At 36.5% G+C, this 249,669-nt stretch overlaps 8 protein-coding genes, 1 long non-coding RNA gene and 1 pseudogene across 15 annotated transcripts; 3 read left to right on the top strand and 7 right to left on the bottom strand.

Annotated features, from left to right (window-relative positions):
* Nucleotides 1–9,961: 9,961 nt before the first annotated feature.
* Nucleotides 9,962–13,791, bottom strand: LOC130232875 (uncharacterized). 2 transcript variants are annotated; one of them, XR_008838139.1, is made up of 8 exons: nt 13,643–13,791; nt 11,593–11,791; nt 11,465–11,509; nt 11,148–11,189; nt 10,704–10,891; nt 10,425–10,612; nt 10,188–10,276; nt 9,962–10,095 (listed from the first exon to the last, which is right to left on the bottom strand). It is a non-coding gene; the product is annotated as an uncharacterized LOC130232875 (long non-coding RNA). The 2 variants fall into 2 exon arrangements; XR_008838138.1 differs by lacking the exon at nt 11,148–11,189.
* A 22,098-nt stretch (nt 13,792–35,889) lies between these two features.
* Nucleotides 35,890–116,467, top strand: itga11a (integrin, alpha 11a). Of its 2 annotated transcripts, none has more exons than XM_056461641.1 (30): nt 35,890–36,051; nt 46,870–46,981; nt 72,687–72,799; nt 75,251–75,342; nt 76,857–76,971; nt 77,313–77,440; nt 77,528–77,676; nt 79,097–79,241; nt 79,481–79,646; nt 79,908–79,978; nt 86,415–86,559; nt 88,054–88,202; nt 89,006–89,149; nt 94,916–95,119; nt 95,192–95,322; nt 96,344–96,510; nt 101,784–101,923; nt 102,202–102,312; nt 103,760–103,845; nt 104,446–104,650; nt 104,796–104,894; nt 109,223–109,299; nt 109,977–110,060; nt 110,141–110,231; nt 110,308–110,421; nt 111,760–111,843; nt 112,569–112,679; nt 114,924–115,019; nt 115,712–115,825; nt 116,291–116,467. In XM_056461641.1, the coding sequence occupies exons 1-30, from the start codon at nt 36,000–36,002 to the stop codon at nt 116,366–116,368; spliced, it is 3,573 nt and encodes a 1,190-aa protein (XP_056317616.1). In that variant the 5' UTR covers nt 35,890–35,999; the 3' UTR covers nt 116,369–116,467. The 2 variants fall into 2 exon arrangements, with proteins under 2 accessions (XP_056317616.1, XP_056317618.1); XM_056461643.1 differs by having other exon boundaries at nt 115,712–115,835.
* A 364-nt stretch (nt 116,468–116,831) lies between these two features.
* LOC130232037 (intelectin-like) lies at nt 116,832–121,513 on the bottom strand. Of its 2 annotated transcripts, none has more exons than XM_056461644.1 (9): nt 121,422–121,513; nt 121,241–121,274; nt 120,988–121,056; nt 120,775–120,906; nt 120,441–120,688; nt 120,177–120,335; nt 119,918–120,038; nt 118,528–118,631; nt 116,832–118,391 (listed from the first exon to the last, which is right to left on the bottom strand). In XM_056461644.1, the coding sequence occupies exons 3-9, from the start codon at nt 121,046–121,048 to the stop codon at nt 118,242–118,244; spliced, it is 975 nt and encodes a 324-aa protein (XP_056317619.1). In that variant the 5' UTR covers nt 121,049–121,056; nt 121,241–121,274; nt 121,422–121,513; the 3' UTR covers nt 116,832–118,241. The 2 variants fall into 2 exon arrangements, with proteins under 2 accessions (XP_056317619.1, XP_056317620.1); XM_056461645.1 differs by having other exon boundaries at nt 121,374–121,477.
* Nucleotides 121,514–124,442: 2,929 nt separating this feature from the next.
* LOC130232035 (intelectin-like) lies at nt 124,443–128,208 on the bottom strand. Its single transcript, XM_056461640.1, has 8 exons — nt 128,172–128,208; nt 127,487–127,546; nt 127,262–127,381; nt 126,928–127,175; nt 126,663–126,821; nt 126,405–126,525; nt 126,093–126,196; nt 124,443–125,999 (listed from the first exon to the last, which is right to left on the bottom strand). The coding sequence occupies exons 2-8, from the start codon at nt 127,536–127,538 to the stop codon at nt 125,850–125,852; spliced, it is 954 nt and encodes a 317-aa protein (XP_056317615.1). The 5' UTR covers nt 127,539–127,546; nt 128,172–128,208; the 3' UTR covers nt 124,443–125,849.
* A 3,777-nt stretch (nt 128,209–131,985) lies between these two features.
* Nucleotides 131,986–136,424, bottom strand: LOC130232846 (intelectin-like; annotated as a pseudogene).
* Nucleotides 136,425–138,715: 2,291 nt separating this feature from the next.
* LOC130232034 (intelectin-like) lies at nt 138,716–145,212 on the bottom strand. The gene is made up of 8 exons (XM_056461639.1): nt 145,137–145,212; nt 144,872–144,947; nt 143,725–143,877; nt 143,392–143,639; nt 140,687–140,845; nt 139,422–139,542; nt 139,186–139,289; nt 138,716–139,026 (listed from the first exon to the last, which is right to left on the bottom strand). The coding sequence occupies exons 1-8, from the start codon at nt 145,137–145,139 to the stop codon at nt 138,874–138,876; spliced, it is 1,017 nt and encodes a 338-aa protein (XP_056317614.1). The 5' UTR covers nt 145,140–145,212; the 3' UTR covers nt 138,716–138,873.
* A 3,098-nt stretch (nt 145,213–148,310) lies between these two features.
* On the bottom strand, nt 148,311–150,119 carry zgc:153219 (Intelectin-like). The gene is made up of 7 exons (XM_056461638.1): nt 150,001–150,119; nt 149,762–149,896; nt 149,428–149,675; nt 149,074–149,232; nt 148,841–148,961; nt 148,627–148,730; nt 148,311–148,463 (listed from the first exon to the last, which is right to left on the bottom strand). Exons 1-7 carry the CDS (start codon nt 150,062–150,064, stop codon nt 148,311–148,313), a joined length of 984 nt encoding a protein of 327 aa, XP_056317613.1. The 5' UTR covers nt 150,065–150,119.
* Nucleotides 150,120–151,359: 1,240 nt separating this feature from the next.
* On the top strand, nt 151,360–160,584 carry mns1 (meiosis-specific nuclear structural 1). Its single transcript, XM_056461637.1, has 10 exons — nt 151,360–151,451; nt 151,638–151,862; nt 153,091–153,218; nt 153,498–153,600; nt 155,423–155,652; nt 155,775–155,991; nt 156,074–156,181; nt 156,812–157,069; nt 157,192–157,317; nt 159,109–160,584. The coding sequence occupies exons 1-10, from the start codon at nt 151,449–151,451 to the stop codon at nt 159,220–159,222; spliced, it is 1,512 nt and encodes a 503-aa protein (XP_056317612.1). The 5' UTR covers nt 151,360–151,448; the 3' UTR covers nt 159,223–160,584.
* A 4,277-nt stretch (nt 160,585–164,861) lies between these two features.
* Nucleotides 164,862–173,118, top strand: tph1b (tryptophan hydroxylase 1b). Its single transcript, XM_056462855.1, has 11 exons — nt 164,862–165,004; nt 165,675–165,809; nt 166,594–166,777; nt 166,866–166,966; nt 167,061–167,128; nt 167,568–167,764; nt 167,904–168,039; nt 170,688–170,814; nt 170,932–171,027; nt 172,056–172,189; nt 172,284–173,118. The coding sequence occupies exons 1-11, from the start codon at nt 164,915–164,917 to the stop codon at nt 172,456–172,458; spliced, it is 1,443 nt and encodes a 480-aa protein (XP_056318830.1). The 5' UTR covers nt 164,862–164,914; the 3' UTR covers nt 172,459–173,118.
* A 15,105-nt stretch (nt 173,119–188,223) lies between these two features.
* On the bottom strand, nt 188,224–249,427 carry kcnc1a (potassium voltage-gated channel, Shaw-related subfamily, member 1a). 4 transcript variants are annotated; one of them, XM_056461635.1, is made up of 4 exons: nt 247,991–249,427; nt 208,604–209,537; nt 194,948–195,133; nt 188,224–188,637 (listed from the first exon to the last, which is right to left on the bottom strand). In XM_056461635.1, exons 1-4 carry the CDS (start codon nt 248,558–248,560, stop codon nt 188,528–188,530), a joined length of 1,800 nt encoding a protein of 599 aa, XP_056317610.1. In that variant the 5' UTR covers nt 248,561–249,427; the 3' UTR covers nt 188,224–188,527. The 4 variants fall into 4 exon arrangements, with proteins under 4 accessions (XP_056317610.1, XP_056317607.1, XP_056317611.1 ...); XM_056461632.1 differs by lacking the exon at nt 188,224–188,637 and adding an exon at nt 188,647–191,351; XM_056461636.1 differs by lacking the exon at nt 188,224–188,637 and adding an exon at nt 188,647–190,326.
* Between the last annotated feature and the right edge of the window lie 242 nt (nt 249,428–249,669).

The raw sequence follows: 249,669 nt of genomic DNA, 5'->3' as shown, positions 1-249,669 counted from the left end.
TTTGGATCAGACTGGTTTACTTTGTTGTCACCAATTTCTTTCTTTCTTTCTTTCTTTCTTTCTTTCTTTCTTTCTCAGAATTTCTTAGAAATTCTCATTTATAAGTGATTTACAAAGCATAAATTGTAATGTGAGGTGGGATGCTGACAACGGAGTGCAGATCTAAATACAGGTTTTGTTAACAGGAAAGGCCAGGCAAGCAATGGTCAACACAGGGGCAATCAGGTACATACAGAGAATCCAGAGTCGTAATCAAATAACAGGTGAGTGGTCAGAAGGCAGGCAGCAGACAGGAATAAACACTAAAACAAAGCGAGGATCAACATGGCAAGAGAAGGGCAAAGAAATGCTCGTATAGTTCACAAACAGATAAACAAAGCTCAGCATGAAGTGTGCGTGTGTGCTGTGTATATAGTCAAGTTCTTGTAATCAGTCCATAATGATCCTCCAGCTGTGAGTGTGTGCAATCAGTGGAATCTGGAACAGTGCGTGTGAGCGGTGCAACGACTGTAACGTGTAGTCCATGTAATGGCGATTAGTAGTCCGTTAGCGATATGCGTGGTTACCAGCGATTTGCCTGGATCAAATTTCTGGTGATTGTGACATGAATAGCCCTCACTAGATTAGGTCACAAAACTGAATGAAATTGACTTAATAAAGCATTTATTAACATACAAAGTAACTAATAGCGTGGATCATAAGATATATACATGTTAATGTGAATAGTTAATTAATTATTTACTTATGCATCCTGAATGATCTTAAAACACCAGCTATTCTTATATAAGTAGTTGTAGTTATGAATAATGCAACTTATAATTTGGTAATGAAAAATGATCAACAAAGTATGAAAATCCATCAAGCACATTATAAAAGCTTATAAGACAACAGCATAGCGCATTTATAACTGCTTACTAACATGTAATATATAGAGTTAATGCTTAACGAATAATCAATTTTTAACTATTTGCTAATGCTCAATAAAGGATTCATAGTGTAAGTTATATTAAAGTGATACCATTAAACCATCATTACAGACCACAATGTGCTCATTCAGGTAAATAGTGACAGCACAGAGCAGTTTATACAAATTATACCTTTAATACATAAAAAATTATTGTATACAGCCTGCTTGTAAAAACTAACTTTTACACTGCTTGTATTAGTCAATGATAATCCTGACTTTTGATGATCTCAGTGCAGGACTGCACTTTTGTGCAAATCTGTAAAATACACAAGTTTTGAGAAATCTAAATAAATATAAACATGAAATATTCTGTCTGATTAGTCACTCGTGTGCTAATAAGTAGCTCTACAACAGAGTATTGTTTCATATATATTTGTTCAAATTATTTAAAATGAGTTGAAACAACACAATTCTTATTTTTGGGGGACAAATGAATTGTAATTATGTTAATCCATTTAAATTTGTAAAAAAAAATTGTTAAGTTAAGCTTTATTACACTAATTTGTGGCAGTGTAAAACGGATTGTGTGGAACCCAGAATTTTTTACAGTGCATGTGATTTGTGGACTGATTGTAAAGTGTAATTATATGCGGTGGTGTTATCATTTGCTTTACCTTATTTGTTTCATTGTTTAATCATGTTTTAATTTCTGTTGCTGTGTAAACATCCCAAGCAAGTTTAAAGCATTCAGGTATAAGAAATTTAACTTTTTGTAACTTTAACAAATGTTATTACATTTAATTTAGTCAAGACAGTGTTATTATTATACATTTGTTATTATAAATACAAACACTGTTAGACTCCCCAAAACACAAAACAGTATTTTTTCCCCTTTCATCTTTGTTCTACTGTATTTATCTGTATTTTATTCTATGAAAATAAGCTCCTCTACAAAATCATCTCAATCATTGTAAAATAAGGATTCCTTCCAAATAGAGCTGTTTCGGGTCATTTGGACAACTTGTAGTCATATAAATCACAGAAAAGCTAAATATTGTAATGTTAGTATTTCTGATATTGTGTAGCCCAGATAAAGAATTTTTTTTTTATTAAAAAAGCAAAGCTTGAGAGATTTTCCCAGTACAACGATTTTTCATCCATTTAATAAAATGCATAATCTTCAATGTTTTATTTAATTTATTTGAAATATTAGTAATTGTTTGGGCTATAGTTCCTTACTTATCAGATATTGGCATCGTGCAGTGATTTATTATCTAACGCATTGCGCTTATGTGTGACAGGAAGTGACGTACAGCCAGCTGTTTTATAGCCCTGCAGTGAGAGATGTGTCCTGTCCTGTTCATGACAGTCTGGGTGTGTGACCGTTTCAGTCCCGAGAGTCTGAGAGGAAATCCTGCTGCACAGCTGTGTGGTCCAATGCTAGTCTGTATGTGCTCTCACACTCTCTGTCTCTCACTGTCTGACACTGAGTGCTGTTCTGCTCACTCAGCGCACACACACACACACACACACACACACACACGCACACACACACACACACACACGCGCACACACACACACACACACACACACACACACAACACACACACACACACACACACCACACACCACACTCTTCAAGGTCATTTAGTGTAACACGGTATCCATCACTCCACCCTCCACTCAACATCTCAACCTTCAGAGCAAAACACACATACACAGACACTACTTCTTACACAGTCAGCATCTGCATCATGCGGGTTATTCAGATGGAATAACTGCAACACATATCTCTGCGTGAACACTGGATTACTAAATGTTTATGTCACTGATTTAAGTAAGATAATCATAACCTAAATGACCAGATTAAATTTCTAACAATCTAAATATCTAAATAATAATGACGATAATATAATTGGAACATGATACATTTATAAACAGTGGGTAAAATAGTAATGAACGTGTGATTTTTCTTAGTAAACATATTGAAAGGTGCATTTGATTAGGATTTTTCACTGGATTTCTGTAAAAACCAAACTAATTCATACATATAAAGAATTTAGAAATGAAGTTATGTGTAATAAAATGAGATGACACAGGAAAATAGTACTGAACACATGAAGGAAGGAAGGTGTAAAAAAGCATGGAAAGCCAAGACAGCAGCTGAAATCTCAGTATTTAGGAAGCATCTCTGCCTCTTGTCAGTGTACATGGATACTGTCTGGTTCAATCGCAACATTTGCAGTACCAGAATGCTGAAGATGAAACCAGGGTGACATTTCAGCAAGAGAATGATTCCAAACTAGCCAAGGGAACTCTCACTAGTTTCAGAAAGAAAACAAAGCTGCTAGAATGGCCCAGACAATCACCTGAACTTAGACCAAAAGAAAATACGAACATTTCAGAGTTATTGAAGAGATCCACAGAGCATCAAGATTTTAGACTATGTTATAGTCCTGGGAGCAAATCACACCTAAACAATGCATGAATGTTCTACACAAGTGGCATCTTAAAGCTATCAATAGCCAAAAAAAAAGCCTTTTATTTAATTTTTCACACAACACACAATTTAAGAAATAGGTATTTGCTAGAGTAAATCAGATTTCTGACTAATTTGTCTTTTTAATAACATTTTTGTTGAAATATTATTCCACAAAAGTATTAAGTAGCATATTATGTTCACTTGATCAGCATATTAGAATGATTTATGAACTATCTAGTGAATGTATATAGAGAAATAATGATAAATAAAATAAATAATATTTACTCTGTGCAACATTTGAGTTAGGCCTGGCTATGATTCCAGCTTTTCAGACTTTGACAACAATCTTTTGTTTGTGTACTGCTTAAACAATGCTTTCATAAAGTCAAAAAGGTTTTTTTCCCGCAACTCTTAATGAATTAAATTCATGTAACCAGCAGCTCATGACAAGATTAATCAGAGACAGAGCACAAATCAACCCTAAACAAACATGTTGACAAACATGTAAACACCTCAATAAAGACAAAATTACGTCAGCCTGATCCACATTCATACAGTACTTCCAGCTAATTTGAGCTACTTTTTGACCCTCATTGTGATTTCAATGCCATAAAGTGGCCCACTTGACTTAAATTCACCCCATATCTCTGGCCTCCCTCTTCTCGTCTTCTTCCCTTTCTCTTTCCTCCTTATAATCTGTCAAGCATATAAGTTTGTGACATGCACAGTCTCTCCTCAGCAAAAAAGTACAGCTCAGGCTTTATGCAGGACAGCACTGGATTAAGAGCTCCACTTGGTAATCAGTCTGCTAAGCTAAACACACACAGACACTCACACACTCCACACACACAAACATGTCTCACCCAGCCAAGACCCACTGCCCTACTGCGGGACAGCCACTCGCATATTTAACACACACAGACATCCAATCAACAAAGACACATAGAAGTTTGTATCATGCACTTATATAGTAAGATGCCCCTGCTTGGACACTAAGACACATGCACACACACACACAGACACACACTCCACCTGTCCGGCACTGCAGCACACATTACAGTCACAGATTCAGCAGAACATCCCACTGCAGGTCAGCAGCCCGAACCCAGCAGCCCCTCCCAGCCTCACGCGCTTCAGCACACGCTTACCTTTGTGACAGTCATGCAGAGAACAGTGCAGAAGAGTCAGTCTCTGATCCTGAAATGCTGACAGAAACAGCAGGACAGACACACAGAGAGAAGGAGCCACTGAGCGTGTGCAGCCTGAAGCTTCTACGACAGCAGAGTGAGCTTGTGAAACAGAGAGAGAGAGAGAGAGGGAGGGTCTGGTCGCTGTCTCTCTTTAAGTATCTGAGCCTATCAGTGGCGCAGCAGCCGTGGTCCTGTATAGTCTGGATACTGCAGTGAAGTAAGCTCTGCACGCTGCTGCTACTACTGCTCTCTCTCTCTCTCTCTCTCTCTCTCTCAGTCTGTCAATCTGATTACTGCAAGTGCTATGAGCTTACTGAATGTCCACAGCATCACTCTGTTTATACGTCATACTCTCACTTTCTGTTTCAACATATGACCAAACTCAAACCATTCACTGCTGTTCACCTCCTAAAGTGTACTACTAAAGGGTATTTTCTGCGCTGACAAAAAAGTCATGCAACAAATGTTTGTATGTAATTTTAACTTGACTAGTTTTAGTCAGTTTTACTAATGTAAGTTAGAAAAATTTACAGCAAAACATTTACAGCAGTATGGATATTTTTTTTTACTGTGTGTACACTCTTAAGTGTTCTTTAGTGGAATTGTTGGTTCCACAAAGAGCCTTTAACATCCTGGAACCTTTTCATTCCACAAAATCTTTTTTCCTTCAGCCAAACATGGGCTTCAAAAGCTCTATATGGAAATTGGATTCTGACAAACTATTAATTGCTTATAAAGATTATATCTGAACGTCAGTCTGTTTTACATCATACACTTACTTACTGTTTCATTCATTCATTCATTTCTTTTGGGCTGAGTCCCTCTATTAATCTGGGGTCGCCACCGCGGAATGAACCGCCAACTTATCCAACACATGTTTTATTGCAGGCGGATGCCCTTCCAGCTGCAACCCATCACTGGAAAACATTCACACACACACACAATTTAGCTTACCCAATTTACCTATACATCTTTGGACTTGTGGGGGAAACCAGAGCACCCGGAGGAAACCCACGCCAACGCGGGGAGACCATGCCAAACTCACACAGAAATTCTGACTGACCAAGCTGAGGCTCGAACCAACGACCTTCTTGCTGTAAGGCGACAACATTACCCACTGCGCCACCACGTCACCCCCACTTTCTGTTTATATCATATAATCAAACTCTTGCTCCCATTGTAGTATTTTTTTATTTACCACTATAAACCCTTGGTACCGTCTTGCATTGAACGTTTGTCATCGATGGAATCTTTTCATTCCATGAGTTGTTCTTTGTTGTGGAAAAAGTTATTTCATTTAAAAGTTTTTTCACAATATAAAAAAAATGCTTTTAAATTAACTAAGAAAATTATTCTTTTGGGGATGAAATGGTGGCACAGTGGTTAGCACTGTCGCCTCACAGCAAGAAGGTCGCTGGTTCATGTCCCATCTGGGTCAGTCTCCATTTCTGTGTGGAGTTTGCATGTTCTCCCTAAGATCGCGTTTCCTCCAGGTGCTCCGGTTTCCCTCACAAGTCCAAAGACATGCGCTATAGATGAATTGAATAAACTAAATTGGCCGTAGTGTATGTGTGTGATGGATGTGTATGAAACATCCAGGGTATATGAATGTTTCCCAGTACTGGGTTGCAGCTGGCCTCTGCTATGTAAAACATATGCTGGATAATTTGGCGGTTCATTCCGCTGTGGCGACCCCAGATTAATAAAGGGACTAAGCAGAAGGAAAATGAATGATTGAATTATTCTTTATTTAACTCAAACTCTATGAAAATCCTCTTTTTGTTTTTCTGGTCAGCTTTATTTTTAAGATTGTAACTTGTTTGCTGTAATCAAAATTCAGAAAATGAGCAAAAGACTGAAAGCTCAAAAACTAAAGTCCACTGTTGTGTTTCAGTAATAATAATGCTCAGTAGTATTTGGGGATATTTAGTACTATTAAAGCCAAGAGTGAGAGAGAATATAACACCTTATCAAATGCATCAATTTTATCAAACTTCTTTATTCTAGTGAAATTTGAAAGAAGTAGAAAACAAACATTTTAGTGTGATTTGATTTTTGCTAGAGCTCCAGGACTGAGAAAGCATGGTTGAGGGTAATTTTTATGTTCTACTGCCCTCTTGTGGGCCACAGCAATATTACATTACTCTTTACAGACATTGAACAATAGTTTGAGTAGTTGATGAATAGTTCACCCAGACATTAAAAGTCTCTTGTTATTTCCTGAATTATTCTTATCTATTTCTGTGGAAACAATCAAATTAATTTGGGGTCGCCACAGTAGAATGAACCGCCAACTTATCCAGCATAAGTTTTACGCAGCGGATGCCCTTCCAGCTGCAACACATAACCGACAAACACCCATACACTCTCATTCACACACATACACGATGGACAATTTTAGCTTACCCAATTCACCTGTACCGCATGTCTTTGGACTTGTGGGAGAATTCGAAGCACCTGGCAGGAAACCCACACGAACACTGCGAGAATATGCAAACTCCACACAGAAATACCAACTGACCCAGCTAAGGCTCCAACCAGTGACCTTTTTTCGGGAGGTGACAGCACTACCTACTGCATCACCGCATCGCCAAGTCATATCCAACATGGAGTATAGGAATGATTATTTTTGGTTGAACTTGCCCTTTAAAAAGTGTTTTTCACAGCAGATAATCAGCAGTAGTCATATTGATTGATTGATGTCTCTCCTCACAACAGCTGTATTATATTGTGATAAATACAGCAAACAAGAGAAATATTTCGAAATGTTACAATAACGGTTTTCTATTTGTATGGATGTTAAAATGTAAATTAAATGATAGTAAAGCATTCATTACTCCAGTGATCAGCCTCCCTAGATCCTTCAGAAACTATTTTACATTTACAATTGGCAGACACTTCTATTTAACTTACAAGTGTAATGTGCGGGCCCAGGATGGTGTTGTTTGCAGTCCAGGAGGATGTCTCTTAGCTCCTCTAGGAAAGTGCGGAGACATTGGGTGTTTTAAGACCCAAGAACAGCATGCCGGTGGACAAGCCCCTCTGAGTCCATGGCCGCACAAAGAGTAATATTATCCCCCTGTTGGCCATGAAGCTCAATGATGGCTCTTTGGCCAATGATGTTACCACCTCTTTGCCTTCTTTCTGCAGGTTAAAGCCAACCTCATCCAGGAAGAGGTACTCATGAGGTCTGGCCATCGCGTCCAATTGTAATATCCTCTGTGAAATTGCACAGGTATTCAATCAGGTAGCACAGTATTGTCCAGAAGTAATGTAGGCCACACAGCATGTCCACTAACTACTGTGAACATGGATGTATACTTGCACATACTCGTAACGTAGGTCTTTGTGTCATGCAGAGTTGCACTCAAAGGGAACCATACACCCGTTTCATCCACATCTTTTGGCGCCAGAGAACTTGGTCTATTGTGGCCAAGCTGACATCAATGCTTTTTCAAAGGTGACATTATCAGCAATGATTTTGCCTCTGATAAACCAATAGACAACTTTCACAGGCCACAGGAATCTACTCAGGTTTGCATGGACTCTTAGTCCTGCTTTAGCCATTGTCATGCCATGGACAATGACATGGTCATGCTCGCATCTCGTCCGTAATGATGGTGCTCTCCGTCCTGGACCTTCTCCTCTCCCTCCTGGACCTTCTCCTCTCCCTTGATGGCCTCCTCCTCATCCTTGTTGACCTGCTCCTTTTCCTCCTCTGATTTGAACTCCTCCTGCTCGTTGGCCTTCTCCTCTTCTTCCATGGCCTGCTCTCTCCCTCTGACTCGAATTCCTCTCCCCATGACTCTGCCTTCATCCATTGTGTTTGTTTGTAATCTTCAGAAAACTGTGCACTCTGAACGTGCTTTTATACATGTGGTCACAGCATTAGCAACAACTGTCTTCAATTTTGGGTCGTTGTGTGTAATGAATGAAGCCAGGTGTGTTCATTGTGTTTAAATTTTGGTGACTGTGGCAAACATTTTGCATCACACGAGCTTTCATTTGAGAATATGAGCTGAGTTCTTTTGCAACTTGTGTTTTAGCAAGAAAAAATGTGTTTAGATTTATGAGAACGGAGGATTGCGTTTTGTGAATTGTGTATTCATGTGAAATGTGTTTATTTTATTGGAAAATGATGGCTAGATATAGTAAATGTGTTTAGAGAACTGGTCATTTGGTTTAGAGCAGGGGTGTCCAACCCTATTCCTAGCGATCTACCTTCCTGCAGATTTCAGCTGCAACCCATGTCAAACACACCTGCCTGCAATTAGCAAGTGCTGCTCAGGTCCTAATTAATTGGTTCAGCTGTGTTTGATCAGTCGGAGCTAAACGCTGTTGGAAGGTAGAGCAGCCCTGGTTTAGAGGATTGGCTTTTGTGTTTTAGCGTCCAATAGTATGATCCTGCACAACTGGAGTGGCTGCACTTTCAGGACCGTACGTTTAGGACCGCATCTTTAGGACCCTAGTTTTTTGTGACATCGCCACCTACTGGATTGGATGACATTGTAAAACTGCATTTCTTTTCGGCAGCGCCACCTATTGGATTGGATGACATTGTAAAACTGCATTACTAGGACCGCATTTCTTTTCGCCAGCGCCACCTACTGGATTGGATGGCACGGTGAACTGCATTTCTAGGACCATAGGACTGGATTCCCAGCGCCACCTACCTGATTGGATGATATAGCGGAGACTTTTAGGAGCTTTTTTTTTTTTCAAATTGTGCTTTTTGATGTAAAACGTACCAGAAGTTAAAGTGTGAAACACCTGTTGTGAGTAACAATTTTAAATTAAAACAAATGAATTCACAGATAAAAAAAGAAATTAAAATGTTTCTTAACTTTACACAAATGAAAAAAATGAGTGCCTTAAAAGACTTGCATTTCTTGAAAAATACTGTATATGGATGAATCCCCTTGGATTAAACTAATTAGCTCAGTATCAGGACAAATACATTGAAATCAAATGTAATCAGCATATGCAGTAACTAATTTAAAACCAGTTTGTAAAGGATGTAGAGAGACATGACAGAGGATTTATTCAAGAATGTACATTTATTTAAACATCCACACACAACAGCCACAATAGCACAAAAGCAGCATTCCTTTAGCTCCTGTGAATGAGAGAGGGAGAGAGAATCTATCTATCTATCTATCTATCTATCTATCTATCTATCTATCTATCTATATATATATATATATATATATATATATATATATATATATATATATATATATATATATATATATAAATAAACAAATAAAAAGTTGAACCATTTGTTATGCAATTAAATTTAAATTAATATTTATTATAAGTAATAAAAAATATATTTTACCATGTTAACTGTAATATATATTTCTGGTTTAAACTTATGCACTGTTAGGAGAACCAAAAAGGACACCCAACTGCCAGCTGCAAATTTTTAGGTATATAAGAGCAATACCCACCTCTTGAATGGTCTCCCTTCTTTCCTAGATTTTTTGTCAATTTTTCGACTAAATTATTCTACTTCACTGAAATAGAGAACAAGCACTGATGGGTTAATGTAAATATCAGTAACAAAAAGTTTCTCTGAGCATTGTGTCAAAATAAATCATATTCTGACCTGTAATTATATTTTGTGCCAGAAAGGTAGACCTGCTCAGCATCATCTAAAGACAAACCCCTCAAGACCCCCAGAGCATGTATGATGGCCTATGAAAAAATGATTCATTTAAACAAACTAATATACCACCACTGAACAGCAAATTATACATGAATACATGGGTCAATAAATGAGTAATACCCAGCATGCAATTTATATACAGTAGATTTTGTAAGTGCATTATTTGGTCTGGCATACCTCTGGAAAAAGGACATCACAGATAAGCTGCACTTCATCTGTAAACCTCAGTTTTGTTGGTGTCCTGTGCAGTACGTCTTTAAGATAAGCAAAGGGATATCTTGCTCTTCCTCACTGTCTATGTAGACAGGCACCTGGAAAGATGCTTGCTTACGCAACCACTTAGAGGGCTTCCCGTTAAGTACACCCTATGGGCAAACAATGGTATAAAAACAATTATTTAGAGAAACGTATTACACTAAAGACAAAGATGGATAAATGTGAAGATCGGTGAAGTACCGTCAAATGCTCCTCAGACCCCTTTAACTTTACAATAAAGTCGACAATTCTTTTTTCCTCTGTTGTGGAACAGCCTGAATGTGAAGTGGGATTTCCTCAGAGATGGCACACTTTTTTGGCACCCTGTACACTGGCTGAAGTTTTCCTTGGAGCAAGTTTCTGGCCTCATCGGTCCAGAAGGCAAACCGCTGATTAAAAATAACAAGATTAATCTAAAATACTGCATAGCTTTTCCCTACACTACATTACCTTACAGCTGCATATAGCATGAAACAACTATTGCAAATATTTCCTATTTATCTTAAGATGACGATGACAGTCATTATACTTTATTATACATTATCCAGCAAACACATATGATAACATCCAATATATATATATATATATATATAAAATGGAAAACAGCACATGAAATTTTTCAAAAGTGTTACAGAGGTGCCATACCCTTCTATTTTGAAGTCTTATAATTCATGATGTGTCCATTTTCTTCAAGATAAAGAGTATACAAACAAACATTTAAAGTGAGAATTTTTTTCTAACATTTTCTCTAAATCAGGGGTGTCCAAACTTAGTCCTGGAGGGCCAGTGTCATGCAAATTTTAGTTCCAACCACAATCAAACACGCCTGGGCTAGCTAATCAAGCTCTTGCTAGGCTTTCTAGAAACATCTTTACAGGTGTGTTGAGGCAAGTTGGAGCTAAAATCTGCAGGACACCGGACCTCCAGGACCGTTTGGACATCGCTGCTTTAAACAAACTTACCTCCTGGAATTCAATTGCCACACCGGTCACAGAGCAAAGGGTATACTGCAATAGAAAAGATGGAAAAGCTTTTATTCACAGTGTTGACAAAGGCTTGTTTATACTTAGTTAAAAACCTTAGACCTCACCATAAGCATAAAAACCCCACATTCATTACCACAGCTCTGGCGTGGCAAGCCCTAAAAGTAACAAAAAAAGATACAGATGAAAGCCACTGTCTATCTCTTGTAGTTATATTTGTTTGAAATAGCCATTTGTTTAGTCACAGCAACATCATGCCCAGTCTTCTCAGTCCAGTTTCCAGGATCAATTTGTTGTGCAAGATTTCTACAAAAAAAAGAAAAGAAAAGGATAAGAATGCAGGCTGAGAATATCAGTACAGTCTATAGGAACGTAGGCAAAATATACCAGTACAGCCTATAAGAACACAGGCAAAATACACCAGTACAGCCTATAGGAACGTAGTCAAATATATCAGTATAGCCTATAGGAATACAGTCAAAATATATCAGTACAGCCTGTGTACTGTATCATACAGCATGTGTACTGTATCATACAGCATCTCTTCAATTCAGGCAGGGATCTCCCTTGTTGGATCGTTATATGCATATTGAAAAAGAGAGAGCCTAATAGTTAGTGTATTTGGTAATTAAATAGCTGCATACTATGAATAATTTCTTAAGAATTAACAAATAGTTAGTTCATCACTTGCTAAGCATTAAATCTACAATAACAGACATTAGTAAGTAGCTTAAATACAGCTGCAGATGCTGTATTCTTTATTTATAATGCGATTCTTTTTTCAATAATGAAGTATTGCATTATTTACATACCAGTTATTTAAGAGTAATTGGTGCTTTAGTGATTAATGAACATGTATACATCTTATTTTTCAGGCATAGAGTAATAGTTACTCTGTAAATTAATAAATCTGGTATTAGCTCAACTTCTTAGTTCTGTGACCTAATCTAAAGTGTGGAATATTTATGATTTGTAGATCTCTTATAAATGACAAGGCTCAGTATCAAATGAAAAAAAAATCTTTGCTATTTTTAAGTAAGAATAACATTACATTTTAAAAATTTAATTTGATAAAACATCAAAATATCACTATTTCGCAATATGATAAAACATTTTTAATGTTATGCTGTGGTTTAAACTGTACAGTAATTTTATCTTTAGATTGCAAAGATTTGTTTTTTATTTGATTTTGTAAAGTTTTATTTTTTATTGTTTTGTTTTAATCACTGTCATTCATTTGCTTAAATAATACTTAATTTTGTAATGAAACAAAAATAATGAAATGAAACAATTAACAAATACAAAAAAACAAGCAAGCACATCATAGAGGTGCTATTAATTCAAGAATACAGCTAGCATTTGTAACTGTATTTATAAACTGCTTAACTATGTCTATTAATGTAGATTTAATGCTAATCAAATAATAAAGTAGTAAGTTAACCATTTGTTAATGCTTAATAATTTATAGTATGCAGTTTTTATAAAGTGTTACCCAACAGTTTGAGATAACCTCAGCGAAAATATTCCTATAGTTTGTTTTCAATTATATTGGCCATCACTTCATATTGGCCAGGTAGATAGACATTAACATGCCTACACAATAAACATAGATATTAATGTGTAGACATAATACATGATAATAAGACTATATGGTCAAGGCCTGATTTATACTTGGCTAATGTGATAAAACAATGAGTAGAAGACGTTTTCACACTTTTACAGAAAAATATAGGTAAATCTGAAACATCTCACACATCAACGTACTTTTTAAAATGATTAGCCGTTAAGTCAACACGCCATTAAATCTACAGTTTCATTAAACCATGGCCACGAATTGAGAACGTTGTAATATTTAATACAATTAGACAATGTATTCCCAATTCGTGGGAATAATTGATTAATAGTTAGCAGCTCTCATTTTACCTGTGTAAACTTCTCCACACTCAATATTATTAGATTTTCTTCTGGAAAAAAATCGTCGCATATCGTAACATAACTTTCCACAATTTTTGTCCGAGACCCTTGAAACTGGGGTAAATCGTGCGGGCTAATCGGGCATTTTTGCATAAACTTTGCACAGTATAAAACAATAACAGTACTAAATAAACACCTTCTTTTACAGTTTAAAATAAAACCTAAAAGAAAATCGGTACTCACATTATTCTTGCCATCCATGTCGTCCATCTTATTAGAGCGTCTATGATCTAATCCGGCAGGTGGCGATGTCACAAAAAACTAGGGTCCTAAAGATGCGGTCCTAAACGTACGGTCCTGAAAGTGCAGCCACTCCAGTTGTGCAGGATCACCCTTCTCTTAGCGTTTGAGAAAAACTGTAATATCTGAAAAATAACACCAGGGGGCAGTATTATACATTTTGCCAGAGCAAGAGTAAACTCCTCATATGATGAGATTCGATGCAGACTCAGTTCTTCTGGCTTGACTGTTCAACAGATCTGTCTGCACAAAAGTGTTACTCTAGTGGAACTTTTAATGTGCACTTCTTCGGTTACAGCTTCCCATGTACATGACACAATGTTCCAGCAACACGCCGTCTGCACAGAAACCACTTCCTCTGAAGTCAGGGGGCGACGGGGAAAAAGTAGAGGCCTTCAGGAAAGAGACAGGAGAGGAGCTGATGAACTGATGTCTTTGTGGAATACAAACAGAAGAAGAAGGTGTGTAACAGGGGACATGGGAATGAGGTGAATTTTGATGAATTAAAGGGAAACATCAACCAAAAATATGTTGACATTAACATTTAGAAACCTCTTTTAAAATAACTTTTTTCATTGTGTTCTCACTGGAGACAGAAATGAAGAAGAGTACATAATGACATAATGATCTTTTTCTATTGTAAAAAAAACTAACAATTTTTTCAAATGAAAAGAACTGAACTGAAAAGAATATGCTTAGGTGCGACCATGTTAACTGATTCTGGTGGTTTTCTGATACTTAATTGCATGTGAATTGCAATTAAACTACATTTTATTGAAATTAAAATTTATTAAGTGATCTTGACCTAAAGTAGGACTGAAGTACAGTACATCTTTATATGTTTTTTTTTCATAATTATATAGGCTTAACAAAGAAAAATACTAGCAATACGCTAAAAAATGCTAACCACATTAAAGGCCCAGGAAACATTTTAATTACAGCTAATACATGTTAATAGAAATATCCATGCTACCAATATGCCAATTAGTAACAGGTTAACAAAGTGGTAAGCTATATAATACTCTAAACATGCTATGAACATGTTAACTCGTGTGAACAATGGGTAAAACATATTAGCCATGTCATAAACATGTTAGCAACACAGTAATTTTACATAATTATATTAGCTCATCAAAGAAACATGCTAGCAATACACTAAAAATATGCTAACCACGTTAGAAAGGCACAGGAAACATTTTATTTACTGCTAAAACATGTTAATAGAAATATCCATGCTACCAATATGCTAATTAGCAACAGGTTAACAAAGTGGTAGGCTATATAATATTTTAAACATGCTATGAACATGCTAACTCGTGTTAACAGTGAGGTTAACATATTAGCCATGTCATTAACATGTACATAACATGTCACAACAACATGGTAATTCGTGTTAACAGTAGTATAGTGAGAAACGTGCTAATCCATGCAACATGCTAAATATGCTAATCCATGCAATAATGTTAAGGAAGCTACACGCAACATGCTAATTGACTTTACTTGAGTAACTCAACCCTTTCAGAAGTTATTTAAACTTTCAGAGGTGACTTTGTCATCTAGTTAGATCTGCTGTATTTTAAATATGGTTAACGTGTACTCTTGAATGTACTAGGAAGCATTTATGAAAAACTAACATTTCCTTTATAGTAATTTCTGCAAAAACTATGCATTTTAGTAGAGTATATATCAGTTTTAATGATGCTAATGATATTTATTAGGTTTGAAATGTATTTACTTTGAATATAATATCAAACATGCTGCAATCAAAATTGTAAGCAAGTACTGTGTGTACATGTTAAAATGTTAATCAAGAAATAAAAACGACAATTTAAAATGCACCTTGAAGGAAAACCTTTAGTTTGCCTTTAATTATTATGTTAAAGGAAATAAAATGTTAAATAATAAAGTAAAAAGTTAATTTGTTTTCTGTTATTTATTAATAACTTACTTTTTTAGATTGGAGATTGCACTGCTGACCTTGACCTTTGTAGATAAGCATGTTTTAAGTCTTTTTAAAAGGTATTATTTCCAACTGTATAACTTTCTCTATAGGCTCCTCATGTTTAAAACATCATACAGTAAGTGTTAAGAAACCACGTGAGTCCACCCACCCCCCACATCCACCATAACTCTCTCTGCATTTTTCCTCAAAGTGATACATGAAGGTTTGCATTGCACACGTGGCATTTTTCCCCTCATAAAGACATTAGTCTGTTAACCCCGTCACATCATTACAGGCTTATTCTGCTGAGTTACTGCCACTGCTCCACAGGGTTAACTGGCTCGCTGGAAACAGATCCGTCTCACGAGCTGATAGCTTTAAACAAGCTTTAAACATCGTGCAACGCTCTCATAAAGACTTACACACTTCTGCACATCATATTTGACTGATTCACTGCACATATGCGAAAGTGGTCACAAAAGACAGCTTATAGATGCTGTTTTAGAATTATTGCAACACAAATGTAAGCATGTGTAAGCTATCCCTTTATGCGTCCCTCATGGTGTCATTAATAAAGAATAGAATAAACCATCTACCATTTCTTCTATATAAAATTATTTAAATTTACGGTAAGAATAACGGTACAAAATAACAGTATGACATGTAAGAGCTGAATTATCTCTTTTTGGATGTACTCACTGGGTTAGATCTACTTTGGCAGTATAAAGATGCTTTTTATGCTGTTTATATTTTAGTGTGAATGGTAATACATTGTAATAGTTCAAGGCTGCACTGAACTCAATGGTCACAGATGCTTTGATGTAGTCAGGGATCCATTTATCTGTGCGTTGATGTTTGGTTAAGCTTTTTTGTGTGCTGTGCGGATCCAGTGCCAGGCACTGTGTTGCGTACAGAGGTCAACACTTTCATGTGTGTGTGTCTTTAGGACTGACAAGCCAAAGAACAATATGTACTGTGTGAGATGTGTGTGTGTGTGTGTGTGGTCTGTCTTCAAGCTCACCTTTGAAGCACATTGAAGCTTTAACCATGAGTCCAGTGGTCTTGCTTCAATTAAACCAGAGCTGTGAGTCTGCTTACACCTCTCGCAGAGGTGTACGGCAAAGCTTTATTAACAAACCACAGATTAGAATGAAAGAAGAGGAAATTGTCCTCAAGTCTATAAAAACTTTGCAGCCGTCAAAGCATAGTGGTGTTTCTGTCAACATTCAGGTGTGTGTCTGTAGGAAAATGCGGTACACAGAACTTCACAGCTTCTGGAGATTTTGTGTCAAACATAAATAAAGAACTGAGAGAACTTGGAAAAATGTATATGAGAGTTGCTTATTTTTAAAGAAATGATCAGTGTAACATTTTGTACAGTTGAGTGTGTTAGATAAAACTCTTCATGCCAGATAAATAAGATCTAGCCCCAGATGCCAAATCCTATCAGAAAATGTCTGTTTCTCTGGGTATCCAGACAACAAGCCAGCGGATAGCCGTCCAAACAAGCCGCCCAATACTCAAACCTGTTAACCAGTATTCAATTGAATAACAGTCTCTTATCAATATAGGAGTTGACTGAGAAAGCCAGAAAGGAGCAGAAGCAGGAGATGAAGTCATGATGATAAATAAAGAGTAGAGTCAATAATCTTAGTTGCGTATGATTCAGTGCTCAGACTTCAGCTGACTATAATAAATTCAACAAGTGTTATTATACCACAAGCAACAGCAATGGAAAATTACTGCTTCGCAACATTGTCCAGACACAATACAGACCTTGAAATGAAAACTCTTATCTCTTACTCATGAAAACAAGTGTCCACACAGTTATAAGATTATAACAATATGGCAAAATGGAAATAATAATAAAGCAATAATTATATGGAAATAGTAATAATCAAAGATAAAAACGTAATAAAAAGACAAACAATAATCAATAATAATAATCAAATCATTAACTAATGATCAGTAAAATGATAATTATATAAATTACTAATGATAATATGGTTAAATAAAATAATAAATGAATATAAACAAATGAAAATAAAACACAACACAAATGAATGGTTGTTTTTTTTAAACAACACACACATAAGTTTGCTACAAGGATTCCCTGATCCTTAGTTAGATTCTTCAAGTGCAACTCTTCAAGTCAGATTTTGTAAAACTCCATTCATTTTCTCCATAGGGAAACAGATTTTAAACACTGACTGATACATCTTCAAAGACTTAATTGTGAGCTTTGAGGTTGTTAGGTTAGTATGTCTTTGAACCATTAGCCAAAATTAATTTTAAAATTTAGAATTTAAATTAAAATTTTTGCAGGGCGGTGTGGTGGCGCAGTAGGTAGTGCTGACGCATCACAGCAAGAAGGTCGCTGGTTCGAGCCTCGGCTGGGTCAGTTGGTATTTCTGTGTGGAGTTTTCTTGTTCTCCATTTGTTCACATGGGTTTCCTCCAGGTGCTCCGGTTTCTTCCACAGTCCAAAGACATGTGGTATAGGTGAACTGGGTAAGCTAAATTGTCGCATAATACACATAATAGTGCATGTGTGTGAATGAGAGTGTATGGATGATTCCCAGTGATGGGTTGCAGCTGGAAGGGCATCCGCTACGTAAAACATATGATGGATAGATTGGTGGTTCATTCCGCTGTGGCCACCGCTGATTAATAAAGGGACTAATCCAATAAGAAAATGAATAAATTATTATTTTTGCTGAAAAACTACATTACCCATGATGCTGCATAGAAAATTCCATCAATCATAGATGCTAAATAGAATAAGAATAGTTTTGCTGGCCAGTGAAGCATCTTGTGTGAAAATTACAAAACAAATTGTGCAAAAGTTACATTTCTTTTTTTTTTTTTTTTTTTGTATATATCTGACCATCTAGTAAAAGTGAGCTCATTTAGTTTGACCCGCCAGCCAACAATAAATCAAAAAATCCATTATGGAAAGAGTTGTTGCTCTCCTGTTTAACATCTGTGGAAATATGTCATACCTATGTTGGGAAAATGCCCATATGTGGACCTTATGAGACATGACGGTTTTAGACAAAGTAAATATACATCCGTATGACTGTCCAAACATATCCTGTTCTATTATTGGAATGTTTGACAGGACGTTTCTATAGAATTGTTCGTATTAGGATGATGGTGATTTCCTATAGAGCAGACGGATTGAAAATAATCATCAGTTCTTTTATTTATATTTCTTTTAACTAACAGGGTGGCACGCAGCTTTCAAAGACTGGCCACACAATCAGCAAACAAGGAATAAAACCTGCCAAAACTACACATTCAACTAGTACAGACCAGCATATTTCCTTAAAGGGATAGTTCTCCCAAAACTGAAAATTCTGTCATTAGTTATCCACCCTTCATTTTTTCCAAACCTGTTTGGCTTTTTTTCTTCTGACACATATTTATATATATAAAAGCTGAAAACTGTAGCTGTATTCTTCCACAGCACATATCTGCTTTTGGGTTCAACAGAAATAAAGAATCTCATAAAGAACCACTTGAGGGTGACTAAATAGTGAGTACATTTTAGTTGAACTACCTTTAATAAAGCATATAATAACAGCTGATATTAATGATACCTGCAATGAAGCATCAGATGGAGTGCAACCTATCACAAACATTAGCAAAAACAACATAATGGGGTATATGCACAACTAGTGTTTCTTCCCATACTGATAAACTTCCAGTAAACGGTTGATGTGATTTTACTTCATTTTTTTTTCAATTTCGTACAGTTCCTTTTACAGCATCAATGTTGTAATATAATTAAAATATAATCAGTTAAATAGTCTTAGGCTAGTGAAGAAACTCCATTGAAATTACTAGTGTAAAATAAATGTTCATGTTTTAAATGTATGGCGCAGAAAAAAAATTTAATTTAATGCAGTGATTCTTTTACAATCTGAGACCCACTTTCTATCCTATATTAATCAGGCAGTGGAGATTGTAGATTTAAAAAACGGACCTTAAACGAGGTGATTTTGTAACGCCATACAGTTCACCAGACCAGAAGTGCTTGACCCAGGTTACTGAAAAGTCCTCCACATACTTCTGCATATACTATATAGGTTTATTCAAACTGCAGGTCTTATACTTATTAATTTAAACATCATTCAAAGTTTTGTGTTTAATTTAGTTTAGTTATTGCCAGTATATATTAAATTTATATTAAAATATATATTAAATGAATTTGCTGATGCTGTCCCTGGATCTCCTTTGTTGAATTCAGGCATTGTGGGATTTTCCACTCTTTTCATGGAGTGGAGCTTCTTTGTCTCTGGAACAATCTTTAATTCACCAAGCAGTATGTAAAATCAACGGGCTGAAAATCTGAGCTGGTATTTCCAGATGAACACCCGCTCCAGGTCCCCAGCTGTTTGGCCAGATCCAAACCCAGCCATCCAGCTATATTTCAGTACTCTTTGTAAAGATGCCTGTGCGATTTTTCCAGACCTTTTTGAACGACTTAGGAAGTGAGTCATACCCATTTGTAGAGCAATTATGTGTTTATTTTCACTTCTGTCCATAACATATTTGCAATTTCTGTGGTGTCTGTGCCTTACGTCCAAGAAAGTGATATTGTTGAGTGCTTAATCTTTTTCTTGTTCATTCCTGACACATGACTTGCTGTGAAAACTTTATTTCTGGCTGTGATTATTATGCAAGCTGATGAAGCAGAAAGTAAAAAGCAATTTAAGGTCTTAAATGACATTAGGAAAAAATCTGAGATTGTGATTTTTCCATTTTATGGTTTCCTTAAAGGGCAGTTGGATTCGCAGTTTGAAGCATTTGCATGCCCACGCTATAGATGAGGTCTTGTTACTGTAAGTGGTCAGTCTAAGATGAAAAGGAAGCTAATTTCTCTGAAGTCTGTCCAGCAACCCCTGATCTGGCCAAACATCAGAGGAGCAAACCGTAAACAGGGAAGTGCGTACTGTTTACTTCCCATCTTCTCAAATAGCTCGCTTTTTGAGATTCTCATGAGAAAAAATGCTTTTGTTTGAGTTATGGTTTATTGATATATCTTATTATTTCAGTGACTGTTGTCATGAGGATGCAAGTGCTTAATTATAGTTTATAGTTATTTTTATTCTACTTTTAATTAATTTTTGTTTTAATATTATTTATTCATTCATTTATTCCTTGGGCTTAGTCTCTTATTTATCAGGGGTCGCCACAGCGGAATGAACCACCAACTATTTCGGTATATGTTTTATGCAGTGGATGCCCTTCCAGCCGCAACCCAGTACTAGGAAACACACATACTGTACACTTACATTCACACATGCACTCATACACTTGGGCCAATTTATTCCAACCAATTCACCTATACCGGATGTCTTTGGACTGTAGGGGAAAGCGGAGCACCCAGAGGAAACCCACGCAAACACGGGGAGAACATGCCACAGATAAACACCGACTAGCTAAGCTGGGACTCGAACCAGCGACCTTCTTGCTGTGAGGCGACAGTGCTAACCACTGAGCCACCGTGCTGCCTTGTTTAAATATTAAGTATTGTCAAATTTTCTAAAATACTATATGTCCAAAACTAAATTAAGACAATCAGATTTTTATTGAATTTGAATCATTTAAGAGCAGAGATGCCCAAACTTGGGGCCACGGCCAAAGTTGGCCCTTGCTAACCTTTAATTTGGCCCGCCATCCCATCTGAGAAGAGAGGGAATGATTTAGGGATTGTCAATTCAAATTGAATGTAACCTTTTATTTATGTGTTTTATTGCTAATGTAAAGCTAACTGAAATTAAATGTTTCAATTGAAATGCTGAAATTTAGTTTGAAATGGACATGAAGGACTTGACGGATAGAGGATAATGCAAAGACTTTGATGAGCAAATCAGGAAAAGGCAAATACTGCTTGACCAATGTATTCAGCATTGATCTTCACTGTGTTATAAATGTGATTTTTTTTAAAAAAAAAATGTTTTTATTGCAATAAAATATCATTTAAAAAAATATACTGCATTAGTACGATTCAGAGTAGAGCTGAACAATATATCCTTTGATCATCAATATCGCAATGTGTGTATCTGCAATAGTCACATCGAAGTTTATTATTGTCTATTCTATTCAGTTCAATTCAATTTAACCTTCTGTAAATTTCTGTAGCGCATTTACAATGTAGATTTTTTCAAAGCAGCTTAACACAGAAGATTATAGTAAATCGAAACAGTGTCAGTCCAGTTTTTAGAGTTTAAGTTCAGTTACGTTCAGTCTAGTGTGGGTTAATTTTCGCAGTTGTGAGTTCAAACACTGAAGAGCAAATCCATCAATGCGCAGCTCCACAAGTCCCGAACCAAGCAAGTCAGTGGTGACCGGAACAAAAATTGTTGGCCTAATTAACAAACTTCAGCTAGTTCAAAATGCTGCTGCTAGAGTGCTTTCTAGAATGAAGAAATATGATCATATTACCCAAGTTCTTTCATCATTGCATTGGCTCCCTATTAAATATCGTATAAATTAAAACATTTTATTGACTACCTACAAAGCCCTGAACGGCTTAGCTCCCCAGTATTTGAGGGAGCTCCTGGTGTATTACAGCCCCTCACGTCTTCTATGCTCAATTAATTCTGGACAATTAATTATTCCCAGAATATCAAAATCAACTACAGGTGGAAGATCTTTCTCATATCTGGCACCTAAACTCTGGAACAGCCTTCCTAGCACAGTTCGGGAGGCAGACATACTCTGTCAGTTTAAAACCAGATTAAAGACACACCTCTTTGCATTAGCATACATACACATAAAAAATGCTGTTTAAATTCAAATCCTCTAAGGGATTGGTAGCATGCATTATTTAGGGCAACGGAGCCGGTAACACTTCCCAAAAGACATTAATATCTATTAAAGATTAAAAGAGATTACTTAAGATATTATTATTATTATTATTATTAAATAGATTTTTTTTGTTGTAATTTTTTCAAAAATGACCATGCAGTTTTCCATTTGATTGTTCAGTTTCTGTACTTACTGTCACAATTACTGCTACCATAAATCACAGTTTATTTATTTATTTTTTGCTTGTAATTTAATATTATTCATGCAGATGCACTGCATGGGAAAATACTAGTAGATCATCCCAGTTGATCTAAATGAATGAAATCTTTCCAAATAGAGTTGTTCAAATCATCTGGTGAAATTTTATTCATAACAAAATAAATATCGTGGTAAAACAAAATATTGCAATGTAAGATTTTACCAATATCATGCAGCCCTAATTCAAAGTAATATTTTCTATTGATTTTTAAATATTATGAACTAAATTAGGAAATTAACCATGACCACTTTAATATAAAATAGTTTAGTATATTTACCTTTACCACAGCTCTCAATGATATTTGGTTTGTGGCCCTTTATATGAAAAAGTTTGGGCACCCCTGTTTTAGTAATTAAAATGTTTTGACAGTTTCCAATTTTATTTGACAGAAATATGCTCATTTGTCTTTAATTTTATATTTCTCTGTAATGTTTATAGCCCTGGGCCACTGGAAATGATGGGGGTCTAATGTTTCCACTTGTTACTAAGTGAAATGTCCTTTAAATGACTGCATTGCTAGGAAATAAAGTGACAACAAAAAAACATTTCTATGAGAAAGAAATGACTCTGCGTTGCTGCTGCAAAAATGTTCTCGGCCGCAAGAAGTATTATGCTTTCTCCTGCTAATGTGTCATCATATGGGATACATTTGCAGGGCCTGCTCATAGGGGCTCAGTTCGGCGTTTAAGCGGTCAACCCTGAAATAAATAATTATGTATAAGACTCCTCAAACCTAATAATTACATGCTGGAAATGACGGAGCTTTGGGTTTTCCATGGTGATGCAGGAGAAAAGAAAGATATGATTTTCCCCCTTCTCTTACATTTTTCCATTCTGCTTCATATGCAGTGATGCGGAAGCTCTATGAAACAGGAGCATTTCTTTTTAACGTGCACGCACGAGGCATCGGGTGATTTCAGACCACATTATGAGCTAATTGGTCAATGTTGAAACAACTGCGTGTGTTTGAGCAGCCGCTGAAGAGCTGACTCAAGCGAGAACAAACCAAGGCCAGAGCTTAGATTCAGCGTCAGGATTTCTGAAGCTTAAAGGTTACAAAGGGCGGCTTCAGTTTACAAATTCTTTGATTCACATTAGATGACAGTGGGGGATTATGAATTTATTATGTCAGTTATAGTGTCACTGGTTTAGTGGTTTAATGTGTACCCTTAAATACGTTATGTGTTAAATGCAAAGGACAATTCTGAGTATGGGTTACTAGGCCATCATGACTTTTTCGACCGAAGAGGAGGATATAAACATAAGATAATCCCAGAGCAATGACAGAATGTTTTCTTTCCATTAAATGGTAACATTTGCCTCGCCTAAATAGATTTTCTGGGATTATTTTGTACCTATTTATAAGGCCATGTTTTCTAACCTTTACCAATAAAATGAGATCAGTATAAACATCATGGCATTGCAGTAGTGGCACAGAAGCTGCATTTGAAGTATTATTTTGATGCATTTACAGGTCCTGTATAAAATTATGCCATTATGAATGCATTTACACTGTGACTGCATTAGCATAAGGGCCAGGTTTACAAACAGCTCGTCCCAGCACAATATAATTAATACAAAGGGATTTCCTAAATATTTTCCTGATATTTATTCTGTTATTTAATGGCCCAAAATGTATTTCTTAACTCACATCTTATCATTATCATCATCTCTGCTCATTTGCCTCCTAATTTGCCCTATTGCATAAATCTGCCAAGAAAAAATATGAAACAAACACAGGTGGTGGCAAGCAGTGTTGGGAATAACATGTTTGAAAAGTAATACATTACAGTAACTAATTACGCAGAAGTGTAAGGCATTACTGATCAATTTTCTGATATCATGGACCTCATAAATTGAGATTATGCATTTAATTGGCATAAATAAATTTTCTGAATTTCAAAATGCACACTAATAAATGACAAAAAGTTATGATACAGCTAGGCTCAGTCTGCAATTGTACTCACAAATAAACCATAAAAACGGATCACTGTACATTTATAAAAAGTATAGCTAATTATCATTGCACAAATATTAAAAAACAGATATTCTTCATTGCACATATATTATATAAATTAACTATCATTGCAAGTTGATCATTTATAGTTCCTATAATTATACTTCCAGTTCAGCATTTATACACATGTACTCAGGCAACATAAGAACATTGTTGCCACATATTTCTTAGGCAACATATGAAAATTGTGAGGTGAAGTCACATAAAAGGTGTCGGAAAAATTCACTAGAACATATGCATATAATTATATTTATACTTTTGTATTAGCTAATTTAAATAAATAAAAAAAGTCTCCTTTTTCATGTTTCTTGAAGAATGCCTACATGTTCATTATAAGAGTCCTGCATGTTCACTGTAGGATTCCTGCAGGAGTTCTGCGTGATTCCTGTATATGATTCCTGCAAATTCACTGTAGGATTCCTACAGAAGTCCTGAATGTACCATGTAGGAGACCTACATGTATGATTCTTACATGTTCTTTGTAGTAACTTGCACAACACTGATGACAAGTCAGGTTCCAATGAGTGAGACATCTTTTTTTTATTCAAAATTATGAATGAAGGAATAGGAAGTTGAATCGCTGATTCACTCAATTCATTCAAAAACGCTGAGCCATTAACAAACATCACTGTGTTGATGGTAGATACAGCAGTTCTGCTCTAACTATGTAGAATTATTTCCATTGGTGGAAAAAAGCAAGTAGTGTTGACAATATGTTAATAATAATAAACAAAGAAGGGAATCTCCTCATCCACCACCAGTGTGCAGCATCCACCTGGATGACGCAACGGCAGCTATACTGCACCAGACCACACACTTTGATTGGTTTGATTGATTGATTGATTGATTGATTGAGGAGACGATGTGAGTGATGAAGCCAATTATGGATGGTTAGGAGGCCAGTGGGCAAATTTGGCCAGGATGCCAGGGTTAAACCTCTACTCTTTTTTTCAAAGGACACCCTGGGATTTTTATCATCGGTTTAATGTCTCATCTGCAAGACAGCACTCACTGAGCCGTATAGACCCACACAGACCGCAGGTTGAGCACCCCCCTGCTAGTCTCACTAGCACCACTTCCAGCAGCAACTTAGCTTTCCCATATGGTCTCCCATCCAGGTACTGACCAGGCAGAGCCCTGCTTAGCTTCAGTGGGCGACCATGTCAGAGTTGCAGAGAGCCAGCTGCTGGCTAATTAAATTCATTCATTCATTCATTCATTCATTTTCTTTTCGGCTTAGTACCTTTATTATTCTGGCGTCGCCACAGCAAATTAACCGCCAACTTATACAGCACATTTTCTACGCAGCGGATGCCCTTCCAGCTGCAACCCATCCCTGGGAAACATCCACATACACTCATTCACACTCATACATTACGGACAATTTAGCCTACCCAATTCACCTGTACCGCATGTCTTTGGACTGTGGGGGAAACCGGAGCACTAGGGGAAACCCACACGAATGCAGGGAGAACATGCAAACTCCACACAGAAACGCCAACTGACCCACCTGAGGCTCACTTGCTGTGAGGCGACAGCACTACCTACTGAGCCACTGCGTTGCCCGCTAATTAAACTGTTGTCTGATATTAAATTAACCATAGTCTAAGTTTTAGTTTTAATTTGCATAATTGAATGAAGTAATGATCTCATAAGAAGAAAAAAATGAGTGTACAGTTTAGAACAGCACCAGTAGCTGGACACAATATTTCAATTGTCCAATTGATTGTCCAATCTAAAACTGGACAGTTGGCCACCCTACCTGCAGAAAGGATGTCTTTAGATGGCAAGCTTGTGAATTGTTAAGTTAAAATTGAGCTCTGTTTCCCTGCTCAGTCTCTGGTTGTGAATCTGCATGTCTGTGCATTTGTTTGCATGTTTGAGTACTTTGTGCATGTGCATGTGTGTCTTACGTGGTACAAATCATGCGGCTATTCCTGCTGTGGTCGGTGTGTGGTTTCAGTTTCCACATCTCTCCATGTTGCTACTGGCTCTGAGCGCCAGTCAACTCCACTGCCAGATATCTGGAAAAGTAAGAATGACTCACTGCTCAGGCTAGACCATTTGCTCGCTTGCGTTCAGTATTTATATTAATGCCCTCTGCCATCTTTCACATTATATGAGCATATTGGTACTATTGCCCTGCTTACAATTAAACACTCTCCATTCTCTCAGCAGTATTCTTATGTGAGTAACCACATCATGTGCAAAGCTCTTGGCACATCGTGCTAGAAATATGGAGGCACTCCATCAGAAATATTGAGATTTTTTATGACACTTTTGAGAATTTGGTGCTATAGGAGAAGAATAGACCGCCATGGTGGCAAGAAATGGGTAGCTATTGTTAGTGCATCTATTTGTTTAAAGAACATAGATTTGTTCATGCTTATATCAGTTCATACAAATCTTATAAGTGATAGGACAAATGTAGGTGAAGTGTAAACTGTGGAAATAAGTTAGATAAGCAGATCAATGCCATTTCTAGTATTCTTGGTTAGTGCTTGACCACAGTTTAGATGTCAGCATCCTTTGCAGTCAAAAATGAGGTACAGTAATTATCAAAATTTGAAGATGCTTGTGTTTTTAGCATTTGTATTTTTAGTATCAGTGTAAAAGAAATGTAAAAGTGTAACCCCACATTTCTGTCAAATGTCCGGTTGTCACCATGTCTGGTCCATGAAGGATCTGTCTGTTGTATTCTTTGTTCATTATCCAGGAAGTGAAGGATGCATTTCAAAGCCACATTTGAAGATGTCTTTGAATTGGAACAACCTTTGTTGGTCCCCTGTGAAACATTCAGCCTTCTAAGGATGCAGCCTTTAATGTGGCACTCTGCTAGTGAAACTATTCATTCATGTGAGACTTGGCTTACAAATGATTTTTTATAAAAAAATTCAAATATGAATTCTGGTACTGTATATGTAATGCAGACTTTTCCTGTAAATTAGTTTGCATTCATTCATTTTCTTTTCAACTTAGTCCGTTTATTAGTCAGGGGTTGCCACAGCGGAATGAACCGCTAACTTATTCAGCATATGTTTTACGCAGCGGATGCCCTTCTGCAACCCAACACTGGGAAACACCCACACACTCTTGCATACACTCACATACACTACGCCAATTAAGCATGTCCAACACGGGGAGAACATGCAAACTCCACACAGAAATGCCTCAAACCAACAACCTTCTTGCTGTGAGGCAATTGTGCTACCCAATTAGTTTGCATTTTAAAGTAATTTATTTAAAAACATTTACTATTTATTTTTTATTTCAGAAAAAAATGGCATTTGATTACAAAGTTTTTGTTTGAAGGTTAGATTCTCAAGAAAGAGAGCTTTGTTTTTTTATTTGTATCTTTGTTTTATCGTGTTTAGCTAGGATTGTGATGTGTTATTATATTTTATGCAAATGCATTCCCCAACAAAATCATCCAAATTATTTTGGTTTCAAATCACAATGTCGAATATTGCATAGCACCAAAAAAACTTTGTATCACAATGTCAGTTTTTCCAATATCGCACAATCCTAATAGTGACTCATAAGCTTTTGGAAATGCTTCATACAATAACTGACTTTTATTCAAAAATATTTTTTTAAATGACTGCATTAGGCCACACCAATGAAAGTTATTATAAGGGTGAGATCAGAAAGAAATAAAATTAATCAAAGACAACCACTAAAACAAAAACAATGAGTTCATTTAAAAATCCTCCTTGCCTGTCACTAAAATGAATTTAGATTAAAAAGCTCAAGTCGTTCCCTTTAAATCCTGCAGGTGCATGTCAATCTCCTGCAAATCATAAATCATCAAAGCTAGTGTTTTTGACCCCAGTGTGTGGTTGACGTTCAGTTCAACTGTTGACAGAACAGTAGCACTGAACTGAGATGATTGTCTATAATCGTCATCTTTTGAGCTTTCCAGAACAACAAATCAAAGTATAATGAATCTACTTCTGCTCGGTGAAAACTCATCTAAGAGCAACCATCAAGCATGACTTTGACTGCTGTGTCCTTAAAAGAACTCTTTGACACTAAATCATGAAAATCTGACATTGAAGAATAATATTTACCTGTAGTTATTTATGTAGTTCTTTCATTATTTGTCTTTGAACCGAAAAGCATAACCAGCAGAAATTGCCCTTTCATGGCAGATCTCAAGGCGAGAGAAGAGCAGCTGGAATTTAAATGACTATGAGATCACGATTTACAGTCCAAACCACTGGATTTCAACACAGCGAAAGTGTTGATTCGGGTTTTAGCATACCAAGATTACACAAGTTGAGCTCTTGGTAATATATTGTGTATTGGGAAAGCAAAGCTTTCATCACAGCTTGCGAGTGAGCGCAAGGACACCGGCGTCTTTGCCCAAACCACTGAATTCCTCCAGTTGAACGTTGCCTGTCAGTCAAACGGCCAAGCACATCACACACTGCTGTCTGATTGGTGGACTCCACAACCACAAAATCTTTGATTCCTAGGATGATTTCATATGATTCATGAACACATTTATGTTGGGGTTTGGAGAGTCATGTCATAGAGATTAATGTAATGTGTACTAAATTTGTGAAGGAGTAGCAGTATTTGTGTTAAATAGAAGCTATAGAGCAACCTCTGTCATATGGTATTTTTTATAAGACGTGGCTTTTAAAAATCTTTTATGGCGATGATCACATACTGTATTGGTGACTTTACACTTGGGAATTTCCTTTATCCACATTTTTGCTCATGTGATGGCTGTGTTTCAAAAGAAACAAAACAAATAGTGTGTTTGGTCTTGAGCATAATTGTGTTTTTAATGTAACGTGAGTGACATTAGTATCATATTAGTAGTACAAGCATATCTGTGGCTGAAGCTCTTTGTTTGATTTTTCAGATTATTTTCTGTTTGTATTTCTGACAGTACAGTAATATTCAATACACATCAATAATGCTTTGCTTCACAAAGATCTGTTTGGAGTTTTTGAGGTTATTCGTGGTCTGCTGAAAGTTATTTGTAAATTCTAATGTTTCCCTTTTATATTCAATGGATGAAATATGAGGAAAATAAGTGCAGTTTTAAATAAATTTTTATATATTCTAGTCATTTATTATTATTAGGACATATACTAAAATGCATTACTTGCTCATTGTTATTTCCCCAAAACGTGCATATGTACATTTTGAACATTTGCTTTCTGACAGCTTCTGTTTTAAATTCTGGAGGTGGAATGAAAGGCAATAAAACGAAGCAGGATTTTGGCATTTAGATATGACCACAGTTCTGCATTATTGACTGTGGTTGCCATGTTTTGAGCAACATCACAGAGAAACAGTCAAAGGGTCCAGATCTGGGTTGATATGACTTCTATGGTTTTAAAACTGCAAGGCTGTCACTGGCATTGCTTTTTTGTAATGATCACAGCTGGAGAAAATAGAGTATTCTTTTTATTGATAAATTCAGTAGAAAACACTTTTTGTTAAATGTTATTTTAATTAATATACAGAGTTCAAAAAAAGTACTATGAGAAGTGATGCACCAAATTTTCATTTAATCACTTTGATTTCCCATTGTGATTAAAGCTGTTACTGAAGAGCATTACGCATTTTATTATTGCTATTTCAGATTGCAAGAGTACAAGTCCATTATTTTTCTATCAGTTGCAACCATGATGAAGATGTGGAAGGACTGATGATATCATTGAAAAATGATATTTTCATTGTAAGCAGGAGTTCAGCATTGGTTATTGCTTGTGTTTCTGTAAAGGGTCAGTCATACATCATGCAGCAGGTAAAGTGAAGTTTATTGGGATAATTGTTTGCAGTTGCTACTGCTGTTAGAGGGTTTGCGGTCATGAGGTAAGTGTTGCTTCTGCAAGGGATATGTATTGATTTCAATCCGCTCCTTAACAAGAGGTTTAAGACCCCCACATGTAGGTGGAAGAAAGGAAGGTACGATTTCCAGCAAAAACAACTTCTCACAACTACTTTCTGCAATTCGTTCTTTTCTGACTTTTAATTTTGGTCAGTAGCTCAGCAATGTAAACGAAAGCATTTTCATCCCAAGTGAGTTGAAGCAGTCCAGCTCCCTCTCAGGCCCCTCTCCTCTTTTGAGAGAAAGAATCAGACTTTAGTTTTAATTGCAGGTTCCTTTCCGATTTATCATTTGTTTGGGCTGTTGACATTTTGCAAACTGACAGCGGGGATTCTTGAGCTATGAGTTCCAACCTCACAGTAATGGTAAAAGCTGCCTTGTGTTGTGTAACCGAATAGTCTCTGCTCAATTTACCCACTATTTTATTCCTCATCCGCTTGTTTTCATCCACTTTTATGGAGTACAGAAGTTTGGAGGAAGAGCTAGAAAAATCTTTTGCTTATCTGATAAAGTTGCATCAAACATTTCAGTTGGTTTATATAGTTAATGTGAAGAACAAACCAATTTATTCTTGAGACAAAATGTTGTTTTTTTCATTGCAATTAATTTACGGTTACAATACTGTTAAATATATAATACAATTTGCTGTTATAATAATCAAATGGGGTGGCACGGTGGCTCAGTGGTTAGCACTGTTTGTGAGTGGCCATTGTTTGAGATATTGGCTAATATTCTGTGCTAAAAAATGTTATTATGCAACATGCTACAATGTGAAAAACAAATGTTTCATCACAATTGTAATAGATAGTGCAAACGTAGCATCTTGTATTCAAATTATATTTCTGTTTATTTTGGTGGCAATTTTAACACAAGCCAAGCCCCCATTTATTTCTAATCCTGGTGGGATGTACAGTATAGCTATGACATCTCATAATGCTCCACTGTTCAAATCAAAATCAATTAACATCACTTTTATTGTCACATCACCAGCAGTTCAAGCAGTTCAAGTTATGTATTGCAACGGAGGTTTGGGCTTATCAGCTAGTTTTTCCAGTGCTTCGCCATTAGACTTGCACTGGAATTGATTTGGTAATTTGATGCTTTCATTCCTGTTCTACAGTGTACAGTTGCTGAGAACTGAGGAAGACTATGGAGCTCTTATTCGGTTAAAAAGAATTATGTTAGTGATTTGTTTTACAACACGTGCTGTAGTGTTACATCAATCACAACAGACTGATCATCTGACCAATCAGAGCAGACAATTGGAAAGGAGAAAAATGTTCAAACACTGTCTTTATTGATTTTAGAAGCGTTTTGAAAAGGAGAGATTTAAAAAGAATGAATCAGATAAATCAGAATGAATCAGACAAATAGTTTGAGACACTTTAGGAAATTATTATTATTAAATTTTTCGTTGGATGATGGTAAATCTATAGTAATAAGTAGTCTATAGTAACTATAAGTTTGTAAAACTAGGTAAAGCTATCAATTAATTAGTTTCACTGCTTGATTCATTTTGTTTTTCAAGACCCCAAGACACCAAATTTGTTCAGAAAAACAAATCATACAACTGAGTTGATTATTGATTTATCTTCTGAATATTGAATGAAATCGTAAAGTATTACTATTTTGTGTATTTAATAATAATAATAATACCTTTATTTTATATAGTGCTTTTCTGGAGCACTTTACACATTTTGGGGGAATCTCCTCATCCACCACCAATGTGCAGCATCCAACTGAGTGATGAAGCCAATTATGATATGGGCAGGTTAGGAGACCATGATGGACTACTCTTTTTCAAAGGACATCCTGGGATTTTTTTAATGACCACAGAGAGTCAAGACATCAGTTTAATGTCTCATCCAAAAGACAGCGCTCACTGAGCAGATAGAGTCCCCATCAATATACTGGGGCGTTAGGACCCACTAAGCCCACAGGTTGACTAACGCCACTTTAGACCTAGCTTTCCCATGTTGTCTTCCATCCAGGGACTGACCAGGCACAGCCCTGCTTAACTTAATTGGGCCACCATGTGAGAGTTGCAAAGATGTTAATGAGTGTAAACACATCGCTGTTTTAATCTGAACTACATCGGATGACAGACGAGTTGGTGTATTTATGCAGAGGTCAGGTGTACTTAATATTTCTATTTTATCTCTGCGTGACTGGCTTAAACACTTCTCTCATTCTCTCTCCTCCTCCTGGACGTGACTGTGTCTGTCTATTGGAATAACTTCTAAGCTCATTGATTTGACCATGCTGTTTTCTGGAGAATTTGAAAGAACTCCCAGCTGCCTCATTTCCAAAATGGGTGAATTGCTCTGCTTTGATAGAAAAATTTGATGAAAGGAAAGACAGATGACTTTTTAAGTACTCTTAATGAAAGCAGCGCCCTTAACTTTGGTCACTTTTGTTTAAAGCAAAATCAGCTCAGTGTTTATCAGATGTTTGATCTCTTTGGTTTCAAACTAAAGGCACAAACATGGTAGAAACTGCAACATTCGCACACTGTTAAGATTTATTTATTTATTTTAATTAATCATGTGTCTAATAGTATGTAACATCGATTTTTAAACTCCTCCACAATTTTTGGGATAGTTTTCTGGCAGTCAGAAGGTCATGATTTCTTTATTGTGTTTCTTTAATGTTTTATTGTTTGTCTATAATGTTGTGAATCATGGATTTTGAGTATATAATGGTACAAATAATGAGATGAACATTTTTAATGTTTTGGACTGTCGGAATTTCATTGTATTGACGTAAACATGAATAAGTGAATGATAATAATTGATATGTTATTTTCCTATAAAATGGAGATAATACTTTTTTAATGGTGAAGGAAATACTTTTTAACTATTGAGTGGTCATCTTACTAATGACGTAATGTGATTGGCTGTGGGATAAAAGGGTGGAGTGAAAGGATTGTGTCATGCACTGAGGAAGGCATTGTGCCAAAACATTTGAGTTTTGTCTCCAAAGAATGTAAAATACTGTAAAGCTATATAACTTAATCATTTTACGGTGCAGTAGGTGATTGTCTACAGAAACATTTTTTGTTGTGCTGATTGAAAGTCTCTTCCATTCCAATAGTATTGATTAAAGTAACTGATCTAAGTGTATTTATATGTTTTTTATATTCTGAGTAAGGCATAAGACTAAAAAATGTTCATCCAATTAAATATTGTCTGGCCGATAATTCTCAAGTTACGACCACGGTCACAACATCAAATGAGGGAAAACAAAAATGGATCGGTCTAGGGGTTTTATTAAGAAAACAACCTAAAGTAAACAAAGTGTGGGGAGAAAACACTAAACTAAGGCTAATGTAGATTGTGTTGTTTTACAAATAGGTTATATGTACCGAAGTGTTGTTCAGACGAAATATTAATGTGACTTTTCTGTTTCATAAGGGACCTTTTACAGCATCGATAATGTTTTTTTATTTAGTTTAATAACAAAACATCAGTAAATAGCGCTATTCCACCTAGCCTGCTTTACTGAGGTAAAGTTGGTTTTATATTCAGATTGGTTCATTGTTGAACAATGGCTACCTGGGATGCGCTCTCTATATTGTTTGCCATCCTACTCTGAATATTATCTCTGAAATAGCATGTAAGTATGGCTTAGTAATAAGTGTAATTCCTGCATGCAGCCAGCCAACTACTAACTACATTTCTAGCAAATCATGGCCTTCTGAATGATATTATTAACTAGATTAACGCACCAAAAATGGGAAAACCTCGAGCATGCAGTGCAAACTTCATTACTGAATGTGATAGTTTTCTGGAATAAAATCCCTGTTTACACCAAAGATGGTTACTATAGCGATGACTGTATTAACAATGCACAATAATTAAATGAATGTGCTTTAACTTTAAATTAAAAATCAGTATTGTTATTGACCTTTGTGTGCACAGCCTTTAAAAGGATAGTTCACCCAAAATTGAAATATCTGTCATTATTTATACTCACCCTTCACATATAACAAACCAGTTTGCGTTTCTTTTTTCTGTTGAACACAAAAAAGAAGTGATTTTGATAAATGGAAACCTGCAGCCATTGACTTCCATAGTATTTGTTTTTCATACTATGGGTGGTTACACATGGTTGCAGCTTTCTATCATTTTTCATCTACAACTTATGTCTTGGGGCACGAGGGCTCTGTGGTTAGCACTGTTGCCTTACAGCAAGAAGGTTACTGGGTTGAGTCCCAGCTGGGCCAGTTGGCATTTTGGTGTGGACTTTGCATATTCTCTCCGTGTTCGCATGGGTTTCCTCCAGGTGCTCCGGTTTTCCCCACAATTTAAAGACATGTGGTATAGATGAATTGAATAAACTAAATTGGCCGTATGAGTGTGTGAATGAGAGTGTATGGGTGTTTTGCAGTACTGGCTTGCAGCTGGAAGGGCATCTTCTGCGTAGAATATATACTGTAATAGTTGTCAGTCCATTCCGCTGTTGCAACCTCTGAAATAGAAACTAAGCCGAAGGAAAATGAATGAATGAAAATACTGTATGTTCTTTAAATATCTTCCTCTCTCTTCAACAGAAAAATGAACTCACAAAATTTTGGAAACACTGGAGGGTGAGTAAATGAATATTTTGTGGTGAAATATGCCTTTAAGTCTGACAGTTGTGTTGTGAAGTATATAAACAGGATATTTATACATGTGTTTGGTAGTTTAAGTGTAAGATTACATTTACACTGCATGTTCATTTTGAGCAAAAACTAAGCAACAGTGGTTTTGACATTTTCAAGGTCAAGTTGAAATGGAGGTGGGCCATATTTCACTATTAGAGCAGCCAGAACGTCAGTATTAGTCATTATATAATCTGTAATTATATGCTTGGGTAGCGTGGTTTGGACGGTGTCTGAGGTTCTGCTGTGAGTTTGTCAGTGGGCTTTATATGGTAACTTGCAGCTACAGCATGTTAACCACAAATCTCGGCATCAATCAACTTGGAGGGCATCTTCTCCGAAAGTATGCAGCTTAAACTGCATGTTAAGCGAATTACAAAATTACGGAAGATCACTTTTTGCCATAGAGGTGATGTACAGTGATCCCTAAAACCTGAATTTCCATATTCATCAGAAAGCATTTAGCAATGAGCTCATAAGAAAGTGACCCAAACTCCAGTGTAGATGGACAGACAAACAGACGAAGGGAGGAAGTAAGAGAGAGAGAAAGAAAAAGAGAAAAGATCTGTCTGCTGGCTGAATGAGCACCTCCTTTTGGTTCGGCCACAGTCCCCTCCTCCCTGCTTCAGATATAGAGTGTTTTTAGGAGCACTAGAGTCAATCAGAGCCGGGTCTACAGGAGAGCGCACTGTCAGGATATTTCATCCTTCTGCACACACACACATACACCAACACACACATTTTCTTACGTTCTCCCTCTCCAACACACACATGGAGTACAACTGGATCCACCTCCTCTGGGTTTTCTGGAGCGTGATGCCAGGTGAGTGTGTTTTCTGTTGAAGTCATTTAAGAGAAGCGCTGATGCTACAGAACTAAATGAGATACTCTGCAAGTTGAGAGCTGAAGAAGTGCAATGGATTGTTTCCCAGTGTTCTGCATCTCCCGCGTCTTATTTTCCGATGTCAGGCGCTGTTACACTGACCTCCTGTGATAGATGGGGATGCTGAATTGGCTGAGGAACGCTTGGAGTTTACCCTTGCTCCAATTTCCATCCTAGCGCTTGCATACTTTGAAATGGAAGGAGATGTTATCAGAAATATATTGGGAGTTCATAGTTTCCTGTGTCTGGGAAAGATGTGGTGAGCAGCCAGATTAGAGCTCACTCGTGAAATGACACTCTTGACAGTATATTTAAGCGGCTCATGGCTGTCAAGGGACCCTCAGGAAATTTAAATTGAATTTGCATTCCTGTCCAGCCCTATCAAGTTATAGAACTTACTTTATTTTGTCAGTTTCTCCATGTAGTCTGCAAAACGATAAAGGTGATAAGTGAGAATATCAACAAATATTTTATTTTGATTGACTAAAGGAAGAGGAACTGCATGTGTAGTTGCTGATTGATCTTTAGTAGTGATGAGATTGCATGTGTGTCAGTATGTGCAAACATGTTTCTTTATTTAGTTTATTTGTTACTCATCTTGACCATATGCCAGTAAGCCATCTGTGACCCAGGCCAATTTTAATCAAGTCCAGCAATGTAAACAAAACACAAGTACAATGCCATAATATTACTGTCTGTTGTACTCCTTTCAGGCTGTCTCTGTTTATATTTAACATGATTTCTGCAATCACTTTGCTGCTGTATGTGACTAGAATTAGAAATTACTGATCAAATACATTTCTTCCCTTTTTATGGGTTTTTATTACCTATGGTTCCAATAATAGTTTGAACTTGGTTTATTTCAGACATGGTTTCAGGCATTCATATACATACTCACTCAATGCAAGTAATTTGCAGTCATTAGCCGGTATCTAGCTCTCTGCAACTCTCACATAGTCACCCACTGAAGCTAAGCAGGGCTGTGCCCGGTCAGTACCTGCATGGGAGACCACATGGGAAAGCTAGGTTGCTGCCGAAAGTTGTGTTAGTGAGGCCAGCAGTGGGGGGGGGGCTTAACCTGTGGTCTGTGTTGTTCCTAACTCCCCAGTATATCGATGGGGACTCAATACTGCTCAGTGAGCGCTGTCTTTTTTCCATTGAGACATAAAACCAAGGTCCTGACTCTCTGTGGTTGTTCAAAATCCCAGGATGTCTTTGGAAAAAGAGTAGGGGTTTAACCCAGGCTAAATTTTATTAATAATTTGAATCATCATATGATGTCATAAAGGGCGATGCGGTGGCGCAGTAGGTAGTGCTGTCGCCTCACAGCAAGAAGGTCGCTGGTTCGAGCCTCGGCTGGATAAGTTGGCGGTTCATTCCGCTGGGGCGACTCCAGATTAATAAAGGGACTAAGCCGCATAGAAAATTAATGAATGATGTCATAAGGTGGCACGGTGGCTCAGTGGTTAGCACTGTCGCCTCACAGCAAGAAGGTTGCCGCTTTGAGCCCCGGCTGGGTCAGTTGGCATTTCTGTGTGGAGTTTGCATGTTCTCCCCGCGTTCATGTGGGTTTCCTGCGGGTGCTCTGGTTTCCCCCACAGTCCTAAGACATGCGCTATAGGTGAATTGGGTTAACAAATTTGGCCGTAGTGTATGTGTGTTTCCCAGTACTGGCTTTGGCTGGAAGGGTATCCGCTGTGTAAAACATATGCTGAATAAGTTGGCGGTTCATTCCGCTGTGGTGACCCCAGATGAATAAAGGGACTAAGCCGAAGGAAAATGAATGAATAATGTCATAAACTGCATAAAATCCAAACCTGGAAAAACTCACAGATAATCATCTGTCAATCAATAAACAACGAACCGCTCCATAGCCCTCAGTCTTTCATGTAAGAGTGATTGAAGTTCATAACTGATCCAGATGTTACTCAGCAAAATGTACACTTTTAAACGTAGCATCTCAAAGATGAAATATTGAGCTACTTCTACAATACCTGGAGTTTTACTTTGGAACATATAATTATAGAATATGGTTGTTTTGCGTGGGTGAGGAGCTCCAGAGCTAATGAGTGATGCCTGGCTGTGGTGTAAATCAGTCTGCCGATGCCACGTGCCTCACGGTTAGTTTACTTTGGCCACAAAAGCAGTCGCAGGCCACCGGGCTCATCTCCTGCTACCCATCTCTCAGCAGCCCTTCAATGAGATTTCCAGACCACAGAGCTCACAGTTGGAGACTCAGCACGAAATGAGCAATGTCTGGTCATTTGCTCATGATCTGTGAGTGTAACCGAATGAATATCAATCCCTGGGGTGCAGCACATACAGTAAGAGCTCAAAGCCCAGGAGATCTTAAGCAGAGATGCATTTCAAAGCAAAATGTTTGAAAAGGTGCATGTGGAGTTTATTAAAAGCCAATCTGCTGGCCCATGATCCTCGCCAGTGGGCATCAGTGAGGCTCATTAGCATCGGGGCAGCTCCTCACGTAAATATTTGTGAAGGAGGGAAGGGATGACTGAGGGCTGAGCAGATGTTTAGAAGAGGATGTCTGTCACATGTGGCCTTGTACACAGCTGCATAGCTAACTAAGGCCTTGGTAATAAATCAGTGATGGTAATTTTCTTTGGTGGCATTGATGTGGGCTTTGGTTGTAATTTAGTTATGCCCTATGGTGCCACTGACACCCGCTTAAATGTTTTTTAGATATGTTTTGATTTTGATCGCAACCTGTTCAAGATTGTTGTGTCCAGACATGTGTTATGGGCTGTTTTTAGGGGACTGCAGCTGCAGATCAGGATTTAGCTGATGAAGAGACACATGGTTTGACATGTTCTTTTTTTGTAAGAACATACTATAAATATTTTTTTATATATATTATTTGTTGTGCTTGAGAAACTTCACATAAATCTATATATTTTTTTAATCAAATAAGTAAAAGTTTGTCTCCAAAAATTGTGCTATTGCCAAGTATTGCTTAATTTTTGGCAAAAGGATTTGGATTTTTTTGCTGATACTGATAACACTTTATGTTTGGATATTTATAACTAATATAAAGGCATTAAAATATGATCATTGATATACATTTCTAATTCTAAGCTATTAAAGACAAACTAATTTAGTGGATTTTATTTTTTTAACTGCAGAAAAAGGAAGCACATTTTAACCTGGTAGCAGCATGAATCACATAATTAAAATAAGCATCAGGATGTAGTACCTTTATTTGTGTAACCTTTTTGACCTTGTGTGCATTTGTACAATGCTCATATTTAATGTCAACATTTTTATCAGAGGATATTGATATATTTGTACTTCAGTTTCAGTGTTTTTGGAATGAAAATGAAAATGTGGTCAGCTCAAGGGTTTAATCATTTCTTTACCATAAATCAGACTATTCCAATAGTATTTACATTTTTAAAATATGAATTGAATACCAGTTAGATGATAGTGTGCGTAATATATTGAAATATGTTTAAAAGGTTTCTTATCTTGAAAGAAGTCAGCAATGACTTCTGGCCAGCAATGATGGCGGTTTAATTAATTTTCTGCCTTGATGACAAAACAAATGACAAGGAATGATGAGGAGTATTGCTACTCAAACCTGTACTAAAAAAGCATTGTTGTACACCTGTAATCAGACAATTATATTACATATAGGGCTGCATGATATTGGAATAATTAAACATTGCAATATTTTTTTATTCTGTGATCTATATGGCGATATAAAAACCATTTCACTATATGAGTTGAAAAACAGTTTGGAAAGAAATTATCATTTTAGATTGATTGGGATGATTTTGTTGGGGAGTGCATAAAATAGAACAAATACAAAACTGTATTCAGGTATACAGTAATTGAATAATCTAAATAATACTGCATAGTCTTCAATTCATAAACAAAATAATTACAATTAATCGTTATAAATTTTTCAAAGTTACAAACGGTACAATTTCTTATGCCTGGGTGCTTTTAAAACCCTCACACTATCACAGCCCTCAAAAAACACTTGCAAAATTATAAATTATAATCCAGACTATGCACTATCGATGCTGAAATGATACATTGTTCAGCCCTAATTACTTATATTAAATTATATTAATACTGGCACTTTTGCAATGCACATCATTTTCATATCATTTGACCTAAATTAAAGTCTGTGTGAAATTTAAATTTACAAAGATTATTTTGCAAGCGAATATTGCTATGCTTTAGGTGAACAATTAATATGTGCTTAATTAAGTTAATTCACTGAGAAAAGTTTGTTTTGGTAATCTTCAATTACAGTCTGACTTTGCATTTGATTTTAGTGTCGATCCTTCTCTTTGATCCATCAGTTTGATTCCTTAAGGCACAATATACTTAACCAATCTTACCTTTAGTTTGGTATGAGGGAATGATGCACAAAAAGAAAGCACCACCCCTACACAATAGTCTGTTTTAGTTGGAAGTACATCAACATACTGAAATAAAAGTCTCAGCAACCGGTTCCGGTTTATGCTGACTTTAACAAAGATATTCACCACAGACCTATAGCATTGGCGTGTGTTTAATGATGTATTATTTTAAAATTAACCTTAGGGGCAGGTTTTTTGTCATGGAATCATGGTATATTTCAGTTTTGGAATTCTATATACCAAATCGACTTTAAAATGTTGATATCGTGACAAAGCTGCATCCAGGTGCAACAGTTCAGGATACACCTGTGTACATGCAAATCCTTTTCATTGGGGTTCTGTCAAACTCTGGCAGATTGTTATAGTCTTTCCGATGCATGAACATTCTCATAGACTGGTGCTTCTCTGTCAGTATGACTGTGGTGTGGCTCCTGTAGCTTGATTGTGGTCCAAAAGCAGCGCAGGCCTGGCCTGCACACCGAACACAACCCCTTGCAGCCACTGTACTGAGGTTTATTTATCTGGGCAAAAGAATCCACACAGAGGAAACCCACACTATAGGACCTGCTGATATTACAGAGAATATTAAAGTGTCTGCCACGTTAGGCCTTTTAAATGGAAACTAGAATCTTTATGCTGCCCTCTTTTTCTCATTTCTTTTTTCTCTTCTTTTTTTACGTTTAAAGCTGTTCTCAGATGGTGTCTGGGACAGATTGGTTTCAGTAACAGACTGAATGCCTTCGATGTGTACTTAACCCAGACTGTGGCAGTGTATGTAGGGAAATGCATTTAAGAAAAAATACTTTATATTATCAGGATTCTCACTGGTGTTATTGGGTTTTTCTTCTTTACTGTTGAAATTATTGATATATTTAGATTCATTCATGAGCAAGGATCTCATTTTTATGATTGTTCATAAAAGAAGTAATCCAGGATAATATTTATGGAAGTTTCAGGATTTTTTCAGTGTTGCTATTTTGTACGTTTCCATATAAGTGAACTAAATGGTTCATATAAGCAGTTATATAAATTTCTGTCGGTAATTGTATGATTTTTTTGTTATTATTTTATTTATTATTATTATTATTATTATTATTATAATTATTATCTCCTTCAATTGAAGTCAGAATTATTGGCCCCTCTTTGAATATTTCCCAAATGATGTTTAACAGAGCAAGGAAATTTTCACAGTATGTCTGATAATAGTTTTTCTTCTGGAGAAAGTCTTATTTGTTTTATTTCAGCTAGAATAAAAGCAGTTTTCAAAGTTATTAGCCCCTTTAAGCTATATTTGTTTTCGATAGTCTACAGAACAAACCATCGTTGTACAATAACTTGCCTAATTACCCTAACCTGCCTAGTTAACCTACAGTAATTAACCTAGTTAAGCCTTTAAATTTCACTTTAAGCTCTATAGAAGTGTCTTGAAAAACATCTAGTAAAATATTATTTACTGTCATCATGAAAATTATAAAATAAATCAGTTATTAGAAATGAGTTATTAAAACTATTATGTTTAGAAATGTGCAGAAAAAATCTTCTCTCAATTAAACAGAAATTGGGGAAAATAATGATGAAGTGGGCTAATAATTCTGACTTCAACTGTATATAAACTTACATAATTGGTTATATGAATCATATAAGCAATTCACTTATATGGAAACTTAGAAAATAGCAAGATTGTACACTGTATACAGTATACAGTATATATAGGATCATTGAAAATATACGTATATAGGAATGTTGAAAGGTATAATTGTTTAAAAGACACACATTTTATCAGTATTTTCTGAAGGAAAAAAGCCTGATATTAGACAGCAGATCAGATTAGAGTAAGTCTGTCTGTGTGAATCAGGGGTCACGCTGAGTTTCTCTCTATAAGCCTTCATTGAAGTTCACAGTGGGACATGCAGTACTCCTGCTAAGAATAAAACGTTCGTGATTGGCAACTTCACTCTTGAACACCAATGACTGAAAATAAGGCTAAGAAAAACATGTGGTCCACATTAGTCCTTGTGCATTCTTGTGCCTGAGCAGATTGATGTGCAAAAATTCATTTACATCATCCCTAGCACTACAGTAGCTCGTCATAATTCATGCTTTTGTCTACAGACAGAGAACGTGGGAAACACTAAGAGCACTTCACTTCTCTTCCTCTCCCCTTCCACTAAGAGAAAGATCTCCTCATTTTATCCATCAATCCTCTGCAAGATATAATACGCTAAATGGAAACTACATCCCTGCATGAAGCAGACATTATACTTATCAGCATTGTCATCAGTAAACTATTTCATTTTCAACAGTGACAGCTGGAAAATATATTATTTTATTTTTTATAACTTTTCTTTAAAAGACTTTTAATTGAATCCAGAAGAGATGGATGTTTTTCCTCTGTTTTTTCCATTGGTACAAAGGCCAAAGTGGAGACAAGGAGACCTGCGGGCCACCAGAGACAGTCAGGCCTTTCATCAGATCCCATTGTAGGTTTTCTGCATCCTTGCCATTTTTTTGTCAAACGAATACATTCCTACACTTCAGTTTCAACGTGTGCAGGGTTATGACATCCATATGCTGTCGCTCAGAGTTCAGAGCAGAGATTAAAACTGTAATTCAGTGTAATTCTCAGATAAATTAACCATTGTGTTTATACTTGGATCAAAGCTTTAATATATTTTCCTCAGTTCAGCGCCTGCTTTGGGTTTATTTTAATAGCCATACTGATCTTTATGATGGGCTGCCATCACTTGAGGTTCTAACACAAGAAGGCCACATATGCAACAAGCAGTTGGTTTAAAAATATATCTGTAAATTTAAAAAATTAGATTGTATAATTTACAGATGGTAAATACAGCAGCGATGAATGGCTTCTAGATAGCGCTTCAAAAATGAATTCAAATATGCTTATACATATCTGGAAGAAAAAAAAATATTTATTGCAATATTCAATTAAATTCATCTTTATTTAGAGTTGAAGTCAGAATTATTAGCCCCCCTGAATTATTAGCGCCCCTGTTTATTTTTTTCCCCAATTTCTGTTTAACTGAGAAAATATTTTAAACATAATAGTTTTAATAACTCATTTCTAATAACTGATTTATTTTATCTTTGCCATGATGACAGTAAATAATATTTGACTGGATATTTTTTCAAGACACTTCTATACAGTTTAAAGGGACATTTAAAGGCTTAACTAGGTTAATTAGCTTAGCTAGGCTGTTAGGGTAATTAGGCAAGTTATTGTGTAATGATGGTTTGTTCTGTAGACTATCGAAAAAACAAGCCTAAAGGGGCTAATAATTTTGACTTTAAAATTGTGTTTAAATTAAAAAACTGCTTTTATTCTAGCTGAAATAAAACAAATAAAACTTTCTCCAGAAGAAAAAATATTATCAGACATACTGTGAAAATTTCCTTGCTCTGGTCAACATCATTTGAAAAATAATAATAATAATAATAATAATAATAAAAAAGAAATCAAAGTGGGGCTAATAATTCTGACTTCCAACTGTATATAGCACGTTTACAATGTAGATTGTGTCGAAGCAGCTTAACATACAGTAGAAGTTCTAGTAAATTGAAACTGTGTCATTCCAGTTTTCAGAGTTGAAGTTTAGTTTAGTTTAGTTTGGTTCAGTGTGATTTCAATTTGACTGCTGAAAGTCCAAACACAGAAGAACAAATCCATCAACGCGTAGCTCCACAAGACGCAAACCAAGCAAGCACAGCCTGGTCCAGTATTATGGATACCTTGGCATAATTTTTTCACAGATCTTGGATCGCATCAGCGGCACTGCATAATCTCTAGAGCAGGGCTATTCAATTGCCGGCCCGCGGGCCAAACCTGATCCCCGGAGCAATTTGTTTCGGCCCTCCAAATAGTGTGACCAAGACATCAAAAATAAATTTAGTTCAGTCGAAAAACAGTGATATGCATCTGTTCAATACAGCATGAGCTGCAGTGGAAGGCTGCGCAGAGCGTGAGTCACCTCACATTAATCGAGTGGTGTGGGCAGCTGAAAACATTTGAATATGTTTGTAGAAAAGGCCTTTTGAACAATGCACTGATATCGTTAATAGGGATGCAATGATTAGCCGATTTCACTATTAACCATGCTTTAATTCATTACGATTAATTAAACATAAAGGATTCTCAACGCCACGTTTCTGTTGCACGTAACAAATCTGCTGCAACTAAACAAAGTTATGTTAACTGTGTGCTAGTTTAAAGTTCCGAGCTTATACCGAGACTAATACACACGCACACCGGATTAACTATTGCAGCAGGCTGTTCACAAATTGCGTTTTTTCTGCACGCAAGTTCATTATTTCGCATGTGAGTAGTTCTAACAAAATGTTGGGTGCATTAAGACAGGAGGAGTGTGTTCTACAGGTGGTTTGTCAAGCCCACTCGCTTGCGTGGAGCACACTTATGAGTCATACTGTTACATACTGCAATATTGCAGAGAGATGTTGCCTGACTACTTTACTAAGGATCTGATTGCCCTAAAAGCATGATCGCCTCACAGCAAGAATGTCCATACACACTTTTTCACACACTACAAACAATTTAGCTTACCCAATTCACCTAAACCGCATGTGTTTGGACTTGTGGGGGAAACTGGAGCACCTGGAGGAACCCCATGCAAACACAGGGAGAATATGCAAACTCCACACAGAAACGCCAACTGACTCAGCTGAGGCTCGAACCAGTGACCTTCTTGCTGTGAGGTGAACGTGCTACCCACTGCGCCACCATGCAGCCCATGTTCATATATATGTTATAAAAATGTTCATTGTGACTGTGTGAATCTGAAGCTTCCTGAACGAGCTCTATAAGTCTTACTGTGTCTATCTTTGATTGACTGAGAGTCAGATCAGCTGATGTGATTGACAGCTTTATTGTTTAGTCTCATCCAGAATGAGGTCCAATAGTCTCTTGTTGACAGAGCTGGAGATTGTCAGGTCAAGTGCTGGAAATCGTGCTGTATGGACATGAGCATTAGACTGATTATGAAAGGGTTTCAGCAGAGGACCTCCGTGAAGGTGTTTGTTAATCCAGTGACTGAAGTCTTGCAGTCTCCAGGGGCCATCAGAACATAAGCAGAAGCCATACAGACATGTGATGTGTAAACAGAAACACCTTTGAACATTGATGGGGAAAATTCAAAATCTATTTATAGGTTATTTTCTATTTGAGAAGGATTTCTGGACCACATGTTTATGAACCCTCAAAAATACAGTTGTCGCAAACATAAATAATTTAATAAATGCACTGTTATAAGCATTGTTTACTCCAAAATTCTGTATAAAAGTCGTAAGTTGAATAGCTTGAGTTAAGTTTCAGTTTCAAAATAGCCTGTAAAAAATGATATGTTCAAATATAGATATTAGCCATTGGCCGGTATAAGTTTCTGATGGTATGATAACCTTGAATAAAAATATCACGGTTTCATGGTTTGACGGTATTGTGATTACTACTCCAATATATGCTCTTTTTAAATGTCTGGGTAAAAAACTTCAACTTTTTCCCCCTTTGAACACAAAATATTTTATTTTGAGAAACATTTATAATGTTTTAGAACAGTAAACATTTCAGGCTGAATAATTCAAATGAATTATTAACTACTTCTGTCTTCATTAGTGTAAAAAAACACAGATTTCTTTACAATTTCTGCTAGAGATATTGTTATCCTAAAAAACGAAACGAACCAAAAAAACATAAATAAAAAATCTAACATATACCATAGGAAAGGTATAGCAGAAAATGTTGCCGATTTTAAAATCTTGACTTTTCCAAACCGCGGTATACCTTGAAAACAGTTATCATCCCATGCCTAATATATAGAGATAGACATATAGAGATAGACATATACGCATAGAGATATGCGTTTTAAAAACTAACAAACAATGCATTTATTCTGTGGATTATTCACACTTTTGATGCATTTTCTGTCAGATGTTCAGATGTCTGTGCATAGTTTGCCTGAACCAAATCATAGTCTTGAAGGCCATATTCACTGTAGGTCATAACTCATTTTTGACTAAATAAGTACTGCGTTTTGCCCTGGCAAACAACAAACCACTATTTAAAACTCGACAACAAAAACAGTCTGGCGTTTACTCTCGGTTTGTGTGTAAGCTATATGTAAAAACAGTACAGATTGAATGCATTGTAGTTCATGTTTAGAAGCTCTGCTGTTTGGACTCTTTTTGCTGTCAGAAATTTGGTTTAGCCACAATTAAATTTTGGTGATTAGTTTTGGATCAGTGATGAAGCTCGCACAATCGATTGCCATTGCCAGTAAGTGTAATCTTCTGTGCAGGCATGCAGCGGATGGTTCATATTTTAAGTGTCTGTGTCTATTTACAGGGCTTCATGACTGTTTCAACATTGACACCAGAAATCACAGGATCATAAAGGGCCCCAGGCAGACACAGTTTGGCTACACTGTCCAACAACACATTGCTGGGGGACAGAAATGGTAAGAAGCACTTCTTGGGTCTTTTCCAGTTCCATGCATCTTCAAGTGATTGTTTACCCAAGAATGACAATTCTGCCACAAGAAGTTAAAGTAATTAATGTAAATTATTATGCAAGAATAATGTTGGTTGCCAAACATTTCTGATCAATCATTTTTGTTGAATTGTCCATATAAGACTTGTATTTAAATATCATCTTTTTGTTCTACTACAGAAATACAAAGGTGTAAAATGGAGATAAAGAATTTTAATTTAAGAGTAAACTATGCCTTTAGGACTTTTTTAGAACCACAGAATTCTGATTCTTGTACGTTCATACCTTTATAATTAAACCTTGATTTACAGAGCTCAAATTTCACAACAGAGCACACAAAGTTGGCTCAGTATGTGGTTGTTTTTTCTCAGTTGCTTTGCCACATTTCTTAGATCACAATTGAAATTCTCAAAACAAATCTGAATGTAAAATTGTAGACTTTCTCATTCTTTCACTTCTTTTGTAAATGCTTTGATACATTCATGCAGTTAATTGATTATGAAATACTTGTCAGCTTTATTCTACATTATCAAATGTTACTTATATTGATCAAAATATATCATACATTTTCTTTATATTTACCTCCTTAACATCGTGACAGTAGTTCATTGTATGAAATTGTATCTGTCAAGCCCATTTTCTATACATTTATTTTTGTAAATGTCATAAATTGTAAACACAAATCTTTAATTTCACTAATTTAGAGGGTTGTTTGACATTGATTAAGCCAGTGATCAATCTGATTTCTAAAATAGCTCAGAGGTATATTCCGTGACCATTCAAACTAGGGCTGCACAATATATCATTTCAGCATTGTTGGCGCAATGTGATCATTTGCAATAGTCAAATTGCGAGTATATGAGTATAATTAATCAAGTGTTTTTTGAGACCTGTGACTGTGTGAGGGTTTTAAAATCATTCAGGCATATACAATTGTTACTTTGACAAAATATTCATTCATTCATTCATTGTCTTTTTGTCTTAGTCCTTTTATTAATCAGAGGTCAACACATTGGAATGAACCGCCACTTTGACAAATTAATAATGATTAATTTGATTAAATTGTTTATATAACGAAGACTATGCAGAAATATTTTACATTTGATTGTTTAATTACTGTATACCTAAATAAGGTTTGAGTCCATGGAAAACTATAAAATGCTGTTTTATTAATTTGTATATTTTTCTTCATTGAATTTCTTTATGCTTGTAGATTGTTTATTATATTTTATGCACCCCTATCATCCCAATCAATCTAAAACGATCAATTCTTTCCAAATAGTTATTCAACTCTAGTGAAATTGTATTCATATCACAATATGCATCACAGAATAAAAACAATATTGCAATGTTAGTTTTTTCCAATATTATGCAGGCCTAATTCAAACACTTTATAGAGAGGCACAATATTATAATTGCAATTTCCGACTATAAAAGAACAACAAGGAAACGAACAAGGCCAATAGCAAAGAAGACAAAATGTATAAAGGCCTGTTCAAATGGTCAAGATGCAAAAGATGCAAGATGAGGTAGGAGAAGCCAATTGTCCAACACACTGTAATGTGTCAATTTGACTCATAGCCATAGATTACATCAAGAAATAATGACAGTTTGCAGTTGTACTGACAAGACTTAGCATTTTGACTATCTTTTGTGCAAACAATGACTCAAGGATATGGCATTCTGATGGCACTGACAAAAAATGTTCATTGACGCAAAAAAATGACTTCAGATGAACTAAAGAATTTGATAAAGTTACAGGCTTTTTGTGTTATTCATTATGTGGGTACTGTTTGTGATGCTGCACGCACTTGTTTACAAAAATTAGGAATGAATCCTTTTCCTTCCTTGTTGTCTTTGTGTGTTATTTATAGCCCTTTTGTTTAGCTCTCATCATTGTTAAGCAGGTTGGTAAGTTTGTTCCTGTATTTTTTTCTGTTGCTAAAGTCAGTGTGTTTTATGTTATTGTTTAGAAACAACCAAAAACTCACCGCACCTTCAAAAATGGTCCAATAGGTGCATAGACCAAAAAATCCCCAAAGAATGACATGACTGAATGTGAAAGTCAGCACACTCTTAAACAACAAAAGGACACCAGTGATATTAAGTAACAAGCAGTTTACTGAAAAAAGGCAATAAATATATGCTGACACACATACAGTATACGCTTGCTTCAGCTCTACTTGGCCCATAGATATTGCATATTGACCCTGACCATGCGTCAATAGCACTGCCACATTTGTACAGTGCTCCCAGGACAAATGTCATTCAAACGCACTAGTCAAGACTAAAGCCATTGTGAAGATGCTGGACTTTAGCACTGTGTACGGGTGCATTAATGAGCAAACAAAGAAAACATAGCACAAAGGCAGAACATTTCATAGATAAGATTTCGTTTCTTTTAAGTTTTTGTATATTTCGAACTTTTGTGCTAAAGTCATGTTATTGATGATAACACAGTCTCTTACTGCACTCACCATTAGGCAAAGTAACACCAACTTGCACTAAATACTAGGCTTATGCTAGTTTTGTTAAATAAAATAAGCAAATAATGTAAATGAAATATGACAACAAGATGTTGCGGTGCAAGAAACTTGTATTATTGTTGGCTAAGTGAATGAGTTGTTCATAACAGAGATTTATTCATAAAGGAAGCGCTCCCTCCATTAGAATTAGAAGTGAGTTAAAAAGGGATAAATATCTAATAAATATTTTATTAATAGCTGTCAAAAACAGCATTATCAAAAATGGTTGTCACATGAAAGTCATACCATAAATGCATGGATGGAAATACAATATTATATGGAAATATGGAAATTTATTAATTGGAACAAATTACCATTTGTAAATCAGAAAATGGAACAATTTATTTCTTTCTGTGAAAATGTATTTTAATTATTTAAATGATTATTTTTTTATTATGTATAACATTAGTGTACATGTGCACAAAAGATAAGCATATACTGCTGAAAGAGAAAGTGGATGTACAGAGTTTATGCTTCTATTTGTGAGTGTATAAAGATGTGTGACCTCTGACATGTACCTGATGTAAGTGTAAAAACTTTTGAGAAAATAAAAAAGATAAGTAAAAAAAGAATGAGAAGTGAAAGCAGGAGAGAGGGGGGGGGTGTATTTCAGGACACAGATTAGATCAAATTTAACAGGAAGGGAGGATGATACATTTCTATTCACACAAACACACGTTCTTTGTCTGGATTGCCTGTGCGATCACTTATCCATCGATGTAGAAAAGTGATGTAAAATTCTAATTTTCGTAATTTAAATATATATTTGCATACTGACCACTGGGAAAACTCACGATCACAGATATATGCATATATGTGTATATATCACTGGCTGGATGCACTGTAAAAATAGCTGTGATTTCAATGGTAAAAAACGGTAAAAATGCTACGATAAAAATCGGTAACCTGGTTAACAGTATGTTTCCTTAATATATACGACGAATAACCGTAAATTGACTTTCCCAGAATTCCCTGCATGGCACATCACTTTTTATGCTTTTTGTTGACATTACTATGGATCTTTTTAGTTGTTTCCCCATCAGTTATGTACAATAGAGATTTATGTTACATCTAATGTTGATAAACAATGTTTATTTCATGACTTAGTGTTTAGTAGCTGTGTGAATGACACTGAGCACTGCTTTTCTGCTTGTGGGAAAAGTTGTATGTGATGAGCATTGGCTCATTATGTAACTTTCTCATCACCACCTGCATATATCCGTGCTAACGCGTCTATCTGTGTAACAAAAGATGTGTAGATGTTGTTAATTCAAAAAACAGACATATTACATCTATAAATTAATGAAATGCGGTAGTTTACTGTAAAAATCAGGAATTACTTTTACGGTTTTACCGTATTTTTAACGGTAAAATACTGGCAACCACAGCTGCCGTTTTTTTTATTGCAAATTTTACTGATTTATTTTTTTACAGTGTGGCCAGTACTCTGCTGCACCTTGGTCCTACATTCATTTCAAAGGAGCACTACCCAGTACTAAAATGGCGGCTCTATTTACGCATTTCTTCCAAAAGACAACAATAGCGTAGGTGACATCTAGTGTAAATATCTATGTACTTGGCCCTCCATCAGCTTTGATAATACATTTCCAACATATACAGTACTTTACCCCTCTATAAAACTAAAGATAAATAAAATGAACAGATAGTAAATTACACTTCTAAATTATTAACCAGTTCTGAATAGAATGATTGTGTTGTTAAATCAATCAATCAATCAATCAATCAATCAATCAATCAATCAATCAACCCTCTGTGTCCAATTTCTGTAGCAAAAGAAGTTTAATTCAAAAGAGCGTAGTGAATTTGTTTCATTACATCTCCCAGACTGACAGTAGATCTCATTGCCTCAGTGAATTATAGAGTTTTCATCACAAGTAAATTTAAATCTCTTGTAATAGGAAAATCCTTGTGTGATGCTGTTAGGGGGTTATGAGAATTGGAAGGAGTTTAACATCAGCCGTCCATCACTGTGATATCATCATCTCTCTTTGCTTTGGCAAATCGATTCAAATCTGTCATCCGAGTATGTCTGCTTGGCCTCAGTTCACCTGTAACCCTGCCCAGAGCTCTTCATCTGTCTGCGTCAAATATTAAGCACGCCTGCAAATAAAACCTTTTCTTTGTTTATTAGTCAGTGTAATTCCTTACTTTGTCTTCATGTGACAGAAATAAGTGTAATAAGCATCCAAGACAACTCATTCAGTGCAGCATCCAATCCGGACTCTCTTCATAATGAGGAGTTTTTATATTTGTAGTGAGCTCCACTGTACCTTAGATCATGAAAATGATATATTCCACCTCACATTCCCTAGATAACAGTTAAATGGCTCAGTGTGTAGTTTGGATGTGAGTGTGTTGTCACTTTAGCTGGACTGATGTGAGGCGATATCAGCAATGACTTTCTGAAGTGAGCGGCTGCCAAACAGACCCCCTTTCAGTCTCTGCCCCATTCACACAGCATCTGGAAGCCATTAACAGGCCAGAGGAAATTTTGAGTGTGGCATGTGTGTCTGGCTTGACTTTGTGTGTGTGCACGCATATTCAAGTTTTGTGCAAGATACAGTATGTGTTGTGAATGAATTTGACTATAAGAACACACATCAACAAATACTTGCAGATTAAAGTACAAATTAAACAATACTCACTGAAAATATGGCCATAGTCAACATTTGAAAGTGAGGGATGTCTGGGTGTTGTTAAATAATGCTTTATTAATGAATGAAAGAAATGTATATTTTGTTTAATGCAGCAAAATATTAATATTTTAGCTGGGATCATTTTTACTAAGATTAGTTATAACTTTGACAACGACTTAATTTGACATTATTATAAGCACATGGAATTTTAATTGTCAGCCAGACAACACAAGGGCTTCCATTGTCACGTTTAAGATCTGATTTCTTAAAAAATCAGTAATCTTTATTGTCTGTTAGATATAAGATATAAAGTGGGTCTCAGACCAGACAAAAGGCACTGCATTAAATACCATTTTCCCCTGCCATCTCTTTAAAATATGACAGTTTATTTTACTCCAGTATTTTCAATGGAATTTCTGTGCTAGCCTGTTGCTACTGCGGCGCTAGTGGTTACAATGATCTTTCATCTCGTTTTACGCTTGAACTACTAAATGAATGCTTAAGTCTATTTAACTGAATGAATTGTATATACATTACAACATCGATGCTGTAAAAACAACATTGTGAAATTGAAAATACTCACATTAAGCTTTCACAAGAAGTTTATCGTTGACTTTAAAACTCTAGCTGTGGATAGAGCACATTTGTGCACTACATGATTATGCTCTACATGTATATACATTTTAACCTGACTTCCACTGGCTGGCTTACTATTACTACTATCTACTGTCTAACAGATATCTAATGATAGTCTTGGCTAAAACAGGCTCAATTAGGCAAATTTCCCAAAAAGAAAATTGTATTAAATAAATTCATTCATTCATTCATTTTTTTTCAGCTTAGTCCCTTTATTAATGGAGTCGCCACAGCGGAATGAACCGCCAACTTATCCAGCATATGTTTTATGCAGCGGACGCCCTTCCAGCTGCAACCCAGTACTGGGAACACCCATGCACTCTCATTCACACACATACACTACGGACAATTTAGCTTACCCAATTCACCTATAGCGCATGTCTTTGGACTTGAGGGGGAAACCGGAGCACCCGGAGGAAACCCACGCGAACACGGAGAGAACATGCAAACTCCACACAGAAATGCCAACTGACCCAGCCGGGACTCAAACCAGTGACCTTCTTGCTGTGATGTGAGGTGAGGTGTGCTACCCACTGTGCCACCGTGCTGCCCCCAAACTTCCTTTTCCGACTATTAATGCCCAAATTACTTTATCAACGGTGTCAGTATTAATACTAAAAAGTCCAATGACGCTCCAAATATTAACACCAGATAATAAAACGGATAAAATATTAGTAAAACGCAGAAGCCTAGGCTGCAGCAGCATTCCCTAGAGCTCCTTCACTCAGGCTGCGTCCGACAGCTGCAGTGAGTCATGTATGTGAATTCTTTCTGCCACATGATTTTAAATAGTTTTCCAGACCCAAAGACCTCATAGTTGGCTATGGGCCTGATTGAATCCGCTATTGACTGAGCAAGATTCACATAATCTATATGAAATTGAATGTTATGACAGTTAGAGATTAGACTACAGATATTGAAATCAGAAATGCTGATGTTGTTAAGATTAATGTTTGCTGTCATACAAATTAATTGTCAATCATTAGATTGAATCACCAATGCAGAGGTGGTTCCGGAGGGGGGCGGGTGGCAGGGTGCCCCCATGTCAACAAGCTTGGACCTCCCTCTGGCCCTCCTAAATTTAGACGCATACTTTGGTGTCAAAACGCCACGGAGAAGCGAGATCAGCCATCAGTGGTGCGCGCTCTCGCTCTCTCTGTCAGTGACGGTGCTGCACACTTCAGTTCCCTGCATTCGTCACAAGTTAACCCCCAAATTGACAAGGGACAACTTCAGTCATGTTCATGTTGTGAAACACTATCAAAATGTCTACTGTTGATTATATTAGACTTCTATTTTCAACAGCGATTTCAAAACTTTTAATAGAGGAAGTCCTCGGATATGCAGAGGTTAATATTAATCAGAAATTGTGTGTGTGTCATTGTGTACATAGTTTTATGTTAGGAAATGCAGTCTAGAACTTACAAACAGTCAGCAAGTGCCCAAGAACAGATGTAACACATTGATCCAGTTTAGTTTTCAGTCACGCTCATGTAAAAGTCATATTCAACTCGTTTAGTTTTGCCTTCATTTGTTTGTGTTTTCAGTCGTGACATAAAGCACGAGTCATCAACACATGATGTATTACAACACGTTTTTAAACATAATAGTTTAACTAATTTCTAATAACTACTTTTTTATCTTTGCCATGGTGACAGTCAATGCATAATATTTTACTAGATATTTAGCAGGATAGTTGTATTCAAAGTCACTTTAAGTATTCTATAGTCTTTGATTCAGATTAAAGTGTAATTTAAAGACTTAATTAGGTTATGTTAACGAGGAAAGTTGGAATAAGTAGTCAAGTTACTGTATAACTAGTTTGTTGTGCAGGCAATCAAAAAATACACAGTAAATAAAATAAAGGAGGCTAATACTACTGATCTTAAAATTGTTTTAAAAAACATTAAAAATTGCTTTTGTTCAAAAAATAAACTACAAGAAAAAAGACTTATCATGACTCCAGAAGAATTATTTGTGTTTTATAGGAAATCCTGTGAAAATCTCCTTGGTTTGATTTAGATCACTTGGGAAACATTATTTTAATTTAATGGTAGGGCAAAAAAATGGACTTCAACTGTATCTGTTAAAGTTTACATGTGTAAGAATGTGCCTTGGTGTACTCGAATGTTAAAAGTGTTTTAGCCTACAATACAAAGTTACTTGTCAAATAAATGAACATGGAAGATTAAAAAAAAAATTGTTATTTAATAAGCTTATTTATGAAGACAGGGCAGCACGGTGGTGCAGTGGGTAGCACACTGCCTCACAGCAAGAAGGTCGCTGGTTTGAGCCCCGGCTGGGTCAGTTGGCGTTTCCGTATGGAGTTTGCATGTTCTCCACGTGTTAGCGTGGGTTTCCTCCAGGTGCTCCGGTTTCCAAAAACATGTGGTATAGGGGAATTGGGTAAGCTAAATTGTTCGTGGTGTATGGGTGTTTCCCAGTGGTGGGTTGCAGCTGGAAGGGCGTCCGCTGCATAAAACTAATACAATCTCACAGCAATTCGTAACTTTTTGATTTAGTGGCTAATTCGTATGATCTAATTCATACAATTTAGTACGATTTGCTCAACCCCCAATGACGGTTGGGTTTAGGGGTGGGGTTGGGTGCCACGCCTCCTTTTAAAAATCATACAATTTCGTTTGACTGAATTAGCCACTAAACTGACAAAACATAAAATATTTATGTTTTCTCGTGAGATCAGGCTGGTAAAACATATGCTGGATAAGTTGGTGGTTCATTCTGGTGTGGTGACCCCAGAATAAGAAAGGGACTAAGCCAAAAAGAAAATGAATGAATGAATGTTTATGAAGACTGCAGAGTGATTCATAAGAAAATGACTTCGAATAATTGTTTAAGTATTTTGTGATGTATGTTAAAGTGTGCCCCCTAAAAGTACAAGTGGCCCATGAAAGCACCCCCCCCCCCCCCTCAGTTACTCTGGTCTAGAACCACCACTGCACCAATGGTACATATCACAATTTATTGTAAAACTGTTATTTCCTCAGTTGGTCTGAAAAGTGGCAGACATATTTCTTATATGTGTAGTTGACATACTTCAAATAGTATAAATTAACTATTTGGGTCAAACTGTCAAGATGTAGAATCTCTAACTCTAAAATACAGTATCCACAGTGGCACAGTGATTGACAGCCACACAAACACAGGAAAACATTCGATTCATCCACATTGAAGAGCAACACCATGCTCAATAGATGTAAAGTCAAAGGCAAGTCATTTTACTTGGTGGCCATCTTTAAAATGCCTCTCGGGCAGTATGCTCGGGCATTCTGTTTAAATGGGGAAACATCAAATTCTCCAAATTATCTGCCGAGCTTACAATTAAATTCCATTTTATGAATTACCAATGAAATAAAAGAACAACTGTCTCTTTAGTTTGATTTCTAAACATTCAAACCACACAAAATCTGCAGAAACTCACGTCTGGTCCGAGCCCCTCGCCCGGAGAATCGTCAGTCTACAGCGATCAATCTGTGGCTCATGGACTAGAAGGTAGGGCTTCATTCACCATATTTATACACTTTTCCCCATTCAAAATTTTACAAGCAACATGTCTTGTGTATTCTATAGTCTTTGGTGAAGTATACTAAAGTATAAATATACTTCCTCAAATAACTGCAGTTGTACCTTTTAAACAAAGATGGCGACAAAGAGGCTAAATGTACAGCCTGGTGATATTATTATTAGTCTAATATTTCTTCTGCTAGCAGTACCCTCTCTCATTTCCATCTGTGATAAAGAGTTGTATTTATGCTGGCAGTAGGAGAGGGAAAGCGTTGTGCAGGAGTTGGCTGTAGACAGTAGCGAATCATCATTGTGCGGTATAAGGCTACCTCAGATCGTTTGGACAGCAAGTCACTGCTGGCTATTTACTTGTGTTCTCGCACAGTTTGACTCAGGAAATGTCTTGATTAGCACAGTCAGATCCTCGGAGGAGAATGTTTAGTCCAAGAAAGAAATAGAGTCTAGCTGAGTATCACCTCTCGCACAACCCCTAATTCTTTCTGTGTGGAGAACACACAATGCATTCATTCTGACAGTTCAAGTTATTTTTTCAGTGCAAAATTCAGTGAACTGACTCAAATGTTTTGACATAAGGCTTGACTTGCGGGGGTCCATGGAGATTTGTTTCTGAAGCGGGGTTTTGCTCCCATTCCCTCAAATATTTAGCAATGTCTCTGCAATGCAATATGGGAATGCACTGGTATGGAAATATTGGCCAATACAATAACGCTTTACATTTGGAAACCAAAAACCAACTGTTACAACCCCTTTTTGTCTTGAGGAGTGGGGTTGCACATTTAACTGAGTAATTGTTTTTTGGCAGAACTCAAAAGTAAATTGTGAGACAAAGTAAGGGGGTGACAACAAGATAGTGATCAGATGTTTGAGGGGATGGCGTGCACCCTCTTACCTAGTGTATCTCTAGATAGTTGTTAACCTACGTGTTGACGTACACTGAAAAAATAATGTCTTGTTGCAAACAATTTATACAGTATGTGTTGAATTTAAACAAACAAATTAAATTTAGTATTGTTCAACTCAATTTGTTTGTTTAAATTACACAAATTGTAAATCATCTTGTATTAGGAATCATTAGGAATCATTTCTGAATCAAGTGCATAGCTAAATTAAGTGTAGGTCGCATGACGTACTTACCTACCAGCCTTTCTAAACTCATGTGGAAACTTATGATGATAGAGAATGCAAGGTGACACAAAGATAAGAGCAGACTGTAACAAACTAGAACAACAATAACAAAGTGTAAATCAAATAAAGAGAAACAATACTAATAATCGGGATAATAAATTATCAAACATTGACAATCAGCAACCCAACGTATAGGCTAAGAACCAATCTCAAAACTGTACAATTCAAAGAAACTTCAAGGAAATTTCGAGATTTTAGTTTTAGTATAATCGTATACAAATTGCCGCTCTGAGTTTCATGGTAACTCCCACACATCATGTGGACATCACACATTATGTCTAGTATCACACATCTAAAGTGAATAAACTTTTGGATGATTTATAATACGTTTAGACTTTATAAAATCAGAACTGAAATTAAAATATGAACCATGAAAATAAAGAACCATCACATACTGTACTTATTTGCATTGTTGAAGGGATAGATTTGCCCAAAAATGTAAACTATGTCCTCATTTACTCCACTCCACTCGTCACTGTGAAAAAAGATTAGTTGACTTTTACTTTTAAAAAAAGGGAATAAACCAATTAGCTTTTAATTATTAGGGAAGTTAAATATGTGTAATAATAAAAAATAATATTATTTAAAATAAGTTAAAAGGCACCTTTGATGAAAATCATCTTTTGTAAGCAGTTTGGACAGGACTGTGTGTATGTATAGTGTGTCCACTGTCATATTAGGGTGATATAAAGACAAAAAGTATTTTTTATTTTATTTTCTGACGATAAAATAGGATCCAAATCCTTCCCATTTTGAGGCCGGCCGCAACCTGATGTAGGAGTGCGGTTTCCCTGCCCACCAAATTGATTGACAGCTGCCTATTAACATGTCTCTGTAGTAACGCGTATAATCATATCAACAAGACAGAACGTGCGCAAAACAACTGTGATTAAAAGATCTGTTCAGCTCTCTGTGATCATCAATCATCAGATGTGATCAAGAATGAGTTTTACAAGTTTAAAACATTTTTAAAATGGTGCATGTTTGTAATGAATTACAGCGATTTTACTATCTTTATCACCACAGCAGCATGTCAGTACAATTATAAAAGAAGACGCTTCAATCCCGGTTTGTGGACATTAAATCAGGTATATTTTGTACATTTTACATAATGGATATCCATACAGCAGTGGATATTAACGTGTATCCTGTCACATTTGCTGTGCATAAACAGTGCAAAGTTAAACATGCACGTGCTGTATATGTGTGTGTTCACTGTGTGTGTATGTGTGTGTGCATGAACTTTGTAGCGACATTGTGTGTGACTCATCGCAGAAAGGTTTAAATTAACTCCACGACCAATACATCAAATAACATTTGGGAAAGTTCTTACTTTAGTATTTTTCAAAAATTACTTAAAAATCTGCTTTCTTCATGTCTGTCTGTTATCTGACACAGCCGAGGTGGAGATTGAGGCACACTCTGACGGGCACGTGGGAATGGTGGGCGGGGAGAATTAGCATTAAAGGCACAGGCCACAAAAACAGCTACAATCTGTTCAGAGCAGAAAATCCAATATTCTGAAAGGTATAATAAATAATCTGATGGGTATTTTAAGATGAAACTTTAGACACATTCTGGAGACACAAAAGACTAAACTTAAATCTTGAAAAAGGGGTAAAATAGGTGCCCTTTAAGTCAACTTAATAGTTGACGCTATAGGTGAATTGAGTAAACAAAATTGTCAATAGTTAATGAGTGTGTGTGTGACTGCGAGAAAGTATGGGTGTTTCCCAGTAGTGAGTTGCGGTTGGAAGGGCATCCGCTGTGTAAAACATATGCTGGAATAGTTGGCGGTTCATTCATCTCTGGTGACCCCTGATAAATGAATGAATGAATGAACTTAACAGTTCCAAGTTACAACAGATGTTTTCATCTAATAAGTGAAGTCAACTTGTCGCTTTTAAAGCAATGGGTTTACTCACTTTAAAAAAAAATAAAGTAACCAATTAACTACGTAATTAACTAGTGTTTCGTTTGCTGAACACAAAAGCAGATATCTTCAATACCCAAGGACTTCCAAAGTGGTGGGCCCGCACCCTTACATTGACCTGGTGGGCTCTTTTTCCTGCCATAAATAATGATTCAATTCCTACAGTAGTTTAGGAATTATAGTAATATTCTCCATTCTTTGTCTGCTTTAAATGTCCTATCATAGCAGCACGCAATGGAAAGAAGTGTTATCCCAGTTTCAGAGGCACAGAAGGGGTTTAGTGGTGTAGGAAAATGGGGGAAAGGGGCTGGCAACACGCACATCAGCTGTGGTTTCTGCAACCATGGACTGGAAAGGAGTGTGTAGTCATCGCACTCTCATATTTTTCTCATAACATTATGTTAACATATGCATTTTATTTCACGTCAGTACACCAGAATAGTTTAGAAAGTGTTCACCATACATACAGTATTCCAAGATGTAGACATTGCCCTGCATACTGTATATTGGAACAATGTCAGAAGTTGCTACCATTTTCAATAGCAGATACATAATTACAGACTAGAAACGTTGAATTTATCATGTTAAATCTAGCCTATGGTATGTCCCACAAATTAGTGTTTAGCCTTTCTGCAATTGGATAAACCTTATAGTTTAGTGCCACGCAAACCACCGAACAAGCATGTTGAATTTTATTTTAAAGTTTGAACATATATACACAGCGAGTGACAGTATATGCCTGCTTTGCTACCATGTACAGCTAACTATTTTTATCTCATAGAGAAATGTGACTCAAGTCTCTATATGATGATGATAAAAACAGATCTATCTCGGAGCGCTCATTGCACAACTCATATAGCGAGCGTGTGGGTGTTTTGGGGCATAGGAAAGTTTCATGGGTGATAAATATTTGAACTATTCCAGGAATCTGTTGTTCTGGTGTACAGGATTGCTGTGTTTGGCTTCTTACAGCTCTTTGAAGTATGACTTATGTGTGTTTGTTTTGTATTAATGTGTCTGTGTGTGTTACAGTTTTTTGTGTCTTTCATTCGCTTGTTTATTTTTTAATATTACATTTTATACAAGCTTGGGTTCTGTTTTCTGTTGGAATATGTAAAAAAATATTTAAAAAAATGAAATTATATTTAAAAAAAAAAGTTATTTATTACTGCAATGACAAAGATGAAGGCATTCAGCAGGCATTACCCCATTCTTCATTTTCAAACAATCCTTCAAAATCTGTTATATAGTGTTCAAGTAACATTTCTAATTACTGCCAATTATGAAAATAATTGTGCTGCTTAAAGGTGCAGTAGGTGATTGTCTTCAGAAACATTTTTTGTTGTGCTGGTTGAAAGTCTCTTCACATTCCAATCGTACTGATAAAAGTCAATGATCTAATGTATGTTTTTTATATTCTGGGTAAGGCATAAGACTAAAAATGTTCATCCAGTTCAATATTGTCGGGCTGACAATTCCCATAATTGTGATAAGTATCCCAAACTGTCTGCCAACTAATGTAGATTTGAACTTCTGCAGCCGTTCACGCACATCTGCCATTTGCACATTCACACGAGAGAGAGAGTGACCAGTGAAAACAAATGCTTAATTAACACTTTAAAATCCTGAATCAACATTTGAGTTACTTTTGCACAGTGGAGGAAGGATCACACTATTTTCAATTTCATAAGGCCCCTTTTACAGCATCAACAGTGTAGATTTTTATTTAGTTCAACAAAACGTCAGTAAATAGCATTATTCCGCCTAGCCTGCTTTACTGAGGTTAAGCAAAGTCCCTTTAAGGAAAGTCATTTTACAGTACTTGGCAGCAATCTTTGAAACACCTCTAAGGCAGTATGCTTGGGCATTCTGTCTGAATTGGGAAACATCAAGTTCTTCAAAACTGCTAGCCAAGTTTACGACAATAAGATTAAACAACAACTGTCTCATAAGTTTCATTTCTAAACGTCTGAATCAAACAAAATCTGTATATTTTCAGGTTGCTCAAGCTAATGTGCATGCACACTCAAAAGGAAGGAGATTACGACACCAACCTCATTTACGGCAGTTTTACACATTATCATCCACTGGATTATCATTGTCTGGTCACAAGGGTCTTCTGAAGTAATCCACAACATGGTCTTGATGGTGAATGTCTTCCAGAAATGAAAGTGCCTGTTTGTTTACAAGTTTGTTGGCGTTTGAGTAGTTGCTGTCATGTGATGTGCTTTTGACAGGATAAATTCTATCCTGCATTTGTTTCATACAGATTACGAAACCAAAAACTTTTGTTTTCAAGTGCAATTGGTTAATTTACAAGTACAGATTTCAGGCTTTATGTGGATATATTCTTATGTGTGTGAAGCAAGTATTTGCTGAGAATCCAGTGTGTTTGTTGACCACCAAACTGTAAAAGCACACTTCTGGTCCCAGGAGAAACGTCAGTCTAAAGCGATCGATGATTGGCTTCTGTACTAGTAGGCGGGGCTTAATTCGCCATATTGACCGTTACACTTTTCCCCATTCAAAACTATACTAGTGATGTGTCTTGTGTATTCTATAGTCATAGGATGAAGTTGGTTTTAAATTTACATTGGTTCATTTTTGAACAATGACACCTGTGACGCGCTCCCTATAATGTTTGCCATGCTATTTTGAATATCCGGTCTGTAATAGCATGGGAGTATGGCTTAGTATTAAGTGTAATTCCTGCACCCCATCAGCCAACCGCTAAGCATACAGTAGTCACTTTAGGAACAAAGACCAGTGATTCTTGCTAAACAACTTTTGACAAGTTTTACTTGCTAAACAACTGAAAAAGTGCTAGATATAATTCAGTTTTGTGTTCAGAATTGTAGTATTATAAAGTACCCTAAAGTTTTGTAACTGGCAAATGACATGATCTAGTAGATTGTCTACTGTCATCTTTAAGGTGTACATAATGATATCATGATATCAGGAGCAGTGGTCTTGGATGGCTGGGGTGGGACTGTATTTTCAAAGATATTATGCTAGCATTTTGGCAGATCACCTACTGCCCCTTTAATATTTATGTTGCAACTAAGATGTGTTTCTGAATATATTGGTCTGTTTTTAATTGGCCATGTAATAAATTCCAACATTCTGCAAGGCAGTTTGTATATTTGCAACTATAAGAGGTTAAACTCAGACAGCACTGAAAAGCTGCAAAACATCTGCAACATGATTTTCAGATGTTAGTAATCTCAAATAGAACAAATTTCAAGTGTTTTTTTCTCATCATGTCTCAATTTCTGTTGTAGTAGTCTGGATTTTGTTTGGATAGAAACAGGATCAGAGCTCAAAGATGAAGAGAAAGCATATTTGTATGGCGGTGCATTGGGAAAACATCAGTTTGGTTATTTCTTGCATGACTGTTATGATTTGGTTACCGGTGATGGTGTTTATGCATTTTCAGTAATCATGGATACTGTTGAAAACATATAATTATGACCTTTTGACATATATTGATGTACCAAATGTGGATTTTTAATAGACATTTGTAATATGTTTTTAAGTGTAGTTTTCTTATTTTAGCATATAGGGGGAGATTTCTCAGTGTGACGTGTTCATGACACTTGGATTCTTTTCCTAGTGTCTCTCAGTGTACCAATGGGATTTTTATTCCTGGGTGGTCACTGACAGTTACACATCCACAGAATTAGTCTGATAGTTCCCTCGGGATGGACATACAGACTCGTGGACACACGCATGCACACACGGCCTGTTTATTTTTGAGAGGTTGCAGCTTGAATTCCTTGCTGAGTTTTGACTTTAGTCTGTCCTGTGACCTCTAAATTCCAGAAGCAGCAGGATCGTTGAGCCGTTCGTCATCTCTAGACACAAACTCAGCTGAAATTCGGCAAACAAAAACTTCTTTCACACTGGTGGAGGAAAGTTCATGTGACATGAGTGTATTGGTTCACAAAGCAGTACTGGTTAGATTAAACTAACATGGCAAGGAATATATTTATAGGTATTTTAAGGAAGCAGGGTGTGTTGCTTTGGTATACCTTGCTAGTACCAGGTTAGTCCCCCTTTTGTTATCTTAGCATATAAACTCATTAGCTGTCTCTGAAAATCCTCACTTACTGTATTTACTTATTTTCTAATCCCTATATTGCATATGGCAGAGTGGCCTATAACAGGAAAGAGGGAACAAAACTGAGTGCACAAATTTGGACAGTGATGTAATGAGTGTGAGTCAGAGAACAGTCTGTCATGGACAATTTCTTTATAAGCATTACACTTACCAGCAAGTAAAAGTAATTTCTCAACTGTATGAATTGAATGTCACTTTTCAATATCTCTTTTTTTTGTATTATTTGATAACAGATAGAACACTTTTTACTTGTATTTAAAAAATAAAAACTCTACTTTTACATTTATCTGTTTGTAAAACATGTACAAATACAATATAGTAGATGAATATGACATAAAATAACAATGTATTAAATTTATATAAGAAGTAATCTTTGACTAGAACCTAGACAAGTGTACATGCTGGTTTTTTATAATATTATTTTAGCTTACTCCTTGGTTAATCCTGGTTGAAATTATGATTACAATTTGCCACCTCCACTGTTTATGTCAGCTGTGTTTTTTATTTTGCTCTCTTGCTTCCTTCGCTCAGAGACTGGCCAATTAGAGTTGATTGTGGGTAAAAGTCAGGATTCAGACACTACTGCAATATGGAGAACACCCAGTTTAGTGCACTATATAGTGTATAGGAAGTGGTTTCAAGCACCAGTTTGCGGTGATAAGAAAAAAATCATCCCTCAGTATCCATCCTTAGATAGACACACTGTGGTCATAAAGGAATGGACAGTTTTAAGCAACAGTTTAAAAGGCTTAAAGTTTGTCAAGAAATATGCACTACTTCACCACTCAGGCCCGTAGCCAGCCTGGTGAAAGGGGTGGTTCTCTTTTCTCAAAAAGTGGACCTTCTTGCAGTAATTCTGAGATTCAAATACTGAATTTTAGTGACTACATTTTTTTCAAATACTGAATTTTAGTGACTAAAATTTTTTCAAATACTGAATTTTAGTGACTAAAATTTTTTCAAATACTGAATTTTAGTGACTAAAATTTTTTCAAATACTGAATTTTAGTGACTAAAATTTTTTCAAATACTGAATTTTAGTGACTAAAATTTTTTCAAATACTGAATTTTAGTGACTAGAATTTTTTAGTGATTTTAAGCTGGATTAGCTTGTCGGATGGTCATCATAGCAACACTTTTTGATGTACCAAAAATTTCCGCAAGATTTAACAAAAAAATATTTAAAAAATACTTATTTTTAAAATACAAATTTATCACATCATTTACCATTAGAAAAGAAATGAGAATCTGTTAAAGTCTGTGGCCTATTGTCATTTATTATGCAAAAAACAAACTGGCCCAAAGCACATTCGACTTTCCTCAGAATTTGGCCATTTGAATGATAAAAAATGAAAACATAAAATATAGTAATAATAATAATAATAAAATAATAATATAATAATAATAATAATAATAATAATAATAATAATAATAATGTAGAGCTTCACGATTTTTCCAGCCTCTCTTGTAAAAAAAAAAGTGCGTATGAAAATTCATGGATAACAACAATAGCCAAATTAGTGTTCAAATAAATTTTAATATGGGCCACTTTTGATGCTTTACACCTTCAATTGGTCATTTTTTGTTTTGAGAATAAAGTCCAAGACTTATAAAATAATAATAATAGAATAGAATAAAAGTTACTTGTAAAATGTTTTTTTTTTTCTATTTACAAACAATACAGTAGCAAAAGATGACTTATCTTATGCCAGATTGTATGTTTTCTTGCAACACTGGATATTTGACTCCTTGAATTGATTAGCTGAAGTCACAACAGCCAATAGAGTATTCCGCTTGGTCTTAAAGCCTTTTGATGGGTTATTTTCACTATTTATGATGGCATAAGTCAAAATAGGACAAATGAAACCATGTATGGGACAAATTCTGAACGTTTGTCAGTAAGCGGTGGGTTTCCTAAACCACCTGAACCCCCAGTGGCTATGAGACTGCCACTACTGTACCCAACTGAACTTTCAGGATGGCTCCATTCAGTCATGTTGTTCACGTCAGATTCTGGCCTTACCATCCAAATGTTGCTGCAGAAATTGAGACTCATCAGACCACGCAAGCTTTTCCCAATCTTCTGTTGTCCAATTTAGTGAACCCATGTAAATAGTTTAATTTTCATTTCGTGTAATACTGTAGATCTAGCAGATCATCTGTTTCTGAAATTCTCAAACCAGCCTGTTTGACATCTAAATCCATGCCACAGTCACTCAAATCACCTTTCTTTCTCATTCTGCTGCTCAATTTAACTTTCAGCAGATCTTCATAATGTCTACATATCTTAATACACTGAGCTGTCATTTAATTGGCTTATTAAATATTTGCGTTAACAAGCAGTTAAACAGGTGAAACTAATAAAATGAGTGTTTCGTTTCATTGTAATATCACTCTGTCTGCTGCTTTATGATGTTTGACATATCCTTTTAAATCCGTAACACACAGGCTGTGATTTACTTGCATTTGTGATGCATCTGTTCTTTTTTGTTCCGTCCTACTTTATAGGAAAGTAATGAAATGGCATATCAGTGGACTCACTGGCACATCATAGAGCTCAGCACCATGGTACTGTGAGCAAAGCCTTTTCTCACTCTCCAAATGTGAAAAACATTTGGCCTTTAATGGCAAAGCCTTTCCTCTCAGATTTTTCCAAAGGACTTGGGCTGCTGGTGTAGCGTTTTGTGGGACATTGAATATGTGAAGCTAGTGTACTAGAAAGGCTGTTTCATTCAGTGCTATTAGCCTTTTGTAGCCCTGCCGCAGAGTAAAAAAAAACAAAAAACGTATGATCTTAATGAGTCTGAGCCTGATTGTTTTAACAGCTCACAGTGTCACTACCCTGGAAGTTTGACTAGATCGTTAAATCATTGCAACAATGGTCTTTCTCATACTCATCTCTCTATTTCTCTTTCTCTCTACTTTTTATTTTTTTATTTAGGTAAGTGTGTCCTGAGCTGAACTCAAGTGTAAAGTTTAGCGCCAAAGGCAGCTATAACACCACTAATATTCACAATATTAATAGCAGTGGAAATATGCACACAGTCTGAGCTCCTTCTGTGAAAAATTATTTCCAGAGACATTTGAAAATGTTTAGTTGAACTTCTAGCTGGAGACTTCTGTTGTTTTTTTTTAAATGTAAGATTATTTCCGTATTTCATGCTCATTTCAAAGCAGCGTCAGACTTAGAGGGTTTGTTTACTCAGTTTTATGAATGCTCAAATTTCATCCATCACATAAATGTAATGTTTACAGTGATAAACTGCCAGTGTGGGTTCATATTGTTAATGTGTTTGCATTGACTGTCTTCTTTACCTAAGTGAGGAAGAGCAGTATGACATGTGTCATGATTCTTGTTCTGATTCATTTCCTAATTCCATTGTAAATAGCCTGTGGGTGTTTTATAATTATATTTAACTGTAATGGGTAAAATCCATTTGTTTGGGAAGCTTGATCCAGATTTAGTTGGAATGCTTCACTAGTGAAGCTCGCCGAACATAGAAATATTTTCTCGAGGGGCCCGTGATGTTGACCCCTGGCCTATGGCAGAACACTCATGGAGGTCTGGATCTGCAGTAAACAAGTGTCAGATATCACTGCCTGAATCGCACTGTCCCTGAGTGGGTATTGCTTCTGTGTAGAGCATTAACCTTTACCACCTACCAGAATCAGCATTAGATGTGGTGATCATTGGCTTGTGCTATAGTAATTTTGTCTTTGGGTCTTTCATGTATAATATAGAATAAAAGGAATTTTCTAGCTCCAAGGATCCTCAAATATGACGAGCCCCTTGTGAGGGACCCCAATTGTATCATACAAATCCAGATGTTTATTTTTTGTCACCAACCTTCTGTATATATTTCTGCGTGAAACTATACAGTTTCCATGAGACTGTAAAGACAAGGTTTTTTTAATATTAAGGTTGGTTTTTAACAGCCTCCTCGTCAACCCGAACACAATCGTTGTTAAAATGTCTACCTTAACTGGACAAAGTCATGCTCCAAAGCCCTTTCCAAATGCATAAGTAAAAGTTTTGTAAATAGGAAAATAGTAGGTAAGGAACAGTCTAAAAAGTCTACACATTACATTAAAATGAATCTGCATTTTTAATGTTACGTAATTTCATGACAACAGTTTGTGAGGCTGAGCTGTTTTAGGCATGCACAGCATACCACAGAACTTCTCCTTCACACTTTTTATAAAATAAACCTAATTGGGCTGTGCATGAATGAATGGAGACCACTTGAAAGGGGATGAGATATGTTTTTTTCTCAATTCTTGTTGTTGTTTAACCCTAAAACAAAACTGTAGGTCATGATAAGCTCCTTGCACAAACAACCTATTTGGTCACATTTCTAGAGGAGGGAACTTTAAATATATCAGATTCATGATATAGACCATAGCCTGCTGTTTAGGTTGCATGTGATTTGTAGATTTATTGAAATGGTGAACTGCAGTGTTGGGGAAAGTTACTTTTGAAAGTAGTGCATTACAATATTGAGTTACTTCCCCCAAAAAAAGTTACTTTGTGTGTTACTTAGTTACTTTTTATGGTAAGTAATGCGTTATATTACTTTTGAGTTATTTTTGCGTTACTTTTCTTTACCTGGCTGAGGTTTGATCTCTTTCAGAACTTGCAGGTGTTTTTTCCACTTTTTTTTTATAGCAAAGCTCTGCATTTAATAACCACCTATATTACCTACAGCTTCAATTTCCTTTAAAAAATGTAGAATAAAATTATATTTTGAGAACTTTCTGAACCCAGAGATTTACATGCTGTATATACAGAATAATGACAGCATGTAATGTTGCTACTTTTGTATGTTTTGTGTTATTAGTTAAGTAAATTCTCACTGTCCACTGAGATAAAGATTGCACTAAAGCCTAAGAGTACTAACAAGAAATAATTTGTGTTAAAGCAAGTACAGATTTTAAAATGTTTAATAACAAAATGAACAGGTGAGATGATAAAAAAAAAATCCTCAAATCAACATCAGATCTTTGAGCTTTGTACAGACAATGAACAATAAATGGCTTCACATGGCCTTAACAAATGTGTAAATCATTTCCCAAAAGAGAAAAAATCTTACTATAGTACAAAACATAGTCGCTTCTACAGTAGACAGCTTATTATTATTGATTTATTTATTTTTTGAGTTTAGCCGAATTAATTGTTTTACCTGTAGAACAAAAACTGATGTCAATTATTTGTTGTTTAGCTGGAGGTGGGGTGCGGGTGTAGTGCTTTGTTTTTTTGTTTTTTCGAAGTCGTGTTTTTTTTCAGTTAACAAAAGTTTTACTTACACATAATCTACACTTAACAACAATCTTCTTTTCTTAGATGAGTTAAAAAATAACAAAAATCCATTGCAAAAATATAAGTCTCTGGCCTGCCATTGTTTCTGTTCTGACTGTAGGGATGACAATCGATTCGCAAATAAATCGTTTGTTTTAAACCGGATCTTCTACGTGAGCCGGTTGAACCAGTTCATTAAATTGAACGGAGCTGTTGTGAAACAGTTTGCGTCTTCGGTAAGTAAGTACTAACATACCGGACACCCCCTCTGACTGAAAATAAATCAATATCTTGAGTTATTCAGTTACTAGAACAGTACACTGACTCATCTGCTATGAAAAAAAGAGACCTGATGATGAGTGTGAGTTGACTGTCTGTTTCCTCGCAGCACGTTCTTTCATTGAGTGTGTGATTCAACCTGACTAAGGTAATTTTTATTCCACAATTCCACAATGTTTTTTAAAGCCAATTAAGTGAGGTACAAAGTAACATTTTTTTAAAAAGTAACTCAATATTACTTATTTTTAAAAGTTATGCGTTATATTACTTATTCCTTTGGAAAAGTAATATTATTACATATCGCAAGCTACTTATAACGCGTTATCCTCAACCAGTGCTTAATTTATGAATTGCGAGGTCCCGGAATAGATCGGGGTAACGGATCCGGCATGTTACCCGAGAATGTAGAGGTGTCCGCGCACGAAAGTAGAGAGCGGGGGCCAGGTGAGGAAGAAGGGTGTGGGGGGAATGTGGGGCGTTGGATGGTGGAGGAGTGTTGCGGGCGAAAATGAAAGTGAACAGTGGACAGGCGAGGAGTGCGGTTGAGGAGGGAGATCAGTAAAATGAGGTGCTGGATCAGATTTCAGAGGTGTCGGATCCGGATCCGGCATGTTTCAGCACAAATTAAGCCCTGCCCCCAACACTGGTGAACTGTCATCTGCATTGACAGGAAAGTACTCATATGTGCATGCAAATACTGAATTAGGTGACTTTTTAATTTGGGACTGGTTGGATGAATACACACAATACACTCTGTTTTATTTATTTATTTATTTATTTATTTATTTATTTAATTGGTAATTTGACCTATACATACTGTAAGCCATAAGAACTGATGCCCTATCTTGAAAAAAAAAACTAAAAAAACTAAAAAGCAGACTAAAAAGGCAGACAAATAACCAACAGATTACTTGCGTTTTTAGTTTCCCACGTTGTGTAGTTATTACTTTTACTCTCTGACCCCATGAAAAGACACTTCATTGCATCTGACAGACTTTGTAATGGAACCATCTCACCATGAACTAATTACAAGCTTCTGAATAACATTTAAGAGCCCATCTTGACCTGGCACAAGCATGTAAATGTGAAGGCAAGCAGGCTTTCTTTCTCCCTTGAGACCACTATCAGTGTGAAAGAATTCTTCTCTTGAATAAACACTAGAAAGTACACGTTGCTACGTTTAATGGCTTCGTTCACCCAAAACTGAACATTCGGTCATCCTTTTCTCACCCTTCACTTGTCACAAACTGGCTTTTTACACAAAAAACACAAGAAGATATTTGGTACATTTTTGTAAACTGTTAATCATTGACTTCCCACATTAAATCTGATATATGACAATATATGCAAATTACATACACTGCCGGTCAAAGCAGTTATTAAAAGTTTTATTAAATATTTAACAATTTAACACTTTTTTTTTACATTTAATAAATGCCTTGATAAACAGAATAATTTTCCGTAAAAAAACAAATACATGAAAAAAATTTAAATTGACCCCAAACTTTTGGCCGGTAGTGGTAGTTACATATGTAGGCCCAGGTCAAAATATATTAGCTATAACTTTATACACAGCATGTGTTCACAGATGACAAATATATATATAATTATATCTAATATATTTAACATTTATGTATACTGTATATGTGTAAGTCCATCGGTTGAAAAAAATATATAAAAACATTTTTGCAATATTTTGAAATATATTCTGCACATATGACATGTACACTGTAAAAAACTGGTTACATAAAAAAGTGAGTAAAAGCATTGCCTTAGAAATGACTAGTAGAATTTACTTTAAAAAATGAAAGTATTTCTGTTGTAACTTAGAACTGTTGAGTTCACTTAACTTTTATAATTATGCACATAGTTCATTTACTTATTAATTTAAAGGCAATGAGTATACCCACTTTTTCAACTAATCACATTCTACAGTGTATGTTATATATGTGAAATCCAAATTCACTGGAAAACAAACAAGTTGGTGCGACGCAGTGGGTAGCGATGTCTCCTCACAGTAAGAAGGTGGCTGGTTCGTGCCTCGGCTAGGTCAGTTGGCATTTCTGTGTGGAGTTTGCATGTTCTCCCCTTGTTTGCATGGGTTTTTTCCAGGTGCTCCGGTTTCCCCACAAGTATTGGTATAGGTGAATTGGGTAAGCTAAATTGTCCATAGTGTATGTGTGTGAATGAGAGTGTATGGGTGTTTCCCAGTGATGGGTTGCAGCTGGAAGGGCATCCGCTGTGTAAAACAAATGCTGGATGAGTTGGTGGTTCATTCCGCTGTGGCGAACCCAGATTAATAAAGGGACTACGGCGAAAAAAAATTAACGAATGAACAAACATGTTGACTTAACTGCAACTGCAGAGCTTTTTTTAACTGACACAGCTTAAATTGAGTGAGTAAAAGTGCAGTGCTTGGATTAAAAGTTGAGTCAACTGAAAAAAGCTGTGAAGCAAGTTGAATTACAATTTCAAGTAATTTTTTACACTGTATGAACTTGCAGTGTATGTCACATATGTATCTGCATCCATATCCATATATAACATTTCTACACTGAAAAAAATTATTCAAAGATGATTCCTTGGATTTATTCAATTTTTTTCACGTTGAGTGGTTGTAAACAATTTATTTGGGCTGAATTTAAACAAACAAATTAAGCTGAACATTATTAAATTTAATTTGTTTGTTTAAATTCAACACAAATACATTGTTTGCAACAGTTTTGCATGCAACACTTTTTTCAGTGTATATGGTTCTGTAGTATTTTTTTTTATATAATTATTAAAAATATCTACTTTAACTAAACAAAAAAGAATCTCATAAAGATTTCTTTATCCTATTCACTTTAGAGGAAAAATAAATAGAAATTAAATAATTTTTTTGTGTGAACTATCCCTTTAAGCATGCCTACCTCCCCAGTGATCTGTGACTGGTAAAATGAGTCCTCTACGGCAACTTAGTGAAAGTGACAGTCTTTGCTTTGAAAAGCCACATGCTTTTGAGATCCACGAGAAACACATACTGCTCCATCCAGTGCTACTGTACCCGAATGATGTGTGTGTCCCTGATTGCTCTCTGCAGGAGCAGTTTTAGGTGTGAAGCATGCCAGCGTTAATGGAGCGATGTGTTTAGTCAGTCTGGGTCGTAGGATACATATTTCATCACGCACGCAAACCTAAGTCCCACATACCTAACCGCCCGGCGCGCTTCAGTCGATACATTACCTCAGACATCAACATTCAGCTTAAACCTGTTTAAACATTCCTTTGCCAGCAGATTCCACTCACCTGCCATATTTCCCATTGATTCACTTTCTCTGAGCTCCTTAAAACGGCCCTGTTTTCAGTGGGAGCTTAAATCAACAGTATTATTTACAGGGAAGTGGATCACACACCTGCTTTGTGATTATGTGTGTTTTCTTTCCTGACGTTTCTGCTGGATGAATGTTGTACTGTGTCAAAGGTAATATTTAAATGTTTGGATTGTGGATTTTAGGTTACTGGTAGGAGCCCCACTGGAAACAAATGGACAGCATCAGACAGGAGACGTGTACAAATGTCCCTTAAGCAGAAGATCTGGAGGACCCAGCTGCTCCAAACTCAATCTTGGTACAGTTTTTTTTTAAATGTACAACCCCAAATCAGAAAAAAATGGAACAGTATGGAAAACATTAATAAAAAAATAAAGTAGTAATTTCAAAATTTACTTTGACTTATATTTCATTGAAGACGATACAACAAACATTATTTAATGAGTTCCTCGATATACATATATGCAGTTGAAGTCAGAATTGATAGCCCCCTTTGAATTTTAGTTTCTTTTTAAAATATTTATTGTTTAACAGAGCAAGGACATTTTCACAGTATGTCTGATAATATTTTTTCTTCTGGAGAAAGTCTTATTTGTTTTATTTCAGCTAAAAGCAGTTTTTTAATTTTTTTTTTTAAACCATTTTAAGGTCAAAATTATTAGCCCCTTTTAAGCCCCTTTTTTCAGTCATCTACAGAGCAAACCATCATTATACAATAACTTGCCTAATTACCATAACCTGCCTAGTTAACCTAATTAATCTAGTTAAGCCTTAAAATGTCACTTTAAGCTGTATAGAAGTATCTTGAAAAATATCTAGTCAAATATTATTTACTGTCATCATGGCAAGATAAAGTAAATCAGTTATTAGAGATGAGTTATTAAAACTATAAAAATGAATAGGGGGCTAATAATTCTGACTTCAACTATACTTTTTAAAAAAAATAAACACATATTCCAATTTTGGTTCTTGCAACATATTTGGGGTTGTATTAATTTAGTCATATTTAGTGTCACAATCATTACATTTAATCAGTTTTTCTTTTTTAACTGAAAATTTGATTTTCTCTCAATTAAATGGTTTGTAACAATATGCACCAATTCATTATTATAATAAAAAAATATAATTTTTAATGATTATTGTTTTTTTTACATTTAAAAATAAATATGTATGCTTTCTGTAAGTTTTAGAAAAGCATTTTCATGTTTAAGAGTTCATTTACATCACAATTAACACATAAACTTAACCAAAGTTCATTAGTGGAGGCTTTTTTAAAAAAAAATCTTTTAGAATTTTGATTGATTTACTTCTAAAGCACTTTTCACTACGCAGATATCTTAAAGACTTTATTTATAAAACATGTTCTATTAGATTGTGTCGGCTTTAATTATATGAGGATTTTTTTCTATTCACTTGCATTCTTTTGAGGAGAATTTTAACACTGATAAACCAAATATAGTTTTTTGTTTGTTTTTTTTTTGTCAAAAATACATTGTAAAAACTTTGTCGTCATCAAAATAGCCTTAGAAGCTATATTGACGCTAAACACAAACAAACACCAGATCATTTTGAGATAATTTGCAGATACAGCAATTTTCTTTAGAAAATACAATTCAATTCATTTATTTTTCTTCGACTTAGTTCCTTTATTCATCAGGAGTCGCCACAGCAGAATGAACCACCAACTTATCCAGCATATGTTTTACACAGTGGATGCCCTTCCAACTGCAACTCAGTACTGGGAAACATCCACACACACTCATTCACACACATACACTACAGCCAAAATAGCTTTCCTAATTCACCTACAGTGCATGTCTTTGGAGGGGAAACCGGAGAACCCGGAGGAAACCCACACCAACACGGGGAGAACATGCAAACTCCACACAGAAATGCCAACTGACCCAGCCGGGACTCGAATCAGCAACCTTCTTGCTGTGAGGCAACAGTGCTAACCACTAAGCCACCGTGTCGCCCCATACAAGTTAATTATACAATGTAATTTGGATATAATGAATAAGGATTCTTGCATGAAATCTCTTTTTTTTCATTGTTAGTGCTTCAATATCTTTCTTCATTAGTTTAAGAAAGTTTTAATCTAAATTAAAACAATTAAATCCTAATGAAGCACATTTTCTGTTTCCATTTAATTTTTTCTGTGGTACACTGAAATCTTCCTTGGTTGACTGAAAATTTCCTTAACTATAATTAGAATCATGAGATTAACTCAGGGTGACTGTGGATTATAATTACTAGATAAATAATTAGCATAAATACTTTTTTGTGAATGCACTTCAAAAGGAACTGTTTTGATTCACTAGCACCACATAATTACTTCACAAAGCTTTCATAATAAGGGTTGGAGTTGTGGTTTGGCTAAAGTGTTACCAGGCATCCCTTTTGAAAAGCAACACATTGATTCGTTCAGATGCACTCCTGATGTTTAATTGAGTTTACATGTACACATCTGGGTTCTTCACTACACAACGCAACATTTATGCCGAGCATGTGTGTTCTATATAATGTTAAGTGTGCCGATACAGTCACCCTGCCATGAGTACGCACACGAAACAGATGCACCCTGCAGATAAAGTCAGGAATGTCTAGACAGGATTAACAAATATGTTTACAGTTAGAGGAAGTCCCTGTTTAAAGTACATATGCTACATATGGAGTGTGGTCAGATTTTATAGCACAGCCTTTTATTTTGTTTCCACATTGGCAACATATTTTGAATTTGTTTCTCAAGGAAGGATATCGTTGACAAATGTATCTGAACGAAAGGAAAGGATGAGACTTGGAATGACCCTTTCATCTAACCCTAAAGACAACAGCTTTGTGGTGAGTATGTTTGATTACGCACTGTAGTTAAAGGTGCAATAGGAGGTTTTGGAAAATGCTAATGTTGGCCTGATAACACTGAAAGCCTGATAACACAGTTGGCCTGATAACATGCAATCCTGCAAATTCCCATCCAAAGCCACTCCTCCTGAACACATGAGCAAGCCCTAGACAACATGGACATGAACTTTGACATAATCCTTTCTGCCCAAGCAGGGTGTGTAAAAGTATGCAATTACTGTACATAATTTGACAGGCAGTTAGGACAGCCCATAGTAATATTTGGACCAAATGTTTTGATTGGACAAACTTTTCTTAACCACCTTTTCTTCACCACCTTTAATTTAATTTAATGTTAGCTATCAGGATGTGAAGAGACTTTCAACCAGCATAACAAAAATAGTTTCTGAAGACAATCACTTATTGCACCCTTGAAAATGTTTATTCAATGGTACAGTATATACACTCACCGGCCACTTTATTAGGTACACCTTACTAGTACCAGGTTGGACCGCCTTTTGCCTTCAGAACTGCCTTAATCCTTCGTGGCATTGTGCAGTTGTTGCACATCCATGATGCGAATCTCCCGTTCCACCACATCCCAAAGGTGCTCTAATGGATTGAGATCTGGTGACTGTGGAGGCCATTTGAGTACAGTGAACTCATTGTCATGTTCAAGAAACCAGTCTGAGATAATTTGCGCTTTATGACATGGTGCGTTATCCTGCTGGAAGTAGCCATCAGAAGATGGGTACACTGTGGTCATAAAGGAATGGACAGGGTCAGTAACAATACTCAGGTAGGCTGTGGCTTGACACGATGCTCAATTGGGTTTTTGGACCATTCTCTGTAAACCCTAGGGATGATGAAAATCCCAGTAGATCAGCAGTTTTTGAAGTACTCAGACCAGCCAACTGCCACGTTTAAAGTGACTGAAATCATTTTTCTTCCCCATTCTGATGCTCAGTTTGAACTGCAGCAGATCATCTTGACCATATCTACATGCCTAAATGCATTGAGTTGCTGCCATGCTGTCATGTAAAATTTGTGTCAACAAGCAGCTCAGGTTTACCCAATAAAGTGTCTAGTGAGTATATATTACATTTATGTGGAATTCTAAAATGCTAATATTTACAATTTACTCGCCCTCAACTTATTCCAAACCTTTCTGATATTCTTTTTGTGCTGTTATTGTTGTTATTGGACACAAATTGGGATAATTTAAAAAGTATTGCAAACCGGTATAGCCATTGATGTCTTAAGTAAAAGTGTGTGTGTCTGTAAATCAGTTGGTACCAATTTCCAGCATTCTTATAATATATGCAGGAGAGGAAAAAAGATTAAGTGAGGGTGAGTAAATGATTGTGCAATGTTCATTTTTGAGGGGTCTTTTTTCAGTGGTTATGCATCATCCAATATCTGTGTAAGACTGAAATCATAATGTTTCTCAAAGTTCATGATCTTTATGTAAATCATAACTTAATCCTTTTAATTCTCTTTGTGATAATTTACAGGCTTGTGGTCCCCTCTGGTCATATGAATGTGGCAGCTCGTACTACAGCACTGGAATTTGCTCCAGAGTCAATGCCAGCTTTAAATTTTCCCGCACTATAGCTCCTGCTTTCCAAAGTAAGCAGAGCACACCTGCACCTTCTATTTAATTGGTACAGTTTTTGACATTTTAGTAATATGTTTCCACTTTCTGTCTTTGCCGTGGACTTTATTTTTGTGCTCAATTTGGCCATGACTTTTCCTGGATCTGCCATGGGCAATTTATTGTGGAATTAATCTTATTGTTAAAAAGAAAATGATCGTGACTGCTCATAAAAATAAAAAAACGTTGTTAAATTTTTTTTCTAAAGCAAAGATCACAAGCCATGTTTTAAAAATTAGCTTCTGAACAAATCTATTAACGTTTTATTAGTTCATTATGCCAAAATCATCATAAAATATCGAATTCCCGTCATCAGGGTGTGAGACATACATGGATATAGTGATTGTCTTGGACGGTTCAAATTCGATCTACCCCTGGAATGAGGTGCAAGACTTCCTTATCAACATCCTGAGGAAATTCTACGTTGGACCGGGACAGATTCAGGTATTTTTGACTTTCTGAATAACAGCTGTGTGAAATATCATTTGTGTCTTAGTTTTTGTAATGTGAGGTGGATCATGTTCTTGTCAGGTTGGAGTACTGCAGTATGGAGAAAAGGTGGTGAGCGAGTTTCAGCTGAATGACTTCCGCTCTGTGGAGGATGTGGTCAAAGCAGCCCGAAAGATTGGCCAGAGAGGAGGAGAAGAGACCAACACGGCACTGGGAATCAATGTTGCACGGTACTATGCATACAGATACTTTTGAGAACTTACAATGAAGGCGAACAATTGGTCTAAATATTACAGCATAAACCCCAGCTTCAGCAAACAATCAGTCTGGAGCACAACCATTCTAGTTTACAACAGAGTGTGATGTATTTACAATTAAAATGTTGCATGTGCTTATCCTAGGTGCTGCAGTCTCTGTAGATAATGTGGTAAACAAACAGTGTCAGCAAATGTGAGGATTGCAAACTGTTATAAATGACCAAGGCTGTGATTCTGTTTGTTTGTTTGTTTATAAACTACAGTGATATAAAGAATAATACAATTTATAACAACTGTTTTCTATTTTAAATATATATATTTTAAGATGCTAATTTTCAGTACTGTCAGTTGCCAGGCAGTCTTAAGTATCACATGATCAGTAACATGCTTGGTCATCAGGAAACATTTCTTTTTGTTGTCATTGCTGAAAGCTTTAGTGCTGTTTAATTTGTAACATTCAGAATCTTTCCTGCCATTTTAATTGGCAATTTAATGCACCATACAGAATACTGAATAGTGTCTTAACCATCCTGTTGTCTTAGAATTCTGTTCACCCTTCAGGTCAAAATTTTTGCATTAAGAAACAACATCTTCATTACAAACTCTGTGAATATCTAAGTTCATCAGTGTGGAGTATTTCACCAACGTTTAATCGGGGGACAACACTCATTTTCGACTAAAGGAAAGGTTACATTTTCTAAAGCTAAAAGTACCTGCATTAGTGTAAAAAAGTTTTTAACAAGGCAGTATTCTCAGCAGATTCCTGTTGTGGGTTTGTGTTGTAGTGTGCATGTGTGAGCCAGTAGTTTATGTGGTGTAAAAAAGGATTAATAGCTTGTGAGTTAAAATTGACTGGAAGGACAACCATTGTACCCTAAATGTGAACAACCTTCATGAAAATACAAAAATGTTCTTTTTTTTTCTAATGTTGGGGTAATTAAAAAAAAAAGTCACCAAACTTCAACATAAATGTAAAAAATTGTTTAGTATTTTTTGCTGTTAAACTGATGCCCGGATAATTTTTGACCCGTAATTCAACATGAGGGTTAAAAAATTGTTTGGTCACACTTTATTTTGATGGTCTACTTGTTGAATTTAAGTTACATTGCAACTAATTCTTATTAGATTATAAGTAGACTTTTAGGTTGGGGTTGGGGTTGGGTTTAGGGTTAGTGTAAGTTGGCATGTACTTGCAAAGTTTCAAATACAGTAGTCAGTTAAATGTCTGTTGAAGGAGCAGTATTAGCAGATATTCAGACCGCAGACAGCACACAGTCTACTACTCAAATGGACCATCAAAATAAAGTGTTACCAATTGTTTAACTACATTTACAAAATATAAACTAAATGGATGTCTGTGATCGTAAATCATGTAATCTCTGGATATTCACAGCTCAGAGGCCTTTAAACAGGGAGGCAGAAGAGGAGCAAAGAAAGTCATGATAGTCATCACAGATGGAGAATCACATGACAGCGCAGACCTGCAGCAGGTCATTGAGGAAAGCGAGAAGGACGGCATCACCCGATATGCCATCGCTGTAAGTATTGCCTTCCTTAATTTACTTACAGTCTCTGCTTTTTTATTTGCTGTGCCATTGATCAGAAGCCAGGCCATTATAAACCAAAGATTAGAAAAGTCATTGAGGTCACATTCAGCTGCTGACACAAGTGAAAGAAACCCAGTTCTTTCCTATTTATTGAGTCTCAGATTTGAGACGTGAGCTTGAGCACTCAGCAGCAATGCGTCACGTTTTTTGGGGTTTTTTCTTAACACTAGGTACTGGGTTACTACAACCGCAGAGGCATCAACCCTGAAGCTTTCCTAAATGAGATTAAGTACATTGCCAGCGACCCCGATGATAAGCATTTCTTCAACGTGACAGACGAGGCAGCTTTGAAGGACATCGTGGATGCTCTAGGAGAGAGGATCTTCAGTTTAGAGGGTTGGCGATTTCACCACAACGGCACCACACACAGCATTGCATCATAGTCATAACACAGCCCAAAACCTCAGCCTGTAAATCCTTTACATCTCTGCCCAGCACTACATTGTAAATCTCATTGGACCAAAACTTCAAATTTATACCACATCTCTTTGATAGATTGTGTGTGCCAGCTCACACATTAAGACCACTGAGCTCTGTTGTAGGAAATACTGGACTTTTTCGCTCTCCTTTGTGTTCATTTTGTCTCTGTCTCTGCAGGGACAAGCAAGAACGGGACAGCATTTGGTCTCCAGATGTCTCAAGCCGGCTTTTCCACACACACAGTGGAGGTGAGTCTGGCTGTCCATCAATTCTCAGTTAACTCTACTCCTAAAATTCGCAGCTCTTTTTTATTTTTTCCAAAAGCAAAATCGGATTAAGTCCTCCTTATGTGAACCAGGAGTCAGACGTTCACTGAATGTTTAGGTTTACCTTCTTTGAACTAAAGCCTTATCTTTCCAACTTTCTTTCTGTCTCCTTAAACATTCTTCATTTCTTCTCTTTTCTTCTCTTTCTTTAGGTTGTCTTTATGTGCCGCTGTCAGTAGTACAATACATCAAAAATATTACACCTTTACAATGGTGAGCAGATAAGATTTCTCCCTGATAACTTAAATGGATTTTCATTCCAAAGAAATGAATATAAGCTCCAAGTTTTCCCAGGGCATGGATTATTGTAAAGTGTGGAAGAGCCGCAACTCCGGGAAGAAGGAAGATGTCTACTCTTTTCTTTCCTTTTCTTTTCTTGTGTTTTCTTTTTCTTTTTTCTTTTACTTTTACTTTTACCTTTTCTTTTCTGATACTAAAGCAGGGGTTTAGTTCCAACCCTGCATCAAGACAATTACCTGTAGGTTTCAAACAAGCCTGAAGGACTCAATTAGCTTGATCTGGTGTGTTTAATTAGGGTTAAAGCTAAAGTGTGCAGACCTGTGACCCTCCTTAATGACATCTGTGAATCAAAGGGATTGAAAAAAAACATATATTTTACTCTACCTCATGTGGATTTAAACTCTTAAAGAAGATATTTTGAAGTATGCTGGTTGTTGGCTCCTATAAACTTCTATAGTAGGAAAAAAATATGGTAACACTTTTTTTGATGGTCCATTTGAGTATTAGTAGACTGTCTGCTTTATATATGTTGATACTGACATTTAAAAGTCCTTCAACAGACATTTAACTGACTATAAGAGACTTTGTAAGTGCATGTCAACTTACACTGACCCTAACCCCAACCCCAACCTAACAATCTATGTAATGAGAATTAGTTGCAATGTAACAAATTTAACAAACAGACCATCAAAATAAAGTGTGACCAAAAATATTATACAACTATAGAGCATTTTTCAAAATATCTTCTTGTGTGTTCAACAGAAAAAAAGAAACCTAAATAAGTGAAGGGTGAGTAAACGATGGCAGAATTTTTATTTTTGGGTGAACCATCCCTTTAAAGCTAGCTTGTCCTCCTGCACAGACTTAGCATCTGACACTCCCATACTGTACCTGCTGTTCGGGCAGGCCGTCTGCCACACTCAGTCCAAAAAATCAGTACCTAGTAGGTCTGTATCCATCCAAGATCTTCTCCCAACTGTAATGCTAATCATCTCTGTCCAGGCTGGAGAGTTCGCTGATGCAACCCGTCTGATTTTTCCACTTCATCCCCTGAAGGCAAGCTCAAACTGCCGTGAGAGATATTAATATCTAGTCTTTTTTTTTTACTTTGGTGGAAGAAACAGATAGGAAAACTCCAGATGGCCATTGGGATGACTGGAAATCCAATCTATCAGGCCTCTGGATGATGCCTGGAACAGCATTTGCAACAAAAGCAACTTGAGTGTTGAGAGGAGGGATAAGTTGTTGGAAAGAATGTTTGCACTCGAGGAGAAAATCATACCCCTGAATCCAGATGGTCCTCTCTAAAGTGGGATGCATCCAGGTTTAAATATGGCTCATATATTACACACATTCAGCATTTCTTCATGCTTCACATGGCTGTAACTTCCACTGACATCGAGGAAGACGAGTCCACCATCCCATAATTATTAATGGTCAAAGTGATATTTTTCAAATAAACTTTATTCATGAAACAGAAGCGAATAACAGTGTATACAAAAGCTGTAGAAAAACATAAGTGTATTTTCATATAAATGAAAACATTTAACCCCATCAGCATCATTCCACAACACAAATTAGCATACTTGGAAATAAAAAGTGCACAAATTCAGATGTAGTAGCACACCTTTCGTGCACATCCTAATGTACACCTTTTATAGCGAGTCCAACAACCAGTATTTGAAAGGACGTGAGAAAAAACAAATCTTCTTTTAAAAAGGGTTTACTGAAGAAATGTAAAACGAAAATACAAAGGTACAATAGATTCAATATAACTCATTTAAAAAAAACTGTGTTGCTTCTAACGTCCATAGCTGCAATCTGACCTAAACGTACAAATTTATAAAATCATGACATGAGCCAAAAATACCAAAAAAAGTTTTTAAATTGTATTATTACATTTAGATAATACTATCATTATGAACTCTTAATACATTTCAATATCATTTTTACCAAGTTTTAACCTTTTTAACTTAATTATGGTCACAAATGAATTACACATATCTGACTCCTACACCAGACAATAATGCATAAACAACATGACAGAAGAAATTGCATAAAAAATAAATAAATATAAAAAAAATCCACTACAATGTGTTATTTGTTCATCATTAGAAGCACTAAATAAGAATGATTAGTTACAGTTTTTAATAATTAAACAGTGTGAGGTTATATTATAATAATAAAAACATTTAATTTACATTTGAAATCTAATTTTTAGCTTACTCTGGAAAAAAGACCCAAGAAAGGTAAGAAAAACCCAAGATCTTCCAGACTGAGCAATTAATCCAGGAAGGGACTAAAGTAGAGCAATCTATTTCAATTTAGTTTGACATTTACAGGGTTTATAGTTGAGAATCCAAGTGCTTTTATTGAATGTCAGTTCAAAAGATCCACTATAATGGAAAGGGCAGACAGTGGTGTTGATGGGAGCAAAGTTTACCTGAGCATAAATTAGACATACAAAAGCCAAAAATGAGAAAAACATGTCCAGTAAAAGTGTTATGAAGTCTAGTGGTTGATAATAAAACTAGCCAAGAGGGAAAAGTAAAGCACCACCTTCCTGGTGGCATCGGCTGTAGTGCTTTGTTACTCTGATCTTCAGTATGCATTCGTGGAGCTTGTTGAGTAGAAAAGAAAAGCACGCTGGATTTATGGTAGCGGTGATGTGCAATGGACATCACACACGGCCAGCGCTCTTTCATTTACATGTGACTTCTTTCGTTCTATGAAGCCAGGACTCAGTAAAGGCAGAACAGAAGTTGTTGAAAAGATGAGGTCACACCATAAAGACACACAACACAGGAGTCTTTCTGGAAAACGTTGGTGGTTTCATCCACGGTGCATTTTGTTCTCTGATTAAAAACCAGAAAGGCATGATTATCAGCGCTCTGTGTTTATGCTTGAGCTCTGAAGTATCCTCTGAACTGGAGCAGCTCGTTCCCAGTGGCTTGCGAGTTTGGTAAGAATGTTCCTTCTGGCCTGCGATGGCTCGCAACGTTGCTGTTTGTTTATGTGTAAGCAACCGCCCGGGAATTTGAGCTCTCTCTAAACATGAACTCATTTCACTTGCTCACATTCCGACTACTGTCTACATAATTGATAGTGCGGGATGCCAAGCATTTTGTTCATAATTTACAGCCGAATAAACTCGTCACTAAGGGAATAAATTGTTTATGAGATTTCCATGGCAATTGACTGGAAAGCACTTCCAGAGAAATTATGAAGGAGCTGGACGGACATTGAATGAGAATGATTAGTATGACTTTGCTGAGAGTGTAACACGGTCGAGAATGTACATGCAACTGGAAAATGTGGATTTATTTTTATAAACTGTGCTTTTAATCTACAGTTAATTCCTTAAGATATTTTTTGTTAAAGAGTTTCCCAGCACTGGGGGTTTATGGGTCAGTGTACTCTCAGTGCTAGGTTGCAGGTGAAAGGGCGTTCACAATATATGGTGGTTCATCCTACAGTGGTGACCCCTGATAAAGCAGGGACAAAGCTGAAGGAAAGTGTTTTTTGTTAAAGGGATAGTTCACACAAAACTGATAATGTACTTATCCTCGAGTGGTTTCAAATCTGTATGAGTTAATTTTTCTGTTAAACACAAAAGAAGATATTTTGAAGAAAGATGAAAACCTTCCAACTATGCAAGTCAAGGGTTAAAGGTTTCCAGCTTTCTTCAAAATATCTTCCTTTGTGTTCAACAGAAGAAAGAAAGTCAAATAGATTTAGACGTTCTAATACCTTGTGCCATTAAGGAATTATTGCTGCTTTTAGGTCACGGATTCATTTTGGTTTATAAATCCTTAAAGGATCTGGCACCATCTTACTCATCAGATCTCCTAGATGTATATAATCCTGGTAGGTCACTTAGGTCTTCTGATCAGTTTATTCTTTCTGTACTATGGTCCCGGTGTAAGCGAAGTGGGGATCGGGCTTTTGCTGTTATCACCCCAAAGCTCTGGAACAAGCTTCCACCTCACATTAGACATGCTCCAACTTTAATTTTTTCTGTTAAATACTAAAAGAAGATATTTTGAAGAAAGATGAAAACCTTCCAACTATGCAAGTCAAGGGTTACAGGTTTCCAGCTTTCTTCAAAATATCTTCCTTTGTGTTCAACAGAAGAAAGAAACTCCAAATAGATTTAGACATTCTAATACCTTGTGCCATTAAGGAATTATTGCTGCTTCAGGTAAATAATATAAAAATTTTTAACAATTCAGTGATTGATTATATTATTCTTTAGCAACTGTTTCACGATTCATCCATTATAAAAATGCTTTGACCTTGTTAACACTATCACTTTCTATTCTATTTTCCATGCCATATATAATATACTATAGCTAAAGTATGGAATAAATTAAGAGATTACAGTTCTCTGAATTTATAGTTTATAATTATGAGGGAGTAATTTTCCTCTTCTGAAAAAGCCAAATTTGGATAAATCTGTGCTGTCCAATTTTAGACCTACTGTATATCAAAACTACCCTTTTTATCTAAGCTCCGTAGAGCTTTCTGGAGCTCAACGGTGTTCATGAAGTTTTTCAAGGCATATATTAATGCCCTGAATATATTGCAATTAGTCTAAAATGCGGCTGCGAGACTTCTGACAGGGACTCGCAAGTATGAGCATAGATCCCCAGTTCTTTCCTCTCTGGGCTGGCTGCCTGTTAGGTCACGGATTCATTTTGGTTTATGAATCCTTAAATGATCTGGCACCATCTTACTTATCAGATCTCCTACATGTATATAATCCTGGTAGGTCACTAAGGTCTTCTGATCAGTTTATTCTTTCTGTACTATGGTCCCGGTGTAAGCGAAGTGGCGATCGGGCTTTTGCTGTTATCGCCCCAGAGCTCTGGGACAAGCTTCCACCTCACATTAGACACGCTCCAACTTTATCTGTTTTTAAAAAGCTTCTGAAACTGCATCTTTGTTTTTTAGCATTTGAGCTATTATGTTTTAATTGTGGTGATGCTGTGGCACAGTAGGTGTTGCCTCACAGCAAGAAGGTCACTGTTTCGAGCCTCGGCTGGGTCCGTTGGCGTTTCTGTGTGGAGTTTGCATGTTCTTCCTGTGTTTGTGTGGGTTTCCTCTGGGTGCTCCAGTTTCCCCCATAGTCTAAAGATGTGGTACAGGTGAATTGGGTTGGCTAAATTGTCTGTAGTGTATAAGTGTGAATGAGTGTGTATGGTTGTTTCCCAGAGATGGGTTGCGGCTGGAAGGACATTCGCTGCGTAAAACAAATGCTGAATAAGTTGGTGGTTCATTCCGCTGTGGCAACCCAGGAATAATAAAGGGACTAAGCCGAAAAGAAAATGAATGAATGAATGGTTTAATTGTTATGCATGCGATGTAAGACTTATTTTATTAGTATTGATTGTTTAGCCCTTTGAGCAAAGTTGTGTTGTAAAAAATGTGCTATATAAATTTTTGTTTAATCAATAAAATACTAATGAAGATGTTAGTTTTTCTTGCCATAAAATAATGGGTTGAAATGTTTTACTACATGATTCTATTTATTTTTAGACAATTCATTATCATGTTTTAACTTTAAGACTTGATGTGGACTAACCTTGATTTTCAGTCACTGCAGATGAAAACATTTGTTATTCTGATACATTTGTATTTGTTTTGTTTTTTAAAGAAAATGCTCTGAATGACCATATTTCTGTTTGAAGTTTGGATGAACTTTGCATGCCAGACTAACTTTGATTTGTCATATGTTTTAGTTGTTTTGATTACTTCTGTTTGTAAGTCTTTGTTTTGTAAAATCATCTGCCGAGTATTAACTCTACATGTTTATGTCATTTGATGCCAATGTCACTAACATTTATTTATTTATTATTTATAACTTTATTAATGTAGTGCCGTTGACAGCAAATGCACATCAATGTAAAATTAGCTACAGCAATGCTCTCAGGTCTCATAAAAGAAAATTCGAAAGATGGAAGATTTGGCAAGTTAAAACGCAATAAATGTCTTCATCCATCCATTTAATGGCCCAGAGTCTGTAGTTTGATGCCATAAGGGTTGACAGAAATAAAGAATATGGTTAGTTTCCTGAATTTTATGTGATTGTGTATATATTGGTATGCTCTGTCTGCAGGATGGTATTTTAGTGGGAGCTGTGGGAGCTTATGACTGGAACGGCGCTGTGCTAAAGGAGACTCGGCAGGGGAAAGTGGTTCCACCGAAATCCTCCTATGAACAAGAGTTCCCAGAAGAACTAAAGAACCATGGAGCCTACCTGGGTAAAAAAATGCATACCTACTGTACACATTGATCCAGGGCTATCAGTGCTTATAGCAGAAAAATGCCTCAATATATTATCTGTCTATCTGTGTTAAGGATTGCTCTTCATTCAATACTCTTGTTTTCTTGTGTTGGCAAGAGATACACACACTCGGTGTTGGGTGTTTTTAGTTACAAAGTAACTAGTTGCTGTAATTGAATGACTTTTCCACTGAAGAAAAAGGTGAAATAAGGGATTATTTTTTTATTTAAGGTTATTTAATTACAGTTACTTAGAAAATACTTGTCTTGAATAATGTACCTAAAATCAACAGTTCTATATAAATCAATTCGGAGAAGCAGAATAATAGGCATAATGTTTTTAATATTTTTTATAGTTTAAGACTAATTCTATTTTTCAACTAAAGAACATTTGTCATTTATCAAGACAACTGCATATGCTTAAGAAAGAAATTAGTTGATGAATATATGTGAAATATATATGCCCTGAAACTCTATGTGCGCAGGCTGATAGGTCACCTAATCTGATTGGTAGCTCTCACCTCAGCAGCCAATAAGCTTGCTCCTCATCAGTTTAAATGCTCCACATTATTTTATGCTGTCAAGCTGCACCATGTATTCAGAGATTCTCCTCCACCCCAGCTCCACCTGTGCTTAGATCTGCTATGGGGGATACATATAAATTATATTTGCAGCAGCAGCGTGTTATATTCTCAGACAGCATGTCTGTGCCACTTGCCACTGGCTTGCATGGTTCAGGGCTTGTGGAGCTGCGTATTGATGGATTTGCTCTTTGGTGTTTAGACTTTCAGCAGTGAAGATTAAACCACACTGAACTAAACTGAACTTAAACTGAAAACTGGGCTGACACAGTTTCAATTTAATATAATCTTCAATGTTAAGCTACTTTGACACAATTTTCATTGTAAAAGCGCTATAGAAATAAAGATGAATTTAATTGAATTCTGTATATACGGGCAGTAGCAGGTCTCTGTACTTGCTCTGCCATAATAATCAAAACAGCAGCAGTGTAGCAGATAGTGCCAAGACCAAATACATCAACATTGCCATATTCATTACCATACTAAATCCAGAGTGTGTTCATGACAGAAAAGGTATACATTCAGAGAAGCAGAGTAACTGTAAATATATACTTTCTGTTATTTGCATATACATGTATTACATTTTGCATTTCGATAGATATGTTGTTAAACTTTTAAGTCCTAATTTTAAACAAAACTAAAAAAAAATCAATTAAAAAAATTACTTATTTTAATTTCTATAGTATATGCATTTTGATTTATTTGAATCAGTATTTAGTCAAGTAATGAGATTAATTATTGAGTATGTTACTTTTTAGACAAAGTCATTAGAAAAGTAATTTAAATGCAGTTGTAATGCTGTAGTATTTATTAACTTTTTGAAGTAACTTACCCAACAATGCATGCAATATACCTGTTTTAAGACTGACAAGCATTTATAATCATCTGCAGGTTACACAGTGACGTCTGTGGTGTCTGCTCGCAGTGGCCAGTTATATGTAGCAGGGGCTCCTCGCTTTAACCACACAGGCAAAGTCATCATCTTCACCCTGAAAAATACAGGGGAGCTCACTATATTGCACTCACTCAAGGGACAGCAGGCAAGTGCATCGCAGATTCTGCTCCAACCCAATCTTAACTTTTGTCTGTTTACAACATTCTTGTTTTACTTGTATCTTATGTTGTCCGATGTATAAACACCAGTAATCAATTGGTGTTTTCAATATGGCACATCTCTCTTCTGGCTTTCATTTTGTGAAAAGCAGACTGTCTAGACTTTAAGCCCACACAAGCCATGTGCTTCTCATCACAGTTCTGAAGCATGCGGACAAATTCACTCGCATAAACAAAGCAAAGATATTGAATATTTATCATTTAACAGGTGATTAGCACCATAGTAAACAAACAGCCTTAAATAACACACATATAAACGATAAATACTATTTCAACTTACAGTACTTAAACAGGTACTTGTGAGTGACACATTTCATTTATGTTGTTTATGCTATATATATATATATATATATATATATATATATATATATATAGTTTATCAGTTTAAATCTTTATTAATATTTCCAAAGAGATGTTTAACAGAGCAAGGAAATGTTTACAGTGCTTTCTACTTGTAATGACAAATTTATGACTGTTGTCTTGCTCATGTCAAGTTAAAAACAGATTGTGGTGTACAGTATTTGTTTATGTCAAGTTGTCATAACAAGCAATGTCATATTTGCATTTAAAATGTCATAACTGAGAGAATGACACTTATTGACAATTGTTATAAGCATCCATAAAATCTCATTAATGTTTATGACATGTCTTATGAACACCCCTTCAAGTAAAGTTTTTCACAGGTCTAAAAGTAGTAATGAGTTTAATATCAATGGGGGTGTTTTTACAGATCGGCTCTTATTATGGCAGTGAGATTGCTCCAGTGGACATTGATAATGATGGAGTGACTGATAACCTGCTGGTGGCTGCACCCATGTTCTTCAGTGGAGGCTGGGAGAAAGGCAAAGTCTACATCTACAGAGTCACCGAACAGGTAAAGACCCTTCAGTCCTTTAGTATGTTGCTGCGAAAAACAAGTTAATTAGCTATCGAGCGATTATATTACCTCCTGTTTACTTCTCATGTGGAATGCAACGCTGCAGATGTTCTCTTTTGTCCTAAAGCCTAAAGAATCTGAGAAACTGCGACTGTGCATTAATGCATTTTCTCATTAACGGTCTCACATAAATTCTGACAGGCCTTTGCCACCTGCTATACCGCGCACCAGAGACTGGTGAAGGGTGAACTCAGCAGGAAAATATTCCCCCTTGAAATGTAATTATACGAAGCTCACAGAGAGAGAGAGAGACAGAGAGCATCGCTTTAATAAATGGAAAAAGCTGGAGCACATGAATTCTGTGAATAAAGCAGAGCTTCATCTTTATTCATTTAGCTCTTATAAGCTATTTCCTTGTGGTCTTAACCAGGAGACCACAATCTGTGTTGCACCTCAAGATGCAGCCAAACACTGGGTACGTCAGCAGTGCATGTCATAAATGATTAATTTAAGGCATTATTTAACTGGTATGAACTCTGTGCATCAAAGCAAACCACTCTTCTTGTCTCTCGATTTGTCCTTTTTCATCTCTTCTTGTCTCAACTCTCCTCTTGTTTTCTCTTATCTTCTCTTCTCGTCTGGTCTTGTCTCTTGTCTCGTCTCATCTCATTTCTTCTCTTGTGCTCTCTTGTCTTTTCTCTTCTTGTCTCTCTTTTAGTCTCATCTCTTCACTTGTCTTCTCTTATCGTCTCTTCTCTTCTTGTCTCTTTTTGTCTCTTCTCTTGTCTTTTCTCATCTCTTCTCTTGTCCTCTCTAGCCACTTTTCTTGTCTTGCCTTTTTTTTCTCATCTTGTCTCTTCTCTAGTCTTCTCTTGCCTTTTCTCTTGTCTTGTCTCTTCTCTTCTGTTGTATTGTCTCTTCTTCTCTCTGCTCGTCTCTTTTCTTGACGCTTTTGTTTTTTAACTTCTTTTTATCTGTTGTCTTCTCTTCTCTTGTCTTGCTTCCTGTCTCGTCTCTTCCTTTCTTGTTTCATCTCTTCACTTATCATCTCTTCTCTTTTGGTCTCATCTCTTGTCTTGTCTCTTCTCGTCTCTTGTCTCTTCTTGTCTCTTGTCATCTTGTCTTGTATCATCTTGTCTTATCTCGTCTCATCACTTTTCTTCTGTTCTCTTGTCTTGTCTCCTCTTGTCTTTTCTCTAGTCTTCTCTTGCCTCTGTTCTTGCCTGTCTCTTCTTGTTTCTTCTCTTCTCTTCCCTTCTCTTCTCTTCTCCTCTGTTGTCTTTTCTTCTCTTGACTTGTCTCATCTCCTCTCTTCTTGCCTCTTCTCTTATTTCTGGTCTTGTCTTATCTTATCTCGTCTCATCTTATCTCTTCTCTCGTTTCTTGTGTTCTCTTTTCTTGTGTTCTCTTGTCTTGTCTCTTCTCTTGTTTCTTTTTGTCTCATCTCCTTTCTTCCCTAATCTTCTCTTCTCTTGTCTTTTCTCTAGTCTTCTCTTGCCTGTCTTCTTGTCTCCTCTCCTCTCTTGTTTTCTTTTCTGTTGTCTTGTCTCTTCTCTTGTTTCTTTTCTTGTCTTGTCTCTTCTTTTCTCATCTTGTTTCTTCTCTAGTCTTCAATTGTCTGGTCTGTTAGGGACTCTTCTCTTCTGTTGTCTTGTCTCTTTTCCTCTCTTCTCCTCTCTTCTCTTGTCTCTTCTGCTCTGTTGTCTTCTCTTGTCTTTCCTGTCTTGTCTCTTCTCAGCTCTTCTTGTGTTCTCTTGACTTGTCAGGTCTCTTCTCATCTCTTCTCTTGTCTTGCCTAATCTTGTCTCATCTCTACTTTTCTTGTCTCATCTCTTCACTTGTCTTCTCTTGTCTTGTCGTGTCTTGTCTTGTCTCCTCTCATGTCTTCTCTTCTTCTCTCATCTCTTCACTTGTCTTCTCTTGTCTTTTCTTGTCTTGTCTTTTCTTATGTCTTCTTTTCTTGTCTCATCTCTTCACTTGTCTTTTCTTAGTCTCTTCTCTTCTTGTCTCATCTTATCTTTTGTCTCTTCTTGTCTCATTTTGTCTCATCTTGTCTCATCACTTTTCTTGTCTTCTCTTGTTTCTTTTATCTCATCTCTTGCCTAGTCTTCTCTCCTCTCGTCTTTTCTCTAGTCATCTCTTGACTCTTGTCTTGTCTCTTCTTGTTTCTTCTCTTCTCCTCTTTTGTTTTCTCTTCTGTTGTCTTGTCTCTTCTCTTGACTTGTCTCTTCTCCTCTTTTCTTGTCTCTTCTGTTGTTTCTTCTTGTCTTGTCTCTTCTCTTGTCATGTCTATTCTCTACTTGTACTTTCTCATCGTCTCCTCTCTTTGCTGTAATCTGATGTTATTTTAGGAAGGCTGAGAAAACATCTGATTTCACGTGTCTGTCGTCTATGGTCATATATTTTTGGAGAGAGGGGAATTTAGGAGGAGGGTGATGTGCATGGCTAATTGTTCTTCCAAATATTTGGCTGACATTAACAGTCTTTGCTTTGAGAAAATGCACATTTCCCTCAAACTTTCCATCCATTTGATGCTAATTGTTTTCAGAGGCACAAATACCTTCTCGCTGACCTCACCTTAAGTGATAATACAGGAGCAGTTCTTGCATTTGACCTAGAGCGTCTGGTTTGTACTGTACTGGAAATTGAAGCTATATTTAATTTTTTTAATCATGTTTAAGTAGTGCAGCATTGGTTTATTTCTTTTTGTCTGAAGAGGCAACAATGTCAGCCGGATTTCTTTTGCATAAGCACACAATGAGTTGTCTTTAGGGTCTCTGGACAAATTCCTCAAAGGATTGCCTCTGGTTACAGAAATGTTAGCCCTTTAGTCCTAGTTGATGGCCTAAGTGGATATTTCCACCATAAACAACAAATTTTTCAGAGTTTTAATGTTTTTGTTATGGTGGGTGTATGAAATGAGCATAATAATTCTTCTATTCCTTGTCAAATGTTATCAGCAGCAATATAAACTTAAATGTAAATAGGCTTTTTATACATCTTAAGCCATAATGTTTATACACACTGCACGTAGCCCTAATTTCTAATGCATCCCCAATGTATTATTCCAATTAGACTAGAGCATTCGATGATATAGAAATAGGCGATTACAAGCAGTGTTGGACAAAGTCTATGATAGTATTCATTCATTTTCCGGCTGAGTCCCTGATTTTAAGTGTCGCCCCAGCGGAATAAACCACCAATTCCAGCATATCTTTTACACAGCGGATACCCTTCCAGCCACAATATATTACTGGGTAACACCCATAGACTCACTTACACACATACACTCATACACCACAGCCAATTTAGTTAATCCTATTTACCTATAGCGAATGTCTTTGGACTGTGGTGGAGACCAAAGCACCTGGAGAAAACCCACGCAAGCACGAGGAGAACATGCAAACTCCACACAGAAATGCCAACTTACCCAGCCGGGGGTCAAACCAGCGAACTTCTTGCTGTGAGGCGACAGTGCTACCCTCTGAGCCACCGTGTCGCCTCTATGATATTATATATTACTATTATACAGACTTATATTACTTCAATTCAATTCTCCTTTGTTTGTATAGCGCTTTTACAATGCAAATTGTGTCAAAGCAGCTTCACATAGAAGATTAAAGTAAATTGAAACAGTGTCAGTCCAGTTTTCAGTGTTTAAGTTCAGTTCAGTTTAGCTCAGTTCAGTGTGGTTAATAATCACTACTGAGAGTCCAAACACTAAGGAGCAAATCCAACGATGCGCAGTTCTACAGATCCCGAACCATGCAAGCCAGTGGCAACAGCGGCGAGGAAAAAAACTTCACCAATTGGCGAAAGTGAAAAATGCAAAAACCTAGAGAGAAACCAGGCTCAGTTGGGCATGACCATTTCTCCTATGGTCAAACGTCTTGTGCAGAGCTGCAGTGTAGACGCCGGCGGCTGGAGAATTCTGGACCTCAGCGAAGACTGAAATCAGGCATCACAGGAATCAGTCTCATGCTCTCCACTCCTCCATGACCACCACAGCAGCTGCTCAGGATACGACCTGGTCGAGGATTATGGAAACCTTGGAATCATATCGTCGCTGGTCTTGTATCGAATCAGTGGTGCTGCGTGGTCTGAGGGCCTCGTGATGAGTATCCCCAGGTGGAAATAGAGAATAAAGAGAATAATTAGCGTAGCTGCCATTCATAGTGTATATAAACGAGATGCAAAAACCTGCGTGGGGCACATTCATGTATCATACCGCTAAGTAATGCACTGAGTGTATGCTTGACTAAAAACATATGTCTTTAATCTAGTTTTGAACAGCAAGAGTGTGTCTGAACCTCGGACATTATCAGGAAGGCTATTCCAGAGTTTAGGAGCCATAAATGAGAAGGCTCAATCTCCTTTACTCGACTTTACTATTCCAGGTACTACCAGAAGCCCTGAGTTTTGAGATCTTAAAGAGCGAGTTGGATTGTAGCAAGACAGAAGGTTGGTTAGATAAACAGGAGCTAAATTATTTAAAGCTTTATTGGTAAAAAGCAATATTTTAAATTCAATACGAAACTTAACAGGCAGCCAGTGTAAGGAGGATAAAATTGGGGTGATATGATCATATTTTCTAGATCTGGTAAGAACTCTGGCAGCTGCATTTTGTACTAATTGAAGTTTGTCAATAGAGGATGCTGGGCAGCCAGCAAACAGAGCATTACAGTAGTCCAGCCTAGAAGTCATAAAAGCATGGACTAACTTTTCTGCATCTGAGATGGATAGCATACTTCGTAACTTAGCAATATTTCTCAGATGAAAGAAGGCAGTTGTGACATGGGATATATAATTTTCAAAAGTTAAAAGATCACTAGAAATCTATAAGCAGGTGTGTTTGATTAAAGTTGGAGCCAAACTGTGCAGGACACCGGCCCTCCAGGACCTAGTTTGCCCACCACTGCTCTAGTATATTGAGTGTATGTATTTGTATTTTATTTCCATGACTCTTATCCTAATTTTAAAGTAAAAAGTACTTATTATTGAATGTTTGGATTGCAAGAAAATTTATATTTTATTAGTGAAACACGTCCACATTCCAGCATTATTTAAGATTACTTGAATCAGTGAGTAATTTGAAGACTAGCTTTGACTGGGTAATTTGAATAAGTGAGCTGTTAACTGAAGAAGACTCATTTTGTCTGGATAAGATGAATAAGTGAGTTGCTGAATTAATTGTTCAGTTTGACTTTGTGAGCCAATTTAACAGGTTAACTGTTTTACAAATCAGAACCGCTAACTGTTTACCCTGCTAAATTTATTAAGTATAGTGGAGTAAGCAATGAAATCTTTTCTCTTTTGTAATATTTATCAAAATAAAAGATTTCTAAAATAAAAACGCTGGTTCATTCCACTGTAGCTGCCCCTGATAAATCAGGGACTAAGCCTGACGAATAGTGAGTGAGTGAGTAAAATAAAAAACTCTGATAAAATACAAATATTTAAATAAATGCACTTGCAAAGTACAGTTGTGAAAGAAAATACTTTATTATCAACTGTCCACTAATGATTACAAGTCATTCAATACTTTTTAGTGTATTAAGGGGTCAAATGACTTAATTTAAGAGTAAAATGTCTGTATGTTTTTGCATTGTGAGATTCATTAATTTCCCCTCTGCCTTTTTCCAAATGCAATGTAGAAGACATCAACTTTTAAGGAGCACCTAGGCTGATTTTGTTCATATCATGGTGTGCCATATACGTTGTATCCTACTTCATGATTGTCCTTTATGCTTGTGATCCCATCAGCCTCGCTTTATCCTGGAAGGCTCGCTGGAGGTGTTAGATCAGGGTCAGAATGCCCGATTTGGCTCTGCATTGGCTCCTGTGCCTGATCTGAACGGGGATTCATTTAATGATGTGGTGGTGGGAGCTCCGCTGGAAGATGACCACAAAGGAGCCATTTACATCTATCACAGCCAACGCAACAGAATACTGAGGAAATATAAACAGGTACCACATGAGTGCCCATTGTGCCCAATGGTAAGTGTTTTTATTTTTAATTCATTTTTTTGATTCTGTCAGAGGATTGGTGCAGTTCAGCTGGGCCCAGGTCTGCAGTACTTTGGTCGTAGCATTCATGGGAAGATGGACATGAATGGAGATGACCTGGTGGATCTGGCTGTGGGATCCCTTGGTGCTGCAGTTCTCCTCTGGTATGTCTGCAAAACTGGTGTAAGAAAAATTAAGGACGTCGTAGAAAATCTCAGTGAAGATATGTATTCAGTGTAGCAGTCTCAAAATACACATCAGTACCTTGGTTTTATCAGTGCCAGAATGAACCCTGAAAATTCTTAAACTTAAACCTTTTATACTGTTTTAGATGTTGCCTTTAGACTTGCCTTTAGATGTTAATGAATTTGCTCCTTGGCTGTTGACTCATCTCTCTATGTTAATGCAGTTTCCACACCATTGATGTGATGGTTCTCTGTGTTTTGTCACCATTTGGTAAAGATGTAGTCACCTCAAACAATGCAGAGACAAGAAACTGTTGACTTGACTTTTCTCTCATAACTCAACCCTTTTTGGAAATGAGTATCAATACACAATTTATAGTGGAAGTTGGGTCAAGGCAGACTTCGTTTCTTACACTAGAATTGTTAAATTTAATTTGATGTTTTCAGTGTTTTGTTGCAATAGTTAACAATAGTTAACAATTAGCAATAGTTAACCCACTGTATTATGTTGGTGATGTCCGCAGGTCAATTTGAACTGCTGATTTTATGATTTCAAGCAGTTTTACAGAGCCAAATATAACATTATATAAATGTTATATATAACATTAAATATAACAAATATAACATTTTTATTTTTTGTTATTTGCTCAGGTTATTCAGGTTATATAGTCATTTACCTTCATGAACATGAAGGTTTGCTGATCACATTTTTGTGTGATTTAAATCAAATCCAGTGCAAGTCAATTTGATCCACAACATAAAAATCATACTAAAATTTTTGTATAATAAAGTAGTGATGATTATCCTTTTTGACATATTCTTTTTGATGGCCTTACACTGTCCATAGTAAAATTTAAAAGCTGCATGACTTAGACAGTCATTTATAAGTTATTTATTTATTTATATATATTTATTATTTATTTATTTATAAGTTACATAGTAGAAAAATGGATTAGAAAAGTTAGCTTCTTATAAATGTTTTTTTTCTTCTGTGCTACAGGTCTCAAAGTGTGATCCGAATCCATTCAGTAGTTCGTTTTGAGCCCAGCAAGATTAACATATTCAATAAAGACTGTCGGAGAGGAGGAAAAGACGTCACCTGCATGTCAGCTATTGTTTGTCTGAATGTCACAGCACGGACTCCTATCAACCCCTCACAGGAAATAGGTCAGTTTTATGCTCTTTGTATAATACAAATTTGAAATACTATAGACTTTTTTCACATGTCCAGGTTTCTCAGCAGCAGAAGTCATAGTTGGGTAAACTTAGAGCACAGTGAATGGGAGAAAACAACAAATAATTATTTTACAATGCTCTTTGCTGAAATAATAAAATAAAAACTCCTTGATAATGTTATCAAGACTTTCAGAAAAAATACAAAAATAGTGTGAGACTGATGACGGCAGCCAGAGGAGAGAATCACGTCAAATTCACTTTCAGCCATATAGACGCTGCATTAGAAACACCTCACATAATCAATAATTCATGTATAATTTTTGATAATTTGAGGCAAAAATAATACAATACATACATGAATGCATATGAATGTTCATATGTTTTTAAAAAAATCTAAATATTAAAAACTTTAATTATAAATTTAATATTATGATGACCGTTAAACGTCTTGTAAAAAAGGTCCATTTTAAATAAATAAGCAATTCTGTATTTTAATGTCTTCCAAATATTTCCTAAGACAAATAAACTGTTATATTAGCTACATATATTGTAAGATTGTATCTCATCTATGAAACCGGTGGTCATTTATATGCTTATGTAAATAATATGGTCTTTCGACACCAAATCCATCTGCTAAACTGTTGGATTGCAACTGTGTTTTTTAGGTCAAAGGATGACATAACACTTAGCGTTCACCCAAACACACTCTAACAGGAAGTGCTTTATAAAGCATCAGCTTCCTCTCATCGTATAATATCTGTTTTTAAAAAAGACTAAAGCTAAACATCTGTCAGCTGGCCAGCTCCTCATAGCACTAAACAGCTGCATTCTCAGTGTAGTTCAGTTAAGGTTGCTCTGCTAAGCATTCCACGTATTAGCAGCACAAAAAGATAACATCAGTAGTGATGAATTGTTCGACATACAGTAATCTCTCGATCTGTCCTCTGTTGGTTCAGGATTTATCTTGGGAGTAGAAAAGAAAAGCTGCTTAGCTAGATTTGGAAATTCAGAAGTAAAGTAGACACATCGTATGAAAACTCTGGCTTAAAAAACAAACAGCTTTAGAATGTGTAATATAATGTAAGGTATAGCCAAACATTTAATTTAATAGTATTCAAGTTTAAAAGATCATAAATGGTTGCAGATATTGTAGATTTGAATGGTTTCAGTGTTGACCTAAACAAAAAATCATTGCCCTGCAAAGCTTTATAGACTAAGGCCCAATCATAATTCTACCCCTTAGCCTTTCCCCTTACCCCTACCCCTCGTTTTGCGCATTCCCATGAAGTGGTAGGGGTGTCCCAATTCTCTTTAGATTGAAGGCGTAGGGCTAAAGCTGGATTTATACTTTCGCCTGGTGCCACATCGTGCACTTCACGAAACAGACAAGTCTTTTATACTTGCCGCGTTCGCTGTTGTGATATTCTTTTAAACAACAGGGGGCGGTCAAAAAATACTGACCGTAAAATCAGACGGATAAACAAAGAAGTAGAACGTTTCCGGAACTACGTCATATTAATAATATCATCCAATATTTTTAAACTAATCATTTTTATCGTTTTTATGAATTATTTTAATTATTATAAAGATTTTTATAACCATTCAAGATGAAACTTTGATGCATTACTTGCTTTTGTTCATATTTCGGACAGTTCTACCTATCATAATTTATTAAAACATTAATGACAACAGAACTTGGGTTGCTCTACAAATATATTTTTTATTATGGCAAGAATAAAAGCAAAAAAAAAAAAAACACTTTCTAAAAATACAGATGTTTTTTAGATTTAGCCCGCTCCACAACTCTAACAAATCTACTGTCTAGATCAGGGGTGGGCAAACTCGGTCCTGGAGGGCCGGTGTCCTGCACAGTTTAGCTCCAGCTCTGATCAAACACACCTGCTTATAGATAATTAGTGATCTTGCAGACATTGATTAGCATGTTCAGGTGTGTTTGATTAGAGTTGAAGCTAAACTGTGCAGGACACCGGCCCTCCAGGACCGAGTTTGCCCACCCCTGGTTTAGATAGTTACAGCCAGAAGTAAGGAGATCCACAAATTTGTATTTTTGTCATTATTACTATTTTTTTACAACAAACAAGCATATGTTTTAATATATTCATAATATATGTTTGTGTTTTACCAAAAAAAAAACGCTAAAATAAAAACCGATTAACTTCCCGAACTATAATGCATAATAATAACTCCTTTTTAGTAGTCCCACAGCATTCTGACACTCGATGACACTGGAAAACCCTGTCAGAGAAGTCTAGTGGCTGGGAATGAGCTTTGTACAGTGTCTGCTATAATGTTAATGTTGTTTTTGGTGTGTTTACATAGATGAATATGGCCACTGTGTAAATGCACAGTATTACTTTCCACATTAGATCATTATGATAACATAATATATGCCTTCAGTGATTTCCTGAAGATAAATACCTAAAAAATAGCACAACTGGAATAACTACAGCAGTTGCAATCATCTGATCTCATATGAAGCATGGGATCATGGGTGCAGGTGCTGTAGTGCTGTCCCAATTCTTAGGGGTAAATTTTGAAGCCCTTCCCCTTCACACTCAGTTTTAAGGGCTAAGGGGAAGTGTAGGGGTGTAGGATTGGGCCTTAATAGTTGTCTTAAAATGCCTCAGTTCGTCTGGACAGGTCCATTTAGTATTTGACACATGCAGCTCGACTTAGGGCCTCAGTGGCCATGATAGTACTGAAAGACATGGAAGGTCAGGGTCCTGTTTAATGTGTGGGACCACAGTGTAGCGCAACTGTTTTTAGTTAACCTTTCATGACCCCAGAGCATCTTCATCACAAATGTCAAGGGTGTAAATCCAATGTAATGGTCTCAGAGACAGTAAATGTCTTTATTATTATCTGAAGATTCAGACATTTGGTGAAATATAATGGAAGGCCATTTTCTCTCTAAGTCTTATTCTCTCCTCACATGTTTTCGAGAAGGTTGTGAATAAGTTAAGCCTTTAAGTGTGTCATTTATGTGTGCACATTTTTCACATTTATGAGATCTTAGAAAATGGAACATCTTTAGGTTTATATGCTTTTTCTCGGGTCATGAACAAGATTCCTTTTGAACACCTGGCACATCTTCGTGTCGTTCAGGTCTCTTAAAAGTTTATTTTTCTTCTTACCATTAGATGTTTTAGCCTTTTAGGGCCTCATAACTCCTAGGTTGCTCTCACATCTCCTCAGAATCATCAGCTTCACCTCTGGAGTCTGATAATCTGACAGTATCCCACACATGCTACAGCATTATTTTGGCCATAAATAAATGACTGTAATGCTGATGCTGTGCGTTTCTCCTTTATTAATGTAGCTGATGCCTCCAATGTAAAACAACACAGCAAAATGTGCCTTATTTAAGCTAACTCCACTGAGTCTTTATTGTCCTTGTACTTTTTATGTATTGAACAAATTAGGAGCAATTAGGTGTCAAAATTGTTTGACATGATTGACCCAAAGTTTCATTCCACTGTTTGATTCCACCAGTTATAATTATTATAATTATATAGCAATTTTTTATTGTCTTTTTTATTGTATCCTATTACAACACGGAGGTACAAATGTCTGCCACTGGTATAATTAGCATCCAGCTACATTTATTGCAAAGAAAATACAAAAAAGTACTATTTAAACTTAGTTTAACTTTTGCATTGGTCTGTGGTCGGAATAAAAACTGCAGACAGTCTGACCACAATATTAGGCAGAAAATGTGCTGAAAGAATGCCATCAAAACCTTTTTATCTACAGATAATCATTAATACAATTTATTCTTCAATCCATGCAATTCATTCAGCTCTTCCACCAAATTTTCACACAAAACCAAACTTAATCTCCATGCTGAACTTGTGTGAGACTCTTGCTAAATTTGTTGATCGCTGTACAGGATTTACCATTCATACTTCAAACAGCTGTAATTCAACTAAATGATTATTGAAATGAATAAAAATGATTAAAAAAAAAAACTTTTAATGTTAATTTTTGATGACCCCAGTGTGATTCTTGACCCCCAGGTTGTGAACTTCTGCTGTAAATGATCAGTAGCATCTGTTATCTAGTTATAGCAATAATGTCAAAAATAGTTGTTGCTACGGCTGCACAATATATCACAAAATTATCATTATCACATATAATAATATAATAATATATGCAACAGACGTGTGATAAATTATAGTACATATATTTTATGCATTGTTTTTTGGCTAAATTTGACCAATCTAATAGGGCCATACAATCTTTATCCCCACTTCCCCAGTAGTTGCTGTTATGCTATTGGCTAGAGCAGCCCAAAGCTGAACCCAGAGCTGAAAGTAAACACTTATGGCAAGAGTCAAGATAACAGAGGAAAATGACAACAGCCAATCAGAATCATAATATCTGCTGAGGTTTTCACTCAAAGACTAAACGTTTGCACTTTGACACAGTTTCTTAATCTGGATTAGAATTAATTAGAACTGAAAGTCACACTTTATTTTGATGGTCTGTTTATTGATTTATAGTTACATTGCATACATTGCAATACTAATTCTAATAAGATTAGAAAATCAAATCAAATCACTTTTATTGTCACATCAGCTGCAGCACGTGTGCTGTGATGAGTGAAAAGCTTAGGTGCTGGCTCCAGACAGTGCAAAATACAATGAATTGCAAAATACAACAACACTGGACAAAACAGGACAATGTGAAATTGGCAGTGTTGACAGCAATATGTACAATGAATAGGTGTACACATAGTTGTAGGCAGTATTGTTTTAAGTATGGATTGGTTAAAGTGCAATGCATGCTACATATTGATGGTGTGCAGTGAGGGGTGTGGAAGAGTTTTTGTGGGGTGTGTTAAGTCAATAAGTAGACTGTTAGGTTGGGGTTAGGGTAAGTTGACATGTACTTGCAAAGTTTCTTATAGTCAGTTAATTATAGTCTGTTTAGCAGCAGAATCAACAGATATTATTAAGCAGACAGTCTACTAATACTCAAATGGACCATCAAAATAAAATGTTAGCGAACTGAAAAATGATTTTACCTGTTTATTTTAATATCATAAAATACAAAAAAGATTTTAAAACATAGCTAATAAAAATAGCATTTTTTTCTAGGGAAATTTTATATTGTAAGAAATATTGTTATCGCAAGGCCAACAACAGCATTACATATTTTTACAGTATCTTGCAGCCCTAGTTGTTGTATACTGCAAATATATACTGTAATGTTCTAAAGTTATTTCCTTCAACGTCTCCTAGCTCTTAGATACAGTGCTTTCTTTGAGGAGAAGCGCTTCAACCCTCGGGCTGTATTTGATGACCCAGATCGCCAGCAGCCACAAAACCTCACACTGCTTCCTGGAGAGGAGACCTGTGATCACATCTACTTCCACGTCATGGTTAGCTCTCACTTTACTCAGGTCACCAAAGTAGCATAAAGATTCATTTGCATTGCTTTTAAAATCCCTGATAATTCTAGCATGATCATCAATGATGGCCAACTATAATAACAATTCATTCAATTGTTCGTTCCGATTTTCCACTGCAATTGCAGCATTCCTTTTTTAATAACTTCACTTTCTAGCATTACAACAGCAGATCATATTCTTCCAGTTTACTCTTTTATAGCGATATATATTTAGAGTGAGAGATTTATGATATTGTAATGTTGATACAGGAAACTACAGACTACGCCAGGCCAATTATATTCACTGTAGAGACGGAGCTTTTGGACCTGTATCATGGCCCAGTTCTGGATGATGGCTGGCCAACGACTGTGAAAACACAGGTGAGTGTCTGCAGGGCAAAGGAAACTTTTGGTAACATCATTAACACACATCGTCAAATTTTTTTAAATATCAAAAACACACAAGCAAGTAATGTGTCAACTTTACTTAATAAAATAGACTTAACAATGTAAAACAAAAGGGGAGAGTGGAGACGAAAGTAACTAAGCAATTTTCTCGAAACCCTGATAACATTTGATTACCAGGCTATGACAGCACTTTTAGCAAGCAACCCTTGATGGAGCTACCAAACAAGTAATTTTGGGACCATGTCCCGCAGTTAGCTCCAAATTTCTGTTTTTAAATGCAAAAAGTCAATTATTGAAGCGGTTCTTTTTTCATTATTACAACAAGTGTTTCGCTTTTTTATGTGTCCCATTAATGATCAATTTACAGGTTATTTAGTGCAATAACACATGCTTGAGTTTGAAATCTCTGAGTTTTTCAGTTTAAAAGTAAATCAGGTTTAAAGGGCAAGAGTGGGGACGAAAGTAACACTGTTATTTATGTCCCACTGCTAATAGACAAACCTTATTTTTCACTTCCATATTAGAGTTTTGACCTATAGATGAAGTCAGAATTATTAGCCCCCCTTTAAATTTTTTTTCTTTTTTAATTATTTCCCAAATTATGTTTAACAGAGCAAGGAAATTTTAACAGTATGTCTGATGATATTTTTTCTTCTGAAGAAAGTCTCATTTGTTTTAATTCAGCTAGAATAAAAGCAGTTTTTAATTTTTTATGAACAATTTTAGGGTCAAAATTATTAACCCTTTAAGCTTTTTTTCGACTGTCTACAAAACAAACCATCATCATACAATAAATTGCCTAATTACCCTAACCTGCCTAGTTAACCTAATTAACCTTGTTAAGTGTCTTGAAAAATATCTAGTCAAATATTATTTACTGTCATCATGGCAAAGATAAAATTGATCAGTTATTAGAAATGAATTATTAAAACTATTATGTTTAGAAATGTGTTGAAAAAATCTTCTCTCCGTTAAACAGAAATTGAGGAAAACAATTAACATGGGTGCTAATAATTCTGACTTCAACTCTATATGTTTTATATTGCCATTAATAATAAAAAAAATTCTACAAAAATTGTAGACAGCTGTAACATTTTGCATTGTTGGATTGCTTTTGAAACGTTTGATGGAACTGAAATTTAAAATGCGGCTGGGTCAGTTGGCATTTCTGTGTCATGTTTGCCTGGGTTTCTGCCGGGTGCTCCGGTTTCCGCCACAAGTCCATAGACATGCGGTACAAGTCAATTGGGTAAGCCAAATTGTCCATTGTGTATTTGTGTGAATGAGTGTGTATGGATGTTTCCCAGTGATGGGTTGCAGCTGGAAAGGCATTTGCTATGTAAAACATGTGGTGACCCCAGATTAATAAAAGGACTAAGACCTTTTTTCTAATGTCTTTCAATTTTCTGTTTTTTACCAGCTTCCCTTTTGGAACGGTTGTGATGAAGACGACCATTGTGTTCCAGACTTGGTGTTACAAGCTCAGACTGATCTAATGAATCGCCAGTAAGATAACACACACACACACACACACTCACACACACACACGCACACGCACGCGCACACACACACACACACACACACACACACACACACACACACACACACACAGAATGCTAGCTAAGGGGTTCCCAAACTTTTCAGCGTGTAACCTCCAAAATTACAATGCCAGCGACTCACGACCCCCAATATCCTCTGAGGTGGTTGTAAATATATAAACCTTGCACACAACGGCACACATACCAATAAACCCAAGTTTATTCATCATTTAATTTTGAAGAACGCCATTTGGAGACCATCCTCCATGTTCAGTTGTGGCCTGTATTTATATTTTAATGCACGCAAGTGCCATAAAGGTGTCAGAAACTTTAACCTGGTGCCAAAAAATCAATCTGCTGTGTCTTTAATATAACGTAATCACTACAAGGGTCGCAAAAAATCAGAAAGGCTGACTGCTTTTTATTTGCATGTTGTATTTTTTAAATGGAACTATTAACTACAGTTTTTATCTTCCATAATCTATATTATGGATAAAATATGGTAATTCTAAAAGTTTAATAAAATTAATTAGATATTTGGAAATCATCAAACGACCTTTCTCTACAGGCAGTTCTGTGGGCAGCCGTTTCGAGCTGCCAGTCTCTTATGTCAGGGTCACACGTCAACAGACCCTTCTGAACGCATTATAGAGGGATCCAGGAGGAAGATGGTAGTGGATGTACGTCTAGAAAACAGAGGAGAGAATGCATATGGAGCCAAGCTTAACATCACTTACACTCAAAATCTACGCTTCTCCAGCCTTATAGTGAAGGTACAACATCACTCTATCTCATCTTTGCTTGTTTGGCCTTTTAAAATGATTAACTCAGTCATTCATTGTTTGGATTCATATTTTATAAATCCATATGCATTAGTAATTGTTACTGTAAGCTGAATGGGGTCGTCTCTATTTGTAGGATAACTCTGATATACATATAGACTGCCGTAACGAGAACAAGCGGAAATATGAGAAATCCTGCAACATCAGTGAACCCTTTATGAGAGCAAAGTCACAGGTGAGTTGACATATTCATAATTTACACATAAAACATTTACACTGAATCCTCAGAAATATTTTGAATAATTTAAAATAATTACACTGACAATTGAATAAAGCATTTTTCTGCAAAGATAACTATACTACAAATTTATATACAAGTTTTATTTTTGACCTATTTTTACAAAGTTACAAATTTATTTGATTAAAAATAGATTAAAACAGTAATATTGTGAAATATTATTAAAGTTTAGGATTGTTTAAATTGCTATTTAAAAAAGTTATTTAATCATGTGATGACAAAGCTGAATATTCAGTTACTTCAGTCATTAGTGTCACTTTATCCTTCAGAAATCATCTTTATATGCTGTTTTGCTGCTTAAGAAATATTTGTTAGTGTTATTACAAGTGCTAAAAACATGGTCACACTATAGTTTTGGGACCAGTTCTCACTATGAACTAGCTACTAACAGTGATAATTGTCTTAATACAATTAACACAATACAAATACAAATAACACTACACAATACAAATAACAAAGAGAAAGATATAAAAATATAGTTAAAACAAACAATTCTCACTAATAAAATGCCAAATCAAAAAGTAAACCTAGATTTAAAAACAGACTGAGATGAAATAGATCTAATACAGAGGGGCAGAACATTCCACAAGGTAGGACCAGTTACTGCGAAAGCACGGTCACCCCTGCATTTCATCCTCGATTTAGTCATTTAGCAGATACTTTTGTGCAATTTACTATATTTACTTAATTATATTTACCATATTTAGTTAATTTACTATATAATTAAATAAAATAATTAATAATAATGAGCAGCAAGAATAAAACCTTTTAACTCCTAAAAAAAATGTTTGCACTACTGAAATTCACTAAGTCCTATTATCGCACATATATTATATTATGCATAATCCTAATGTGAGGATTTTTATAAGCATGTTAAGCATCTTTAGGCATTTAAGGACCCTATATACTCACAGTAAAATTCCTTTTTGTTCTTTAGGATTTAGAATAGATTAATATGTTAATATGTGTGGTGCTTTCTTTTCTCATTAACAAAATAAACAAAATAAAATGTAGAGCAGTTGAGAAAGCACCTCATTATAGCGATGTGGATTCAGCACTCTAGCCCAGGCACATTGTGGTTATTTGTTGAGTACTTTATACAGATTTGCAGCTTTCGCATTAAACATGGAGAAAAAACACCTTGACGGTCACAATGGACTAAAATGCTTATCTTGTCCAAAAAGCAGATACTCAGAGCCACACCCACCTACCGTGTCATCACCACAAACCAGTAATGCCTCAAAGGTGTTTACCAGCTGAACCAAACTCTTCTGGAAGCTGTTTTCAAGCCTTCAAATCTAAACCATATGACATTAGTTTGTTTTTCAGTTATGCTTGAGTTATATTGGGCATGTAGAGGGTCAGTTCTCTAACCATGCAGTCAAAAATCCTATAGACTTCCTCACATTACCTCAGAAACTGTCATCTTTACATCTGGAATGTTGCAAGAGACATAAACATATGTAACAAGTCTCCAGCACCCTGAAGTCACAGAATGATTCACTTAGCATCTTTTTCTTGGTTTGACCCCTGAGCTTGTCTTCAGGCCTCTTCAGAAAAAGAAAAACACGAAGCAGGAATGTAACGCAAGAATACCGCTTACCGTTTACTACATCCATACAGAGCGAAAGCCATCAATCATGCGGCCTGGACTGTCCTGCGCAATGGCACTGCTTTGTCAGGAATCGGTCAGCAGCTTCTCACAGAGTCCTGATTCATTTTCTTGAGGTTTGGGGGTCACTGGTGCTACACTTGTGGCTACAAGGAGAGATTTTATGGGCCCACGTGGGAGCCTGGTTCAGCTCCGAACAGTTTGAGACGGGGTGAAAGGGAATAAAAGAGGAGCACTCAGAAGGAGAGCACATAAAAATGATTTTCCATGCTGCGTTTTGCCACTGCTCACTAAGGGAGAATGAACAGTTTGCCCACGTAGCTAAAACTGTGTCCAAGTGCTTCAGTTTCTTTAAGCGAGAATAAAATCAAAAGCCAACTCCTGTGCTTTAAAAGAACACTCTAACTTTTTTGAAAATAGACTCCCTCACAGTTAAACAGTTGAGTTTTGATGGTTGGAGCATATTTAGCTTAGCTTAGCATAGATCATTGAATCGGATTGGACCATTAGCATCTTGCTTAAAAATGACCAAAGAGATTCAATAATTTTCCTATAACACTCAAGGAACTTTGCTGGCATACTATGACTGCAGCAGGTGAAAATGATAATATGCAGATAATGGTGCAATAATGATGGCACAAGGGGCTGGGGACCATTTACAGGTGCTGCGTAATATCATTGTGCCTTTGTGAATATAATTCAAAACCATATCAGCCTAGAAAATAGCTGAATTTTTCCAGTACATTCTGTTCATGAACCGAGACTGAAATGTCCATTATCACTTAGCTGGTGTTTTTTTTTTAAAATGTGCTCATTATTACCTCAAGTTTCTGAAAACCTGCCTGAGTTTAAATTTATTAAATTTAGAACATATTTTGAAGCATGGTTTCCACAACATTCATTCTTCCACGGCAGGGCGCCACGCCAAAATTCATCCCGCCACGGCTAATTACAGCTGCTCATTCGAAACATTTAATTTTTTTAATAGCGGGTGATAATTGCACTAAAATGTATTAAAGGGTAAGTGAATTATAACAGCACAAACTTTTCTGTAACCCTGCTGTGCATCATTTATTTAACCCTTTAAGGTTACGTGCTAACTGACCGACTGGCTGACTGTGACAGGTGCGTGATGCGTGTGGCCAGCAAACACAACGTATAGCCGTTTCACTTTACTTCAGGACGCATTAATGGCACTCTGTAGGTCTGTTGGTGACATTCATAAATATTCCTAGCAAATCTAAAAAATGTTGGAGACATACTCGTTACATAAACGCACTAAATCGCACCTCAGCAGTGTTTATTTGAAAGCGCACAAGAAGATCAACGCGCTCTTAAAGCGGCTTATATTTGAGGGGGCGTGCAAGAAGTTTTGTGCACGAGCAGAGGAAATCGGCGCGCAAGCAAAGAGATCCGCATGCTCGTAGGCTATTACATAAATGCGATCTCGGCTTCTAATACTGCGCTCACGACATTTGTCATTGAAATAACGCCACAGGTAGTTGGTAGATCTGTGTAAAAAAGGCCTGCCGCCACAGCTGGAAAAAATCCTAGAGGAAACACTGTGAAGAATGTTGTTTAAAATCGGTAGCCATTGACTTCCATGGTATTTTTTCTACAAAGGAAGGAAAACATCAACTTTTTGGTGTTAGCATTTTAAAAAATGTCCTTTGCATTCAATAAAAAGATTTTGAAACAAGTGGAGAATGAGAAAATGATGACAGAATTTTTTTTTTTTTTGATTGGACTATCCCTTTAAATGATAGTGAAACTAGGGTGCTTGGTGATTTATAGCATGCAAAACAAAAACATTCATTCATTCATTCTATTTTCTTTTGGCTTAGTCCCTTTATTCAGGGGTTGTCACAGTAAAATGAACTGCCAACTTATTCAGCACATGTTTTACACAGCGGATGCCCTTCCAGCTGCAACCCTGTACTGGGAAACACCAATACACTCTCACATTCACATGCATACGCTACGAACAATTTCATTCATTCATTCATTTTCTTTTTGACTTAGTCCCTTTATTAACCAGGGGTCGCCACCGCGGAATGAACCACCAACATATCCAGCATATGTTTTATGCAGCGGAAACACCCATACACTTGCATTCACACCCACACATACAGGGCAATTTAGCTTATTAACCTATTCTGCATGTCTTTGGACTGTGAAGGTAACCGGAGCACGCAGAGGAAACCCACTCCAACACAGGGAGAATATACTTCACACAGAAATGCCAACTGACCCAACCAGGGCTCGAACCAGCGGCCTTCTTGCTGTAAGGCGACAGTGCTAACCACTGAGCCATTGTGTTGCCCCAACACAAAAACATTTACAGCAAAACAATACCAATACCCATGGCTACTGATGATACATCAATGACTTCTAAAGTGGAATAAACAGTCTGTGCAACATATACTGAGCATTATTTCTGTCATCAGTTCTCTCTAGTCTTGCTATGAAATCTTCAGTCAGTTTGACTTTGAGGCCTCCAGCTTAAGACTAGTTATTGCTGGATTTACTCCTAAATCCTCTGCCAAAGCTTTGGCTTTGGAGGTCTAAAAATATATTAACACACATAGACCATCATTTATGTTGCTGTCACGTGGCTGTTAAAATGAAAAGGACTCTGTCTCTAATTCTGCAGGTTGTATTTCGTTTGGAATTTGAATTCAGTCACTCGGTGCTGTTGGATCACGTACAGATCATACTGGAGGTTACTAGGTAAGACACAGCAAACATTCAGCAGCCAATTGTGCTCAGTCTAAGAAAATATCATTGCATTATTTTTGAGATGTGTCAAATGGAACATTACAATGCAATTAAAAATATATGAAATAGCAAAACTGCAATTAAGAATTTTTACTTTGAAATGTATGATTTAAAGTTTTCGATTATGTACTATTGCATGCATTCCATTTCCTTTAAAACATTTAGTTGGTTGGCGCCAGTGGTATAGTGGTTAGTGCGTTGACATATGCACTCCGGTGTTCACGGCGACCTGAGTTCAATTCCCACCTCGCGGTCCTATGCCGATCCTTTCTCTCTCTCTGCTCCCCACACTTTCCTGTCAATACTCTCCTCTGTCCTATACAATAAAGGTGAAACCCCCCAAAAAATAATTATAAAAAAAAAACACATTTATTGCTCAAAAATCATGTCACTTTTATCCCGTGCATCACAAAATAAAATGAACACATGGATGACTACGAAATGGCTGGACTCAGAGGGAAATCTGCTCAATGTGGCCTAGAAAATTGCACGATGGTCTGAAATGTTGGCTCCTGAACACTGATGATGCTGAGCTGGAATGTTCTTTTTCTCAGCCAAGTGTCACAGTGAATTACAGGGTGAGTGTAAAAGCCTGTGAGGTTTCTCATGTTGTTGTCATGTGTCTGCAGTGAGGGAGAAGAAGTCATCCTCTATGATAACTTCAATGACATTTTCTACAATCTGAAGTATGAGGCTGATCTGCTCTTCACTAGGTAAGCTATACATGTGATTGCTGACGATAGATGGTGGTTGTGTGAATTTTGATAAATACAACATATTTTAATTCCCCCAGGGATTTTTACCCGACCCGATATGAGCTTAAACCTGACCTCTCTCTAGAGAAATCAGATGATTTCAACCCCCCATTCAACTTTACCTTTCAGGTGAGGTACAATTCTGCTATCACAAACTAAAGTTAGAATAAACTTGTTTTAAAAATGTTTCCTCTATGCATCACAGATCCAGAACCTTGGTTATTTTCCAATCCAAGATTTGCAACTCTACATTGCAATCCCTGAGGTCACAAAAAATGGGAATCAACTCCTGCAGATCAGAGATTTCCATATTGACCAGGTGAGCAGGAGGATCTTCCTCAAAATGTTTATTTTCTTTTGCCCAAAGATTTATCCAGATTCAAAGTCTGGAAAAGTCAGCAGATTTGAGTTAACAGATTTCACAGAAAATCTCTGGGATGCTGGAATTATCTCTGCAGACTATAATTCAATACAGTATGAGGACATCAAGTTTGTTTTAAACGGTTTATAAATTAAATGAAATTTTAATTGTTTAGTCATTTTAATAAATCAGTGATCTACAATGATAGTTAAAAAGGTTGCTATTATTACTTTTATTTTGATTAATAAAATTTCTTTAACAAAAAAAAATATATCTATTTATTTAATATATTTAAAACCATTATCTGAAAGTTTCTTTAAGGGGTCTAAGTGGGTTCTTTTATGTCATCACTGCAAAAAAACAAACAAACAAAAAAAACATTATGGGCATAAATACACAAAAAACAAGGAACGTACGGTAACATGAAACAAGTGCACATACAGTAATCAGTTACTGTGGCTACAAATGATAATACAGGACACGTGAACAAAGGGAGCAAAGAATGAATTGAAAACCAAAAGAAGAAATATGACAGATTCAAAATCATAACAACAGAAATGCATTTGAAAAGACAAAACAGTATATCATTCAGGTGTATGTTTTACCAGTTCAAGGATGTCCTGGGATTAAACCCGTTACTTTGGTGTTGCCAATGCCATGCTCTATTGTTTGAGCTACATGAATAATATTAATAGTGTTTAGAACAGAGATGCCGAACTAGGGCCCGCAGGCCAAAGCTGGCCCATGGTTACCTTTAAATTGGCCCGCCATGCCTTCAGAGAAGGGAGGGAGAATCTACTGCCTTTAATAGACATTGTTATTTCTTAATTAACGTAACCTTTCGTTGGTTTGTTTTATTGTTAAGCTACTAAAAACAGATGATTCAAATAAATGGTGTAAATTAATTCAATTTGTTTTAAATGCTCAATAGAGTATGGTTCAGAAGTCCTTTGTGAGCAAATGAAGGCAAAGGCAGGTACAGCTCGGCATTAAAAACTCCTTTGTGTCATAAATGGAATTGCTATGTTTTCATTATAAAATGTGCATTGTAAAATGCTAAAAAACATATAATGCATTAGTTAATATGACTGAAGTAATGTTTTCTCTTTATTTTGAAATGAATGAGGAAATTATCATATTTAATACTGTTGGACATGTTTACCTTCGGCCCATGGCCCTCAATCAGGGTTTGGTTTTTTGCCTTTCGTAAGAAAAAGTTTGGGCACCCCTGCTTTAGAGTTTTAATAGATTTGAGTGTTTTCATTATTAATAGCTCTATGTGCCTTTGTCCATCAGGTAGGGGGAAGTCAGTGTATCCCCCCTCAGCATGTGGCTCACAGTCGGGCCTCTCCAGAAGACCTCTCACGAACATCACGCCTGGTAAAGACTCTCTCTGCTTAACTTTATAGTGCATGATAAAATGTGCATCCCATTTCAGACTAGCACTTTATAAAAATCTGCTTTGTGCTGTTAAAGGGATAGTTCGCCAAAAAATGATAAATTACCTCATTATTTACCCTCCTGTTTTTTTGTTAATTTTATGACTTTTTTCTTCTGCGTAACACACACACACACACACAAATTAAAATTGCTGGTCGCTGGCACCCATTGACTTCCATATAGGAAAAAAGTTCTATTGAAGTCAATGGGTGGCAGCGACCAGCCTTATTCAAAATATCTTCTTTTGTGTTCAACAGAAGAAATAAACTCAAATAGGGTTTGAACAAGTGAAGGGGGAGTAAATAATGACAGAATTTTAATTTTTGGCCAAACTATTCCTTTAAGGGGCTTTACGGTTTGCCTGATTTAGGGGCTTTTACACTTGTTGATTTAATCCACAACCATAAAGCACTTCTCTGCAAAATAGCTGGTTTATACTGCCTGAATAAAGCCATTTTTGTGTAATAACTTGTGCCATAAATAAAGCTGATTATTTGAGGTTAATAGTTCATCTATGGTTCTAAAAATGTTATTGTGTTTTTGAAGATTTTCAGGTCTGAGGTGAAGAATTTTGTAATTTATGTCAGATTCCCACCACAAGCAGCTGGGTTTCATTAGTAAGGTCATTTGATTTAGAGTGAAATGTTTCTTGTTTCTATGCACAGAACTACACAAACACCTTGGCAGTGCCAGTGCAGTGCACCGTCAATCTGCCTTCCTACAGAGACGTCAGCGTAAAGATCGGTGGATCCCTCCGTACTGATGCACTGCATGCGGTGAGCAACTATGACACTGAAATAACAGTCTGATGTAGATGAAGTAGTGCAGTGTGGGAAGAGTTTGACATCAGAGCACAGTGTTCACACACAGCATGAAGGCTTTGCTCAAGAGGAGGATCTTCATAAACCAACGCTAAACTCTGACTAGAGCAGTAATTAGAGAGAAGACGTTAAATGGTACATGCAGGGATATGGTAACTAAATCTGGTTCAGCTAAAAGTTATGTTTTCATTCCTCTGTCTTTCAAAAACAAAAAATCAGATGCTTTGAATTTACAGTTACACAGAAAAAAATGTTTAGAAAATGATTTAAATATAAAGTATTTCCACACCAAAAATACCTGAAAAAGTTATCAGTTTGTTCAGAAAACTTAAATTTGCACTGAGATTTTTTTTAGGCAAGGCAAGTTTGTTTATATAGCACATTTCATACACAATGGCAATTCAAAGTGTTTTACATAAACAGGAATAAAAGAAACAAGAAAAAAAATTTAAATGATTAAAACAGATAAAAACATATTCACAAACAGCTTATAAAAGAATGAAAAAGAAAAGAAAGACATAATAGTGCGGTCTTTGGGACGTAGAACAGTGCTCATTCAGTAAAGGCACAGCTAAACAGATGTGTTGTCAGTCTTGTTTTGAATGTGCCTAAAGTTGGAGCACATCTGATCATTTCTGGAAACTGATTCCAGAAGCAGCGGGAGCAGTAGCTGAAGGCCTATTCACCCTGTTTTCACTGAAATCTAGACTGAATATCTAATTTATTTGATCCTAAAGATCTGAGTGATCTGTTAGGTTTGTTTTCAGTGAGCATATGTGTAATGTTATGAGGTCCTAGGCCATTTAGTGATTTATAAACAAGTAATAATACTTTAAAATCTATTCTGAATGTAACTGGGAGCCAGTGTTAAGACCTGAGGACAGGTGTGACGTGCTCTGATTTTCTGGTTCTGGTCAGAATCCTGGCAGCAGTGTTCTGGATGAGCTGTAACTGTCTGACTGTCTTTTTGGGAAGCCCAGTGAGGAGTCCATTATAGTAATCCACTTTGCTGTTGATAAAAGCATGAACCGGTTTCTCTAAGTCCTCACTGGAAACAAAGCATCTAATTCTTGCAATGTTTTTGAGATGATAGTATGCTGATTTAGTTACTGCTTTGACATGACTATTAAAACTCAGATCTGACTCCAGAATAACACCAAGATTCTTGACCTTATTTTTTGTTGTTTGACCAAGGTACACATTGAGAACCTCATTTCTGTTCCCAAACGTAATAACTTTAGTTTTTTCTTTTTGTTTAACTGAAGAAAGTTTTGGCACATCCAACTGTTCATTTCATCAATGCATTGGCAGAGGGTGCCAATGGGGCTGTAGTCGTTGGGCAGTAAGGCTAAGGCTATATCCCATGGTGTCAGGTTTCTGCCACTCTGGTCTTGTGTTGTCTCTTTGTGTCAGGTGCTCTCCCGTCTATCGTCTAGTCCCACCCTCCTTGTTAACCCATTATTAGTTAATTATGTTCATCTGTGTATTAATTTCTCCTGCTTATATTCTCCTGATGTCTGCTGTCCTGTGCCAGTTCGTCATCGTATGTTGTCTATACTTCCCCCGTGTTCCAGCTCCACCCTTGTCTTGTCAGCCCAACCAAGTTTGTTTCTCTGTTTGTGTTATAGTTTAGTGTTTTCCCCCTCGGGGTGGTTTTTGTTGTTGTTTTGTTTTATTTTAATTAATAAATCATCTTGTTTTTTGCATTTGAGTCCTCGCTCCCTTTTTCCCCTTGCCGAACCGTGACACATGGTGTCTTCCTGGAACTAAAATAAAACAAGTAGCTGTAATGGTGAAACCACTGTGCCTATTTTAATATTAGTTTAAAAAAAGCATAACTGAGGCACAGATGACACACACATTTGAATTTTGTTAGCTTGGTCACATGATCTGATCTGTTTTGCTGTTACACATCATGTAATTCATCTGATAATTGGGTTTCCATAATTTTTTTTCTAATTAAAGAACAAACTTGGTTGAGCATAACTGAGTGTACTTTTTAAAATGATTTGAATGCACATCTTGGTGTGAGTATTGAGAAAAAACATTTTCAATTTTGAGTGAACTGCCAAAGTACACATACTTTTTACCACCTCTCTAGCCTCTCACCTTAAGTGTTTGTCCTTGTCCACTTTTTTACATCCACCAAAGTAATGGCCTGTCAGAGAAACTGAAAACTGTTTTTCTTGTCACGGGCAGCTGAAGTTCAAAACCCTTGAGCTGGTGACGACAGCCTCAGTGGAGCTGAACCCTTCCAGCCCTATGTTTCTGCCTGAAGAGAGGCCGGTCAGACATGTGAGTCACCTTCTACACACATCAGCATTCGCAGAAAGCCAAGTTACAGAAACATCACTAGACAATATATTAAGATTAAGCAAATATAAATCTACCACTGAGAAGACATGGTTAATGTGAGATGCTGCTTGATGTCTTTTTCATCCTTGGCAAAACGAAAGTGTCTCAGTCATCTGTGTGAAAGAGTTAAGAACAATTTTAAACAAGCATGAGATTAAAATGCCTTTATGCTAACTCAACATTTAACTATGTGCATGCATTCAAACTCAATGGTTTAGACATGCTGGAACTTTCCCTTTTCACTGAGCTGTTTCCCCACAGTAAAAGAACATGGAGCCAAGGGGACCGAAAGGACCAGCAGCACTCTTTAATTCTGTACTATTCATTATAGCTGTGTGATGCTGCCATCTATTGGCAAGACAGAAAAAAGACAAAAAAAATAAAATGGTAACGTCAGCAAGTCTGATCTCAGCTGCAACAAATCAAACATTTGATAAGACATTTCCTGACGTTTCCTTTCCTGTGAGAATTGGCTTATTTAACAGAAAATATACAGAGGAAAACAAACTGACAGACCTAGAAATTAGGCCACAAGCTGTTATTTGATAATCACTGTAATGAAGTGCAAAATGGCACGTCTTTGAAAATGCATTGCGGTTTGTTATAACTGTCTTTTGCATGTGTTTTCTCAGATAATTCTAGAGATTCGGAAAGAGGAGGATTACCGTGTTCCCATCTGGATTATCATAGGCAGCACACTTGGAGGCCTGTTACTCCTCTCTCTCCTCATTCTGGCACTCTGGAAGGTAATGAAAGGTAAACGATAGATAGATAGATAGATAGATAGATAGATAGATAGATAGATAGATAGATAGATGGATGGATGGATGGATGGATGGATGGATGGATGGATGGATGGATGGATGGATGGATGGACGGACGGACGGACGGACGGACGGACGGACGGACGGACGGACGGACGGACGGACGGACGGACGGACGGACGGACGGACGGACGGACGGACGGACGGACGGACGGACGGACGGACGGATAGATAGATAGACGGATGGATGGATGGATGGATGGATGGATGGATAGACGGATGGATGGATGGATGGATGGATGGATAGACGGATGGATGGATGGATAGATAGATAGATAGATAGATAGATAGATAGATAGATAGATAGATACATACATACATACATACATACATACATACATACATACTAAGAAATGAATAAAGGTTGTTGTTCTTTCTCTCTGATAGTTGGGGTTTTTCCAAAGACAGAAAAGACGCGAAGAGGCCGAGAATGAGGTCAATGGCAAGACGGTGCAGGAGAGATAACGCAGGCTGCTCAAGAGGGTTCAGACAGGCCTACATCTCAGGGACAAACCAACAACTATATTAGACGTCTCTGAAACATGGAGAGAGGGAGAAAGACAGGACTTGAGGCAATGAAAAAGGGGGGGGAGAAGTTCTGTGCACTGGACGACCTGTTGTTCATTGATGAAAAACACTGCGATGACCCTCACCATGCCTGCACTGCTTACTGAGCCGACCCTGTGGATGGGTCTCCATCTCTCTTCTCATCCCAGACCAAAACCCTGGGGGCGACAAGATGAGGACATTCTCCTGAGAGACGCGCTCAACAGAGACTTTTGGAAGATGCATTTACAACGAATGGCTTGTGGGAAGAACACAAATTCAAAGGAAAGAGCTTTTTTTCCACAGGGACTTTGGAAGCGCATTCATTACATTTGTTCTTCTGCAAATATACAAAGGAAACCTCAAAGGGCTGAGATGGTACAGTACAAAACAGCCGTGTTTTCTGGTGCTCTTCTTGGACATCTGGGAGGAAAAAGGGTGCAACAGTTTTATTGTGATGGCCGTTGTTATTCTATGTAATGTAAGGCACTGGAGTACGTAGCTCTGTTTTTTTCAGTGGTCATAATTTATTGAATAGGCAGTCAACTATGTTGGAGACTTCACATTGTTTGTTTGTTTTATTTTCTTCCTCTAGTGCTCTACATAATGATACATCAGCATTCTTCAGTCTCAACAGGTGTGGATTTTTATTACTCTTTTTAAACCATTGATGCACTTTTTATATCATAGTGATACAAACTTGAATTTTGTAAATATATTTTATCTCTGTAAACACGAGTTTCAAACATCCTTAAATATGCTTCAACAAGTAGCCTTTGAGAAAGGGTATGCTTCCTGTACAGCACCTCAACAGTCATTTCAAATATTAAAAAGGTATTGTCCAAATGTTTTCGAACATCAAACGATGTTGAGTGTTTACAGTGCTATGAAACATCCATATTACGTGTAGATGTATTGTAGTCAGGGACCCCGATTCTCTTATGCTTCATCATATACATTAAGTATACCTAAGATAATAAAGTAAATATCTAAATAAAGAATTTTGAAAAAGAGTGTTTGTGAATGGGGCGGCACGGTGGCTCAGTGGTTAACACTGTTCCCTCGCAGCAGGGGTCACCAAACTTGTTTCTGGAGGGCCGGTGCCCTACAGATTTTAGCTCCAACGCTAATCAAACACACCTGAACAAGCTAATCAAGGTCTTACTAGGTATACTTGAAACATCCAGGCAGGTGTGTTAAGGCAAGTTGGAGCTAAAACTCTGCAGGGAAACCGGCCCTCCAGGACCGAGATTGGTGACCCCTGCCTCATAGCAAGAAGGTTGCTGGTTCGAGTCCCAGTTGGAATTTCTATGTGAAGTTTGCATGTTCTCCCTGTGTTGGCGTAGGTTTCCTCCGGGTCACAGTCCAAAGACATGTGCTATAGGTGAATTAGATTAACTAAACTGCCATAGCGTATGAGTGTTTGTGCATGTGAGAGTGTATGTGTGTTCAAAAAGAACTGGGTTGTGGATGGAAGGGCATCCGCTGTGTAAAACATATGCTGGAATAGTTGGCGGTTCATTCCACTGTGGCGACCCCTGATAAACAAGGAAATAAGTCGAAGGAAAAAGAATGCATGAATGTTTGTGAATTAAAACAGGCAATTAATATTTAGCAGGTGGAAATGCACATCATTTATTTTGGTGTTATAGATATATTTCCAACTTAGGACAGTTATATAGATAATCATGTTAAGTGTTTAAAATTGTAATGTACTGGATATGTGTTTAAAGCTAGAAAAAGACTAAATGGATAACTGAATTACAAACAAAGGAAAGAAAGGTTTGATCTGTCAGCGATAAAAGAGAAGCACAGCTGCTTCAGTTATCTCTCTGGAAGCACTCCATTCTGTATTAGTGCCATAGCCACTCCAGTCAAAACTTGTAAAGTCACCACACTGTATTGGAGATTCAGGATAGTGTCCACCTCCACCAATACAGAACTGTAAGTAAAAAAAGGACATTACTAACAACACAACATGTAAAACTCTTCATTAATACACCAGAGATCGTCAACAGAATGTTACAAATTACTCTTGATAAAGATTGCTGAAAATAATCCAGAATATTTGAACTCACATGTTCAGTGTGACAACCAATTGGTTTAACGCCTGAACAAAGAGCCATGGCTGCCTTCTCAGTATTGAAGACTCTGAATGTGATGAATCCAGGCTCAAATATTTCTGAAAATATGGACAGAATATAACATTAATGATGATGTCGATGCACAAATTACATAGATATATACACTAGATATCGCATACGGACCCTGAGCATGCATCAATAGCGCCGCCACATTTGTACAGTGCTCCCAGGACAAATGTCAGTCAGCCGCAGTGATAAAGACTACAGCCAATATGAAAAATGGTGTATTAACCAGCAAACAAAGAAAACAAAGCACAAAGGCAAAACATTTCATAGGTAAGATTTAGTTTTTTATGTTTTTGTATGTTACAAACTTTTGTGCTAAACAAGTATTGATAATAATACAGTCTTACTGCTCTGACCATAAGGCAAAGTAACACCAACTTGCACTAAATACTAGGCTTATGCTAGGCTTATGCTTATTTTGTTGAATTAAATCAGCAATATAAATGAAATACTGTATGACAACAAGATGCTGCGCTGCCAGAAACGTGTATTATTGTCGGCTAAGTGAACAAGTCTTTCATAACGGAGATTCATTCACAAACGAATCGTTCCCTCCATTAGAATTGGATGTGAAAGCAGGAGAGGGAGTGTGTTTCAGGACATGGATTAAATCAAATTAAACAGGAAGGGAGGATAATACATTTCTTTGCACATAAACACACGCTCTTTGTCGGCAATGCCTGTGCACTCACTTATCCTTCAATGTAGAAAAGTGATGCAATAATGGCACACTGACCACTGGGAAACTCCCGATCATAGATATATGTGTAGATGTGTACATATCTCTGGCTCGGGATGGCCAGTCCTCCACTACACCTTGGTCCCACATTCATTTCAAAGAAGCGCTACCCTGTACTAAAATGGCGGCTCTATTGACGCATTCCTACCAATAGACAAAAGCAACAGGATAGGTGATATAATGCAAATATCTATGCACAAATTATATGACTTTCATATGTTAAGGTGAAGAGATAGAAACAATATATGAAGAGAAACCTCTAAAAGCCATCTGATATTTTCTTCTAAAATTAGCATTTTTCTCCGACTCCTGTGTGTAGGCTCAGTAATTTTACTTTTATAGTGACGAATAAGTTATTTACATTGCCTTTAAGTCACATACCTGAACATAAACATAGGAGGCTGACAAAAATTTTTATTTTAGAACATTTTAGATGGCATTTAGAGGTTTTTGCATCGGAACTCTTCATATGCAAACAATATATATATATGCAGTCAATTAAGGATACAAACAGGAACCCCATGTAGCTACTTTCTTTCAAATTATTAGAAAATTCTGTGCTCAATTGTGCTGACATACCTCTTGAATTAGGACCATACAGGTTTTTGGTAGATTCCTCATTTCCAGTATCATACACGATTGGGACAGCAGGTCCATTATCAATGTTACAGGAGCCGATTCCAAACTTCACAGGGAATTTCTGGGAAATTGAAGATAAAAATATTATTGTTATTACTGTTATTATTTTTTTTATACTTCACAAAACTGTCTTCTTTGTCTATGTTTTTTAGTAAATGTAAAAAAAAATATCCAAAAGGATGCCAAAGTTTCATCGAACCTTAAATAATTTGAATAGGTTTCCTCCATGTAGGGTTAGAAAGTGATTTTCAGTGTGGTATCTGAGGATGGAGCCAGGGCTCCAGTGTTCCAACTCCATATTATTAGGAACATGCCACACAGAAACATCCTGGGCTGCAATGTCATAGTATCCAGGATTCTGTAACATTTCAAGTAACATTTATTATTTATAAAATTAAGATTGCTTTGAAGAAACTTTACAGTAATTAAAAAAGTACCAAGTGCTAATGTTGCAACAAAATACCTTGTAATCGTCACTTGTAGCAGCCTCTGCAGCTCCAAATGTGACTTTGTTTGCCCATGTGCCTTCACCTTCAGGCCGGTTTTCATTGCTGCCCTGTTCACTAGACCAGCGGTCACCAACTGTACACTTTCCATACATGTTGTTTTCATGAACACTGGCCACCAGCGTCCAGCCGCCGCCTGCAGTGGTCATGTCACAGAACGTCTGGTAAAGGACTCCTCTTGAAGAGATCAGATAGTACAGGCCATCTGTGTGTCAACACAAGCATTCAACAGTCACACACATGCAGATGCTGCCTAAGATTACAAAATATATTTTATGAAGAATATTATACCCTCAGAAACATGAAACTTGTCACGAATTTCTTTGCAGCTTCGAGCAATGTATTTCATTCTGGCCATAAGTTTTGACATCTCAGGGTCATTGCTGATATTGATATTAGCAGATGATGGTTCTTGTTGACTTGCTGCAATACCATAAAATGAGATTTCAAATTTCTTTTAAAAAAACCCACGTCAATCCAAACAAAGTAGCACATTACACTTACTTTGCACATTATCAAAGAGTAACAAATTCAGAGAGAGGCAGAAAATGAGCCCTAAAAACATGTTGTACTCTGAAAAACAGAAGAAAAAAAAAGATGCGCTTTGACAAGTGTTTATGAATAACGACACAAAGTTTTGCTATTGAATCACTGAAATCTTTATTGACAAATATTAACTTTCGATAATCACATTTTGAACAAGTTTCTATTTTAGTTATTTATGCTGTGTCAGTTGTTTAGTGAAAAATGCACTTACCGAGTTGCAGATATCGAGGATGGTTCAGGACTGACTGAAAAAAAGGCAAAATAGTTTAATAAGTGACGGTTAAGCGCATTAACTTTTACAATCATTTACTATTCACAAGTTTAAATGAAAATGTAGCATTTACTTTGTGTATTTTCTTCACATTTATGTGTAATGGTTGAAGTATTCCTACTGTTGTGTTTCGTCTTGAGTTTCTCCTTGCAACGGCTTTGGTAAGTTTGGGGCGGCGGTCAGGAGGGAGGAGGGGGAGGCTGCAGACCCAGAGCCAGACAGATCTCTCCAGATCTATGGCTCAGGCGGTTTTACGCCCCTATGGCCTGTTGTTCCTGCTGCGTCCAATAGAGGAAGACTGCGCAGTATTTTTATTTATTTATTTATTTCGTATTTTCTTCTTATTATTATTATTATTTTTTTTTACAATTTTAGAACACATAATATACAAGGGCAATAACAACATTATATTGACATCAAACCAAATACAATATAAAAAGAAAAGACAAAAATTACAAATATTCAGACAAAACTTAAGGCTTTAAAATAATTAAGAGTTCTTTTTGCTTTGGTATTTTTTGTTTCTTTTATCATGTATTAATATGAGCCTTTTCAGAATAGTATTCAAATCAAAAAAATAAACCAGACATGATGACGAGATGTTAATACTTGTTAAAGATATTACTTAGCAAACGTGAAACTGTGCAAAATTTCTAATTAATAAACAGTTGGATTAAGGTCGATATGAGTAGGCCTATATGTCAATACGTCAACTGATTGCTGTAATGTATATTGAGTTACTGTGAGTTTTCTGAATTATTTCAGTCAAGTTTGATTTTTTTTGTTATTATTATTTTTTTAATTAAACCAAATAGAATGAAAGTATTTCAATCCCCTAAGAAGAAAATACCAAGCAGAAGTTGAAATATACAATATTAAGTTAAGAACTGAATTGAAATACATAAGAAGTAAAAATAAAAATATATAACTATAAAAGAAATTGTATTATTCAAATCAATTTTAATAGTACAGTGAACAAATGTAATATATCAACAGTAAATATATCAAATATATCAAAATGTAATAATAAAAGTAGATTTATATATCAGTTAGAAAAAACACTACAAAGAAAGATTTTTTATAATTGTATTTATTTTTCTTTCATTTCACGATTGTATTAATTTTAACTTTCTCTGAAAGTAAAGTTTTTATTGCTAAAACGTCTGTCTGGTGCTTGTGTTAATGTGCTTTGTTTCATTTTGCCATTTCATTTTGATCTTCTTCATACTGTTTATCATTTATATTGATATGACTAAACTATTCATTGCACAGTGCTACTAGTCATATTGTTGTCCATAAATAAATCTTAATTATAAATATATTTGTTTTTAACTTTTTTATTTTGTCAGCTAGGTAAATTGTCCATGGAATTTTAGAAAGGAGTGAACTTTGTCTTGAAGTTCTACAGTTATCTGATAGCTAACACCACTGTTATATCAATAATCAATATTATCATTGGTTTTGTTTTGCTATGAATTGCTTATATCTCTCTCTATGAAAACATATTACTAGGCTTTAATTACTGATTCAACTGTGTTGTTGATTTATTTATTTTTTTGTTAAGAAAACAGCGAGTATATAATGTGTGTACATTTAAACTGATCTTTATCTGAAACATTATTATAGAGTTTATATTTAACTTAACAATAAAAAGAAAAATTATTTCTATGAATGGGAGGTTCAAGCATTGGCTAATTGTCAGTGAAAGGCTCAAACTGGTGTCAATATTTTTTCTGACCTTCTGAAAGGTTTCCATCATGTAGGGTTAAGAAGTGATTTTCAGTGTGGTATCTCAAGATAGGCACAGTGTTGAAGCGTTCTAGATCACTATTATTAGCAACATGCCACACAGAAACATCCTGTGCCACAATGTCAAAATATCCAGGATTGTGTCAAGTCACATCAGAGATAAAATGTGTTTTGTTTCATAGCAACTTTACAGTAATAAAAGGGAAGAACAAAGACATGTGTTCATTCATTTTCTTTTCGGCTTAGTCCCTTTATTAATCAGGGGTTGCCACAGCGGAATGAACCACCAACTTATCCAGCATATTTTTTACACAGCGGATGCCCTTCCAGCTGCAACCCATCACTGGGAAACACCCATAAACTCTCATTCACACACATACACTACGGACAATTTAGCTTACCCAATTCACCTATACCACATGTCTTTGGACTTGTGTGGGGAACCAGAGCACTAAGAGGAAACCCATGCGAATATGAGGGGAACATGCAAACTCCAGAAATGCCAACTGACCCAGGGGAGGCTCGAACCGACGACCTTTTTGCTGTGAGGCGACAAGTGTTAATGTTGCTAAATTATTCATGATTAATCTAGTTTTTAGTTCTAAACTTTTTGTTGAAGCAGCTCTTTGGTATAGTGTCATTACATTGCGTAATTTATGTTGATTCAATTCAAATCAATAACAGCCGTAAAGCCATGAAGTAGCACCACAGAAGTGTTATCATTTTGTTGTATTAGTGCAATCAGGCAGATATTTACACTGTGGAGATCCCTGATGAAGAAGTGAAAGAGAGACAGTAGTACAAAAGTAAATGAGTTAGTTCAGTCAGTTCACTATCAATCTTTTTTTAATTGGCCTTATTTCCTTTTCTGTTCAATAAAATAAATTCTGCTTATTAGCAATCAAACTAATTCAGTTCAGCTATTGTATCAGCTACTGTTAGAGTAACCCTTGACCTTTTTATTTTCATGTTGCAAAACAGCCTGCTTTAATTAGGTGTTTCCCCTTTAAGAGGGTGGGGTAGCACGTGCAGCGGAGTGCACGAGAATAGCTGATTAAGTGACTGTGATAAGAGCATAAGAGATTATGCACCGCATGTGGGTCTCTTATTTTCTTTGATAGAGATTTCATATTTCTGTTGGGAAGGATTTTCTTTGAATATATACTTAAGTGTTTAATGCGCATCTGAATGTGAGTTGTTGAAGTTGAAGCAAATACTACACTCATTTTTTTCTGTGGGTTTTTATTTGTTTCAAAGCATTCTGGTGAGTCGAGTGAGTAGATAGATAGATAGATAGATAGATAGATAGATAGATAGATAGATAGATGGATGGATGGATGGATGGATGGATGGATGGATGGATGGATGGATGGATGGATGGACGGACGGACGGACGGACGGACGGATGATTAGATTTATGATAGACAGATAAATAAGGTAGTAAGCCGAGGGAAAACTAATGAATGAATGTTTGTGAATTAAAACAGGCAATTTAGATTTTATTTTGGTGTTATATATATTTCCATTAAGGACAGTTATAAGGAGAATCATGTGTAGTGTTTAAAATTATAATGTACTGAATATGAGTTTAAAACTAGAAAAAGACACTTGAAGAGTTCAGATGCAAAACCCTCTAAATCCATTAGACCTCATTTCTTGTAAATGAGCATTTTCTATCAGCATTTTCTATCATTTTCTCTGATTAGGTTTAGAAGTTTCATTTTATATTTAACGAAAAGGTTATTAGGTAGTAAATAAAATAACTTTTTTTTTTCAAAAATGTCACTTTGGACAATTCTTTGGTTTTTAACAAGGTTAATTTTCTTTTGCATCAAAACCAGCTAAATCCACTTGTGCTTTTTTTGCAAAAACCTCTAAATCCACCTATCAGGACAAGACAGTGTAATTAGTTGAAAATCACTAAAGATGCAATTAGAGATTAATTTACCAAACATAAAACACATTACACAAACCACCTGAAATTAAAAATACATCTTTTAAGCAAGCGGCAGTTCATTCCGCTGTGGTAACCCCTGATAAACCAGGGAAAAAGCAGAAGGAAAATGAATGAATGAAATCTGTCAAATGCATTAATCAATAACATTAAAATTGACATTAATTAAATCTTAACAATCTGTTGTCATTTCTGAGATTTGAGATTTAGATTTAATGTAAGTAGAGCAGTGTAACAAGCTTGTTAGATTCAAATAATGTAGTGTAAAAACATTGTGAAACATCAATATCTGCGCATTGTCCATTAATATAAAAAGTAATTTATTGAAGTTATGTAAATAATGCATAGGTTTATACATTATATTTATCTTGCTTGCATTAGCAAATAAAACACAAGGTAGGCCTAGTGTGCAAAAAAAAGAGGATGTCTTTCAGGAGCTGTCATTTTTTCATCCTCACTATACTCAAGATCTCTTTTTCGTCTCTTGTTTATCCTCATAGCAGCCATGCAGGATAAAAGAATGGCCTCTTAACTTCGTCTTACGTGAAATGGAGTTGCTGTTTAATGTTGCTATAGTATGGGGATGGAGTGTCGTGGGGTATGGGACGATCGGTAAGTGAAGTGGTTGGTTACGCGGTGTGTCTCTCAAGGCAAGTGGCGTTTAGCGGGGATTTAGATGGTTTCAAACAAAACTATGTGTTGAACATGTACTACATGCCTAAAGCATTCACTCAATGTCATTAGCTCATTTTTGGAAATGGCGTTTAGCGGCTTTTGCGTCTAAACTCTCCACTTGCTAAATGGAAAACTGTGAATTACAAACAAAGGAAAGAAAGGTTTGATCTGTCAGCGATAAAAGAGAAGCACCGCTGCTTCAGTTATCTCTCTGGAAGCACTCCATTCTGTATTAGTGCCATAGCCATTCCAGTCAAAACTTGTAAAGTCACCACACTGTATAGGAGATTCAGGAAAATGTCCACCTCCACCAATACAGAACTGTAAGTAAAAAAGGACATTACTAACAACACAACCTGTCCATTTCTGTTGTAACCAAAGCTCATCAACAGAAAGCATAATATTTGAACTCACATGTTCAGTGTGACAACCAATTGGTTTAACACCGGAACAAAAAGCCATGGCTGCCTTCTCAGTATTGAAGACTCTGAATGTGATGAATCCAGGCTCAAATATTTCTGAAAACATCCACAGAATATGAAATTAATGATGATCTGTCATGTTGGGTCAATGCACAAATGACTTTCATATGTTAAAGTGATGAGACATAAACCATGACTATGGCTTGTAAATAATATGCAGTCAGTTAATGATACAAATGGGTGCTCCATGTAGCAACTTTCTTTAAAATTACTAGAAATTCTGTGCTCAATTGTGTTGACATACCTCTTGAATTAGGACCATACAGTTTTTTGGTAGATTCATCATTTCCAGTATCATACACGATTGGGACAGCAGGTCCATTATCAATGTTACAGGAGCCGATTCCAAACCTCACAGGGAATTTCTGGGAAATTGAAGATAAAAATATTATTGTTATTACTGTTATTATTTTTTTTATACTTCACAAAACTGTCTTCTTTGTCTATGTTTTCAGTAAATGTAAAAAAAAATATCCAAAAGGATGCCAAAGTTTCATCGAACCTTAAATAATTTGAATAGGTTTCCTCCATGTAGGGATAGAAAGTGATTTTCAGTGTGGTATCTGAGGATGGAGCCAGGGCTCCAGTGTTCCAACTCCATATTATTAGGAACATGCCACACAGAAACATCCTGGGCTGCAATGTCATAGTATCCAGGATTCTGTAACATTTCAAGTAACATTTATTATTTATAAAATTAAGATTGCTTTGAAGAAACTTTACAGTAATTTAAAAAAGTACCAAGTGCTAATGTTGCAACAAAATACCTTGTAATCGTCACTTGTAGCGGCCTCTGCGGCTCCAAATGTGACTTTGTTTGCCCATGTGCCTTCACCTTCAGGCCGGTTTTCATTGCTGCCCTGTTCACTAGACCAGCGGTCACCAACTGTACACTTTCCATACATGTTGTTTTCATGAACACTGGCCACCAGCGTCCAGCCGCCGCCTGCAGTGGTCATGTCACAGAACGTCTGGTAAAGGACTCCTCTTGAAGAGATCAGATAGTACAGGCCATCTGTGTGTCAACACAAGCATTCAACAGTCACACACATGCAGATGCTGCCTAAGATTACAAAATACATTTTATGAAGAATATTGTACCCTCAGAAACATGAAACTTGTCACGAATTTCTTTGCAGCTTCGAGCAATGTATTTCATTCTGGCCATAAGTTTTGACATCTCAAGGTTTATGCCACTAGATGATGATTCCTGTTGATGTGCTGCAAGGTTAAACAAAGACATAATTAAATATTCCATAACATAAAATGAGATTTTCAAATTTCTTTTAAAAATCCACATCAATTAAAACTAATTATTAGACTTACTTTGTGCAAAGAACAAATTCAGAGAGAGGCAGAAAATGAGCCCTAAAAACATGTTGTACTCTGAAAAATAGCAGAAGGAAAAAGATGCACCTTGACTATTGTTTATGAATAATGACACAAAGTTTTGCTATTAGGAGGCACTGAAATGTTTGTTGACATATTTACTTCTGAAAATCCCATTTTGACCGTTTTTTTTTTCATTATTATTGTTGTTGTGTTTTAACAATACAATCATATTAACCATAACATTGGATGACATCAAGTACAATAATAAACAAGGAAAAAATAAATAAAAGAAAATAAATAATAGTCAAATAAAATAACAATAAAAACAGGGTACATAGGCAAAACTATCAAATTAAATTATATTTACAAAGTCCTTATAGAATTTCACAGTTTTTACACTTTTTTTGCAGTCAACAATTTATAAAGTAGTAGGCCTAATTATGTCACAACACATTTGGATCAAGTTGCGTTTTTAAGTATTCGTGCTGTGACGTAGGAATTATTGGAAAAATCCACTTACCAAGTTGCAGATGAAAAAAAGGCAAAATAGTTGTATATGTGTAACGGTCATGCGCGTTAACTTTTACAATTATTTCGTAATCACAAGATTAAACGAAAATGTAACATTCACTTTATGTAATTTCTTCACATTTATGTGTAATGGTTGAAGTATTCTTACGGTTGTTTTTGTATTGAGTTTCTCCTTGCAACAGCTTTCGGTAGTTTGGGGCGGCGGTCAGGGGAGAGGAAGGGGAGGCAGTTTTACGCCCCTGTGGCCTATTATTTCTTGTACGTCCAGTAGGGGGCACAGTAGGCCTGTTATAGTTTTTCTCAGTGGCTTTGGTGCATGTCTCACAACACTATTTACGTTAAATGTTTCGAAGCATTTTGGTGAGTCGATTCAGCTTGAATATAATTATGTTATGTAATATTTTAGTATTATCTGAAAAAAAAATACTTGTCAGAATGTGATTGTATTGAAGGAATTGCAGATAAACTAGTGTGTAACTGATGTAAAGTTAGCAAAGCTGATGGTGCTAGTTTTACTAACCATGGTGACGATGCAGTGTTCGTCGCCTTTTTATATATAAATTTTCCAACATGTTTAGCAGAATTGGTAGCTAATGATATGCAAGTAATTTTGTGTTTATTTGATTAATGCATTCTGTTTGAGTGTTTTTTGTCACTGTGTGGGGGAAAAAGAGAGTTTAAAACCATTTATTTTTCAAACTTTTTGGATTGTACAAAAGAGCATAACACATGCAGAATTTACAGTGTACAAAATACATTATATAGAAATGGTTAAATGTTCTGAGGTTGTTAATGTCATTAATTTGATGTGTTTAATTGTTGCAGAGTAGTTTATTCCCCCGGCTTAATCATGGATGATGAGTGGTCTCGCCAGGAATTGGTTCTTTCAAGCAGACATCCTACTAGCTGCATCAACTCTTCGTCTCATCTCACCTTCATCTTTCAACTCTTCAGATTTCTACTCACCTCCCTTTGCTAAATTGAATGCCTTTCCAAAGGGAGCGGTAGGACTGAGATATTGCATTTACACATTTAGAGAGTTTTCTCTAAATTGTAGACTTTTTTTCTTCCATTCCAATTTCCAGGTGAGATTATTGTAGGGGTAATGTTTATGGTACACTGTTGTTTACACTATTTGTTTTAAGTGCTAAGAAAAAAAGCATTCAAAAATAATTGTGGGAAAAAACTACAATTTTTCCTTTGTTTATTTAACACTGTGTGGGGTGTATACTCTTATTTTATTTTACAAATTTTCATTAAAAAATCTGATATAAAAAAACAACAGGAGAAAATGGAAGTTTTTTTAATTTAATGTCAAGAAAAAAACAAGCTTCCCTGATGAACCTAAATAACTGGTATTAAATTATACCGCCCTGATGTAAACATTACAGGCAGGGTTACATTATCATCTGATAACATCAACACAATCAATTCTACTGTATAGTATTTTTGTAAAAAGTCATAGTCTTGAAGATTCTGTTTCAGAATCAAAATAAACTGTTGTTTCAAAATAATAAATTGCTTATTTCCATTGTTCCTGATTTACACCAAAGGTATGTACCATGATGGTGCCTCCACAAACTTTAGGATTAGTTTTGAGTTAACAACCAAACCAGTTTTTGTTGGTACCGTGATGTTGATCATCAATTTTTCATGTTAACTCACTGCGAGGGCATGTCTGTTGTGCAGCTGAGATCGCCGCTCACTCTTGCAAAAGGGGCTCTTCCCTGCAAGACGGTGAACACTCTGGTAGGTCTCACCATCCAGACTTTGAGCCTTTGTGCCAGTTGTGCTCTGGCATGGTCTCGCTCAATGACACCGTGAATCAGATGTCCATCTAAGAGTGGGCTGTCATGTTCTGATGACAGTACGGATCTACTTCCGCCCTCAGACTTGATGGCCGTGCTTTCCTGGGCTGGAGGTGGCTTCATCCCTGGTCCTGCACATACCAAGACTATCAAGCGCAAGTGTTGGCCAAGCTGCAGAAGGGTGTTTCCTCCTCAGCCATTATAAGCTCCACACAGCGACTAACTATGCTCTGTGCCCTGGGGAGGATGATGGTCACATTAGTGGTTCAGCAACGGCACCTCTGGTTGAACCTGGCCGGTATGTGTGACTTTGACAAAGCTCACTTTCTTGATTCAGCCATATCTCAGGTAGACCTGTTCGGCAACATTGTCTGCCACTGTTCTGGGACTGATTTCTCACTGGTAAGTGGACCACAAAGACAGACGGGCTGCCCGGGGAACCTCATTACATTAAAAAACATCAAGCTGCTGGCCACCTGACCGGCAGCCATTTGTTTTGTTTTTTGTTTGTGTGTTCTTTTCTCCCTTCTCTCCGGGTGTGAAAGCCTGAATGTTGCCAGTTTGGAATGCAATGCCTTCCAGCTCACTGTGTTGATGCACTTTGCCACAGGCTCTCTGGGTGCCTTGCACCTCCAGCCTCTTTGCAGGACCCTGGGAGGAAGTAAAGAGCCAATCTCTTATTTTCAGTTCTTCCTCTGGATAATCCTAGATCTGCACATTCTGAACTGCTATCTGCACAAGATGCTGTTCAGGATGCTTATGCAGAAGCGCATCCTCCGTTCTTGGGATTGTTTTGCAGAAATAGACCTAAAGGATGCATATTTCCAAGTCTTGATTTTTCCATAGCACCAACTTTTTTTCAGTTTGCGAGTAAGAGCCAGGCATGGCAGTACAAAGCTTCTTCGGCTCGCGGGCTTTTGTACACTCAAATATCTTTTATTTTAAGCCCAGTCGCGGGTCTAATTGATTTAGCACAGGGAAGGACATAGTGCTCTGGCACGTCGGCCACTGGGGCTTTGAGTCAACAGAGAAAAGAGCCAGCTCTTCTCTCTTGCAAAGCATCTCTTATATCAGGATTTAGCCGGACTCGATCTTCATGTGCTCTTCTGTAAGGCACGCCAGGCTAGTGTTGTCTTGTCTAAAAGAGTTCAGCTCAGTGAGCCCACTAAACCTTTTCAGACCCACCTGGAGTATATGGCATCCGCAGCCACTACACTATTTGCATTGCTCCATATGAAGCCATTTCGGCATTGGCTTCATTCCAAGAAAAGACTCCACCCCAGCATGGTCCAGCTGATATTGGTGTGCTTTGGAGAAGCCCAGGTTGACTTGATTGCTTAACTTGAGACTGTCCATTGCCATTTGTTTTATTCATTGACCAAGGCACCCCCTTGGCACCGATGCACTGACTCACAGCTGGCCCTGGGGCTTGCGCAAATATGTGTTTTCCCCAGTGAGCCTATTCGCACAGACCATGTGCAAGATCAGGAAGGATGAGGAGTAGGCCATGCTTGTTGCACCGCTTTGGCCCAACCAGATCTAGGTTCCCGAACTCACACTCTTTGCAAAAGCTTCTCTCTGGCAAATCCTCTTGAGAAAAGACCTCCTTTCTCAGGGATGGGGCACCTCTGGCACCCACACCTGGATCTATGGAAACTTCATTTGTGATCCCTAGATGGAGTGTGGAAGACTTATGTGACCTACCGGCTTCAGTGGTTAACACTATTACTTAGGCTAGAGCAAGTCTTAGGCCCAATCCCAATTCTACCCCTTAGCCCTTGCCCTTACCCCTACTCATCCTTTTTCCCGTGCACGTCAAGGGGTAGGGGTGTCTCAATTTTCTTTAGCTTGGGTACAAAAATAGAATTGGGATTGGGCCTTAACAAACCTACATCATACATTTATTTGAACATATATACATTTGAACAGTTCATGAACAGTGAAAGGTTAAATGTGAGTTAGAAAACGCCAAACAATAAATTATTAATCTGACATGCTATTTTTCATCAATTACAAACACCATACATGTAGGAATGCTTAAAGGATTTAAAGGATTAACCTAAAAACCTTTGAAAAATAAGTGTTTATGTAACAATCAGGTGTTTATGAATGTATCTCAAATAGAAGATTTAAGGTTAAATACAGTTTCAGCGATTAAAAGAGAAGCACAGATGCTTCAGTCATCTTTCTGGAAGCACTTTGGCCTGTATGAGTACCATAGCCACTCCAGTCTAAACTTGTAAAGTCTCCACACTGCTTAGGGACCCCCTCAGGAAAGTGTCCACCTCCACCAATACAGAGCTGTAAGTTGAAATGAAATGCAATTAATTTAATGCATGAATATTTGCTTTTGGTGATCAATAGAATGGCAAAAATAGTGCATAATGTTGCTGTAAATAATATATGGTAATTTTGATTATGGTAATTATGATAATCAATGGTCTTAACTCACATGTTCAGTGTTACATCCGATTGGTTTAATGCCTGAACAAAGAGCCATGGCTGCCTTCTCCTTATTGAAGACTCTGAATGTGATGAATCCAGGCTTAAATTGTACTGAAAAAAGGACAGCATATATAATTGACAATGTCATGATAAGTCAATACACACACAACATGATCAAAGTGATCCAATCTCAGCAATGATGATGGTCATTATATACAGTAGCATTATAAAAATTTCATGACTGGTTATTGATATAGAAACTGTCTTTATAAGCACTGGCTCAAGTGGTGTTGCCGTACATCTTGCACTAGGACCATATAGGTTTTTGGTAGAATCTAAATTGCCAGTATCGTACACGATTGGAGCAGCAGGTCCATTATTGGTATTGCATAAACCAATTCCAAACCTCACAGGGAATTTCTGGCAAAACTTTTTACAGTTTGGTATGAGGTCTTTTATTTTTTAGTAATTTTAATACATTTTATTACGATTTTTTTGGACCTTAAACAAACTGAAAAGGTTTCCTCCGTGTAGGGTTAAGAAGTGATTTTCAGTTTGGTATCTCAGGATAGACGCAGTGCTCTAGTGTTCCAACTCCATATTATTAGGAACATGCCACACAGAAACATCCTGAGCTACAATTTCAAAGTATCCAGTATTCTGTAACAGACAGAAAGCATGCTGTCATTTCAGGTTCAAGAAAAAATTATATAAATTTTTAGTCCAGTGTCTTATCTTCTTAAGGCCCAAGGTGTTTTTTACATGCATTTTTTATTTCTTTATTTTTTTATGTACTTTTAGAGAAAAATTATTCCATATATGTTGACTCGTGGTCCGAATTTACATAAACGTTTTTTCCTCACTGTTTTTTAATGCATATTTAAAAAAAAAAATTAACTTGCTTTGACTATCAGAGAGTAAAAACAACCTTTTTTTCTCATTTTGGACAGTTAAAAATTGTGTTTGGGACATTCCATATGCTGCAAAACAGTTGCAGGATGACACTGTATGTCTGTAACAAAATATAAAACATTCAAAGTATTTTAAATAGTAACTTAAGAGCTAAAACACTCAAGCCCTAGGAGGTTAAGAACAGATTTACTGACAGCTTTTGCCATTAAAATCATTCAAATTTCCTAAAGATGTGGAAAAACACTGACCCAGCCATTTTTGCAGCTGAGCTTTTATGTGTCCTATTTACATGCAAAATGTATTACCAATGTTGTGGTGTGTAGCAATAATTTACAAATTTTGTACTGCCATTCACTACTTTTTAAAAAATGCATACAATTTTGTGCTTGACTTGGTTGCACTTATTTGGTGCTAGAAGGAGCAGCACAAAGAACAGAATGTCAAAGTAAAGACTTTTTTTTTACTAGAAGACATTACATGAACATTGCAGTTCACCACATTATTTTCTAGAGGTGTGAACCTACACTGGTCTCAAGGTTCAGTTTGGTTACAATTATCATGTCATTGATTCGATTCAATTCGACATTTAGGTGCATCACGGCGCATTGACGTTGCTTTCCATACATAATTTTATATTTTACTTCATAGCACAGAAATTCTTGTCTTAAAATGTCTAAATATATTTATGTTTATATATTATTAGTAATACAATTTTGTCCTTTAAAACAAGCGGCCAAGTATATGAACTGTACCTGTATATGAACTGTAATGTGCATTTATAGCAAATAAACAAATGTAAATGAGCGTTGTCTAGCGAGTTCTACCCCTATGATTGGTCACATGCTCAACAGAAAGATCTGCAATTGGCTCTAACGCTCTGGTGGTGTTCACTGATGAGTGATGCTGATAAACGGCAGCGATGATCACAGCTGATCTATGATAGACATGATAGAGAAAACTCGCACTGCAGATACGCTCTTGTCTGGATCCAGAAGTATCGCTGTAACTTTCTTTTTCTCAATAGCAGTGAAATAGGGGCTTCTCCTGTACCTTTAGTGTCAGTGAAAGACAGTCCAGCAAACAAACGCAGTGAATTATTTTAAGTAAATTGAGTGTTTTAATTACTCGCTGTCGCCTCCCTTGCCATAGTAAGCTGCCGCAATATATATATGAGATATATGAGATAAATGATGTCAGTACGCAATAACAAATGATATTACTGAACCAATACCCAATTGTTATTATCATTATTGGGCCTTATCATACACCACCAGCGCAATGCGGCTGTAAGAAATGAGTCTGCCTTGACCCAACTTCCACTGTAAATGGTAAATTGATGCTCATTTCCCAAAAGGGCTGACTTATGAGAGAAAAGAGAAGTCAACAGGGTCTTGTCTCTGCATCGTTTGAGGTGACTACATCTCAACCAAATGGTAACAATTGTAGAATGGGGATGGGTGTGGTGCACAGAGGACCATCTCATCAATGGTGCTGAAACTGCATTAACATGAAGAGATAGAGAGAACAACTTCATTAACATCTAAAGGCAACATCAAAAACAGTATAAAGGTTTGAGTTTAAGAATGTTCAGGGTATTTTAAGACTGCTTTGCTGAATAAACATTTTCATTAAGATTTTCTTCGCCATCATTTTTTCTTACACGACGCAAGGCAATAGTTGTTTGCTAATTTCAGCTCGGCGCAAGAGTCATTTTGACATTTTGCATCGTGCTGTTTAAATAGCAAATGCATTTGCGCTCATATGTGCATCCATAGGCATTCTGGTCTACAAAAGGAGGCGTGTAGAGGCGCATTGCTGGCGCGTTGCTATTTTGAGGAACTACTGTATAACAGACCGCACAATAGACCAGATCAAAGCTGGTCTAAAGTCCAGCGCAGAGGGCATTAGTTGTGCGCCTAGCTTACACATTGCTTAAAACACACAGGGTGTACAGGAATACACAAATATCTTTACAAATGAAAAATAATTAAAGGATTAAAATATTACAAAAATTATTATTTTCTAGCCTACATAAATATAAAAACCACCACCTCCATGCCTTCTTCATCTCTGGGGGCTTTTTTAGTTTATTCATAACAATTTGCTTTTGTATAATGTTATTATTAGTAGCAGTATTATTTATTATAGGCATATTTATATTTGTTTTATAAAAAACAAGCTTAGATTTGCCCACCTGTCAGGTTTTATACCATATGGGGCACAGCATGTGTATTAGGATATAATTCAGTTTGAACACACTTTGTTATTATTGTTCATTTATTCGTTTGCTGGAAATTAGAAATGAATTTAGAAATAGTTTTGAATCAAATCTTTGCGCTTAACAAACGAAATTGATTATTTATAGGCTAATAGATGTCTATGCATACAACAGGTTTCCCTATCCACGAAAGTGAAAGTGAAAGTAAAGAATGAGGAGGCTCATCTCTCATTCTCGCGTTGTAGATGCCATGTCCGCCATGTAAATAGCAAATGCGCTATGCCGTGACAACTGACTCTTAAAGGGAATGGGAGATGAGACTGATTGTTCAACACAATCTCACGGCAATTTGTAACTTTTTGATTTAGTGGCTAATTCGTACGAATTCGTACGATCTAATTCGTACAATTTAGTACGATTTGCTCATCCCCCAATGACGGTTGGGTTTAGGGGTGGGGTTAGGTGCCACGCCTCCTTTTTAAAATGTACAATTTCGTGCAACATATTTATGCATATTTAAAACAACAATTTTCTAAACCTAAAAAATATTGACTAGTCTTAACCAGGGGTGCCCAAACTTTTTTGGATGAAGGGCCAAAAACTAAACATCATTGATAGCCATGGGCCAAAGATAAATATACCAAACTATTTTACTTTAAAGTTGCCATGAGTTATTCCCTAATTCATTTCATAATTTGAAAAATAGAAATAGAAATAATTACTTCGAATTGTATTATTTAATGTCTCATTCATTGAATAACCTCTTTATTTTAATGCAAAGTCTCTTCATTGTCCTCTGTCATATTTACATTTTAAACTAAATCTGATTAACCTACATCATTTAATTGTAAACATTTACTTGAGATTTTTTTTTTTTTTTGATTAACAATAAAACAAACAAATAAAAGGTTACATTAAATTTGAAATGATAATCTCTAAACCATTCTCAGAAGGCATGGTGGGCCAAATCAAAAGTTACCATGGGGCAATTTTGGCCCACGGGCCCTAGTTTGGGCATCTCTGGTCTTAACTATACCTCATCACAAACCTTAAATTGTATTTGTCACATCTGACCAAGAAATCATTTGATTTGCTCCAAATTTTAATTAAAAGTGACGGCAAAAAAATATAGCACTTGAAAAAAGATCTGCTAAGATGCCAGATGGAAACAATTGTAACCAGAAGACCAGAATCATCTATGAGAAGCAGGTCAGAAAAGAGTTTAACTTGTGATCGTCTAAAAAGCAAGTAGGCTACACAAGGGTTTAGTACAGTTTATTTTGTGAATGTGAGTGAGTCATGAAAAAAATATTCTGCTTAGAACTAAATTGAAGATAAAAGATCTTTAGATTAGATCTTAAGATTTAGATTAGGTAATCATTTGGATTTTAATGAGGTTATAGTTAGAGGGGGGAAACTGAGAAATTACTTGAATTACAATGTGTTCAAACATCTCAATGCTGTTGTTGTAAAAAGACTGAAATGTACACGGCAGTTGAGAGATGTCAAGAAGCGATTTCACTGAACGATTTTGTCACTAGTATTCATTTCAGCTAAAAACCCTATTGACTTTACATTTCTGATTGGTTTTGCAAAAAGAAAAGTGTTGCAATTGTGGCTCCAGGAAATGATTGAAATATTTTTCTTATCAGCGGCTGTTTTATGAGTAAATTAATAATGTTTTATTTGAATGGCTCATTATAGTTTATAAATAGGTTACCGTGTGTGTGATGTCTGGCATAGTTTAGTTTCAATGATAAGGCAACATATCTGCAAAGGCACGTGCACAGATTCAAAGCAGTCCACAAACACCTGCCCTTGATACTGCACCTTCTCTTTTTGCATTGATTATTCCATATTTGTAAATTCAAGATTTTTTATTTAAAACATTTAACTTATAATTTTATGCAATTGTATAAATTCTTTACTGCAAATCTCAGCTAATAAGATAATACAATTTTCTGAAGTCTTAACACAGCAACACAACTATATCATAACTGAATGAAGGAATGATGTTGCATAAAACATTTTTTTATTTTAAAACTTAAACATTACTGCAGTGAATTATAGTCTTGTCTTGTAAAAGAAATGTTTAATTTTAAAAATCATACGATTATAAACATGACATTTGTCACAAATTTTTCTGCAGCTTGAAGCTACTATATTAGATGATGATGATTCTGGTTGATTTGCTATAATGTAAAGCAAAGACAAACCATACCGTAAAGAAATATTCTGTGCCTAAAATTATATTTTCAAGTCTGTTAATAAATCTCTGTCAAACCAAACAAATAATTACACTCACTGAACAATATTCAGAGAGAGGCTAAAAGGGAGCTCTAAAAACATTGTACTCTATAAATAGCAGAAGGTGAAGCATGCATTTTGACTTTTTTTTGGTGAAGAGCGACACTGAAATGTTCCTTGCCGTATTTCTTCTTTTTTTGAAAGATCACAGATTTTGACCATTTGCTATGACAATGCACTTATTGGGTTGCAGATTTCAGTAATTCAGGAATGAATCAACATGACTGGGAAAAAAAGGCAAAATGGGTTATTATTTGTATGCGGTCAGTGTTGCATTTATTTTTGCAAATTTTTTTTGTTTTAGAATGGTGGCTCCAGGAAATTCTTCTTTTCTAATCAGTGACTGATGTATGAGAAACTGATTCTGTTTTATTTGAATGGCTCATTATAAATTCAGTTTATTGATTTGTTACTGTATGTAAGACGTCTGCCCTAGTTTAGCTTCAGTGATTAAACAGCACATCTTCACGTGCACAGATCTACTGGAGACTTAAGTGCACAAACACATTTAGCAATCTGACAGTGTGAGAGCCATTTTTGCATAGATAAAAACTTTTTTATTCTAAAACTATATTAAAGAATCAAACTCATAATATTGTGCAGCTGTAATTGCAGAGCATGTTTTTGTCTTTTTCTACTTTCTAAAAGTCTCTACACAGCAAGACACTTGTACATCACATTATTTTCTGCGGTTTCTACATTGATCTTAACAGTTTACTGTAGCTTATGATTGACATTTTTTCCAGTTTTTACACTTTTTGAATTATATTATGGGATATATTATCTTTTAGAAGCTGAATATTTAATTCAGCTCAGTAACAATTGTCATTTTTAGTAGTTTGAAACACAGATCAAAACTTTACAAAGAAATAGTCCTGAATTTCAGTGTTAGATTAGAAATGCAACCAGAGAAAGTTTGACTTCATCGTCAGAACAGTTTCAGCAATCCTTTGTTTTATTTGAAAATATATACAATTGTGAACAATTTATGAACAGTGATAGGCCAAAAAGCACATGTTGTTATTCATCTATACACCACACACAGATGAAAGATTTTAAAGGTTTTTAACCTTTTAAACCTTTGGGCAAACAACTGTTTATGTAACATTGAGGTGTTTTTGAGTATATCTCAAGCAGAAGATTTAAGGTTGATTAAAGTTTCAGCGATAAAACAGAAGCACCGCTGCTTCAGTCATCTCTCTTGTAGCACTCCATTCAGTATTAGTACCATAGCCATCCCAGTCAAAAGCTGTAAAGTCTCCACATTGTCTAGGGACCTCCTGAGGAAAGTGTCCACCTCCACCAATACAGAACTGTAAGAAATTGAGTACATTATTAACAACACACTGCATGCATTCATTTCTCCAGAAGTTCATTTATTACATGAATCAATGCCTTTAGTGAGGAACAGAATTAAATGATTTGTCACAGTAAATCCACAGTAAATTCATTGTATTAAATTCAAAACTCACATGTTCAGTGTCACACACATTTGGTTTAACGCCTGAACAAAGAGCCATAGCTGCCTTTTCGGAATTAAAGACTCTGAATGTGATGAATCCAGGCTCAAAATGTACTGAAAAAAAAATCTAAGGTTATATCGGTTATGATGTCATTTTAGTTCCATGTACATGTGAAATGGTTTCAGTTTCATGCTCATATGATCACAAACAATAATGATGCCTTGTAAATAATACACATATCATACTTCTTGATTTAGGACCATACAGTTTTTTGGTAGATTCCTCATTTCCAGTATCATACACGATTGGGGCAACAGGTCCGTTATCGATATTGCAGGAGCCGATTCCAAACCTTACAGGGAATTTCTGAGAAAAGCCAAAAGAAAAAATATAATTTGATGTTATATGTAACAAGATGCAGATTAATCACAATAAACTGTTACATCTAGCAAACAATTGCTAAATAGCCCCTCTGATTCTTTATCTCCCACAAAATGACTACACTATGGGCTGTTATCTGATTAAAACCCCACATTTTAAGGAGAAACAGACCCAGGGAACCACAATAACCTAGTAAGGTTTAAAGCATCTAATTAAAAAATACCCAGAAAATATATTTTAATGTATGAAATGTTTTTTTTTTTCCTGTGTGTGTGTGCGTGCGTGCGTGCGTGCGTGTGTGTGTGTTCATATTATTTGTTTATTAGTTACAATACTATACCTTTATGGAATACGATTCATAGAACTTTATTTAATAGTCCAAGTGTTTAATCATCTTGATTTTATGTAATAAAATGTGAAAATGTATATGTAAAGTTTATGTACCAAAGTTTTTTTGTGTCTAATTAAGCATCTTTCAATTTCTGAAGTGACAAAATATGTCAAGTGATCATATATCTCACATGGTAGATGTTATATGATTCTTTTGGTGAAATTCATCAAACAGTTTATGGATTCAAATGAAAATGTCCTTTGCTTTCCACTTCTAGAACCAAGCTCACCAAGAATTCTTACCAGTGCAAACTATTTTATTTATTTAGAAATAACAACAGAACAGACATGTCTTTAGGTGATAATTCAGCTATGCTTAAAGCGGTGAGAAGATCAGCAATGCAGATTATCTCCATCCCTAACACTATTTTCCTCTCAAGTACATGCATTAGATGTAAACAGATTTACTGTATTGTGTCCTTTTTTATTATTATTAAATGTTGGAGTCCATGTTAATTGTTTATTTCTATACACAGATTCACAGATAAATTTGGAGGTTGTAGTAATAAAATAAAAAAATTTCCACAACAGAAAAATGACTTGATTTTAAATTAATATAAAGTTAAATTGTAAGCTCAACAGATGAGCAGATCAGTTTATTGTCATTTTAATTTTGCTAAGATTAATGATAAAGTCAATCTAAATGTTCATAATTAAATAATAACATGTTGTTATTGATTATTAGTATAAGTAATTCACTGTAATAATGTCTTTTTTCTTTCACAAAGTCAAAATGTACCTTAAACAATCTGAATAGGTTTCCTCCATGTAGGGTTAAGAACCTGTTATCAGTGTGGTATCTCAGGATAGACGCAGTGCTCCAGTGTTCCAACTCCATATTATTAGGCACATGCCACACAGAAACATCCTGAGCCGCAGTGTCAAAGTATCCCGGATTCTGTAACAGAACATACACTATTGTCAATTCAGGCTCAAGATAAGCATATTTGAATAGTAAGTCCAGCATCTTAGGACTAGACTTACTAATAGCTTTTGGCCTTGTTTGGGAACAAGAAAGCCCCCCAAAAAGCTATTTTGTAGAATATTTAAAACCCACTACTGACATCCATAGTAAAAAAAAAAAACAAATACTGTGGAAGTCAATAGTTACAGGTTTCCAGCATTTAACTTCAAAATATATTTTGTGTTCAACAGAACAAAAAAACACAAACTGGTTTGGAACAAGTTTTCATTATGGTAGTCATAATAAATATGTGTAAAATTATTTAATGCTCAAAAGAGTACAGAATAATTTTGTGCTTTACCAACAATGCCCACAGTTGCTACATAGATACGAACCCACTAAACGTGACATTTCCAAAACATTACTTTTTGGTTCCCATTTGGCTATTTAAAAAATGTCAAAGAAACAATTTTTTTAGGTTTTATCATTTGCAACCATAAAATTCCTGCTGTCAGTGTAGGTTTCTTTACTGCGCGCTTCTGATTTGCACATATTTCTTTAGCTTGAGCTCCACAGAAAGATGTGCACTTGTGACCTTTTAAATGAAAATCATTTCCTTTCACTTGCTTACTGACTAACAACTGCTTATCAATCTCTTACTGAATAATCATCATAAGTAAAAAAAAAAAATAAATAAAAAAAGAATCATAAACCAGTTGGCTTATTCTACAGTGCATAGGGAAAGTATTCATAGCGCTTCACTTTTTCCACATTTTTTATGTTACAATCTTAATCCAAGATGGATTAAAATCATTTATTTCCTAAAATTTCTACACACAATACCCCATAATGACAATGTGAAGGAAGATTTTTTGAAATTGTTGCAAATTTATAAAAAAAAAAGCTGAAAAATCACCTGTACATAAGTATTCACAGCCTTTGCTCAAGAATGTGTTGATGCACCTTTAGCAGCAATTACAGCTTCAAGTCTTTTTGAATATGATGCCACAAGCTTGGCACACCTGTCATTGGGAATTTTTGCCCATTCGTCTTTGCAGTACCTCTCTAGCTCTTATCAGGTTTAGATGGAAAGCGACGGTGTACAGCCATTTTCAGATCTCTCAAGAGATATTTATTAGGATTTAGGTCTTGGCTCTGGCTGGGCCACTCAAGGACATTCACTTAGTTGTTGTGAAGCCACTCCATTGATATTTTGGCGGTGTGCTTTGGGTCATTGTCCTGCTGGAAGATGAACCGTCGCCCCAGTCTGAGGTCAAAACACTCTGAAGCAGGATTTCATTTAGCATGTCTCTGTACATTGCTGCATTCATATTTCCCTCTATCTTGACTAGTCTTCCAGTTCCTGCTGCTGAAAAACATCCCCACAGCATGATGCTGCCACCAGCATGCTTCACTGTAGAGATGCTATTAGCCTGGTGATGAGCGGTGCCTGGTTTTCTCCAAACGTAACTTCTGGCATTCACTCCAAAGAGTTTAATTTTAGTCTCATTGGATCAGAGAATTTTGTTTCTTATGGTCTGAGAGTCCTTCAGATGCCTTTTGGCATATTCGAGACGAGGAGTGGCTTCTGTCTGGCCCCTCTACCATACAGGCCTGATTGGTAGATTGCTGCACAGATGGTTGTCCTTCTGTAAGGCTCTCCTCTTTTCACAGAAGAATGCTAGAGCTCAGACAGAGTGACCATCGGGTTATTAATCACCTCTCTGACTAAGGCCCTTCTCCCCCAATCCCTCAGCTTAGATGGCCGGCCAGCTCTAGGAAGAGTCCTGGTGGTTCCAAACATCTTCCACTTATGGATGATGGAGGCCACTGTGCTCACTGGAATTTTCAGAGCAACAGAAATGTTTCTGTAACCTTTCCCAGCCTTGTGCCTCGAGACAGTCCTGTCTCTGAGGTCTACAGACAGTGCCTTTGTCTTCATGCTTGGTTTGTGCTTTGGCATGCACTATCAACCCTGGTACCTTATATAGACAGGTGTATGCCTTTTCACTGAAACAGCTGCTGAAACATCTATAGAATGATCAGTGGAAAGAGAATATGCCTGAGCTCAATTTAGAGCTTTGCGACAAAGGCTGGGAATTCTTATTTACATGTGATTTTTGAAGTTTTTAATAAATTTGCTCCACATTTTCTGTTTCATGCATAATTTAAAAGTTAAGTAATTTAATTTTACTGGTTAACAAACTAGGATGCTTTTTATTTAATAATTACTAATTCCATCCATATATGTTTGACGATGCTCATGTAAAGTCATGGACCAAATAAGACCATAAGTACCAAATGTGAAGGGCATGTGGTAAGGTTGTCATAAACTTTATTGGTATAATAATTTAGTTAATTAATTTCTTGATTGTCAATAAATAAGGCAACACATGAGAAGAGAAAGTACATTTCCTCTATTCCTATTCATATAACTCAAATGCCAACTATTAACAAACATTGCCCTTTACCAGAGCTTCTGTTTACACTTAAAATAATAAACACCCTTACAACCAGGTTTTATTAAAAATGAAGGCTACCTTGTAATCATCACTTGTAGCAGCCTCAGCGGCTCCAAATGTGACTTTGTTTGCCCATGTGCCTTCACCTTCAGGCCGGTTTTCATTGCTGCCCTGTTCACTAGACCAGCGGTCACCAACTGTACACTTTCCATACATGTTGTTTTCATGAACACTGGCCACCAGCGTCCAGCCGCCGCCTGCAGTGGTCATGTCACAGAACGTCTGGTAAAGGACTCCTCTTGAAGAGATCAGATAGTACAGGCCATCTGTGTGTCAACACAAGCATTCGACAGTCACACACATGCAGATGCTGCCAAAGATACAAATAAAATATACAATATGAGATCATACCCTCATAAACATGGTACTTGTCACGGATTTCTTTGCAGCTTCGAGCAACATATCTAATTCTGTCCAGAAGTTTTTCAAGCTCATGGTTGCTGTTGGAGTCACTGATGTTAATACATGGTGTTTCTGTTTCTTGTATTACATACATAGCTCCCACTGTAGAAAGAGCATTAAAAATAGTAAACAATGCTTTAACTGTATTGTGAATGTGAGACAGGATGACAGATAAAGATAATATTTTTAAAGTCATATTTCAACAAGAATTCAATTTCACTCACAACCATTGGCTTAGTCCCTGGATTATCAGGGGTTGCCACAACGGAATGAACCACCAATTACACTGGTGCAGCAAATGTAGCAGTGGGAAATGTTCCTCTCATTCGCATACATTGTATGGGCAATTTTGTTTTACCCAATTAAAATATACCACATTTCAAAAGTTCACACTTAGCTAATGATTTATCATAAGCTTGTTTGGCATGCTGTCCCAGTAGAGAGCTCTGAGTTCTAGGGATTGAGCTCAGGAAGATCTCAAAAACTCCCCGGCTTAAGTGGCTAAGGTAAACTTCTTTGAGCAGGAAGGGAGCTAGAAAAAGTGCCTGTTTTTCTTAGTCTGTTATGTATGAAGTATATCTTTCGACGATGGGAAGAAACCAGAAAACCTGGGGGAAACCCACGCGGACAAGGGGAGAACATACAAACTCTGCACAGAAAGGACCAGAGCCGGCGATGTTCTTGCTGTGGGGCCAACAGTGCTATCCACTGGGCCGTCGTGCTGCCCAATCTATGAGAAAAAAGGAGGAGAAGGGGGAGGAAGGGGGTTTCTTCCAGAAGAAGGTAATTGTGAAATGAAGATTGTGGTTATTTATAGTAACTTAGGGAATCATATGATTGGAGGATTATGATTAGCTAATGCGGGACCAGCTGTGGTAGATCATAAGCGTGTGATCCTCTCGAAAGTAGTTTATAAATAAGTTTCACGTCTTTGGACTGTGGGGTAAACAGGAGGAAACTCACACTAACAACGGTAGAACATGCAAGCTCCACACAGAAATGCCTCCTGGCCCAGTCTGGGACAGGAACCAGCAACCTTCTTGCAACAGTGCTAACCAAGAATTCAACTTCAATCAAATAAAATAGTTACACTTACTTGATTTAGCATCACAGAACAATACGCCCAATGACAAAATGAGGATCCCTGAAAACATTTTTGCTTGAAAGACAACCTGGAAAACAAAAAGGGGAAGTTGTAGGAGACAAATACTAACATCAAAAATCTTAGTACTGACTAATCTATGCAACTCATCACATCATGTCTTGATCTAGTTATATGCCACATATATTATCAAACTATATTCTGAATAAACTGTCAACTTTATATTTCAGAATCTGAACAAAGCAACACATCGACTTACCATTTCTATGAGCCAGTGGTAAATGGGTTTTGTGTTTATGTCTATTTATAATGTTCTCTTCACTGGCTAATTTATGAATAACTAGAGTTTACAGCTATAAGTATAGATAAAAACACAATATGCTTCCTTAATATATGACAATTAAGAGTTATCTATTGATTTCCTCAGACATAGATTATAAAATGTTGTAACTGATTCTCGTCAAACCTGAAAGAATTTCCTTCTTCTGCAGGAACACAAATAAAGTTAGTCTGTCAATACAATGAAAGTCAAAGGGGTCAAAGGTTAAAAGTCTATTACGTGTCGTCATAGACTTCACTTTTGTTCATTGTGTGAACGACCATTAATTCATGTTGTGTTTTATTTTTATTTGTTTATAAAATAAAAATAGCCTACTATTTATTAATGCTAATTTTTTACTTTAATCATAAAATCATTTATCATTAGTAATTTATTTTGCTATAAATTTATTGATTATTAACTAAAAGATAATCATCTGATTATTAACAATTTGAATATTTTTCATTTTATTATTATTTTCTTTAATTCATTCATTAATTTTCTTTTCGGCTTAGTCCCTTTATTAATCTGGGGTTGCCACAGCGGAATAAACCGCCAGCTTATCCAGCACATGTTTTACGCAGCGGATGCCCTTCCAGCTGCAACACATTTCTGGGAAACATCCATACACTTATACACTACAGACATTTTAGCCTACCCAGTTCACCTGTACCACATGTCTTTGGACTGTGAAGGAAACGGGAGCACCTGGAGGAAACCCACGCGAACGCAGGGAGAACTTCACACAGAAACGTTTACTGACCCAGCCGAGGCTCGAACCAACAACCTTTTTGCTGTGAGGCAACAGCACTACCTACTGCACCACTTTGCTGCCTTTCTTTAATTAGTATTTTCCTATTATTATTGCTCTATTATTATTATTTTTCCATATTGCTGTAATCTTATGATTGTGTGGAGTCGATGGAAACTTGTTTTCATGAATAAGAGATAAGAGAATGTCTTCATTTTAAGGTCTGTCTTATCACTAGACCATGTTGTGAAGCAGTCCGTTTTTTTCCATTTGTTGCTTTTGGTGTATTAAAGTTGTTGGATTTGTGCTGGTCACATAAAATGTCCGAGCATTACAATAAATGCAAATAAGAATATTCAATAAACCCTGCTCTTTCTTTATCGTCATTACATTGTCTCCTGCTTCTGCTCATTTCTTGCTTTCTCAGACAACTACTATACTAAGGAAACTGTTAATTCAGTCCTGAGTGGTTGAGCTACTTTTGGGTAACTCAACCACTGCCTCATCTGGATACCCTAGGTCCTATGTATCTGGCATAGAGAGTGTGTTTTGTTAGTAATAATATACAAAATCATCCATGCCTATGTCACCCCTTTACACTAAAAGGAATTATGACATGAAGTTTGGCTGAAGGAAATATAAAATTACATCTGTACAGTTAAAGATGCTGCTCAAAAAAACCATCAAGCAATGCTGCATTTCCAACCCAGGCTCATTCTGAAAACATACCCCTATATAAATTTCCTGAGAGCACCCAGGAGGTACGTTTTTTTTTTTTTTTTTTTTTCTTGCGAGTGCCAATCGTGCCTGCTCTTCTTGCATAAATCCACCAGAGGCTGCTGTCGACTGCCTGGCCGATCAACTGACCCATCCTCCTCCTTTCCTAAACCCAACCACAGTGTTTTTAAAAGCAATCCAGAAAAACAAAGCCATCGCTGCAGTCTGATTTTTACCACGTTTTCAGATTTTACCACATTCTTATCCTGTTATTTACTTGTTTATTTAATTTTTTGGCTTTTATTTTTGTCTTACCTGCTTTCTGCAACCTTTCTTCGCTGAATTTGAACCCCGCTGTCACGTCAACTCCACGTCACAAGTTCGCCAACATAAGTGGCGAGGCACTGGACAAACTGGTGATAGGGGAAAAGCCGTCCATACGAAGGTAAGCAGTCAGCTGGTAAGTGTGAAAAGGAACGGCATCATACCGCCCTGTTTCGTTCGTTTAAAAGATGTAATGCAGCCATACGTACTTCTGGCTCTATAATTCGTAATCTCCAGAAATGTATATCGGGCTGCTTTTTCAGCATGAGCCTATGTTATATATTTCTGGATTTCATGAGGACTATGATGCATAAACAAAAACTTCAGCAATTAATATTTTTATTTTGCATTGAATTTTATTAAATTTAAATGACACTGTATTTGTTTCTGCACTTGTTCCTGATTTCTCTCAACAATAGGGCTATCAGTGAATAAATCCGAAAACAAAGAAACTAGCGTTAACTTTTTTAAAAAAGAAACTCAGATATTTTCTTGCAAATGAAAAAGAAATGCATTACTTTATTAGTTATTTGTTAAGTAATCTGACTACATTACTTTTGTACATACTTGTAATGTGCTCCACTGTTCATTTATATATTTAAATATTTTCTTTAGTCTTCCAAAAAAGAAAGAAAACCAAACACAAACGTTTCACATGTAGGCTAAATATATGGTTGAGATAAAAATCCAATCGTTTAAATGTGTTTCACTGGTTCTCTGATATATAGTAGTAGCTCTTTTCTTTTCAAAGGCTTATTTATGAAAGCAGCACGTCCTCAATTAAGGAGTTGTGCTTTCTGAAAATGGTTTTCAAGGATATTGTTCTCAAGGTTCAGATTGATAAAAAATTATGCTATAAAACATCCTTGTCATTTCAGAATGTCAGTGATCCATATTCTTATGTGTCAATAATTTACATTCTTGGTAACATTGGGCTTTTGTTAAGCAACACCCAATGAATAAAAAACTTGGAAAGAGGATTATCATCAGTGCTGTGTAGTAAATCCATAACACTGAATAAACTCTAAAGTTCCACATTTTCAAACCAAGTTTTGCTTATGGTTGTACTTTACTATCGCAACAATAGAATTACCACACATCACTTCAAATATTTTACTATAGTATGGTGTGTGTGCGTGTGTGTGTTTGAGACAGAGAGAGTGAATGCTCATATGAATGGATGAATATTCAATTGCTTAATCAGTAGACTAAATTAAAAATACAACATGCTAAAGTAAGATCTAATTACTGTGGAAAATGTTTGACTACATTGTTCATGATACTTTTATGAGACAGCTCAAGCAAGTACATCACAACAAGTTTTAGCGATAAAAGAGAAGCACCGCTGCTTCAGTTATCTCTCTGGAAGCACTCCATTCTGTATCAGTGCCATAGCCATTCCAGTCAAAACCCGTAAAGTCTCCACACTGTTTAGGGTAACCCTCAGGAAAGTGTCCACCGCCTCCAATACAAAACTGCAAGAATACAGTAGGAGTGCATTACTTACAACACAACATGTACCCATGCATTTCTCTATATGACATTGGTGCAGTTGATTTAATGCATGACTTATGTTGTTGTATGTTGTTGTTGTTTACAAATGTTGTTGTAAATAATCCATTGTGATTTATAACTCACATGCTCAGTGTTACAGTCAGTTGGTTTAGCGCCAGAACAAAGAGCCATAGCTGCCTTTTCATAATTGAGGACTCTGAATGTGATAAATCCAGGCTCAAATTGTGCTGAAAAAACACAGGGAATATATTATTAATGATGTCATAAAATTTTCATTCAATTCATTCGAGTGATCAGGTAAATGTATCAACTTAAAAAGGAAGAGGTGCTGTCATACTTCTTGCACTTGGACCATACAGTTTTTTGGTAGATTCGTCATTTCCAGTGTCATACATGATTGGGACAGAAGGTCCATTATCAATGTTACAGGAGCCGATTCCAAACCTCACAGGGAATTTCTGGGAAATACAGTTTAAAAAAAATCATTATGTTTTTTTTCCACACAAAATTCAAAATGGCTAAATTTCAGTTAATATTTCAAACTAAAAGTAGTGTCAAAGTTAATTAAACCGTAAATAACTTGAATAGGTTTCCTCCGTGTAGGGTTAAGAAGTGATTTTCAGTGTGGTATCTCAGGATAGACGCAGTGCTCCAGTGTTCCAACTCCATATTATTAGGCACATGCCACACAGAAACATCCTGAGCCACAACGTCATAGTATCCAGGATTCTGTCAAGTCACAATAATTCATATAATATTCACCTCTACAAAAGTGTCATTATTTAATTTATATGGATTCAATTCAGTAATCTGAATCTAATCTATTTTATTTTTGAATATAGGTTGATAACAGAAATAATACAGATTGTATATGATTCTGTTTCTAGATAAACATTTTAGATTGTGAGTGCATTATTGTAATACCTTGTAATCATCACTTGTAGCAGCCTCTGCGGCTCCAAATGTGACTTTGTTTGCCCATGTGCCTTCACCTTCAGGCCGGTTTGCATTGCTGCCCTGTTCACTAGACCAGCGGTCACCAACTGTACACTTTCCATACATGTTGTTTTCATGAACACTGGCCACCAGCGTCCAGCCGCCGCCTGCAGTGGTCATGTCACAGAACGTCTGGTAAAGGACTCCTCTTGAAGAGATCAGATAGTACAGGCCATCTGTGTGTCAACACAAGCATTCAACAGTCACACACATGCAGATGCTGCCTAAGATTACAAAATACATTTTATGAAGTATATTGTACCCTCAGAAACATGGTACTTGTCACGAATTTCTTTGCAATTCTGAGCAATGTATTTCATTCTGGCCACAAATTTTGCAATCTCAGGGTTGATGCTGATATCATCAATATTAGTAGAGGATGTTTCTTGTTGGTTTGCTGCAATGTGAAAGATAAGGACATTGTGTAATAAAACACTGTGACATAAAATTGACATACCAATCTTCAAGTCTTAACTTTTATTTTTAATAAATTACACTTACTTTGTGCAATGTTACAGAACCAAAAACTCAGTGAGAGGAGGAGAAGGCTGAGTCCTGAAAACATGTTGTATTTCTGCCAATAGCAACAGGGAAAACATTTTTTAATTTTTTGTTTGTGAACAAAGACAACGGTTTGCTATTCTGGTGACACTGAATTGTTCATTAAGATAAATATTAAGCTTTGAGAGGATTTTGAGAGCAGTTACTGTTATTTAAACTAGTTGTTTCAAGAAAATGCAACAAAAATGTTAAGCAGATTTTTTGCAATAACACCCTATTGATAAAGAAAAAGTAAATGACCACTAGAATTATCTATTTTATCGTGTATTAAAAAACATAAACTCAATGTTGCTCATAAGCTTTGTCTGTGCTTCCACTATCACAAATACTGTTCATGAACGTGGTTGTTAATAATTCTTTTACGTTTCACAAATGATTGCAAACCAGCAGGCCCATGTGCATTTCTTGAAACTTCATACAAACAGCTCCACACAGTGGATTGCTTGTTAACAGCTGTAACTTGCTCAAAGAGCTGTAGTGTGATATGCCACCGCCAGCTATTACAGTTATTTGATCTTTTGTCAACAGAAAACAAACGCTTTGGTGTTTATGGTCGTCTGAAAAGGTGCATTTTGGAGAAAGAGAAAGGGAAAAATAAAGCTGTCACATTCTTTAAATGCCAGTTTTTGTTTTATAAGGCACTGAAGTCTGTTTATGTTTATCTTTTATACTATTTAATAGACTTTTTCTTAAGCTCTAAGACCCAAATTCTGACCAAATCAAAATTTTGGTTTTTAATTAGCTTGTTTCAAATTAGAATTAAAATTTTTTTAACTTTAAAACATGCACATTTTATTTTTTAATTGTATGTATGAAACTTAAATTCATAAATATTTAATTTTTTTTGTTAAAGACCAAGATTTGTCTTACTGTTACAGTATTATCAAACAACATTCAAATTAGTTTTAGAATTAGTTTTTAGATTAGATTTAGTTTATATTTTTGGTTGTATTACATTTTGTTGGTTAATACAGTAAACAAAGAAAGGGCAGGAGGAGGCATGCGGGATCCTGACCAGGTCAAGCCAAAAACTTTGAACTATTCGTGAGCACAACCGTTTTAAATTAAGTTAAAATGCCGTTGATTGTTGCCTTCACAAGAAACATATAGCATAAATAATAAGAGTGTAAAAATATGTGGAAAAAATCCTCAGAGATCGATGGGGACAGCTCGGATTGAATTTCTCTTTGAAAAAGTTATGTTTACTTCCGGAACCCATGAGTCGCGCTGGCCAATAAAATTCCTCTTTATTCTTAGGTCAGGAAATCCGACGTTTCTAAGACAACGAGTCACAAACAACTGAGCGCCGTGTATTACACTTTGTCTAGTTAGAAACAAACATTTATACCGCACGGAGCTGAACAAAAACTTCCAGCACACCTTTAGGAATGGTAAGTGTGACAGATTTTTTTAACTTAACGAAGGGTATGTTGAACAAAACAATTAAAAGTAATCGTAGTGTAAAGATGTCACAAAATATGCGCAAATAAAAGATGACACCGTGTTTTGCAGTCATCATGGGTTTTTGTCATAGAGTGGATTTGTTACAGAGGTTAAAAGCGACCGTCTCTTTGCAGTCTTTCACAAGTCAACGGCGTAACATCTCTCACAGCCACCATCAGAAGATGATCTTGGAGCACCGCAAACAGGAGGAGATGCGTGAAGATCACTCCAAACGCGTCGCTAAAGAGCGGCAGCTTGAAGCCAACCTTAGCTGCGAAGACAGAATCGAGAGAAAGCGTCTCCTGCGCAAGCTGCAAGATGAAGAGTATGGCAGACAAATCGAGGAATCACTTCTCAGAGTTGGTTTCATTACATATTCTAAAAAGAGTTGTCTCGTTTTGTTTATATGTTAGAATTCCTACTGGATTCTCATTAGCTGTACCATATGGCACTTCCTGAGTCGGTCCACACATAAATACTTATTCAAAACATATATTAAACAAACAAGAACATAGTTGAATCAATAACCATGCGGTTAGAAAACATATAGTGTATTAAACATTACAGTTAGGGATGCTCAGATTAGGATTTTTGTACCGATTCTGATGCAATAAGCTTTATAATGCATAAAGCACAATTTCAGTTCAAGTATGATACATAAGCTTAGGACACATAAGATACTAAACCATTTAGTCCATCATGTCATTGTCAGAAGCAACTTTACAGATCAAAATAGATAAAACAGATTTAAAAGATTGGCAAGAAAAATCACTAATAAAGCAATTTGGAAACATTGCAAATCATGGAAGAATTCAACATGTCTCAATGAAGTTTGGAGCGCATATTTGATGCATAAGGAGTTAAAATGCACACATATAAATCCATTACTTCTTTACTAAAAGGAAATGGGCCCATAAAATACTGCTTATTACAATACATATTTTTACAATAAGTTATATTACTAAATATTCAAGTTAAAAAACTTTTTTTCCAAAAATTCCTAAAATATAATTCCTTAATATTTCCAGCCAGGATTTAATGAACTTGCAATATTGCTGAAAACACAGAACATTCGATTCTGATATTTAAAAAGGATTTCAGTTCTTATGTGTCCTCTGCTTGTAACCTCATAAACAAACAATTGTGATCGGTTCATGAGATCGGCCAGATTAGCAAGTACCAATCGAGTCATGAAACGTGATTATCGTTCAATACGGATCTCTGGCTGATCGATCAGAGTATCTCTATACCATGCCAGTTAAGACGTTATAATGTTTCATTTATAGAGCACTTTTTCCTAAAGCACTTTACACACATTTTTTGAAGGGTGAATCTCTTCAACCTGTGGTCAGCATCCACCTTTAGAATATGAATGCAATCATAGTGTGCCAGAACATTGACCACACATCAGCATGGTGGAGAAGAGACAAAGTAGATAGTGTAGTGATGTATAGAAGACCATGATCATGGGCAGAGGCCAGTGGGCAAAAGTTATTTACACATTTTACTTTTACTTCAAATTATAATTACATGTGATAATAATTAATTGTAACTGACTGTTTCCCCCCTGCAAAATGTATGTTTTAGGCAGAAGAGGACAAATTGTTCAGAGAGAGGCAGCTTGAACAGGAGGAGAGGATGGCCAAGGAGTTGGCAAGAATTAATAATGAGAAACTCCGAGATGAGAAGATGAGGCAGTATATTAAAGAGAACAGGTATAAGTCATCATGAAATCAAAATGTAAACTTTAATTTTCTTACATCAATTTGCTGTTCTAGAGGTAAGCAGTTAATCATTGTCTTGGCTACTCATCCAAACCTAAAATAAATGCTTCTTGCTTTTGAATGGCATGTTCCCTGATGTCAGTTTGATGAAATGGGCAGTGCACTAAAACAAAATATCTTCCTACTAGATATTCTGTTTCAGTTATAAATTTTATGTGGACTGTTCTGTATGATGTTTATCATTTACTACATCTGTTGTTTCATTTGCAGCGTTGAGCTTCGAGAATTGGAGTTAAAGCTCAAATCTGCTTACCTGAACAGAGAGCGGGCAGCGCAGATGGCAGAAAAGGAAGCGATGCGATATGAGACATTGGTGAGTGTGAACTCCAAATGTCTTGCCTTTAGGCATATTTTGTTGTGATGTTAAATGTGAATCAAGTGTATTAGTGCCTGATCACTTTTTCAGCAGTGCTTGTTCTGGAAGAATTTTTCTCATAGGATTTTTTTTAAGTAAGAAAAAATTATTAATGTTTATTTAGGATAGCCATCTCAAAGTACATGGCATGGGTCCAGTGGAGTCATAAGGAACCCCGAACATTTTGTACTGTTTTAGTTTACCACCACTAATGTAAATGAGGTTTCTCTTGTTGTCACAGCTGTGCTCTGTATGTTAATGCAGCTCTATTGTCTGAGATGGTTCTCAGATTCTTGTTCCCATCCTAAATTTGGTCACAACTTGCTCATGATGTGATCATCCCAAATAGCACAGAGACAACAAAATCATTGACTTTTGATCTTTTATAATAATTTAGCCATTTTTGAAAATGAGCATCAATATACTTTTATTGTAGAGTGGAATCTGTGTCTGGACAGACAGTAGTTTCTTACAAAAGTGCTTGTAAAAGCATTATAAGTCATGAACCAAACAGCCAGATAAAGGTTGAATCACAAAAATTATAAAGTTTGATTTGAAATGGTAAAATGTATTAAAATCAGACAAAAGACACAGAGTAAAACCTGAAGAAACAACAATACAAAGGGTGCTTTGAAACAATGAAATGTATGAAAATTAGACAAAAAAGAAAAGAAATCTTAGATAAATAGTGGTGACTGTCCAATAGGGGGCGCCCCCACAATTTTATTTAGAGAAGAATGCTGTTAAACTTTTACAAATATGTACATTTTATATAAAACAATATTAGAATATTATTGTAACTATTGTTCAAAAAATGAACTGACCATAAAGTCTTTTTATTATCTATTGTTTATTATAAATGTATTATTTCATTTGGTTTTAAATGATGGGTTAACTACATACAGCAATGGGGAATTTAGTTGTTTACAAATGTACATTGTTCATCATAAAAAATTACTAGTGATGACAGCAATATTATGGATAGTTCAAAACTAGTCCTACTGTTAACAGATACATATTGTAATTAATGTATTACAGTGAATATCATTCACTGATAAGTGGTATAGTACAGGGTGATTAAAAAAAGAAAAATCTTTAAAAATCTGTATTTAAACAAAGAAACATGATGGGTAATTTTCAATGTGAAGAGTACTTAGCAAAGTTTTTTTTCAGTTGAAAACAAGTTCATAGATGTTCAATATGACCCCCTCCAGACACTCGAGTGACATCAACCCAATACTCGAACTCCTTCCACACTCTCTGTAGCATCCCAGACATAACAGTTTGTATAGCTGCAGTTATTCATTCTTTTAGTTCCTCAATGTTAGCTGATAGAGGTGGCCGATACACCATATCTTTAACGTACCCCCATAAAAGAAAAATCACAGGGGATGGGGTCAGGACTTCTTGGAGGCCAGTGATGAAGTGCTCTGTCACAAGCTGCCTGGTGGCCAATCCATTGCTTTTGGGACCATTCGTTCAAAAAAGCAACCAAATGAAATGTCAGAGCTACCTTAAACACACGACAGAAAGAGCTTAGCTCTCCTTTTGTTCTTTGCAGAGTTCTAGATTTTCAGAGTTGTGGTATTCTTTTTGAATCAGTCTGTACTTTATTGCACGTTTTAAGAGTTGTTTTTTTTTCTGGTCTAATTTTCAGTTTAACTGTGCCCTCACAAAAGTTTTTAGCACCAGCAGGCCACTGTGTATAAAGCACTGAAAATGACAAAAAATGTAGCTTTTACTTCTGGAACCCATATATTGCACTCTATTTACATGTTAGAGAGAAGAAGCTATGATTGCACGTACAATGCGGGATGAGCATGAGCTTGCAGAGATGGAGAAGGAGAAGCTGGAGCAGAAGAAGTATGAAGAGGTGGTGCGATACCAGCAAGAACTTGAACGGCAGCTTGAGGAGAAGGAGCGCAAGAGGCAGGAAGCCTATGAGGAGTTTCTTAAAGAGAAACACATGGTGGATGAAATCGTGCGCAAGATCTATATGGAGGATCAGATGTGAGTGTGCTCTTTTAAAAAAAAAAATATATATATATTTTTTATTCTGAGATCTATTGTGTTTTAGATGTTTTAATAAGATGGTTCTGGATAGGTTAATAACTGACAAGCTTAATTTAAAGGGAACTTCAGTTACAACTTGATAAGATGACGGCCACTCAGAGGTACATTGAAGATTTTAAAAAGCAACAAGCAGAGTGGAGACGTATGGAGAGAGAGAAGGTGGAAGCAGAGAACAGACGCATCATTGAGTTTGCCCAGTACCAACAGAGGAAGGAGGAGGACAGAATGGCCAAAGTTAGAGAGCGAGAGCAGGCAAAGGAGACCCTGCACAAAATGGTACATGACAGCTCAAACTATGTTCCATCAAACACAGGAAAGCAGGCAAGATTTAAGTATTACCATGGTCCTTCTCTTTTAGCTTTCTGAGCAGATTGAGTTGGAAAAACAACAGCGTGAGAAGATGGAGCGCGCACGTGAGGAACTTTGCTTGGAAGAGCAGGCAGAAGCTGCAAGACGACAAGAAATTGTGAGAACTCTATTATTAAATTTTCCAAAGACACTCTTGTGATTTTTGTCTATAAAATGTTTTAGTAATGTTTCAAATAACCAACATAATCCCTAATTCTGACCATAATAATGAATAACAACCCTTTTTATATATATATATATATATATATATATATATATATATATATATATATATATATATATATATATATATATATATATATATATATATATATATATATATATATATATATATATATATAATTACATTCACACTCTTATTTTATTGATTGATTGGATGGCTGATCCGTAACAATTAAGTGTTTGTAATAATATTTTTAATAGTAATATTCAGTAATAACTAGCATTATTTATCGTTATTTATTTATGTGTTTTTGTGGTATGAATTTCTGAGCATATAAGTGTGTCCACACTGAAAATGCCTAAAAGAAAACAATTTAAAACCCCAGATAATACATATATTAAACTTTTTTATTATTATCGGGGGGATTAACTCAGCTGTTACTACTTTAATTTTGTAGTGAAGGGGGCCTGGCTTTCAGACTCTGATGTTGAACAACCAAATAAATATTGAAAGTTCCACATTTTATGTACACTTACCACCTCTTTCCCATCATGCCGCTCACAGGAAGAGATGGAGAAGAGGATACGGCAGCGTCTGGAGCTACAGCAAACTCAGCAAGAAATGATGGCCTTCAAGAAGTTGCGCTTACAAGAGGAAAAAGAGGAAGAGGAGGCCTTCAGACACATGATGATGGCCAAATTTGCAGAGGATGATCGCATTGAGCAGATGAATGCTCAGAAGCGTCGTATGAAACAGCTAGAACACAAACGGGCTGTGGAGCAGCTTCTGGAAGAGAGGAGACAACAGTATCTGGCTGAACAAGTAAGATTCCAACGCCAAAAATCTGTAAACATGCAAATCAAGTCATTATTTCCTCACTAGTCCCATATAAAAAAGTTCATAATACAGACAACATGTACTGAATTAATCTAAATATTCAACAGGAGAGGGAGGAACAGGAGAGAGCAGTTGAACTGGAGAGAGAAGCTCAGCGCAGGAAGATCATTGAAGAGGAGAGACAGAGGCTCCTGAAACAGCATGCGACTAAACTGCTGGGATACCTACCAAAGGTGAGAATACTTGAGATAGATTTTTGAAAATGAACACTGCTTTAAAGGGATAGTTCTTCCAACAATGAAAGTCATCATTTGCCCACTCTGGTGATGTGCCGTATGCCCTACTTTCTTTTTCAGACAACACAAGTAAATTTTTTGAAAAACACAAATTTAACTCTGTTGGATGGTGGGAAGGGTGGGGCACAAACTAACATGGGGTTAGCTCTAACACATATGATTTAAACATTTTCACACATGCTAGCATAAATTTATTGTTACTAAAAATATAGAACTTTTATCTTATCATAGAAAAAGTACATTTCTGGCTGGCGTGAATTTTTAATCTCCATCCAGTTGAAAAAGGTAGGTAGGTTTTGTGGTCTTGAGCAACTAGCTCCTGCTTAGGACAGCACATGACCAGTTCATTAGTCGTGACTAGGGCCAGACAGAATTTTGTGATTTCTGCGCATAATTTTGTAAAATATCTGTGGATTTATGCTGAATTATTTTGGGAGTATCATAAATGAACTTAATATATGAAATAAAAAATAATATGTATTTACCTTTTATTTAAGGTTTACAATGCAAATTCAATCAGATCCACTTATTTGGTAAACAAAGCAAGTCTCTCATATAATAGATCTACTAAAAGACAGAAAATATTACTTTACAAACTATATTGTAAACAAATGAAATGAACATTTTCATATTAGACAATATCACTGAAATTTATTTAAAAAACTTAATAAATATAAATTTACATAAGTAAATAAATAGACTCAATGATGGGCTAAAAATCTGCGGAAATCTGCGGATTTCTGCGTGCGTAAATTCTGTGTGAGCCTAGTCATGACCAGTTTAAATTAACTCAGGGATGTGTTTATATACAATTAGGTAAATGTGCTGTTGGTTTAATCTCCACTCTGTTATTTAGTACATAAGAGAGTTCTTTAATGCTTCGCTAACTAGCAGAAGTCACTCACCAGTTTTTAATTCCAATAGTGCAGATGGTAAATGCTAAAACAAATAGCTATATGTAACAAATATTAGACTCTGGATTCACTCAAATATCAAAACTCAGACGTTTGGTTGTGCCCCGCTCTCCCCTAAATAATGGGGTTTAGTGAAAAACAACCCAAAATTGAATGTATCATTTAATGAAAAACCTGACAGTGACCAACGTTTTTGTAAATGTTCATACTGGAATGAAACTTTACTCACTTATTTGGGACAAACAAACCAATCTGACCGCCAGAATTTTTATCTCGAAACACTGTCTCAGGTATATTTCAGTGAAGAAAATACACACATACTGTTTGTGATTTTTAGGCACATTCCATATTATCCTAGAACAGCGGTATTATACAACATGTCTTACATGGAATTATTTTGTGATTTAATAACATCTTTTTTTAAGTCAGAAAAAGATATCAGCAATAAAACAGTACAAGGATGTATAAAGGATGTATAATAGCATTTTTGGGTGAACTATCCCTTTTAGCATATCTGTCTGTCTGTCTGTCTGTCTGTCTGTCTGTCTGTCTGTCTGTCTGTCTGTCTGTCTGTCTGTCTGTCTGTCTGTCTGTCTGTCTGTCTGTCTGTCTGTCTGTCTGTCTGTCTGTCTGTCTGTCTGTCTATCTATCTATCTATCTATCTATCTATCTATCTATCTATCTATCTATCTATCTATCTATCTATCTATCTATCTATCTATCTATCTATCTATCTATAATTTATTATATATAATTATAATTCATATAATATATATATATATATATATATATATATATATATTTAATTCTCTAGGGTATTTTCAAAGAAGATGATCTGGAGCACTTTGATGAGGATTTTAAAAACAATTTCAAGCAACGGCAGGCAGATCTATTCTCAGATGAGGGCTGGGGAGATGATTCGCAGTAGGGTAATTCCACCATGATGGTAATTCATGAACACTACATGGCATTCTTTTTTTTAATCTGTCTGCACTGGACTGGTATAGTTTACTGCTGGGTGTATCTTCCATTTTCACAAAAGATTAAAACAAACGTCAGACATTATACAAACATGTTTTCTTTAATGTAATTTACATAGTATGTTTAAGTTAATTTTACTGTGTAAATGTCAAATTTATTTAACCTAGTGATTGTGGTTGATGATGAAATATTGGTCTTAAAAAGAAACTACCTATTAAACATGAATATTTAGATTATGTAAGGTGAATATGTCACATTCTGGTTAATACAGTGTTGTTTTCTTTTGTCTGAACCATATTGTTGATTGTTCATTATTTATAGAATAGGTTATTCATCTCGAGTCAGAAAGCACGTAAGCAGTTCCTTTCCTCTGCGTGATTTCATTGCTTCCTAAGAAAGAACTGGACATGGTTAATGGTTGGCAGGCAGTAAATCATACAAGCAAGAATTTAATCAAATGTGACTGCTCATGTACAGTCAAGTCTGTCAGTGTCTCAACGTCTGTCAGTCAGTATGTTCACTTAGTCCATTACATTGGTCTGCCCACTGTCATAGCCATAATGTTCTTCCACCTACTAGAAGTGTCGACTTCTCAATACCACATCCATACTAAAAAATATGTCATGCCCCTCTTGGAAATGATCTTATAAAGTTTCATTTGAAAGGCTGTCATCTTTTCAATCTTATTAAATATTGTTCTTAAATTAAAGAGCCATATAATGAATATCCTTGGACGTGTCAATAAACCGATTCAGCTTTCCGATTCAACTTTTGCTCTGCATCACCATCAGCAATCGAGGAAGTTCATGCTCAATGTTAAAGTCAGCGTGAACCAGCTTCCAACTAACTGGAATATTGAGTAGAGGGTAGGTCTTTCTTTTTACACATCATCCCCTCATAGCACACTTACAGTAAGAGCTTAAAGAATATTGTGGCTGAAACCATCAAACAGACATCATCAGAGAAGGACTGTCACTCCAAATGTCGAAGCAAATGTTCAGACTTTGATTAAAGATCAAAACAAACATTTTTTTTTCTGCGGATTAACTTGCACAGATTAATTGTTCACCTAAAGAATAACATTGTGCGCTTGCAAAATAACCATTGTCATTGTCAGTTTATTTCATATGGATTTTCAGCCTGTTTAAATCAGTTTTATTAGATCACCACATATTCTTCTTATGTGCTATGCTGATAATAAAGGCTCTTGTCTTCTCCAGATAACTCATCCCAGTGTCTTAATTATACCCTAGAAATGACCTCAGAGTAGTAGTAGAGGTTTAATGTTAAAAAGCAATCAATCATTTTAAGTGTCTGTTACAGGTAATATCCTGTGTTATACGGCTTCAGTGTTTACTGCCAGTACCTAGCTAACACTTAACTACAGTAATAAGTAATAGGACACTATACTATACAATATATTACCATGTAATAAGAAGACACTACACATTATGACAAAATTATCTTAGAAAAGCCGTTTTGTTGATATTGTTGCAGTGCCAAATGATGTTGTCAGATGGCTCATTTTGAATTATCATTCAGTAAAATTATGATTTGTATAATTACCATTATAAGTAACATTATACTTTCAGTTTAATTTGTATTTTTTAACTGATATTTTATTTATCAAGCACACATTAGATTGATAAAAAAATTTGTGTGATATGAACATTTGTAATGATTTACCAAAATATTACTTTTACTTTTTAATCAGTAAAGAATCTTAAGTGAAAATGTATCGCATCTAACACAAAATTATGAAATGGATAAAGATAATAATAATACCCAAAATCAAATGATGATGATAATAATAATAAGCTTTATGGGCAGCAAATCAGCATAATAGTATTAAATGTGTGTTTGTGTGTGTTTTTACTAAAGTATATTTATGGAAAAAAATTAGGTACAACTTCATACAATTCTCAGCTTTTTGAATATAAAGTTTATAGGTATAGGTTTGAACAAGATGTGGATAATCTCGATAATAGTATCTAATAACATTTCGATTTTTAAAAATCCATCTATTTATATACTATTATATATATTTAATTTATTTGGATTTTTTTTAATTCATAAAAAAAAATTTAGAGACCCTCAGAAAATGAGAATTGATTGAAATAAATATATTTTCATTTATTGTGACTGAAATTCAGCATTGCTCCTATTGGGTTGTCAAAAAATGTCAGAAAACATGGAACCCTTTTGAATTATATGTTTATTTTACATTAAGAAGAACTGTCACTAGTGGATTACAGAATAAAACAAAAATATAAATTTAAAAATATGAATTTATAAATCATTTTAAAATTAAATATATATATATAAAAACACATGTCCATTAGAGTGATGTCAGTGTTCAGTGTTAAGGTCCACTTAATGTCCTCCATAGCTTTGAGAAAATATAATGTCTGTCCTGTCGTATAGCCATGTTTTGCACTGTCCATCATCCAAAGATGATGATGAAGAGTCCTCGGGTTGTTGTGTATACCAGATGCACATGCAGCACACTGACGCACTTGTTCATGTCTGCGCACATACTCAGACACGATATTCATTTCTTCCTTTTTTTTGATTCTCAAAGAAAAGAGACTTTTGCCTTTAAGTGCAGGATAGAAATGTTCAGCATGACAATCTACAGTCTCATAAAGTTTGTAATCCATGCCAGAGCTTGACTCCGGTGCCTTGCAGCTCAGTTAAACCACTAATGAGAGTTTTGGTTATTTTCCCCAGCACTGGATCAAATCTTATTTGGTCCACCTACTGTAATGGATTTTCTTTTAAGTTGGCCAAATATTTCTCTTAATTGTCATCTTTGAACTGAAGCTCAGTGATCATGACTTAATCTTTTCTGACATCGTTCTGCATCACGTACTTCTTCTGCTCACCTGGGAAGACGAAACACAAATACCTTGAAGGAACTTCACGTTGTTTGACAGGCCAGTGAACTCACAGTATGTGTATCATTGCTTACGCCATCATTGCCTTTTCCTAGCAAGGAAACTTCCTGTTCCAGAGCATGGCTGTATTGAATTGTCTAAGAATGAAGACTCTGTTTGTCAAAGCTGTGTCTACAATAAAGCTTATGCTAATAGACCAGACTCCAACGCTCCATTGGATTAGTCTGAGCATGGTTTGACTTGGATCAATCACACTTTACGTCATCACTTATACGCAGGCATCATTACTATATCAGGCCAAAAGGAAATGAAAATCATATACATGCTAACCATATTAAAAACACAGAGATCTCTGAGTGGAACTTTGCTCATTTCCTGGTTCCTATGGACCCCCTGATAGATATTAGCACTAAAAAAATTCAGACATTTCCTGTGGCTAACCTTTTAACAAGATGTGGTTTTATAAAGGAGAGTCATACAGCTCAAAGGCTTTCAGTTTACCCTCATCCTGCATCTTCATGGCTTTGCAGAGCTATAAAGATATTCTACATTTGCACTAAATCCCAGCATGCTGTTGGAACTGGTATCAACTGGCTGTGTTTCAATAGATGGTGAATCTCTTACTTGATGAAGCCATAATGAGATGTGTATTTATGGGCTGCCATACAAAAGACTGTCTGAGGAGGGGTATGGAGGTCTTTCAGATCAATGACCAAGCAGTGGGAGGCTCAGACAATGGGCCAATAAAGCACAGAAGTAGCGTGAGAACGTCTGAATAAAAGATTAGTCATATCGTTTGGCAATAGACGTACAACAGTACCTAATTATATTGCATTTGGGCTAATTAATGCTGGTGTGAGCTTGTAAACAGCCATTGCTCATAACTACCACATCATTATTAATCCGAGCCACGCTCATTGATGCGCTTGTATTATTTTCCATGTTTCTCCCTTTGGAACAAATCACCCCCGTACTGGAACTATAGTGGGGATTGGTTTGGAGATAAAAGCAGCCTGTGACAAGCACATTCCGAATCAGTCGTCGCCAGGTAATCTAGAACTGCTGCCGTGGCATATTAGACCATAAACCACATCACTTTCATCGCTAGTTTTCCACAGAGGTGTGGAAATAAAGCTCACTGATCCCAGACCAACCTTGGAAAGTGTAAATAAATAAACCAATGTCAACAATACAAACCAAATGAAAGGTTGGGTGTGTTTAAATGCCAAGGTCTGCGATTTTTATGAATCTTTTAATGGCTTGTCGGAGCTGTTCGTTTGGCAATAGTGCTGAAACATCAGCTGAGATCACACCATCGCATGACACTTGATTTTTCCATGTTATTAACGTTTTCTGATCCAGTTTACATGAAGTATCTAAACTAAATTACATTTTTCATTTTATATACTACATCTGTTTGTGGCCTGTATTTACACTGTACTTAAATTTAAAAGACCTGCTTTTCATTAAAGCTGTAATTCATTCCTACAAACACATCTGTAATTACACTTTTAACCCTTACCAGTCCTTAAATTTACTCTATCCTTTTATTGTATCTCACCTCAATAACATCAGAAGGGTTTTGTGAAGATCATGAACATAAATACAAAAATTAAGTGGTAACACTTTTCTACAGTTTTGTTCTCAGGCTTTTCTCTTCTTTTAATGATTAAGTAACGATACTCTGGTAAAAAATGTGGCAGTGGCTCATTCTGTGGCAATTTTGTGATGCTTAACTCATTATTCATTCATTCAATTTCCTTCGGCTTAGTGCCTTTATTAATCTGGGGTCGCCACAGCACAATGAACCACCAACTTATCCAGCATATGTTTTACGCAGTGGATGCCCTTCCAACTGTAACCCATCACTGAGAAATGGAGACTTGTGGGAGAATCCGGAGCACCCGGAGGAAACCCACGCGAACACGGGGAGAACATGCAAACTCCACACAGAAATGGCAACTGACCCGACTCGAACCAATGACCTTTTTGCTGTGAGCCGATTGTACTACCCACTGTGCCACCATGACGCTCGTAACTCATTTTTAAATATCAATAATAAGGGTTTTAGCTATAGTTTACAAAGCCCCTTCAATCACTACCCTGTTTTCCCTATCAGCACGACCCTGTATATTAAGCTGATTAACATTGTGTTTTAAAGTGTTATGATCTAACTCTGGCACTTACAGCAATATCCAATATACTGTATGTAGCTAAATAAATGTACATACCCTCATTTGAAACTATGATAATGCCTTGGATGGGTTCTATTAACTTTATTAAGTCTATTTAACATTATACATATTTCAAGCGGTTGTTTTATAGGTGATTTTAACATTCTTTTAAAACAAGCATGTTTTTGGGCGATTATAAAAATGTTCCAACATTTTTATGTTTTGCTAGTAAAACGGATGAACACAAACACACACACCAAGACTAAATTACTTTTCAAATTGGACCTAGTCTAAGAAATATAGATATTGGGTTAAATACTGCGGCAACGTGTAGTTGTATCAGTAACAAACATATTTACCTTTACTTAAAATGAATTTAAAATCCAACCTTTTCCAATGGATGGCGGGTTGATCAATTAGTGTATTTTCCAGAGGCGCGTGCTCCTCCCCCTCCTCCGCATGTTCTCTTTATAAATCCAGAGAGAAAACCTCATTATCAGCCTGACGGCAGCGTCTATCAGAGCCGCTCACCTCTCCGTATTCTACTATAAAACAAGAGCATTCATCCATGCTCTCCAACAAGCTTGACGGACCTCGCCGAGGACGATCTTTTGACTCCATCAATAAGAACTACGAAGAGAAGCTACTCAGCAATGAGGTACGAGCTTTTACAAGCATTTATAATGTGTAAACATTTTTAAACAAGAAGTAAGAGTTGTCAGAACCTATCACCGATGATAAAATGTATGTTTGTTTGCCTTATATTAGACCTAAGGTAGCCTACAAGGCTAGTCTTGATGCGTTGTTCAGTCATTAATTGTTTCGGTTACTTGTATTTTGAGATTTTTACAATAACACTTTAATAACAGCAAGTTTTATTAATAACGCATTATACAAGCCTATTGTGTATGTAAACTACTTATATGTAATGTAGCATACGTTACAATAGGCCTTTTATCAATTTTAGCATTCATGGTGAATTTATCAAGTTATGCCTTGTTTATTGTTAATTAATAAAAAGTCATATTTTCTGTCTGCGTTCTGCATTGACGTCGCTGCTCTACCACAACGTCCTTAAAATATGAACTATTAAAAATATTGATTTATTAATTGATTTATTCCTCCTACCAAGTCTTTTAACAATAAGGAAATATAAATATTTGCATGTGAAAAACTATTTCCTGTTTAAAATGCAGGTCAAAAACAAACAGAAGTTCAGTCACTCAGGATATTACACATCTGCTGTAGTAGAGATTGTCATGCTAATGTGAACAAACACCCGAGTATTACCCAACGACCTTCAATACAACCTCTCTTTTTTTATGAAGCTGAGAAAAACTACTTTCCATAAGACTGACGAGAACAAAGACAAGAAACTTTCCTCCAAGAGGGAACATGCTGCGATTGTCTTCTCTCTGAAGAATGAAGTCGGAGGACTTGTCAAAGCATTAAAACTATTTCAGGTAGATAAATGTTTATCTATCTATCTATCTATCTATCTATCTATCTATCTATCTATCTATCTATCTATCTATCTATCTATCTATCTATCTATCTATCTGCCATCCGTCTGCCAATCCATCCATCTATCCATCCATCGTTCTCTCTATCATTCCATCCATCCGTCCGTCCGTCTGTGTCTGTCTGTCTATCTACAGTTGAAGTCAGAATTATTAGCCCCCCTATATTATTAACCCCCCTGTTTATTTTTTCCCCAATTTTTGTTTTATGGGGAGAATTTTTTTTCAACACATTTATAAGCATAATAGTTTTAATAACTCATTTCTATGACTGATTTATTTTTATCTTTGCCATGATGACAGTAAATAATACTTTACTAGATACTTAGCTAGGCAGGTTAGGGTAATTAGGCTAGTTGTTGTATAATGATGGTTTGTTCTGTAGACTATCGAAAAATTTATAGCTTAAAGGGGCTAATAATTTTGACCTTAAAATGTTTATTTAAAAAATTATTCTAGCCGAAATAAAACAAATAAGACTTTCTCCAGAAGAAAAAGTATTATCGGACATGCTGTGAAGATTTCCTTCCTCTGTTAAACATCATTTGGGAAATATTTAAAAAAGAAAAAAAAATTCAAAGGGGGGCTAATAATTCTGACTTCAACTGTTTTTATCTATCTATCTTTTAAAATATGTATATTGTATAAATAAATGCATCATCTAATTTGTATAATTGTTTTTCAAACAAAGTCAGCTAAATTGGGTATTTTCATCTGTTATAAATAGGACAACCAGGTTAACCTTTTGCACATCGAGTCACGTAAATCCAGACGGCGCAACTCAGAGTTAGAAGTGCTGGTGGATTGTGACAGTGATCGAGAAACTCTGAAAGAAATTGTTCAGCTTCTGCGCAAGCAAACAAGCATAATAGCAATGAACTCACCTGATAAGTTCTGGACTCCTGCAAGCGGTATCGTTTTATGCCTTTTTAGATCAACATGTCCTGCACAGAAAATTTAGAAGAAATGGTGTGTAACATTGTATAAATGCATTTTCAGATCTTGCTGAGGTGCCTTGGTTCCCTAAAAAAATCTCCGATCTGGATAAAAGTGCATGTCGTGTTCTGATGTACGGCTCAGAATTGGACGCAGATCATCCGGTTGGTATTATCTGCTCCGTACTTCACTGGTTAAATATATTGAATATTAAATATACTGATCATTTAAACAAGTTCTGTTCACATATGATTTCAGGGATTCAAAGACAATGTTTATCGCAAGAGAAGGAAATATTTTGCTGACCTTGCCATGAGTTACAAACAGTATGTTCAATAATAAAAATGTAACAATTGCTCCAATAATTTCACATATGTGATCAGGGACCACAAAACCAGACTTATGTTGCATGGGTATATTTTAAGCAAAAGCCAAAAATATATTGTATGGCTCAAAATAATTACATTACCATTTAGGCCAACAATCATTTTAATATTAAGTTATATCAAAACATAATGTTTAATCTTAATGTACATTGCTAAACGCTTATCTTAGACAACTTTATAGGCAATTATCTCAGTATTTTTTAAACTCCGATTGAAATTTTTTCTTGCATTTCTGCCAAATATTGTCATATCCTAACAAAGTACACATCAATGAAAGGCTTATTTATTTAGCTTCAATAAAAAGACACTTATGACTGGTTTTGTGGTCAAGGATCAAATTTTTATCTTTAAAATTCACATTGTGTCTCCTTCTCTGCAGTGGAGATCCCATACCACACGTGGAGTTCACAGGAGAAGAGGTGAAGACATGGGGTGTAGTGTTTCGGGAGTTGAATAAGCTTTACCCCACACATGCCTGTAGAGAATACCTGCAGAACCTGCCTCTGCTCAGCCAGTTCTGTGGATACAGAGAAGACAACATCCCACAGCTGGAGGACGTCTCCAACTTTCTGAGAGGTGCATAATCAGCGCATCGTTTTTAAAGATGAATTTAAAATAAAAATAAAAACATTAGGTACAAGAGGAACTGAAGAGTGATATATGTTGTGTCGCCAGCAGAGGGCAGTAGTTGCATGAATGTTTTATTGTGTTTCAGAGAGAACCGGATTCACCATTCGGCCTGTTGCTGGCTATCTGTCACCCAGAGACTTTTTGGCTGGTCTGGCCTTCAGAGTGTTTCACTGTACACAATACGTGCGTCACAGCTCAGATCCTCTTTACACCCCTGAACCGTGAGTACAAAGCATGTATGCCTTTATCTCTTCAGGCTTATTTGTTGACACAAGCCTTTGAAACAGGCTTTTATCAAGCAGCACCCATTGTTAAAGCAACACCAACTGTCTGTCACCTTTAATATGCAGGGATGAAGACAAACATGCCACATTTTATTCAGTTAATACACTAAATTGAAGATGATTTAACCAGTTATTTATTTTTAATTCTTTTGGACCCTTAAACTGTATTCTAGGACACAACTTGAGCTCATGCATAACTACTATAACCTTTATAATCTGTATATTCTAGAAAATTTACTTTAAATATCTCTTACACTCGCCGGAGAGTAACCTTATATTTAAACTTGATTTGAACTAAAATCAACTGCCAGTTTATCCAGCATATGTTTCACACAGCGGATGCCCTTCCAGCTGCAACCCAGTACTGGGAAACAACCATACACTATAAATTTAGTTGATTCAATTCTTAAGTTGATTCTTCATGTCTTTAGACTGTGGAGCACCTGGAGTAAACCCACGCCAACCCTGGGACAACATGCAAACTCCACACAGAAATGTCAACTGACCCAGCTTGGACTCGAACTAGCAACCTTCTTGCTGTGAGGCGAAAATGCTAACCACTGAGCCATCGTGCAGCCAAGCTTGATTTTGGCAAAATATTAATAATTTAAAGATGCATTGTTTGATATATGATGCATACATTGTGTCTGGCCATATATAAAGCCCCACTGGTACAACTATGATTAGGAAGGATTTATTTATTATTTAAAAATATTGCTGAGTTTTTCTCATTTCCTAAAAGTAGTAGTTCCAACAACAATACCTATTGTTGATGTTGATTTATAAGTAATTTGTTAACCTTGTTAGTGTACTTTTGTATACCCATTAAGCATTATTATAGAGTTATGTCATTGACTGACATTATGTTAACTACATTTCAGCCCAGTTGCATTTTTTATTGCATGGATTTTAGAATTATCAGTTTTCTAACAGTGCTAATGGACTCTATGGCTAACTTCATATTTAATGGCAGTTTGCATATACTCATATTATGCATTTGTATCTGCTTCATCACTTTTACAGAATTTAAAGACATTACTGCTGCTGCAATACTTAATTACTTAGTGAAAAGTATTTTCATTTACATGAAAGGTTCTTTTAAAGTTTTTTAAAGTCTACCTTTTCAAAAATGGGTCAGTTCAGGCCTGTAGCCAGCCTATTAAAAGTGGTGGTTCTTTTTTTCTCAAAAGTGTACCCTTTTGCTTCATTTTCTATTAAATTATGTGGTTCAAATACTGCATTTTAGTGACATTTTAAGCACTAATATTTGCTGGATTAGCTTGTTGGATGTGATCATAACTTTTTGTTGCAACAAAAATATTTCCTACATTTTTGTCAGTGCTTACCATAAGTGCTTACCGTGCTACTTTACCACAGAGTGTTTATTTATACATGTGCATTTAAACTGTAATTTATGACAGTTTTATAAATAATGTAATGATATTAGAATTTTAAATTAAACATTTTAAACAAGGGGCGTCACTGTGGCGAAGTTGGTAGCATGATTGCCTCACAGCAAGAAGGTTACTGGTTCGAGCCTCGGCTGGGTCAGTTGGCATTTCTGTGTGGAGTTTGCATATTCTCCCCATGTTCGCGTGGGTTTCCCCTGGGTGCTCCGGTTTCCCCCACAAGTCCAAAGACATGAGCTATAGGTAAATTGGGTAAGCTAAATTGTTCGTAGTGCATGTGTGTGAAAGAGTTCTGGGATATTTCCCAATGATGGGTTGCAGCTGGAAGGGCATCTGCTGCGTAAAACATATACTGGATAAGTTGTTGGTTCAATCCGCTGTGGTGACCCCAGATAATAAAGGGACTAAGCTAAAAAGAAAATGAATGAAGGACATTTTAAAAAAAGAAACATGAAAAAATGCTCATTTTTAAAATACAAATTCATTATCATTCATCATTAAAAAAAGCAAAACAATTAGGAATCTGGTCAAACTTGTTTTAAACTAAAAACTGAAGCCTATAGACAAGTAACAAACTGCCCAACTCATTCCCTCAGTCAGAATTTGTCCACTTGAATAATTTAAAATGTAATTTGTCTTAAAGCCTTTTTCTATTGGATGTTTTCACAATTTATGATGGCATATTGTCAAAAATGGGACAAATGAGCAGCCAAATTCTGAACTTTGTCAGTAGGGAGGGGGGGGGGGGGTCTTTCGAACCACCTGAACCCCTCCTGGCTACGGGCCTGAAGTTTGCTTTAATTGTATCAGCTGTCACTAGTCTATTGTGAATGGTAAACTACATAAAACAAGTACTGAAAATTTACCAACCTTACTATAATTGGTTTTCAGTTCCGGATTATATCTCCAGCCTCACTCACACAGAGCTTGTACATGCTGTACCAGGAGAGCCCAATCTTGCGGCTGGAGGGCCAACAGATTTTAGCTCTAACACACTTGAATAAAACTTTGTCATTTAACTGAAGTTATTGATAATCTGGGTTAAGTGATTCGAGTAGATGCTAAACTCTGGTTTGTGTCAGGAGCAGGTTTACGCACAAATTACACCATCTGAAATAAGCCTGACAAAAACACTTGACAAAGATTTAAAGAGATCCTCGTGTCTGTGTCTTTCAGGGACACCTGTCATGAGCTGCTAGGCCATGTTCCTCTGTTGGCCGAACCCAGTTTTGCACAGTTCTCTCAGGAATTAGGACTGGCTTCTCTCGGGGCATCAGATGATGCTGTGCAGAAATTAGCAACAGTATGTGTTTCAGTGCATTTTGCGGTTCTGGTGTTTATATTTATCCATAAAGGCTTAATATTGTGTACAGTAGTTTTAATTGTATGTGTTTATTTGTGTGTGTGTGTGCCATTGCAGTGCTATTTTTTCACAGTAGAGTTTGGCCTGTGTAAGCAGGAGGGTTCACTGAGAGCATATGGGGCTGGTCTTCTCTCTTCCATCAGTGAACTTAAGGTACTGTAGTGCACTTTATCAGTTTTAGAATTCAAAAATAGTGTCAGTGCCAATAAACTAGTGGTTGGTGCATCGACACATGGCACCAAGTCTGATTCCCGGCTCGAGGTCCTTTATTATCCTTATTCTATCTTTGCTCCCCATACTTTCCTGTCTGTAAATGTCCACTGTCCTACCACAATAAAGGTGAAAACCCCTAAAACATAAATAAAAATAATAAAAAAATAATAATAAAAAATAGAAAAGTAGTCTTTATATTTTAATTCAATCACTAGTTAGAATCTTAGATTTTAAAAATGTGTTATTTTCTATATAATTTCTAATGTTCCAGTAAGAAGTCTTTAAGTCTTTTTACACATATATTAGCATATGCACACAAACATTTGACTCCTGCAAACTAGAAAGATTCATCCTTGTCCAGTGTCTAAATGGCCTTGAACATTTAAACAGCAGTGTATGTACAGATAGTGTACCGAATTCGCCTTTGAATACCCTCATTCACTATTCCATACATTAGTTTACTAATATAGTGCACTTAAAGAAGTTCATGGAAATCAATGAGTGAATTTGAGCACCAAGTGCACTGAAAGGGAAGCCATTTTGTTTGTGTTTGCTGGTTGATAAAACTAAAATTAGTGGAACAATGATAAAAATGAAGTATTATTTATTATTATTTATTGATTTATGGTTAAATGTAAATAGATAACAGTTTCTTTTTTTGTTGTTATGTTTGATTATTTGGTTGACGTGATTCATAATTCATGCTTCAGAATACTGTTAAGAAAAAGTTATACTGATGGGATTCCACTCTGGTTGGCATCTTATTGTCAGTGGTGCATTATGGGTATTCTCTAGCTGTTGAGTGTACATTGTTTTTTTGTACACTTGTTATTGTGATGAATTGTCGGATTGATCGAGTGCACTTCTGAAAGTCCACTACTGTTTCGGACACAACTACAAATCTATAAGGCACTGTTGCAGTATTTAAGTGAAAGCCAATGACTCTGATACCAGTATTTTTTTGAAAGCACTCTCTCTCAGACTCCGCTAAAATCCTGCCCTTTGAGCCCAAGGTCACCTGTAAGCAGGAGTGTCTCATCACCACCTTTCAGGATGTTTACTTTGTGTCTGAGAGCTTTGAGGAAGCCAAATGTAGAATGCGGTAAATCAATTTGTAAAAATGAATCATTTAATATTTGCATGCCATATCATAATTTTATATTGACCAAATATTCCTGCTATTTCATCCATAACAGTGAATTTGCAAAGACAATCCAGCGTCCATTCTCTCTACGTTACAACCCGTACACACAGAGTGTGTGTGTGCTGAAGGACATGCCCAGCATCAACGACGTGGTGGAGGAGCTCAGACACGAGCTAGACATTGTAGGAGACGCTCTCTGCAGACTCAGCACACACCTCGGTGTCTGAAACCAGCGTGATCCTCGCTTATATTAAATGCTTTTAATCCTGCTATCTCTTATATCGGAGCACGTTACTCAACATTCAACCCTGCCATAGTATTATCTTATTATCTGCCTTGTCTGACTGCAGAGGTGAATCACTCTTAACGTCTCAGTGAGCACCTTTCCTCTGCTGCTGAAAACCTGCCAAATACCACAGAGCACTTAAATTTCCAAACAGTGCTTTCAGGAGACTCTTTAAGTGCTCTTTAAATACACCAACCCCACACTGCTATTCAAACAGCAGCACAGCATACTGCCATCACATTGTCTCATGATCACTATATTTATACATAGTTTCTATATAACCTCCTCTGCCCTCTGATATTCATCCCAAGGAAATTCAAGGAAACATGAAAAAGGTTCATCCTTGTCTAGAGAAGTCTTTAAAGAAAAAGCTTTGTTTTGAAAGAACACATTGAGGCTTTCATTCATTTATGTTACATAAAATAAGATCAAACTCTGAAGTAAAACGTAGATTGACTTGTACACTTGTTGTTTATTCTCAACCTGTTGTTTTCTCAACTCAAAACCTACTGTATCCTCTAGTAGATGTGCTGTTTCTTGCCTTGAGCTGAATAATTTATTTATTGGTGTTTGTGATATAAAACATGCCTTATATTGAAAATGTTTCTCCTTTTTTCTTCTTGTTTTGATTGGGAGGCTGAAACTGTGATACTGTATGTTGTCTTCTGAGAACTGTGTACTGCTCGTCTGTGGCTGTTCATATTTATTTTTACTGACTACTTCGGTAAGAATATTGATTCTCATAGCAAATGAGATCAGATTAAATACGTTATTGAATATATGCAGGCTAATTTTATTAAATTATTTATTAACAAAATCAGAATCACGTGATTTGGGCGGTTATACCAAAACAAATGCACATATAAAATACCCATGTAAATGTTTTTATTTGGCCTTTATTTGACATTCCTATTTTTTTTAAAAACTGTTGCTAAGGAAAGAAATGTGCATGTAACTCAATATAAATGGATTGTGCCATGCAGTGTGATGCTGTAGCCAGCAGAGGGGAATGTTGCTTAGTGAAGCGATTTTCAATCAAACTAATAGTGGGATCAAAGTCCAGCTAATAATATCACTTTTTATTATTGTAAAATAATAGAGGCGACTAAGTGGTATTTGTCCTTGTTCAAAAGACAACTTTTTAAATGTATTTTTCATTTATTATATGTAGTTTTGTCTTTCAGTATAACCTTTGCTGAAACATGTAAGATTTGTAGTTATTGTTGAACATTGAAGAGATGTTTTTTGTATGAACAATTTATAACATCCCAGTTTCCCAACTCCTCCTAAAGAATTTAATGAAGTGGTTAAAGCAATATCACCCGGTTTAGTTCACCTAGTTAAAAGTCACTGTAGATTTAACCCAAGGAGCTGAGTGAATAATCATTCTCATTTGCTTTTAGAAGGTGTTAGTCTGTTAGATAAGAAATGTAACAGAAGGTTTGTGACAATTTCTTCTAGAGGAACGTTTTACTGGAGGTGCTTGGTTGAGGATGTAGACTGGAAAAGAACCTGGCTTTTACCTGGGAAATATTGCATTTCCTACAAGGCAAAAGAAAAACATTTTAAAATTTTACATTAAAAATTTATCTGGTAAACTCTAGTATTTCTACAATTTTGGACATCGACAGCTCCTGTTCTTACTGTGAACAAGCAGAGGAGACATTCGTTTTTTGATTGTCCAATATCCAAGCAATTTTGGTCACTCCAAAGTTCTCATGTTTGAGAATCTTTCCAAACCTGTAAATTGCTTTAGTCTAAAAGACATTATTTTTTATATTAATTTATTATAAGATTATTTTATTATAATAACCCAAAAGATAAACCCATCATAAACACATCATAATTTTTTTTATCTTATATGGATAGTTTTTCATTCACAAACATAATTTTGCAAATAATTACCCATCCTTTGCTCATTTTAGAATAGAATTTAACTCCCTCCTAAAATCATTTCATTTTATTAAAAAACCCTAGGATTCCTGAAATACTATGCAGCTGTATTTAAAGAAGGTCCTCGATTTTTGTTGCTTTCCGTATGGTTATTTGTTTAAGTGTCATTTTAATTTAATTTGTTTGTTTAATTTAGTATTTTTAGTATTATTATTATATTATTATTATTACTATAATTCTTATTTTTTTCCCTTTCTGTCTAATGGTATGTTTGTTTTTGTATGTGATTTTTTTTTTTCTTATGACTGTATATTATTGACCGTTTTTAAGATCTGTGATCCCTTGGACTTTGTTCTGATGTTCTTGTATTGACAGTTCAAGGATATAAAAAGAATAAAAAATGAACAATACAAGCAAAAGTTGATATGCCTTGGTTTGCAGTCAGAACTGAAGGGGGCGACAAGATCCATTCAGATGCTTTTGACGTTAAACCGGATGTATGTTCTTAATTCAGGTAACGTTAGTCCACAGCGCATTTGCATTCATATGTATGTGGAGGTGTCTGGTCTGTTTGGGAAGCAGCCGTTACTGACTCACGTTGAGCAGGTAGGCCACCGAGCTCTCAAAAGACAACCAAAAAGAGCTCGAGAAATGTCCAACATCTATTTTCATCCCAGATATGCCGACCATATAATTAGATAAACAACTAAAGTAGCATACATTTCACTCTCATCATATCTTAGTTGTGATATATGAATTATTTAATGAAGGAGCACTGACATCAACATGCTCTTACTGATTCCAGAACCGCTTCCAACAACAGAACATTAAGTTGAATTCAACAGTTGTTCTCTGGAGATTTCTGTTAGACAGCCGCATTAAAAAGCAATGATCTTCAGTTCGCATCTTGGCATTCTTATGCAACGTCATTAAAATGTCATGAACTGAGATGCTAAAACATAACATTTAATTAGGAATTCAGATCTATATGCTACTGGTTATGTTCATTCGTGTTGTATTAGTTAGACTCAGTCCGAATGAGGTCCCCATCAGTCACAGCAGAACTTTTTTTTTTCTAGATCACTTGCATATTCTATCTGTGCTTAAACTGATTGAGCATTTCAAGTGTATTATTCCAGTGGGGCAGTGTGCGCATACACTCCAGTGCTCCTTCTGTAGTCCTAGAAAAGATGAGAGAGAGATTTAAAGGGAGCTCTGCTGCTTTGCAGGGTTCCCAACAGATCACATGTGAAAGGGCAGACAGCAAAGAGCTTTAGATTAAATGCATGTGTGCCTATGGACCATGCAGTCAGTTTGCAATAAGAGCTGCTTTGAACTCAGCATTTATATAAAATTGCAGAAAGACTCTAATGGAAAAGATTGTGTTTTATCTTTCATTTTAAGGCAGTTTAAAGAGGAGATATTATACTCCTTTTCACAAGATGTAATAAACATTTCTGGTGTCCCCCGAATGTGTCTGTGTAGCGTCAGCTCAAAATACCAATCAGATCATTTATTATAGCTTTTCAAATTTGCCCTTATTTGGGTTTGAGCAAAAAACAGGCTGTTTTTGTGTCTCTTTAAATGCAAATGAGCTGCTTCTTTTCACTTGTTTCCAGAAGACGACAGAGATTTTACACAATGTTCTGATACACCAGAAACAACAAAACAGCCCGATCCAAATGTAAGAAATTGCCAGTAGTGGAGAGCAGCTTTACATGTTCAAAGCGGACTTGGACACCGATAACGAGGAAGAGGTTCTTTCTAGACTGCACCAGGACGTGTCTGAAAGGTTAGTGTATACTTTTATATCCATGTTATGGAGTAATGCTAAGTTTGTTAAGCTCATTGAGCATGTTACTGCTCTGTTCTAATAGGCTGGTCTTAACAAATGAAAATGCACTTTTAGTACAATCCTTTTAGCTTAGCTTATTACACAGAGCAGAAAGATAATGTGGGAGTATGGATTATGCTCCGGTCTCTATGACAGTCATAGACAATGGTAACTTTAGCCACATTTACTGTTGAGCATGTGAGAGAACATTAGGACAGGACATTTGGAAACATTCACACAATATGAAGTGACACTTGATCTGGATAAGTTACAGCATAAAGCATTGGTATTGACCCATTTTTGAGTCTAGTTGGTGAAGCAAAAATTAATTGCCGTAGTTTCTATTATGGTAAAAAAAATTAACATAATTCTTTATCACAATATTATTATCACCAATATTAAATTGGCGTGGTGGCGCAGTTCTTAGCGCTGTCGCCTCACAGCAAGAAGGTTGCTTGTTCGAGCCTCGGCTGGGTCAGTGGGCATTTCTGTGTGGAGTTTGCATGCTCTCCCTGTGTTCACATGGGATGTCCTCAGTCACTGGAATGTTTGGAGTCTGTGGAGACTTTTATGTTTATTGGTAAATTCAACAGCAGAAATTTTGTAGTGAATTTCTGGTGCAAATGTAGTGAGTCTTGAATGGCTTAGTCGTGGTGGGATCGAATACAGCAGATCGATATCAGTCATGGTTGGGGCTTTATTAATCATATATATATTGGGAAATCTGGAACCATGCTTTTGGGGAAGCTATGATCGGGGTCTAATGAATGAATTGTACTATTTATTTATTGATTGGACTATTTCGTGAATATAGGCTGGTTGTTTAAACACACTATGGACAGACCGTATGTTTGTATACCATATAAATGTGAATTTTTCACAGTACTGTAGGTATAAAAAGTAAATCAATTACAACAAGAACATTTTTAAGGATTTTTAGTTTGCCCAAAAATAAAAATATGCTTTTAATTGACTAACTTTTAGGACTTTCAAGATGTAGGTGACTTCCTTTCTTCAGTAGAATGTTGAAGGTGTTTGTTAGCTGAACCTGTGGTCCTTGGTGATTCATAAAATTGGTGTCAAGCGGTCTTCGATTATAGTTATAAGTTTGTTTGTGTTTTTGGTTATGGCAGTTTAAAGACACTTTTAATATGGAGAATGAAATCACATGCATTGCCCAGGAGTGATTTTTCACAGACTTCAACAAAATGTAAAAATCTTGATGGTTCTGTGGGTCTCCTCTATCAAATCTAATCTTTATTTTGTATTCTCGATTGGATTTAAGTCAGGTAATTGATTGGGCCATCCTGTAGCTTGATTTTTCTTTCTCTGAAGGCATTTGAGAGTTTATTTGGCTGTGTCTTGGATCATTGTCTTGCTGAAATGTCCACCTTGGTTTCATCTTCATTATCCTCATGATGTAGATGTTGGACTGAAGAAGCTAATATTAATTTTCAATGAGGAAGGGCTGAGGGTTGCGGAATAACTTCTGAGAGATTTCAGCGGCTATCTGGGCTTTCACTGCCTTTTCACTGTGTTCAATACATTTTTCCTGTGTCATTTAATTTTATTACACATAGCTTAATTTGTAAACTCATTAGATTTAATTTCTTTTCATATATTGATTTCCTTCCTTGTTATCAACATCCAGTGAAAATTTCAAGCTAACAGCATCTATTGTGTATATATATTGTGTTCTATTGCATCAAAACGATCAGTCTGCGTAAGAAAGTGAACATTATTTAGAAACTTAATTACACATTTTCAATGGCCTCAGGCAAATGCTTTCACTAATGACCTATTAATTTAATGATCTACATAGCAATAATAATAATGATGAATTGTATTAATTCGAGCATAACAACCTTAGATCAGATGATACATTTCCGTAACCTTTTTTTTTTTAGTCTTTTACAATCAACTTCTTTTCCATTTTCTTTTGCTCTTTCTCTTTCTTCTCATTATCTCCTTTCCAAGCTCCTCCATCTTCTCTGCCAGTAGCCCCAACCACTTAAGCGACTGTGAAGGCTTAATTGGTGTTCATTAAACTTTAAGGACTGGCTGCTCGATGGCAGGCTGTCCTGTGACAGTGCAGGAAGATGAAGTAGCTGCAGGAGACTTACTGCACATGCTCAGTTGGCCTTCAGCCTCATCCTCAGCACTGTCACAGATAGTTTAGTTTAGCTCATTATTCACCTCTGCTGAGGAGCAGAGAAGGTTATTTTGTACAGGAAGCAAGGCGTCAAGCATGTAACTGTCGCTGTCCTGGATTCGCTTAGAGAATTTGAGTTAAGCAGCAGTTATTTTAAAACAGACCTATCGGAATCTCCTTCTCTCTCCCACTCAGATTTGTCTGAGAAATATGACATTTTTGAGACAGAAGAGTTTTCCCGGTTTCATGTCAAAATGGAGTCCAAATTTCCACTGAAGCACTTTCTTTTTTTACACTTATTATAATGTAAGTGTAGATTTCTTTTACTTAAATTATTTAGGAAAAAAAACAGACTTTTCAGCAGATGGGAGCTTGCATAGGCTATTATTATATCCATCTTTTAATTAAAGGTCCAGGAATTGTAGGGTCTATACAAATTAGTTTCAGTTATTTCATGCACATTTAGAAAAATACTTTTATTGCACTACTTAAGGAAAATGCTTAGTAAGGAAAATTATTAAATACGAAACACACACACACATATGTACAGCTATCTTTATGGGGACTTCTCATAGATGTTATAATTATTATACTGTAAAAACTGTATAACCATTTTTTTGTTTTTTAATTCTATTTTTATGAGCCTTTTGGTCCAAAAAAGGTCCACACAATAATAAAATGCACTGGTATTGCTATTGATTGGTAATTTTCCCACACCATGAGGAATACAAGGTACTCATACAAACACAACAAACACACACAAATAGGCATGGGACAATAACCCTTTTAAAGGTATACTGTGGCTTGGAAAAGTCAAGGTTTTAAAACCGCCAACATTTTCTGCTATACCATTCCTATGGTATATGTAAGATTTTTTCTTCATGTTTTTTTTTTTTTCATTTTTTAGGACAACAGTATCTCCAAAAGATATCCAATGATGTCATTTTAAATGGTAAAGAAATCTGTGTTTTTGAAACTAATGAAGACAGCATATATATATATATATATATATATATATATATATATATATATATATATATATATATATATATATATATATATATATATATATATTACTTAATTTGCACTTAAAATAATAGATATTTTTCAAGTACATAAATGTTCAAGAGAACAACTCAACTTTGAAATGATTTTCTGTGAAAATGTAGATGTAAACATTTTCCCTTTGGTTTTTGCAGAGAAACTTTTTTATAGCATCTAAAATCAATTACAAAGAAAAATACAAAATACAAGTCTTTTACCATTTTTAAAAGGCACTCATTTTACCCCTTTCCTTAAGATTTAAGATAAGTCTTTTGTGTCTCCAGAATGTGTCTAAAGTTTCAGCTCAAAACACCCATCAGATTATTTATTATACCTTTCAGAATATTGGATTTTTTGCTCTGAACAGATTGTAGCTGTTTTTGTGGCCTGTGCCTTTAATGCTAGTTCTCCCCATCCACCGTTCCCTCAATCCCAGACTGCGTCACATAAACAGCACAGTGACAGACATGAAGGGAGCAGATCTCATGTAACGTTTGTGAGAAATACTACAGTAAGAACTTTCCCAATGATTATTTGATGCATTTGTTGTGAAGTTAATTCAAGCCTTTCTGCAATGATGAGTCGCACGCAATGTCATTACAAAGTTCACACACAGACACACACAGTGTGTGCGTTTAACTTTGCACTGTTTTTGCATGGCAAATGTGACGGGACACATTAATATCCACTGCTGTATGGATATTCGTTATGTTAATGTACAAAATAAACCTGATTTACCGTCCACAAACCAGGATTAAATCGTCTTCTTTTATAATTGTACTGACACATGGCTGTGGTGATAAAGATGGTAAAATCGCTGTAATTCATTACAAACATGCACTGTTTTAAAAATGTTTTAACTTGTAAAACTCACTCTTAATCACATTTGATGATGATTGATGATCACAGAGAGCTCAACAGATTTTTTAATCACAGTTGCTTTGCGCACATCCTGTTTTGATGATATGATTATACGCCATACTACGGAGACATGTTAATATGTGGCTGTCAATCAATTCGGAAGGTGGGGAAACAGCACTCCTACGTCAGGAGTGGGCCTCAAAATGGGAGGGATTTGGATCCTATTTTAACATTTAAAAAAAAAAAAGATACTTATTGTCTTTATATAACCCCAATATGACAGTGGACACATTATACCTACACAGTTCTGTCCAAACAGCTTCCAAAAGATGATTTTCATAATAGGTGTCCTTTAATGTTTTCTTAATTGATCTCTACAGACTGCTACAGCTTTTATCCATTTTAAACTTGTTGGTTTCGATGGTGTGGCACTGGATGGTTTGTAAAAAGCCTGAATCAGTATGATTTTATGCTGTCAATGACTGTTGTTGCACTACTGATCGTTTTCTTTAGTCAGAAGTAAAACTAGGTGTATCTTTACCTCGATATTGTCTATCCTACACAATTGCACAGGTGTTTGGCCACTTCTGCTGTATGTAAATGTACAGTATATAGATGGTAATTTATGATAACTGCAGACGGAGAAGGTGAACAGCCAGGGCTGTGATTTCATGCACACACATACAAACAGGTATATAATTACTGCTGAGGTAATTATCATTGCAGATACCCCAATTATCGCAGGGTCTAGTTTTGTTTATATTCCTTCGTGAACGGCACAGGATCTGTGTAGGAAGATGCAGCAGACTGTAATGATACCGTTACTGACGCAGGATAACATCAGCGATAATTACGTGAAGAACTTTGCGTTCTGATGTGTGAACGTGTCTGATGATTTGTGGACCCAAACAGCACGTACACATGTAAGCAGGAAGAAAAAAAAAAGCAGATCACATACTTGTGTTGCTATGGCTACGGTCCCTATTAGGTAACTAGGTTGCCATAGTGTCTGAAAAGATCAAAGCCCTGTAGCAGAGCAAAGAACTGGGGTACGTGAACTCACACAGAGAAAACACACACTCACACCGGGCCGCACATACACTCGAGTTCCGGTCTGTTGATAAGAATATATACAAACATGAAAACACACTTATAGAGCAGGCATGTGTATGACAGGTACATAGATTTGACTCAGTTGAACAGTTGTTTTAATTTCTTTAGTTCAGTGGTACACACATAGCCATTCTCATTTAAGGGAGACTCAAGATGTTTTTTTTCTCAGAGGTTTTGGATTTTTGAATTTTGTCATTTAATCATTTGGCAGACACTTAGACAACAGGAGCAAGAAAAACAGAAAGTGTCAGTTGGCCACAACAATTATTATTTTTGTAAACATACACGCATATACAGTTGAAGTCAGAATTATTAGCCCCCCTTTGATTTTTTTTATTTATTTTTTTGTCTTTTAAATATTTCCCAAATGATGTTAAACAGAGCAAGGAAATTTTCACAGTATGTCTGCGAATATTTATTCTTCTGGAGAAAGTCTTCTTTGTTTTATTTTGGCTAGAATAAAAGCAGTTTTTAATTTTCTAAAAAACATTTTAAGGTCAAAATTATTAGCCCCTTTAAGCAATTTTTTTTTCGATAGTCTACAAAACAAATCATCGTTTTACAATAACTTGCCTAATTAACCTTTAATTAGCCTTTAAATGTCACTTTAAGCTGTATAAAAGTGTCTAGAAAAATATTTAGTCAAATATTATCTACTGTCATCATGGCAAAGATAAAATAAATCAGTTATTAGAAATGAGTTATTAAAACTATTATGTTTAGAAATGTGCTGAGACAATCAGAAATGGGGGGGGGGGGTAATTGGAGTGGCTAATAATTCAGGGTGCTAATAATTTTGACTTCAACTGTATATATACTACTGGTCAAAAGTTAAATTTTTAAATGTGTAAAATTGTGAAATGTTATTGCACTATAAAATAACTGTTCAAAAGTTTATTATTTAATTTATTCATTTATTCCAGTTATTTTAAAGATGAATTTTCAGCTTCATTTCTCTAGTCTTCAGAGTCACATGATCATTCAGAAATCACTCTAATATCAATTATTATTATTATTTTTATTATTTATATTTATATTATTATTATTATTATCATTATTAATGTATTAGTAACAGTGTCAATTCTAGACACCACTGTTTATTTGTTCATTTGTTTAAAAAAAAAAGAGTTAATCTGAGGTAATTAGTCTACCTTTATTGCTGTGTAATTCAAAGTGTAAAGCTGCCTGGTTGGTTCCTGTCACATGACTTGTGGTTTGCTCTCGGCACTCTGAAATGTTTAGATGTTTTTCAACTTGTTTCGCCTGGAAAACGAGAGCGTGACATGCTGCATGTGCATCCCTTTCTGTTTGTGTGCTGAACCTGCACATCTCCATTTGAAATAATGAAACCGAGCGCGCAAAAGACACTATATGTGAAACTCCCCTTTTATTGACTCGCAATATCAGACCTGCGCATTGCAGGGCCCTGTTTGTGATTAAATTTAAAATAAATAAATACTTCATGTGGGCCAATCAAAGAAGTCCAACAGGACACATGTGGCCCAGAGGCTGTAAAATGCCCAGGTCTGGTTTACACTGTTGAATGTTTCCTGCTAATGACAGAATAGTTAGAGGGTCCATATCATTATATCCCAGTGCATTATATCAAGCTCTGTGTGTTTACATCTTGCACATAATCATGAGCTTTCATTCATACATCCTCATATAATTTACATGTTGACCCAAGTTGTTGCGCAGTGTATTTTGCAATCATCTTATAAGAGATTATTGAAATAAAAGCATAACGCAAAAACAATACAGTAAAACACGTCAAAAATAAAAGGAGAAAAAAAGAGAAACACAACAAAACTATTCAACTGCTTTATTTTATTTTGCTTAATCTTAATTTGTCTTCACTGAAATCATAGTAAGATCCCTTAAAAATCTTCAGTTGGTTAAATAAACGGTAGGTTATCATAAGTCAGTCTTGCTGAATACTAACGGGTATTTGTAAGCAACAAAAAAACAGCCGTTGAAGCTTCATCTAAACAGATTTTGGTTATATTTAGCTCACTGTGTGACTGGAATCATGCTGGTATAGTTTGTTTCTACAAAATGCACACATTGCACTGAGGTATATTGTATTATTTGCCGTCAACTTCATGCAGTTTGCATTCATTAATAGCATCTCTTAATCCACCTTAGAATTATTAGAGTACACTGTTTAGAGTATAGACGCCTAGGAATGGGAGAAAATGTGTCTAAGACTAATCTTGCAAACTTTAGCTGCATATTATAGTGTATTTATTCTGAAATATTTACAGACATATAAATGCTTGGTGACAGATTCAGGTTAAAGCTTGGATCTTAAAATCTGTGAGCTTCTCTTCAGTCTAGAAAGAGCCACTCGAGAAAAGTGGCTTTTTGCTAAAAATGTACAAATCGTAAAAGACAGGTGTTATTTATTTGTGATTTTTGACTTGTTTTCAGAGAACTACAGAAACAATAAGGTTTCTCCACCTGTAGATTGTTAAAAACTCATTTAAAATCCATTAAAAACATTTATCACCAATTGGCAGTGAGTTTACCTCCAACTAACTGGATATGGGTAGAGTTGTAGCTTGTTAAATTGAATCATTTTGACTTAAAAACGACTTGATACTTTCTCTTTCTACTTCCTGCTGAATCAAAATGAATGATCATATCAATGCAGTGCACTTTCTATTTGATAAGTCTAGAATCTCACTTCATTTAAATCATCTCTGGCTTTCACTGATGTCCTTGCTGGATTTGGGGAAAATAAAGGGTTAATTAGGAACGCTATACATACAAAATGACCGACTCAAGGTACAATTTGTCTACTAACATTTACAACCTAAGCAAATGCAGGACTCAACAATAAGGAAAGCCTGATGGGCCACAGTCAGCGTGAAACAGTTTGGGCAGGTTCAGATTCTCAGTAGGGCCAGTCTAAAGAATTGAAGATTGAAAAATAAAAAAAGATTATGGTAATTTGGCTTTTAATAATTTGTCAAAAAATAATTATTAGATCAAATGGGTTACCAGAATTCTTCAAAATATTTTGAGTTCTATAGAAGAAACTCATTCTCCAATTTCAAATTCGGAACTCATATTTAACCATAAAAATTACAATAGATTTTTCTATTCTGCGTGGAGTCTCTGTTTAAAGGTACAGTATGTCATTTTTCACCACTAGAGAGCAAGTATTCACAACAAACAAAGTTTGAGTCCTACCTGCCAACACTCCCCGTTTTCCCCAGGGGTCTTCTGTATATACAGACCCATCTAATTTTTTCTGGAAAACTCCCGGAATGTCATCACCCCCCCCCCCCCCATCCCCCCTCAGTTTTTTGGACACATACACATCCTCCTCCATTTTCAGAGAAAAAGGTTGGCAGGTATGGACTGAGTTTGAAGACGCCATGGTTTGTGGAATCATGGCAGTTGTGGTCTTCATTATATCCTACAGGACTCCTGCAGAAGCCATGTTCATGGATGAGCTAAGGTATTCAAAACGTATTATCATGGTAGTATAAAGCAAGATATAAGTATAAGTTTCACCTGTCGAAGTGAAACAATTTTGTTATGGCATAATAAATCATTTACGGTCCTTCCATGATCACACAGGGAAGAAGTCGTGATGTTTTATTAAACTAAATACATTTTACGTTTGTGTTAGGTGTTTTCTAACAAATAATACCGAAAATCGAAGGTCATTGGATGTTATTAGCATGGCGATACATGGCACGATTCATTAGTTAAAATTGCTTATTTCTCTGGATTCTTTGAAAAAAATCGGGATAATGTAAGCACGCAAGACAGCAAAATATATAGCACCGTTCTAGTGGTTTTTGGATATTGTACACTGTAAAATAAATGCAGGGTTGCACAATCAATTTAAGTTGGAACATGACAGAATTGAGTTAACATTAATTTTTTCAAATTTAAGTGAATTGAACATAAAGTAATTAATTTGTTGCAAAAAACTTTGGGAATTGATTGTGTTGATTCAGCTCATTTTAAATATAAATATTTTTTTAGTGTAATAAAAAAATCTTACATAATGTGCCTTTAATAAACCCTTTTAGTTAAACAAGTTAAAAGCTTCATGTATTTGTTTTAAATTTCTATGTAAAAATAGTATTTGTTCAAATATCAGGGTAACCGTGGGGTCTTAAAATGTCTTCAATCTCAAAATCTATATTGTAGGCCTTAAAATGTCTTCAATTTAGTGGAATATTGTGTTGTAGGTCTTTAATCTTTTTAAAACAGGGCTTAATTTTCCATTGTTCATTTATCGCTACCCAATCTGGCCAACACCCATACAATCACCAACAATAATAAAATTGAAACTTTTTTTATTTAAAAAGGTCATTTTTAACTATTATTTTCTTTACAATAACATTTATTTAAACATGCTCCATGTATTTACTGCTGGGGACACTGACCTAGACAGATGGTTGTGCATACATTTAGTTTATAGTTTTTAAAACTATAAAAAACAATTTTAAACTTTATCTTAAAGAAAGCTTTATGTTGAATACAAGAAGAGCTTGCTTGTTTTTACACAACATTTAAAATAGTTTGCTAAGAAATATCTAAAATATTTAAATTGTTATTATTAAATTATTATTGTATTATTATATTTTATTTTGATACGGCAAATAACAATCTTTTCCATTTGGGCCATTTAAAAAATTCCTTAGCAGTTAGCCCTGTATGAGTCTAAAATGTAATTCACAATAGTCTTAAAAAGTCTTAAATGTAACTTTGTGAAACCTACAGAAACCCTGAAATATAAGGTAGTGGCCAAAAGAAATGTTTGAAGAGGACATTTACAAGATATTTGCTTTCCAAGAGCTATCAAGAATAATCATTCAATCAAAATATGAGGAACTTGTTATACTTTTCTGGTTACTGTTTATTCATTTCCTTCTGCCTAGTCTCTTATTTATCAGGGGTCGCCACAGCAGAATGAACCACCAACTATTTCCGCATATATTTTACGCTGTGAATGCCCTTCCAGCCGCAACCCAATACTGTTCATCATCAATGTAGTTTATCCAGTTAATTTATACTGGATGTCTTTGGACTGTGGGGGAATATGGAGCACCCGGAGAAAAACCCACGCCAGCTTATTCTGCATATTAATGAATTAAAAAAATTTCTGATATGTTCACAAATTAAATAACTGAAAAGCGTAACAGGTTTGACACCCTACAAAACATTGATATGTTTGAATACAGGATGAAGACCTGACTTATGGCCACTACTTTTTAAATACATATTTCTGTCCTATCATAAATGTCACCTCAAATCGTTCTGGCAGTTGGGGCCGGCAGGAAAAAGTCCTTATTGTTGAGTCCCAAAAAGTGCAAACAGCAAACAAAGGCAACTGATGACTTACAGTAGCAGCACAGCAAAGAACAACATCATTAGGTTGAGTCCATTCTAATTTAAAGGCAGCTTTGTGAATAATTGTTATGATTCACCACAACAACACAAAAAGTTAATGGACAGGTTTTAACTTACACCCTGTACTAGATATACTAAATAGTCAGTTGCAAGCATGGGCAACACAAAAAGCATATTTACAGTACAGGCACACATACAAAAAACACACATATTGAACACGCATGCACTCTGATACACATTTTACATGGTAGTCCAGTTATTACCAAGTGGATGATGTCCTTAGACTAATGGGTTTTTTTTTAGTGATGTACCCAGGACAACAACTCGGTCTAAGCCAATCAATGTTTGTTAGCTCCTCTTACAAACTAGAGTTACCTTACTTTTACTGTATAAAATGCTAAGCTATAAAGCAAATATGCAGTTTATTATTACTATAATGAACTGTAGAAGCAGACTAGTTTTACCCATATTGAAATCTGATACATGGAAAATATGCAATTTACATTTACGACACGAGTTCCTATTTGGATTTGACCAATACAAAAATCACATAACAAATATTTGAAAAATTACTTTGTAAAGTTAGTTATTCAAACAGCAAGTGTTTTTTGACAGGAAATGAGGCTTTTTGCAAAAGATAATAAGATGATAAATGAAAGGGGACATCGTTGAGAACTTATTTACATTTGAACTAAAACTTTAAGTCAGAATTTGCCAGGGGTATGAATAATTCTATATTTATATAACAGTTCTGTCTGGTTCTTGAATCTAACTGGCTGATAGCTGTAAGATATTAAAGTAATATCAGCACTTGTATAGCCTCTTCACCCTTGTGTATTACTCCGCCCACATGAGTGGCAAGCAGAGGACTGCATTTTGACAAATATTGCAGCTGTTGGACAACATAATGTACTTTTGAGGCTTTTTAGTTGAGAATGTAGTTGTTTAGATTGCAGCTGTGCAGTTTATTTATAAGGATAGTGCCTATTTTAAATAGATTCATCGATTTGGCTGCCATCAGCCTGTCATACTGAGCAAAGTAGTTTGATGTTCCGCCCCAAGATGGTGATATAGACCGCATAATAAGTCCTTAGAGAGAAAAACAGCATTTTTTCAGCGTACATTTCAAATTAGTTTTTCCTGGGATTATCTTATTTTACAGTTCTATCATTCCGTAAAGATACTTTCCTGAATTCCTCCCTTATTTTTAATCTTCCTATGAATGGTGGCAATAAACATTAAAGGGCCAATCCTCCCCATATGCAAACCACAGCACCGAACCTCATTTAGCGATGCGTGACTTTCAGCTGACGCTCCATAGTGATACAATATATATATATAAAATATATAAAATATATAATTTTAAATATCATAGATATTTTTTTAGATTTCATAAATATATGAAATCCAAATATAAACTTGTATGCCATATATGTAATTTGTATATATTGCTATAGTGTATATTAGATCTCTATGTGGGAAATAAGAGGATAAAAAAAAAATGTACAAAACTGATGACATCACAAACGCTGATTGGCCGAGAATAGTTGTTGTCCCGTATACATCATAGAAATAATTAGTCTCAGGACATCAACCACTTGGTAAAATCAGGACAGCCTTTTACACACCACTACAAGTTGACAATATTATCAGCCACCACAACAAAATGTCCCTCTGACATAGATTTAAATGTGCTGAAAGTGGTCTTCCATCCATTCGTGTACAACAAACAGACTATCAGGAGGTGGGAGGGGTGTTCTGGGCCATGCACACAGTGGTAGGAACACCACGATTCATGACACACACAGAGTATGCAGGCGGATTGTGCCGGCCCTGCCGAGAAGCCTCTACAGACATGAAAAAAGAAGAGAGACAACAGACGAGTTATTACCCAGACACCTCCAGAACAAAGACGGGTGAGCAGGGTGCGAATGACGTGCCAAACAGTGCAGAGGAGAGATGGAGGGGTTAGGAGGAGTAGGAGGAAGGGATGAAAGGAGAGCAGAGGGTGAGGTTAATGCCGTCTAGCAGGCACGTTCAGCAGGCGTAAGGCAGGCTTTGGCATCATACCTCATTGAGCAGAGTCTACTGAATGTCGACAGCAGCGCTTGTTCAAAAACTTCAGCTCGATCGCAGCATGCAGGTGTTTCCTTCAAATGTTAATGGTTAATTCATCAGCATGCTCATCAGCGCAGTCTGCCATGCTGCTCCACCTGGAGACACACTCTTTTTCATTTTCTTTTCACTCGCATTAAAGACCCTTCCAATCCAGCTCTTTGTGCCTGTTGATTTCAGGTCAAAGAGAGCATTGGTGCATCGTCCAATGAGAGAATCAGAAATTAATCAAACATTCCGTTGCAGTGAAGGGAAAGAAAATAACCCAAGCGTTCTAACAGGTTTCATACAAAATTTATTTCATGCTTTGTTTGTACCCATGTTTTTCTTTTTTTTTTCTATGCAGTTGCATAACATTGTGCATGCATTTTTGTTTTTTTGTCTTTTTGTTCCCAAAGTTCTAAATTGCATACAATTCTCTTATAATGTAAATATACATCTGTCTTTTTTGCTTTTCTTTGTGTTTTAGTACCTAAAAGTAATGAGAGAAAACGTAAAATATCTCAACAGGATGCAGTTTTTTTTCTTGTTTTTCATATTTGTTTGTTTTTTTTTCCAAAAATAACACTGTCAAAAGTCTGCACTTGATATGCGAAATAAACATTTGCTCACGACAGTTTGCACAGGATCTATTCACCAATAATTATGACATAAAACAGAAAAATAACTCATTTTGCTCAGTTTTTTTGTTTGTCTATAAGATCCAGAATCACAAGCATGCCAGACAGAAACAAAGTCGAAAGGTGGAATTTACACTCTAACCACTAGCATTTAGTTCAGAATGTGAGGTCAATGTGACCAGAGCCGAGTCATGTGGTTAACAACAAAGACAGAATGAAGAAATATCTGTTGCTCAAATAAAGAACATGGTTTCTGAACATCTCATTGTATCCATGGCTACATGTCAATTCTGCAAAGTCAGGAACTCTTGAAAGAAAATATGTTGTTGTTTTTTTTCTGTACAGATATTCATAACAGATATAGAATATTTTCCTCTTTTTGTGTAACACCATGCAGCTCATGCTAAAATGAACAGGTAAGAGTCCACTACATCTGTCACTGCAGGTACTATCGTTAGTACTGTGTTTATAAAAACTCATTCTGCTGGCTTTAAAGCCATGCATCGGTCACACTCTTCCATCGCTGGTCTTTAAGGTCTTCTTTAAAAAAAAGTCCTTGTCCGTTGGGTCCCTCACGCCGTCGGATTTGGAATAAAAACGCCGACTAGCAACATCCTCTATTGTGCTCTCTCTCTCGCGTCCCTCTTGTGGATTCCAGCCTGAAATCCTTCTGGCCGTTGTGGAGTCCAGCAATGCTGGAGAAGGGAAACCAAGGTTTTGAGATGCTGCTGCCTTCTCAGGTCACTTTGAGCACCTCTGACTGCATATACTTAACTAGGGCAGTTTCCTCTTTGCAGGGATCTGCAGTAGAAAATACAGGGGAGGATGGCATTGCTCAGGGTCATCCTGCCATTGGGCCTTGTTTTCATTCAGCTCAAAGAATAAGGAGGAAATTGGCTGAGAAATTAAGACTTCCTTTTTCAGTATAGTAAAAAAAAAACGTTCATTTGGGTTGCTTTTGCAATCCAGGGCTAAAGAGGTTGGAGAAAGAGAGATGGACAGAAATGCACAGGGAGAATGAAAGAATTGCAGAGGAAGGAGAGACACTGGCCGTAGACAGCAGAGGAGAGAAAGAGGAAATCCTGATTGCTCCTACCTGGTTTCTTGTTAAAGAGGCGACGGAGAAAGAAGGAAGACTTCACCAGACCAAAAGGGAATTATACCATTTAAACGTAGAAACTACACAAAAAGGAAACTGACAAAAAAACAAGTGGCTATTATCTTGTCCTCCAAGTGTCAGACAATATAATCAAACGGGACGAGGATTTATCAGTAAACATTCATAGTAAATTCATGATTTAAATCATTTGAAGGGAGGCTTTGCCTCATGTGTCCTTCCAGTTGTGATGTGCTCCCTGGAACAATAATGTGCTCTTAAAGAAAAGTTTACCTTCCTCATCCCTGTTCTTCTATTGGGTTTGATACAACTAGGAAATCCATACAAATTTCCCTGAGATCTTTTGGAGGTTTTCTTTCTCTCTGATGGCTTTGTGTGAGTTAAACGTCGGCACGTAAGGACAAGAAACAAGCAAAACGGACGGAGGAGGAGGAGAAGAGGAGACAAAAACACAGCTCCAGAAGACAAGGACCAGAAAACAAGACAGACCAAACTAAATCAAACAGCAGCAGGACAGGAGGAAGACCCAAGGAAAGAGCTCTAACTACTGTACACCACTGCTCCATTTATTAAAGAATGGAGGGGATTGGAGAATGGGACCGCCGCAGGAGAACAGGTGGGAGGCAGGACCCGGTGGACATCGACACCACCTCGGCCAGCGTTCGGGCCTTGCTGGATATGGTGCCCAGGCTTCGGGACTTTTGATAACCTTGGTTTAGTGGAGAGAAATGTGCACATGGCAGTTGCTAAGACACAAAGGATTGGTCTTGACCTCTGTAAGTTTGCTCCACACCATGTTGGCTGCTATGGGTCAGGTTTAAAGGGTTTAAAATGGCATGCAGTCTCTGTGTGAGGGCATGCACAGAGATCAGTTGATTAATCTGGCATTAGAGCGAGCAACGAAAACTGTGGATTGAAAGGCAATTTTTTTTTTAGATTAACTTCAAATTGACTTATTTTTTTGGCAGTCATGTCAGAGGATTTGTCAGGGTCAAAACCTCAGGTTTAAGCACTTTAAATGACCTTCACAATCATTTTGAGTCATTTTTAACATTAAAAAACATTTAAAGAGTTCAGATGCAAAAGCCGCTAAGTGCCACTTACGCCAAAAATGAGATAATGACATTAACCAAATGCTTTAAGCATGTAGTACATGTTCAACAAATACTTTTGCTTCAAATAATCTAAATGCCCACGTCAGCACATTCAGAAATAACTGTAAAGTTTGTTTGCAAAAGCCTCTAAACACCACTTGCCTTTGACAGCAAAAGTCGCCATGTCCCGAGAACCAATTGAATCAAATGTTTTCAACGTAATGGTGCGCTGATACGCTGGCTTTTAAGAGGAGACATTTTTATTCTGCTTCCGATTTAGATTTTAAAAGACGCAAAAAAAAAAAAAAATTCCATACCTCATAACACAGTGTACACTCAGAAGTGCAGCATGCTTTTTTTTTATCTAAATCCCAAACATCATAAATGACAACAGATAATTAAGATTTAGGCCCAATCCCAATTCTATTTTTGTACTCCTACCCCTTCCCCTCTCCCTTGGGCCTTTAAAAACGAGTGTTAAGGGCAAGGGATTCAAAATTTACCCCTAAGAATTCGGACAGCACTACAGCACCTGCACACGTCATTATATGCCATCGCGATCTCATGCTTCATATGAGATCAGGCAATCGCGGCTGCTGTAGTTATTCCAGTTGTGCTATTTTTTTTTTGGTATTTATCTTCAGGAAATCAGTGAAGGCATATATTATGTTATGTTATCATAATGATCTAATGTGGCAATAATATCGTAACTGTACTATGAATTTACACCGTGGCCATATTCATCAATGTAAACACACCAAAAACCACATTAACATTATAGCAGACACTGTAAAAAGCTCATTCCCAGCCACTAGACTATTCTGACAGAGTATTCGAGTGTCATCGAGTGACAGAATGTTGTGGAACTGCTATACAAGTGTTATGATTATCGATTATAGATTGCGAAATTTTGCTGTTTTTATTTTAGCCATTAAATTTAATTTAGCCATGTCATTAAATTTGTAATAATGACAAAAAATACTAATTTGTGGATCTCCTTACTTCCGGGTGCAGCTGTGGCTGGTGTATTCTGGGAAATTTTCTAACCCTTGGTTTCGAGTGTGGTCTTGAAAAATCTTCGTTCGAAGGAGTATCTACCCCTTGCCCTTAGCCCTACGCCTTCAAGCTAAGGAGAATTGGGACACCCCTACCCCTTGGCGGGAGTGCGCAAAACGAGGTGTAGGGGTAAGGCGTAGGGCTAAGGGGTAGAATTGGGATTGGGCCTTAATTCATGTCAATTTTAATGTTACTGATTAATGCACTTACTTGAGAGATTTTTTTAAATTAATTTTCCACACTGGAATGAACCGCCACTTACTTGACAGATTTATGTATTTTTAACTTCAGGTGGTTTGTGTATGCGTTTTATGTTTGGTAAAATAATTTCTAATTGTATCTTTAGTGATTTTCAACTAATTACACTGTCTTGTCCTGATAGGTTGGATTTAGAGGTTTTTGCAAAAAAAAGCACAAGTGGATTTAGCTGGTTTTGAGGCAAAAGAAAATTAACCTTGTTAAAAAAACAAAGAATTGTCTAAAGTGCCATTTTGAAAAAAGTTATTTTATTTACTGGCTTAACCTTTTCTTTATCTATAAAATGAAACTTCTGAACCTATTATTGGAGCCTGATAGAAAATGCTCATTTACAAGAAAAGAGGTCTGATGGATTTAGAGGGTTTTGCATCTGAACTCTTCGTTTTGTGCTTAAGTATGTGTGTGATGGAAAAACAAATATCTCTGCAATCAGATTGTAGAATGTTTCTAAAACCCTAGTTCAGATAGAATCATTTAAAGAGTATAACATTGTTAGAAGCCTAAAGCAGAGACTTGGGTAAAACAGGAAAAACAGATAGGAACATTTCTCCACTTGAAGCTCACTGCGACTCAAAATGAAAGAGTTTTGTCATGTCACTTCCTGGTGTGTCTACACCATCTCTACACACTCCTTTGCCTTATGCAAAACCAAGTTTTCACTTTCTCTTCCAATACCATACAGGCATCAGGACAGATTGTGCAGCAAGGCCGCAAGACTGTCCTAACACATGCACAACAATATGCTACAAAGAAAAAAAACAACAGTGCAATCCAACAAACACTGCATGCGTACACACACACACACAAGCACGCACCCACACAAACATCTCAACTCACACAAACACAGATAAATCACAAAAACATTAGTTGGGAAGAGTGTGTGTAGATCTGCTTGGTGATCTTGTGGTGATTTTGGCTGTGGGTAAGATCTGGAGTCAAACAGAGCATGCTCACACAGAGCAACATGTCATAAGACACAGACAGACAGCGCTATTGGTTAGAAAATGGTCACGTGACAGATTGGTGGATGGAAATTCTTTTGAATGTGATCAGTTTTATGTCGTCGCTGTGTGATCTGATGATGCAGGAGTCAAACTAGCGCTGGGTTATATATCACTACATTTGCTGATGTCAGTGGAAAGCCTGTGAAGCTACATGGCATGTAGGGGTCTTATGTTTATCTAAGGCTGCTGTGAGCACGGTTTGAACAGGCATGGATATCAGGTGGTGACCCTGGCATGGCCGTCTTCTGGGCTGTGCGCCCAGCCTAGCTGCAGCAGTGGGTAACCCTGTGTGCCATGCGTCGGGCCGGCCGGCTCCGCCCCTGACCTCCCTGAGAACATTCCGGCTATGAGCCAATCGGATAGCATTAGGAAGACCAGAGAGATGGAAGGAGGAACAAACACAGGGACAGACCACATCAATGTACAGTGGTGGAAGAAACAAGTAAAAAACAAACAAACAACAAAGAAAAACAGAAAAAAGGGAAGATTAAGGTTGGCCCCAAGAGGCAGCTGTATGTGTGTTAATATGACGTAATGCAGCGTGGTGTGGAAAAAAAAACGTATTTACAATATGTTAAAAGAGAAGAGGGTTGGAGAAATGTGACTTGTGGAAGCGTGCAGGGAAGGATCTTCATTTGATCGTCACTTATTTGCGTATGAACAATTTGGAGTATAGTGTTATGCGATAAATTCAGCTGAGGTGGAAATTTAGGACAAAATTTGGTCTTGTTTGTCAAGAAAATAAGAGTTTTTATTTCATTATTACAAACTGTCTGTTGTGGGCGCGCTCTGCTTGTCTGTAGGTTGTATCTGTTTTGTTTATTGTGTATTGCACATGATGTAAATACATTTGTTTGTGTGTCAGGCAATCGCCTCACGCAGAGATTACATACCCTTCCTCACTCGGGTGCCAGTGTTTGTGGACCGTCTGCCAACGTTGAGCAGAAAGCATGGAGTGTCTCCCCGTGGCTCGTTGGGGTTAAAGATCTGGCCGTCCTCAGGGGAAATGGCTTGGTCTATATGGGGACAATCCTCATTGGCCAGAGCTGCTTTAGCTGCCTCACCGTTCACTTTGGGATCTTCAAACACACAAGCACATGTAAGAAGAACATGGCGATACATCAAGACTGATGTACTGTAAGCGGGAGGAAAGATGGATGAGAAAAGATTATGGGAAGCCCTGCTGTTGACATGGATGTAAATGTATGCTGTGGTTGCATGCATATATGTTGGTGTTATGACCAGTTTTTTTTTTTTTTTATTGAAGCATACTCTTTCTACAACAAAAATAACCTTAACTGCAATCACTGTGATGTTTCTTTAAGAGTTCTAGACCTTTACACTACTCAAAGGGATAGTTATCCCCCAAAATCATTTGGGTTAAAAGTAATTATATTGCAAGTAATGCTCATTTTCTTGCACAGACCAATTGTATTGCTTCATTAGACCTCAGTATATTATCAGGAGCCATTGCATTATGTTTGTGTTGCCTATAATTCTTTTTTTTAACCATTGACTTGCATTTTATGTATGACCAAGAACCATGGATTCGACTGAAATATTATTCTTGTAGTCACCTAAAAAAAAAAAAAACTCTGCCCCGATGGTGTGTAAATTAACTGTGTGTAACCCATAGATAAAACTGTAAATGTCTGAGAACCACTAAATTTACTACGGTTACTCCTCACCTTTTCACTGATAAAATAGCATAGCCCTCCAGTTCAGTTTATTTCTTCTCTGATCATTTTGACCTGTAACTAATAACAATGTTTTTAAAAAAAGATACAAGACTTAATCAATTTGGATCAGGGTGGCGCCAAGTCGAAGCATTCACTCTGATACCCCAGGCTCTGTGTTGGTTAAGGTATTCCAAATTGAACTAAAACTAATGATTGCAATTGGTTTGAGATTGGCAATGGAAATTTGGCGAATGCAACCTGCAAAAAAAAATGTAATTAAACATTTTATAAATAAAATAAAAACAAATCAGTTAGTGAATTAATGAGCTTTGGTGGTTAAAAAAAAACAATCCTATGTATTTGTTCCACATACAAACAATTTTACTGTAAAATTGGTACTGAACATTTCCAAATACCCTTAGTTTCCACATACAGATTTTCTGTTGTCATTTCAATATATTGTAAATAGATCACCAATTAAATTGCAACTGGATCTTGAGAGACCAACACATATTTGGTTCAATTGCCAAGAAAAGATACAAAAACATCTGAATTACTTAAGATTTAAAAAGTTACTCTACATTTGACTGAAAGCAGGGTGCAGGTCTGGTTTTGCTCCAAAAGATGGAGGGAGGAGCAGTGAATTATAGCCTCCAGCCATGGTGTAATATATAGAAACAGCTCGTGGCAACCAGCCTGTTCACCTGTGAGCTTTCTGGCAGCCAGAAGCTTCTGCTCAGTGGATTTATGCCTCATCGATCAGACCTGTGAGAAAGAAGAGAGCAGCCAAAGCTCCTCCAGGGAGTGAGCACTGTGAACTGCCATATCTTCCACCTGGATTTTCCATTGTATCACCATCACTGATTCAAGAACGCTCTGTCTGACATATTACTGTCAACAAAAAAACATCTATCAGATGGAACAACAGCCTTTAACTTTGCTGTTATTCAAATTGGACATGAATCCAGTTGGAACTATTAGAGAGGCTACATTTCATTATGGTCTATTAAGATATATTACACCCATACACAATGCACTATCTAAAAACGTCGCTAAATAGTACTAGAACAGATTTTCTAGTGTGTCAGGGTTTCCAAAGGTCGTGAAATTTCTGGAATATCACAAAAGTTTTAACCAATTCACGTGCTATCCCAGCAGGCACACAACACCATAAGACGTTAATATTAACTTAGATTTAGGTCATGATGTCAGGTGACCAAAATTCAATGTCTAGCTAGAGTCTAAGGACAACTTTATTTTGATGTCCAATAACAACATCAAATGACGTAGTTATTTGGTTGATTTTAGGTTGTGTTGCAAAGTGACCGAAATCCAACATCTGATAGATGTCATAGTGGTAACGTCTACACAACATCAAGGTGTAACATGATTAGACGTTGATATTTAGTTGATTTTAGGTTGTGTTGGAAAGTGACCAAAATTCAACGTCTGATCGATGTCATAGTGTAACATGATTAGATCTTGATATTTGGTTGATTTTAGATTGGACATTGACATTGACATCAGCCTGACGTTGGGTTCTGACGTCAACCCGATTTTCATTTCCAAACAAAATTCAACGTCCCCATGACGTTGGGGTACAACATCAATATGACATCATGTTGACATCCTGTGCCTGCAAGGATATAGCACCATTAAGAATTAAATAAGCCTAGTAATGGTTCTTTAGTGTTTCTCTTGGGTGGTTAAGGTGCTACTGTACAAAGCACCATCTTTAAAGCTTGGATATGGTGTAGTTGCCTTTTATTTTGCATAAATTGTAGAGCATTCAATTTTTTATAATGTCAACAAACAAGCTGAACATCACAAAAATATGTTATTAAAATTATAATATATATAAGACATATTTATTTATGAATAAAATTAAATTCTTTGGTCAACTTTGTGTCACTGTGCAAACTCGTATGGCTTTCTTTCTTTTAGGAAAAACAAAAGGAGAAATGTATGTGTCCTGATTGTTATTATAGTAAATGGGAACTGGAGCTTTACAGCATCAAAAGGCATATCAATATGTCATTAAAGATGGTCACTACATTACTTTCAAAGACACTTTCAAAAAGTTTTCTAATGAAACTGGATCAACTTGATTTGTTGGAAAGTTTCAAAAGAATGACATCAGCACATCTTTTATTACTTTGATGAATGCACCAGACCGTCTGTGTTCGCACTCATGGCTACAGAAGTCTTCAGATACTGTATAGAGAGCGAGTCAAATGAACCACTTTTCTGATACTTTATGATACAGCCCCAGTTATTTTTCACTTCATTATACTGAAATAAATGGTCCACATGAATACATACATACAGGTTTGGAATAACACGCTGTAAATATAATGATAATAATTCATATAGCTTCAACTAGTTATTTCTTTGCAACTAGATCCAAAGATTATTCACTCAGTTACCCTATTTAAAAGTCAATTGAATTGTTATCTTTTTAGATTGCCCAAACCTGACTCCAACTTTAAAAAGACTGTGATATTACCTATATTACTGTTTGTTGCTTTAAATTCAAATGAGCTTTGAAAAGAGGGTGGAGCTACAAATGCATATGCATCAGAATATCGGCAGATTTAAAACAGGACTAACGATATCTCTGTGAAAAACATAAAAAAACACACGTCTGAAGCAGAGCTTGAAGGTAAACAAACAGTTTTATCATAAGCATTTTATCAATAAATTTTTACTCAGTTGGCATTAAGAAGGAACATAGAAACAATATCTGACTGACATCTAGCAGCTAAATGTGTTTGGAAAAATATTGAAAGGGTTTTATTTTCATAATCAGCGCTGATGTGAATGTGTCTGAATGTTCTGATTGGCTGGAGTAGACGTCTCATGTCAGCCCGTTCTAATCGTGAACGCTCTCTTTCCGGCAACTTCACACAGAGCAGTCTTCCGGCAAATTATCTGTAATGTTACAACTTCTCTTTCCGGAAAATTGCAAGAAAAATGTACTGGTATTTTCAAAAAGGGCCTGTCTACACATACAGACCTTTCTGGAAAATTGTTGGTAATTTTCGGCAAAGGTCTGAATGCATGAAAAGGGCTACAGTGTTCATTAACTCCACATTTATAACCATAATAAACACTGACATTATCTTCAGCAGGTGAAAACTCTAATGGCAGACGGCTGCTTCTCACTCAGGGCTGTTAATGCTTTTCCTCCTCTCTAAAGTCATGTACAAAGAGAGAGGCTGGCTATATTCACACACTGTTCCCACACAACTGTGTTTAAACCCCTTATAAAAGTCATTTTTGCATAACAGGTGCTCTTTAAATGATTTGAAATAATAAGTCTTTTTATTTGACCAGTTCAACATGTTCAAACCTGCAACTGCGAAATAAGTGGATTCTAAGAAATCTCAAGGCTGCAGATACATGTATTGACCTCTCTGTGAATTTGTGTGTGTTTATTCATGATGTGTGCACATTTACAGTATGAGCAAACAGCACACTGATACTTAAAAACACACACACACACGCTAGAAAAAAGTAGTGAAGTGAATCAAGGCTGTGTGATAGAGAGTCTGTAAACAGTAGAAAGGATGATATGACTCATCTTTATGAATAGTTTGATGAACAGGCATTCCTCTGACTCTCTGCACTATTGTTTCTGTCTCTCTTTCATACTGCAGGCAAAACAAAACAAAAAAAAACCTTCTTTCTCCACCGTGGCTATTTTAAAAATGACTCAACTATTATTGTACTCTGACAAACAAAAGTTCAAGTAATATTTCAGTCTCAAATATTTTAGCATAGGCATCTCCTGATTTTAAGAAAGAATGAGCAAACATATCAGAAATAAAATCAATATTGTAAAATGCTATTTTTTTTATTGTAAAAAGATTAGAAGAAAGATTAGAAATTAGTATTAGTTGATATTTTTATGTTTCATGTGCTAAAAACAGAGTCAGTCTTTGCTGCACTCTGGATTTAGCACCTGTCGCAGAAACATTTGAGATGTCTGTCGAACACATAAATAATTTATAACTTGTTACAAATGTCTGAAATAAATGGAAATATAAAATGGTAGCATTTTTTTACAGCTAGGTAATGTATCAAACATCAAAACTCATCTGAGGATGATCCTCCATTCAGTTCTGTCTCTTAAAGTGGAATATACTGGCCAAAAGTGATGTTCGAGGGCAACATTTCTGTTCAAAGGCAACATTTGCTTATAATGACCCTACAAGTTTAATTAAACAGTCAAAGTATGTAGAACGTGTGTACATACTGAGAACGTAAAAGCAAAACACTAAACCTAAGTTAAGGTATAAGGTAATTAACAAGGGGGGGGTCAACTAATTTACAACCCCTAAGATATAATCATTTATTCACAATTCATTGACTTGCATTGTGTTTGATTAGACTTACCTCTTGTGCATTCCTCAAAAATGTTATTAAAAATTAACTGAAATGCTGAGCACATCTAAAAGTATACAGTCCTGTTTTGCATTTTATTATATTCATTGCATAAACTGATTAACTAAGTACTACTAAACCTAGCCCTTACCCATGTAGTTGCTTTATATAACCTTGTGCTTTCCTACAGTATGTTTGTTCACATAGTGTAAAATAATGTGCAGCCACCAAATTATGCATTATTCTTAGAAAATATGCATCAATGTAACTATATTTGAGTAAAAAACAAGGTTTTCCTAGGGCTGAGATAAATTTAGGCCACTACAATAGGCTATATATCTTTTTAAACATATAAGAATAAATTATCTTATGGCTATTTTGAGCCATCGTGCCACCCAACTACTACTTTAATAATAAGCTGCTGAGTTTAAATACACACACAGTGATTGTTATTTACATGTGAGAGGTAGAGCTCGGTAAAGGACAGATCTGCTGGGGCTCTGCTGCTCCTGCCCTACTTCTTCACTGCTATTTCTGCTCTTCAAATCCTTCTTTCTCTTCATCAACCCCCTCACTTCCAGCTCCCTCCTTGGCGTTATCCAGTTTTTAAAAAAGCTAATATGAATAACATTTTATTGGTGGCACAGTGGGTAGCGCTGTTACCTCACAGCAAGAAGGTGGCTGGTTCGAGCCCCGGCTGGCCCAATTTGCATTACTGTGATGAGTTTGCATATTCTCCCTGTGTTGGCGGGGGTTTCCTCCGGGTGCTCCGGTTTCCAATACAGTCCAAAGACATGCGCTATAGGTTAATTGGTTAAGCTAAATTGTCCGTTGTGTATGTGGCTGCAGCTGGAAGGGCATCTGCTGAGTAAAACATATGCTGGATAAGTTGGCGGTTCATTCTGCTGTGGCGACCCCAGATTAATTACTAAGCCGAAAAGAGAATGAATAACAGTGACAAGAACTTTAAACATTGGTTCAGTTAACTGACCATAAGTGTGTAAACATGTTGTTTTTTTACACTCCGTTTAGTTGTCGATAAATTACTGGGAACAATCGACAATCGCAGTATACAACCGAAATACTAGCTGATGCGTCTTAAAATTCACGTTGTCATATAGATTTACTGTGTAAAGCCATGATGCCCCTATTTTAAATACGGTTGTCACTATTAATACTTTGCTGCTTATGTTGACACTAATTAAACCAATGCAGTTTCAGGACAATTCGTAACTTCTTGAATTAGTGGCTAATTCATATTTATTTGTTTAATTTCATTCACCCATTTTAGTAGATTTGCTCACCCCCCAATAGGGGGTAGGTTTAGGTGTTGGGTTTGGCGGCCTCCTTTTAAAAATCCTACACTTTCATACAAATGAATTTGTATGAATTCATCCAAACTAGCTACTTTTCTGACAATACGTAAATTATGCTTTCTTGTGAGTTCAGACTGAATATACATAATTCAGCCATGTGTTGAAGGCACGGATCACCCAAAAAACAAGAATCTTCTTTCATCACTCTCTGTTTTCCCTATAACTACAAGTGTTTTTCCTTATAACTTGTTTGCTGTTAACTGAAGACCCAGACAGCAACTCTTAAAAGCACTGGGTAGATTTGTACACACAATATGTGATTTTCAATCATATTTAATAGTTTAGTTTGGTCACACTTTCATTTTATCTATTAACTAATAACTTTTAACTCAATAAAGTACCAATTAATTGCTTTTTAATAATTATTAAAGTAGTAGTTGGGTGGCACGATGGCTCAGTGGTTAGCACTGTCGCCTCATAGCAAAAAGGTCGCTGGGTCAGTTGGCATTTCTGTGTGGAGTTTGCATGTTCTCCGTGTTCTTGGGTGTTTCCTCCGGGTGCTCCAGTTTTCCCCCACAGTCCAAAGACATATGCTATAGGTGAATTGGGTAAGCTAAATTGATGTTAAATTAAAGTGTGTGGGTGTTTCCCAATACTGAGTTGCAGTTGGAAGGGCACCTGCTGTGTAAAATATATGCTGAATAAGTTGGCGGTTCATTCCGCTGTGTTGACCCTTGCTGAATAAAGGGCCTAACCCAAAGGACAATAAATGTATAAAGTAAAAATTTGAGTTTAGGTATTGAGTAGGATTAGGGCTGTGGAATTAGATCATACTTATCACAAACAATATCTTAATTCTAAGCATGTAATAAGGCAGTAGCTAATAGTGTGAGATGATACTTAAACTGAAGTGTTACCTTTAATTTAAATGCATATGCATATATACGATACCGTCCCATCACCCTGTATATACATATGGCAAAGCCAGAGTATATTATAATGATACATATTACAATATTTATATTCTCTGTTTTCTCTGAATGTGTGAATGCCACAGTTTACAGAGAGAGCAGGAGCAGCTCTTAAAATACCATTATGCTGGCTGTGTTAAGTGTGAGTGGAGCGTTTTGAATAAAAAGCAGGGCCAAGAGCATAATGATAATTACACAACTCGTATTTCTCAGGAGACCTCAGAATTAGAAATAACTATACGACAGGGATGAATATAGGCACTGTCTATGGAGGACAGAGTGTTGACTCACCTCAAACAGTGATTGTGTGTGTGTGTGTGTGTGTGTGTGTGTGTCATGGAGCTGCGGAGTGTTTGCCGTGCTTCTCTGCGACCGTGGCCAATTCAACAGATGCTTTCGCTCTATGTGCTGGTGAATCTTACGGTTCTCTGCCCAAAGTCAAATGGATGGAGCTGATAATCAAGGCCTTTGTGCCATCTGTAAACTCATTACAAGAGAGACAGTGCTAAAGAGAGAGTGAGAGAGAGTGAATAAACTGAATGTCAAATATACAGCGTATGCTTTATGGACACGGCGACTAACATTTAATTGGATTCGTTATCCATTATGTGTCTCAATCTCATCTAAACATTACAGATGGAGCAGATGAAGTCCTGAAAAACATTTTATCCCTGAAAACCAGCGTGCCAATTAACAGTAGACTGTGTATTGATTTATCCTACATTCATCCTCAGACCATCGAACAGGGTGTTTGTGTGCGTTTGCAAAGGAGTCGTGCGAGGAGAGTGAATGACTGCAGCTCGTTGCAGAGCGCGATTCCTATTGTGCGGTTGCTTGGACACTGTTGCCATAGCAACAGGCTCTAGTGCAGTGTAAAAACACAGAGAATTAAATAATAAAGAGATTGTGTGAAAACAGAAGGCATAACCCATCCTTTCACTTAATGTCAACGGTTCACCATGATCACTGACAGAAAGATCGGGTATGTAAACACAGGAGGGATGACTAAATAAATAAATTACTGACATGCTTGAGTTTGTTGCTAATAGTGTCATTATTCATTAAGTGAGTTGTCAAAGTTCAGTGCTTGGCACAACCTCTCACAACAATAGGATGACCCTGAGAACTATGGTCCACTGATATCACTGTTCGGACACTGGTATTGGATTCATTCAGGGGTTTTCAAACAGGGGTCTGCAGAAAATGTAGACATTTTATATTTAATTTTACTTTTTTAACATGTTTTCTACCATTCATTTTGTCTAGCTGTATATTTGTTTTTTATATATTTTAATGGTGTTTATTATATAAAAGCATAATAATAAAAATATTGTGACTTTTTTTAATACATTTAAAAGTATTGGGGTGGCTGATTAATCAGCAGGCTTCAGTTTTACATCCTTCAGAAATCTGCTCAAAAAACCCTGTTGACCTTATTCTTCAATGCGGAAGTGCGCTCGTTTTTGCGATTGTTTTAGAACTTCCGACTCAGCTGCCTATGGGAGAAATGACTAGGAATAATAAACGGCAGAAAACGGTCAAACTACTGGCTCTACACGCAAGTGTTTTCATGATTATACAGACAAAGTAGAATAATATAATAAGAAAACATCAGTTTGCAACATCAAGCAGCAAACCGAGCTGTTTTTAACGTCTAAAAATTAATGGAAGTGGATGAGACCGGAAGTCTCGAGCCAAAAAGATTCCTATGGCTGCGTCCGCTCGTACGTGAAGAATAAGGTGAATAGTGTTCACTACCTGAGAAAAGTCTTGTCGCCTATCCAGGTTTTAGGAACAACAAATAATAATTTGACTTCTAATTGATCATTTGCTATCAGTGGCTTATATGAAAGGCAAAAGCCTCTAGATTACACTTATTTTACCATAATAAAATATGATCATGCCTTGATTTTTTAATTATTTAATTAGGACAGTAAGGTCTGACTTTGCTTAGACAAAAGTCCTGTCACTTAATGCCTAGTTCACACTACAGGATTTTAAACATCGGCAGGTTGCTGTGCTCTTCACACTACATGACTTGATTTTGTGTCTTTTAATCTCTGTGGTGTTCACACTACGCGACACTACGTAAATAATCCACAAGAAGGGGGTCACACACTACAAGATCTGACAACAACTAGTTCCCCAACAGCTTAGTCCAGCTACTAAACCACAGCCAATGAAACGTTGAGGGAGGAGTCATCAGAAAAAGCTAAACACTGCTTGTGTGCTGATGACATCACTGACAGCGTTTCAAGCTTTCAAGGAAGCATTTAAAAACATCATCAATCAGCTGACGCATCAGCGGATTAATCGCTCATCTGTAAGGTTCGAGTGGATTGATACAGTTTTTAATTTTTTAATTTAATAACTCTTTGAAATAAAACTAACATATCTATAACACACTGACGTTTCCTGAATATCTGTATATTTCTTTCTAACATTTTTATTTTTTTAAATTACAAAATAGTAAAGAACTGAGCATTTCTACCTTTAATTACCGTTATTGGTCAAAATGACTGCATGCATGTCTGCTACTTTTCGCTGTGACTTTAAATATGCGTGCATTTTTTTGTCTAGCAACTTCCTGCTAATATAAACATAACTTTATGATAACAAAAACATAAATTTACTTCAGATATATCTTTCAAAACACCATATTCAGTGCCAGGAAATAGCTCCTGTTTAAAAGTGAAAATGAAAGCGAGCCCCGGAGCTTTGCATCTTCAAGTAGCTTAACTACATATTTATAGGCTGTATTACCAAAAAAAGATCATATTTTTCAGGGTAATGGTGTCATCAAATATGATGACAGACATTCAGAGCTTAATTTTAATATCTCAATAGAAGCTTTGAATGTAAAAATGACGTGACAATATGACGTTTTATATGAACGGTCAGAATGAGCAGTATGGTAATTCAAATAGTTACAGAATGCTAGTTCCCCTGTTAATATAGCCTACTCTCATGTCCGTGTTAATGCAGAATGAAGCGAGTGCATCGATGCCCATTCTGGCCAATCACAGATGTTTCTGTTGATCTCCTGAGCACACAGCCATTCAGCTCAAGCGGATTTGCTCTCTCATTGGCTGCAGCTTGTCACTACATCTGGCCGCACGTGGGGTCGAGTCGGCCGACTACTCTGGAATATTCAGCATGCTAGATATTGGATTTTCGTCTATGAGGTGTCAGCGACGCGTCAGCGAGCCTCTTTGATGCGTTGTTCAGTAGTTCACGCAAAAAGACTGGCGAGCACCGAGCACCTGCAGATTTCTTCCCGATCACAGCCCGATCTGTTGGCGAGCACATTAACTTCCAAATCGGTCTCAAATCAGGCTTAAAATTCTGTAGTGTGAACTAGGCTTAACAGAAATAAAGTACAGTATTGAATATAAAATCATGGTGCAGTGGAAAAATAATTAATATTGTGTATGATTCCCATGAGCTTGAACGATTGCATCCATAGATCTCTGCAATGACTCAAATAACTTATTAATAAAGTCATCTGGAATGGCAAAGAAAGCGTTCCTGCAGGACTCCCAGAGTTTATCAAGATTCTTTGGATTCATCTTCGATGCCTCCTCCTCCGACATACCTCAGACATGCTCAATAATGTTCATTTCTGGTGACTTGGCTGGTCAATCCTGGAGCACATTGACCTTCTTTGCTTTCAGGAACTTTAATGTAGAGGCTAAAGCATTAGAAGAAGCGCTATCCTGCTGAAGTATTTGCCCTCTCCTTGTAATGTAATAGGCAGCACAAATGTCTTGATATCTCAGGCTGTTGATGTTGCCATCCACTCTGCAGATCTCTTGCATGCCCCTTTACTGATTGTAACCCCAGACCACGATTTTTCCTTCACCAAACTTGACTGATTTCTGTGAAAATCTTGCGTCCATGCGGTTTCCAATAGATCTTCAGTATTTGTGATGATTGAGATGCAGTTCAACAGATGATTCATCTGAAAAATCTATCTTCTGCCACTTTTCCAAATGATCAACTAGAAGTCAAGTTATTATTTGTTGCTCTTACAACTGGGATCGGAAACAAGACTTGTCCGGTAGTGTATAGACCAAACAGTGTTATGATTACTGTGATACGTTTTCTCTTTGACAAAAAAATTGCAAATATATGTCAATGTTACATGCTATATATAAATATAAGGCAATACTTTAATGTTCATGTCAACTGGAAGTTGCTGAGAATTAAATTTCAATATGTTAATATAACCGAAACAGAATATTGAGTAGGGGGTTGGGCTTTTTTATCTATAGCTTTACATGAATCACACAAGGATTACACTATCTGGGGTCCTTGGCATCAAATGCCTTGAAAACACATGGGTCGCAGGGATGTAATTATGCCATTTACACATTGGGGATTCCCTCCAGTCAGACTTATCAAGGAGTCAATGACACAATTACTCTCAGGGACTAATAAGAGATTTCACCCAGTTGTTCAAACAGCCAACAAGTCCATCTCTTCACTTCTCTCAGAGCCATCCATACAATCTCTAAATGAGTGCTTCAAATGAAGGCACTCACCACCACTTACTCATGGTAAGAATACTGAGAACGGATGGAGTGGTTTGACATATCTTATTTATTGGTTGGGCCTTCTCACTGTGTCCCCTTCATACTGCACGTGACTGCTTTGTGGATACGCAGTAAATTCAGTTCTTATTTGCTTTGTAATTAAACCACAAATCTACAATAGCCCTCAAATGTGCTGTCATTGTCTTGGGAATCTGCATTGATGCACTCGATAGGCTATAATGAGAGCTGTGCCAGTAAACTTCACTCCCTTGATTTAAAAAAAGCTCACTTGTCACAGATGCTAGAACAGAGATGCCCAAAGTAGGGCCCGTGGGCCAAAGTTGGCCCATTGTAACCTCTGATTTGGCCCCACCATCCCATTTGAGAAGACAGTAAGAAGGATGGAGAGGGTTGGGGCAAATGCCTTTAAAAGAGATCATCATTTCTGATTTGATGTAACCTTTTTTGTTTGTTTTATTGCTGAGATACAAGAAATAAAACTAACTGAAATGAAATGTTTCAATGAAATATTGTAAATGAATCAGATTTTTAAAAAATCTAAACAATGTCACTTGACAGATGCAGAAGACATCGGTGAGCAAATCAAGGCAAAAACTAGTTGTTAAATACTTTAAATATTAAATAAATTAGGAAATTACCCATGGCAAAGATATTTACCTTTGGCCCGCTAGCCTCAGTCATGTTTGGTTTTTGGCCCTTCATAAGGAAACATTTGGGCACCCCTGCGCTAGAAGATGTTATCCTTGTTAATGTGCCGGATTCCCATGCTGAAATTACAGTTTAAATTCTGCACTTAGCTGTTCAAGTGGAACCAGAGGGACTACACTTTAGCTGTAACCCAGATGGGAGACCATGTAACGTAGGCCATCTAGTGATGTAGGTGCATCTTGAGCATACTTTAGCTGCAACCAACTCCAATGCTGGAAACAATGGTTTGATTCCCACTTAAAAATACCAAAGTAACCTCTTGTGTTCTGAGCCTCCCTGCTTTAAAAACAAAAGTAGTTTGTGTCTGTTTTTTGTGAAAGTTTGATTGTTTATCTAAAGAAAGAAAGTCATTTACATGACGTGATTGTAAAATAATAATGAGAGAATTTCCCTTTTGGTTAACGAATCCCTTTAGCAAAAATATGCAAGCGTAGCTACTTACTTAAAGCCATACAATCAAATTTTGGATAACCTCAAAAAAGCATACTAATAATTATTGCATGCTGACATACAAGCAGTGTGGGAATTTAAGGTAAGCTGATGAACAAAATCAAAAGTAAGCTGTTGAATGAATGTGGCCCTGTTTATCGGGGTGGATGAAATGTATCCTCGCAGGAGTCGAATGGAAAAACATATAGACATGCAAAACATTGCATAGGGCATTGGTCGTTATGCAACCATGGTGAAGATGTGTGTTTGTTTCTCTGTGCGTTTTTCTAAAGAGACTGAACAGAATGCAGCGTGATGTGATTTTATAATGTCTCCAGATGGTTGAGCTGTATTTGAACGATTCCCAAATGAGATTTTGAAAACAGGTTACATGTGTGATTTCAGGCAGGTCTAGAAACATGGTGAGGTGGAAGAAAAGAAGAGGTTAAATCACATTTCTCTGTGCTTAATTCAGAGGTAAATCACTGAAACAAGTGTTCTTACCTGCTCTGTTCATTTCTAAAATCTCCTCTTGGGCAGCAAGAGCGCAGTGTTCGCTGATTTGTGGGCTGTGGTGGGGAGAGTTTATGGCAGACTTACAGTAATTTGCTGAGCCCAGCTGAGGGGCACGGGGAATATGCTTGTTCTTTTTCTTTGGTAGCTTCTGCTTAGCCATGGCTAGCGAGTAGTACATCCCAAAGTTATTGACGATGACGGGCACAGGCATGGCGATGGTTAATACACCAGCCAAAGCACACAGTGCGCCCACCAACATGCCTGACCAAGTCTGAGGATACATGTCTCCATAGCCCAGCGTGGTCATGGTCACAACAGCCCACCAGAAGCCAATGGGAATGTTTTTGAAGTGGGTGTGCTCGCTGGCACGTGGGTCATTGGGATTGGCGCCGATTCGTTCAGCGTAGTAGATCATGGTGGCGAAGATTAGCACTCCGAGAGCAAGAAAGATAATGAGCAGGAGGAACTCATTGGTGCTGGCGCGGAGAGTGTGTCCCAATACACGCAGTCCCACAAAGTGACGAGTCAGCTTGAAGATTCGGAGGATCCGAACAAACCGCACCACTCTGAGGAAACCCAGAACATCCTTGGCTTCGGAAGAAGACAGCCCACTCAGGCCCACCTCCAGGTAAAATGGCAGGATGGCCACAAAATCGATGATGTTTAGGGTGTTTTTGATGAACTTCTTTTTGTCTGGACAGAAGGTGACACGCATGAGGAACTCAAAGGTGAACCACACCACACACACTCCCTCAATGTAGGTTAGGTAGACCACCGTCTCTGTCTCCAGGTGAAACCTTGAGGTGTTGTCTTGAGTGTTCACGTATGTGCGGTTAATGATGGGGTTGAAGGCCTCGTGCGTCTCCAGGCAGAATGTGGTTATGGAAACCAGAATGAAGAACAGCGATGCAAATGCCACCCACTGCAGGAGAGAAAGACAGAGAGAAAATGAGCAAAGAAGGCAATATTCATTTAAAAAGTCTTTTGTTTACATCCAAAAGCAGATGAGAGTGTTTACAGAAGATGCCGTATCGGGCACACAAGACTCACACATGAACATTTACTCAAAGGAGAAGAACTCCCAAAATGTCAATATTGCAACAGAAGCCAAACTGTTAAACATGTTCTTGTGGAGTGCCCTATTTTTAATGTTATGAGACAACAATTTTTATCTGGAGAGACTTTAAATGAAATATTTTTAAATGTGAATCCTTCTAAAATTGTACAATTTTGATCAAAAGTAAACCTTAAACTGTTTTAGATTTAGTTTTTATCTTGTATATTATCATTATCATTATTTATGTATTTTATCTTGTGTATAATTTATTGCTGTTGATGACTTTCAATTGTTAGATTATTTTTATAATTACAGAAAAGTGTTATTTATAAAATGTGGTAAACTTTTTTTTTTTGCGATGACCATTGTCATAGAAGCTGATATGGCAATAAACTCAAAACTCTTTCTTTCTCATCCAAAAGCAGCTTTCCTTGGGGACTGTTCACATATTGTGTGCTGAAGTGTTATATCAAATGGAGACACTATTTTTATATGGATTATACATGTTTCTACAGCGCAGCTAGTTGAAAACATCTCAAGTTTTCAGGATGCCACAAGTGCACTGAGGATCTTGTAACAAGAACACTTGTTACGCTATATGGATTATACATGTTTCAGTAATAACAGTACACTAATGCATAGCACCCAAACACTATATCTATTTTTTTTGTTTTCTCCAAAAGTAAACTTAAGTCATAGCTATAGCAAGGGTCAGTGGTGGTTCCTCAAAGAGCACAGCTGATGGTAAAAAAAAGAGCGGAAGAATGTGTCCCAATACACGCAGTCCCACAAAGTGACGAGTCAGCTTGAAGATTCGGAGGATCCGAACAAAGAGCAGAAGCTAATGAGCACATTGAAATTGGTGGCACACCACGTTTTTTTCACATGGTTTTATAAATAGCCCCTGAAATAGCAGGAATGTACATATGCTCTTCACCGGTTATGACCAAATTTATTAATATAGATTTTGAATAGAGAACTACTCTTAGTCTAGAGATTTTTTTTTCACACATTTCTTTTGTAATATGTTTTCAAATCTAATTTATTTATTTATTTAATATCACTTCTTCTTTGGAAATACTGATTTGCTGACAAATATTTTGTATTTATAGGTGACAAAGTTTCTTTTTTAATCAAAGGTCATAATTTATATTATTTTGTGGCATTCTAAATGTTTTAACAGATTTTTTTTGTCTATTTAATGCTAAGTTACAGAATATAAATATTAAAATATTTAAAAAAAATTACAGAGCCTAACGTTTGAGTGTTTTTGATCATGCAGGGATTTTGTCTGACAAGCGATCTGACCAGAGTCAAGAAGAAATATTTTTTCTTGCTTATAGTCTGAAAAATCCATTAAGGAAAAACTTGGCAGCTGTTTTAAATCTAAACAGCTCTTAACAGTAAACACACACACATTGAAAATCAGAAAAGTTAACAGAATATCAAGTAAATAAACAAGTCAACAGAGCAGCACGTGTGTGGTGTTCTTTATGTCAACAGAAGGTGGGTTCATTTGGAAAAGAAAAATATATATAAATAAATAAAATAAAAAGGATGTCCTTATGTTTAATGGCATTTATGCTTCATTCTGTTGTTCAACAACAACATAGGATCTGGATCACATTTTCTTTCTCTCACATCCGCTCATTCCTTCTCTGACTCATTCATTCTCCTTGCAGTTTAATGATACCCTATGCCAAACAATTTAGTTTTTTTGTTTCTCCTTTTTATGCCCTAACAGTCTCATAGTCCCTCAACTAAATAAATGTGGACTGTTGCTCCATCGCTCCTCTCTGAAAGAAACTTGAGCTAATCAATGCTTCAGCATCAGTTACCACAAGTGATGTAACAGAAGCCAAGTAACAAACCAGACTGATGTCACAATTACTACACTCAAAATGGTATCCTATACATTATACTGTGTATTCTAATTCATTTAAAAATGGGAAAAAAATATTTTTTAATGATAAAAGGAAGTTTAACCATGTACAACTGTTTTTTCCCCTTTAATACAACTTCAAGAATGCATCCTCAAGCTGTCCTCCCAAACTTTTCTTTTTCAATTTCACAGTATGAGGTATTAGTATTATCATAGTACAATGAGTTCTCCACCTGCTAGCGTGTTCTTCCTTTTCTTTACAGGTGAGCAGAATGGTCCGCATAACATGGCCTTGTGCAAACCTCCTACAGCAAGTCCCACGCATGAAGTCTTACATCAAGACCACACGCCTGAGCAACATCCAATCTTAGAGGTGAACCTCAATGCAGCAACACCCCAGCTCAACTGATGAATCTCAGAATCCACATTAGTCAACATTTGAAGCAGATCATCAGCTTTCATCAAAGTGTCCTAAAACTATTGAACAAAACCCTTTCTTGTCTTAGGACAATAAAAAAAAAAAAACTTTTTTTGATCCACTTCAATTGTTGAATACTTTACACTGTAAAACATTCTGACTGCCTTAAATGTTTTGGTGAAATCAAATGAATTTTTTTTATTAGGATCAAGTTAAAGTAACCTAAAAACTTTTGTTTTCATGACTTTTTGTCATATCAATATTTACAGTGTACTCTACTCTAATGGAGCAGTGAATGGCAGCAGATAAATATCATGCAGAAACTATCCCTATAATGAACTTTGACCCCTGAGTGACCTGAGTGGTCTCATCCAGGGTATTCTTTGAGTTTCCCTAAACATTTGAATTAAACTTTTCTGCATTATAATAAATCTTTAAAATTTTCTTGATTCTTGTGTTGAAAAATAAGTTTAAAACGGACAGTTATAATAATATAATGCTTATATAAAGTATTTTAAAAGAGATAGTTCACACAAAAATGAAAAGTGTGACATTTAATCACACATGACTTGTTCTAAATCAGTTAGAAATTTTTTTGTAATGTTAAGCACAAAAGATGATTTACTGAACTCTGGAAACCTGCAGCCGTCGACTTCTATTGGGTTTGTTTTTCCTACTAAATATGTCAATGGTAACAGGTTTCTAGCATTCTTCAGAATATTGTCTTTTGTGTTAAACAGAGCATAAAGACTCAAAGTGCTTTGAAACAAGTCAAGGGTGAGTAAATGAAGACGGATGAATAAAATTAGTATTTTCAAATGATTTCTGAAGGAGCATGTGACATGCAAGACTGAAGTAAATCTGGTGAAATGTAGCTTTGCCATCACAGCAATAAACAGTTTATACAATGTACTGAACTTAAGTGTATATATACAGACTCCAAATCTTTCAACGCTAGGGCACATGATGTAAAACTCCTTTCAAAGAACCAAATTGCATTCTAGCTCTCATTAGCAGTTTATCCATCAAACCCATCTGTCATTAAAACATTAGCAAATTCATTTCCGTGGGGCTGACAGATGGCTGAATCTGAATGACCAGTTCATCTAATATCCATGTTCAATGGCTTTGTCAGCACAATTGTTTGCCCATGATATTGATTCTTTTCTCTTCCTATTTAAGGTGATGAATTGCCTCTGCTGGACTGTTTGGGTTTAGTATCATGCTACTCTGCTTACTGCCATCTGAAGATGAAAGACTAGTTACCCAGCACTCTCGGTCAGTGGCTTTACATTGCTACCACAAATTTTGCATTGTACAGCATTGTGCATGGACTAATTGTTATCTGATTAAAATATTAAACAAAATATATCGCGAACACACAGTAAACTTACAGATTAGATTATTTCCCCCCATGTTTAAAAAACAAAAAAAACATCAGCTTTTTAAAGTTTTATAAGGTTATGTGCTTATTTCATTGAAGACCAATGACAGAGCGGCTGTTTTCATCAGTGACACATGAAATAAGCTTTCATTTTAAGGCTATAATGAGTTTGAAATTCTCATGTTATTCCAAACCCATAAGACTTTTGTTCCTCTTCAAGACACAAATAAAGATTTTAGTATGTTAGAATCTAAGAGATGAATGTCCATGCTATGATATTCTGTTTACCCAAAACTCTGATGCTTCAAAACATTCATACAGAGTTGAAAAAATAATCCATATCAACTAATCAGTTTAATGTAAATAAATCCTAAAATTTATGAGTTAATCATACTGTATGAAGTGATTGTATTTCTTAAGAACAATAAAACCATTTAATTAAATTAAACTCTTCAGTCTCTTTATAACTGTTTTAAAGTATCAGAGCTTTGGTGAACAGACATTCAGTGGAGGGACACAAACCTCTCAAATTTGATCACATTTTTACTCATTTGGGTTTTTAACAACAATAAAAAATGAAGTTTGGAATGACAAGAGTGTGGGTAAACGATACCAAAATATTCATTTTAGGGTGATACAGTATCACATCCAGCTTTTTGTATACAAAGTTGAGGTGAATAAAAGATTACATGAAAAGTGGCAAATGGCCCCTTCGCCAAAGCATTTCCTCCATGACAACAGGGAGAGACGAAGAGAAAAAGATGGGACCAGGCTCATTCAAGTGTCTCAGAAATAGCACAAAATCCTCTCCTCCCTTACATCACCTCTTACTTTCATTCTCTGGTCGTACCTTCTCTTCCTGGAGATGAAAGCTTGTCACGTTCTCTTATGTAACCCAGCACTGCCTAACACAGTGCACCCACATTTGGGACTGCGTCTGTATTTGTGAATTCGTGTGTTTTGCGTCAGTGGGGAGAGCCTGGTGTTGGGTTTTTCATATATGGCTGTGAATGTTGGCATTGCTGTGCTTTCATTTTTGGACAGTATTGTCCCACTGGGGCTTGATAGAAAAAAAACAGTTGGGGATTTCTGATTAACTCCCACCAGTTTAGGACCATCTGTATTAATTATAAAGAAGCTGGTGGCATAACGGGTTTCTCTCTTGATAGTGATAATCTTGTGTCACATATCTGACTGTTTCTATTTGAAGTTCGGCATTTTCCTGACTATATAGTTATAATTATTCATATATATATATATATATATATATATATATATATATATATATATATATATATATATATATATATATATATATATATATATATATATATATTTATTTATTATTATTATTATTATTATTATTATTATTATTATTATTATTATTATTTTTTTTTTTTTTTTTTTTTTTTGAATAAATGAGCAGTGTTTCAAAAGTGCATATAGTGCACCAAAATACACTAAGGGCTCATTCACACAGAGCTTGTCTTCTAGAAATGTGAGATGCAGCAGTCAGGAATGTTTTTTAAAAATAAGACCATAGACCACGAAGGTGTCCGGAAACTGAGGCCCTGTTTACACTAATACGTTTTTGTTTTAAAACGCACAAGTTTTGCTCCGGTTATGCCATCCGTCCATACTATGCCGGAGTTTTTGAGCCCCGAAAACGGAGCGTTTTGAAAACGCTGAAGAGGCTGTTTTGGTTTGAAAACGCTGCTGCTCCGTCTCCATGTGGATGGGGGAAAATGGAGACATCTGAAAACGCAGGCGGGGCTGCAGACATTCACCTATCTGATTGGGACTTTTTCCTCAATATTAAGTAGCCTACACACAGTTCAGTCCTGCTTCCTCTCCTTGTAAATTCAGACTTAGCAAGTTTGATATGGAAAACAAACAAGGACACATCGGGTAAATCTTCAAAGGCAACAGTCTACTCTATAACCTCATTCACATCACCCTGGCTATGCTCTTTCACTTGATGAACAGTCTGACATGCACATCTCTCATATGGGTATGTGCTCTAAGCACGCTGCAGCGCATGCTAAAGTGTGTGTAGGTGGTCACGTGATGTGCGTTTTCAGCAGTTTAATGTAGACTCAGAGCTGTTCAGAAATGCTGGGTGAAACGCTAGTGTGGACGCGGATCGTTTTCATTTTAAAACGCTGTTTTAAAACTAAAACATATTAGTGTAAACGGGGCCTGAGTGCCTGTAAACAGAAACTTCCAACGCTTCCCCGGCCTTTGAGTTGTTCTGATTAGTCCACTGCTTTGGAACTGACACTGATGATTGGTGTTGCAAAGTTTTTTTTTTACTTTCACATGGTGTATAAATTTCACATGGTGTATAGAAAAATGCAGTGGTCTTGTGTGTCAAACCTCAAAAGACACAAGATTTGAGCGTAATGGTCATGCACATTTGTCAAGCACATTTAAATTAAAAAAACAACGGAAAAGTAGAGCATTTGAATGGAAAAAAGAACTAATTTTCTGTGGCTTTCCTGCAGGTTATATGCTGGTAGGTAGTAACAATTCATAGAGCTCTATTTTAACAATCTAGGCCAGGGCCACCGCTAGGGGGAAAGATTCTAAGGACCCACGCAGTTTTGGGGCCCTCAGAGATATTATTAGGGGCCCAAAAGACCACTACCAACCCATCACGGTGCCCGTGATCTAGGCACAAATTCTAAAGCGCTTATTTATACTTATACTACTTATACTAATAATAATAACATTATACAAATTTAAATTGTTGTGAATAAAACTGAAAAAAGCCCCCCGAGATGAAGAAGGCATGGTTTTTATATTTATGTAGAAAATAATCATTTTTTCAACATTTTAATCCTTTCATTTCTTTCATGTGTAAAGACATTTGTGTGTTGCTGTACATATTGTGTATATTAAGCAATGTGTTTAGGGTTTGGACCTGCATAGGCGCATAACTAACGTGCTCTGCGCTGGACTTAAGACCAGCTTTTAGCTGTTCAATGGCACAGTTTATTTCAGTTCATCAAAATAGCAACGTGCCAACAATGCGCCTTAACACACCTCCTTTATAGACCAGCACACCCATGAGTCCACAAAGTGGCACAAATGGATTTACTCTTTAAACAACTTGGTGCAAAACTTGAAAATTAAAGTTGTGCTGGTCTGAAAATAGCAACAAATCACGCTGTGCACGTCTTGCGCCTTATAGACTGATTTCACACGGCTGCCATTTTTAAAAGCGAAATCGAGGCTGCGGTGGGAAGAAACCCGGAAGTATCGTTGGGAGTTACATTAGAACGTTGTGTACTTGGCTGTATATCTTATCAGCGAATAGAAAGAGACACAAATTTATCATTTCACCGCCTTCTGAGTGACCCGAAGGTCCGTTCTGAATGAATGGTGAAAATATAAAGGGATATCAGAGCTCATTTTCAGCCAAGTTCCCAAACACACGTTTTAGATGCCATTTATCAAACTCAAGTTAATGAACTGATTCTTTCACTATATTAGACTTGTCACGTTACTGAATTTAAAGAAAATTTGTCAATTTCCCGCTAACATTTAAAGCACTGTTGATGGCTTTCTTAAAACAGCGCTGATTGGCCATTGTGTTCACGTGCTCAACAGATATGCTTGTGATTGGCCGAGAAGGTCATCAGTTCACCCTCCGCTGTTTACTGAGCACAAACACAGCCGAGCGATCTGCTTGATGACTCTACTGATCCTTATGGCTGTTTCGCGCTTGCGCTCCAGTCTCCGTGTATCTGTGTTTGCACTGGGTGAAGAGCGGTAAACTGAGTGCAAACACAAGATACATGGAGACTGGATCGCGAAGCAGCCGTGAAGATCAGTCGAGTCATCCGCGCTCAGCGGCGCTTCAATTTTAACTTAGCGGGAATTAGACCGTTTTAAAACTTCAGTACCGGGACAACACGAGGGTGTGCTACAGAGGACTGCAGTGTTTATCGCTCACCAAGTTACATAGGCTGAAGCAGGGAAGCGTCCCCTCTGTTTACCTGCTGCCATGAACTGAAGCCTAGGAGGACACTTGAGCATATTACTCTTACAGAGCTTGTGATGTTGTTTGATGCTAAATTGCTTTTAATTGTTTAAATGAAACGTACTGACTGATATTAAAGTGATGTTTACACCATATCTGTATTTTGAAATCTCTGCAACAGCTGGAGGTTTATAGTCCACAGCATGTCACTGCAATGTTTACAGTGCTGGTCCTATACTTCCGCGTTTCTTCCCACCACAGCCTCGCTTTGGTTCTTTAAAATGGCGGCCGCGTGAAATAAGCGTATTGCGCCAGGTGTATGATAGGGCCCATAGTGTTTATTAGTGAATTATTTAACAATTGCTTTGGATAAATTAAAAGTTCATTTACACAACAACAATGTGGTAAAACTGAGAGGTTAGCTCTATGCTTTATTGAGACGTTTTGTGTAAAGCTTACTGTTGTCAAAATAATCGCTGTTTATTAAAAATACAAAATAAAAAAACGAAAGTAAATTGCTGTATTTTGCATGTCTGGCTACCGTTCTTGTTTTGTTTGTCAATTATTTGCGCATGTCTACTGACCTGCAATGCAATGCGGAATTTCTTAAGTTTTAAATGCAGCTTTAAGTTTTTAGTTTAAAATGATGTGACCTTAAGCCCACCTTAGGAAAAAAATAAGCAATAGGCTTCATGGGTGTGTCACTGAATCATTCATTAACTCACGAAACATTCAAAAACACACCTACTACAATAGTTTTTGTTGCTTTCTTTAGAATTATAGCAAAAACTGACATTAACTTCCATTATGTCTAATATTTCGTACATTACGAATTATTACCTTTAAAAATAATCACCTTCAAATTGTTAGCTTCTTTGTAAACAAAGTCAACCTTATGGGCGCCTTTAGACAAAACTTTTTTTGTTTTCAATATCCATTTTTTCCCCTGTTTTTATGCTAAATGCACAGTCTCTGCCCTTTCGTAAGCACATTTCAATCAGTTAATAGTGCATTAGCAGGTTTAACCAAGGACGTCCTTTTCAAAATATACTCTCAACTATGTTAAGTGCGCAAATCACAAATTCTCTAAATTATGCATGCTAAAGATTTTTACGGAAATCGCAAACCCTCATGGGGAAGTACAGACAAGAGCAGATGCATAAAAGGCTGCGGGCCACTAACTTCATGTGTATGTGTGCTGGCATGCCTGACGTCCAGTTCACACAACACAATTCCATTAGCTTTCAGTAATTCATAAAAATATTCCACTCAAGCCTCAGATTGCCCAGCTTTCCTGACCAGTGGAGATAACATGAGTGCAGAAAGAAGGAGGACTGTTAAACGTACATTACACACTGCTGTTATGCCATTAATGTACAGGGAAATTGCCCTACTCAAAGCAGAAAGAAGTGGCCCTCTCCACTGATGGGAGATTAATGGGAAAGATGGTGCTGGCCGTTCTTCAAGGAGCTATTCATCTCTTCAAATATTTAGCAGATCATTTAAAGATTTAAGAACGTACAACCTCTGTAACCCAGCATTACATGAGATGCAGCAAGACATCCCACTAATTTAGTAACCACAATCACTTGTGTTGGCTTCACGTCTCATTATAAACTTCAATTGAAGGCAGCTGTAGCTACATGAACCGACAGCGGTTTATTTAAACTTCCTCCATTGAAAACCTCAATGTAATTTTTTACAGCTTTAAGCACAAGTCATCAGCTCTTCCTTTAGTCACAGGAAACACCCAAAGCCACACTTTGCTCTCAAAAAGTAAACACAGCCACAACAGTGGTCAACCTAAACTTTTACTGATCCTCTTTCATCTGGTTGGTTGGGTTTTTCTGTTTCTATAAGTTTGTGGCTAGCAGCAGAGAGGGTCAAATCACAGCAGCTTAATGTAATGTTAATGGTGAAGCGTAGCATTTCTGTATCTTTCGGCACTGCAATCTGGGTGCTTTTGGGTTCAACCAATAGCTTGAGTTTGGGGAGGGACTAAGTATTTAAATAGGCTGAAATTATCATTTTTAGCTGCCTCTCATTCTAGGGCATGAAGTGAGTCAGAAGCTTGATCTGGTACACCTACAGATGCAGCATTGCGTCTTTTATACACAATTTGATGTAAAGCCATGATCAAAGCCAGCTTTTAAATCCTAGCAGTGTAAAGGCACCTCTTCTTGCTCATTATGTGCAGTATACAAGGACACGCCATTTTTATATAGCTGTAAATATTGATCCACAAGTGAAATCTACCACTACTAAGTGCAAATGTGCATGCAAAAAAACAGATTACAAACTTACTTTATTTTTCATATTGGATTCCAAATTACATTTTTTTGACCAATGGATGTATGTAATTCCATACATAGCCACAAATATATTTATTTATGCAAATATATAGATATTTTTGCAATATTTTGAATTGTGTGTTTCATACATGACAATTATACTCTCATCTGCCACTTTATTAGGTACACCTTACTAGTACAGGGTTGGACCCCGTTTTGCCTTCAGATCTGCCTTAATTCTTCATGGCATAGATTCAACAAGGTACTGGAAATGTTCCTTGGAAATTTTGTTCCTTATTGACATGATAGCATCACACAGTTGCTGCAGATTTGTCGGCTGCACATCCATGATGTAAATCTCCCGATCCACCACATCCCAAAAGTGCTCTATTGGATTGAGTTTGGTGACTGTGGAGGGCATTTGAGTACAGTGAACTCATTGTCATGTTCAAGAAACCAGTTTTATCCTGCTGGATATAGCCAACAGAGGATGGGTACACTGTGGTCATAAAGGGATGGACATGGTCAGCAACGATACTCAGGTAGGCTGTGGTGTTGACACAATGCTCAATTGGTACTAATGGGCCCAAAGTGTGTCAAGAAAATATCCCCCACACCATTACACCAACACCACCAGCATGAACCATTGATACAAGGCAGGATGCATCCATTATTTCATGTTGATGACACCAAATTCTGACTCTCCCAGCAAAAATTGTAGCCTCAGTTTCCTGTTCTTAGCTGAAAGGAATGGAATATAGTAGGAAAGTGTGCTATTTCTAATGTCATGCAAAAGGATCCATAATGAAAACAAAAGTGACTGCGCGCACTATTATGCCGCCCTGTGGGGGGAGTTTGCTGCCCTCACAACTATGTCATCCTAGGCCGGCTCTAGGTGACGTGAGAAGAAAAAAAACGACAAACTACAAGCTTTACATGTTTATATCAGTTTCATATTTTTCCAAACTCACTTTTGTCACTGTTTTGGACCACATTAGCTAATAGATATCTGTAAAACTAACAGACTAAAACTAACATCTAAAATTTGTATTTTAATTAACAGTACTTTTAAGAGTAAGTTGCTGTTTTTCTATCTATTCTTAGCATCATACTTATTATTGATTGGAAAAAAACTGTAAATGTGCTGTAATTCAGCTCAATGACATGTTAACGCCTGTGCATTTCTGGTTTACTAACACTTGGGATATTCTGTACAATAATAACTGGAGTAATCAGTGGAATAATCCACAATTTCCATGCTCATTGGCGTTGTCAGTAAAATTGTTTACTTGTGATATTGATTTTTATCTTTTCTCTGTATTCAAGCAGATGAAATACTGCTGCTGGACTGTTTTGGTTAAGAATCACGCAACCTCGCAAAGTGCCTCGGCCTCAATAATGCGCACATCATCATGGCCGACAGTCATCTGACTAATCGTCAACGGAAGCAGAACAGTCAGCATACCATAAAGTCCATTAAAAAGGACGATATCAGCTTTCTTCTCCTGTTTACACAAATGCCTTTTTGCTAAATATAATAAGCTGCCCCTCAATGGCCATTAGTACATTAAATTCTGTAAGGCCGACAGGTGGCTGAATCTGAATGACCAGTTCGTGCACTGTTGAATGGCTTTGTCAGCACATGTGTTTACTTGTGATATTGATTCTTTTCTTTTTCCGTATTCAAACAGACAAATTACCCATGCTGGACTGTTTGGGTTGAGAATTGCGTTAACTCACGCTTTAGTCACACAGTAAAGGTCGAAACTAACAGAACAACAGACTGCGCTCTGACTAATAGAGTGCATGCAAAAGAATGCTCTCATCTATCTTTTCTCAGTCTTCACAGATACACTGGCAGATACATCTCTCAAGCAGCGCTCTATACCCCAAGCTCTCACTGTGTGCTTTTGTTTTAAGCTCGACTTAATGTGTTGTTCTATTCTGGGAGCTCCCTTCAGGATGAAACAGGACTAAATCTACCATGAATTTAATGGCTTGGTTCTAAACGAATGCCGGTAAAGCGAGATAATTACAAATATTTACGAATACAAAAAAATGACCTTTTTTTCAATTCAATTCAATTCACCTTTATTTGTATAGCGCTTATACAGTGTAGATTGTGTCAAAGCAGCTTCACATAAAAGGTCATAGGAACAGTGTAGTTCAGTTTGTAGTGTTTAAGTTCAGTTCAGTTTAGCTCAGTTCAGTGTGGTTTAAAAATCACTACTGAGAGTCCAAACACTGAAGAGCAAATCCAACGATGCGCAGCTCTATAGATCCCGAACCATGCAAGCCAGTGGCGACAGCGGAGAGGGAAAAAAAACTTCACTAATTGGCGAAAGTGAAGAAAAAAAAAACCTTGAGAGAAACCAGGCTCAGTTGGGCATGACCATTTTAATTTCTTCGCTGGCCAAACGTCTTGTGCAGAGCTGCAGTCTCTTTCTCTTTTGATTAGAAAATTTGATTTAAAGTGCATACTTTATGCAGAGTTCAAATTGCCTTCACAAACATATTTGTTTATTTAAGTAGTGTTGGGGAAAGTTACGTTTGAAGGTAATACATTAAAATATTGAGCTACATTAAAAAAAAAAACCAAGTTGCATTACTTAGTAACTTTTTATGGAAAGTAATGCGTCACGTTACTTTTGAGATATTTTTCATACCTGCCTGAGGCTTCATCTCTTTCAGAACTTTTAAATAGTGGAGATCTGCTTTTAACAACACAATGTATAACCTACACCTTCATTTACCTTAAAAAAATACAAAAAAATTTAGAATAATGTCTTTTTGAGAACTTCCTGATGCTATACATGCCATATATGCAGACTAATGAAAGTTGAAAGCAATGTATTTGCTACTTCTGTATTTTTGTCTTATTAGTTTAGTAAAATCACTGTCCATTGAGACAATCTCCTTTCCTTCCAAAAAATAATTAGAATATTTCCCTCACAGAAATGTAAGCCTCTGCCATCTTGATTTTTGTCTGTTACCGAATGGAGTTAATTTTCTTATTGAGTGAGATTCAATGTGATGACACTAAATTTAATTCAGCAAACTATTTTTAAAGCGAATTCATTGATCTAAAAAGTAACTAGAGTTACATTTCAAAAAAGTAAGTCAAATATTATTAACGTTATTTGAACATTATAACGTTACTTGTTACTTTGAAAAGTAATATTAATACATAACTCGCGTTACTTGTTATGCGTTACCCCTGTTAAGGGTCTTTTTAAGTTTTCCATTAGCTCAAAAAGTAGAGCGCACAAAGGTTGTGAGATCAATTCCCAGGGAAAGTAGGAACTGATCAACTGTGCACCTTAAATGCACATAGTGTTTGCCAAACACACACAAATATTTGAAATCATCATTTCAGATTCTCACCCTGTACAACTTCTATACTAATATTTAGGGGCCAAGCACCGAAGGTTTGACATATTCACACCAAACTTGGTGTATGTTATGACAACCATGGTCTGAAATTACCTGCAGCGTTTCAGCGCACTGCCCCTAGTGTCCCGGAGATACAAAAAATGGCTTTCTTTGCTTATAACTTCTCAACCCTTGGTCTAAAATTTATAAAATTGGTCTTTAAAATATCTTTACATCTGGCTGAGTATGCCGAGTTGAATCTTGTCTGATTTTCCCAGGTCAGCCATTTTGGCCATTGGCCATTTTGAGTTATGTCAAAAATTGCAATATTTTACGGACGTATTGTTATAAAACCTGATATGTGTGTTCGGGACTGTGCCCTGAAGGTGCTCAAAAAAGTTCCGTCACAGCGCCACCTTTTGGTCAAAGGTTATAACGATATTTCTAAAAATGCTAATAACATTCGACTAGTTTTGCTTGTTGTTATGAAACTTGTCTTGATACATTCCTTGGGTTTTCCTGAGAATATAGAATTATGCCTTAATTAACTGAACTTCCTGTCCGCCATCTAGCCTTAAGTCAAAAACCTACTTTTTCGAACTCCTCCTACATCGTTTGACTGATTTGCACCAAATTTGACTTAAATCATCTTCAGACTGTGCTGACATGTGGATAGGTGTAACAGTTTTTGTTTACTGCACCGACAAATGTGATGGCATGATGCCAAACTACATCTGAGGCTGTATCTAGCAATGGTTAAAGATAATGACACCAAATTCTAGGTCTGTCATTGTCTTCTCACACTAGCCACACCATAAGAATTTGGCGCCACCTATGGGTCAAGAGTTATAAGATATTCATTTGTCATTATTAATGAAACTCACAAATTTGGTAATAACTTTTGCCTGCATATGCTTATTTTGATTAAATTTGTCTCAAATTATTTCTTGGGTCATGCCGACAACACAGATACCAAATATCCCATAATCTCCCAAACTTCCTGTCCGCCATTTTGATTTTGTTCAAACCATACTTTTTTTTAACTCCTCCTAGATGGTTAGTACAATCTTCATCAAATTTGACTCGGATCATCTTCAGACCATGTAGACCAAAAGTTATGGCATTCATGTCGATAGACAAAACTGTTGTCATTTAGCACATTCGCAAACTTGATGTAATGCTGCCAGATGACATTACAGGTTGAATCCCGGCAATGGTTTGAAGTATTGAAACCAAACTTAATGTGTTCAATAAACAATTAAATTCAATCAATAGAAATCATACAAAATTTATCAAATGATTTTGAAAAGTTTTGTCTAATGAGTTTTATGAGTTTTGTGTCATAAGACTGGTCTTGCAGATGCCTTTTATCATACAGAGAACATTGATAAAATTTATTCCCTAATTGGCACGGCTTCCTGTCCACCATCTTAAATTAGGTTGAAAATCTGTTGTTGAATTCTCTATAGATTGTTAGCCCAATTTCCACCAAATTTGGCTCAGACCATGCAGCCAAACAGTTACAGAATTTTCCTGTTGCTCTGTAGCTTGTTGCTGTGCTTGTTTATGATGTGGCCACTCAGCTGCTTGGCCCCGATAATTGCTGCTTGCAGCTGTATTTATAGTAATATTTGTTCAAAATACACTCTTAGAATCTACAGTAACTTACAGTAGTTCACCAGTAACTTACTGCAATTACAACAAAAATAATCTGTTTACATTTACAGCATCATTTATCTTGCTGTATACGTATTTATAGTATTGTATATCTTTACTGTGAAATATGCTGTCATTTTTGCAGTGCAACTTTTTAAAAATATTTACAGTTAAATACTGTGATTTGCAGAAATCATTAACAGTATATGTATAAAATGAAGTGCATTATTAAAAGTCAAATCTGATGTCTCATCATCAGGGCTTAAGTTGTGCCAGAACAAGCCAGATCCAAATCCGATCAGTTCGGGGACCTCGCAATTTACAAATTAAGCACTGCTCATCATGGTGCAATCTGACATTTATTCTTGTCGATAATTGTAAGTAAAAAATGTAAAAATGTATTCATAGAGTGCCTTTCCCAAACAAAAAGTCACAAAGTGCTTACAGTCAAATAAAATCAAAACAGGTTAAAATCCAAGTACAAATACCACCAAATGTAAAAGCTGCTGCAGTTAATTAAAATCTTGTCCAAAAAGATGTGTCTTTAAATGTTTTTAAAAGGTTCAACTGAGGCCAGAGTTCTCAATGCTAAAGGAAGAGAGTCACAACACAACATGCACTGTCACCTTTTGTCTTAAGATGCCAAGATTTAACAATACCCCATAACCTGCCACTAAGTATTTATAAGTTGATCAGATTCAGGACACTGCTGTTGATATCGCAATATTATGTCCTTATTTTAAACGAGAAATTGCCTGCTTTTACACTCAAAATTGCAACCAAAATATAATAAGTGACCCTTGACCATATCCATAATTTATTGCCAAAAATATACCCATGCAAAAAGAGAGACTGGTTGTCTGGTTTAGGGCCACATATAAAATTTTAATTTAACTCTGGAAACTGCAAACTCAGTGCACTTGCTCTGGCAAGATGTTCAAGTACAGGACAGCTGTCAGAGATTGTGGGATAATGGGGTCTAAAGAAAGTCTCCCAAGAAACAGTTTGAACCCAACAATGTATACACATCTTTAAGTAGAGTAACTGAAAATTATAACACCGAAATGCAGTTCCACCTGCCTGGAGCAAGATCCACCACAAAACCAGAACTCTTTGGATTTGGGTGCCCCAGTTTGAGCATCTAATACCCAATTCTCCTGGCCAACGGTATCAAGGCTATTCACAGTTGCAGGGTCTCCAGAGCCACTGGCCTGCAGCTTTTTAAAAGGGTGTCTTGCTCTACTTACTGCTCATAGACAGAACTGGGGGAGATGGAGGGAGAGACAGAAATAAAGGGCGTCCTAAAAATTCTGAAGATTGGGAATGCAGGCCCTCTACACTAGCTGTTGGAGGCATGACAGTTTTGAAAGATGTCTTTTCTTTTCCTTAGGGATGTTTTTATTTGAGCAAAAATACAATAAAACAGTAACATGGTTTAGTTTTTAATATATTTTTTAATGCCATTTATTCTTTTGATGCAAGGCTGAATTTCCAGCTTCATTACTCCACTCTAATTGTGATAAAAAAAAATCCTTGGGAAAAAATCTTTCTCTGCTTCATATTTTTCTGGAAAAGATTTACAGTCTATTTTTAAAGATATTTTTTTGTAACATAAATTAATAACAGCGGCAGCATGGTGGCGCAGTGGGCAAAATTGACTCACAGCAAGAAAGTCACTGATTCGAGCCCCGGCTGGGTCAGTTGGCATTTCTGTGTGGAGTTTGCATGTTCCCCCCGTGTATGTGCTGGTTTCCTCTGGGTGCTCCAGTTTTCCCCATAAGTCCAAAAAAAACATGTGACATAGGTGAGTTGGTTAAGCTAAATTGTCCGTAGTGTATGTGTGAATGTGAATGAGTGTGTTTGGATGTTTTCTAGTGATGGGTTGCAGCTGGAAGGGCATCCGCTGCGTAAAACATATACTGGATAAGTTGGAGATTCATTCCACTGTGGTGACCCCAGATTAATAAAAGGACTAAGTCGAAAAGAAAATGAATGAATGAATGAATTAATTAATAACAGCATTTAATTGAGATAAAATATTTATTCAGTTGTCACTGAATTGTTTCATTGTCGCTTTGATTTGTGTCCTTGCAGATTAATATTATATTTTTTGAATGCTAATTTGGTAATGCATTATAGGTTCCACTAAAATATTAAGCACCTGTTAAGCAACTGTTTTAAACACTGATAATAATCAGAAATGTTTCTCGAGTAACAAATCTACTATTTTTGAAGAATCGTTCAACACCGAAGACTAAATTAATGATGCTGAAAATTCAACTTTGAAACACAGGAATAAATTACATTCATAAAATAGGTAAAAAATACAAAACAGCGGTTTAAAATATAAATAATATTTCACATTTTCCCTTTTTAATATTTTATTTGGACCAAATTAGGGTTGGGCAATGTCGACTAATTTGGCATCGTACAATGTCTAATGTGAAACATCGCGATGGACGATGACATCGGTGTCGTAGGCAGCAGTGAATTACTTATTTATGCATAATTAATTAATCCATAACAAATTAATTATTTGTAGCCTACTGTTTCAACTACCTGATCTGCATGGTCTTTATTTTACCCATAACCAAATCATAAATAAATCAAGATAAGTTACACACAAATTACCACCTGTCAATCACTTGACTCTGGCATGAATAGGCAGAGTGATCTGTGTCATTATAATGGCATCTACAAACTTGGTTGGTAAAAAAGGTGCACAACTAACAGTAACCAAATAAGGTTTTCACTAAAATTACTTGGTACAAGCATGAAAGCGAAGGGTTGAAGCAGTGTACTGACACTATGACACGTTACCTGATAGATTCAAAAGACCAAAGAGTCGTTAGATAGAGCACTCACTGACTGCTGGAGCTCAGATGTGCACATACGCTGCAGCGCATGACTTTGTGTGTGGTCACTTGATGTGCGTTTTCAGTGGTATAGAGTTGATGGAGATCTGTTCAGGAATGCTAGGTGAAACGCCAGTGTGGATGTAGATCATTTTTGTTCTAAAATGTCATTTTAAAACTAAGACGTATTAGTGTAAATGGGGCCCAAGTGTGTATTTTTCGCAAGCGGGTTGCTGCAGCTATGGGGCAGGGTGGAGGATTGCGATACCGGCTCAGCATCGTGATGTCTATCGGCCATCAGTGATGGAAGATGGCATTATTTATTGACCCAACCCTAGATCAAATCAATGCAGACTTGATAAGCAGAAGGGCTCCCAAACTTGCATCAACCATATATTAAAACATATGTTGTCTTACTGCTCTTTCTTTTTTTTTGTAATGGTTGTATATTTTGGCCATAGATGTGATAATAAGTACAATCTTCTGTCTCATTTTCAGGAGAACGTGTCGGAGGTTTGCCAGGACTCTGTGTCAAGGTGCTCCACCCCATCTCTCTCCGGTAATTAAGGGGGTCTGGGCTCTGCTCTGCTGCTGCAGTCTAATTAATGTTAATTACTGTAGGCTTCCTCTGGGGCTGACTTCTCTTCTGCATTTATATAGCAAGATTCTGTGCAAAGGATCAGCTGCCAGTTTGGATGAGAGGAGGCTAAGACGTCTCACAACTGGTAGGTCTGACTTTATCACTATGGCTTCGACCACTAATCAGTCCAAGGTTAAAGGGAATGTTCACATGATTTACTCATCCTTTAACTTGTTTCAAACCAGTTTGAAGTTGAAGAAGATATTTTGAAGAATGTTGGAAACCTGTAACCATTGACTTCCATAGTATTTGTTTTTCCTGCTAGATGTCAATGATGATAGGTTTTCAGCTTTCTTCTTCTTTTGTGTTTAACAGAAAAAATAAATGAGAATAATAGCAGAATCAACGTTTTTGGTTGAGCTGTCCTTTAAATATGATATTTTGGAATATGAGGTGCGTCCCAAATCGCATACTTATGCACTATTCTACGCCATTTTGTAGTATAAATAGTGTAAGCAGTGTGTTCAGAAAACTCTAAAAATAATAAGCGCACTTTAATTACCCAGATGATGCACTTATTTAACTGGTAAAATGAAGTGGGGAATGATGGACACTTCACGCACTCAACGACTGCAGCTTTGCTCACGTAGCAAAAGGGGTGGAGCTTTCGGGCGTACATGTTGGATGACTTTATTTATTTTGGATTGTGAAAGCTAAATTCTCCTTCGAGTGTGATTATACGCCTCTCGATGGTGAATGCAGTTAAACTCATGGTAGGTACTATTTGGTACTTTGGTCATTTATTTAACTAATTTGGCAACCGTCAAAACATCATCAGGGAAACAGTTTGAATTTTCGCTTGGTAAAAAAAACATTAGAGTTAGTCCGTTTAGGATGTCACTAATTTCATATACCTTGCTGTATATAGTGCAGGGGTGTCCAAACTTGGTCCTGGAGGGCCGGTGTCCTGCATATTTTAGTTCCAACCCTAATTAAACACACCTGAACCTGCTAATCAAGCTGTTTAGGTACACTAGAAACTTCCAGGCAGGTGTGAAGGAAGTTGGAGCAAAACTGTGCACGAGACCGGCCCTCCAGGACCGAATTTGGACACCCCTGGCATATTGTATAGTGTGCCATTTGGGATGCAGCTACTGTCTCCAAAAAGAAGAACCTCTGAGATGCACAGTATTACACTGAAATGAGCAAAACAAGTTAACAAATGCCTCACTGTGGGTGAAAGAGAGGAGAATAAATAGGAAGAGGAAAGATAAGGAAAAGAAATGGCCAAAAGGCAGATAGAAAAGTGTTCTATTAAATAAAAATGAATTACGAGACTTGGAAACCTCTTCCGGTCCTGTTTCAATTTTTCATGCTGACTTATATTACATAAAAAAACACATATTACATAAATCCACTTGTGCGTATGTACAGAAAATGCTCTGTTACTGCCTATCCCCCAGTGTCTTATTCTGTCTCCTAATATTCCAGCAATTATCCACCTCATTTTTCAAAGCAAGCAATTTCCTGGTTATATGCAAAAAAACTAATAAGTGGAAGAATAATAAAAAAAAATGCTGTAAACTGTGCAAATCTCTTCATAAAAACAAGTTTATGACTGTGAAAATAAAATTTCAGTTAGCAACATCATTCGGTGTAACGGACTGTTTTTGCTCTGGTAAATGAAATGAAAATTCGACCACTATTCGACACTCACTCTCATGTTTTTCCAAATCAATTTTTTATTTATTTTACTATCTCCAAGTAAATGTTTAGCCTGAATTTCTAACAACTCATAAACTGCATAAACTGATAGAAAAAAATATTCTTGATTAAGCCAAATCAAGTTTAGTTTTGTCCGATACATGTGCAGACATACAGTGGAATGAAATGTTGTGTCTCGTAGGACTGCTGTGTTTCATAAATAAACAATCATAAATAAAAACACAACCAAAGACTATAGAATATACAAGACATGTTACTTGTATAGTTTTGAATGGGGGCAAGTGTAACGGTCAATATGGCGAATGAAGCCCCGCCTAATAGTACAAGAGCCAATCATCAATCGCTTTAGACTGATGTTTCTCCTGGGACCAGTTGTGTGCTTTTTACGACAGTTTGGTAGTCAACACACTGGAATCTCAGTGAATATTTGCTTCACAGACAGAAGATATATCCACATAAAGCTTGAAATCTGTACTTTTAAATGAACCCACTGCACTTGAAATCAAATGTTTCTTTGGTTTTGTAATCTGTATGAAACGAACACGAGGTACAATCCATCCTGTCAAACGCACGTTACATGACAGCAGCAACTACTCAAACGCCCATAAACATGTAAACAAAGAGTAACTTTAATTTCTGGAGGACATTTGTCATCAAGACCAAGTTGTGGATTACATAAGAAGACTAGCGTGATCAGATGATAATGTGTAACACTGCCGTAAATGAGGTTGGTGTCGTGATCTTCCTTTCAAGTGTACATGCGCATTAACTTAGGCAACCTGAAAATATACAGATTTTGTTTGATTCAGACGTTCAAAAACTAAACTAATAAGACCGTTGTTGTTCAATTTTATCGGTGATTACAAATAAGTAATGTATTCATAAGCTTGGCAAACTGAGAGGCCTGAGAGGCTCTTTTTAAAAATGGCCGCTGAGTGAAATTACTTGCTTTGATAGGACTTTGACACAACACTGGATGTAAGACCTATTTTAAACCTATACATAACTAACATAGCGGAGCGGTAATATACTAAACATGCTTAAACTAAACACTTAACCTAAGGCAGACTATATAAGTGCTTTTACAGAAGACAGAACAATATTGTTGAAGTTATTGTGCAAAAAAGGTATTTAACAGAGAAAAACATGCAGCGCAACATGATTTGTGGCACATTCACAAGTAAACATTGTTTCCTTATTGAGTCCTTGTCAGATGGTGTTTAATTAAACTACCCGGTGCATTTAGAGAGAGAGAGTGTTTCTACAGGTGGTTTGTCAAACCCACTCACCTGTCTGAGGCACACTCAGAATTGCATGATATTTTAAGGTTTTTGTGTGGTGTGAGGGACAGAGGTGGGGATCCTGGATTTGGGAGCTGGGTGTGTGGTTAAAATTTCAGATTAAGGAAAGATGACTGAAATTGCTTGTGGAGAGAAACTGTTGAGTATTCTAGTTGAGCAGGCGCTAATGGACTCTCTTTCAAATTTGATTAATAATATCTTCATTTTTTTTGTACACCACCATTTCCCCTTCCTATTCCCCCTTGGTCCTTGGGTGAAAGGGGAAGGGCTTTAAAATTTACCCCTAAGAATTGGGACAGCACTACAGCACCTGCACACGTCATCATTTGCCATCGCGATCTCATGCTTCATATGAAATCAGACGATCGCGACTGCTGTAGTTATTCCAGTTGTGCTATTTTTTGGTATTTATCTTCAAGAAATCACTGAAGGCATATATTATCATAATGACCTAATGTGGCAATAAAATCGTAACTGTACTGTGCATTTACACAGTAGCCATATTTATCTATGTAAACACACCAAAAAAAAAAAAAAACATTACCATTATGGCAGACACCGTAAAAAGGTCATTCTCAGCCACTAGACTTTTCTGACAGGGTACTCCAGTGTCATTTAGTGTCAGAATGTTGTGGAACTGCTATACAGGAGTTATGATTATGGATTCTAGATCGCGAAATTCGGCTGCGTTTTCTTTTTTTAAAAGCATGACGGTAAAACACGTATGTGATTATGGTTTGTTCGTCGTGATTATGGTTTGTTTGTCGTAAAAATTCGTAATAATGACAAAAAATACTAATTTGTGGATCTCGTTACTTCCGGGTTCAGCAATACTGCGGTTGTGGCTGGTGTATTCTGGGAAATGTTCTTACCCCTTGGTTTTAAGTGTGGTCCTAAAAAATCTTCGGTCGAAGGGCTATTCACCCCTTCCCCTTAGCCCTACGCATTCAAACTAAAGAGAATTGGGACACCCCTACCCCTCGACGTGAACGTGCAAAACCGGGGTAAGGGGAAGGGCTAAGGGGTAGAATTGGGATTGGGCCGAAGTATGGTCAGATCCATTTTTATGTTCAAAATAATTTAGACAGACACATACTGATATTAAGATCATTCCAACATAATGTTTTTAAGTAGTTTTTGCCCGTGAAGTCCTCTGAGAGCAGAGATATTTGGTTTTAGCTGACGTGCTGGATTTAAAAGCTGGACCAGATGTCAATTTAATCTCTATGTATTGAAATCACAATAGCTTTTCAATGGACTCAGCATAAAGAGAGCAAATCACACACAGTGGGACCTGTTCTATACCTGACCGTTCCCTATACAACTTCTGAAAGACCCACAGTCTGCAAACAAACACTCAGCCTGAACAAATAAACCCTTTTTGTAATAGCAGATGGTGTACATGACTTGTAATACGATGACAAAGCAATACAGTACTTTGTATGCACAATTGTGCAAATTATTATGGTAATATAAGAAGTAGAAAACTAGTGTAAATTGATCCGATGCATTTATCCTTTTGTAAAATGCATGTAAATATTACTGTCCATTATTTTAGTATACGGAGACCTGATAAATTAGAAATAACCACCAGTATACACCATATACTTTTAAGATGTACGATTTACTGTTCAAAAGCGTGGTAAAGGCTTTAGAAACACTGCCTGCTCCAGAAATTTGATCAAACATTTTCATTTGATAAAAATACATTAAAGCAATGATACTTTGAATTAGTATTAAAATTTAAAATAACCACTTTTAATATATTTTAAAATGTATTTTTATTATATGACATATACACATTTTATATATGTCTTTAGTGTCACATTATCTTTCAAAATTAATTTTAATATGTAGATTTAATTTTCAATTCAGGAAGTTTTGATATTTTTGAGAATGCCTTATTTCTTTGTTTTTTTATTCTTTGATAAATATTTAATTCTTTAATTGAAATAGTACTGTCTAAGCAATAGTATAATATTAAAAACAGAAACAAATGTAAAAATGTATAAAAAAATAAACATACATTTAAGCTTACTCATTTTTTCTGTATCCTTTGTGCCTGTTTTTCTTTTACTTAAATGCCCACTGAATCTATATAGCCTTTTCCATGCTTCTCAAATGATGACTCACAGACCATATCAAGCCTGTCAGTCATTTCTAATGTCCTTTCAGTTGACTTCAAATCAATTTTGCACTGCCTGATACATCCTAGAGGTCAAAGGTGAGTTCAATACTATTTAGTGTTCATCAATTAGTGGTCCATTGTCCAGATTCAGATCCAGCCAAGCCTGTTTAAGTCTCTTTTGGCCAGAGTTCAGAAGCATTAGTTTCCTCAATCATGATGACAAACGTTGGGTGCTTCTCAATTTTTATTTTGCATCCTTGTTTTCTCTCCTCGATTGCTGTCTTTGAGTCTTAGCCCCACCCATTCGGGAAGTGAGGGAAGGATGCAAGAAAAAAATGGAGGACAGAGGACAGAAAATTTAATGGACTGAAATAATATATCTTTGTTTCCTTTAGCATCCTTTAAAAGTGTCGACATTTAATGAATACTGTACACCACTGAATTTGCTTGCAGAACATATAGAAAAAATTGTATATGTTGTAATATTTTTTATGCCTCCACAAAACATCACACTTGTCTGTATTATTTATTTTGCTTGTTATTTTTAATTTATTATTCCCGGTTAGTAACTGCTTTTTATTTGTACTCATACGTACATTTCTGTCACTATCACTAGCGTTCTAGGCTTTGCAGATTGCTGGAAAACATGCATTATCAACCCGAACTACAGTTCTGACATCATATGAACTACAACTCCCTTCAGGCACCACACACACCTGTTCTGGTTCACCTTTGATTACACACACAGACACACACACACACAGCTGGGAGCTGCTCAAGGACTGATCACTCAGACTATATACGTAAACTGTTCAGTTTAACACTCACATTGCTGAGTCTTGTTTGGTTTATGACCTGTAACATTTCTAAGCGTTTCTAGTCTATCTGTGTTCAACCCATGCCTTGTTTTTTTGTTTATCCTGCCTGCTGCCTATCTTTGGCCATCTGCCTGTTACCTGATGATGATTCTGGATTTCTCTGTATGCATCTGTTTATCCCTGTTTTGACCATTGCTTACCTGACTAAGTCTCTCGGATGAGATGTCAAACCGAGGTCCTGACTTTCTGTGGTCATTAAAAATCCCGTGACACTTCTCGTGAAGAGTAGGGGTGTAACCTCGGTGTCCTGGCCAAATTCTCTCCATCAGCCCTTAAGATCATGGCCTTCCCATTCACTGTATTGGCTATATCACTGTCTCTCCACTTCACCAATAGCTGGTGTGGGGTGAGCGTGCTGGCGCCGTTGTCCTGTGGCTGCCGTCACATCATCCAAGTGGATGCTGCACATTGGTGGTGGTGTGGAGAGACCTTCTCTCATGATTGTGAAGCGCTTTGTGTGTATGACCATACACAATAAATGCGCTATAAAATCCATATTACTTACTTACTTACTTAATAAACTACACGTTGATCCCCAACTCCATTGTCCAGCACCCCATCCTGATCTCACGAGAAAACATAAGTATTTTACGTTTTGTCAGTTTAGTGGCTAATTCATACAAGTTCAGTCGTACGGAATTGTACAATTTTAAAAAGGAGGCGTGGAACCTAACCCCACCCCTAAACCCAACCATCATTGGAGGAAAGCAAATCGTACTAAACTGTACGAATTAGATTGTACGAATTCATACGAACTAGCCACTAAATCAAAAAGTTACGAACTTCCATGAGATTGTGTTGAGCACCCTTGTATTACAGTTACACGGTAAAAAATATCTGTTATAATATCAGTTTTCCGTATTTTGTTTATTTTCCTTTGTTTATTTATGCTTTTGAACTACATTATGGGACCTTGATCTTTCTTCCAACAACTTTTAACCTTCAAAAGTTGGAAAAGGTGACTTGTGTTAGCATTTTAATAGTTTAAAAGGAATATATTGTCTGGGTTGATGTTGTAAATTACGGTACAATAATCTTGTAATAAACTGCCAGTACATTTTCTGTTATTTTGCAGACTTATTTCTCTTTATAATGTTATTTCTTATACATTATATTATTTCAAACTACTAAAATGTCAATTAATATCACTTTGATAAACCGTAGAGAGTAATTTTCAACATCAAATGTCGACAGAGCAGAGATCAAGATTCCATTATACAATTTACAACCGTATAAATAAATGGAAAAAACTTGTGAATCATAAAATATGGAAACTAATAATTAACAGATATTTTTTACAGTGTACATCAAAATTAAAGGATTAAAACTATTAAAACAACCCACTTTCACAATAACTTTAATATTAATATTTAAAATTAATATGTGTTTGAATTTCCTGCTGTAGTTAGCGATTACTAGCACAAATATGAAGGGGAGAAGAATTTACAACATGGCTCATGTATAGTCAATCAAACACTTCAAGCGATTATATGAGGAAGGATTGTAATGTGAAGTGGACACTGACAATGGAGGTGCGGCTCCAAATGCAGGTTTATTAACAGGATGGTCAGGCAGGCAACGGTCAACAGGGTGAAACCAATGTATATAGGCAATCCAGAGTCGTAGTCATTAAACAGGCAAATGGTCAATACAGGCAGCAAGCAACGTAAACAAACAAACAAGGCATGGGTCAAAACATGGCAAGGGAACGCATCATAATTATCATAGTAACAGTATAACAAGACTCAGCAAAGATGTGTGTGTGTGTGTGTGTGTGTGTGTGTGTGTGCGCGCTGTATTTAAAGTCCCTGTAATCAGTCCGTAATGATCCTCTGGCTGTGTGTGTGCGTGTAATCAAACTGAAACAGGAACAGCTGTGTGTGAGGTGCATGACGGAACTTGTAGTCCAATTACCGGTGGATTTGTAGTTCTTTAACAAACTGCGTGTTTACCAACGATCTGCAGCTGCTAGACTGCTGGTGATCATAACAATGATATTGAGAAGCACCCATTATGTTGCTGTCAAACAAGGGAAAGACTGGACCCAAACGTGCAAAGTAGAATTTGGCCTCTCATGAAGCTACATGGCAGAGTGAAGTCAAATATTTATTAGAAGCTTCTTCAGCAACATGTTGTTCGTTCTCTGGATTAATCAACCAATAAGTCCGAAATTTACATGCAGGACAATGAACCTCGTCACACAGTATAATAGGTAATGCAGTTCCCTGAAGCTGAAGACATTGAAATAATGAAGTGGCCAGCCTTGAGCCCTAGTGACTAGTGATGTCCTGTGGCTGCAGATATGCTTAAGTCATTCAAAGCAAGAGCCTCAACACGTCTTACTCATTTTTGACTGTTTTTTGATTTTTGACCTCCAGAAATGTTAGCTGTAATTTTTGCTGTGCTGTAACATAATCCATTTAAATGAGACTTGCAAAAACAAGGCACCTAAGAACATGTTTTGTCCTTAATTAGGCTATTGCATGAACTGCCAAGGGGCAAGTAGGGCAGTCCTGTGGTGGCATGAGTGATTTAGTGTGGGGAAGTGGGACGGTCTGTGTTTGTGAGAGTAATGGGAACAGCGGGTAAGCGGCTCGGGCTGGAGGGAGTCTGCTGAGGTGAAGGTGATAATGTGTGAATCCTCCTCCTTCTCTGCAGGTATAAGAGTCAGAGCATGGGAGATCATGTGATGGTGCTGAGAATACAAACTCATCACAGCTAGGGCAAAGCCGAAGACTGCAAAAGACACAAGGATTAATCTTAGAGCATACTCACACTAGGTACAGTTGCCTTGAACCTTGCCAAAGTGAGGTTGTCCTCCCTCCCCTCTCCCCCAACAGCCTGCACTCACACTGCATTTTGCCTTCCGAACCTGAGCACGCTTGCGTCATAGATGATGCGACTGTTCAGTTTAACAGGAAGAGAAGCGCTCTTGCTTAACACGGAGGACATTGCTTTAGTTATATCGTTTTAGTCATTTGGGATGTAGTGACACACAGTCAAATATTTTGCCAAACAGATCCACAACTTTTGAAGCTCATAAATATTCATGAAAGTCATGGTGCTGGAGGTATTAGGAAGTTTGCTGAAGGTGCAGCTGTTTTGCAGCGAGGGGTTTAAATCTTTAATAAACTATGACAGTTTGTGTTCATTGAAATGTAAGAATGATTAATTAATCCATATGAAACAGTGTCTTAAATGTGACGTCACGTCTGGGGCAGAACTCTTCCAACCCGGGCCAGGGCTAGCCAACTGAACTGTGCCTGAGCCTGATACGGAGCACTTACCCTTGCAAACGAACCGAGAAATGTCCCTGGGCACATTTCGAATAGCATAGTGTGAGTGCACCCTTATACTATAATTTTGACACCTCTAGCTTCTTCACTGCAGAATAGGCCTATTTTGCATATAAGCGGTCGAGAAGGGAATCATTGCATCCGGTCAACCAGCCAGCACTACAATCACCATTCATTATAATAGACTGTCAACAGTTTAGTTTCCTATCAGTCATTATTTATCTGATTATTTATCTAGCTTTGCTTTGGAGGAAATAATAGCAAGTTATTATGTTAATAATCAATACACCATTTTATGTTTATAGATATAAACATCTACAGCTTGCAGTTTGCCATTTCTGCCTAAATGGATCAACTTTTTTCCCCCATGTCATTTTATAATTCAGTTTCTCAATCAAATGCTCTCTAGTTTCAGACATGCCCTGCCCCTTCAAGACACTTCTCAATTGCTTTTAGTTTGATGCGCTTGATCTCAACCACTGTCACTGGCAGAGCTGTGATAAAAAAACGAATCGCTAATGGCTATTTTTAAAAAGGAGAGGGGCTACTCTGTACCACCCTCTCTTTGCATTTCAGTTGAGATTGTCAAACATCGGATAAAAAAATTCACATTTTAAAGCACTTCACAGGAACCACGGCTTAATTAGTGCCGGAACATGCCGGATCCGGATCCGGCACCTCTGAAATGTGATTCGGCACCTCATTTTACCAATCCCCCTCCTCAACCGCCCTCCTACCTCATCCGCTGTTCACTTTCACTTTCTTCCACGACTCCCCAACCCTCTTCGCTTTCGTTCGCGACACACCCCTCCTCCATTCACATCCACACCATATGAGAACATTAAGATTCTGAATTAGTTTATTACACTCAATTTAACAATTAGACAGTCTAATTTAAATAATGTAAAAGTGACTCATCTCAAAACTGAATCAAGAGCCAATGAATACATGTTTACACCTGAGGTCCGTATATAAAATGTCCAATGTTTTTGCTAGTGCAGATTGTTATTCTTTAGGTGAAAAATGAATCCTTGCAAATTTATTAACTGAAAAAACTTGTTTAGGTAATCTTCAAACAAAATGTCCTTCTTAGTTTATGTCAGTTTGATGGCTTCAGCCTCAATATACAGAACTTAACCGTATGCCTATTACTGTTAATTTGGTATAAGGGAATGATGCACAAAAAGAAAGCCCCACCCCTACTCAATATTCAGTTTCAGTATTCATAATTCAATCAAAATACTGAAAAAAAGTCTCAGCAACTTCTGTTTTATGCAGACTTAAAAATATGATTTTTTTAATATAAATACAAATCAACCAGACCAATTGCATGTTGCATTTTGCATTTAAAAAACAGGTCTAGAATGTTCTACTATTGACAATTTTCAGAGGTAGCTAAAAACACGATTCGACACGACTTCTTTCATATAGACTTGCATACAGAAGATCTATATAGCAGACCATGTAGTTTAAATCTACTCTTTGACAACTGACTTAATTTTTGCACATTACAAACAGTTTGCAGTTTACTGTACTACCATATTCATACCTGATTTAAACTTGAATGTCTGAAATCATACGTTTAGTTTGAAGATGAAAAAAATCATAGATTTAAAAATATCAAATGGACAATCTTCTCTTACCTGTCCTGATTCTAACAGAAGCCCACTGTGTTTGCCAAAGCAAACTGTGGTTCTCTGTATCATTTTCAGTAGTCTCCTTTTGCCTTCATATGTAAGTTGTCAATGCTGTCTCACGGCAATTTGTAACTTTTTGATTTAGTAGCTAATTCATATGAAATCATACATTCTTATTCGTACAATTTAGTATGATTTGCTTATCCTCCAATGATTGTTGGGTGCCACGCCTCCTTTTAAAAATCATGCATTTTCGTACAACTGAACTTCTACGAATTCGTATGAATTAGCTACTGACAAAATGTAGAATAGTTTTCTTATGAGATCAGGCTGAAAGTGTACAGACATGTTTAGGAATTTTAGATTGATACATCAGTAAAGGGCCATCCATGCACAAGCCATAAACCCTCCTCTCAAAGAGATCAGGAAAGTAGCCAAAAAAGGATTAAAGTATTGGATTAAACAGGTGTAAGTCTGCTTGTAATCCAATTTTAATACTCAGTGTATAGTAAACGGAGCCTGGCACTACTTTTTGTGCTTGAATATTACAGAATCTCCCATAATTCTTATTAAAAAGCTCATTACCGTAAATCTAAGCATTTTTTGTATTGGTTAAAAAAAAGGTCACAATGCACTTTTCATCCTATTGACTTCCATTGTTATGCACACAAATGCAAGCTCATGCGAATAGAGCAGCATTTAAAAAGCCCCCTTGGAGCATGAAGTGAAATTATAATCCGCTGTTCACTGAAATCTCAAGATCTAAAACTCTACCAGGGATTAGAACAAAACTGAGACAGATGTGATAAAGTGACAATGGCATTGGATTTTTTTTTTTATTTCTGGGTTTTTTCTTCCAAGTATGTGGCAAGATAACTAGATAAATCCCTAGCAGCTACTACTCTCTGTTTCACATTGTTCAGTCTTCTATTGGAAGAGCCTGCGAGGAATTCTGGGAGACATGCCATTTCCTCTTCCAGGAATGAACCAGCAGGTGCATTCACATATCGACCAGTGCATTAATTACCAACACTTTTCCTGTTGTTGTACAGGGCAGGGCCCACTGGAGCATGTAATGGCCTAGATGACCTCCTGGGAGAACGGGACATTTACAAGAATATCACATAGCACAACTGGGAAAACACGTGAGTGTAGGTCATATTTTACACCAGTTGCCTTTATTATTTGTGTAATATATATGCTTGAAGTTGTAGTCTGGCAAAGGTTTGTGTTTTTAAAGGTTTGTTGTCTCTTTGGTTTGTCATTATTAGTCTTTAAAACACTAGGCAAACTTTTGGGAATTTATAACAGCTCTCATTTTCTCTAATGTGCCTCACAATTTCTTTCCAGTGTTTTATTAATGTATTAGTATATATTATGATGGATTATATGAAATAAATATATGGTGGCCAGACTTGCCATTTTTCTAGAGCAGTCCTAGATTTAAGCTCTGTTTTTAGTGTCTTGAATTTTGAAAAAATCCTTTGTTGTTCCATATGAAACTTTTCCTAAAAAATCCTTATTTCTAAACCCTTTACGTTGATTTCATGTGGCTTGCATTTTTAAAAACAAAAGTGAAACTGCGGTGGGAAGAAACCCGGAAGAAGAGGATCAGCACTTTAAACATTGCAACAACATGCTGTTGCCATGATTTCAAAGTGCAGCTGTGGTGTAAACATCACTTTATTATCATTCAGTTAAGTTTAATTTAAACAATTAAAAGCATATTAGGCATCAAATAAAATCATAATCTCTTTAAGAGTAATACGCTTTAGTGTCCTCCTAGGCTTCAGTTCAAGGTAAACACCGTGGGGACGCTTCCCTGCTTCAGCCTCGGTATGTATCCCAGTGAACGATTAAACAATGCAGTCCTCTGTAGCACACCCTTGTGTTGTCTGTAATAGTGTTGTCCTGGTACAAAATTTTTTTAAACGTCCATTTAAGCGCATTCTTAAACACCGCTGATTTGCCATAGTATTCACCAGTGCTCAACATAAATGACTGTGATCAGTTCTCCGCTCTTCACCGAGTGCAAACACAAATACACGGACACTGGAGAGTTTTAAAGCAGCGAAGATCAGTCGATTTATCAGCAGATCACTCGTCTGTGTTTGCACTCGGTAAACATCAAAGTGAAGTGCGGTGAACTAATGACCTTCACGGCCAATCACAGTCATTTCTGTTGAGCACTGGTGAATACTACGGCAAATCAGCGGTGTTTAAGAACACGCTCAACAGCGGCGCTTAAATGTTAGTGGTAAATTGACATTTTTTAATTTTAAAAAAACTTCAAAATTCAGTATCGTGACAAGTCTAATATAATGAAAGAATTAGTTCATTAACTTGAGTTAAATAAATGCCAATACCAAACACGTGTTTGGTTAAAAAAAAAAAAAAAAACGTTAGCTAACTAGTGTCATTTCCCTTAACTTAGCTGAAAATTAGGTCTGATATCCTTTTTTTATTTTTACTATCCATTCAAAACGGACCTTCAGGTCACTCGGAAAGCAGTGAAATTATAAGTGTGTGTCATTGTCTCTTCACTTACAAGATGTACAGCCAGGTACACAACAATTCACCACCGTGGACACCCGCAGCCTCACTTTCGCTTTTAAAATGGCGGCCATGTGAAATCAGTCTACAGTAGTAGTTTTCTATCATGCAAAAATGGCATAGTCAGTGGTAGCCATTGATAACAAAAGTATCATCCAATCACATTCGATGTATTGCTGAGAATATACAACATATTAGGAATAATACAAATTTGGGATGGGTGGTGTGGTGGCGCAGTGGGTAGCGATGTCGCCTCACAACAAGAAGGTAGCTGGTTCGAGCCTAGGCTTGGTCAGTTGGCATTTATGTGTGGAGTTTGCATGTTTTCCCTGTGTTTGCGTGGGTTTCCTCCGGGTGCTCCGGTTTCCCCCACAAGTCCAAAGACATGCGGTACAGGTGAATTGGGTAAGCTAAATTGTCCGTAGTGTATGAGTGTGAATGAGCGTGTATGGATGTTTTCCAGGGATGGGTAGCAGCTGGAAGGGCATTCGCTGTGTAAAACATGCTGGATAAGTTGGCGATTCATTCTGCTGTGGCGTCCCCAGATTGATAAAGGGACTAAGCCGAAAATAAAATGAATGAAAGTATGAATGAATGAATGAACACATTTGGGACCGATATAAATGTATACATTTCTGTCTTAACTGTCCTGTTCTCCACTAAATCTGGCCACCCTAGAAATAGAAAATAATAAACTACTGTAACTGACAGATGAGCAAACATACACACAGCCAAATCATCATTCAAAATCCTCATGAGAAGTTTGCCACGTTTCCTGACATCTCACGAGGAAAACCAGCTTTCATCAGTTTCATTAGAGCTCCGACAACCGTTGCCATGACAACTTATTCCCAAGACATACACTGTAAAAAGCAGCATCTCGCCTGCCAAGGACATGAAAATATCAGGTACCTTTGGGAACCCGCGCAAACATCTGCCAGATGACAACAGGATAACAACTCTTTCTTTCACTCTCTTGCTCCGTCTTTGTTTCTCAATCTCATGCTCCCACACACGTGTAGTAACAATAAACATAAAGAATGTCTGAGGCATGTCTATTGTGTGCTGGGTAAAGCCTGCAGTTCATTCAGATGTATGACTCATTTTTGTTATTAATTCAGATGTGCTGAATAGCTGATTCACCGATCGTTGAAAATGCTAAGGCTGACTTGCTGAGAACTGAGTCTGCATTTCACAAACACGTATGCATCACTATCCATATTATATCAGAAATTACATTGTCTAGATAGCCCGCTGGGCATGGTGTAGATAGTTTTTGGTAGCCAGACTAAAAAAACAATAGCCCCGGGATTTTGGGCTACCAGATTTTGCAAGCCCTGCATTTAGTGATATTATTATGCGGCATTTTGTAAAGTGCTTTTCATCCAAATAGCATATATTTGTGTGTGTGCGTGTGTGTGTGCGTGCGTGTGTGTGTGAAGATGGATCTGTCATTTTGGAATAGCCTATAAAAATGCTTTGCTAGTATTTTAACAATAAAAAATCCTCTTTTTCCTACAGCCCACTATGTTTTGAGTAAATTAGATGTTAAATACTTTATATGTAAACAGTCAGCAAAAGTAGAAGGGTTCACTAATAACTTAATCATTTTACTAGAAAAATGGGGTACAACGAGGTGACATTATTCTTCTCACTGTTCAACCAAATCAAACTTCAAAATCAAACTAGTAAGTGTAGTAACTAGGTTAACAGAGCATCAATTACCTCAAAGGCATAAATGATTATTGTGCATTTGTATTGACATGCTGAATGTATAATAATCTATAATACATTAATAATATGATACATTTATAATATGACAAAAAATGTAACACAAACATACAAGTCAAAATTATTAACCCCCTGAATTATTAGACCCCGTTTAATTTTTCCCCCATTTTCTGTTTAACGGAGAGCAGATTTTTTTCAACACATTTCTAAACATAATAGTTTTAATAACTCATTTCTAATAACTGATTTATTTTATCTTTGCCATGATGACAGTACATAATATTTGACTAGATATTTTTCAAGACACTTCTATACAGCTTAAAGTGACATTTTAAGGCTTAACTAGGTTAATTAGGCAGGTTAGGGTAATTAGACAAGCTTTTGTATAATGATGTTTTTTTCTGTAGATGATTGAAAAAAATTAAGTTTAAAGGGGCTTATAAAACGTTGTTGTTGTTTTTTTATTAATAACTGCTTTTATTCTAGCCAAAATAAAACACTATTCAGAAGAAAAAATATTATCAGACATACTGTGAAAATTTCCTTGCTCTGTTAAACATCATTTGGGAAATACTTAAAAAAATAACAAAAAATGAAAGGGGGTCTAATAATTCTGACTTCAACTGTATGTAATGTTAGTCACAGCTTGACTAATATTTGAACCACTGACTAATATTTGAAAATGACTTCTCTCGTTTTGAGAGATAAATGTATTTCCAACCTTTAGAAATATTCCAGTAAACACCCGCTGTGTTTAGGGTTTGTAAATAAAAAAAGAAAACAATGGTCAATTATGGAGACAATTTTGTTTTTAAGTGCCATATGAAAACTGGGAAATAGACAACCCAGGCTCATTCTAACAACGTACCTCTATATACTTTTCTGGAGAATGCCAAATATGCCCCAGGAGCAACGTTTTTGATTTCGCGAATCTCAAATTTCTCTCTCGAATGCTATTCGCGCCTGCTGTTCTCGAGTAAACTCACCAGAGGCCGCTACTGACTGACTGACTGACCTACCCTCCTTCTTCCCTAAACCCAGCCAATAGTGTTTTCAAAAACACAGATTGACCCGCCCACCCACTTCCCTAATCCCAACAGATAGTTTTAAAAAGCAATCCAGAAAAAGAAAAGCCATCGCCTGATTTTTACTTTTTCAGATTTTACCACATTTCACTCTGTTATTTACTTCATTCATTCATTTTCTTGTCGGCTTAGTCCCTTTATTAATCTGGGGTCGCCACAGCGGAATGAACCGCCAACTTATCCAGCATTTGTTTTAAGCACCGGATGCCCTTTCAGCCGCAACCCATCTCTGGGAAACATCCACACACAGTCATTCACACTTGTACACTACGGCCAATTTAGCCTACCCAATTCACCTGTACTGCATGTCTTTGGACTGTGGGGGAAACCGGAGCACCCAGAGGAAACCCACGCGAACGCAGGGAGAACATGCAAACTCCACACAGAAACGCCAAATGACCCAGCCGAGGCTCGAACCAGCGACCTTCTTGCTGTGAGGCGACAGCACTACCTACTGCGGCACTGCGTTGCCCCTGTTATTTACTTGTTTATTTTTATTTTTGGCTTCTGTTTTTGTCTTACCCGATTTCTGGAACTGCTCTTCGCTGGACTCAAACCTCGTCATTGTGGTCAAAGCCTCTCTGCATTACAAGTCTGCCAGCATACATAGCGAGCTAAATGGACAAACTGGTAAAAGCGGAAAAGCCGTCCATATGGAGGTAAGGGGTCAGCTGGTAATCTCGGAAAGGAACTGCATCATACCGCCCCGCAGTGTTCATTTTTAAGACGAAATGCAGACATACGTACTTCGGACTACATAATTCGCAATCTCCAGAAATGTATAAAGGGCTATGTTAAACAGAAGAGCAGACCACAAATCATGTCTACATCTGCGCTTTTTAAACAACACTGAAATACAAAAAGGCGGGAAAATGTTCAGCAGGAATAGAACACAACATTCCTGTGATGGCGATGTCACATTAAAACACCAAGCCTCATCATTTTCCAATAATGTACAACAATAAGGCATGACAGAAAAACGTACAACACACTAACAAATGATTGGTAACAAAAAGCCTATTATTTTGTAATGATCTCTTTCAGTCAGTTTGAATAGAAAGTTCTCTAAACCAAAAGTGCTACCCATAATTCAAAAAACACACAGTAGACTTCATCAGAAAAGACAATGGATATTCTTTGCTTTTCTTGAAAACAAAAAAGATGTTCTCCCTTAATAGTAATGGCATTCCTCAGCCTACTTGGCTTTAAGCAGTTCCATGCTGTCTAATGGCAGAATAAGTTCATTTGATTCCTTGATTCCTGACATAAATCTACTTCTAACTGTACATTGACGTTCCTTGACTCATTCGTCAGCGTTCAGTAGCCTAGGGTGTAATACTCTGATCTTGGCAGTGGTCCTGGTCCATTTTACTCCTATTAAACAAGCATAAAACAAACAGGGCAATCTAACCAGACTGGCCTTGTAATTGGCACACAGAACAAATAAATTTCTCTTGACCACATTAGGATGACACTTTTACACAAAGCAACTGCAGTCAAAACAGGCATACATTTTATTCATTTGTGCTTTCCCAGGGAGTCGAAACCCTTTGGCACTGTTGCTCTACAGGATAGAGCAATTACTGTATGGTCAATGCCCACTGTAAAAGTGTGACAGGAGCAAAATTAATGTCCAGCACATTACATCTCAGGCGCTGTCGCTCAGGCCTCCTGATCACAATGACATTTTGGTCTTGTGCATCTTATCCCAAAACATCATGGACACATAAATAAAAAAAGCCTTTACTTCATGATGTATTCTCTTTAATGTTTTCCCAGAGTGATTAATTTGTGCACGAGCGTGCCTGTGGTTCTGAAGGGAGCTCACGGCGCGTGGCACAGCAGTACTGCAGTCAGAGGAGCCGTCGATCAATGCTACATGCAAGATGCCTGCAATGACTGCACATGTTTCCCCCTGGGGAACCTAATTTAGTCACTTAGGTCGAATTTATTGCAAATAATGCAGGGAAATGCAAGGAATAGAATTCAATCAGACACACCATCAAATAGAGAGATAACCAGTAACTTCATGTTCTGTAGCTACTAAGCATTGAGATCAGCTTACAGTCTGATAGCTGATTGATTAGGAAAGTGACATCAAAAAGCACAAGCATGGGTTAAATAATGATGTAATAAGGACTTTTGAAAAAAAAGGGAAATACTTCCAAAACAATCTTACAGTCTTTTACATTTCTGCAATTTATACCAGGTGTATTACCATCAAGTAAAACATTTTATAATACTTCTCCACACAATGAATAGCACAATACGTGGTATTTTGGGTTTGTCCATTTAAGTCAAGAAGCTTATCTTCATTGGGGTTTTTAGGAAGCATTCACTGTTTTGTAAATTAGGTGTCATTAGTTAATCTTCAAAAATTTGACTTGAAGTACAGTGATGTGATAATTGTAATGGTGGGTTGAAAAAACTTTGCTACTCATGAGGGACACAGATAGTGTTTTACTAGTAAAGTGTCTTTATTAAGGGGTCATGTGTAATAACACATGTAACTAGAAATTAGTTACATCTGTAACCAAGCCCGTAGCCAGGGGGGTTGGGTGGTTCAAAAGACCCACCCCTCACTGACAAAGGTCCCGAATTTGTGCCATACTTGGCTCATTTGTCTTATTTTGACCGCTATGCCATAATAAATTACATAAAATACCTATGAAAATAATCCTGTTGGCCTGTTGCTTCGGTGTGACTTCCGGCATTCCAAATTCAGACTGAGGAAAGTTGAATGTGGCGGTCAGTTTGTTATTTGCCTAATAAATAACAATAGGCTGTTTTTAATTTAAAACTTTAACAGATTCCTATTTTTTTTCTAATGTTATATAATGTGAATAATTTGTATTTATTCATATTTCTCTATTCTAAATCTTCAGGAATTGTTTTTGGTACATCGTGTTGTGGTTATGATGACCATCCAACAAGCTAATGCAGCACAAAATAGTGCTTAAAATGTCACTAAAATGCAGTCTTTAAACCTCATAATTAAATAGAAAATGAGGGGAATAACTGCAAGAAGGTACACTTTTTGATAAAAAAAAAAAAAAGAACCACCCTTTTCACCAGGCTGGCTACAGGCCTGGTAACTACATGTAGGCATTTTATATTTATATTTTTTACATTTTACATATTTAAATAAAAGTGCAACGTAAATGCATGAATCTATATGGTAAGTTATTATTTTAATTCTTAGTAGTTGAGGACAATATCAAGTTGGTGCTTTATAGTCATTATGCAGATGACTTTTATTTCACAGTTCCGCATTGTTCACAATGACTTGAAGGGCTACAGTTTTTCTACTATTAATTTTAATTTTGTATGGAAATGATAGAATATTACATCAAAATATAATAAAAAATATAGATCTTCCCTGTAATAAAGTCAGCCAGCATTTGTTCACTTTAAAACGTGCTAAAGATGTTTGAATTTACTTGTCTATTGCTCCGATTGAGGCTATTCATACTCAGTGCAACATGTGCGTGGATGTATTACAAACAGTAAATCCCAGGTCTAAACACAGGGCTGTCACTACAAAGCGTGTTCATCACTCACCCTTGCATATTTGGAGGAATAGGGATCTTCAAAGAGAGCCCAAACACGACGCTGCCAGCGTTGCCAAAAGCCTGCACCTTTAGTGTCAGGTGAGTCCCCGACGGCCAGGCGTTTGGTCATCTCCAGCTCCTCGTCTCCATCCCCTGGATCACCCAAAGCTTCCGTGTCCATGTCATCGTTTCCCATTTCAACTGGCCCTCCACCGAAACTGTCCAGCGCCTCTTCGGCCTCCCTGTGCTGCCGGTACGTCATCCAGCAGCAGGGCTCCACATCTGTCTCATCGATGCCCCAAAAAGCCAGCTCTTCCTCGTAAAGAGGGCCGCAGACATCAGCGGGGCAGTGCAACTTTCCAGTTCTGTAATAATTGAGAATGTGTGCAAAAACACCTGGGTGGCGGTCAAAGAAAAACTCGTCGATCTGCGCGTCATAATCAAAGTGGCTGTGGGCATCGGGCTCGGCGAGCCAGGCTAAACGAGTGCCGGGCAGAGTGCGCAAGGTGCTGCGGTAGGTCTGGTGTCGAATCCCTCCCACGTTAATCACAACACGGTCTTTCTCGTCGCCCTGGCCCATCTCGTCGCTTAGGCATGTCTCGAGCCCGGGCCAGGCATTATAACGTTGAGAGACCCGGAGGAGACATGTGCGCAAATGTTAAGCCACGAAAAAAGGAGGGCGAACTAAAGAAACGCAGAAAAAACAATTGCGCAAAGGCAACTCAGCTGCAGGAAATGGGTGCATGAGCGCTTGATGTTCTTGGCAGGTGAGTGGGGGACTTTTCCCAAAACCAAAAGCGTTAAACAAACCAAACGCATGCAGTGGTTGTCAAAAAAATTGCGTCGCACCCCATGAGGTCCAGAGAAGGTGCGAGGCTGATGGCTTGTGGTGCACCGCTGGTGGCAGGATACTGTGTGTGTGGTTCTGAACGGACAGCTCCACAGCGCGCGCTTTCCCTCCTCTCTCCAAAACGACACACATGCACTCGCCCGATTCCCAGTAGACGCCTCCTCAAATCCGACAAATTGGGGAAGATCGAGGCTACACCGCAGCCGTCACATTTTAAGCGATTTTTTCCATTTGACATCAGTCGTTTTCTTCAATGCTCGTCCGGATGCTGCCGATCAGAAGTCGTGTGTTGACAGACATTACATCTAGAAAATCTACTCCCTCAGGATGTGTAGCTGCACTCGTACAGGAGACGTCAGCTTTCAAATGGAATAGGAGGGGTCCTTAAAACACCTTCTTTTGTTTTCTCGGTGTCCAGCTTTGGCGAAGTCCTCCGCTGTTTGTTCGGAAGTGACTGAACGTGTCCTCTTTATTTTCACCATATGGTTATTTTCAGTCTCCTTTTCCGCGCGTGTCTCTCGATGAGAGTGAAGCGAAGCTCGTCATTCCTGCGGAGAGACAACACGAGCCTCGTCTGGAGCCCACCGACGCGCATGCGCAATTGCTGAGTGGCTCAGTGCACGCGTGCACGAGATCAGATATTAGGATGCTTTCAGACGGTGGAAAAGCTCTATTCAGAACGACATGAAATATGACATGCTGCGCCATTCCTCCGTTTCTGCAGGTCCCCTAATGAGGCACAAGTTACAACCAGAAAAATCAAAACGCGTTTGCTAAAATGAGTCCAGAGATTAAATTAAGGGTATGGAAATTTAATCAAGGCTGAGGTGCAATGGTGC

The sequence above is a fragment of the Danio aesculapii genome, chromosome 7 (assembly GCF_903798145.1).
Source record: "Danio aesculapii chromosome 7, fDanAes4.1, whole genome shotgun sequence".
Classification (NCBI taxonomy): domain Eukaryota; kingdom Metazoa; phylum Chordata; class Actinopteri; order Cypriniformes; family Danionidae; genus Danio; species Danio aesculapii.
The sequence above is the reverse complement of the archived record's forward strand: the minus strand, read 5'-3'. Positions and strand labels throughout refer to the sequence as shown.

Coding starts and splice junctions, on each gene's coding strand:
- zgc:153219 (XM_056461638.1), bottom strand. CDS start 150,064: ATGTTTTCAGGACTCAGCCTTCTCCTCCTCTCACTGAGTTTTTGGTTC. Junction 149,233..149,427: donor CTACAAGTGATGATTACAAG/GTATTACAATAA, acceptor GTGACTTGACAG/AATCCTGGATACTATGACGT. Junction 148,464..148,626: donor CTGACTGTAACACTGAGCAT/GTGAGTTATAAA, acceptor GTATTCTTGCAG/TTTTGTATTGGAGGCGGTGG.
- LOC130232037 (XM_056461644.1), bottom strand. CDS start 121,048: ATGTTTTTAGGGCTCATTTTCTGCCTCTCTCTGAATTTGTTACTCTTT. Junction 120,907..120,987: donor ACTCTTTGATAATGTGCAAA/GTAAGTGTAATG, acceptor ATGGTATTGCAG/CAAGTCAACAAGAACCATCA. Junction 118,632..119,917: donor GTATGGTCCTAATTCAAGAG/GTATGTCAGCAC, acceptor CCATATTTTCAG/AAATATTTGAGCCTGGATTC.
- kcnc1a (XM_056461632.1), bottom strand. CDS start 248,560: ATGGGCCAGGGCGACGAGAAAGACCGTGTTGTGATTAACGTGGGAGGG. Junction 195,134..208,603: donor TTTAGAAATGAACAGAGCAG/GTAAGAACACTT, acceptor GTGTGTTTGAAG/ATCCCAAAGTGAACGGTGAG. Junction 191,352..194,947: donor TGGCACCCGAGTGAGGAAGG/GTATGTAATCTC, acceptor CACTAAACCAAG/GTTATCAAAAGTCCCGAAGC.
- tph1b (XM_056462855.1), top strand. CDS start 164,915: ATGCTCTCCAACAAGCTTGACGGACCTCGCCGAGGACGATCTTTTGAC. Junction 165,005..165,674: donor AGAAGCTACTCAGCAATGAG/GTACGAGCTTTT, acceptor TTTTTTATGAAG/CTGAGAAAAACTACTTTCCA. Junction 167,129..167,567: donor CTTGCCATGAGTTACAAACA/GTATGTTCAATA, acceptor CCTTCTCTGCAG/TGGAGATCCCATACCACACG.
- LOC130232034 (XM_056461639.1), bottom strand. Junction 143,878..144,871: donor GTTCTGTGATGCTAAATCAA/GTAAGTGTAACT, acceptor CTCTTTCTACAG/TGGGAGCTATGTATGTAATA. Junction 139,543..140,686: donor ACCTATTCAGATTGTTTAAG/GTACATTTTGAC, acceptor GGCTTTTCTCAG/AAATTCCCTGTAAGGTTTGG.
- mns1 (XM_056461637.1), top strand. Junction 151,863..153,090: donor TCGAGGAATCACTTCTCAGA/GTTGGTTTCATT, acceptor TGTATGTTTTAG/GCAGAAGAGGACAAATTGTT. Junction 155,992..156,073: donor AGGAGACCCTGCACAAAATG/GTACATGACAGC, acceptor CTTCTCTTTTAG/CTTTCTGAGCAGATTGAGTT.
- LOC130232035 (XM_056461640.1), bottom strand. CDS start 127,538: ATGTTTTTAGGGCTCATTTTCTGCCTCTCTCTGAATTTGTTCTTTGCA. Junction 127,382..127,486: donor GAATTTGTTCTTTGCACAAA/GTAAGTCTAATA, acceptor TTAACCTTGCAG/CACATCAACAGGAATCATCA. Junction 126,822..126,927: donor CTACAAGTGACGATTACAAG/GTATTTTGTTGC, acceptor GAAATGTTACAG/AATCCTGGATACTATGACAT.
- itga11a (XM_056461641.1), top strand. CDS start 36,000: ATGGAGTACAACTGGATCCACCTCCTCTGGGTTTTCTGGAGCGTGATG. Junction 72,800..75,250: donor CTGCTCCAAACTCAATCTTG/GTACAGTTTTTT, acceptor TTGTTTCTCAAG/GAAGGATATCGTTGACAAAT. Junction 79,979..86,414: donor TTTCCACACACACAGTGGAG/GTGAGTCTGGCT, acceptor CTCTGTCTGCAG/GATGGTATTTTAGTGGGAGC.